Source organism: Chelonia mydas, chromosome 2 (genome assembly GCF_015237465.2).
Source record: "Chelonia mydas isolate rCheMyd1 chromosome 2, rCheMyd1.pri.v2, whole genome shotgun sequence".
Lineage (NCBI taxonomy): Eukaryota > Metazoa > Chordata > Testudines > Cheloniidae > Chelonia > Chelonia mydas.
The window spans coordinates 21433649-21722006 of NC_057850.1; the positions used below are offsets into that span (position 1 = coordinate 21433649).

General features: G+C 43.3%; 4 protein-coding genes and 2 long non-coding RNA genes across 18 annotated transcripts; 2 read left to right on the forward strand and 4 right to left on the reverse strand.

Annotated features, from left to right (window-relative positions):
- Positions 1–327: 327 nt before the first annotated feature.
- Positions 328–8470, reverse strand: NDUFB9 (NADH:ubiquinone oxidoreductase subunit B9). Of its 3 annotated transcripts, XM_007065752.4 has the most exons (5): positions 8254–8388; positions 5985–6127; positions 5697–5889; positions 1792–1905; positions 328–579 (listed from the first exon to the last, which is right to left on the reverse strand). In XM_007065752.4, exons 2-5 carry the CDS (start codon positions 6044–6046, stop codon positions 448–450), a joined length of 501 nt encoding a protein of 166 aa, XP_007065814.2. In that variant the 5' UTR covers positions 6047–6127; positions 8254–8388; the 3' UTR covers positions 328–447. The 3 variants fall into 3 exon arrangements, with proteins under 3 accessions (XP_007065814.2, XP_043395063.1, XP_037747957.1); XM_043539128.1 differs by lacking the exon at positions 5985–6127 and having other exon boundaries at positions 8359–8470; XM_037892029.2 differs by lacking the exon at positions 5985–6127 and having other exon boundaries at positions 8254–8392.
- On the forward strand, positions 8379–44580 carry TATDN1 (TatD DNase domain containing 1). 7 transcript variants are annotated; one of them, XM_043539122.1, is made up of 12 exons: positions 8379–8512; positions 9217–9282; positions 13754–13803; positions 17426–17489; positions 19689–19832; positions 19927–19969; positions 25827–25912; positions 26018–26058; positions 27242–27318; positions 28244–28314; positions 30974–31100; positions 44362–44580. In XM_043539122.1, exons 1-12 carry the CDS (start codon positions 8491–8493, stop codon positions 44435–44437), a joined length of 867 nt encoding a protein of 288 aa, XP_043395057.1. In that variant the 5' UTR covers positions 8379–8490; the 3' UTR covers positions 44438–44580. The 7 variants fall into 7 exon arrangements, with proteins under 7 accessions (XP_043395057.1, XP_043395058.1, XP_007065815.1 ...); XM_043539123.1 differs by lacking the exon at positions 44362–44580 and adding an exon at positions 40982–41310; XM_007065753.4 differs by lacking the exon at positions 44362–44580 and adding an exon at positions 35642–35864.
- Positions 37265–47544, reverse strand: RNF139 (ring finger protein 139). Its single transcript, XM_037892030.2, has 2 exons — positions 47100–47544; positions 37265–39304 (listed from the first exon to the last, which is right to left on the reverse strand). The coding sequence occupies exons 1-2, from the start codon at positions 47278–47280 to the stop codon at positions 37497–37499; spliced, it is 1989 nt and encodes a 662-aa protein (XP_037747958.1). The 5' UTR covers positions 47281–47544; the 3' UTR covers positions 37265–37496.
- A 6691-nt stretch (positions 47545–54235) lies between these two features.
- Positions 54236–110882, reverse strand: LOC119565548. Its single transcript, XR_005224247.2, has 3 exons — positions 110433–110882; positions 55071–55264; positions 54236–54397 (listed from the first exon to the last, which is right to left on the reverse strand). It is a non-coding gene; the product is annotated as an uncharacterized LOC119565548 (long non-coding RNA).
- Positions 110883–110979: 97 nt separating this feature from the next.
- On the forward strand, positions 110980–164878 carry TMEM65 (transmembrane protein 65). 5 transcript variants are annotated; one of them, XR_005224246.2, is made up of 9 exons: positions 110980–111747; positions 120450–120530; positions 141333–141377; positions 144074–144141; positions 145407–145461; positions 148371–148413; positions 156282–156297; positions 157017–157122; positions 159202–164878. XR_005224246.2 is itself a non-coding variant. In XM_037892033.2 (8 exons), the coding sequence occupies exons 1-8, from the start codon at positions 111396–111398 to the stop codon at positions 159295–159297; spliced, it is 846 nt and encodes a 281-aa protein (XP_037747961.1). In that variant the 5' UTR covers positions 110999–111395; the 3' UTR covers positions 159298–164878. The 5 variants fall into 5 exon arrangements, 4 of the variants coding, with proteins under 4 accessions (XP_037747959.1, XP_037747962.1, XP_037747961.1 ...); XM_037892033.2 differs by lacking the exon at positions 156282–156297 and having other exon boundaries at positions 110999–111747; XM_037892031.2 differs by lacking the exons at positions 156282–156297; positions 157017–157122; positions 159202–164878 and adding an exon at positions 148606–152588.
- Positions 164879–282633: 117755 nt separating this feature from the next.
- Positions 282634–288316, reverse strand: LOC122464215. Its single transcript, XR_006288154.1, has 2 exons — positions 288206–288316; positions 282634–283187 (listed from the first exon to the last, which is right to left on the reverse strand). It is a non-coding gene; the product is annotated as an uncharacterized LOC122464215 (long non-coding RNA).
- Between the last annotated feature and the right edge of the window lie 42 nt (positions 288317–288358).

Here is a 288358-nt window from a genome sequence, read left to right on the forward strand (position 1 = left end):
TACAAACACGAGTTACAAACTGACCAGTCAACCACACACTTCATTTGGAACCAGAAGTATGCAATCAGGCAACAGAGAGAACAAAATCAAGTACAGTACAGTTAAACTAAAAAAATAAAGGGAAAGTAGCATTTTTCTGCTGCATAGTAAAGTTTCAAAGTTGTATTAAATACATGTTTAGCTGTAAACTTTTGAAAGAACATTTTGTTCATAATTACGAACAACCTCCATTCCTGAGGTGTTTGTAACTCTAAGATTCTACTATACGATAGGTAGTTTTGATGCTAGAGTTAAGGTAGAATATCACCAAATCCCATCCAAAGTATATTCATGTTTGTTTTAGTTTTATTGTGCATTAAGTACAGTAGTGCATGTTACATGGAATTCCTACTGGTCGTAGAGAACAAACCACTTGAGTGTAATTCTCTTGTTCATGCACGGATTCTTTTACATTGGCTGTTCTCGGGGTCTGGTTACATAATGCCACCACAGAGGTGGCAGATGCCCTTCTTTGCGAGCTGGGGGCAAGGCTTCATTCAAAGGACCACCAGGTGGAGTTTCATCCTCTAGCTGCTTAACCTAAAACATACAAGAAAACAAACTTCACCCAGTATACTTAAGTCTTGAATCCTGGTTTGTTTCGTTTGGTATTTTGCTTTGCTCTCAAATATAGACCCAGAACACTTCCTTATGTCACAACTATAACCAAATGAAGAACTGACTTCATGAACAGGATAGAGCCAATACAAATAAAATTCCCTCATTTAGGTTGACTGCACTATCTAGTGCTCATTTGCAATTTCAATCACAGATCTTCTGCCCCTACAATAATTTAAGTTAAAACTTATTAATGACAAAGCAATATTTTAAACAGAAGCTTATTCCATTATTTGTTACAGTTAATAAGTATCCTCCCTCTGCTTTGGAAGCCTATCAGATACTTTAATAAATATTAGCGACCCAAACCAGCACCACTGGACTCAATAAGTGTCTTTCCATTGCCTTTAATGGACTTGCTCTAATGTCCTTGCAGGACAAAACCTTTTTAAAACATGAAACGTTCTATATGGAGCCAAGAGCCTCAGCTCCCATTTCTGTTATTTTGAGCTGATTGTTTTTGAAGTTAAGAATGTGACACCTAGTGTTAAGGTCAGCTTCACCATCTCTATGTAATGGCATAGTCACAAATCCACTCCATTTGCCTAAACATTAATGTCTGGAAAAAGTTCAAGATTTCAACATAATTAGCAACTTTTTTTCTCCTGAAAACTAAATGAAAAATGGCCCAAGTTGGTTCTGAATTCTTTAAAAGCATGTTGACAAAATGAGCTTTGCAAAAACATGTACCTATTTCTTCAGAGCTTCTACCCACAAAAGATATATTACAATAATAATAAAATAATAATAATTATATAATAGAGTTACTGTCCTATTTGTCCCAGTGTGACACTTACAACTTTTGTGGCTAAGTGTTGCACCCGGTACACTAGAGGATGAGACAAGGATATAATTGCAGCTTTAACTCTGAAATGATCCTTTGGAGTCCTTATGAAGTTGTATCATTAAGATATCTACATATGGAAAGCTGTCAGTATTACAGAGCTAACAACTTTACTGGAGTAGTCTAATTAAGACTTCTGTAGGGAAATTTAAGTATCATGCCTAAATCAAGTAATCACTTTTAAAGTGTTTCTTGTCACCCAGTTGGAGTCTGGAATACATTAAATTTGCTTCTTTGAAAGCACAGAGTCAAACTAACTGAGCTTCGCTCCACAGTAAAATAGTACTGACCTCTTTTTCCCAGCTTTCTAACTGCAGCCTCTTCCACTGCTCTCTTTTGGAGAAGTAATCAGGATACATTGCCTTCTCAGAAGGATGCCAGAAATCCAAGCACCACTCAGGAGCCTGTCAAAAATCCAGGCACTAGATATGAGAAACTACAGAATATACAGCAACACAGTTTAGGCAATCACATTAATAGGACATCGGCAAGTGGCCCATAAAGCAAACATTACATAATACTACCTCTTATATAGTACTTTTCAGATGTAGATCTCAAAGTGCTTTACAAAGGATGTCAGTATTTTTAAACTCCATTTCACAGAAAGGGAAATGGAGCCACAGCAAGGTGAAGTGGCTTGCTTAAGGTCACCCTTAGGTGGCAGAGCTGGAAATAGAACCCAGGCTTCCTGAGTCCCAATCCAGTGTTCTGTCCACTAGGCCAATTACTTTCATCTTTCCCCTTGAAAGAATGCCAATTGCTTATACTATGAGTTAACAGTTACAGAAGAGGTGTAATTTAAAAAAAAAAAAACCCACACTCATGTCCTCCTAAATTTGAGGTTTAGTTACCAGCATCTGTGATGCAAACCAGATGAAGTGATGAAGGCAAAATATAATTATAACACAGTGGTCCAACGTTCAGTTTATTTCTTCTTGTGTGCTCAGCAATCACATATCCAGAAGATTATAGTACAACCTGAACTCTGAAGTGATGTCTAGTCGAGACGAGGTGGTATATCTGGATTAAAAGGTGGATGTATCTTCTGGGCTCCAAGTAGGATGCACAGAACCCCCCCAGGAGAGCAAGATAAAATCATAGTTCCAAGGACTACACCTGTCCAAGACCTCATGAGAATTGTTATATGGTACAAGTTCCTGTTGTAAATATTTTCCTTCTCTGTTGTAGGGTGAAAGATGCACATCATCAAGAGGAGAAAAGGGACTATACAGAGGAAACAATGAAACGGACTAGTGCTATCAAGTGCACAAAGTAAAAACGAAAAAGATAAGAGAAACCTGTTTCTCTAACCCCTTTCAGTTTGTTGTCTTACGTGTTACTTATCTCCAAATAAGCTCTCAGACAAAAGTGCCACTTCTAAATTGATGGTGTCCCCTTAAACAGCATTTTTGCTGCTATTTGTTTCAATCAGTTACTATACAAAGTGCTTGAATCTCAACAATGGACAATTTAATCTTCTCCCAAGAAATACACTTTAAGAAAATGGGATTTGAAATGCATCAGACCAGACAGTTAGCTACATTTACAATGTTCAACCATGATGGGGTCATTAATGAATCCATTCTAAGTGCAATAGTTTTTTTTGCACATGCAAACAAAAGTGTTCAGCTTGAAGCTTTGCATGCTTCATCTTAAATCAAATCAGAATTTTGGGAAAAGCGGATAAGCTATTTAAGTTGTGGTTCTTACAACTCAGAACATGGGAAGTGCACATTTTTGTTTACGTCTCTAGGCACAAAGAATTCAGACACTTGGTACACATTTATCCTTAATTAAAACTAGAACATAGACCTAGCTTTACTTTGTGTCTTGAATTCTTTATAAATTCTCAGCGCACAGCAACAGGCAACACATGCTGTCATAAATATAAAGGGAAGGGTAAACACCTTTAAATCCCTCCTGGCTAGAGGAAAAACCCTTTCACCTGTAAAGGGTTAAGAAGCTAAGACAACCTCGCTGGCACCTGACCAAAATGACCAATGAGGAGACAAGATACTTTCAAAGCTGGAGGGGGGGACAAAGGGTTCTCTTGGTCTGTGGGTGGTTTTTGCCAGGACCAGAGCAGGAATGCAGGTCAGAACTCCTGTAAAAAGTCAGTAAGCAATCTACTTAGATATGTGTTAGATTCTGTTTTGTTTACATGGCTGGTAAAATAAGTTGTGCTGAATGGAATGTATATTCCCGTTTTTGGGTCTTTTTGTAACTTAAGGTTTTGCCTAGAGGGATTCTCTGTTTTGAATCTGATTACCCTGTAATCTATTTACCATCCTGATTTTACAGAGGTGATTCTTTTTTTTCTTTAATTAAAATTCTTCTTCTAAGAACCTGACTGCCTTTTCCTTGTTCTTAAGTTCCAAGGGTTTGGGTCTGTGTTCACTTATGCAAATTGGTGAGGATTTTTATCAAGCCTTCCCCAGGAAAGGGGGTGTAGGGCTTGGGGGGGAAGACGTTTTCAAGTGGGCTCTTTCCTGGTTATATTTGTTAGACGCTTGGTAGTGGCAGCAATAAAGTCCAGGGACAAAAGATAAAATAGTTTGTACCTTGGGGAATTTTTAACCTAAGCTTAGGGGGTTTTTCATGCAGGTCCCCACATCTGTACCCTAGAGTTCAGAGTGGGGAAGGAATCTTGACACATGCGAACACTGTTAAAAAGTTCTCATGTTAATATTCCTATTCTGGGGTCTGTCTTCCTTACAACACTGGAGCATAAATTTACATGGGATTTTCAGCTCTGGCCAAATCCCTCAACCCACAATCTGGGGACAGACCCCTGCAGCAAAGTGATAATATACCAAGGGAAGAACAATGAAAAAGATGGAGTGAGCCTGTTACTGACCCTTTAAAAAAAAAAAACCTGCACTTAATCAGAGGGGTATAAACTCTGCAGCAAACTCCCACTCCCACCCAGCTGTGGCATTTTTTAGGAGAGAAAAAACAGTCCATTCCCAGGCCAGGAGTCCCACCCTGGAAATTGTCATTTCTTGAGAGGTGAGGAAGACATAGGCAAGTCTCCCCTTTCCTGGACTCCTAGGGCAACTGCTTTCTGAAGTAGCTGATTCCTTTTCGGACAGCCAGTGCTGTCCATCTAGTCTCATCCCCAGCAATTATGTTTAGCCAAAGAGAAGAGAGACATTTTAAAAACAATTATGTTGAGATGTACCTTGTCCATTTTTCTTTCATGATAAACAATTCCCATTGTTTTGATTCTGTCACTGCTGACACCACTATCATCCTCCCTATCACTAAGGCACATGACCTGGGCATCATTGATTCCTTCTCCCTCACATCCAGGCCCTGTACAAATCCTGTTGCTTCTCCCGCCATATCATTTCCCAAATTGACTGTCTTCTGTGCATACTGTTAAGACTCGTTCATCCCTCAACCTTGATTATTGTAACCTCCTCTCTAGCCTCCCACAACCCATGTCCCTCCCAAGTCTGTTCAAAGCACAGCTGGTCTTTTGCATTGATCATGGAAGCCCAACCCCCTTTGAATCCTTCCATCACAGCAAATTCAAGCTTCTTTCTTGTTCTTGCTTTCAAGATGTTTCACAGCTCTTCCCTTTCTTATGTATTTGCTTGTTTATCAGGTTGCCGTTCGATTCCCACGGCCATCATCAGCCTTGATTTCCATTTGTTTCTTTCTTGCTACCCTTTATGCATGGAACATCCTGCTGGATTTATCTGGAAGGCCACTATCCTCTCTGCCAAATCCTATTTACTGATGTAGGAAAGGAGGAATCTCAGTTGTACCATACAGAACTATAGTCTTATTGTAATGCATATAAGAAACAAAAATAGATCAGACTTAGAGTTCACATAAGAACTTTATTTTTAATTTTTTTATTAACTTTACTGTTTTTCTTAGTGCCCATCATACTACAGTATTCAAGTAGCAAACCTATACTTGAGATCTACAAAGCATCTTCTGAACATCTACAAACCTAGTTTATAATATTAGCAGAGTAAGGCAATTGGGGACTGAAATAGCAGAGGTTCTTCAATAGACCAAACTGAAACTAGAGTCCTGACAGACCAGCAAAAGAGCAAGACATTATAAACAGTGCTTGAAATTCCCATCTTCCACTCCCAACAGAACAAGAGACAACTCATTAAGACAGGAGAGAACAACATAGGCCAAACATTCCACTGATACTACTTTAGAGCCTACCTACCTTGTAACATTCATATCTCTCATAAGATGTGCCTCCTGGAGAATCAGGGAAGATGTAAGGTTGAGGATGCTGGTTTGCCCAAAGTTCTTCCTCAGCAGCTCTCAGCAGTTTTGTTGCTTTGATCATATCCTTCTCATTTTTGTGTTGTTCGAACCGTTCTCTCAGCACACAGGCAAAGAATCGATAATTGTCCCTATAGATACAAATGTGCAATATTTCTAGTGGTAAAAATATCAAGGTTGTTTTCTGCATTGTTTTCTAGTATGGGAATATTAGAAGTTTCCTCACCACAAACTAAAAGACTTGCCCTTGACCTTTTGAGAATTCACATCATTATCACCATTCTTCATGGAAATCAGGGATGGAAGAGCTTCCTTGGGTCATCTAGTCATTGGATGTCTACAGTAGGTTCTCCTTGTTTATGGTCTAGTCTGAAATGAGTCAAACCCTTTATCTAGTTACAAACATGTTAAGCCCTTTCTGCAGTTTGACCCATCCAGATGCTGTTTAGCCAATTCCTTCATAACATCTCCACAATCCTGTATGTCCTCTCTGTCCACATCACCAGAACTCCCATAATCTTGCACCTTGACTACTGCAACCTCCCTGGGTTTGATAGCAAATTGAACTCAAGTTTATTTGAAATGCTGATGCTATGATAGTTTTCTTGGCTCACCACTTATCACATCATTGCACTAACCTAATCCCTGCACTGGCTCCTTCTTCATTCTTGTATCAAACAATAGTTCTTGTCTTTATCTTTAAGGCCTTCACAATTTGCCCTGCTCTAGCACTTGAGACACTGCCCACGGATAAGCTTCTCCCTTAAATTTTCTGCACTCTTCCATGCTGCCTGTTATGCAAGTAACAAAACTGTGGCCATTTCAGTTATTTTTATGTTATATCCCCATCCCTAATCCTTTGTCTGCTCCTGTATTTTTTTAGACTCATGCCTTCCTGGGCAGGAGCTGTCTCTTTATCCATGTTTGTAAAGCAGACGGCACAATGGAGCCATGATTTTGATAGGAGCCTTTTGGCTTATTGGAATGCAAAAGTTTGTTAGTAATAAGCAACCCACCCTAAAAAAGTTGTAAACCCTTTTGGGCAGACAACATCTAAGTATTTGTATGTCAACCAGCACAGTAGGGCCCTGATGATCCTGACTGAGGCCACTGGACACTACTGTAATAGAAATAGATTAAGGCCAGAAGGGACCATTATGTTAATCTAATCTGATCTTCTGCAGAACACAGACCATAGAGCAGTGATGGGCAACCTGCAGCCCATCAGGGTAATCCGCTGGCACACCATGAGACAGTGTTTACGTTGACTGTCCACAGGCAGGACCACCCGCAGCTCCCAGTGGATGTAGTTCACTGTTCCCAGCTAATGAGAGCTGCGGGAAGCGGGGGCCAGCATGTTGCTACGGCCTGCGCCGCTTCCTGCGGCTTCTATTGGCCAGGAACGGCGAACCGCGTCCACTGGGAGCTGCGGGAGGCCGTGCCTGAGAACAGTCAGTGTAAACACAGCCTCGTAGCCCACCAGTGGATTACCCGGATTGCCCACTGCTGCCATATAGCCTCACCCAGTAATTTCTGCATCAAGTCTGTAACTTGTTTGAGCAACAGCATATCTTTGAAAAGAATAAGGAGTCCTGATTCGAAGGCCACAAGTCATGGAGAATCCACCACACCTAATATTCCATGATGTAGTGGACACAGCACTGGAGTGGAATCCAGGAGACCTGGGTTCTACTCCTGGCTCTGTCACTAATCTGCTGGGTGACGTGGGGTAAGTCCTGTCAAGTCTGTGCCTCAGGTTTCCCCATCTGTTAAGTGGGGATAAGGATACAGACGGCCTTCACAAACCTTTTCCAAGACTCTGGGTGGAAAGGGCTAGTTTAGAGCTGGGTATTAATACAACAGACTACTGTTTAAACTGAAAACTTTAAAGCCACGGAAAAGTTCAAAGTCAAGTAAGACTGAATAAAAGAGGCTTTAGCACATCGCCAATGCCAGAGATCTTCCAGCGAGTGGAGATGGGCTGAAGCCTGTACTGACCGGTCTCGTTTCAATGCCCTTTCCTTTCCTGCCCTGCCCCAGCCCGATCCCACCTCACACCCACCCGCCTTCCACCCGTTTATTACTGACCGTTACTGGCGTCAGAAACGTCACCTGTGGGCGCAGACAGCGACCTCCCCGCTCAGCGGCCCCAGCCCCCGAGCTCACCTCCGGCCCGCCCGCCCCACACCGGCCCCCGGGGAGGGGAAAGGGGCCCGAGGTGTCAGCGCTCAGACCCAGGGGCCTGCGCGGCCAGGAGCTCGCGCTGCGGAGGGAGGAGCGCCCCGGGGGCGGGGGATGGGAAAGGCAGCAGCCTGAGGCATCAAGCCCTGCCTGGCGCCCAGCCCCCCACGGAGACGGCTCAAGGGGCACCCCATCCCGGCGCTAAGAGGCCGCTTCGGCGCGGGGACCGTGCGCGGCGCTGCGGGAGTCTCCCCCCCAGCAGGGCCGAGGGCGGCTCGTAGGGGCCCCAAGACCCACCCGCGCCCCGCGCTCACCGGAGGATGCACCAGGACTCGAGCTGGCGCATCGCCCGCTTGTAGAGCCGCAGCACCTTCTGCTGGTGCGTTAGGTACGCCGCCATCTTGGGCTTCGGCCCTCACCTTCGCCAAGGGGGCGCGTGGGCCGACGGGAAGGGGGAGGAACCCGCGACGCTCAGGCCGGGCGCTTGCTTGCTTCCTTCCTTCCTTCCTTCCGCCGGCCCGGGACAGGGAGGAGGCGGAGCTGCGGCCGCCATGAGCCGCTTTAAATTCATCGGTGAGGGGGGCGGGCGTGGCGGCGGCGCGAGGTCCGGGGCCGTGGGGAGTGCGGACCCCGGGCAGAGGGCTCCAGTGTGGGGGTCCCCGCCCCCGCTGCCGCCGGCCTTCTGCGTGCGCTCAAGAGCTTGTCTCGTTCACGGGCAGAAGCTGGTCCCATAAGCGATGTTTCCTCCGCCGCCTCGTCTTTCTGCCCTGCGGGTTGTCCCGGGGGCAAGGACTCGGGAGGGGAGGCTGGCGGGTTTGGAGAAGCTGCCTGGCCTGCCCCTTACCCAGCAGGTGCGGGAGATGCTGCCTCTTTCCCTGCGCTGGCACGAGGGAGCGCTGCTGGAGATGTGCCAATACACACCGTTCCCTAGGAGGCTTGTTATTTAGGTGTTTGCTTTGCTGTGGGTGGAGTCGGGTTTTAAAAATATTTATAAGGTAGCACGAGCCTGATGCTTATTCCCAAGCAGGCCACAATTTGTCATTCTTTCAAGCCTAAGAAGGATCAGTTAAACTTCAGGATGGTTGAAGAAAACCCATGCTTAAGCTTTATACTATCCCTCTATTTCTGTGGTATCTGGTGCCCCTCAGAACCATCATGTACACAAAGATATATCTGTTTCTCCATGTCTTACTTTCAGTACCAACTCTGTTGAGCTACATGGGGAAATAGAAAGACTATAACAGCTAATTCAGCCTGCATTGTTTTTCTCACTGCAGATATCGGTATTAACTTGACAGATCCTATGTTCAGAGGCATTTACAGAGGTACACGGAAACATCAAGGTAAACGTAACTTTTGACAGATTCAAGGAAATCCTATTTCTTACCTGAACAGTAAATATGAAATATTCATCTTTTTTTCTCATCAGTTGCTTACAGTATCTAAGCATTATTATCTATAGTATGAGATTCCAGGAGTGTCATTCTGAAGCTTAGATTAAATCTCAGGAAAAATTTCCTAACTGTAAAAACAGTAAGACAATGGAACAGCCTGTCTCGGGAGGTTGTGGAAACTCCTTCACTGGAGGCTTTCAAAAGGAAGCTGGATTGCCATCTGTCATAGATGGCTTAGACACAATAAATCCTGCATCTTGGCATAAGAAAAGCCATACTGGATCAGACCAATGGTCCATCTCACCCAGTATCCTGTCTTCTGACAGTGGCCAATGCCAGGTGCTTCAGAGGGAAGTAACAGGGTTATTGGCATGGGGCTAGACTACTAGACCCTTACAGTGCCTTCTAACCCTATGATTCTAAGCTTAGTGTGAAATGATGGAAACCGCTACAAGCATGGTTGAGAGCTCTTCTTGTTTAGTTTTCAGAGTAGCAGCCCTGTTAGTCTGTATTCGCAAAAAGAAAAAGAGTACTAGTGGCACCTTAAAGACTAACCAATAATAATAAATTGATTAGTCCCTTTTCTTCTTGTTTAGTATATCACTAGGTTCAATCATCACTGGAATTTGTGGTATGTTAATGTCCAATATTCAAGTTCTCAGACATTTTCCACTTTTTTACACTTACTTACACCCATACAACAGCAATAGGCTTTCACCTAGTTGTTACTTATTTCTATAGTGTCCAAGGTGAGGTTGGTGCTTTAAAAATACATGTTTATACCTTCTAATTAGAACATGTATATTTTGTAATATAACTTCCATACAGATTCAAATCTAAGTAGCTGAACATTTTGGTAAAGTCTTTCCGTGGTAGTTTTACAAGGTTATGCAGACAGATCTGAGTTTAGACTTCCAGCCTTTGTATTTTGTGGGTCAGATCATCAGCTGGTATACTTTGGTGTAACTTCATTATAATCAGTGGAGCTACTCTGGTGTGCCCCAGCTGAGGGTCCTGTCCTATGTGTTTAGACTGTAGTGTCTGTCTGGTTTATATTGTAAGTTTTATGTGACAAGGTCCATGACTTCTGTTGTCTATGTACAGAGTTGTACACACTGTCTCTCAGTAAATATTTATTAGTAATAACAGTCAAGATTTCTTTCTATAAATCTTCAAGCTTCTTTTTCTGTTTAGCTTCCATGTGAATTATTTTGTGATACATTGTACTACAGGGCATTAATTTCATATTTGTTGGAGAATTCTCTCTTACACATTCCTTTTCTTTTCCACTCTCTTCTTTCAAAAAAAAGGGGGGATTCAAAAATTTTAGGTGTGAGGTTTTATACAATGTACTGACATGAATTCCAGATAATTATAATTTCAATCCTAACATGGAGCAATTTTTCTTCTATTTTTCTTTGTTCTGGGTTTTTCTTCCTTTTTATTGGTATGATGCTCCTCTCTGATTAGTCCTCAGAGGAATTTTAAGAGTGTGTGAGGAACACCTGCTTCTGGTGGCCTAGGAAAATGCAAGTTATTTTCAGTCATGTGCCTAACTTAATCCTTGTATTAAATACTCCTGAGGGCATTCTGTGCCAAAAGGTTACAAATTCTGCTCCTACAAATTATGTGCACAAGATTTTAAAATTCTGCAACTTTTATTTGTCAATAAATAAATGCAGAGGCTCCAGCATGGCAGTGGGGTGCACAGGCCACTGGCTGTGTACGAAGGTGGGAAATCACCCTACAGGCTCCCCACCCCTAATTGTCAGGGCATGGATTCAGTGATGAGGTTGCATCCAACCCTGACACAGCACAAGGCCTGGGCCTGCCCCTCTGTGCCAAGTGTGGAGCAGGCAGGCTCAACTAGGCAGGATCCAAGTGTGGAGGGGCTTAGTGTGGAGGGATCCAGGTGTGGGGTGAGGTGTGGAACAGTCTGGTTGCAGGCAGCTCAGTGGGGGGGTGTTCTAGGTGTGGGAGGAATCTGGATGCACAGAGGCTTGTTGGAAGGAGTTCCAGGTGCAGGGGCTTCCAGGTGAAGGTGGTTGGGGCTCAGCAGAGGGATATGGGTATGGGGGGCTCAGCAGAGGAGTCTGGATGCTGGGGGAGTGGGGCTTGATGCTGTGGGGGTTTAGGTGCAAGGAGCTCGGGGGGAGGGGGGTGGTCTGGATGCAGGGATGGAGGTCCTGAGGCAGGAGGTCTGGGTGCAGGGGGGCTCCAGATGCAGGGGTTGAGGTTCAATGTGGTGGGGTTTGGGTACGGAAGGCTAGGGGGGTTCTGAACGTCTGGGGTGAGGCTTGGTGGGGGTGTCTGGGTATGGGAGTCCAGATGCATGGGGATTGGGTAGATGGGGGAGCAGCTCCCTATACAGTGACCCCTCCCCAGCAGCTGAGGAGTGATGAAAGCAGGGGAGGATGCCAAGTTTCCTGCAGCTGGGGGAGGTTTTTGGGGGTGGGTCTGACACAGCCCCAGCCACTCCTTACAGAGGAAGAGCAAGTCCTGTCCTCGCCTGCCTCCAGCCCAGGCTAGCCTGGGCTAACAGCTGATCCCGGCTCAGGGTAGGAGCTACTGGCTGGGGTTTCCCCAGCCCTGCAGTGATTTACCTCTCCACCATGTGCTTGAAACAATGTACCTGCGCAGCTAGGGAGTGGTGTGTGACTGCTCTTGCAGCTTCCTGTTGCTTCCCTGTCAGAAAGTCATTTTTCTGCGGTGAAGCAAATAAATCTGCGGGGAACATTAATTCTGTGCATGCACAGTGGCACAGAATTCCCCCAGGCATAATTAAAGAAACCAGATAAAGTAAATTGTATTATATGGTACAATTTTGATGTTTTTTCTTATATTCACACACAATAAATCTTTCAGATGGTCACTTCCTTTGTAGCAGAGACGTTTTCCTTTGTGCTTCTAAAAGGAAGGCACAGTGCAGCATATTATATGCTGTATATTTTAATTCCAATGTTTTCCTACTATCTACTTTTTTTTTTTAGTTTGTGGGAACTTAAACTCTAATCCAGTCCACCTGTTCTGCTGAAAACAAGACAGCTGGATTCACTTTGTTCTAGCTAGCCAATTATTTAGGTCCAAAGACTATTCATACCATATTAAGCATAATACATCAAAGTTAAACAGCAGTGCATATGAAATACACAGAGGTTTTTAGAGTGCATTTCTGTATGCTACAGATTCACAGGAATCACCTTTGTCATGTCAGCAGGAGTTGCATTTATGGCAGAGTTTTTAATCTTTCATTGGTCTATGTAGTAAAGCTTGTAATTTGTTTTTATGGTACATGGGCAAATGATAGGAGCATATTCAAAATACAAGTAAGTATTATTTTGTTTAGATTACTGAAGATCGTTTCCCTCAGTCTATTGCTGTTTTATGAGGTGGAAGGATAAAGTAGCTGAGCAGTATGGCTGTAAAATATACAAAGTTATAAAATAACATTGTAATAAAAGATACAGAGTAGAGCCAGATCTTTTTTTTTTTTTTTTTTTTTATAAATGGCTTTTTGACTAAATTTTTTCCATTTTTTGTTTGGTGGCGAAAATTCCACTTTCTTCCACTTTTTTTATTCTCTCATCTCCCTTTCTAATGGAAAACAGTGGGGGAAAGTTTAAAAAAAAAAAAGAGTGGTCCCCCCCCGGAACAAAACTTCTTTTGTTTTTTTAAATAACCTTTAGTTTCTTTTGAAAATTTTCATGAAATATACTGACCCTTTTTCCAACCAACTTGAAAGAAGAGTTATTTAGAGAAGCTAAAAGGAAATCAGACAATTTCCCCACTTCCCAAAGATCTTGTAATTCATTTTCATTCTTTTCTGTTCCTTAAATAAGCAGTATTTCATTTAACTGCAGTCTTTCATTTGGATTTAATTTCAGTATTGGAGAACAAGTATTGACTGACCATGCAGACAGCCCAGCTCTTGAGGCAGGAACAGAAAATCGGTGGGGTTAGTTGGCCTACAGCTACTTACAGACTCGTTAAGTGACACAGTCTCTACCCATAGAGACAACTCAGCAGATGGGGGTCCATGCAGGCGGAGTGAGCTATCAGGCTGTTGGTGTCCTGGGGCACAGTGACCCACTATACCTACTACTTTCAGCAAACACAGTTTTCAGACATAGAGCTCAAGACAAGAGAGGCATTTATGTAACTAGGGCCTGATCCAAATCCCACTGAAGTCTATGGAAAACATCCCATTAACTTAAATGGGTTTAGATCCGGTTCTTAGTCATTTGCATCATCCTCCTATTTGCCTTCCTAAAGATTAACTAAATGTATGTGTCCAAAGATTATTCACATCATGTTAAGCATATTACTAACTGTACATAAATGACTTTATAGCAAAGGAATGTGCAAGTTAAATTATGTGTTAAGAACTGGACCTTAATTTACCAAATTTTTACTTTTGCAGATGACTTTTTGGATGTAATAGAGAGAGCAGTCAAAACCGGTGTTAAAAAGGTAACTTCTCTTATAGATCATGCATATATGATTTTGTTATGATGTTGTACATTTTTAAAAATGGATTTTAACAGCCAGGGTTTTTAGGAATACTGAAGTTGTAACAAAAACAATTTTCTGCTGAAATTAGCAACTATAAAAATACCAGAAACTTTCTTTAGTATTGCAGAGTTCTCTGCAAAATCCGAATTCTTTGTACCCGATATTACGTCTTCCTGTGCACAATGATTAGCTGGTCACAAAAATATATGAAAGGGCATCCTTTTTGCAAAAAACTTCTGTATGTAAAACTGGCCATGGCAAGTTCTAACGTAAGGGAGGGGGAAGTTTTCTGGGTGTTTTTTGTGTTAAAGGAGGCCAGTATTGACTTCCATTATCTATATGTAACTCTCTCACTTTGATTACCTCTGTCAGCCTACACCAGATATTCATGTGGCCTTGATTCTGTAAACATTTGAGTTCAGTAGTTCTTAAACTGGGATCTGCGAGTCATGTCCAGGGCCACAGGCCCCACTGATCAACTCCTCCCCCGCCTCCCAGTGCCTCCTGCACGCCTCAGAACAGCTGTTCAGTGGCGTGCAGGAGGCACTGGGAGGGAGGGGGAAGAGTGGGGACAAGACACGCTTGGAGGAAAGGGTGGGAAGAGGAGGGGCAGGGGTGGGGTGGGAAGTGATGGAGGCTTGGGAGCCGGGTCTGGGGCTGAGTGGGGGTTGAGCACCACGAGGGAGAATTAGAAGCCGGCTTTAATTCAATCATCTTTATGTGCTTTTCACCTGTGTAAAGTTAAGTACGTCCATAGATGTTTGCAGGATTAGGCCCTTAGCTGACTCTCTTGATGTACTAACGGTAGACGTACAGTTAGTAGAGTTCTTACCTTTATTTAGATTTACATCATTATGTGCAAACTTGGAACTCTATGACAAAAATTCTTGGCCAAAAGCTCCTTCCCAACTACAGTGGCCAGTGAATATTCAAGAAACAAGTATTCAGTCCAACTCCTTTTTATTGGTCCTCTGTAAAATCAAAGATATTTTGGTTTTCCAAACAAAAAATAATATCACAAAACTGCTGATTTGAGCAAATTCATATAACGGTATTTTACTATGTTAATAAAGCATAGATCTTAGTTTGTTTTAAAAAGAAAGAACCCCCACCTCTTCCACAGGAGGTTTAATAAATAAAAACATAATCTGAAAGGAGTTAAAATTTGGAGAGCAAGGGAAAAGTTCAAAGTAACTAATGGAGAATCAGTAATACTTAGCACTTATGCAAGTGCTGTACAAACATTATTCAATCCTCACAACACTCCTGTGATGTAATTAATTAGTAATATTCCTATTTTGCACACAGAGAAACTGATAAGCATAGATTAAGTAATTTGCCCAAGAGCACATCATTATGTCACAATCACTATGTTGCTGTTTTGTGGCTCTCCTGATTAGTTCTAGAGAAGCTTGCATCTTTCACAGTAAGATGTTTCTGTTTCTCCTCAACAGAGCACAGTGACCAGTAACATTCATGGGAATTATTGACATATAGCAAGTAGATAATAAACCCCAGTTACATCCAGAGTACGTGAGAAATTGTTTAGCTATCATGAGCATTGTTAGCCCTGATTCTGAAAAATGTTAGGCACGTACAATACATGTGTTATTATATACTCCTGGAGGAATTCTACGCAAGTGCAGAATTAATGTCCCCCACAGATTTTACCCCACAGAAAAACTGATTCATGCATCCCTTCTGGGGAGCAGTCAGGGTTGGAGGGGCGCATCTGGTTTGGGTGTCAGGAGCAGCGCGGGGGGGATGTAAATCGCCACCTTGTGGGACAGGGCTGGGCTCTCTCTGTCCCTCTCACTTGCTATTGAAGTAGCTGGGGAGGGACAGGGCTGGGGATGCCCCAGCTGATAACTCCTACCGGGCACCAGACTCTAGCTGCTAATCCTGGCTGAGCTGGGGAATGGGACTTCCTCTTCCTGTCCAGTGGCCACTCCCGAGGCCAGTGTCAGATCAGACCCACCCCTGGAACCTACCCTGGCTGCAAGAAGCTGCACCTCACCCCTCCCCCACCCCCACCCACTTCCTGCCCTCATCGCTCCCTGGCTGCAGGGGAAGCGTTCACTGTATGAGACGCTGACCCTGGTCTGTCCAACCCCTCCACCCAGCCCAACCCCTCTGTATCTAAACCTCCATCCCTGCACCCAGAATCCCCCAACAAGCCCCTGTGCATCCAGATCCCCCTTGTACCCAGACCCGCCACCAAGCCACCTGCACCCAGATTGCCCCACACAGAACACTGACCTGGATCCCCCCCACACTAAGCCCCTCCATACTTGGATCCTGCCAGGCTGAGCCTGCTTGCCCCACACCTGGGTCAGGAGGACAGGGCTGGGCGTGCAGGTGTGCGAGACTCTGTCCTCCTTGCTCGCTGTGGAGCCATATAGATGTACTAATATGCCTACTATGCAATCTATTTGTCAAAAAACATTTCCTGAATCTTTTTTGTAGTCTTTATTGTTAGACTTACTTGCTGACCGGTATTTTGAAATAAATTACCAAAATAATTGAAAAATGTGTGATTATATTGTGTTGTTTTGACAAATAAAATATGCAGAATTTTAAAATATTGTGTGCAGATTTTTAAATTTTTGGTGCACAATTCCCTCAGAACTAGTAATTGCACACCTTAACTTGTATGTGCAATTGATGTGATTGCGTATCCCGATGAAGTAATTATGTAGTCAGATGGCCAAATCTTGGCATTTGCACATATATTAACCTATCTGCACATGCTGTCACAGCTATCAACTGTTCATTTTGCACAAGTAACTTAAAATCCAGTCCTGTGTTTCCAAAAACAAACAATAGAAAATGTTCTATAGCAAAAGCATTACCTGGTTTGAAGAAAAACTAATAGAGCTGAACAATCGTACATTTAAATTGCCTTTGTTCTCCCTTGGGAGAATGAGACATGGTTTTATTGCAGAGGCAGTAAAACGCTGGATGTACATCCAACATATGAAAGGTTAAGAGGACACTTAAAACTACAATGTTAATGTAACAAGCTCTGATGCTATGGTTGGAGCATGACACTGAGGGCCCGAAACTCCTGAATTTTTAATCCTGGGGCTCGAATACTGATTCCCTGGATGGCTTTTTAAAAATCACATCATCCTTCTACTTTGATTTCCCCAACTGTAAAATGGGGATTATACTTTACAAATGAATTAATCCTCACAGTACCCAGAAAAGTGCCTTGAAGATGAAAATCAAAAAGGTCAATACTGTTATTAATAGTGGTATTGCAGTAATTGAATGGACTGTGACCGACATTATGGTGGGAGGCTAATTTATGTACTACTGATCAAAAGCCATGATTTGGCATATAGTACATTCGCTAATATGTCTGCTGAAAGTCTTAATGAATCTTGAGACACTTGCGTGGTTTAACAGAATACTACTGTATTCATAATACAAATAGCTACTAGGCTTTCCTCTGTCTAGGTTCTTCTCTGATTTCTATCACTCTGGTATCTGAGTGCCTTTTAAAGCATTTCCTGGTTGTTTGCTGTTAATTCAAAGTTGAACACACATTTACTAACAATATTTTTCTTTGTTTCAGTTTATGATTACAGGCGGAAATCTACAAGATAGTAAAGATGCATTGCAGCTGGCACAGACAAATGGTATCCTTACTTTAAAAGACATGATATATATTTAATCCCTGTAGCTGTAGATTTCCACCCTTCCCCATGGTAATTAACATTTAAAATTACTTATTCCTGGAGCTATTGGCAGAATCCGCATTATTCAGATTCAAGAAAAGAAAAAATATATCCAGGTCAGATGGATATATTCTACATAATTTATTTCTTGTTATTACAGAGGGCAAGGGGTATTGGTGGATATCCGTCCTTCCTATCTTCTGTTTCTGTATTTCTAGATAAAACAAATCAAGGGTGTTTTTGGAGGAGGAGTACTTCTCTATCATAGAAGAACGTACAGAATAGCCAGCTCCCCTTATTATCTATTTCAGGGATTTTCAAAAGGCATTTGACAGCCTGCAAAGGCATACATTGCAGAATATTCTTCAGTCTTATGGAATTCCAGCTAAAGTTATCAATATCATCAATGCTATATACAGCAATGCAAAGTGTACTGTAAGAGTGAACTACCAGACAACAGCGTGGTTCAGTGTGCACAGTGGTATGAAACAGGGCTGCATTGTGTATCTGATAATAAACCAGCATGTTACCAACACAAACACTGGCATAGCATGGGTAGTTACCAAATGCCTAGAAGACCTAGGCTTTACTGGTGATATCGTGCTATTGAACGACACCCCCAAAAGCTACAAACAAAGACCGACACCTTGGCAAAAACAGGAAGCCAAGTAGGGCTCAAAATGAGCTACGCCAACACAAACATCCTTGAAACCTGGATGTTAAGCTGTGGCATCCTATTGGAAGGTAAAAACATCAAGAAAGTAGAATAGTTCATTTACCTGGGTAGCACCAGACTAGCCAATGGAGACCTCAGGAAAGAAATTACATCAAGGCTAGGAAAGGCATCCACAGCATTCCGTAAACTCAACAACCTATGGAAATCAGAGATATAGAGTGCAAAAGCAAAACTTAGAATTGTCAACTCAAACATAATCTCAGTGCTAATATACAGCTCTGAGAGCTGGAGATCTACCAAACGATTAAACAGAAAACCAGGTGCCTTTGAAAATAAGTGCCTTTGAAAGATCCTGGGCCTTGGATGGAAAGGTTTCATCACCAGTGAAGAGATCCAAGAAATCACGAACCAGCAGCTTGTCTCTACCAGAATCAGAAGGAAGTGCTTGATGTATTTGGGGCATGTACTCTGGATGCTAACACCCGGACTTTCACACGAACCTGTCAAGTGGAAACCAACTGGTGTGAGGAAACAAGGGTGCCCAAGAAAAATCTTAACAAGAACCCTTAGTAGGGAGGGCAGAACAATTGGTCTGAACACCATAGAGCAGATGGAAGCAACAGCCAATGACAGAAGGGGATGGAAGAGACTCACAACACTGGTGTGAGAAGGATGTAATAATACTTCTCTGGCCCCTGCCCTTCTGGAGCCAACTGAAATGCTCATATAGTATTTACTGCTCAGGCTTGCAGTGCCACACGGTGTGGAGTTTGTGCTGTTTTGCGCTGATTGTACTAACATGATTACCATGTGGAATGGGAATATTTTTCTCTTTATTGCAGTGTTTGCAGGTTCCCCCTTCTCTTTCTGTTTGAAAGCAACCTCCATCCACTGTTCACCTAGATCCCTACTTAGCAGATCATTTAAGCATGTGAATGATCCCATACCTATTCAGCAAAGCAGTTAAGCCTGTGCTTAAAATTCAGTATATGCTTAAATGCTCTGTTGACTAAGGCTGGGATTATTCATGTGCTTCATTGTTTTGTTGAGTTGTGGTATTAACTTCCTTCACAAACATACCCACAAATTCTGAATACCTAAACTCACTCCGCGCATAATTTTCTGCTATAAAAGTTCCATAGGTGCCTAAGTTGTAGACTCTGGGACATGTGGACTGATGCCTCCCTTTAGGCTTCCGGTATCAAAGTATCAAAACTTCTGGACAAGTTATCCCCTTACCTAGCTGGACTGAATCTCTCCCACCCCAACAAGGATTGCATAGGAGATTGGAACAGGTGGGAGGAAGAAAGTAACATGTTAAATCATGAGCCTCAGAGCTGAAGGTCACCTGGTTTGCTTGAACCAGCCCCGCTTCTGCTCAGGGTTTGCCCCAAGGAAAAAATAAATTCCGTATGAGTTGCTGTTAATTTGATATAAACTTACTGTATTCCTGGAAATAAAATTCTAATACTGTTATGCACTAGACATGTTTTACAGTACGGTTGGCTGCCATCCCACCCGCTGTGGAGAATTTGAGCAGAGTGACCCTGACCAATATTTAGCTGAATTGCAAAATCTCGTTGAAAAAAATAAGGGGAAGATCAGAGCAATTGGGGAATGTGGCCTGGGTAAGTATTGTTGGGATAGCTCAAGATTATCCTCTTTGTTGAATTCTTAAAAAAAAAAAAAAAGGAATTAATTGTGTTTTGTTTTCTTTTGTAGATTTTGATAGATTAGAATTTTGCCCTAAAGACACCCAACTCAAGTAAGAAAGATTTGATAACTATAGAGATTGATGTTGTAAATCACTGTAAAGATTTATACATTTTTCATTTTGTATTCTAGCAACTGGCATTTTGTTGGCTACATACTTATTCTAACTTGAAGTCTGATAAGCTATTATTTTTTGACCAGCAATAATGATTTTATAGGAAAGAGACCTATATTAAAAAAAAAAAAAAAAAAAAATCAGGTACTTAGGGTGTAATTCACAAAGCAATTTAGGTGGTTAAATTCCAGAGAGTTAAACACGTAATCCCATTGCACAACCTCATTGCAATCCATGAAACTCCTTCTTGGCTGCAGCCTAATACTCTGGATGCCTAAACTCACTCAGCACCTAACTTTCTGCTGTAAAAGTTCCATAGATGCCTAAGTTGTAGACCCTGGGACATGTGCACTGATGCCTCCCTCTAGGCTTCCGGACACCTATCTCTCACCAAAGCCCCAGAGCAATCTATGAACTGGGGGAAGATAGGCACTGGCCGCCTAAGTTGCATGTAAGGCCTGATGTGGTAGGCAACCTCTGAGCACACCGAACAGATTGGGTTCCATTCCGAATCTGTCCAGAGGAGGTTGTGGTGCCCACCTTAAAACTTTTATCCCTGTGTTTAGAGCACTCACCTGGGATGTGGGAGATCCGCATTCAATTTCTGCCTCTCTGCCAGAGTTGTAGAAAGGATTTGAACAGGGGTCTCCCACCTCTCAGGAGGGTGCTCTAACCATGGAGCTATGGGATATTATGATGTGGAGCTCCCTCAGTCTGTCCTGTTGAAGCTGTTCCGCTGTGGATAAATAATGAAAGAGTGATTGGAGCAAGGGAATTGGCACCCACTTAATGTGCTGGCTTTTGTGGATTGCAGTGTGTGTTCCTTTGATTTTTCTAGGTACCTAAAAGGCGCTGTGATGCTCAGCGTTGCAATGCTAAGCTCCTTCATGGAGTGTTGTGTCCAGTTCAGGGCACCACATTTCAGGAAAGATATGGATAAGAGGGAGAAAGTCCAGAGAAGAGCAACAAAAATGATTAAAGGTCTAGAAATCATGACCTATTAGGGAAGATTGGAAAAAAAACTGGTTTTGTTTCTTCTGGAGAAGAGAAGACTGAGAGGGGATATAACAGTTTTCAAATACATAAAAAGTTGTTAGAAGGAGGAGGGAAGTAAATTGTTCTTGTTAACCTCTGAGGATAGGACAAGAAGCAATGGGCTTAAATTGCAGCGAGGGCTGTTTAGGTTGGACATTAGGAAAAACTTCCTGTCAGGATAGTTAAGCACTGGAATAAATTGCCTAGGGAGTTTGTGGGACCTCTGTCATTGGAGATTTTTAAGAGCAGGTTAGACAAACACCTCTCAGGGATGGTCTAGATAATACTTAATCCTGCCATGAGTGAAAGGGACTGGACTAGATGACCTCTTGAGGTCCCTGCCAGTCCTATGATTCTATTCCACTTTTAATATTGCAAAACTACTCTTATACCTGACATTGAATCAATACTTCCTTTGCTGTAAAATCAATCAGAATTTGAGAGTTTCTGGATAGGAAAGGCATTCACTGACTTTGCTATTCAAGAACTGTCTGGAGCTCCAGTCCAGAGTGAAGCCTACAATAGGGAGTGGCATAGAAGGGAGGCTTGTAGAAGGGAGTGGAACTGTCACAGAGGATAAAGCCTGCAGTGGATAAGGGGGCAAGATATTGGCAAGGGAGGCCTTAGGAGCAGGGCAATCTAGGAAAGCTGGTGAGAAGCGGGCTAGTTTGTCAGAGGGCAAAGCACGCATTAAGGAGCAGGGAAGGAAATGAGTTGTTCTGATGCTGACACTGCACCCAGAATTGGGTTGTGGTGTTGGGGAGGAAACCCTGCAGAAATGAGTAGGGCTGTCTAGGGAAGCAGTTGAGAAATACATCTTTGACAGCAGATGATAAATTTCAACAAAATAACCTTTGGACTTGTGGATGATGCTTGCACATTGCTGTCCGAGTAGGGAGAGAACTAATGTCATTCACAGAATTGGAGAGGTTACTTAGGACTTTGCACCTGCAGTATGAAGCTGTAGCTTTCGCTACAGAAGGTATAGTGGCTTGTAAATAGGTTAAAAGCTACAGCATTACCATGCTACTGCACTAGCTTCTTGTAGTAAGAGGATCAGCCAAGTGGCCAGCATATTTTTTCTTGTTCTTGTTATTAGTTTCCAGTAGCAACCAAAATGTGCTGAATTCAATAAAGCACAGCTTGGTGAAGACTTGTTCAACCATTGCTGTGAAATGAAACACTGGAATAGTGAGCAGGAGTAGATGATGTCACTTTGAAGATTCTTCTGTTTCCTAAACAGAGCCTGAGCCTACTGAAATAAATCTTTCGAGTCTACTTGTTCCTTCCCACTACACAAGCTAACAGACAGCTATCTGAATCAGCATGGTCAGTGATGCAAGTGCTTGACTTATAGTTTTAGTGGGCTAGAGGAAAACTTCTAATCAACCATACTTAAATTGGCATGGGAGGGTAGAAGAGGGAAAATAGAACAGGTAGATCATCTGAGTTGCAGAGGCAGAAAGTCTCTACCATCTGATTGTTCAATGGATTGTCTGAAATAAATTGGTTTTGTCAGTTCAATTCCTGTTGGCTCCACTTGGCATCCTTGCTGGAAATCACCATAGAGAAAAGATAGATGGGGGGTGGGTGGGAGGGAGGGGAATGAGAGCAGGCAACAAAGAAATGTAAAATGGGGAAAGACACATGCCACTTCTAGGTTTGTAAATTTAATGTTATTGTTTTTCCTAGATATTTTTGCATTTTGCTGGTAGCTGTCCTACATATGCCTGGGAAAATTACTGTTAAGAGAGTTTTAAAATTGCATGCCATAGTGTTAGGCATTTGGAGTTTCAAACCAAGATAAGGGAAAGTTTTAAAATTAATAATTTTTTAGAAAGCCCATAAGGACACTGAAAGAAAAAAAAAAAAAAAATGGAATGAGTGTAGCCAATTTGCCAGTTTGTCAGCTTAGATGGAGTCAAACTGTTATACTACTTATTAAGATTGCTAGCAGTCAGCCAGATGTTACCCTGTAAGAGAAGAAAAGTAACACCGTTTCCCAGTAGATTATACCTGAGTATAACTTCTAAGTTCCATTTCATGCTTAAACATTATTTTCTGTTGTAGTGAAACTTTGTTTCCTTGGGGACAATTTTCTATGAAGACTAGAGAATATCTGTCTCCTGTCTTGCACAGCCATTCATGATGAAAGTCCTTTGGTAGAGCTGCCCCAGGAGCAGTTTCTATCAAGTTTTCCTTCTACCTCTTTCTCACCTGTTGCGGTGTAGAAATCATAAAAATTGGCCAGGAGATTCAGGGACGTGTATTAAATGTAACATGAATAACTTTCAAGTTGATGGAATTCCTTTAGTGTGTCTGGATACTGTGTTTATATTAATTTGGATTCTTTGGTTAAATAATATTTGGTTGTTAGCTATTTATAGCTTTTGTGGTTAAATAATTGAAATGATTTAACAGCTGGCTTTTATTTTTTTATTTTTATTTTTTAATAAATAGCTGTTGTTGTTTGTTTTTTTTTCTCCCCTCTCCCTTAGGAAGAGTAGGCTTTGTGTGACTGTCCCTTGATTGATGCTAGTTCTCTGGTGCTACCACTCGCTCTTTTTTTTTTTTTTTTGCATTTGTCATGCTTTTCTTTCTCCCTGTTCTGTATGTATGGTTATCATATTAAGTATTTATTACTATATGTCCAGTCCACTCTGGTGTTGTGCATCATACACACCTGCATGTGGACTGGATCTTCCCTTTAAAGGATTTTTTATGTGTGAGGATAGGAATACTCTGTGCTTATTAGTTTAAGCAACAAAATATAAAGAAACTTGGCAAATGCAGTAAGAATCATTTTGTTGGGCAGGCAGCAATGTCCTCTTGCCTTGTCCAATTAATGTTATCCTCCAAAGGGCTTACTCGCAGTGAGTCTGCTATTTATTCCTGTCCCTATTATGTTTTCTGATCGGTTCTAATTTGCCAGTCTGGTGACAGCTTGGCAGCCAAAACCAACTAGAAATGACCAATGTAGCAATCTAGAGACAGAACTAGCTACAAATGGAAATTGACATGGTGTTGAAATATTAATTGGTTTGCTTTGGAAAGTGTGTTGGGAAAACTGGCACCCTAGTTGGTTTCTCTCCACCCACCCTTCCATATGTCTTTATAGAGCTCCTGCATGACTACTACTGGCCCTTCATCCAGCAAAGAAGAGAATAGCAGGGGGTAGAAAAAGCAGGGAGAGGGAGAAAGATGAGAGAATAGGCAAACCAAATGCAGAGAAAAGGAAGGAGGAGAGGAGATAGATAACAGAAGACCTGAAGAGGGTTAAGATAGATAGAAGGAGAAATGGGGCAAAAATAATAGTAGTGATCCTAATGTTGGTACCTCAATCTTCCGTTGAGAAATGACACACCAAAATTTAAAGTCTTTCTTGGTAGCCTACCATACAAGTAAAATAACTGGCAGCCTGCTACCTAATTATAGCTGTTTGAGGATATAAAGGCCAGGAGAATGCTCCCCTATTTTCTCCAACCCACAGATACTCAATTTGATTGTTCTTTGTGCTGTTGATATCCAGATGACATTAACCCCCACCTGTTTCCTAAATTTTTTGGGAAACATGCTGCAATTGTGCTAAATTTAAACCTAAAGTTCCTCAATTTTTAAAGCTTCCTGGAGATAATTCAGTTATCTTTTTAAAAAAAAAAAAAAAAAAAAAGGGGGGTGGGGGGGGTCACACCTCTGATTCAGTGTAAACCCCTTTGCATTCCCCCAATGTTGCCATTCCTGGCCTCTTATTAACTGACTTCCAAAGTGTATCACTTAATATAGTAGTGTGTCCAGGGAAGACTTCCCTTTAAAGATCTATCCTTTAGTCATTTCACAGGCAAAAACTCCCATTCAGTGGAACCGTTAATGTGGTGATACTCAGATTTCAGTGGTTCAGGAGCCAAATTAGCCATCCACATTATCTAAAAGAGCCACAGTAATGCAAATTCATTGTTTCTTTACTATATATACCAGTGGTTCTCAAACTTTTTTTTTAGCAGACCACTTGCTGGGGGTCTCAGTGGACCACTTAATGATCTTTCCAAATGTTGTTTATATCATTAGCTAACTATTGAAAAGCGCTTTGGATAAAAACATTCTTTTAAAAAAAACTTAATAAACATTTTTTTGTTCTACAAGTAAAAGCGCACAATTCATATTTTAATAACTGTAGTCTTACCTTTCCAATGCGATGGATGTACCCTCTCTCTCCTGCCGCAGCAGCCCCCAAGCTGCGGCTGGGAAGAAAGGGAGTCTCTCCCGCATCATAGCAGCCACAGAGCTGCCATCTCTCCCCGGCAGCTGCAGCCCTGGAGCTGGGGAAAGTCGCCTCTTTCTCTGACCGCTGCAGCCCTGCATGTCCTAAATTCCGCCCACCCCCTCTTCTCACCTCACTGTCCTCTCCCACCTACCTCCTATTCCCCCCCCAAGGCTACCACCTCACCTTACATGTGGGTCTTCTCCAGGGTCCAGGCTCGTAATTAGTGGAGGTTACGCCTGAATGGCTCCACTGATTAGGTGGGTGGCCCTTCATTCTCTCATGTGTGATCGCCCAAGCGCACACCTGAGAGGGAACTATCCACGGACCATCTGAATGGAGCTCGTGGACCACTGGTTGTCCACAGACCACAGTTTGAGAACCTCTTTTTAAAAAAAAAAAAAAAAAAAAAAGACCATTCTGTCTCATGGCCTCCTTTACACCATTTTTATTCAATCTTGCACCCAGCTTCTATCTAAAAACATATTTTTTTTCTTACAGATACTTTGAAAAGCAATTTGACCTGTCAGAGAAAACAAAACTGCCAATGTTTCTCCATTGTAGAAATGCACACGCAGAATTTTTAGGTAGGTTTTCTCAGGACTGAATGTGACAAAAGTTTGTAATAGTTTGCTTTTGCCCTTTAGCAAATAGTTAGTTTTGCTTACATTGTTCTTTCTTTTAATTGGCAGAAATAATGAGAAGGAATAGAGATAGATGTGTGGGAGGAGTGGTAAGTATGACCAATCTTATAATAAACTATATTCAATCTAACACTCATTTAATTGTTTTGAGTACTATCCTTTTGTTTGTAATATAATCTCGGTAGATTTCCGGTTAAACCATTTAAACCACTACAAATCCATTGTACCTTTACAATCCCTTTCACTACTTTTATCCTTCTCACTGTTGCTTTTCCAACAGTTTCTTGCAAGGTATGAGGATTGGTCAAGGAGAGAGAGACTTTGCAGCTGACATCAATAGTTTTTATTGGCTTGCCAGAAGTGCAGCTTTAAGCATTTTTTGCTTAAACTGGCTCCTTCCCAATTCTGAAGTGTCTACAGCTGCAGTTAGTTTTAAGGAGTACTAATCCTGTCTAGAAATTGAAACCCAATATAAAATGGTGGGTTTTGTACATGGATATGGGCAGGGTTCAGTTTAGATATTGATTGGTAGGATACCAGATCACCAAGAGTGTGTGTGGTGTTTAAAAAAAAAAAAGTCATACTTTTAACATAAGGGTCATGCTTACATCACTCCAAACCAGTCTGTTTTAGCGATGAAGTCCTCTCCATCGTTGGTTCTACTACCACTAATGTCTAGGATGCCTTTTCTGTGATTGACAAACTGCACTTTTTCTGGTGCAACTAACTTTGTACACTGCATTTTTAATTTCTTGTCTGTTGCATGCTCCAGCAGGAACGGTAACCACAAACATTCACTTTTTATATCAAAACACTTTGTCAAAACCATGTCCATATGTAACTTTCAACCAGTATATATCTGCAGAAATTAAGGTTTTATATTTTAATGTTAAAAATAGTAACTGCAAACAAAGGACAATTTTTTAAAAAACTCTTGTAGGTTACTTTAAGATATAATCATCATCCCTGGCTGAGAGAGAAGAGCAGGCCATCCTTCCGAAACGCATTCAGAACCAACACTACTTGTCAAGGGGCTGCACTCTTTTGTCAATATTTGGGTGCAGAATTCAGCCTGTGACCCTCTTGCCCCAAAGCAAAAGTGCTATCAGATGAGCCTTACTTACTCTATAATTCACTGAATTCTATATAAATATATCTTGCATATTACCTCTGGTTTTTACTTTACAATTAAGAACTATAAATATTTACACAAATATGAATTTTGGGTTACAGGTTGTCTTACATGATAAAGTATATAAACCTCTTTCCTAGGTACATTCATTTGATGGCACAAAGGAAGAAGCAGCTGCTATAATAGATTTGGATCTCTATATAGGAATAAATGGTTGGTAAGTTCTTTTCAACAAATGATATTTTTAAAATAGTTTCATAACTTGAAATGTAATTACTTTTTAAAATGAGGTTAAATCTTCAAAGCCCATTAGACTAAGTGATCATTTGTAGACAGATTTAGATTTGCACTTATTAATCTGTTAACTGCAAAAAGTTCTCAATTCACAGGTCAAATGCATTCCTCTTTACTCACTGAGATAATCTAGTCTTGGGCCCTTTCTGAGATGCTCCATGCCAATTCTAGTTTGTAAATAAATGAGGTGGAGTGTAGAGGCAGCTGTATTTTAGGACAGAGTAATTAAAAAAATCAAAACTACATTGTCTAGTCCAAAAGTAACCAAGAATTAATGTGACCAGCCTGATCTACCAATGGACTGGGCTGAAATCACACTATTAATTATACTGAGACCTAACTGTTTGATTTACGTGAGCTCAGACTGCTACACCTTTTGGCAGGAGCCTTTAAATTATCCAGGTATCGAGCCAGGTGAACACAGAAACCCAGCAGAAGCTTCCATGTGCTTTACCAGGCCAGTGTGGCTGTAGAAGCTGATTTGTGGAACTGGAATTAGGGCTGGGACAGCGGGCCACTTCCCAGGGTTGTCATTTTTAGCCGTGGTTTGGACGCACAGCTGGGAGCTTTTTTTTTAATATAAGTTGAAGCAAATAATACTTACACATTATTTAGAAATTAACTCTTTAAGAAACCACTTTTGCTAAGAAACCATTTTTGTAAGCAAGGTAATTAAATACCAGCCAGAGAACATTGTACTTAGTTTCTAAAAGTTATGAGCTTCATAAGGCTCTGAGAAGATGATTCCAGTCACACATGGCTTAAGTATGGTTTGAACAAAAAACCACAATCCTCTAACAAAACATCAACTTAAGTCCAAATTCACTCCCTATTCTTATGATTTCTAGCTCACTGAAAACAGAAGCCAACTTAGAAACACTGAAGTCAATTCCTAGTGAAAGATTAATGATAGAAACTGGTAAGTTGCAGTTCTGATGGACCATATTGCATTTTTTTTATGTTTTGAAAACTTTATTAGAAGTGGAGTTATGCTTGTATGGCAGTGAATATAAAGGGCAGTCTTCAGACACAAACTCACCATTACAGTAGCAGGGGTTAGGAATGGGGAAAGGATTACCTTGTTCTCTATGGGTATGTCTACACTGCAGTGTAAGCCCAAGATTGGAATTCAGGCTCAAGCCTAGCCCCCTCTTCCTTCTAGACACAAATCTCGCTAACCCATGACTCAGACCCAGGACCCCAAGGAGGTGGAGGGCCTGAGCCCGAGTCAAGCCAGGACCCACAGTTCAAGCCCTATTGCTCTGCAGCATAGACGTAGCCCCACTGGGCTTCTGTCCGGAAGACTGCGAAAAGTATTCCACAATCCCACAGGCCAACTTTTTGTCCTCTAGACAGGCACAGTCAGGTTTTTCCACACTGCACCACAATCAAAGGGTGAGAGCAGCCACATTTTGGGAGGGTGTTAAGAAGTCTGGAATATGGGTGGTTGGATTCAGCCCCACATAATACAGCGTAGATGCTGGAGCCCCAGGTTGGGATGCAGGGTTCAACAATTCCTAACATGGGGTTACAAATGAGTGTAGATGCTCAAGCCCTAGGTCAGGGGTCGGCAGCCTGCGGCATGCATGCTGATTTTTAGTGGCACTCTGCTGCCAGCTGGGATCCTGGCTGCCAGCCCTGCTCAACCTGCTGCCAGCCTAGATGGACGGAACCCAGGGCCAGCAGCAGGCTGAGCGGGGCCAGTGGCTGGGACCCCGGCTGGCAGGGGCTGGCAGATGGAACCCCAGACCAGCAGCGGGCTGAGTGTCTCAGTCCGCTGCCGGTCGGGGTTCCATCTGCCATCCCCACTGCTGGTCTGGGGTTCGGTCTGCCAGCCGGGGTCCCAGCCACCGGCCCCGCTCAGCCCGCTGCCGGTCTGGGGTTCTAGCCCCTGGCACGCAAAACCTTAAGTTACAGTAAATAAATGAAGACTTGGCACAGCACTTCTCAAAGGTTGCTGACCGCTGCCCTAGGTTATAACAAACCCAGTGTCTGCTAAGTGGAGTTCTATTAACCCTGGGCTTACATTGCGGTGTAGACATACCCTAAAAAACCCTCTGGCAGACTTAATGAGCAGAGTTCATAGGCTCCAGCAGTAGTTATATTCAGCCCTCTTCTGGTAGAAAAGAACATAGATCACCTTGACAGAGACTGAGGGCATGAATGAATAAAAGGGGAGACACTAAGGCCTGGTCTACGCTGCGGGGGGGGATCGATCTAAGTTACACAGCTTCAGCTGCATGAATAAAGTAGCTGAAGTCGACATACTTAGATCGACTTACCGTGGTGTCTTCACCGCGGTAAGTCAACTGCTGCTGTTCCCCCCGTCAAGTCCGTCTGCGCCTCTCACGGCGGTGGAGTACAGGAGTCGACGGGAGAGTGCTCGGGGGTCGATTATCTTGTCTAGTCTAGACGTGATAAAATCGACCCCCGCTGGATCGATCGCTGCCTGCCAATCCGGTGGGTAGTGTAGCCATACCCAAAGCAGAGTGTAGATATGCCAAACACTATGGTAAAGAACGTGATAAAGGCCACCCCATTATCAGCAGTAATGGCACTTTGGTGCATACCAGGAAATTCCAATTCATTAAGCAAAACAATATGAAAGAGGGCCTGAAAATACGTCCTGGAATAATTAGTTACGATTGAACTGATCTATTAGTGGATATTGGTTCTACTCACATTTATTTCAGACATCAGTAGTAGGACAGTTAAAAATAGATTAGGAGATTTAGTCAACAGTTATGTAATTTGGCATATCTGAAAAAAGCTGTTTTTAAAAACCCTGTAAATCCCTGCATTTCATTTGTGTCTTAAACAAAGGCACATCAGGGTGTATATCAGTGATACTCAGACTTCAGTGGTTCAGGAGCCAAACTGGCAATCAACATTACTTAAAAGTCCCATAGTAGTGTGAATTCATTATTTTATTTACTATAGTACTAATATTCATATTTAAACAGTATGATGGGGAAATATTAGTATATGTATATATAAAATACAACAAAATGACTGACAAAGTATTATTGTTTTATCAACTACAATTGGTTAATATAGTAAAAGCATCCTGATTGATTAATAACTTAGATTGGTTAATAATTAAATCAGTGTTTTAATATCACGTGCTGCAAAGAGCCGCAGGAGACACTAAAAAGCCACTTGTGACTCATGAGCCTCAATCTGAGTATAACTTGTGTATATAAACTTTCTGTGGGTTACACAAGTGGTTCACTGGCTAGCAGCCCTTGTCATGGTAGCATTTCTCTCTTTGCTTCTTTTATTGTACTGCATTATTGCTGAATAAAGTGGCTAATTTTATAATATGTAAAAATCTTACAGAATTTAATATAATGGAATAGTAATTTGAAGTAATTTATTAATTATTATGGATGTTAAATGAACTAATTTCATAATCATCCCTTTATCATTTGGGAGAGAAACTGTACTTAAGAGGAGTGATTTCTAAAATGGGCTTTGGTCTGTGGAAGGTGGGGAGGACATAAACTGACAGAAGAGCAAACAATTATATGAAATTATTAACGATTGTATACATTTAACTCTTGTTTGAATCATGCAAGATGCTCCCTGGTGTGGTGTGAAAAATACTCATGCTGGGTCAAAGTGTATAAAAACAACATTTCCCACAAAAAAGAAATGGGAACTAGAGCATTGCTTGAAGGACAGAAATGAACCTTGCCATATAATGTAAGTATGTAATTTTTATATTTGAAACAAAAGGTTTGGAAACATACACAAGTACATACAAAATTTAGTAGGCTTAAACCAATGACAGAGTTATTGAATCGGGAGCAAGGTGTTGTACTCTAAGATATGTTTTACAAAATACATTGTGACTAACTTTTCAGAGGTTCTTGCATCTCCATTGATTTCAGCAGGAATTTCGGAAGCTCAGCAAATCTTAAAATCAGGTCCTTAGTGATGTCTTTTCATTTGATATCCCATGTATCCCTTCCCTCTACTTTGTAGTTCTCCCCTTAGCACTACCAAAATAGAGTCCAAGTACCCAGATTCTAATTCATGTCACTGTGTTGCTCCTCCAGATGTAGCTGTTAGAGTACATGCAACACCAGAAGAGCCAACTGTGATATCTTTTAAAGTGGGAGGGGCTAGTGGGACACAGAGTGGATACAAATTGTTTTTCTCCAAATCACTACTAGTTTAAGAGTACTTCCAGCAGATGAGGAGGCTAGTGTTGGTGTAGCTGTAACCTGAGGATCAGCAGCAAAATGAAACTGATTAAGATCACATCAGTTTCGTTCTGCTCTACAGCCAGTAAAGACACCAGTTTGAGGTTTGGAGAAGAACAAGAATGCCCCAAAGAGGCGTTTGGAGAGGGAAATGCTTCAGGTGCCTATGGCCCGCTTTGCTCTAGAATCTAAATGTCTAGAAAAAACAAACAGCAGGGGGTAAAAGTGCTACTTTTGATTTTAAATTGTATTAACTATAATCACTAAATGAGATTGATGGCTGAAATACTCAAATCTCATCAAATGCTGATCCCCTATTGTTTCAGTCTGGTTTTGGGGTTAGATCTGCTTTCTCCTGTTTTTACCCACCACCACAAAACATTACGTGAAATGCTCTGATTATAAGTAGGCTTAGAAGAGTTTGATTTTTATTATTTTATAATGTCAACTGAGGATGATTTTTTCTGTTTTTATCAATTTACATTTCACAGTTGTGGGAAATTAGGCAATTGTTTAATGACAGTGGATGTGGAGAGTCAAAAAGTTAAAGCTATATAATTGTAAATAACAGAAATAGTCAATATCACATCTAAATATCCTTAAATCAAACTCTAATAAGTTCTCAAGCAGCATTTTTCTCTATCTACATTTCAGTTATCAACGGAAATATTTTTTTCATCAGTTTGTATATGGTGAAATTGACATTTACCTAAAAATCTAATTCTCCCAAGCCTAGTTGTAAGTGACTTTAATTCACTTTTGGCCCAATAACAGTTTGCAAGAGTGTCTGTCAGCAAGAATGTAAATACGTTTGTAGTAATCAAAATCTGAAACTAGTTTACTTGTAGAAATGTTCAGTCATTTTGGGGGGGAAAAAAAGTTTTATAGCTTAATTTTTAAAAGCCAGTGTCTTTTAAAAAAAAAAAAAAAAAAAAAGTCTTTGGATGCAGCTACTAAAGAGTCCAAATAAATTTGGCAAGTAATCCACAAGAGAGTTGATTGATCTTACTTTGATATGGCATCATCTATTATAAGAGTGTTCAGAAGCTCTTTGTGCATAGCAATTTGTAGGAGCCTTTGAATAACGTGTACTTTCCATACTTTTCAATACATTATCAGACCTTTATAGGGACACAGTTTGATTTAACAATTTCTAACAATATTTTGACAAACTTATATAAGTCCCCAGCTTTACAAGTTGATCTCCTGTTTTAGAAAGATTATCTGGATGAACCTCAAATTATGTTAAGAGTCTGTTCCTCCCCCTCTCTACACACATGCTTGTCAGCTGCTCCTGTTTCAATTTAGCTGTTAGCAGTCAATAACTTGTTACAGAGAGTGGGGGAGAATATGCAGGGGAGCTTCCCCCCTCCCCCGAAGAGCAGTACATGAGATATGAAGTGCAACTAACTATGGATAAAATTTTATTTATTATTTTACTGGGAGCAGGGGAAGGATTTTCTGATTTCAGTGACAGTCAGCAACCTGTAACATTAGGTATAAAATGTTTAGGTCAAAATGGGACTAAAGTCAGTCACCCTTTCAAATGATCACAAATAGCATGCAGCCGACTTCAACCCTGAATATCAATTCTAAGATGTAAATTGGACAAAACAAAAATCTTTAGTTGGTTACTTTAGTCTCAGATAAAATGAAGTGTGATAAGGGACATTGGAGTCCATCTTAGGCTAGATCCACAGAGATTTTGGTACTTAACTGCCACTTTATATGCCTACATTTGACCCTTGCTCTGCTGCTGCCTGAATTCCTGCTGGTGGGCAGGTGCAAAGCTGACCAAGTTCTGATGCTCAGCACCTACTTCATGCCTCAGCCCCAGTGGGATTCACAAACTAGACTTTCGCTCATCTATCTTGCCCGCAGGTCCCAATTTGGTAGGCATTCTCAGGGGTCTCTTAAGAGCATGTCTACTGGAATGGACCCCAGAAAAACATAGCCTGAAAAAGGAGGTGGAATACTTTGTCACTGGAGCAGAGACCTGAGTCTCCCAGGAGAGTATGCTAATCCCTAGGTTATATTCTCTCTAGGCTGATGATTAAGTATGTGAGACAAAAGTAAAACAGCTTCAGCAGGAGAGATTGAGACATTCGTCCCAAAATACCCTGTTAGTCTAATGGTTAGGGTACTCACCTGAGAGGTAGAAGACCTGTGTTCAAGTCCCTGTTCTCAATCAGGCAAAGTGCACATTTGAACCTCCCTCTGCCACATTCTGGCAGAGTACGCTAACTGCTTGGCTACTGAGTTTAAGGGCAGTACCCTCTTCCTCACTTTTACTTGAAAAAGGGCTGAGCTGATCTAGGGATCTAATTAGGAGACTCTTCAGTGGTGAATTCCAAGTGGAAACAGGCACCTAATTCCCTTTGAGGGGGTGAGGCTTAGGCAAAACCTCTCTCTTTGGCATTGTCTACTAGTTAGTTTAGGCAGCTTCCTGCTCAGCCTATGGTGGCTTTTGTGAATCTGCTTTTTAGGCACCTGCCCCTCATTCACAGTGCAGAGCATGGGAGCCTGACTTGGGGCTAAGGTGTCCTCTGGGTGGCAGAGCACCTAAATGTAGGCATTACAAGGCTTACCCTATATCCCCTTTGTGGATCAAGCCCTTCCTCTTTAACAACAAAAAGATGTGGCTATTAAAGGAGGGTAAGGTGGAAAGTACTGTCAAAATAAACTACATCAGGCCTTTGTCATAGGCCATTGGGTGATGGTCTGTTCTCCATGAGGGGAAAATTCCCTGTTGTCATTGTCAGAGCTACACAGATTCTCAGCTAGTGTTACTTGGGGTAGCTACATAATCTTCTGTAGAGCTACACCAATTTACACTGGCTAAATGTCTGAATTTATGGACTTCAGGTTGAGATTTTCTATTCAGGAAGCTAAATAGGTGGCCTGGTTTTTCAGAAGTGCTGAGCAGCTTCTACTGAAGTTAAGGGGAGCTGCTGGGTGCACGGAACTTTAGAAAAGGCCACTTATTTATTGGCCTAAATATGGACTTCAGCTTAAGATTTCCTAGTGAGACTTCCTGAGGCCAGATCCTCAGCTGGGGTAAATTGGTGTATCTCTACTGAAGCTAATGTATCTACAACCAGCTGAGAATCTCTCCCTCAGTGATCACTTTCACTTACTGTTAATGTCTTGTACCTACAACAAACCACCTGTGCAGAAATTTTTCTTGTGAACTGAAGCTTTAGTGGCAATAAAGAACTTGAAAGGGCAGCACTGTAGAACTTAACTGAGCTTTTTTCTAAGCAGAAGTGTATCCACTAATTCAGCTGCATCTAAAGAAGCACAATATTGCATTAATAGTCAGAAGGTAGTCCTAAGGGCTATCAGGGATCACCAAGTAGTGGAAGGAACAACTATTCAATCGTTGTTTTTCAGCTACTAATTGGAAACCTGTATTTTCTAAATACAAATAAGTGGTAGTGCATTGCTCCAACTGTCAAGACTTAGGGTAACAGTTTTTGAAAAGTGTGACTATTAATTTAGTCTTATCCTTTGGCTTCTTCCCCATCCCTTATAACAACCAGATGTATTAAATACCATATTCTTGAAGTGTTAATTTAACAAGCTATTGCTAAACACCTAAGAACTTGTTCATTAGAAATAAAAAATGTGGATAGGAAGCAAGAGTATAGGCTATTTAATTGACTACACTCTTAAATTCACCCTCTGAACTTCTGATGGCCTACGTGAGAGATTTCTGCTATTTTGGATAAAGTGCAGTATAAACTTCACCCGTACAGCAAAATCACTTTCATTGGAATGTAAGGTTGTTTAACTACCTATGTAGGCCAAGCAAAAGTTGTCAAAGGATCAAAGACTAGGAGACTGCCAGTGAGTGGTTGATGTTTTAAGTGGTAGAAGCTAGTCACTGTGTACAAATGAAACTAAAGTATACTTGCACCATTAAGTCCTGACCATCTTGGTCCCCTCATAGCTAGTTCTGTACACATAAACTAAACTGACATTAGTATATTTACCATTACACGTAACTGAGTAAAATTAACTTTTTTTTCTTTTTAGTCAAGTACTAGAGATAATGACGACAGTAAGAGAGGAAGACCCACTTGAACTGGCCAACACTCTTTACAACAATACTATTAAAGTCTTCTTTTCTGATATGTAATGCTGTTCCTTACCCTTTATTTTGTATAAAAGTATGCAAATTCTGTTAACCTTACTATAAAACTTAAAAAAAAAAAACACCCCACTCCTGCCAAAAAAAAAATTACATTTTGAGGTATGACAAGATTAAACCTGTCTTTGTAAACCTCAAATACTGAACATCTAAAGCAGGGGTTCTTGCAACAAATTTTTTGGTTGCCTCATAGTGCGGCCACCAAATCTTTCTGGTGACCACTCTGACCATTTTTCCTAAAATACTTAACTTTAGGAAAAATAATAAATATGCACATATACATGTCCAAATCACTAATTTATTTGTGTAGGGGTTTGTTTGTTTTTTTTTGCAGACTCAATAAAAAATGTACAGTTATGTCTATTCTTTACTGGACCTAAACAGAATAGAAACAGATAAAGTACTTTGCATAGTTTTTGGTTTTTTTGGGGGGGGGGGGGAGGAAGGATTTTTTTAAAGATTTGCTAGCTAGTAAGTCTGTTTCTGTGAAAAGTGATATTTGTATGTTAATCATGTTTCACAGCAGCAGGCTTGTTAGCTAGCTGAGAGACAGTGAATAACATACAAATATCACTTTTCACAACTGACTTACTCAATTTGTCCTCCAGCTTGCCAGAGCTAAGCCCTGGATAGGGAGGTGGGTAGGAAAGCAGCAGGGGCCGGGGTAATGGGGGTTGAGCCTAAGGAGAGGAGCCCTGCAGCTATGCAACAGGGGTAAGAGGCCATAATGGGGGGCCAGAAGTATGGGGGTGAGCCTGGGGCTGGAGCCCAAAGTCCAGGGGATGGAACCTACTGCTGCAAGGCTGAAGCTGCTGCCTGCCACCCCAGGCCTAAAGCCTACTCCTCTGGTATTTGTGGATCCAAAGGGGGTCAGTCCCAACACCTGCTGGTGCCCCAGGGGGGGCCCATTGCTTTGCCCCCCACCTCCATCAGTGCCAAGGAGACTGTGGCTGCACAAAAAGCCCCTGATGGCCACAGACCTAATGCCTCATCAAACTTGGTCTGCTTTTTGTACAGTCAGTTTTGCAGCTCTACTTCCCTCACAATGTGCTAGGATCAATTTTAAGTGTAGTCTGTAGCAGCTATGCTCTTGATTCATCTTTTCCAGTACTTTGAATCAGATTAAAATAAGTCTGTAAAAAGCAAAGTTTTCACTTTGCATGGTACCTTCTCATATTAATGAAGTTTACCTATCCACCATACAGCTTGGTTCTGAGAAAGTTTTCCAGAAAACATAGCAATTTCATTCCTATATTCCACACACACAAGTACTTTTAAGTTTTCTACAAACCTGAACTTTATTTTGAGATAGCTATAATGTTCTGCTAATGTTTTTAAATTTATAGGTTCAAAACATTTCATCTCTAATTGTGTCTTCTAGGCATACTGAAGGTCTTTTTTCTCCAATAGTTTAAATCACAGCCAAAAATCATTGTTCTAGAATTTAGCATGCAGTCTTTGGCACAGCAGATGGATTACATGTGTCACTAATCAAGTGTTTGTCCAACTTTGTCTTAAACATGTGAAAACATTTTATTCCATGTACAATAATGTACACAAGTTTAAGGTAGTCATGAAAGAGACTGGAAATAATTAGTGGTATATTTACAGTAGCACACCAGAGTAAATGACAACCGTTCACAGACAACACTGAAATACCATTGTTGTGCTTAAGTATACAGTGAAGTGAAACTTTTATTCTGTTGCTGAACTCCATTTTAAACAAATATCTCAGTGATTTTAGTCACCCAGGGAGTCAGAATCAACATTAAGAGTCTCATTCTGGTGTTCTGCCACACAGTCATCATCATCATCACCACTGTCGGTACTGTCATTATCTTCATTTATTTCATGTGCAGCTTCAGCAGCTTCTTCTGCAACTTCTACAGGATTTTCATTAGGTGCAACAAACCCATTGTTAGAGATATTTGCATTTTCCTTTTCTTCAATATATACTTTTTGATGGCACATTGGACAAGTGTCTTGAATATAGAGCCATTTCCGAAGGCAAAGTGCATGAAAGTAATGATTGCATGGAGTAATACGAGCAGATGTAGTAAACTCATGGTAGCAGATTGCACATACATCATCTATTTCATGTAACCGACTTCCTTTTACTTCAGGAAGTGAGTTTATTTTCTTAACAGCTGTCCTCCGATTTATAAAAGTTTTCCAGCCATTCTTTGCTTGCAAGTAGATGTTGAAATAAGCATGTAGACACATCATGCAAGCCCGAATCTTACTTCCTGATTCAAATACCATGGTATAAGCTCCATTTCCAAACATGATCACACCAAATATAAACTCAATAATATTGCCTGTTGAACGAACATAGTAGACATAATCATCAAGCTTTTCCCATAGGACATTATAGTAACCATCAATCATGAATAGTACATAAACCGTGATAGAAACAATTACTTTTAGGCAAAGTTCCACACAGAATGCTGTAACTGCAAAAAGCCATGTATTTAGTGCATAGTGGTGCCAAAGGATATAACTGAGCAGAACTGGAAGAATAAAAAGGCAAGCTGAAACAAGTAGTACAGGGAAGTGTCTGCGAAATGATGACACATGGGAGGCACTGAGAGACATTAATACAGGGTCTGTCATTCCATGGATAAAATGCAGGACTGCAGTTAACAAAAGGCACATGTTTCGACTTAGGCGAACTAGTCTCTCTTCTGGCTTTAGACCACTTAAGCCAGTCTGCAGAGCCAAAATAAAAAATAAAACAGGTGCTACAAAACCAAGCCTCTTGTCATCTTCATCAGTTGATCCAATAAAGGCCAAAATACCCAGTCCCAAATAATGGGCTATTGAAGAAATTACAGCGCTCATGCCTAAGACAGTTAAAGTAGAATCACACCCACTTATTATAAGACTGCAAACTAGTTCCCAACAATTTTCCCAAGAAATCAAGTAGAACTTCTCTTCTGTATTAGTTTCTGCCATCTTGACAACATAAGTTAACACAACTGCTTGTGCTGTAAGTCTCGTTAGCCAGAACACACGCAGTACAGCTGGAAAACGAATCCTTTTCCACGTATCTTCCATCAATAACTGTAATCCATAAATGCGATACATATGCCTTAAAAGGAGATAAACGTATCGTGTGGAATAATAGAACCATTTAATTTTCATAACTAAATTTATTGTGGTATGTAATGTCAGAATTAGGCCTGAAATAAAAACTAAAATCTGTCTGACATTTAAAGGTAATTCAATGATCAAGCCTATTATAGGAATCAGTATATCGAGTATGATTAGTTGGGAGTATATGGACTGTACGTTTAACAATGTAACATATCCAATCCCAAAGGTAAGCTGAAGTATAGAAAGTGCCATCCATAGTGAGGGTCCTTTATGAGGGAGGAACTGAATTCCAAAAGCTGCTGTGTAGTAAGCACTGTAGAAGTTTATGTGCAAAGAAGCATAATAATTCACCAACACTGAGGTTGCAGCTAGCAGAAATGCTGAGCTGATCATATAAAACTTGAAAAGTGCTCGCTGTTGCAAGACCAGAACAACACTGGATACAAAGACCCCTAAAAAACAGAATGAAATCATTTAGTTTTCAGCAGAAATTAGACATACACATTTTACCTATTAACTCTCATGATACACAGTTCAGAGTTTTTAGCTTTGATGCTTTTATTTATCTTTAAACATTTCTAAAAAACATTTGTGAATAGAGCTACTGTTTAAACTTTAGCTTTTTCTGTGCAAGAGGCACCAGGGTACAGGATTACTTAACTTGCCTTTAATACACACAAAAAGTGAGCCCCACACCAATTATGCAAAAACAGTAAGTCACCACCACAACTGTCCGTCTTTTTTGCCATTTCAATACAAAGACTTAACTACTTCCCCCATCTCGGTAGAGTGGGATCCTTCCAGATCAGTGTTGAGACACAATGCAGGGAGATTCATAGATTTTAAGACCTGATGGGACATTTGTTCATCTAGTCTGACTTTCTGTATATCATACACCACTAAATTTCCTCTCCGCTACACCCGTATTGAGCCAAATAACTTATTTTTGACAAAAGCACTGAATTGCCAATGCCTGAACTCTTCAAGTACTGTGAATCTATAGAGGACTTCAATCTGTAGGACAATTAATCCAGAGCCTTTCACTAACTTTTTTTTTTTTAAATTATTTTTAAAATTTAGAGAACAGTATAAGTAAAATGTTGCTATCAGAATATATTTTGAAACCTTCAGACATTCTTAAATTGCTGCTATTTTGAGGTGTTCACTTCAATCATTCTAAAAAGTCAAGCTATTACAACACCTTAAATAATCTAGTGTCCAATTAGTTTAACTTTTTAGTTTGACGATAGGAAACCAATTATTTTTGTAATATAAAGTATGATAGTAAGAGAGAAAGCCAAGAATACAACTGCACATTCATTTTCATACAGGATACCATATTCCTATCTAGATCTGTAGAAAGTTGCTGAAAACCTAGGGTAAAACCTACAATTTTTTTTACATATTTCTAACGGCTGTTTGACTCAAATGACAAAACAATCTGCTCCAATTTGCTTGAGGCAGCATTTTTCAACCTTTTGAGACTGGTGACCACTTATTCAAAGTCAAATTTTGCAATCTAACATTTTCACTCTTACTTTTATAGTAAATGTATTAACAATGATAAACATATATTTTTGTGTGTGTCGAGAGATTGGTAGGGAATACTTGATTTGAAGGGTAAGGGTCTGCAGGGAATAGGGGAGGAAGATTTTTTTTGTTTTAGACTGTGATACCCCAACCTCCCCAACCCAATTCCTTTCATGACCCTGCTGCGGGTTACAACCCACTGGCTGAGCAACACTGGTCTAGAGAAACCAAAAACATACTGCTCTTACAAGCTGGGAGACAATCACAGAAATTAGACCTAATTGGAAAATAGAATAGATACTAGTCACTGTAGGCCATTCCCTATAACACATTTTAAAGTCTGTTTTCCCAGTCTAGCTAGATTTAGTTTTCCTACATTATGCAGGGAATTTTAGGATTCCATTCCACAACTTAATAGATTGTTAGGAAGTTTTCAGAAAAAATGTTTATTAATTTCATCTTGTAAGTCCTAGATATACATCCTTGTACTACCATAAATAATTTGACATAATTTGATATTTATACTATTCAGATATTTTTGAATTGTTATGTCTCATCCTATGTAATTTAATCTTTTTTTTTTTTTTTTTTTTTATAAGTGTACAGATTTACTTTTATTGATCTTCTTTGAACTCCCTCTAATTCAGAGGTGGGCAAACTATGGCCCATGGGACACTCCTGCCCAGCCCCTGAGCTCCTGGCCTGGAAGGCTAACCCCCAGAATCCTTCCCTGCTGTTCCCCCTCCTCTGCAGCCTCAGCTCACTGCACCACCGGCACAATCCTCTGGGCAGCGGAGCAGCAGAGTCACAGTCTGACCCGGTGCTCTGTGCTGCGTGGTGGTATGGCTGGCTTCAGCCGGGCGGTACAGCAGCCTGTCCTGGTGCTCTGGGCAGCGCGGCTGTAGTGCCACCAGCGCTTCAGGCAGCGTGGTAAGGGGGTGGGGGTTTGGATAGAGGGCAGGGGAGTTTGGGGTGATGGTCAGTGGGCGGGGGTGTGGATAGGGGTCGGGGCGGTCAGAGGGCAGGGAACAGGGGAGTTGAATGGGGGCATGGGGTTCCGGAGGGACAGTCAGGAAGGGGGAGGGGGGGGTTGGATGGGGCGGCAGGGGGCAGTCGGGGCAGGGGTTCCGGGGACAGTCAGGGAGAAGTGGTGGTTGGATGGGGCGGCGGGGGGCAGTCAGGAATGAGAGGAGGGGTTGGATGAGGCAGGGGGGCTGCCAAGGACAGGGGGCGAGAAGCAGGGGGGGGGGGTCAGATGGGGGCAGGTGCCAGACCTCTATACAATTTCAGAAACCCGATGTGGCCGTCAGGCCAAAAGGTTTGCCTGCCCCTGCTCTAATTTATCTATCTCTCTTATAAAGTCTTGTAATAAGGTGTTCAGAACTGAACAAACTCATACAGAGAGGAACTATTACCTACTTGTTTTGTGACATGATACAATTTTGTGATGTGTGTACAAAAGCATTGGTCTTTGCCTGCCATATCACAGTGAAAACTCACACCGAATTTGTTGTCTGTCAATTTCAGGTCTCAGCATATCTGTTTGCCACATTTTTCCCTCATATAGAATTTGTGATGTCTTTTGCCCCAGATTTAAAAGCTTGCATTTTTCCATGTTTAATCTTGTTGTGTTTTTCTTGGGCCATGTTTCTAATCTCTACAACATATATTTGTATTATCTCTGTCCTTCCAATGCCTCCTTCTTTAGTATCATCTATGAATTTCATTAGTGTGCCATTTATCACCTCAACAACCACCTCCAAGTCATTAATGAAAATGTTAAATACAATGGGACTCACACTAGCCTCTGTGATACCTCACTCGTCCATGGCCCTTCTGTCCATGCGACAGTGTTCATGTCCAAACCAGTTTGGATAAATTTTGACTAATATCGTGAGGATTTTTTTTTTTTTTTTGCTTCTGCAATGACACACCATTCTGGGTAACGAAGAGCTGCAGGCACCTGCTCGGGATAGGATTGTACCCACTGCCAATGTAGTTCTAGCTATACACATATCGTGAGTTGCTAGCAACTTCATTTGGAAAACCCAAATATATCATACCTGGTTCATGTGTTTTATATAAGGACAGAACCCGGTTGCTTTCTGAAAATAATATTTTTAATTGATTGTTGCACAATGCTCTAAATCCTCTGAGAACAAAGATTTACGAATAGTAACAAACAATTATCTTAACATTAGGATGACATTACTAATAGTGTAATTTGTATCTTCCCTTATACTGTAATCAATACCTCTAATTCTGTTGTTTCTATTCTCAACTGCACTCCCTGCAATTTGTCAGTATCTTTCTGGTAATGTGGTACCCAGAATTCAACAGAGTATTCAAAAGTCAGTAATATAAGAGCTATATTAGAAGGAACTATTACTTGTCCACATACTATTTATTTTTTAACTCTTTAATCAGCCACTGAACTGTCTTTCCACCCCCAACTCTGTCCACCTCAAGCTCAATCTACACTTAGAAAGCAACATCGCCAGTGAACCTGTCAAATCAGCACACCCCAAAGAAGAGATATTGCCTTCTGAAGTGACAATGTAATGCATTAGACACACATGACCCCAGAAGTGATTTTAATGCTTAAAGAAAACTGGGAGCCAAAGGAGATGGTGAAAGGAGAGTGTGTAACTAGGGAGATAAAGTGAGAGGTTAAGCAGAAAGGTTAGAGAAAGCTTGGAAATAGTTTTAGGACTCCATTCTGCCCTGACTTCCTATTCACCTAATCCCAGTTGAAGCCAATGTGGTTACTTACATAGGAAGCAAATCAGGGCAGAACTGAATACAAAATTTAAACGGAAGCAACAGGATTCCATAATGTACCATAACTGTACAGCATTCCATTCATTCTTCTCAAAACAAGATATACTATCTGGAATAGCATTTCAAAACTATTCAAACAGCACTCTCCAACAGTATCAATGAAATTTCATTGGGACACATAACTTTTCCTCCCATCCATAGCTAAATTAGGGTATTTATCCTATTTTTTTTAAAAGTCAACTTGTTAAAAGTAGAATCAGTCCAGACAGTCACTGCCTACATGTTGGAGTTTTACCAACAAAACGCTTCCATTATTTCAATATGGCATAATCTATGGTATTTCAGAGTCAAATAATATTTCGGTTTATGTTGATCTCAGTAACACATCTGTCAGCTGCAAAATGAAAGTCTTCAAGTAGTCAGAATATAGCTAGTTAACAAAATACTGTCTTAAGTATGTCTTAATAAAGTTGTTTCTGATTGCGAATGTGGACTGTAACAGTTCTCTTTTATTTGAGGGGTACGGAAGAGAAAAAATTAAATATAGGGAGAAACAGTCACATCAAGTCACTTCATTACTGATCAATATGAAAAATATCAATATCTTAAGGAGATTCTCCGATTAAAAGTGGTCAACATCACTTTTGGGTAGGAAGTGTGTTTATATCAGTGCAGGATTGTTCCTACAGTATATCAAATGCTGCAACCAGTTTAGTTTTTAAAAAAAGAAAAAGAGTACCTGTGGCACTTTAGAGACTAACAAATTTATTTGAGCATAAGCTTTCTTCCAAAACTTTCCATGGAGGAAAAAAAAAACAAAGAACAAAATGATTACCCTCTCCTTCTCCAAAAACCTATCATACAGACATCATTCTGAAGAGTGCCATAATCATATTATTAGACACTTAACAGAGATCATCCAATAACAAACACACCAACTCTCATTTATGTGGGATTAATTCCAAGGCACTTTCTAAAGCATCTGCCTCATACAAAATAGGACTTTGAAAGGTATTTCAATGAGACATTTAGAAGTATCACTTAAAAAAAAAAAGGTAATTTATCAGTGTGAGGTAGTGCCCACACCAGCTTAGGGAACAGAGGGAGTAAGTCAGGGCCTTCCAGTCCCGCAAGACAAAGAGAGACCTTCCTAATGAACAGGAACCATTTATCCCCCTCCCTTTCTCCCAACATACAGAAAAGCAGGAACAAGAAGGGCTCCTTCTCCAAAAGCACCACCACCAGCTTCAACTGAAGACACAGTGGGCACATGAAGGCTTTCTAGCCTGCATACTACAATCCATGAACTCACCTAGGCACTGAGCCATGTAGCCTACCCAATTCTTCACATGAGGAGCAGCAGCCACAAGAAGCCTTTGTGTAATGACACATCCACTCCAGTAAAACTATTTCTCCTTGTGGGAGGCAGGGAGGGAGCGATAGCTCAGTGGTTTGAGCATTGGCCTGCTAAACCCAGGGCTGTGAGTTCAATCCTTGAGGGGGCCATTTAGGGATCTGGGGCAAAAGTTGGGGATTGGTCCTGCTTTAAGCAGGGGGTTGGACTAGATGACCTCCTGAGGTCCCTTCCAACCCTGATAGTCTATGATTTCTGCTCCTACTGTTCTTGTAAAGTGCTGGAAATGGCCCACCTTGATTATCACTACAAAAGGTTCTGCCCCCCGCCGCTCTCCTGCTGGTAACAGCTCACCTTGTCACTCTTGTTACAGTCTGTATGGTAACACCCATTGTTTCATGTTCTCTGTGTATATAAAATCTCCCCACTATATTTTCCACTGTATGCATCCGATGAAGTGAGCTGTAGCTCATGAAAGCTTATGCTCTAATAAATTTGTTAGTCTCTAAGGTGCCACAAGTACTCCTTTTCTTTTTGCGGATACAGACTAACACGGCTGCTACTCTGAAACATTGTATTTTGTGTTCCTTTCCCCCACCTTCTGCCTTTCTCCTGTCTTTTGGGATTGCAAGCTCTGTACAGGTGGGAACTGCATTTGTACCGTGCTTAGGACAACAGTATCCCAGTCCTGTTTATGGGACACAGGGACACTACTGTAATATAAATATATTATATATCACACAGGAAAACAATGAAAAATTCCCCAATATCAACCATGACTCCTGCCAAGTTTCACTTTTTCCCTATCTGGGAATTCTTTTTCATGCACTTTATAAGCTATATGATTGAAAAAACTGGGTTTCTTTAAGCTGAGGAAGAGAACAGAGGGGAGACATGATCATAGAATCACACGGTTGGAAGGGACCTCCGGAGGTCATCTAGTCCAACCCCCTGCTCAAAGCAGGACCAATCCCCAATTTTTACCCCGATCCCTAAACAGCCCCCTCAAGGATTGAACTCACAACCCTGGGTTTAGCAGGCCAATGCTCAAACCACTGAGCCTCCTCGCTCCAGTTTTAAAGTACATAAAAGGTTGTTACAAAGATGAAGGTGAAACACTGTTCTTATTAATCTTTGGAGATAGGACAAGAAGCAATGGGCTTAGATTGCAGCAAGGGAGGTTTAGGTTTGACATGAGGAAAAACTTCCTGTCAGGGTGGTTAAGCCCAGGAACAAATTGACTAGGGAGGCTGTGGAATCTCTGTCACTGAAGGTTTTTAAGAACAGGTTAGGAACACCTGTCAGGAATGGTCTAATTATTATGTGGGACTGCACTAAATACTAGATGACCTCTTGAGGTCCCTTCCAGTCCCACACTTCTGTGATTCTATTACATTCAAAGATTTTGAAGTATGTTTCAACAAAGCATATTACACTTCTGGTGGTTGTTTTTTAAAGTCTCTCTTATCAGAATGTGATATGTGTAAGATCACCAAGCAAAGGACTGTGGAAAATCTCCAGACTACACAGAACATTACAATCTCAAATATGCAGAAAAAAAAACCTCTAAAGAGAAATGGATAGTAATGCAAAATGGTCACATAGCAGAAGACCCATTACCACAGTGTAATCTATTTTAGATACACTGAAGGTATTAGCTTCAGCATCACTTGCAGGCCTTGTTAGCCAGATAAAGTTACAACCATAATTCCTAACACTTCTATGGAATTTTAAAATTTTCTAGGGTTCTCAAATTGTTACTGAGGGGCAAAAATATCTCATTTGAGGGCAGGTTAGGAGCCACACGCAGAAAGCAAGAGAATGAGGAAAGAGGAGCAGAAAAAATCCCTTCAGTTTACTTCAGTTAGGAAATATGTAGCAGAAGGAATGAGCTCTCAACTTGCTGCTGTTAGGAGGGAGAGATGCTGAAGCAGAAGGAAAAAAATGATGAGTGGAGAATAAAAAAGAGTGAAGCGCTATGAGCTCAATGAAGTCAGACCAGCAGCAGGAGAGGAGGAAAGTGCAGATATATCTGCTCAGTACAGGTAAAAAAGAGAAGCAGGGCAACAGAACAGAGACTAGAGGCTGGAGAATTCGGATCAGCTGGAAGTGAAACACGAAGGAGAAGAAACGTGGAGGCGCTCAAGGGAAGGGACCCTAGGTATAGAGGGGTTGCGGGGAAACAGGCGGCGTAAGACACCGAGAAGAGTTATGGGGAAAGCAGCAGCCACGAGACAGAGGCTGGCGGGTAACTCGGCTGAGCTAGAAGTGGGGAGGGAGGCGGCCGGGCGGTGTGCGGATGCACCAACAAGGAGGGTGGCGGACAGTTGGGAAAGTGCAGGTATCCCGGGGCCCAGTGCCTCCAGGAGCCGGGGTGGGATAGGAAAGGAGATGTAGAGTGGAAGAGGTCTCCCCCAGCAGCACCCCCGGGCCCCCGGTGAACAGGGGGAGGAGAGGAAAGGGGGGGTCTTTCTCCCAGCAGCACCCCCAGGAGCTCAGTGAACAGGGGGAGGGGAAGAAAGGGGGGGGTCTCTCCCCCAGCAACACCCCCAGGAGCCCGGCGCACGGGGGGGGTCTCTCACCCAGCAGCCGCAGCAGCACCCCCAGGAGCCCGGCGCACAGGGAGCCCCCCGGCAGGGGGTAAGAGTTGAAGATGGCGTCGATGAGGAAGAGGCTGGGCACCCGCAGCGCAACTTCCAGCCCGGTTCGGAGCCGCGGGCCCAGCCCCAGCCCCGGCAGCTGCGGGGGGCCAGGGGCCGCCATCCCCCGGGACCCGCCGCCTCGTACCAGTCTCTGGCCCAGGCACCTCGCTATAGTCCTGCTCCCGCCTCCTGGACGGGCCAGGCCCCCCGCAGTGCGGCCGCCTCCATGTTCCTTTCGCGCTCGGGCCTCGGCCTGCGGCAGCCCGCACCACCCTACAGGGAGGGGGGAGGCGGAGACACGGCGCCGTCACAATGCGCGGCCCCGCCCCCGGCTTCCACCCGGGGCGGGGGGCTGCTGCCGCCAGTGGCTCGAGGAGTGTTGCTGCTGGGAGCCCTGGTGCCCCCGCGTATCCCACACCGCCCCATGGACTCCCCGCACACCGTGCTGCCGCCTCAGCCCCCCCGCACACCGCCCGGCCGCCCCATAGAGCCTGTCACACCGTGCTGCCGCCTCAGCCCCCCCCCCCCCGCACACCGCCCGGCCGCCCCATAGACCCCGTCACACCGTGCTGCCACCTCAGCGCCCCCGCACACCGCCCGGCGGCCCCATAGAGCCCGACACACCAGGCTGCCGCCTCAGACCCCCGCACACCGCCCAGCCGCCCCATAGACCCCGTCACACCGTGCTGCCGCCTCAACCCCCCTGCACACCGCCCGGGCGCCCCATAGAGCCCCTCACACCGTGCTGCCGCCTCAACCCCCCCGCACACCGCCCAGCCGCCCCATAGAGCCCGTCACACCGTGCTGCCGCCTCAGCCCCCCCGCACACCGCCCAGCCGCCCCATAGAGCCCGTCACACGGTGCTGCCGCCTCAGCCCCCCCCCCCCCGCACACCGCCCGGGCGCCCCATAGAGCCCGTCACACCGTGCTGCCGCCTCAGCCCCCCCCCCGCACACCGCCCGGGCGCCCCATAGAGCCCGTCACACCGTGCTGCCGCCTCAGCCCCCCCCGCACACCGCCGGGCCGCCCCATAGACTCCGTCACACGGTGCTGCCGCCTCAGCGCCCCCGCACACCGCCCAGCCGCCCCATAGACCCCGTCACACCGGGCTGCCGCCTCAGCCCCTCGCACACCGCCCGGCCGCCCCATAGACCCCGTCACACCGGGCTGCCGCCTCAGCCCCCCCCGCACACCGCCCGGCCGCCCCATAGACCCCGTCACACCGTGCTGCCGCCTCAGCGCCCCCGCACACCGCCCGGGCGCCCCATAGAGCCCGCCACACCGTGCTGGCGCCTCAACCCCCCCGCACACCGCCCAGCCGCCCCATAGACCCCGTCACACCGGGCTGCCGCCTCAGCCCCCCCGCACACCGCCCGGCCGCCCCATAGAGCCCGTCACACCGGGCTGCCGCCTCAGCCCCCCCGCACACCGCCCGGCCGCCCCATAGAGCCCGCCACACCGTGCTGCCGCCTCAACCCCCCCGCACACCGCCCAGCCGCCCCATAGACCCCGTCACACCGGGCTGCCGCCTCAGCCCCCCCCGCACACCGCCCGGCCGCCCCATAGAGCCCGTCACACCGGGCTGCCGCCTCAGCCCCCCGGACACGGCCCGGCCGCCCCACAGACCCCGTCACACCGTGCTGCCGCCTCAGCCCCCCGCACACCGCCCCATAGACCCCGTCACACCGTGCTGCCGCCTCAACCCCCCCGCACACCGCCCGGCCGCCCCATAGACCCCGTCACACCGTGCTGCCGCCTCAGCGCCCCCGCACACCGCCCGGGCGCCCCATAGAGCCCGCCACACCGTGCTGGCGCCTCAACCCCCCCGCACACCGCCCAGCCGCCCCATAGACCCCGTCACACCGGGCTGCCGCCTCAGCCCCCCCGCACACCGCCCGGCCGCCCCATAGAGCCCGTCACACCGGGCTGCCGCCTCAGCCCCCCCGCACACCGCCCGGCCGCCCCATAGAGCCCGCCACACCGGGCTGCCGCCTCAGCCCCCCCCGCACACCGCCCGGCCGCCCCATAGAGCCCGTCACACCGGGCTGCCGCCTCAGCCCCCCGGACACGGCCCGGCCGCCCCACAGACCCCGTCACACCGTGCTGCCGCCTCAGCCCCCCGCACACCGCCCCATAGACCCCGTCACACCGTGCTGCCGCCTCAACCCCCCCGCACACCGCCCAGCCGCCCCATAGAGCCCGTCACACCGTGCTGCCGCCTCAGCCCCCCCCCCCCCCGCACACCGCCCAGCCGCCCCATAGAGCCCGTCACACCGGGCTGCCGCCTCAGCCCCCCCCGCACACCGCCGGGCCGCCCCATAGAGCCCGTCACACCGGGCTGCCGCCTCAGCCCCTCCGCACACCGCCCAGCCGCCTCATAGAGCCCGTCACACCGTGCTGCCGCCTCAGCCCCCCCGCACACCGACCGGCCGCCCCATAGAGCCCGTCACACCGGGCTGCGGCCTCAGCCCCTCGCACACCGCCCGGCCGCCCCATACAGCCCGTCACACCGTGCTGCCGCCTCAGCCCCCCCGCACACCGCCTGGCCGCCCCACAGAACCCGTCACACCGTGCTGCCGCCTCAGCCCCCCCGCACACCGCCCGGCCGCCCCATAGAGCCCGTCACACCGGGCTGCCGCCTCAGCCCCCCGCACACCGCCCAGCCGCCTCATAGAGCCCGTCACACCGTGCTGCCGCCTCAGCCCCCCGCACACGGCCCGGCCGCCCCACAGACCCCGTCACACCGGGCTGCCGCCTCAGCCCCCCGCACACCGGCCGCCCCATAGACCCCGTCACACCGGGCTGCCGCCTCAGCGCCCCCGCACACCGCCCGGGCGCCCCATAGACCCCGTCACACCGGGCTGCCGTCTCAGCCCCCCGCACACCGCCCGGCCGCCCCATAGATCCCGTCACACCGTGCTGCCGCCTCAGCCCCCCGCACACCGCCCGGCCGCCCCATAGAGCCCGTCACACCGTGCTGCCGCCTCAGCCCCCCCGCACACCGCCCGGCCGCCCCATAGAGCCCGTCACACCGTGCTGCCGCCTCAGCCCCCCGCACACCGCCCGGCCGCCCCATAGAGCCGGTCACACCGGGCTGCCGCCTCAGCGCCCTGCACACCGCCCGGCCCCCCTGGACTCTCCCTCCCCGAACACTGCCCGGCTGCCCCATAGACTCCCCACACACTACACTGCTGCCCCATAGCACCCCCTCACACCACACTGCCGCCCCAGAGCCCCCCTCACACGGTACTGCTGTCCCCCATACCCTTCACAGGGCATTGCCGACCCATAGCCCCCACACACACTGCACAGCCGCCCCCTCTTTTGCTGCCCCATGAATCCATCCCTCACACTGCACTGCCGCCCCATAGCCCCCCCACACTGCCCGGCCCCCCCCAGACTTCTCCCCCTCACACCACCCGGCCGCTCCGTAGACTCCCTCACACCGTACTGCCACCTCACCCCCTCACACTGCACTGCTGCCCCCACCCCCTCCACACTGCACTGCTGCCCCATAAACCCCCATCACACCCTACTGCTGCCCCCATCCCCTCACAGCGCATTGCCAACCTATAGCCCCCACACACACTGCATGGCCGCCCCCTCTTCCTGCTGGCCCATGAATCCATCCCTCACCCTGCACTGCCGCCCCATAGCCCCCCCACACCGTACTGCTGCCCCCACCCCTCCATTGCACTGCCGCCCCGTAAACCCCCATCACACCCTACTGCTGTCCCCCACCCCCTCACAGCACATTGCCGACCCATAGCCCATCACTGTCACTCCCCTCACACCCTACTGCCACCCACAGCCTGTTGCTGTAACCCCCCCTCACACCCTACTGCTGCCCATAGCCCATCACTGCAACCCCCCCTCACACCCTACTGCCACCCATAGCCTGTCACTGTAACCTGCTCACACCCTACTGCCGCCCATAGCCCGTCACTGTAACCCGCTCACACTTCACTGCCGCCCCATAGCCCCCTACAAACCCTACTCCCATGGCCCCCTATAAGCCCCACTATAGCCACCCACATGTCCTACTGCTACTCTACCTACCGCTCCTCCTCACACACCTCAAACCACACTGCTGCCTAATTGCCCAAACCCTGCTGCAACCCTCTTAACCCCCACAAACTCCACTGCTGCCCCCTCGCATCTCCTAATAACCCTCAGACATCTCAGATGCCACTGCTGCTCCACATCCCCCCTGCAAACCTCACTGCAACCCCCTCTCACACCTACCTACTGCACCCATCACAAGCCTCAAATCCCCCCTGCAGCCTCATCCATAATCCCCATAAACCTTATTGCAACCTCCCTCTCACACATCTCAAAATCCCAGTGCAGCCCCTCTAAAACCTCCACAAGCCCAGTTGCAGTCTCCCTCATACACACACTTTAAACCCCCTTTGCAATCCCCTCATATGCCCCCAAACCCCACCTATACACAAACAAGCATGTTGAAACCCCACTGCAGCCACACTTGTACATCTAGGCCCTGTCTACACTACAGAGTTTTGTTCACAAAAGTTATGTTGACACTCAAAAAGCGCTATAATAAAAATCGTTATTGCATGATCACACTTGTTCCCTCTGTCGGCAGAGTGCGTCCACAGTTGGGGCACTATCATTGACAGTGTGAGCAATGCACTGTGAGTACCTATCCCACAGTGCAGTTTAACACCTGCCGTTAGGTCTAGTGGGAAGGCGGAGCGGATCGGGGCACATCTTGAGATCAGGTTCAATGTCCCAAGATGCATCATTTTCCATCCCAGCATTCCATGGGCTTCTGGCTTTCTTTCACGGCATTTTCAACAGCCCTTGTTTGCTGTGCACTCCGGCATCTTTGTGGATGGATCATGCACTGCTCTCCTGTGCTCTGATAACTGTCATTAACACATCACGAATGGCAGTGCAGTTAATCATGAAATTCCTAATGAACAAGATTCGCAGTTGCCTGACATGGTGTGTGATATGGCTAGGAGCAACTTTAGATTCTTTTGGCATTCTCAGAACAGCTGCAAACAGTGGATCATCGCTTTTGGGCTTAGGAAACAAGCACCAAATGGTGGGATTGTACTGTCATGCAGGCCTGGGATGACAAGCACTGGCTACAGAACTTTCGGATGTGGAAAACCACCTTCCTGGAACTGTGTGTGGAGCTCGCCCCAGCATTGAGGCACAAGGACACCAGAATGAGAGCTGCCCTATTGATAGAGAAGCGTGTGGCAATTGCAGTGTGGAAGTTTGCGACTCCACACTGCTACCTGTTGGTCACAAATCAGTTTGGAGTTGGGAAGTCGACCGCTGGGGCTGCGTTAATGCAAGTGTTCAAATCACTTAATCACATCCTGCCACGAAGTACCGTGACTCTGGGAAATGTGCGTGAAATAGTGGATGGCTTTTCAGAAACAGGTTTCCCTAACTGTGGAGAGGAGATAGATGGCACACATATTCCAATTTTGGCACCAGACCACCTTGCAACACAGTACATCAATAGGATGGGGTACTTCTCCATGGTGTTGCAGGAGCGTCTGGATAACCATGGGCAATTCACTGACATCAGCGTTGGGTGGTCTGGGAAGGTGCATGAAGGGAATGTTGAAATGCCCATAGTGATCTTGGGAGACACAGCGTTCCTCTTACAACCATGGCTCATGAAATCTTACGTGGGAAAATTGGATCGCAGTAAGAAGCAGTTCAACAACAGGCTGAGTAGGTGCCGGATGACCGTGGAATGTGCCTTTGGCAGATTAAAGATGTACTGGTGATGCCTTTATGGCAGGTTAGACCTCAGTGAGGGTAATATACCCATGGTCATAGTCACGTGTTATAGCTTCATAAATATTATGCAACATAAGGGTGAAAGGTTTGCTCAGGGGTGGAATGCTGAGGCAGACTGCCTGGCTGCTGATTTGGAGCAGCCAGATACCAGGGCTATCAGAGGGGGGGTAATTCGAGGAAGAAATTGTGAAATTTTGGGCCTTAAATTCAAGTAAGTAAATGATTAAACTGCCTATGTATGTCTTGGTAGTGCCTGCTATCTCAATTTGTAAGACACAAATAAAGATTAGTTATTGTTCAAAACTTTGCTATTATTTCAGAAAAAACAACACACACACACACACAGAGTTGGTGGGAAAGGTGGTACCAGGGAAGAGCAGACTTTCAGAGCTGTGTGTAGGTCCAGCTATCATTTTGAAAGTTGTCTGAGGAGGTGGAGTGAACGGGAAACCGAGAACTTCCAGAAAGCAGAAAGGAATGTGCAGGTAGAGTTGGGTGGGGGAGGGGAGGACACGGAAAAGAGTTTTGAATGAGCTGCAGGGGAAGGCGTGCACACATCTGCTCAGTCTGCAGCATTATTAAGGACTTCAGCATCTGCTTGTTTGTTCCTCCATGATTTTAATCATCGACATGGTAGCGTCCTTAACAAATTCCTGATTTTCTTTTCTGTCCTGCCTTTTCGCTTCCCTCTACTTCCTGGGGAGGGCCGGATTAAGGCAGGAGCTTTAGGGGCTGCAGCTCAGGGCCCCGCAAAAATAAATTACAGGCAGCGATCTCTGGGATGCTAAAAGGGGCTCTCATGCAGGCTGCCTGCCTGCCATAGCCCCACGCCGCTCCCGGAAGCGGCTTGCTACTGGCACATCTCTGCAGCCCCTGGCGAGGCGTGGGGGAGGCAGCTCCGTGTGCTGCCCCACCCACAGCACTGTCCCCACAGCTTCCATTGGCCAGGGGTGGCACTTGCAGGTGCGGGCAGTGTATGGAGACCTGCTGCCCCCCTCCCCCAAAGGGGCACCTAGAGATGTGCTAGCAGCCAGCCACTTCCGAGAGCGGCATGGGTCTATGGCAGACAGGGAGGCAGCCTGAGCCCTGCTGCACCACTGGCTGGGAGCTGCTTGTGGTAAGCGCCTCCCAGCCAGAGCCTGCACCTCGCACCCCCTCCTCCATCTGAACCCCCGTCACAGATCAGAATCCCCTTCTGCACCCAAACTCCCTCCCAGACCCCGCACCCCCTCCTGCACCCCAATCCCCTGCCCCAGCCCCCTCCTGCACCAAACTCCCTCCCAGGAAAAAGACTGGTATACAGGGGCCCCACAAAATCTAATAGCCCCGGGCCCACAAAAGAGTTAATCCGGCCCTGCTCCCGGAACATGTCTTCTTTGCTCCGTCTTGGGCGCTTTCTTATCTCGCGGAGACACTCTGCTGGTGTGGGTGGGGTGTCTGTAAGGCCACATCTGCAGAAGCACAACAAACAATGCACAGAAGCATGATTGTTAAGTTCATGCACAGCATTGAAACATTTCAGTAAAATACACCTCTGGTAACATTACAATCACTCTGTCACTGACCCTTGGCAAGCGCACATCTCGGCAAATACCCAAAGCATGGTGAGCGTTGGCTGGAGGGGAGGGCTCTCTACATGGGGAAAAGAGCACTGTAGAAGGGTTGCGGTGCAGCTGACCAGGGGAAAAAAATCTAAATTCTCCCACATTTTCCACAGGCAGGGGTCATTGTGGCAGATCTCTCACTCCTGAGGGTAAGCAGGGAAACAAGGACACATCTACTACACACTTGTGGATTCCGCCCTGGTCCCTACGCTGCTCGCCTGTGTGCCGGTTTGGTCCCTGCACAAGTGATTGCTGAATGGCGCGGGAAGTTTCCTACAATGGGGGAAGGAACAAAGCAGCTCTGCCAAGGAACCTTCAGCAGAGGAATGCCGAGACCTCCAAGGAAGTTTCCTAGAGATCTCTCTGGAGGATTCCCACGAGATCTTGGCATGCATCAACACCCTGTTCCGCCATATTGATTAGCTGCCCAGGAAATGTCTGGGAACACAGTAATACAGCCAGCCTTCCCATTTTTATACCCTGAGCCCACCTCCGCATTACACAAACCACAGTCACTTACCAGGCTTCTCCTCTCCTTCTTGCTCACCTGAGAGCAACTGCTGAGACTGGCTAGACATCTCTAGAGTGGTAAACCGTTCCTGGCTGCCTGCTCCACCAGGCGACCCTGTTGTGGGCTCAACATTGTCGTCTAACTCCATTCTTCATCAATGACTTCGTCCTCCGGGTTAGGTCCTCTTTCTGCCGCCTCCAGGCCTGCCAAAATATCAATGGGGGTCTTGGTGGTGGCGGTGGGGTTGCTACCAAGGATAGCATCCAGCTCCTTGTAGAACCAGCAGGTCTTGAGTGTAGCACCAGAGTGCAGGTTTGCCTCCTTTGCTGTATGGTACACCTGCCTCAGCTCCTTTATCTTCGCGCTGCACTGCAGTGTGTCCTGATCATAGCCTTTTTCGCACAAGCCTTGCACAAGTATCAAAATTCCTACGGCTGAAGCACAGCTGGGATTGCACAGCCTCCTCTCTCCAAATACTGAGCAGATACAGTAGCTCCGCAGTGGGCCAAGCGAAAGAGCGTTTGCTGCATGAAGCCACCATGGTCACCTGGGAAGATGCTATGAGTCCTCTCCACACCGAGCAAACAGGAAATGGAATTTTAAAAATTCCCAGGGCTTTAAAGGGGGAGGGGCAGATGGTTGATTACCTGGCTGCAGGGCAGCGGAGTTCAAACCGCTGACCAGAGAGGTCAGGATGGGCATTGTGGGACACCTCTTGCAGGCAAATTAAAGCAATAAAATCAAGCATGGTGTCTACATTGGCACTTTGCAACAAAACTTTTGTGTATCTTGACAGGGTGGTTTTATTTTGTTGCGAAAACAGGGCATTTTTGCCACCAAAAGTCGTATACATCCACTGTTTTTTCAACAAAACTCTGTAGTGTAGACAAGGCCCTAGAATGCTCTCATACACACACCCTAACCCCAAACTCCCACAGGGCCTCTGACACAGCTCAAACCCCACCACAATCCCACTCACACATATCCCTAACAATGATCACAGTGCCCCTCCCACACACGCCAACCGCACTGCATCCTTGCATACTCACTCGTACACAGCAAACACCCCCTCAGAAAATCCACCACATCCCTTAGCCACCCTCTCTCACATACACCCAGCACTAACCACCAGTACTGAAGTTAAACAGATCATCTCCTCACTGCACAATTCATCCACATATACTAAAGTTACACAAATCCCCATGCATTACTAACATTAATATGGCAGTATGACCCATTCACATAATACACTCCACACACATAGGACATATCAAAAATGACATACTATGTATGTATATGAAACTCATATGCCATTATACAGAAGTTACATATAGAAAAATTCCCCAACCCACAAAACAGTTTTTTTTTAAATGAGGAATCCATTTTTTAAAAAAAGAAATGTGTGCTTGTTTGATTTTAATAGCAATGGATCTTGAACAATCCTGAAACTCAATCTAAGGCTGGAATGGTTTCAGTTTGTTTCAACACACAATTATAAAGACTGCCATCTCTCCCAGCATACCAGTATTGATGTTTTTCTGTTTTTACTAGCTCAGCTATCTTATTTTCTCACAAGAAATTGTATGTAGTTTGCACTTCAAGGCTGTGTCTACACTGTCCTTTTTAATAAAATTTCTCATAGGTGCCAGCATTTTTACCACTATATTGTCTAACCTCATTTAGATACAGGCAAATTTAGCATAGTCATTTCCTGACTTATGAGTGAGTCATTCACCTTGAAGTGTCAATGTTCTTTTAATGTTGGGGGAGGGGGCAGAAGATGTTGCATGGAATTTCCTATTTTTATGTGTAATCAATAATGCAGAAGCTCTTGCCTTATTTCTCTGCACACCTTTCTATATCAGATTGAAGAAGGCAGTACTCCTTTGGAACCATGTCTCCTTTCCCCCATACATCTTTTTTAGGGCATGTCTACACTTACCTCCGGAGCAATCGATCCAGCAGGGGTCGATTTATCGCATCTAGTGAAGATGTGATAAATTGACCGCTGAGCGCTCTCCCGAGTGAGAAGCGTAGGCGCAGTCAATGGGGGAGCGTCAGCAGTCGACCTACCACAGTGAAAACATTCTAAGAAGATCTAAGTACGTCGACTTCAGCTATGCTATTTTCGTCGCTGAAGCTGCGTAACTTAGACCGACTTATCTCCCCCTCACCCTCTCGCCGGTGTAGTCCAGGCCTAAGAGACAGATCAGGCCCTATAGCATTGCATACAAACTTTCCTAAGCTATGTCCACATTAACAGAACCAATAGAACATTGGCAGTTTGCTAAAGGATTGCATTACAAATCCAATAAACATCCAGAAAGAACATTTAATAAAACAGACAAAACTTATCTTTGACAATTCACAACTCATTTCCACTAGATACTGATAGGCATATCTGCAACCCTGGAACTATTTCCATGCCAAATAAAAGTTGTAGGTTTTGGTTTTTTGTTTTATAATGAGAAATGTGTATTTTTTAATTTCCTCATTTTTAAAGATGCCTGATGCCTATAATAATATTGATAATATTGTTCAATTTGAAATAAAAATAGAGAGCAATACAGGCTTGAGACGAATTATTTGAAATAAATCAACACTAATAATTTTTGAGGAGGAAAGGAAGAGAAAGGGGAACAACATGTATATACCTGATCATTCGAATAAGATATATTGAAAATGTTTATCTGTATGGGGTATAATTTAAATTAACTAACAGCTGCAAAGTCTTCCATGCAGAAGGACCCTTTGGTCTGCATGGGACCCCATTAACTACAGTTGGGTTCCTCACTGATGGAAGGTACACCTTTGCAGAACAGCTTGCTTGATAGGAATTTACATTGCTATTTTCATGTTGCTTTAAAGGAGTTAAGCCAACGGTCCCTAAACTGTGGGGTGTACCCCCTTAGGAGGGTGCATGCAGACAAATGCTCGGGGGGGGGGGGTTGGCGGGGCCCGGGCCAGCCCCCAAGGGAGTGGGAGCACCACCCAGCCCCGCTCTGCCCCCAGCTCCACTCCAGCTCAGGCCCTAGTTTCGGCTCCACTCCTGACTGCAGCTCCTGCTCCTAGCTGCAGCTCCCAGCCCCAGCCGCAGCTCCAGCCTCAGTCCCCGGGGGGCTGCGGGCGGACAGATTACATTACGGTTGGGGGGCCAACGCAACATAAAAAGTTTGGGGACCACTGAGTTAAGCGTTAAACACAGTGGACTAGATTCACAGTGATTCATAGATTCAAGGCCAGAAGGGACCACTGTGATCATCTAGTCTGACCTGCTGAGAAACAGAGGCCAGAGAACTTACTCAAAATATTTTTTGTTGAAATACATATGCATGTTTACACACATTTATACAAGCTAATTTAGGCACACAAGTACCATCAGGTGCATGTGCATGTATATGTGTTGGGTCTTATGTGTAAAACAACTCCAACTTGTGTGTGCCCATCAGGTGTAAGGTCTAAGGTGGGTCAGATCAAATGAGCACACAAATTTTTGTACCTACACTTCTGAAAATCTGGCCCAGTGTTTAACATTGCTGCTGTTATTTTTAAAAACCTTCTAAGCTCGATTATTAGCAAGCATATAGTATGAGTAAAGATAACATCTATTGCATATTTACACTTTGTGCTCCCAAATGTGGTGGTGATCATTTGGAATAATGAACCAAATTCTGCCAGTTACTCTGGTTTGGAACCTCACTGAAGTCAATGGGGTTGTACACATGAAGTGACTCTTCCCCTGTGGATAAATACTTAATAGTCATTGGGTGAAAAAGAGAGTGAGCATAAGAATGACTATAGTTCAGTGATTAAGGCACCCACCTGACAGGTGGGAGACCCTGGGTCCACTCTCTCCTTTCCAATCACTGTATCATTATTTATTCACTGTGGGACAGCTTCAACAAGAGAGGTTGAGGGAACCCTAACATCAGAATATCCCATTGCTCAGTGGTGAGTACATCCACCCTAGCAGCGGGGAGATCCCTGTTCAAATCCTTTCTGCCTCTCTGGCAGGGGAGAGGGAGAATTGAACCTGGGTCTCCCACATCCCAGGTGAATGCTCTAGGTTTTGGGCTAAAGTTATAAACTGGGTTCTAGTTCTGGCCAGATTCTGAACTAGACTCGATCTACTATCATACCTATTGGATCAGATCCTGCAGATGACTTTGGCCGCTGAATACCTATCTTCTCCTGATTCATGACTCACTTTGGCATTTACATGGGAGATAGACCTTGAGGGAGGCAGCAGTGCACAGAGGCTCAGAGGCAGAAACATAGGCACCTGGGGAACTTTTCCCTGAAATCTTAGGTGCTAAACTGAGTTTAGGAGCCTACTGCATTCAGAAGGAGTGGAACTAATCCTGGGATTTAGGGCCTAACACTGGACCTTAAGCACCTAAATTCCCTTGTGGATCTGAGCCTTAGTTTCTTGCTATATAAATTGGATATAATAATTACCTGCCAAATTGCATTCTGAAAATTAATTAGAATTTGAACAGTACTTTGAGATTAGAGCCAGCTGAGGATTTTTAAAATTTTGACAAAATGAATTGTGCAAAAATGCTTTAAATTTTTTTTTTTTTACAAATGATTTTTACTGTTTTATAGCCAGATCATCGATTGGTCAAAATTCATGAAAATTTTCAAAAATTGTTTGAGATTTTGGGTGAGAGGTGCTATATAAATGAAAAGCATCAAGTATGGACTGCAATGGTTTGCTTGAGCTGTAGCTGGTTTAACAAAATGAATGCAAATAAACTGGACATAAACAAAAGACATTTGCTGGAGCTCAAAAAACTCCTTAAACTTGCAAATTAAAGAATGCCCTGGTACAACCACACACTTCTCACACCAGGCCCTCTATACCTTGCCACCTCCTGAAGTCAAATTTGTGGGCTTCTGTGGCCTTATGAAACTGCCACAGCTACATCAGCTGTTGGGGAAAAACTGCTGACTCATGATGACTACTTCTATTGCTGTGGTGCTATAATGGGCCCTACACCCAAAGGGCAATAGTTGCCTTAAGGCCAGCACTCAGATTGCACATTATAAAATGATAGGATTCTGCAAAATGCTCATTCATAAAGGTAAAGAAAAAGAAAAATGGGAGAAGACTTTGTGGTTGCATTCCTGTTTCTAGCTACAAATTCCCGAGAAGCATGTAAATATATTCAGAGACCTTTTACCCTGTGTGGCCAAATGTTAATTTAGCCAGATCTAAAAAACATAAGTTACGTAAGAATTATAAACACTTACTATTTGTTAAAAGAGACTCAACTCAAAATTTGGGTATTGAAAAATTGAAGTTTGTACACAGCTTGCAAATGATGAAATAATTAATGTCTTGCTGTATTTCAAAAAGAGCTTTTTTTCCCTTCTAAAGGCTTAAATCTTTTGGAACCAATGATTTGAAAATGATTTAACACTTCTTATTGAAAAGCTCTGTGTAATAGCTCATTAATTTATCACCAGGTTTTTCACATTAGGAAGAGTGAGGATTTTTGTTCACTGGACTGGAATGAATGAGAACTGTGAAAGGAAATTGGAGTTGAGGGCAAAGGGGTTTTTTTTTATTCCCCTCACTGAATGATTTTCTAGCATTAGATAGATTAATATCTGTACATTCCTTTTTAAATGCTAACTATTACTGTTTATTAGTATGGGCTTTGATACGCTGAGTATGCAGATGACATCCAGCCTCTTATAGAGGGACAAATTCAGTCCCCAGTTATGCTTGTGTAAAATGTTAATAGGTTTGTAACAGGTGTACTGACTACAAGGTCAATAAAATACATCTAGTGGGTACTGCACGTAGAGACTTCATATATCCTAAACCTGCACCTGTTGTTTTGCAATTTGATATAGATGGACTTTTGTACATGATACTAGAAGCATGAATGATACTTAAAGACCAGAGCAGTTGCTGCTTGGGGCTTAATGTAAGAAAATTACAATTACAGTGTATATTTTACCTGTGTCTTTAATTAAAATGTGAAAAGTCTTTGCTAAGAACAAACAGTTTATATCTGCATCTGCTACTTATGAGCAAAATAATGAAAACACAGCAAACTAGAAGCTCCTTTGAAAAAGAAGAGCAACTGATTATAACAGTAGTAGTAAATATTTGCAAATGCCTTAGGGACATCTTTTTGTTATTTGGTTCTCTTCCCTTTTCCCCGCCCAGAAAAAAGCACATGTGTCCAAGATTCAGCTAGTAAACACAAACCTCAGGAAACTGTGTTTACCTTTTGATCTTCTTCTTCTCTGCACTCCAAGCCATGAGTTTGGTTTTCGCTTTTAAAGCCAAGTAAAAAGTGTGTGAAAAGTGATTTATTCCTATTAAATACGGACAAGTCACATGGTAATTTATTTCTGTGTAAAAAACCCCATTTTTATTTCACATTTCTAAGACACCTATCACTAGAGTATGTAGGCACCCATTATATAACAATTCTCTCAAAAGGGAGATGAAGATCTCTTACCCATTGTCTGGCAAAACATGCTCACTGAAAAAAGGGAACAGAAGAATGTTTCTTTTGTACAAGGTAAACTATACAATGGCATTTGCAAGAAAAAAAGACACTACAAAGTGCTTTAAGGATCCAGTAATAATGATCTCTAGGGGCAAACGTACAAAATAGTAAAGTATATGTAAAGTAAAATATAGCAAAGTAGTATAGCAGTAGCTATAAAAATGTCAATTTATCCTGGGCTGACAGAGTCAGTGTTTCTAGATTTGTTTTGGTTTTTGCTGCTCTTTAGAAGTTTATAGTAAATAAAATACTAGACCTGCTTGTGCATTGTAACATCATTTAAAAAAACAACAACTCTCAATAGCAACTTTCCTGATGATTCAATTTCATATATTGATTTCCATAGCTAAGGAAAATGAAAGTATTTTACGCTCTAGATGCATGTAGTGCACCGATTATGTAGGTAGAGAACTTAAGGACCTGATCCTGCTCCCTAGTGACTTTGGTGAGGCAGGTTCATACCCCATTTACTTAGTTTCTGATAAATCTTGAACACTGGAACCTGTTTTGCTTTGAGAGAACATGTGGGGAAAGACACTGAAGTCCCCTTTGTCTTTCATTGGCACCTGGATGGAGACACCACAGTGGAAGAGGTCATTAGGAGTTCTGGTTCCTGTGATGTTTTGGCCCATAATGAGTGAGTGCCACCAAATGACTGATATTGATCATCTTTTTAACCAGTAAAATTTTGGAATGCAAATATTAATCTTGTGAAAGTAGAATGAATTATATTGAAATTATAATTCATTAAAGAAATGCATCTGGTAGGTTTGTTGAAATATAGTTGTCAGGAAGAGAAACATTAAGGAGTGTGAGACAATAGTCCTCAAACTAATTAACTTAGAGCTCCTACTGAGCTAAGAGATTGGTAAATGTTAGTATGCAAATAAGATATGTATCTATATTTGTCAGTTTCTGCTTCCTTTTGTCTCTTATGTTAAATTGGCTTTGGCTTATCTGTATAAATAAGTTAGCTTGAGCTTTTGCAGAGGGCTCACATCTGGGTGCACTGGCAAAGCGCTTTGCTAATAAACAGAGTGGTCTGACAAATTCTGCGAGCCTTGAATCTGACTTTGACAATTTGGAGGTCCCACTGAGATGGCAACCGTCTTCACTGGGGCCGTGTGACTCCTGACCGTTCTTAGGACGGCCGTGGCAAGCCGGCACCTGGGCATTTGGCCCAAGCGGTCCTCCACCAGAACGGAAGGGTGCATGACCACAGTGAAGTCTACGGCATCGAACCTGTTGGTTCCCACTCTGTTCTGGTAGGGATCCCGGGATCTGACATCAGGAATCTGGTGAGGTAATTATTTCTGCGTTTTGTCCAGACTGAGGACTGTCTTGTCTCTGTGTCTATCCGTCTTCCCTGTGGTGTGTTTGAGTCTGGGTGCCGTCTCCGTCCGGGGATCGGCTGACCAAAGGGTTCCTGTCCCCACGGTCTGAGTGAGTGAAATCTGCACAATCGCAGCCGCACCGTGCCTTGGGTAAAACCCTTGGTGTGAAAGCAAGGGCGATTGAGGCAGTAGCCTGTGGGCTCCTTTTGTATGTTGCACCGGGCATCGCTCTGACAAACCCAACTTTCCTTCTTGTGTGATTGGTGTGTAAAGTCCTCCTGTATGTGTAACCAGACGTCTAAGTCGGGACAGTTCCCTAAAGGAACGCCGGCTCATTTTATGTATTTTAGGAAGGGTCCGGACTCCTGTAAATTTCTGGAAAAATGGTCTGGGCTAACTCAGGAGAATCCCAAAATTCAGTGGCCACTGTTAGGATCTTGGGACAAAGACCGAGTAGACGTCTTAAAAGACAAAGTTGGCCAACCTAAAACTAAATTGGCAAAAGGAGAGGTTGATCGTTTCATGCAGTGGTGGGAAGAGGCAAATCATAGGTGGACAGAATCAAAACTTGCCTCTCTCAAAGATTCTGGCTTCTATCCCACCAGATGCAACTCATTTTACTGTTGTTGATTTGTGCTCTGCTTTCTTTTCTGTCCCGGTTCACCCTGACTCCCAGTTCCTTTTTGCCTTTTCTTACAAGGGGCAACAGTACACATGGACCACACTGCCCCAGGGGTATACTGAAAGCCCGTCATATTTTTCCCAAGCGTTAGCCTGAGACCTTGCTGACCTTGTTTTCCCGTCCAGGTCCACACTAGTTCAATATGTAGATGATCTACTCCTCTGTTCCCCTTCATTGTCTGCCTCTGAAACTGACTCTGTAGTGCTCCTTACTGCCCTAGCAAATAAGGGTCACAAAGCTGCTCACTCTAAACTACAACTCTGTCAAGCTTCTGTAACATACCTTGGCTTTCTCCTCTCCCAGGGTTCCCGTGCACTTTCTCCCACCCGCGTCCAAGCTATCCTTAGCTTTCCCTGACTCCGCTCCCCAGGTCCAGAGTTTTTAGGCACGGCTGGATTTTGCAGACAATGGATTCCCTAATATGCCTCCCTTGCAAAACCTCTCCAGGAACTCACTGGATTCTCTGTGCCTGACCCCATGCTGTGGCCCCCTGAGGCCAATTCTGCCTTTGTTTCCCTCAAACAGGGTTTGGCTTCTGCCCCTGCCTTAGGGCTGCCTGACTTTTCTAAGCCTTTTACCCTTTTCTGCCATGAACAATCTGGGTGTGCACTGGGAGTTCTCACTCAGATGCACGGAGAAAAGAACCGCCCAGTGGCTTATTTCTCTGCCACTTTAGACCCTGTTGCCCAAGGCTTACACCCCTGCCTGCGTGCTGTGGCTGCTGCAGCGCGCCTAGTTGAAATGTCTGATTCCCTTGGTCTCTGCTCTCCTCTTACCCTCCTGGTCCCTCACTCTGTAGAAACTCTCCTGCTACAACGTAACATAGGCCACCTCTCCTCTGCCCGCCTTACCAGGTACGAACTTTTACTACTATCAGCTTCATATATCACCATAAAGCACTGTTCTCAGTTAAACCCTGCCACTCTCCTTCCTTTGTTTAATGACGGTGATCCCCACGACTGCCTTGCAACTGTCTCTGCTGTCACCGTCCCGCGCTCTGACCTTTCTGATGTCCCTCTCCCTAACTCTGACCTTGTTTTATTTACTGATGGTTCCTGTTTTCGAGATGACCAAGGTCGTCTCCTTGCAGGATACGCTGTAGTTTCACTCTCTGAAACCCTGGAAGCTGTGCCTTTACCTTCTGTAACCTCAGCACAAGTTGCTGAATTAGTTGCCCTCACCCGTGCCTGCTTTTTGGCGGAGGGACGCTCCACCACCATTTACACTGACTCCCGCTACGCTTTTGGGGTTGTACATGACTTTGGTACCCTCTGGCAAACTCGGGGTTTCCTTACCTCTGCCGGTACCCCTATTAAAAACGGGCCCTACATTGCTGCCCTTCTGTATGCAGTTTTACTTCCGTCTGCCCTAGCTATTGTTAAGTGCCCTGGCCACTCAATGGCGGATACTGATGTTGCTAAGGGTAACACATTTGCTGACGCCTCTGCTAAACATGCTGCTGCCATAGAACCTTCCCCAGATGCATTTCTAGGTTCCCTTTCTGTTTCTATACCGCCGCTGTCCCTCACTGACCTCACCCTGCTCCAAGACTCTGCCCCAGAAACTGAGAAAGAATCCTGGGTTGCCCAAGGTTGCTCTCTACATCCCGATTCTTTTTGGCGCTCGCCTACTGGCGCCTTTGTAGCCCCCTTTTCACTCTACCCATCTCTGGCCACCCTGCTACACGGTGTTTCACATGTCGGAAAGGAGGGGATGGTCTCTGCTGTAACTAAGACAGGATGGTGGGCCCCCCATTTTAGCTCTTTTGCAGCCCGCCACTGTGCAGCCTGTGCCACTTGCCAAAGCCATAATATTGGTAAACCTGTAAAAGTGGCCCAGGGGTTCCAGGGTCTGCCTCAAGCACCGTTCTTGCATTGGCAACTTGATTCTGTACAAATGCCTAAGTGTCAACAATATGAATTTATATTGGTTATGGTATGTTTAGTCTCTGGTTGGATTGAAGCCTTTCCTTGCCGCAAGGCTGACTCACTGTCTGTTGCCAAATGTTTGTTAAATCATATTATGCCTGCCAACGGAATTCCTGCTACTCTGTCCAGTGATCGGGATACACATTTTACTGGACAACTTGTTCAACACCTGGACCGTATATTGCATATCAAACACCTGTTGCACTGTCCCTACCACCCACAGAGTGCGGGTGCAGTTGAAAGACGAAATGGTGTACTTAAGAATAAGCTTGCTAAAATTTGTGACTCTACAGGATTAAGCTGGCCAGTAGCCTTACCATTAGCCCTTATGGACATGAGATCCACTCCATCCCAAAGGCATAAATTAAGTCCCTTTGAAATTGTTATGGGACGCCCTATGCGAGCTATGACTATCATTACTCCTGTTCCAGATTTGAACTTGACTCACAGTGCGCTCCTTCAGTATTGCAAGGGACAAATGCAAGCTGTAAGTCACTTCCATTCACAGGTTCGAGCCGCCTGGCCCACGGAACACACCTCCGACACTTGCCACAACCTTTAGCCAGGTGATGGGGTCTATGTACGGTGCCATCATCGAAAGCACGCCTTGGAGCCCCGGTGGAAGGGTCCTCATCAGGTACTGCTTACTGCACAGACGGCTGTTAAACTATCTGGCATCACAGCGTGGATACATGCTTCACAGTGTAAGAAGGCATCATCCCCAGAGAACCAATCATCACCTCAGGACAACGCAGGGTCAATTTTGACTCCAGAAGAAGACATAGAGGAACAGTCTGCAATACCTTACAATCTACGCTCTCGTAAGGGTTGCCAGAAGCAGACGAGAAGAAAAAAAAAAAAAACCTGGTGGGAGTAAAACTGTGACTGCAGTTCCCTCAGTTGAGGTTGTCAGAACCAGAAGAGCCTTGCCTCCAACATGCGCCTCTGCCTGTTCCTCGGCTGCTGGTATCTTACGGTCTGGGGAGACCACGATGACAATTCTTTTATCCAGCAGCAGGTGTGGATAGCTCAGACCCTTAATATTTCTAATTGCTGGGTCTGCAGCCACATCCCAGCCTACTCTCAAACTGGTGTTCCTGTCCTGGCTATCCCACTCAAGTCCCCAGACCTCACTGGAGGGCCTCGTCCGTTTAACAAAACATGGAACAGCAATGACACTTGGGAAGCGGTGGGAATAAATGCATTTAATGGATAAGTGTGGTGGAGGGAAAAGGTAATTGGTGTTGGGTGTGTAATGGGACAGGGCTGGATCTGGGGAAAAGCCGTTGCCTTCAGCATATTGTGGCCAATGGTGTATGGGATTATTCAAACAAAACTAAAAAGTGGCGGGCGGGGTATGGAGATATGAATTTTTTTCTCAACCTGGGATCAAACAGAGAAATCAATCTCATGTTCCCTCTACAGTCATGCAAATAACACCACTCCTTGTAAGGAGAATTACCCTGTAACCTTTGGGGGATACTCCTCCTCCTCTGCAAACACCTATATGACAAATGGGTGCAACCGACCCTTCCTGGCCTTAATAGGCCATCACTGGGTGTGTGGGACCAGAGCTTATACTGCACTACCAGCTAATTGGTCAGGAATCTGTTATCCCGCCCGACTCTTCCCACAATTCCGAGTGCTAGGAACCTTCCCTCGAGAATGCCTCCACAATTTCAGGCAAAAAAGAAGGGACTTAACAGATGCCCAATGGTATGTAAATAACATAAGCCCCTTAACCTGGGAAGAGGCCATTGGCGGTTCCTTCATACCATTAGGGGGAGTAATACACCATGCAAAAAGTCTCCTAAGGTTACAAGCAGTAGTTGAAATAATGGCAAATAAAACCGGAGAAAGTTTAAGAGCCCTGGCCAAAGAAACAGGAGCAATCCGACAGATGGCCCTCCAAAACCGTCAGGCGTTGGATATAGTGCTGGCGGCAAAAGGAGGGACTTGTGCTCTCATTGGAAAAGACTGCTGTGTATATACCAGACAACACCAATGAGGTAATAGACCATGCTAGCCACTTAGAACAAATCGCATATCTTCCCCACGAAGAGCCAAGTTCTTTATGGAAGTGGCTAAGTAACCTTTTCAATTTCTCTGGCATAGGAAACTGGTTGTTTCAGGGAGCCCTAACTCTCCTATTTGGAATCCTAATAATTTTTGTATGTTTTCAGTTACTTTCCTGTTGCATCCAAAATTGTGTCAGGCATGCTACACAGATAGATGCCCCAAACCAGAGTGCTAATTTGATGATTTTAAATGTCACTGATGAACAAAGAGATAAAGAACAATTGATATGTGGAACCCAGTAATTGTTGGTCATTGCGTAGCTTGACCAAAAGGAGGGATACGTCAGATTCAAGGCTCACAGAATTTGTCAATCTATTGGCAACGTCCAACAAATGTATCTGAAAACCCTGACCCCTACTCTCAAGTAGAATTGTTTCTTAGGGTATGTCTACACTACGAAATTAGGTCGAATTTATAGAAGTCGGTTTTTTAGAAATTGGTTTTATATATTCGAGTGTGTGTGTCCCCACAGAAAATGCTCTAAGTGCATTAAGTGAATTAACTTGGCAGAGCGCTTCCACAGTACCGAGGCTAGAGTTGACTTCCGGAGTGTTGCACTGTGGGTAGCTATCCCACAGTTCCTGCAGTCTCTGCTGCCCATTGGAATTCTGGGTTGAGATCCCAATGCCTGATGGGGCTAAAACATTGCCGCGGGTGGTTCTGGGTACATATCGTCAGGCCCCCGTTCCCTCCCTCCCTCCATGAAAGCAAGGGCAGACAATCGTTTCGCGCCTTTTTTCCTGAGTTACCTGTGCAGACGCCATACCACGGCAAGCATGGAGCCTGCTCAGGTAACCATCACCGTATGTCTCCTGGGTGCTGGCAGACGTGGTACTGCATTGCTACACAGTAGCAGCAACCCATTGCCTTATGGCAGCAGACGGTGCAATAGGACTGGTAGCCGTCATCGTCGTGTCTGAGGTGCTCCTGGCCGCGTCGGCCGGGAGCACCTGGACAGACGTGCGCAGGGACTAAATTTGGAGTGACTTGATCAAGTCATTCTCTTTAGTCCTGTAGTCAGTCCTATTGAACCATCTTATGGTGAGCAGGCAGGTGATATGGATTCCTAGCAGTCCTATTGCATCATCTTCTGCCGGGCAGGCAAGAGATGAGGATGGCTAGCAGTCCTATTGTACCATCTTCTGCCGAGCAGCCCTGAGATGTGGATGGGATGCAGTCCTTCTGCACCGTCTGCTGCCAGCCAAAGATGTAAAAGATAGATGGAGTGGATCAAAACAAGAAATAGACCAGATTTGTTTTGTACTCATTTGCTTCCCCGCCCCCGTCTAGGGGACTCATTCCTCTAGGTCACACTGCAGTCATTCACAGGGAAGGTGCAGCGAGGTAAATCTAGCCACGTATCAATCAGAGGCCAGACTAACCTCCTTGTTCCAATAAGAACAATAACTTAGGTGCACCATTTCTTATTGGAACCCTCCGTGAAGTCCTGCCTGAAATACTCCTTGATGTAAAGCCACCCCCTTTGTTGATTTTAGCTCCCTGAAGCCAACCCTGTAAGCCGTGTTATCTGTCGCCCCTCCCTCCGTCAGAGCAACGGCAGACAATCGTTCCGCGCCTTTTTTCTGAGCGGACGCCATACCAAGGCACGCATGGAGGCTGCTCAGCTCACTTTGGCAATTAGGAGCACATTAAACACCACACGCATTATCCAGCAGTATATGCAGCACCAGAACCTGGCAGAGCGATACCAGGCGAGTAGGTGACGTCAGCGCGGTTGCGTGAGTGATCAGGACATAGACACAGATTTCTCTGAAAGTATGGGCCCTGCCAATGCAGGCATCATGGTGCTAATGGGGCAGGTTCATGCTGTGGAACGCCGATTCTGGGCTCGGGAAACAAGCACAGACTGGTGGGACCGCATAGTGTTGCAGGTCTGGGACGATTCCCAGTGACTGCGAAACTTTCGCATGCGTAAGGGCACTTTCATGGAACTTTGTGACTTGCTTTCCCCTGCCCTGAAGTGCATGAATACCAAGATGAGAGCAGCCCTCATAGTTGAGAAGCGAGTGGCGATAGCCCTGTGGAAGCTTGCAACGCCAGACAGCTACCGGTTAGTTGGGAATCAATTTGGAGTGGGCAAATCTACTGTGGGGGCTGCTGTGATTCAAGTAGCCCACGCAATCAAAGATCTGCTGATATCAAGGGTAGTGACCCTGGGAAATGTGCAGGTCATAGTGGATGGCTTTGCTGCAATGGGATTCACTAACTGTGGTGGGGCCATAGACGGAACCCATATCCCTATCTTGGCACCGGAGCACCAAGCCGGCGTGTACATAAACCGCAAGGGGTACTTTTCAATAGTGCTGCAAGCTCTGGTGGATCACAAGAGACATTTCACCAACATCAACGTGGGATGGCCGGGAAAGGTACATGACGCTCGCATCTTCAGGAACTCTGGTCTGTTTCAAAACCTGCAGGAAGGGACTTTATTCCCAGACCAGAAAATAACTGTTGGGGATGTTGAAATGCCTATAGTTATCCTTGGGGACCCAGCCTACCCCCTAATGCCATGGCTTATGAAGCCGTACACAGGCAGCCTGGACAGTAGTCAGGAGCTGTTCAACTACAGGCTGAGCAAGTGCAGAATGGTGGTAGAATGTGCATTTGGACGTTTAAAGGCGCGCTGGCGCAGTTTACTGACTCGCTTAGGCCTCAGCGAAACTAATATTCCCATTGTTATTACTGCATGCTGTGTGCTCCACAATATCTGTGAGAGTAAGGGGGAGACGTTTATGGCGGGGTGGGAGGTTGAGGCAAATCGCCTGGCTGCTGGTGCAGCCAGACACCAGAGCGGTTAGAAGAGCACAGGAGGGCATGGTACGCATCAGAGAAGCTTTGAAACCAGTTTCATGACTGGCCAGGCTACGGTGTGAAAGTTCTGTTTGTTTCTCCTTGATGAAACCCCCCCGCCCCTTGGTTCACTCTACTTCCCTGTAAGCTAACCACCCTCCCCTCCTCCCTTCAATCACCGCTTGCAGAGGCAATAAAGTCATTGTTGCTTCACATTCATGCATTCTTTATTCATTCATCACACAAATAGGGGGATGACTACCAAGGTAGCCCAGGAGGGGTGGTGGAGGAGGGAAGGAAAATGCCACACAGTACTTTAAGCACAGCACTTTAAAAGTTTACAACTTTAAAATTTATTGAATGCCAGCCTTCTTTTTTTGGGGCAATCCTCTGTGGTGGAGTGGCTGGTTGGCCGGTGGCCCCCCCACCGCGTTCTTGGGCATCTGGGTATGGAGGCTATGGAACTTGGGGAGGAGGGCGGTTGGTTACACAGGGGCTGTAGTGGCAGTCTGTGCTCCAGCTGCCTTTGCTGCAGCTCAACCATACACTGGATCATACTGGTTTGATCCTCCAGCAGCCTCAGCATTGAATCCTGCCTCCTTTCATCACGCTGCCGCCACATATGAGCTTCAGCCCTGTCTTCAGCCCGCCACTTACTCTCTTCAGCCCGCCACCTCTCCTCCCGGTCATTTTGTGCTTTCCTGCACTCTGACATTATTTGCCCCCACGCATTCATCTGTGCTCTGTCAGTGTGGGAGGACAGCATGAGCTCAGAGAACATTTCATCACGAGTGCGTTTTTTTTTCTTTCTAATCTTCACTAGCCTCTGGGAAGGAGAAGATCCTGTGATCATTGAAACACATGCAGCTGGTGGAGAAAAAAAAAGGGACAGCGGTATTTAAAAAGACACATTTTATAAAACAGTGGCTACAGTCTTTCAGGGTAAACCTTGCTGTTAACATTACATACATAGCACATGTGCTTTCGTTACAAGGTCGCATTTTGCCTCCCCCCACAGCGTGGCTACCCCCTCAAACCTCCCCCCTCCCCGTGGTTAACAGCGGGGAACATTTCTGTTCAGCCGCAGGCAAACAGCCCAGCAGGAATGGGCTCCTCTGAGTGTCCCCTGAAGAAAAGCACCCTATTTCAACCAGGTGATCATGAATGATATCTCACTCTCCTGAGGATAACACAGAGAGATAAAGAACGGATGTTGTTTGAACGCCAGCAAACATACACTGCAATGCTTTGTTGTACAATGATTCCCGAGTATGTGTTACTGGCCTGGAGTGGTAAAGTGTCCTACCATGAAGGATGCAATAAGGCTGCCCTCCCCAGAAACCTTTTGCAAAGGCTTTGGGAGTACATCCAGGAGAGCTGCGAATGCCAGGGCAAATTAATCCTTTCACATGCTTGCTTTTAAACCATGTATAGTATTTTAAAAGGTACACTCACCGGAGGTCCCTTCTCCGCCTGCCGGGTCCAGGAGGCAGCCTTGGGTGGGTTCGGGGGGTACTGGCTCCAGGTCCAGGGTGAGAAACAGTTCCTGGCTGTCGGGAAAACCGGTTTCTCCGCTTGCTTGCTGTGAGCTATCTACAACCTCATCATCATCATCATCTTCTTCGTCCCCAAAACCTGCTTCCGTGTTGCCTCCATCTCCATTGAAGGAGTCAAACAACACGGCTGGGGTAGTGGTGGCTGAACCCCCTAAAATGGCATGCAGCTCATCATAGAAGCAGCATGTTTGGGGCTCTGACCCGGAGCGGCCGTTCGCCCCTCTGGTTTTCTGGTAGGCTTGCCTCAGCTCCTTAAGTTTCATGCGGCACTGCTTCGGATCCCTGTTATGGCCTCTGTCCTTCATGCCCTGGGAGATTTTGACAAAGGTTTTGGCATTTCGAAAACTGGAACGGAGTTCTGATAGCACGGATTCCTCTCCCCATACAGCGATCAGATCCCGTACCTCCCGTTCAGTCCATGCTGGAGCTCTTTTGCGATTCTGGGACTCCATCATGGTCACCTCTGCTGATGAGCTCTGCATGGTCACCTGCAGCTTGCCATGCTGGCCAAACAGGAAATGAGATTCAAAAGTTCGCAGTTCTTTTCCTGTCTACCTGGCCAGTGCATCTGAGTTGAGGGTGCTGTCCAGAGCGGTCATAATGGAGCACTCTGGGATAGCTCCCGGAGGCCAATACCGTCGAATTGTGTCCACAGTACCCCAAATTCGACCCGGCAAGGCCGATTTTAAGCGCTAATCCACTTGTCAGGGGTGGAGTACGGAAATCCATTTTAAGAGCCCTTTAAGTCGAAATAAAGGGCTTGATCGTGTGGACTGGTGCAGGTTTACATTGATTTAACGCTGCTAAATTCGACCTAAAGTCCTAGTGTAGACCAGGGCTTACAAGTGTATTTGTAATACATTTTACATAGAAGCAGGAGGAAAATACCAAATGGATTTGATCTTACAAAAGTTTTATACATGCAGCTCAGTAAAAATGATTATTTATTTGTCTTTTGGATATGATAGTGTATCAAGAAAGAATGATATGTCAGTGCACAGATATCTATCATCAGAGATCTAGAACTGATAGGTTAGGTAAAGTTAGGTGCCGTTAGCTTGAATTTACCAAGCCTCTTAGAGTGACAGGCTAAAACAACACCTTCAAGTGTGCTTAGAAACAAACTGGAATCTAATGCTGACTATGAGCACATCTTTAATTTGCTCCCTGTGGGAAACACTGCTAAATAAGTGAGCAGCAACATTCTACACCAGTTGAAGTTTCTAAGCGGTCTTCAAGTACCGCTCCCTGTAGGGTTTATTTTAGTAACCTAAGCTGGATGGGGGGAAAATCATAGGTAACTGGGGTGAAATCTACATCTGAAAGACAAGATCATAACATTCTAGCTAAGCATACACACAATAAAGCCATCTTGGCAACTGCTGCTGTCAGATATTCAGCAGCCATCTAAGATATAATTACAAGATCACCCCCCCATCTGTCTCTCTAACAAAAAGCAGGCCGATATTTCCAAGTGAGGGAGCTCTCTACTGGTTTCCCTCAGTCTAACATGATCTCTGTCTTTCCTGGGCTGAATGTGACCCAGCTATGTTTTCCTGTGGGTCCCAATCTGACTACACTGAGAGAGCCAATCAACATTGCTGACACAGAGCTGGGTGTCCCCTGCCTACCGAATGCACCAAAGCCCACACTATCTCCCCAAGTAGTCTCTTACACATACTGAATGGAGGGGATGACAAGGCCCCCTACCTGGGCCTGCATGCATATGCAGCACAATGCCAAATTAAATTCATTAATTGACAAATGCAAGGTAATGCACATGGGAAGCAATCATTTGAACTATCCATATACATAAATGAAAACCCAGTTAACTATAACCACTCAGATTAAAAGAGCCAAGTGGCATTTGTGGGCAGCTCAGGTGAAACCTCTGCTCACTGTGTAGTAGCAGTAAAAAACAAAACAAAACAAAATATACCAACAACAGGATAGAAATAAATATGAGAACAATTGTGATGTTCTTACAGGTAGGTCCCTACCAAATTCACAGCCATGAAAAATGCATCACAGACTGTGAAATCTGGATAGTATATGGTAAAAGTACACAAAAGACCAGTTTCAGAGTGGTAGTTGTGTTAGTCTCTATCAGCAAAAAGAACAAGGAGTACTTGTGGCACCTTAGAGACTAACAAATTTATTTGCGCATAAGCTTTTGTGGGCTAAAACCCACTTCATCAGATGCATGGAGTGGAAAATACAGGAGGAAGATATATATACACACACAAAGCACATGAAAAGATGGGGGTTGCCATACCAATTCTAATGAGACAAAAGACCAGATTCACTGGGGAGACGAGCGTTTCTCAAACTGGGGATCCCAACCCAAAAGAGGGCTGTAAGGAGGGTTGCAAAGTTATTGTAGGGGGTTGCAGTATTACCACCCTTACTTCTACACTGCCTTCAGAGCTGGGTGGCCAGAGAGTGTTGACTGCTGGCCAAGGGCCCTCCTCTGAAAGCAGCAGCGCAGAAGTAAGGGTGGCAATACTGTACCATGCCATCCTTACTTCTGCATTGCTGCTGGCAGTGGCACTGCCTTCAGAGATGGGTTCCCAGCCAGTAGCTGCTACTCTCCGGCCACCCAGCTCTGAAGAGAGCACTGCCACCAGCATCAGTGCAGAAGTAAGGGTGGCAATATCACGACCCCCCTACAATAACCTTTTGGGTTGGCACCCCCACAGTTACGACGTCATGAAATTTCAGATTTAAATATCTGAAATCATGAAATTATTTTTTAAATCCTATGACTGTGAAATTGACTAAAATGGACTGAATTTGGTAGGGCCCTACTTATAGGTCAGTGATTCATTCTCACCTTGAATGTTGCATTGATAGACATCTAAAGGTGAGGAAGATGATTAGAAGCATGAAGAGATTTTTGTATGAGGAGAGATTGGAAATACCAGAATTGTTGCGTTCAGGCCACTATTCTGCAAGCTGCTTCATGTGGACAGAGTCCTACACCATGTGGGATCTCATTGACTTCAGTGAGGCTCTGGTTTATGGCTGCATGGAGCAGCTACAGGTTGGGGGGAGGAGCTAGAGATGAGAGGAGAAGAAACGGTAAACCAAGAATTCCTGTTTACTCTTTTTCATAATAAAAGAACAAGTAAATAGTTAAGGAAATTGAAAAGTATAAATTTAAAGTGGATAAAAGGAAATACCTTTTACAAAATGCATAATTAGCTTTTGGAACTCATTGCCAGAGGATGCTATTGAAGCCAAGAGCTTAGTTGGATTCAGAAAGGAAGTAGGCATATAGATAATCAGAACATCCATTGCTATATTAAGTAGGATACATTTTTTTTAAAAGAAGGGATTAAAATACTCATGCTTAAACCTGCCACTGACTGATGAGGGGTTGGAGGACACCTCTCGTGTAGGCAGACTATTCCAAAATTGTCTGCTCTAGGATTTCTTGCACCTTCCTTTGAGATATCTTGTAGTGGTCACTGTCAGAGACAGGACAGTGGACTAGATAAACCACTGGTCTGATCTGTTATTGTGTTGCCCATGTTTCTATGTTTTATATTTTTAATGACTGATTTTAATTATAATTTATTTATAAAGAAGGCCTGATTAGATTCAAGAAGACAGAGTCTATGCTTTTCTCCATAATTCAAGGGCCATTGAAATCTCAGAAGCCCAGGAATGTAAGCTCCAAGGCAACTTAAAATGAACTCAAAACCCTTACTATGGACTCAAAATCTTGTCTCTTTCACCAAGAGAAGTAGGTCCAATAAAAGATATTACCTCACCCACCTTGTCTCTCTGCATTCACATGGCATTTACAAATTGGCACAAAGTCTTCAAATATTATAGATTTCAGAGTAACAGCCGTGTTAGTCTGTATTCGCAAAAAGAAAAGGAGTACTTGTGGCACCTTAGAGACTAACCAATTTATTTGAGCATAAGCTTTCGTGAGCTACAGCTCACGTCATCAGATGCATACTGTGGAAAGTACAGGAGATCTTTTTATACACATAAACCATGAAAAAATGGGTGTTTACCACTACAAAAAAAACAACAACCTGGATTTGTGCTGGAAATGGCCCAACTTGATTATCATACACATTGTAAGGAGAGTGATCACTTTAGATAAGCTATTACCAGCAGGAGAATGGGGTGGGGGGAGAGAAAACCTTTTGTAGTGGTAAACACCCATTTTTTCATGGTTTGTGTGTATAAAAAGATCTCCTGTACTTTCCACAGTATGCATCCGATGAAGTGAGCTGTAGCTCACGAAAGCTTATGCTCAAATAAATTGGTTAGTCTCTAAGGTGCCACAAGTACTCCTTTTCTTTTTGCAAATATTATAGAGCTTCCCAGGGTGTATCTTCCTCATGGATTTTGATAAATAACCCCCATATGTCAAAGCCTTTCAACTGTAATCTTTCTCAGCTATGGGGGGAGCCTGGTACAGAACCTGTATGAGGATCAGATTTATGAGATCTGAGAAGGTCAGAGCTACTTATATTCTGAACACGCATATATCATCAACTTTTTGATTTTTTTCTCAGGGAGCTAACCAGCTCCAGATGACACCAGAAATTAATCAGCTCATTAATACTAGCTTCTATTTATAGAACCAGTTGAAAGTGGCGACTGCTTTGGAATGTAACAGTTTGATTAATAAACTGGACATTTTTCAATTAAAAATTATCTGCTTCCTGAGAAGATTCCTGTCTCTGGTCTAGCTAGCCTTAAAGGTATCTGTTTTCAGCCCTTTCATGAGTGTCAAGCGAGGAGCTTGTCACTTGCCTTTGGAGTTATTTGTCTGTGAAATTTTGCATCTAGATAGCAAGACAAGAGTTTGGCTGGGGAGGTGGAGGGGATGAGTGTAAATAGTTGCAGGTTGGTGGTAGCATCACAGATCCTGTTACTACAATTGTTCTTCACTGATCATTAATACCAGCTGTCTTCCGTGGGAATTCCACAAATAAAATGATCTCAGGACTGCAGTATCATACCACTTTCAATAGAGGATTGTGAAAAACATATTATGATAGTACATGATTAAGGGTATAGCTCACTCTTGTGCAGAGGACACACAAGACTCATGCTAGATTTAAGGCTTAGGAGGGATTTAAGTGATGCACAGATTTGATGGCCCTCTGTACGGGGTGAATTTCACCTAAAATAATGGGCCAAATTCTGATTGGCAGCATGCATATGCAGATCAGAAAATTATGGGTGGCAGGGGAAGAGCTTTGTGGAAGTTGTTCTCCTTGATTCCACAACCTCCAGAAAGTTACGTAGGGCTAGGTTCACAAAGGAACTTAGGTGTGGCGTTGCTGAGTGTCACCATGCCTAACATTTAGGCACTTAGAAAATCCCTGTGATTCACAAAGCCTGAATCAGGTGCCTAGACTCCCTCTACAATAGATAGGGAGAGAGAGGCGCCTCAAAGTGCTGTGTAGACATAAAGAAAAACCCAGAGCTGGCCGGTGCCAGCTGACTCGGGCTCACGGGCTCGGGCTTGTTTCATTGCTTTGTAGGCTTCTGGGCTCCGGCTGGAACTCAAGCTCTGGGACCCTCCCATCTTGCAGCAGATTGGGTCAGAATCCATGATGGAATTAACAGGTTGCTGTGTTAACACACATGTGGCTTGCCGCTTACCATGTTATTATTGCATGCAAACACGCAGCACTCTACAGGTTTCCTCCTGCCCATACCTGGCACAGTTTGGGGCAAAAACTGACACCTCACTCGTACTTGGGAGAAATTATTTGGTGACCCGCAGACAGCACAGATTACCTCTAGCTGAAATGGACTAGATTTCAGCTAGAAATAGAATACTGTTTCCCAAACACACACACTGAGTTCACTGTTTCCAGGCAGCTCCATAGACCAAGGAGCAGGGATTACAGAGCAGCAAATTTCAAGTCCTTCCTACTGAAAGGAAAACATGAGTGACCCTAGCAAACATCTGTGACTTTACACCGAAAATACTCTTTTCAGCTGTTTGAAACAGTCACCATTTTGAACCCCACATTGCGGGGGATGAGGGGGAAACGCGACACCAACGTGCTCTGAAAAAACCTGCCATTGGCGGGCACATGCTGCTAGCTGGGGCTTCTCATAACTTTTGCATTGCTGCTTAGAGCAGAAATTCCTCCCATTCCTGTAATAATAAATTGTTAATTGGAATCATAAATTTACTGAGCTCTGGAGCGTCTTCTGTCTCCTCTGAGTTTGCTGCAGGTTCAGCAGTGGGCTGTTCCTGGTGGTGGTGGTGAAATCAAACTGCTCTTCTGAGTAGGGTTGCCAGTTTTGGTGGGATGTATTCCTGGAGGTTCCATCACATGGCATAACCTTTCATTAAAGATTAATCTTCAATTCCTGGAGACTCTAGGACAATCCTGGAGGGTTGGCAACCCTAGTAGCAACAGAGAATTTGCTGTTGATCCTGATCATCAGCCTGCTCTGGTTTCATTGAGAGTAACATCATGCTCCTCAGGGGGAGCCTGCTGCTGGCTCCCTTCAGTCCCCATGCTGGATTCAGAGGCCAGCAGGGCACCATCCCAGCTCACCAGGTCAAGTTGGCTCAGTGCTGGGTGCAGTGCCTTGCACCCAGTCAAACTGCTCATAAAACAGGCATGTCATTGGTGAGTTGTTCATTGTGTGGTTCTTGTCCCTTGCCTTCTGGTACTCAATCTTCAGCCTCTTACTATGCTCCCTGCACTGATCACCTGTCTGGAAAATCTGCAAAGCTGCCAGCTTTTTAGCTATCTGCTGGTAGGCGTCATCATTCCTGGTGCTTTTGCTAAAGTCCACAGTTTTACTGACCTCATACCAGAGAGTCACCAAAATTTGACTGTGCTCCCGTGACCATGAAGCAGCGTGTTTTGTAAAAGGCATGCTCTGCTTGATCTCCATTGCAAACCCAGGAGGCTCTGCAATAGTGTGCTTGCAACTCGGTGATTAGAAGAGAACGGGTTAACGCTGCCCTGAGCTGCTGCCCTATGCCAAGATGAGGGTGGCAATAGAGTCAACTGGAGATTGTTTGGTTAGCAAGGACTAAGGGAGTTGGCCCCTGGAATTGTGGGATACTTCTGGTGGTCTCCCAGGACACGAGTCAAGAGTCACTGCATCTGCACTGAAAAGCAATAGGGCTCAGACCCTGGGTCCCAGCTGGACTTGTGCTCAGACCCTGCAGTCCTACAGGATCCTGGGGCCCTGGGGCTCAGGCTGGGTTAGCACAATTGCAGTGTAGATGCAATGAGGCGGCGGTTAGACTTGAGCCTGAGCTTAAGCATGGGCTTATGTTGCAGTGTATACATACCTTCAAAGCCCAGGTCAATTGACTCAGGCTCATGGGGCTTGGGCTCTGGGGCTAAAAATAGCAGTGTAGGTGTTTGGGCTTGGGCTGGAGCCTGGGCTTTGAGACTCTCTCCTCTTGATGGATTTCAGAGCCCAGGCTTCACCCCAACCCCGAATGTCTATACTGCTATTTTTAGCACCTCATCCTGAGCCCTTTGAGTCCTAGTCAATTGACCCAAGCTCCAAGACTCAGTGCCGCAGGCGTTTTATTGCAGCTAGACATAACCTGTGGTTGGAGCAGTCACCTGGGCATAGGAGTCCCAGGATCCAGTCTTCCTGCTCCAATTACTTTTTTATGTTATTTATTCACAGTGGAACAACTTCAACAGTAGAGCCTGAGGGAGCTTTGAGCCCACTTACCAGACTGGTCCCTGCAGGCAAGTTAGGTGATTTCCCCAGTTCATGTCTTCACTGGGAAGCCTGGACACCAAGAGTGGAGCAGCAGCATGCATGTGCAGAGACAGACACCTAGGCACCTAGGGAACTTTTACTGCAAAAATGTAGGTACTGAGTGAGCTTAGGTGCCTACAGGGTTCAGCAGCAGCTGAGCGGGGCTTCTGTGAATCCCAGTGGGGCCTGATTCTTGGACTTAGGCACCTAAGTCCTTTTGCAAATCTAACCCTTAGAGACTGTATGGAAGGTTTTCATGACTGACATCAAGGAAGGGAGATAAAGGTATATGAGCAAGCCAGGTGGGAGATGTAGAAATTGGCATACTGCGCTTGTATTGAGCCTTTATACGGCTACTTAGATAAGTATACACACACCATCCCTCCCAAATTAGAGCTGTGCAGAGGACAGAAATTCCATTTTGGGAAGGATTTTGAGATTCTGAGATTTAAAAATCTGGCTTTATTCCAAATTGGAACAAACTACCAAAATTTTTAAATTCTCCGTGAAAGAAAATGTCCCCCTGCCCCTCCCTCCCCCAAATTCACTGTGGATCAATTGAAACATTTTGTTTTGACAAAACTGAAATGTTTCATTTCTATTTGGACTTTTTTATTTCCTTAATAATATAATATAAAAAAAAGACATCAAAACAAGAAGTCATTTCAAAATGAGCAATCAAAATGTTTCATTTAGAAAATAGAAAAACAGGAGGTTTCAACATTTCTGGAACTCCCCCCCCCCCCCCCATTTTTTCTCCAAATTTAAATTTTGGCAAAATTGTCATAATTACGTGAATTACTTCTGTTTCAATGCAATGCCTTTTCTGATGAAGAATGCTTCTATTAAAGGTTTTCTGACCAGCCTTATCCTGGATTATTGCTGCTCCTGAACACATGATGGGGCTGTATGTGTGGTGGGTCTCGAGCAGAATAAACTGCATGTCAACAATGTTTGTAGTGTACATACATGTCGTTTGGTGGGGTTATGCCACTCTCACTGCATTCACCAGAATGTAGCCCTATATGTTTATATTTTAATAGATGATATTTGAAAATTAGTTTCGGCTTTGGCTAAGTCCTGAGTTCAGAATTTCATGTTTCCCTGCAACAACTGATGATTTCAGATATATATAAAACAGCTTTCCTAGACCTGAGTTCAGAGGCAGATAAGTGAAGAAGGAACTAACTTTCAGATATGTATTTAGTTGTAAACTTGAAGATTTTGGGATCTCAGATAGTTCAAGGTCATACAAAACTCTGCACTGCCCTACACATCCAGTTAGTCTCTTAGTATGTCACCCTGTGCCCACCAAAAATGCCAGCCTCAATGCTCCATTTGTCCATTCCTTTCTATGTCTTTTTCCAGAGTCCTCCTTATGTATTGAATACCTTCACAATTCTGGTCCATCAATCTATTACCTGATCCATTAATATCCCTTCTGAAATATTGTCTCTCTCACCAACAGAAGTTGGTTCAATAAATGATATTACTTCACCCACCTGGACTCACTTCTTCTGTGATGCTCGCAAAAAGACAATAATTATAACATTTCTTTCTAAAAATACTAGTTATTTCCTCTTGCAGGCTTCCTAGTGCATCTTGTCTATATCTGTCTTGTTTATACCATAAGCTCTTTGGCACACAGACTATCTGTATTTTGTGGTTTGCTCTTCCCCTTTTAGATACTTAAGGTGGATGAATCAAATACAGAACTTGACATTCCTGAAAATGATTAGCATGATCTGTCTGGCTTTCTGGGTGATTCATAGATTTTAAAGCCAGAAGGGATCATTATGACATGTAGTTCTGCTGCCTGCATAACACGGGCCATACAATTTAATCAAGTAATTCCTGCATCAAATTTAATAACTTCTGGTTGCAGTACATCATATCTCTTAGCAAGACATCCAGTCATGTTTTGAAGACCTCAAGTCATGGAGAACTTATGTTGGAGAACTTATGTTACCTCTGAGCAAGCAAGCAAGTTCTTCATCCCCAGTTAAAAATACTTCATAAAGTTTTCTTGGGTGGGGTCAAATTCTAGTGAGTCACAAGGTTACTGTGCTTTGGCTTTTATTAGAACTGTGTGAAATATTTGCAGTGGAACCTGGCACTGTACAAACTCTACTAAAAGTTCTACTTCAACCTTGACATTTAACAAAGGTTCATCCAAATGCTCTATAATAGTTTGTGAACCTTGGTCCCCTTTTGTGGGCAATCTTGGTTTGATGCTGAAGCCATCAAAATTTGTGATTTTAATGCAAAACTAGATTAATTTGGTTGTTTCAACAACATGTGACTCGTAGAGTAAATGCAAACCTAAAGGAATGCTCAGGGAATGTAAATGCTGCAGAGAGAAACCAAAGAAAAGATTAAAGATGAAGCCTTGTGAACCAAAAGAGAGGAGTTTTGCATAACTCTAGGGCCAAATTTGTCCCTGATGTAATTGGGGGAATCTGTTAACATCAATGGCACCCAGGCTTAATTTGGGCCCCAGTTTCCTTGTGTCAACAACTCTCAGTATAGAAACTTTCATGTGGGAGTATTTCCAGTAATCCAGCCATTTCCATTAATCCAGCCATTAATTCAGTTTATACCTTGGTTTGACCACAAGATGGCAGGCATGTTTTGTATGAAGAATTAAAATAGCCTCTACAGAGTTTTTCAGTTTATAGTTTTTGAAAGGTTTCCAAGCAGGCTTGTGTTTTAGTTTAAGAATAAAGTTGTGCAAAAGCAAGACTTTTTGACTGTAAATTACACTCCTGGGCAATTTTTAGTACTCTCAAAATTGTTAATTTTTAAAGATAACAATTTACAGTAACAGTATTTATAAATATCCTGAAAACAGCACACAGGTTTCTTTACTGAGCTCAGAAGAATAAAGATGTCCACAATTACTTTGCTGATTTTAAAGTTAATATATTCTCCCTTCTAAATCTGAGCCCCTCTTAACTTCTCGAGTCCGTATCCACTTTCACAATTGGAAGGAGCTAATACTTTTCTGGATTAGAAAAAACACAGGAATTATCACCCAGTGCAAATTCTTTGGTTCATGTTATTTCTATTTTCTTCACCTTTCTATAATTTACCCAGGGATGGAAGGGAGGAGAGAAAAGGACCTAGGGGTTGAACTTTCCCTCTCACACAGGGGTGCTGAGAGCCATTGAACCAAACTGTAAATCCTGTATATAATGGAAACTACTTCAATCCAGGGGGTGTGGCTGCACCTATACCCTCGCAACAACCACAAGGACAGGCCCTTTACTACTTTAGAAGCTTATCCTTCCAGCTGGTAGGGACTGGATCTGACTTCTAAAGTTTATAAACATTGTTTCTGAGTTGGCCAAATGTATGACAGTAGAGCAAAGCTGTTGGAATTATTAATAATATTTGAAATTATGGGAAATTACCAAACACCAATTTAACCATAAATTCCATTATTAAATCCAAAGGCCAAATGGTACTTTATGTAGTTGCTCTAAACATGTCAAAAAAGCCTAAATAATAAGCAATTTACTACATCCAAATAGTAACAAAACATTTATAAGCATTAGATCAAGATACTTTCAAATGGGCTAATTCCAGGGGTGCTTAGACCCATGTTGGTCTGTTTCAGCGTGGTCAGGCAGGTGTTAGCAATGAACCCGTTCAGAGCTGACTTTCTATACCCTTTAACAAACAAGTGATGTCGTTACTGACTTCAGCTAAAAAACATTTAAGACAGTTCACCCTTATTTCCAGTTTCAATCCAGATAAGATATATAACCTTCTTTCTTCCCAAGGTCTTTCCTCCCCTCCTTGTTGCTGTCCAACAGTTTTCCCATTGCACCTGGGTTCACACAGGCTGGAACACGTGTGTGGGTTGGGGAAGGGCCATGTTGGCTCATTTTAGGACAGATTCTCTTTGATTTAAAATCATTTGCAGTTACTCTTATTGGTCAGCTGCCTTCTTTTTGGAAACTTCCCTTATCTCATTAGTTATTCTTTGAGCCAGACATCCTCCCTACTTCATTATTTCTGGCATTATAACTCATTATTTCCAAAGTCTTCCTTCTACTTGCTAGTCAGGAATGTTTTTTTTTTTTACAACATATACATATTTCTTTAACCAAACTTAAGCTAACTTTAATGTTATACTTCTCCTACAAAAGCAAAACACTTGCTTCCTCCAGGGGCTAAGCATTCCGCCTCCATAAGACTCCCAGCCACTCATAGAATCATAGAATATCAGGGTTGGAAGGGACCTCAGGAGGTCATCTAGTCCAACCCCCTGCTCAAAGCAGGACCAATCCCCAAATAAATCATCCCAGCCAGGGCTTTGTCAAGCCTAACCTTAAAAATATCTAAGGAAGGAGATTCTACCACCTCCCTAGGTAACGCATTCCAGTGTTTCACCACCCTCCTAGTGAAAAAGTTTTTCCTAATATCCAACCTAATCCTCCCCCATTGCAACTTGAGACCATTATCCTTGTTCTGTCATCAGCTACCACTGAGAACAGCCTAGATTCATCCTCTTTGAAAACCCCTTTCAGGTAGTTGAAAGCAGCTATCAAATCCCCACTCATTCTTCTCTTTCGCAGACTAAACAATCCCAGGGTATGTCTACACTACGAAATTAGGTCGAATTTATAGAAGTCGTTTTTTTAGAAATCGGTTTTATATATTCGAGTGTGTGTGTCCCCACAGAAAATGCTCTAAGTGCATTAAGTGCATTAACTCGGCAGAATGCTTCCACAGTATCGAGGCTAGAGTCGACTTCCGGAGTGTTGCACTGTGGGTAGCTATCCCACAGTTCCCGCAGTCTCCGCTGCCCATTGGAATTCTGGGTTGAGATCCCAATGCCTGATGGGGCTAAAACATTGTCGCGGGTGGTTCTGGGTACATATCGTCAGGCCCCCGTTCCCTCCCTCCCTCCGTGAAAGCAAGGGCAGACAATCGTTTCGCATCTTTTTTCCTGAGTTACCTGTGCAGACGCCATACCACGGCAAGCATGGAGCCTGCTCAGGTAACTGTCACCGTATGTCTCCTGGGTGCGGGCAGACGCGGTCCTGCATTGCTACACAGCAGCAGCAACCCATTGTCTTGTGGCAGCAGACGGTGCAATAGGACTGGTAGCCGTCATCGTCATGTCTGAGGTGCTCCTGGTCGCCTCTGTGAGGTTGATCAGGAGCGCCTGGGCAGACATGGGCACAGGGACTAAATTTGGAGTGACTTGATCAGGTCATTCTCTTTAGTCCTGCAGTCAGTCCTATTGAACCATCTTATGGTGAGCAGGCAGGTGATACGGATTGCTAGCAGTCCTATTGCATCATCTTCTGCCGGGCAGGCAAGAGATGAGGAGGGCTAGCAGTCCTATTGTACCATCTTCTGCAGAGCAGCCATGAGTTGTGGATGGCATGCAGTCCTTCTGCACCGTCTGCTGCCAGCCAAAGATGTAAAAGATAGATGGAGTGGATCAAAACAAGAAATAGACCAGATTTGTTTTGTACTCATTTGCAAACTCCCCACCCCGCCCCCCGTCTAGGGGACTCATTCCTCTAGGTCACACTGCAGTCACTCACAGAGAAGGTGCAGCGAGGTAAATCTAGCCATGTATCAATCAGAGGCCAGACTAACCTCCTTGTTCCAATAAGAAAAATAACTTAGGTGCACCATTTCTTATTGGAACCCTCCGTGAAGTCCTGCCTGAAATACTCCTTGATGTAAAGCCACCCCCTTTGTTGATTTTAACTCCCTGTAAGCCAACCCTGTAAGCCGTGTCGTCAGTCGCCCCTCCCTGCGTCAGAGCAACGGTAAACAATCGTGCATCTGAGTTGAGAGTGCTGTCCAGAGCAGTCACAATGGAGCACTCTGGGATAGCTCCCGGAGGCCAATACCGTCGAATTGTGTCCACAGTACCCCAAGTTCGACCCGGCAAGGCCGATTTAAGCGCTAATCCACTTGTCAGGGGTGGAGTAAGGAAATTGATTTTAAGAGCCCTTTAAGTCAAAATAAAGGGCTTCATCGTGTGGATGGGTGCAGGTTTACATCGATTTAACGCTGCTAAATTCGACCTAAAGTCCTAGTGTAGACCAGGGCTTAGTTCCCTCAGCCTCTCCTCATAACTCATGTGTTCCAGTCCCCTAATCATTTTTGTTGCCCTCCGCTGGACTCTTTCCAATTTTTCCACATCCTTCTTGTAGTGTGGGGCCCAAAACTGGACACAGTACTCCAGATGAGGCCTCACCAATGTCAAATATAGGGGAACGATCACGTCTCTCGATCTGCTAGCAATGCCCCTATGTATACATCCAAAATGCCATTGGCCTTCTTGGCAACAAGGGCACATTGTTGACTCATATCCAGCTTCTCGTGCACTGTAACCCCTAGGTCCTTTTCTGCAGAACTGCTGCCGAGCCATTCGGTCCCTAGTCTGTAGTGGTGCATGGGATTCTTCCGTCCTAAGTGCAGGACTCTGCACTTGTCCTTGTTGAACCTCATCAGATTTCTTTTGGCCCAATCCTCTAATTTGTCTAGGTCCCTCTGTATCCTATCCCTACCCTCCAGCGTATCTACCTCTCCTCCCAGTTTAGTGTCATCTGCAAACTTGCTCAGGGTGCAATCCACACCATCCTCCAGATCATTTATGAAGATATTGAACAAAACCGGCCCCAGGACCAACCCTTGGGGCACTCCACTTGATACCGGCTGCCAACTAGACATGGAGCCATTGATCACTACCTGTTGAGCCCGACAATCTAGCCAACTTTCTATCCGCCTTATAGTTCATTCATCCAGCCCATACTTCTTTAACTTGCTGGCAAGAATACTGTGGGAAACCGTGTCAAAAGCTTTGCTAAAGTCAAGGAACAACACGTCCACCGCTCTCCCCTCATCCACAGAGCCAGTTATCTCATCATAGAAGGCAATTAGATTAGTCAGGCATGACTTGCCCTTGGTGAATCCATGCTGACTGTTCCTGATCACTTTCCTCTCCTCTAAGTGCTTCAGAATTGATTCCTTGAGGACCTGCTCCATGATTTTTCCAGGGACTGAGGTGAGGCTGACTGGCCTGTAGTTCCCAGGAACCTCCTTCTTCCCTTTTTTAAACTCAGCTCCATCAACCTGGCAGTGCTCTGTTTATGTTAGAAAAGAGAAGACCAAAGAAGTGTGCCTGGCACTCAGAGTGTAAGGTGGTGATATTTGTGATAATCCTTAGCTCCTGTGGGAGTTGATTACACAGTCTTGGGCTGGTCCCTGAGAAAACTCTGTCTCCTGCACAGACTACCTTTATCCTTTTCGTAGATTGTTGTTATCGTGCCAGAGGAGCAGAGCTTTGGTGGCTCGTTTAGATACCCTGGGCCCAGGCCATTGAGCGCTCAGAAGAGAGGGACTGAAACCTTGAACTTGATTTGACATTCTATAGGAAGCCAGTGTAGAGAGTGGGGGACTGGTTTGATGTGTTTGTGGTAGCTAATGTTGCTAAGGAGATGTGCTACAGTGTTCTGTACCATTTGTAGTTTCTTCATCACTGAAGGCTTCATGCCCATGTATATTGCATTGCTGTAGTCCAGCTCAGAGGTGAGGAAAGTATGAATAACTGAGGTTAGGTCACCATTTGCCAGGATGGAGTGGCGTCTCCTACCCAACTGGAGATGGCAGACAGCGCTACTGGCAAATGCTGTTATATGAGAGTTTAGTGTCAGTCAGAAATTCAGAAGCACTCCTAAGCTACAAACTGAATTCACCAATGTGGATGTATACCTTCAACCAAATAAGACTGTACCATGGCTACAAACTCTTCAAAATGCTTTCCTCTGCCCACCAACATCACCTGTCTCATCTGAGTTCAGCTTCATCCAGCTATTCTTCATCCACGAACTGATCTCATCCACACCCTGGGCCACATTGGAGGTAATAGTATGGTTATATGTGGTGAAGTATAGTGTAGATGCTGAATAGGACTGGAGGGAGACTTGATCCTTGTGGTACTTTACAAGTGAGGAGTTTGGTAGTACAGGTGCACTTTCCCATCACTACTCACAGGGTGAATTTTTCCAGGAAGGATTCAAACCATTAAGGCTGCTAGATAAGCCTTGTCTACACTAGCACTTCTGCTGTTGCTTCTTCAGTGGAGATGAACCGCTGGTAGCAAAGCGTGTCTTTTTTTTGAGGAAAAAAGCTAGTGTTAAGAAGGCAGGATCTCTGGAGAGAGAGGGCAATGGCCTAGTTCAACGGATATTATTTTCATGTCTTTACCACTTTGGTTTCAATTCTGTCAAGATTTCAGTTGTCCTGACTTCTTGCTGACACATCAGTCCTGGGGAGCCCAAACTTGCATGAACAATAGAACAAAGCTTTGAAACTTATCAATATGTGGAACTATATTTAGAAAGGGAGTAGGAAAGACAGATTTGTATATATGCTATTCTGGATCAAGTCTTAAGTTTGGAAGCAATATTGGGGAGTTATACTTGAGTATGGGGGAAGAACCAAGTCCCTTTGTATTTGATTAATGATATAATAATCTACTTTTAATTTCCTGATTTAATATTAAAGATACCATTCATACCTTAGTTATAGCAAGAGGTACAAACTTCCAAGCAAAATATATCAATAAGCAGATGAAGATGCCATGCCACTGCCTAAAATACCAAATGAGTAATTAGGCTTTTCCATTAAAGAGGTTTAAATGATTTTTAAAACGTTTTCATTTTAATCTGTCAGCTCTCAGGATAGATTATGGGAGAATTAATTCCAACCCATGTCATGGCATGATTACTTAAAACAATGCCTTTAATAGCAGGCTTCCTGAACTATTTCACTTGAATTTATTTTTAGAATAACTAAAACCTTGATTAAGGCTGAGCACTACTACAGAGGATTGTGAAAGATTTAGGTGTACACAGATGTGTGGTAAATTGTACATACACCCTTTGAAAACGACTCTGAGGAGGATAGAGCTGTACGTGAAAGTTAAAGTCCTGAAAGTACTTCCAAAAGAAGAGATTGCAATCCAAATGACAAAATTAGCCTTGAATCAAGAAGAAAATCCAGTTATTAGAAAATGTCCCAAGAAGTGAACTTCCACCTTATCTAGGCTGATTGGTCAGTGGCACATCATCACAATCAAAGCTAGTGGTTCATATTTCAATACTGACTCTCAGCAGTCCCTCCACTGGCTCCCCCATGCTCACTATACTAAATTTAATCTTGTCAGACTCTTCCCAAGGCCTGTAATAACTGCTCTGGCCTGTACCTCAGCTCTAATTTCTTATTATTTCTCCCCTCCTCTGGCTTTACCACTGAAGTCAGTCTTGATGAGATGTAGTCTAGCCAAGGAGCCCATCCCATGGGAGAGAATGGAGGGCATGAAGAACCCAAACTACAACTCCCATGAGGCACTGTAGCACCCTACACAGATGCAGTTTAATGTTGGCCAGACTTGAAACAGAATGCAATTCAATAAACTGAAAGGTTTTGATTGGGGTGAAACCTCCCTAAAATAAAATATTTCATTTAGATTTTCCTGACAGAAAATAGACAAATTTCAGCAAAATCATTTTTTTGGGGGCTGAAACTGCATTATCTGTTAAAATCATTTGTTGGTTAGCAATTATCCAGGTCTAAAAATGAACACATTTTTCATAAATACTGAAAAAAACAAAAAATACTGAACATTTTATTTCTATAAATAAAAATAGTGGACCAGATTCTCAGCTGGCATTAATCAATATAGCTCCATTTACTTCAGTGGAGGCATGTCAGTTTACATCAGGTGAGGATCTAGCCCCAATACTTTTAATCTAAAAATGCAGAAATTACTGCTAGATACTTTAACCCAAAAATAAATAAAAACAAACAGCCCCTAATAATAAGGTGACTAACTCTTGGTTATTGTTCATTCTCTTACACATAATGTTATGTGTAACTATTTTCCTATTAATATTTATTGTTGTTTTCACTATTATTATTTATTAGTTTGTATAGCACCCAAAGGCTCCAATTAAGATCAAGGCCTTTTTGTGCTGGGCACTGGACAAATATGCAATAAAAGACAGTACATGTACCAATTTGCTTACAGTTTGATGTCCTGATTCTGCAATTAACTTCTCAATGGCAGATCTCTGGGCCTGCTCAGAGCTCATTGCAAGATTGGGGTTTAAATTAGGGTTGCCAGTTTTGGCTGGGCATATTCCTGGAGGTTTTATCACATGACAATCTTTAATTAAAGATTAATCTTTAATTCTTGCAAGATCCAGGGTTGCAACCCTAGTTTAAATAGGTCGTGTACAAGATGCAAGAAGGAGTGAAGAACACAACATGGGGTGAAATGGCAGGACAGTGCTCATGGAAATAGAAACACAAAGTTGCTTAAGGCTTCAGTGTTGCTCTATAGCTAATGTGCTATATCTCATTCAAAGTGTTCGGTTTAGGAAGCTTGGCATATTGCTGTTTCTGGGAAGAGTGGATGATGATCAATTAACGTGCAGATGCTACAGCCACTTATCCCAGTATCCTGTTTCAGTGTATTGACTACATTTCATTATTAATACTATAGCCAAACTAATGGTGTGTATCCTGCTTTACCATTCAGGTTACCCCATTATGATGCATTATGTTATAACACACTCTGCAATATAGGAAGATCTGAGGAAATGTTGTACACATCAGCAGATCTGACAACCTGTAACTGAATCTTAATTCTGTGATTGTTTCAGAATCGTAGGTGGAGAAACCACAGGCCCAGACAGGCTCATTCCACTCTTCGCACACAATATGTTTCAGTGCTCTGTACTCTTATTTATAAGCTTTCCCTCATGAAGAGAAGTGATTAGTCTTTAGCCTTCATGCAGCTGGGCATAAGTTGATCAGCTGGAGGCTGTGACAGATTTCCCTTTGGGTACAGAACTGAATGGTTAGGTATATTATAGAGATTTTATGCCATCCTCAAAGTATCTGGCATTAGCCATTATGAGAGGAAGGGATCTGAGGATGTTGTTAACGGAAAAATGTTGCTGTTCCAGGATGACTGTCCCTGTACTCTCAGAACAGTTTCAGTTAATTATTTCCATTCAGTGAAAACAACTGGCCATTTTCTTTTTAAGGGCCAAATGCTTAATCCCTGCCCAGAACCCTAATAGATAGGATTCCTTCCCATACGGCCAGCTGTGGAGCACCATGCAGAGCCGCTCTATGGTTGCCATGGAAGCCTCAGGACTGCAGCAGCATCTCTGGCCCCAGATTTTGGCCAGAGGTTCTACATAGTTGTTGACCCTCTCTCACCACCCATCCCCGAACCCCTCCGCATTGGCCCAGAGGAAAGTCACCATGGTGCACTGCTTTGCTGCCGGTGGTTGGTGGAGTCTCCCTGCGTGTGCTGCCCACAACTTGGGCAGCAGAACCATGGCAGTTTTCGTGTATTAGGGCCCTTCCCTCTACAGAAGGGGATGGTGCAGAATATCTCCTCACATATTATCTAGTTGGATGTTGTAGCAAGTGAAGAAAATATAATTTACATTATGCTGGTACACAACATAAATTCATCACTAAGGGCCTGATCTAAAATCCATTGATGCCAATGGAGAGACTCCCACTGACTTCAGTGGGAGTTAGATCATGCCCTAAACCATACACACGTCTACTCTTATCCTCTGGAAATTGATGGTACTGTTTCTTTTAATTAAATGTGGCCTGTCGGACACCTGTAGTATTACAAGATCTACGCCAGCCTATAACTGATGCTGCAATAGCTCCAATAAGCCTCATGATAGGTTTTTTTTTCCTAGTAGCACTCATAATATGTGACAGAGGCGGCTGAAAAACAAGTAAAAAAAATTGACTTAAAAAAAATTGGATTTTCAATATATATATATTTTTAAATAAATTAATCAAACCAGCAATCAAATTGGTTTAAAATGATAACCTCTCTATGAAAATCTTCATTGGGAAAAAGATTTTTTGGGGGAGTGGTGGTGGTTGAAATTAAAATTTGTAAAATTCACCAAAAGGCAGAAGAAGACATGGCCCCTGTCACAGTTCAGGGCAACGGCACCTTTAGCTCCCCTCAGTGGTTCAACAAGGGGTCCCACACCAGTCTTCCAGCTCCCCAGCTGTTGGGTCTATTAGGTAGAGACATGCACCTATCTCTGTTCTGACTGGGTTATTTCCAGGCTGCACCGGTCTCTGCCTTCATTGTGTTATCTCTCACAAAGACAGTCTGCCTAAACAGACCTGCTTGCTTTCTCTTCAGATACTGATCACAGACTGATTGCTACAGGTATAAGTTACCACACAGCCCTTTCTAAGCAAGCCTCCTTTATTCTTAAGGTAAAAATCATTACAGAGAAAACATAGGGAAAAAAAATAAAAGAACCTACACACATGCTAATAAGTTCACCAGAGTCCATCCCAACTCTAACATGAATTCTGGCAAGAGATGTCCTTTAACACACACCCCTCACACCCCCATAGGGATTCCTTGTGGTTACAAGTTCACCACAGCTTCAGTTCAGAACAAGCACCCAGTCTTATGAGGCCTCAGTAGGCCAAGTCCTGCCAATCTTCTCCTAAGGATTGGGGCCCTCTGTGGACCAGGGGTCCTGCCCATTTGCTGGATCAGGAAGAAGGCCCTGAGTCAGCTTAAAAGCAGGTTTTTTATCCAAAAGTCCTTTCTTTGTCTGTTGGTCTCTGGAGAATCCAGTTTGATCTAGAATATGCATATATCCCCAGGGAGTGACTTCATAAGGGTTAATAAAGGAGGAAATGCATTAGCATCACCCCTCCCTACTAGTGAAGGGACATACAATGCCACAATGCCACATACACAATTGCATTTTTAATACAATGTACCTCAAAGACATTCAATAAGGTTTAATTTCAATAATAACCTCTAGGTCAATAAAGTTTAACTTAAACTTTATTAAATTATCTTAATCCCATAAGGTTTGTTCTGGATATCGTCAGTCCATCACAGTCCCTACCCAAAAGGGCTCATAATTTAAAAAATCCTGAAAGAGAAGCTGGTAGTGATTGTGGGAATAAGATAGGTAGTAGAAAACAGGGCTATAGTATGGAGTTTGGATACCCTGTGGCATGGACATTCTTTGGGGTACCTGACCTTAGAAAAAATTGCATGGTTGCTATGGATTAACTGGCCTATTCCATATTTATTCTATCCACCTGCTGCTGCTTTCTGAGAGCATTTCATCATTGTAGCACTTTGGTTTTGCAAAACATAGATTAAAAATAGAAAGCATCTCAAATGGAATAATTTTCTTCTTGCCTCAGTAAGTAACATCTGTAGGAATTATGAATGCACTAATCAAGAAATGATTCATAGATTTGTGTGTGTGTGCATGCTCGCATATCAAAAATATTGCAACTCTAAATGACAGATTAGTTTCCTGGAACACACAAAATAAAAATAGCCAATCCCCAAAGCCTCTGTTACAGGAGGACCAACTCCATTTCAGATAGATTATTTCATTCTTGCGCTATATTTCTGGAATAATTCAAAAGTGTGGGCATCCCTCTGACTGACAAACTAGAATGCCTAAATGTAATGAACTCTTTAGTTCTGGGAGTCATGTTTTTTGTTTCTGTTTTTAAATACCGCAATTAGCACAATGCACCAAATCTTAACTCTTCCTACATCAGGTATTGTGCATTGGATTAATGTATTGTAGCTACTTTGGGCGAGATTCTCAGCTGCTATAAAATGTTGTCATGCCATTGATTTCAGCAGAACTACACACTAGCTGAGGATCTGACTTTATTTATTTTGTACTAATACTTTCTGTTTAGTCATCACACATGGATGGCTTTGTATTTTTGGCAAATGTTGATACAGAATTTAAATATTTCTGCTCTAACATGACAAAATCAAGTCACAACATTCTCAAAATTGCCAGAATCTCTTCTTAATTTAAAATTTTCAACCACCAAGGGAAGATTTAGAAAACAGCCTTTACTTAAAAAGAAAAGGAGTACTTGTGGCACCTTAGAGACTAACAAATTTATTTGAGCATAAGCATCCGATGAAGTGAGCTGTAGCTCATGAAAGCTTATGCTCAAATAAATTTGTTAGTCTCTAAGGTGCCACAAGTACTCCTTTTCTTTTTGCGAATACAGACTAACACAGCTGCTACTCTGAAACCAGCCTTTACTTAGTAGGCTTTCTTCTGCTGCAGGAGAGTGCATTTTAGCTGCAAAAAACACTAAGAGCTCACCTTAACTTGTTTTCCCATTAAAGAGTTGAAATTCCATTTTGCTAATAATATGGCGCACGCTGTCTGACCTATGATAAACAGTGAGTATTCAAATAATTTCAGATACAAGCTATTGCTAGACATTTTCACCTTGGGTGAAACCCAGGCTTCATTCACGGAAGTTTTGCCATTGATTTCATTGGGACTAACATGTAATGCAGGCCTTCTATTTCTATGGAGTTTAGATAAGACAGTGACCAGCATCCTAGAAATACTTAAGCTACATATATATGTATATATTTGTTTAATGTATGCTGATTTCTTCAGCCATGGTAATTCTGAGCCTTCATGGCTTTATGTGGTTGCTAGAAATTTCATTGTTTGGTCAGAAAACTGGAGACTCTTCTTCAATCTACCTGTTCAAGCTCTCATCAAACTTCACTTATTTCAATTAGCCTTCCATCACTGACCTTGGCCCCTACTCCAGCCACTGTACCAAATCTTAACATCTTTTATAAATAAAGGAACCAACAAACCTATATGTAGCAATAATCATACTTCATGTTGTTGACGTTATCCTCATAATTCTATCCTCTTTCCCACACCCTTTGTTTATTGCCATTCCTTACTGTGTTATTTTTAATTTAGACTGCAAACTCCTTAGGGAATGGACTAGTCATTTTATTTGACTATTAAGTTGTATGCACACAAAGGGTGATCAGTCTAGCTGTTGTAAGAGTTGGTGGAATAGGAAAGTGATAGGTCATTTTATACCTGGAGTGAATAAAGTACCAGAGAATAATTTGTAAAGAATGTTCCTGCACTGGACTCCAGGGGTTAAACTAGATTGGCCTAATAATGATTAGTTTTCTCCATCTCTCATTCCTACCCTAACTTCGGTAAAATAATGGCAAAATTCCCAGTGTCTTCAATAGAACCAGGATTTTACCTTTTGTTTCTACAAGAGTCTTAGGTGCTATATTTAGCATATGGAAAGTGTGTATTCTTTCCCTCTCTTTTTTAAGTTTAATACTTTTATTTGAATTTGGAGTAAATTCGTTTCATAGAAAACATTCAGTACTCTTAGCATCTCAACATTTATACAAGGCTAAGTGTAGCATATTGAATGCTATTTTCCAGTACTAAATAATTGTTCCATAGCTACTCAGATTTATACCCATAGTGATATATATGATTTAAATACTTAAAGACTGAGATTTCTATGTCCAATTCATAAATATTGTTACATGGGAGGATCAACTTCTTAATGACAAAAAGTACCCTAAATTTGCTGTGCATTTTTACTCACCATCCACATTTCACCCCAGAGCTGGCTGCATTTCAGTGGTAGGTAAATCACCATTCAATATTCTAGAGAGAAAATAATTTTGCAAAATGTCTGCCCTTTATGCTTTGGAAAGGAAATATATAAATTCAAAATAGATACCATGCCTAAGAGAGCCTTATTCAGTGGAATGATGCAGAGATAGTGATAGTAAACTCTTCAGGGCATGACTTAAATGCGTTAACTTAACTTTATGTTTAACAAGTTTGGGTCCCATTCCAGTTGGTGCTGATCTTCCTGAACTCCCACTGAGTTCAACAGGAACTGAAGGTGGTAGAATTTCACAGGAAGCACTCAGAACCTTCAGTCCTTTATTTTCCCCATTGCAGATTTCTGCAACGCTTGCTCCTTGTAATGGCAAATACAGGTAGTTTCTCACATTAAAACAGAATCAAGGGGAGCACTTCACTACTATGCTATTCGTTTTTAATTTCTTCTCCAAACCCTCCTGTTTTTCCGCAACATTTAATCAGTACTCCAAGGACAACCACCTCCTCACCTCTGTCCCTTTTACTGTATTGTTCTGCCACTGAATAAGGCGTTAAGCTCCTCGTGGAATATGTTTTCCTCTACAAATTGTTGTATTACCTGAGAGGCTGGCTGGGGCAGGGACCATGTCATTTTCTAAATGCCAACAGTGCCATCATACATGTCTGTATACCTAGATCCCATTGAAAATGATAAAGTAAGAAAGCAACGTGAACAGTTAGCAAACAGAGAGAAAATTCTCTCCTGAGCCATTAGCTGCTTTTCACAATCCTGTTCTATCTTCACCCAATATGATTTGAGGATATTAGACTCAATCTACTGCCATCCATTTTAGGAAGTTGTGGAAGCCAGCAGCTTAATTCAGTTTTTAAGGCTTATTCATTTTATTAAAGGACAACTTTGATAGGACGCTGCTGTATTACTGGACGTGAATAATCTCCTTTTTCACCCACCTTTGATGCACTTTACGAGGAAGCATGTTCTAGAGGTTAAATTAGAAAACAAGGGATGAAATCCTGACTCGATGAAGTCAATGGGAGTTTTGCTATTGGCTTCAATGGGGCCAGAATTTCATTATAGGTATTAAAAGATGGGTCTCCATCTAATTTGCTTCCACTAATTTGCTGTGTGATTCTGAGGAAGTCACTTAATTACGCTACTCGGTAAACATGAGTGTGACACTCTATACCTCGGGGGAGCACCCTGTAACCTCCATATTAATCATTTATATATAATTGTGATATTTCATATAAAGCATGCCATGTAAGCCATAGACGCCATCTTTATGAGTTGCCGGGGGGTGCTCGACCCCCCACTCTGCCCCAGTCCCCTCCCCCACTTCACCCCTTCCCCCAAACCCTTATCCCTGCCCCTCCTCTTCCTGCCCCTGCTCCACCCTGCCCCCGCTCTGCCCCCTGGCCCGGCTCCTCTCCCTCCCTCCCAACACCTCCTGCATGCCACTGAACCGCTTATCTGTGGTGGGTGGCAGGCACTGGGAGGGAGGGGGAGGAGCTGATCGGGGGGCTGCCAGTGGATGCTGAGCACCCACTATTTTTTTTCGGTGGGTGCTCCAGCCTCAGAGCACCCATGGAGTTGGCTCCTATGATATAAGGAAAGGTTATGATCTGCTGAAAGCCATTGTTTTATCTAACTATGTATATTATTAGCGCATATCAAGTTTTGAGATTGTGTTGTACGGTTGTCACTAAAATATGTTGTGAGTTAGGGAATCGCCCAGATATTAGATCCCCAGAGACAACAACAAGGGAGGTAACCAGCATCTGAGCAGGTGTTGAGCAACCATCAACAGCCATTGTCCAGCAAGGGAGTTACAATTCAATGACTCACTTGCACAAGGCCACACCAGTGGAATTGCTCAGCCTTGCCTGGTCACTCAGCAATGCCCACCAGACATGCCTGGACTTGTGTTCTCCAAGCACATGAAATGAGAATATAAAATAAAGGACAGAGGCTGCATGGTTTGTCCTTTCTCCTCTCCCACCTACACTAAAGGCAACAAGAATACTAGAGCTGAGGAGACTGGTCCCCAGGCTGACAGGGAGAGCCTGTGTATGAAAGACTGTAACCAACCTGCAGTATCCAGTAGGGTGAGAAAAAACTGCTTAATCTAGCTATTCCTAGTCTAATAAAATTGAAACATTAGACTGCATGCTTATCTTTTATTTTCTTTTGGTAACTACTCTGACTTTTTGCCTATCACTCATAAAAATTTAAAATCAATGTTTTGTAATCAGTAAATTTATTCTAATGTTTATCCTTACCAGTGAGTTTGACTGAAGTGCTTGATAAATCGTCTCAGGTTACAAAGGCTGGTGTATGTCCGCTATCCATTGATGAAGTGGTGAACCAATTAATAAACTTGCATTTGCTCAAGAAAGGGTTCTGAGAAGTGCAAGATAATATAATCCTGAGGTATAAGGCTAGGAGCTGGTGGCGGGGGAGGGAGTTTGGCTGGTACCTTTCACTGAGTGATTTGTGAGTGGCTGTGGGAGCATTCATGCAAACTAGCTGGGTGTGGGGCTCCACATGTAGTTGTACTGAGTGGCAAGAGCACCTGGTGGGGTTTGCTACTTCTCACCAGTAAGGCATTATGAGAGACAACCTAGATTAGTGAGTTAAGGTGGCACAGCAGTCTCACAGTGCCAGATTGTACCCCAGGGATCCCGTCACAATGAGAATCCAATTTTGAAATTTGGGAGCTTAAATCCTTCCTTTGGGTGCTCAAACCACCATTTACAAGGGTTGCCTAAAAGGGCATTTAGTTTCCCAAATGCTTTGTAAGTGCTCAGCTACAGGATTTAGGCAGACAACTATGAAAACTGAGTCCCATCTGAACGGGAAATAGGTAGCAAAAAAATTAACTACTGGAGTTGAATATGAAGAGAAGATGGGAAACAGAAAGCTGTTGTTTTCTGAATGACATGATTATATTTATGACAGTTATTTTCAGTGATTTAATATAGTTAAGGCTTCCTCTTTGGGAAAATTATTTGTGTGTATATTGGTGGAACTCCTCAAAATACTTGAGCTGCCAGTGGTACACTGCTCCTCAATCTGAAATGGACAGGCAAGTGTGTGGAAGCTGCATGACAGATATTAGGAGAATGGATTTAATTGGCCATATATGATTTCTGTTTGGAAACCAGGAGGAGTATGCCCCCATCTGTCCTCAATCAGTGGATCTGATAGTCCACAGCAAATGTTAGTTCATTTTCTTCCCCCTTTCCCCTCACCCCTGCCAAGTGTCATCTCACAATAGATGATCACGTGGAGACTAGGATAAAACCGCAATTTAATATTCACTTATGACCAGAGACAGGACTTGAATTTAAGTGATAAACTAGTGCATTAACTAACCCCCAATGCCATATCAAGAATTAAAACCAAATGATCAGCATTTTAATAGAACATCCCTGATTTCTGATAAGGATCCAAAAAGCACTTGGCAACAAAGGTCCAACATTAAATTAATTCCAAGACCAGGAAATTTACAGGAAAGCAAGCTTGAATCTACCACACAGTGCAAAAATTAGGCTTCTGAATCTCAGTTACTGTCTCAATATGCATAAAAGAAGAAGTCACTTTCAACATATTGAGATAATTACTCTTCTGTGCTCAAAGCCACGAATGTTTGAAGACCGTTATGGGTAAGGATGCATGTCACAAACTTTCACAGGAAAAACATTGCCAGTAGGTTTCACTCCTCCTCCTTATCTTCCCTCCTCCATAATCAGCTAAAATAACATGAAATGTCAAGTGGAACACCAAGACTAATTCAAGGGTAAATTGTTCCCAAAATGTTTATAGAAGCATAAAAAGTTAAATTTGTTTTACTGTGTGAATTTTCATATCATGCAACAGCAGCTATTGTGGCAGATTCCATCCAGTTATTGTAAGTGATCTTAGTGTGATCCAAACATACACAAAGACCTAGTCTGGGACCCAAAGTACTTATATACCCAGATGGACAGTCAATACAGTATTGCCACAAAATCTACAAGTTGGCTAAAAAAGCCCACAAAACAAGGAAGGTAGAGATTCCTTCTGTAAGATGTAGTTATGAGCAGGGTTCTGTGTCTGTCACGGAGATCGCGGAAGTCATGGATTCTGTGACTTTCTGTGACCTCTGTGACTTCTGCGGGGCCAGTGTGGCTGACCCCAGGGCCTTCCAAGCAGCTGCCTCTGGGGCCAGCTGCTCAGGTGGCCCCGGGGACAGCCACACCAGCCCCTGCTCTGGTGGCCCCAGGCACCAGTCCCCAGCTGGCCGGCTGGAGCAGCCGCAGTCCGCTGGCCCTGACAGCAATCCCCAGCCGGCTGGAGCAGTCGCAGTCCACTGGCCCTGGCACCGGTCCCCGGCTGGCCCCAGGCCCACTCCCCAGCAGTGCCCCCCCGGACGTCCCCCCAGCTGCGTCCCCCACCCTCCAAGATTTAATCACAGGTATTTTTAGTAAAAGTCATGGACAGGTCACAGGCCGTGAATTTTTGTTTATTGCCCGTGACCTGTCCATGACTTTTACTAAAAATACCTTTGACTAAATCATAGCGTTAGTTGTGAGATATGAATTGTGGAAGTATAAAGAGACAAAGGAAGTGGTTAGGTGGTCCAGTTGGTGGAAAGAGTGCAAAAATGTAACCTGAAATGGAGTTCTATAGGGTCCTGAAGCTGAGGATAAGAAATCTGAACTTAATACAATGGACAGAAAAGAGATGTAAATAGGGGAGACACATAATCACACTGGTGAGAAGCTTGTTTTCACAGCTGCATTCTGGATGGGCTGGAAGGTGGCAAGGTGAGAGTAGAGAAGCCGGAGAGGAGAGGATTGCAGTATTCAACACAAGAAATGACTAAGGCAAGGGCTACCATGCTAGCTGTAGGCATGCAAAGGAAAGGATGAATTCTGGAGACACCTTGGAGATAAATACAACAGTATTTGGCAACAGTCTGGATTTGTGTGTGTGTGCATAAGGAAGGCAGACTGGGGGAAGAAAAGAATAAACAAACAACATCCAATTTGGAAAGCCTAGGTGGTGGGAAAGGTAGTGGCATCATTGACAGCGATTGGGAAAGGGGGCAGATGGGAAGTCTTGAAAGGAAAGATAAGGAGTTCATCTTCCATCATATTGAGTTTTAGCTTGTGGTTGGTCATCCAGAGTGAAGTATGAGAAAGTTAGCCAGTGAAAGAATTGTGTAGACTGTCAGTGGGAGAACCGTGTCTTTGTGCATGGGCTGAAATAGAAAAGTTTCTATGCCTCTTATATGTGGATTGATGGATCTATAAATCTGGAGCAGATAAAATTAGGATAAAATAAACATGAGAAACAAAAGTGCATGTCAGTAAATTTTATATGAAATGTATTGCTGCAACGTGTCACTGAGTCCAAGAACTGAGCAGGATACAGAGAAGAACTAAACATTTCTATTGATAATGTTCCATTAAATAAAATAAAAATTGAGGGATATAAATCCTCATGCTTCAGGGCATAAGCCAACTATTAGTGACCTAGGGTTAAGAAGAAATTTCCCCTGTGAACAATTTGTTCCATAATCATATCTTTCTTGGAAGCAATCTGGTATTGGTCATTGTCGGCGACAGAACTAGGTGGACCACTATTCTGATTTGGTATGGCAATTCCTATGTGGCTTGGGAAATGAACTGATTGATGGTTTTTCATGTTTACAATTCCATCTTGGAAATGATGCAAATATTAAATTCAAAAATATATAATAATTCCAAAATCAGCTTAACAGCAATGTTCCTTGTCTTGAATGATTGCTGTGTGTGAAACACACAAAACATAAAAATTCTGCATTCAGAACGAACATAGATGGATGTAACATAGATGCATTCGAACATGGATGTAACATAGGTGCATTCTAAATAAATGATTCTTCATCTTTGTATTCATCCATCTAGTCATGAACAAAATCCCACAGAGCCCACTGTATCCAACTTTGTTAGTTCTTTAGCTGCAGTAGAATGAGGATATCTGTGCACAGAAAGCTCTTACTCTCTGTGATACAATGTAGACTAAAGATCATTTCTTCCATAGATGTTAGGACTGTTGTGGTCTACAAATCATGATCATGACTATACAGAAATAATTAAATGGAAATTCTTGATTGACAGCAACACATGTTCTTTCTCTCCAGAATACTGATGAATAAAACCACCCTCATCTTTACTGTAGACAAAACAAATAACAGGCAAAAACAGATTCCAGTATGTTGGAGGTTTGAAGAAGGGGACTTAGGTATTTTCTATGTATTTTCATTAATTTTCTGCCTCTATCACATGGGAAAAAAGGTATTTTCCAAATATTTTGCCAGGCAAAGACATGATGGCAGGAGGCATTATGTAGTGTGTAGCACTCACTTATTTGTGTCTTTTACAAGACACAATTTGTTTCGTAGAGGATGGCCTATTGGGAGGATAGACATGTTTTTAAACACTCTGATATTCCTTATGTGTTAAAGAACAACCTTCCAGAATCAGTGACTTTATGGCTTATCTTGCCCATGCCTCCCATATGTCTATGAAAGGGTTTGATTTTGTATATCGTATAATAAAATGGAAACTAAAATTTCACTCTGAGGGTGGAATTCACCTCTATGTGTAAGGCTCTCCAAAGCATTTAAGTCTTTAGGCTGCACTGGGAGGATCTGCTGGCTGGGTAGGAGTTAACATGCACACCCTGTTGCCTCAGGAACTGTCCCCACAGTGGCCCTGCATAGGCTGGTGAGGAAGGTCACATTGGGTTTGGACAACAGGCAGAATGGAGAGGGGCTTAAGATCTGCGTTTTCATGGCTCCAGTATTCCAGACTATAGGTAGATTTCGCCTCCATAGTTTCCCCATGCTCCACCTGCACAGAGAAATTCTATCCAGGTAGAGTGAATTTCTTTTTCAGTCAGAATGGTGCCAAGCACATTAACCTGTTTTCCTATTAAATAAGATTTATAGTCATTAAAATATATATTGAATGAGGTGTGTACAACATCAGTATTCTATCTATTCAATTATATTAATAGAAAAAATTCCTACTCTTAAATACAGTCTATATGCTAGTATTAAAAATAAAGTGAATGGGAGCCTTTTGAAATCTACCATCTATCGGAAACATAATGCAGTATACTTGACTTACTCCACTTCCTTATAGTGCAAAGGTGGCGGCATTTAGTGCAGTAAACACAGGCCAGAAGCAATGAGCTCCAGTAGCAAAATCCTGGTCCCGCTGAAGTAAAGAGCAAAACTCCCATTGAATACAGTGGGAACATGATTTCATGCCTAAGTTCTAACAACAGCTCTTACAGGTCTGGTGTACAATGGGGAAATTTCCTCCCAAATTCTAACTGGTTTTAAAACTAGGTCAGCTAAACAGATTTAAAAACTGGTGGGAGCTGAAGTGTAGATCAGGCTCCCCTGTTTTTACTGATTTTTGTTCAAAACCACCCTAAGCAAGTTTTGAATTAGGTTCAGGCTGCCTGGACCCTGACCTATTCTATGGCTCCAACCAGTTTCAAAATTCCTTTAGCTGAACTGATTTTGAAACTGGTTAGAGAAAGTGTGTGTGTGCATTAAGAAAAGGAGTACTTGTGGCACCTTAGAGACTAACCAATTTATTTGAGCATAAGCTTTCGTGAGCTACAGCTCACTTCATCGGATGCATACTGTGGAAAGTGTAGTAGATCTTTTATACACACAAAGCTTGAAAAAATACCTCCCCCCACCCCACTCTCCTGCTGGCAATAGCTTATCTAAAGTGAGCACTCTCCTTACAATGTGTATGATAATCAAGTTGGGCCATTTCCAGCACAAATCCAGGTTTTCTCACCCCCCACCCCCACACAAACCCACTCTCCTGCTGGTAATAGCTTATCTAAAGTGACCACTCTCCTTACAATGTGTATGATAATCAAGGTGGGCCATTTCCAGCACAAATCCAGGGTTTAACAAGAACGTCGGGGGGGGGGGGGGGGTAGGAAAAAACAAGGGGAAATAGGTTACCTTGCGTAATGACTTAGCCACTCCCAGTCTCTATTAAAGCCTAAGTTAATTGTATCCAATTTGCAAATGAATTCCAATTCAACAGTTTCTCGCTGGAGTCTGGATTTGAAGTTTTTTTGTTGAAGAATTGCAACTTTCATGTCTGTAATTGCGTGACCAGAGAGACTGAAGTGTTCTCCGACTGGTTTATGAATGTTATAATTCTTGACATCTGATTTGTGTCCATTTATTCTTTTACGTAGAGACTGTCCAGTTTGACCAATGTACATGGCAGAGGGGCATTGCTGGCACATGATGGCATATATCACATTGGTGGATGTGCAGGTGAACGAGCCTCTGAGAGTGTGGCTGATGTTATTAGGCCCTGTGATGGTGTCCCCTGAATAGATATGTGGGCACAGTTGGCAACGGGCTTTGTTGCAAGGATAGGTTCCTGGGTTAGTGGTTCTGGTGTGTGGTATGTGGTTGCTGGTGAGTATTTGCTTCAGGCTGGGGGGCTGTCTGTAGGCAAGGACTGGCCTGTCTCCCAGGATTTGTGAGAGTGTTGGGTCATCCTTCAGGATAGGTTGTAGATCCTTAATAATGCGTTGGAGGGGTTTTAGTTGGGGGCTGAAGGTGACGGCTAGTGGCATTTTGTTATTTTCTTTGTTAGGCCTGTCCTGTAGTAGGTGACTTCTGGGAACTCTTCTGGCTCTATCAATCTGTTTCTTCACTTCCGCAGGTGGGTATTGTAGTTGTAAGAATGCTTGATAGAGATCTTGTAGGTGTTTGTCTCTGTCTGAGGGGTTGGAGCAAATGCGGTTGTATCGCAGAGCTTGGCTGTAGATGATGGATCGTGTGGTGTGGTCAGGATGAAAGCTGGAGGCATGTAGGTAGGAATAGCGGTCAGTAGGTTTCCGGTATAGGGTGGTGTTTATGTGACCATCGTTTATTAGCACTGTAGTGTCCAGGAAGTGGATCTCTTGTGTGTACTGGACCAGGCTGAGGTTGATGGTGGGATGGAAATTGTTGAAATCATGGTGGAATTCCTCAAGGGCTTCTTTTCCATGGGTCCAGATGATGAAGATGTCATCAATATAGCGCAAGTAGAGTAGGGGCGTTAGGGGACGAGAGCTGAGGAAGCGTTGTTCTAAGTCAGCCATAAAAATGTTGGCATACTGTGGGGCCATGCAGGTACCCATAGTGTGTGCATTGTATGCGTGGCAGGGTGTGGGCGCTGCTAAACTTCCTCACTCTCTCAATATTTTCCCTTGGACAAGTCCCCTGGCAAGCTGCCCTGCATTGCCTGGCTCCGGCTTCCTGCCTCCGACCTGGCCAGGGGGCGGGGAGAGGAGATTGTGGGGGGAGGTGTGGAGCTTCCCCCGGGACTGCCGTGCTCTTGCGCTGCAGTTTGAGGAGGAGCAATGCCCTTCATGTCCCCAACTCTGCCCATGGGCTCAGGGTTTCTGCCCCACAGGGAGCACCAGGGCTCAGGGCTCCAGGCTTCAGCCCTGTGGGGGGCACTGGGGATCAGGGCTTCAGCCCCGCACCCCCCAGCTTCAGTCCTACGAGGGGCACTGGGGATTGGGGTTTCAGCCATGGGGCCCCACGGTCCCCTTGAAAGGGCTCTGGGGGTCCGCAGACCCTGGTTGAGAACTGCTGATCTAGATGAGTTGGTGAACCCCCTGGAAGACCTCTGCATACCTGCCCCTCTGAGAGCTGTGTGCATGCCCCTGGTTGAGAACCACTGAGCTAGAGAGACTTTTAGAGATGTCAGTAACACAAAGGTCTTTCTGTACCCAGTGAAGCATAGGAAGGAAGTTAGAGCTGAAGTGGAGGAGGGACAGGCTGAGATCTGTTAATTCTAGAAAAGTGAGAGTCTGTCATACTAAGAAGGAAAATAAAAGTAGCTGACGGCCAAAATGAAAACTATAAATGTCTATGGGCCTGGTCTAGTTCCAATTGACTGGAATGGTGTTGGGCCAAATCCCCGTGTGAGAAGCTTACAAGCAAAACTAGATGATCTAGAATTCCTGGAAAAGAAGAGGACCATGACATAATAGGCAATATTAACACTTGGTGGAAAAACAAAAATCATTATAATACCTGGTTGTAAATTCTACAGGAAGGACAGATTATGGCTGTTCTTAATCTTGGTAAAAGTGGTCAGATTTAAATGTTGCAGGTTGGAGACAAGACTTTTGCAGAACAGGGGCCCTGACTGCTGTTATATAAACTTAAACTGGTTGATCTATGGCATCACGCAAGAGGTACCTGAATGTGTTACATTTGGATTTGAGTAAGTTGTTTTTGTGGTTCAGGGTGTTCTGAAAACAGATTTTTATGGTACTAGATAACACACGTGCTGGCTTCCTCCTTTCCCCAGGGGTGCTCAAGCCCCACTCAGCCACAGGCCCCACCCCACCCTGCCCCAGCTGCGCCCCTACCACCTTCCCCAAGTGCGCCCCATCCCCGCTTCTCCCCCTCTGCCCAGCGCTTCCTGGATGCTGTGGAACAGGTGATTGCGGTGGGTGGGAGACGCTGGAAGGGAGAGGGAGGAGTTGACTGGTAGGGCCGTTGGCAGGTGGGAGGCGTTGGGGGGTGGTGGTGGGGAGCTGGCTGCCAGTGGGTGCTAAGCACCCACTAATTTTTTTCAGTGGGTGCTCCAGCCCTGGTGATGCCTATGCTGGATAATCTTTTCATATTTTTAAATAAAATACGAACAATCTGGAGGCTATTATTAATTCATTATAACTGTCCAATTGAATGTTTAATCCTTTTCTGACTCTTGGGTGGGCTTGGTGAGTTCTGCAGCATGGTTTGGGGAGTTTATGGTGGAGAGGCTTCATAACTCTTGCATTGCCCTCTGGTGGCATTCTCCACAGCAGCATAGAGAAAAGTTAGAGGCTAGAGATGAGTATGAGCAGTGTGGCCAGTGAATTCAGGATTCACTGACGGAAACCCATATTTAGCAGCCTGAAAAGGCTATATAGAACAGTGGCTCTCAACCTTTCCAGTCTAGCATACCCCTTTCAGGAGTCTAATTTTGTTTGCGTACCCCCAAGGTTCACCTCACTTAGAAACTACTTGCTTACAAAATCAGACATAAAAATACAAAAGTGTCACAACACACTATTACTGAAAAATTTCTTACTTTCTCCTTTTTACCATATACTTATAAAATAAATAATTTGACATATAAATAGTGTACTTACATTTCAGTGTATAATACATAGAGCAGTATAAACAAGTCTTGTATGATATTTTAGTTAGTACTGACTTTTCTAGTGCTTTTTGTGTAGTCTGTTGTAAAACTAGGCAAATACTAGATGAACTGATGTACCCCCTGGAAGACCTCTGTGTATCCCCAGGGTACGCGTACCCCTGGTTGAGAACCCCTGACGTAGAACACTGGCAATGTTCCACTTCACCTTTGAATTGAAGAGGAAGATTTCATCTTCTCCAATCCCAGCCGCCAGCACTGGTCTCCTGTGTAAAGGCTGTTCACTCCAGTTTGTAAATTGGACTGGATTTTGCCCATTAGTTGGGGAAGAGGTAGAGCAGGGGAGGGGCTTTGGGGGGAAGAGGCTGGCCAGGGGAGGTTCCAGTGCTCCTGCTGGAGTGTCTGGTTTTTGAATATTACCAAGTTGGCAACCCTGTCTGAGAATTTACCTTTGTAGCAAGCTCACAGATCCTGCTGGAGTCTCAAAGATTAATCAGAGTTACTATATACATCATGTGATGAATCTGGTTAAAAATAAAGTCTGATTAATCAAAATGTCTGCTTGCCAGAGGCTTCAGTTACACTTTCTCTTTAAATAACAGTAATAGCAATGAGAGATAGAGAAGGCCTGTTATATCATTTGGCCCATTCCTTGCCAGTGCAGAATTATTGCCTTCAATGTTTTTATACTAAATTTATCCTATGCAGTTTTGTATGGAACCACCGCTATTCAATTGAGAGACTCCACAATTTACTATACTTTCTGACTTTGACCTGTAGCTTGATATTCAGCAGAAGATTTTTCTTTTCTTAATGTTATTATAACATAACTAGTTTAATCCCCTTGACCTCTCTTTTGTCTCCTGGTGTGGTGTTTATATATCTCAACTACCTTTAGGCTGTTATGTCTATCTCCTTAAGATCCCAATCCTGCAATGAGTTCCACCATTGAACCTCCATTGATTTCACTGTGGTGACGCACAGGGATCTGCCTGTGTGTGGCTCTTTCCAGGATCAGGGCCTTAGATTGTGAGCGCCTTCCTATGAGAACAATCACTTCTTGAATGTTTGGAAAGCCCCAACCACATTTGAGCTCTGTCACACCACACCCAACCATCATAAATAATAATTGCAGGAAAGCTTGAGCAATAATGTAAGTTTTGCAACACACTGAAAAAAGGACTGCGCCCAAAATCTAATCACTCTTCTCGGGTAGGTCATTCTGTAGTCAAGTGCTCTTTCTGGAGCATTCTTTATCTCTGGCTCTCAAGTCTTCCCTCATAATGGTCACTTCTCCAAAGATGTCACAGTTGGCTGAGTAAATCCTTCTAGTTCTCTGGTACTCTGTTGCCCTCAAAATTCTCAGTTTCTTTACAAATTAAAGATATAAAGATGCCTACCAGAAGAAACAAAGGGCCAGGAGTTAGGACTCCTAGGTTTGTTTGGTTCTCCCATAGGTGCCAACGGAAAAAAAATGGTGGGTGCTCAGCACCCTCTGGAATCCCCCCATTAGCACTTCCCCCCACCCCTGCCAGCGCCTCCCGCCCGCCGGGGAACAGCTGTCCCGCGGCATGCAGGAGGACCTGGGTGGGGCATGCTCGGGGGAGGGGTGGGGGGTGCCCTGGGGGAAGGGGAGGAGTGGGGGTGGAAAGAGGTGAGACAGGGTGGGGCATTGGGGGAAGGGGTGGAGTGGGGCAGAGCCTGAGGTGGAGCAGCCCCCCGGCACATTAGCAGGTTGGCGCCTATGGGTTCTCCCACTGCCCAGTCCTGTAACTTCAGCCTCTCCTCCCTGTCTGTTTCCTTATCTCTAAAATGGGGACAGTACTTGTCTCACAAGGGTGACATGATTTAGGACCCCAACCTACAATTAAATCCATGTGGGTGGATCCCTGCACCTCCATATTCAGTGGGGCTCCTTCTAGGCACAGGGGTCTGCCTGCAATAACTCATTGTAGAATCAGGACCTTAATTAGCACAGCCAGTTCGTAAATGTTCTCATGAAAATGAGAAATGATAAAAGATGGGGGGAAATCGTCAACATTCTTCTTCAAAAGTTCTTAGGATTTTGCAAAAAAAAAACCCACCCAAAATGAAACTTAATTTTTTTAACAACTATTTTTTTTTATTTTTCAGCTGAATTTTTTCAAGTTTTCACTTTCTTGGCAACCCCTATTTTCCCTTCCCACTTCAGAAAAAATTTCATAATAGGGACATTTCCTATGGAAACTTCTGTTTTGGTGAAAAAGCTATTTTTGGCTGAGAAACATTTTTGAATAAAAAAAACGTTTACCAGCTTTATTAATTAGTTAATATTAATAAAGATCTCTATATGTGTAAAATATTGATATCAGCATAACTCACCAGATAGTTATGTTTTTAATAAGGCACCACAGATGCTAAAAACATGCCCAGGCTATCATCAAAAGCTTAACTTTTCTGTACAAGGAATAAGAGCAGGGAGAATAGATTACAGAACAGTGACATTTTTCTTGAGTTTCAGAAATGAGATAGTGCTCCAAAACCAGTTGGCTGCCTGATAAAAACATGTTTAACTAGACATACAAGCCAACACCCATCTTCTTCTATTGTTTCCCTTAGTAGGCTGAAAATTACAAGCAGTGCATCATTTATTATATATTCACCGTAGAAGAAACCCCACTTATTGTGACATCTTTGTCACAGAACTTGATATTAATCCTCTGCAGCTGTTGGGCAGCTGTTGCATTTACAGTCAGGTGCTTCTAACTTCTCCTCAGAAAGGATGGAGAGAGGAGAAGTGGCCTGGGCACTCTCCCCAGAAAAGTAGCAGACACTATGCTGCACTATCTGGACTTGCTTCCACCTTCCAGAAGTCTTTGTTATTCTTTCAATTAAAAGAACCAGCAACAATATAAAGAACTTTATAAATAAACCCCTTGTAGCAGAAGTGCTTGAGATCCTGAACAGTTAAAATGTAAAAACCAATAATTGCAATGTGTCTTTTTTTTTTTTTTTTTTAAAGCAAGCTAAACAAATGGGTTGCCACCTGTCAGGCCCTGGACACTCCTGACTATGAATTTAGGCCTGACACTTTCTTTGCACATAAATTAATTTCCAGGACAATAAAAATATCAGATTGCATGTTAGTGTATTTAAAAAGCTTCCCAATTCCTTTAAAACTTTGGCACATAATTGTCCTAGAGTGTTCTGATGAAAAAGATTACACTTTAGGATCATACTGGATAGTTAGTACTCATTTAAAAAAAAATACGAATACATTTTTATTGCAAAACCTAATTAGAAATCTGAAATCTTTGCATTTATAAAAAAGAACAACTGTCTTTTAATTTAAAAACAATTCCCCTGCAGTGATTGCAATCCAAATGTTGCAGCATTGTCCTGTTGCATGGGGGGAGGGAGGGAGAAGAGAAGAGAAAAGGGATGAAGAAACCGAAGTGAAACATAGTTTGTTTTCCACTGCCTAAATGATAGGGTATTGATTTGCTGATGTTTGTAACATGTTTTGATTATGTAAATCACTATATCAATGTTAAGCTATTACTTATCAAATTTATTAGTAATAACAGGAAATAGCTTCCCCCCCCCAAAAAAAAACCAAAATCTGATTTGAATCTGCCAGTTTTAGTTACAACGATGACACACTTCTGAGATGATTCAAGCTTGCCCAGGAGCATGGGTTTTGGAAGATCAGAAACCACGTGCCTAAACCTGGCACACCGTCTCTGTGTAATCTACAGAAAACAGAGAGGACAGCCCTCTGAGGTTCACTACCTGAAACTAGTTGTCCAGACTCCCTCCCCCGAGGGAGAGAGCGGTACCCCATGAATATGTGTAAGTAAACAGCATCTTAACCCAGCCCTCTGAGAGAGCACGCATGCAGCCCTCAGAGCACGTGTCAGGCCACACAGGTCCCTCCCCTCCACTGTGCGACAGCCCCACCCACTAAAAACAGACGCGAGCTCACCCGTAATCCCGGGGGAAAGGAGCGGGGCGGCGGGGCTGGCTCCACCGGGACACACTGACACGGGATAACGGCCCCAGGTTGCACGAAGAAGCCTTAGGCGGGTCAGACGCTCGCTGTGTTCTATCTCCCGGACCCCAGCGCGGTATAAACGCTGGCCAAGCTCGCCGCGCCCGAACAAAGCCCCGCTCCCACTGAGTCCAGCCTCGCTGCTGAGACGCGCCCGGGCTGCCCAGCGCTTGAGCGCCGCAGCGGCTCGCTCCCCTGGCACCAGCGGGCCGGGGAAACCCCGCGGGCAGCGCCCAGGCCACCGAGTGGTGGAGCCGGGCACGAACCCGCTCCTCGGCCGGGGTTGAACCAAGGGAGCGCTGAGACCGGAGGGGAGCCCGCCCAGGCGGAGAGCCCGGGGGGGGGGGGTGCTGCTGAGCACGGCGGGAGGAGCCTCCCCGGGATTCCCCTGCGGCTGAGCGCCCCCACCCACGCGCCTCGGAGCAAGGCGTGGGGGTCGGACACGCGGGGGGTGGGGCCGGGCCGGGCGCTCGCCACTCGGCTAGGGGCGGGCCCCCGATCTCTCTCCCGCCGCCGCTTAGGCATCGGCCGGGCGCCTGCGCGGAGCCGCCCCCTCGGTTGTCCGCGGGCGGCGCGGCCGGGGTGTTCCCTTCGCAGCCGGGCCGGGGGAGAGCGCCGCTGCCAGGAGCCTCCATGGGGCGGCGCAGGCAGCTGTGACTGGCTCGCCCTTCCCCAGCCCGGAGCCCAGCCGCAGGAGGCGGCTGCAGAGAGACCGAGAGGAGCCCCCCGGCGCGTCCCCCTCCCTAGTCTCGGCCACCGGCGCACGAAGGAGCCGAGCCCGGCCGCGGCTGCTCGTTTCCCGGCTCCCGGGCTCCGCCCTGGATGGTGCCCGGCCCTGCCGCGCGCGGGGCTCCCGGGCCGGGATCCTAGCTCCCTAGCGCCGCTCCCTGCCTGCTGATGTCGGCGTGGCTGAGCCGGGCGGCGCTGCGGCTGGGGCGGCCGGGGGGCCCCGCCACCGCCGCCCCTTTCTGCCTGGGGTCCTTGCGGGCCCCCCGCTGCTGCCGCCGCCTGGCCACCCTGCGCGGCGGGTCCGAGGGGCTGCGCCTTCCCCCGGCCTCGTCCTCCCCGGCCTCAGGGCTGGCGCCGCCCGGCCGCCCGCGGGCGCTGGGCACCCACCCCAAGAAGGAGCCGATCGAGGCGCTGAACACGGCGCAGGGCGCCCGCGACTTCATCTACAGCCTGCACTCCACCGAGCGGAGCTGCCTGCTGCGGGAGCTGCACCGCTTCGAGTCCATCGCCATCGCGCAAGGTGAGCGGCCGGCGGGGGCCAGCGCAGCCCTGCCCGCGCCGGGGCCCAGCCTGGCATCTCCGCGCCCTGGCAGCGACCCTCCCTTCAGCTGGGAGCGTGTCCTGTTCCCCCCGGCGCTGGGGGAGACGCCGACGCGCAGCCCTCCGCTAAAGTCCTCCTGTGCACGGCCTGTGCCCCGTCCTGCACCTGGTTCCCCAGCTGCATTAGCCACGGGGGCCAGGCTGCCACCGCAGCCGCTAACGCTTTGTAACACCCTGCCCCCAAAGTAAGTGACATGGGAAGGGTTCCTCATCGCCTGCTCCCCCAGCCAGGTGTCCTGAGCAGCCGGGCTGGGGTGGCTGTGGCTGTATCGCGTACTTCAGGGTACCTTTGATGAGCTGAGCTGGGCTGTGCAGTGAAATGAGATGTTGCACGGGGCCTCGGGTTACTCACGGAAAGTTTTCCATTAAAAAAAAATTAGGAATAACATGCCTGGTGTAATGGTTTCTCTCTTGCCTATCTCTGTTCATTGAAAAGTAAAACCTATTTTGGTAGAGGAAGGTGTGTTTGAAGGGCTTTAGGACCAGGAAGGAGAGAATCTCCAGAAGGTATTCTAGGAAGCAGAAGAGTAGAGCAGAGGAGGTAAAACAAGTAGACGATCTGTGAATGACTTGAAAACATCCAGCATCAAACTGGGGAAGGGTATAGTGAAATAAAGATGAAAGCGTGCTGTATGCTGACCAATTAAATTAATACTAGCTTCAGGTTGTTGGTAAAGAGGGACAGGGAGAAAAAGCAAACTCTTTACCATATTAGATAAAAACCTTAATGAAAAAAGAAGCAGAAAACAAAGTGTTAAAACTAGGGCTTGCTGTTTCATTCTAGACTTAATTGTCTATTCTGAACTTTTTAAATTACGTGGAATTTAGAGATTTGGCATGTGAGATTTTAGGGAGGCTTCTCAGAACTCCAGGAAAAGAGATGGAAGTAAAATGACAAAGAAATGGAGAAAAGGAATAAAATGATTTCAAGGAACCCTTTTCACACTCTAACTACTCAACTTGTATGAGTTTTCTGGATGTTGGTATGATTTATTGATTCAATGGCGTATTCAGGTCCGACTTAAGAATTCACCCTTTTCTCCCTCCTATGCATTAGGGCCAATAGAATCCTTAAAAGGCAATAGAGTAAGTAGGAGACTCATGTAAAATGTGACTTCAAAAAGTATACTAATGAGATAGATATTTATAAAGGTAAATTTGTCTTTATTGTGCAGTATCAGTGCATAGGGACTGTGTCCTCTGCCTTCAACACCCGTAGCTTGGCAATTCTTGGGCAGCGTAACATTTGTGTATGTCAAAGTGTTAAGCAGCAGTTCATAAGCTTCCAAAGATGCCATGCAGTTGGCCAGTTTTTAAAATTTTCACCTAGCTTTGGTCTCAAAACTTGATGTAACACAAACAAACAAAAAATCTATTAAGCAGAGTACTGAATTTGAAATTCTGACTCTTATAATTTAACTATTAGGTACCATAATTTTTCATTACAAATATTCAAGATTCTGTAACGTATTAAAGAAATCAGCTCATATTTGAGGTAGGCCTCTGTGTGGCTTCAGTAGTACTGTCATATATGTCCTTGGAAAGGGCACTTTTATGGCCTGTAGATGTACAGTGCAAGTGTCGAGGAAACATTGCAGTAAATGGAAAACAGCTACAACATTCAGCCCTAGAAGCTCTGTTTCACTGAAGAAATAATGTGCCTTTCTTATCTTTGTTGTGTAAATGAATGCTATACTATTCTGTGATAGAAAGCAAGGGACATTTTAAAAGATTACTATGTGAATATCTCTTGAGAAAATTCAAGCTTTTGTGGAGCTTTACTGCTAGCTTTTGGCAAAGCAATACATGAGGTGTGAATAGTTGTATTCTTTAGCATAGTTGCCAAAGCAAGTTATTCAATGATAAAATAGGACAAGAAGAAATGTGATTTTTTTTTTATTTCAACATAATGTTTGAGGATTGATACAGAGATAAACAGATTGCATTAAGTAGTTTGCTAAACTACTGCTAGTTGCATTATGGTAGCCTTCCTCTATAACTACATTTCTATAAAATCCATAGTCTGCATACCTATTAACTGAGTATTTAGAAGACTAAACAGGAAAAAAACAGGCCATATTAATCTTTATTGTATTTGAATGATGACTTCTGTCATCATCTGTAAAGTTACCAGGAGCACCTCTCTCATACTCTTGGCACTCATGAAAATTAGTTAATAGCATAATTAACATGAACAGAAGACTCAGCAGGAACCTCACATACATAAATAAATGGACCACATAGTATAGATAAAATAGCCATTCCATCCTCTGTAAACATTACTCCTCAAATAACATTTGTCTCCAAAAATCCCTCTAAAAATTTTTGGAGACTCCCGTGCAGGTCAGCATATCCAGACTATTTCGAGTTGGGTGTGTGTTTGTTTGTGTATTCCAGAGGAAAGGGTCCCTCATCTAGAATGCCCTGCCAATTTAGTGAGAGGGATCTCTGGCTGGAGTGTCTCCACAGGTCTCAACTTCAACAGTGTGTCATGTAGAGAGAGGCAGTCTAAGTAGGCAGGCCTTGAGTCATTTAGGGATTTGTATATCTATACTAGTACCTTCAGCTCCACCTGGAAATCTGCAGGCAGCCAGGACAGATCTGGGAGCACTGAAACAATAATCTCATAATGGGATGCTTTACTTGCTGAGCGGGTTGCCACATTAATGTTAGCTTCCCAGTGGATTTAAAATGCAGCTCCAAGTAGAGTGTAGTCCAGTCTTGATGTGACAGAAGTAAGAATTATTGTTACAAGGTCAGCATTTGAAAGAGAATGATGTAATGTGGGAGAAAGGGTTCAAGTGATCTTAGCTACTTGTTGAAAGGTTACTGGGGATAATTGAGAATCCAACCTGATTCCACATCGAGAAGATATCCTCAAAGGGTATGTCTACACAGCAAAGAAAATCCCATGGCTGGGTCGTGTCAGCTGACTCCGGCTCAGGCTGTGGGGCTGTTTCATTGCTGTGTAGAATTGTGAGCTCGGGCTGAAACCCAGGCTGTAGGACCCTGTGGGGTGGGAGGTTCACAGAGTTTGGGTTCCAGACAGAGCCCAGAAGTCTGCACAGTAATGAAACAGCCTGGTAGCCTGAGCCCCACAACCCCGAGATGGCTGGCATGGGCCAGCCTTGGGTTTTCCTTTGCTGTGTAGACATACCCTTAGAGGATATCTTCTCCATGTGGGAGACAGTATATACCCTTTGAGGAACATATATTGTCACCACATCTTCCAGTTACTTTCCCTGATCTATTAACCTCACCTTTTTTTTTTTTTTTCCTGGGTTGTGCCTAGTATTTGTCAATGTGAATTTGGTAATATAGTGCATTCGTTCTGGCTTCTCATTGTACAGCAAGACATTAAGGAATTGACTGCCTGGAATCATACTTGAATTGGTTTGTTTGGTATCGCTTCAGGTTCGCTTTTGGTTAACAGGCTACTAGAAATTCAGCCTTCAGAATTTTCGTTTAACTTGCCATGCCTGCTGCAACTAACAAACTTTCTCCTTGATGAGAAAATAATAAAAAGTGTGCACAGTTCTGTCACTATATACACTTAAACTTGGTTCATGTGTGTGGTCTTCTGATGTGTCCTGAAGCTTCAGCTCTTGACAAAATACACCTTTATGGAAGAAGAGCCTTTAGTATGTGTCCCTTGTGACGAAGAATTCCTAGTTAGGGTAGGTTTTTTTACACCCCTCCCCCCCCTTCACTACTGCTTCTGTGCCCTCGCAGAGACTCTCATTAGTTAGGGGAGACTGTAAGCAGACAGGAGACATGTTCACATCAAGAACCAAAGGGGGCCTGTTTCCCAACTAATTATCCAAGCCCATCACCAGAAGAATATAGTCCCATCTACCAACTGCCTTACAGCTAGATAGGGCAGGACATCTTGCCTGCAGCTTCCACTAACAGCAGAGGCTGAAGAATAACCTACCTATTGTCACCACTGCTGCACTGAAGAACAATTGTCAGATAGGTGAGCCAGAGCCACCACCCTTAACATTTAGAAGCCACCAATCCGAACAGGTGGGCCTATGAAAAAAGTTTATATCATTACTATTTCAAAACGTAACCCATTCCTGTCCACCGTGATCATGTAGCTATGCACGGGGATGTGCTGAGTGGATAGGATAATTCCTTGGGATGCATTCCAAGCATAACTGATTTGTTTTATGTTAGGTGTTAGTTGGAGAACTCTAGGTGCCCTCCAGCTCCCTGTTGCCGAAGTGGATCCCAAGTTCTGTTTTCTTTCACCAGTCCTACTGATCAGTTTACACTAGTAGACATTATCAGGGCTATCTAGAAAAGGGCTAGAAGTGTACTTTAAAAACAGAAGTTCTCCTTTATACTTTTAGTCCTCAATCAGAAGGCCTGTCTCTGTGTGCTTGGCAGTGCCCTGCAGGGAGCCACATAGAGCTGTGCTTCTCAACCTTTCCAGACTACTGTACCCCTTTCCAGGAGTCTGATTTGTCTTGTGTACCGCAAGTTTCACCTCACTTAAAAACTACTTGCTTACAAAATCAGACACAAGTGTCACATCACACTATTATTGAAAAATTGCTGACTTTCTCATTTTTCTCATATAATTATAAAATAAATCAATTGTAATATGAATATTTTACTTGCATTTCATTGTGATATTAGAGCCTGTTTTTCACTTGGAAGCCTTGTCAGAAGCTTGAGCCCCAGGCAGCAGGGCTGAAGCATGCTACTTAGCTTTGCAGCAATCCCTGTGGTGTGGGGCCCTGGGCAGTTGCCCTGCTTGCCACCCCTTTATGCCAGCCCTGCACTTGCAATCCCCCTAAACACGTCCTGTGGAACCCCCCCCCCATCCTCCGAGGGCTGCAACCCCCAGGTTGAAAAACATTGATCTAGACGAGTCGAGTACCCCTTGGAAAACTTGTGTGTATCCCCAGGGGTACATATACTCCTGGTTGAGAATCACTGACATAGAGGAACCTCTCACAGGAGCAGTGGAGCAAGAGCATGTAGCTCTGGGTAGGAAGACTGGGAGGAGGAAAAAGTATAGAAAAGGAGTTTTAGGTTGTGTTGTCAGGATAATATTTTACCTTACTATGTCCTGACAGTTGAGGTGGAATACATTTTTTTTTAAAGCGTTCCATGTTAAAATTTTGACAATACATCACTAGATAGTGTGCTGTATCTACAACATTATTTTTTTTTCCCCTTGTAACATGGAAATCCTTTGCAAGTTGTTCTCAGACAGAGAAGCTTGAGGATTATGTCTCAGAGTTTCTGTTCTTCCTGGAAAATACAGTTTGTAAATGTAATACCTGTCCCTTACAGGCATTATCTTAAAGTCACACAGATGGACCGGACTCGCATCATATTTTACTTCCTCCCTCTTTACAATTATAAAATCACCAGGTGGTGGGGTTGACAAATTCCTCCCTTTTCTGTTTTGAATATACCTGGACTGCTTCCAATTTTGCTTTATTTTCTGAGTAAAAGTGGTGCCCCGATAAGCTTGCTTAGCAGTGAGACAAAGTTAATTTCTTCTCTCTGCCCCATCCTTTTAAAACATGGTCAGAGGAAGGAGGTGTCACTGATTCCAGAGTAGTGGGGAAGACTTACAGCTGGTGTCAAAAATGACTTTACACAGAGACTCATTTACACTTCTAAATTTCCTTTTATGTGACAAAACCATCTTTTGATGAAAATTAAGAAAGGTCTGTAGAAAAAAATTTCCAGTGAAAAGATGGTTACGTTCAAGTTTTCTACTTTCAGTTTGATCAAACTTACATTTCTGAAGTGACTTTCATGAAAACACCCCTGCACAGTGTACTAAAGCGTACCAAGACCAGTGGGTTGAGTGCCACTCTTTGACCCAGTGACCACTTACATGATTCTGCTGGGATCATTTCCTCTGCAAAATAAGCTTCCTTACACTGGGTAGGGTTGGGACTATGTGTGTGTGCATATTTTGGGTAGACTAGTTGGTCTACTGTGGGGAATGTTTCTGCCACTGTGATATGGCAGATATGGTTGAAGCTGAAGGGAAGATTCTTCTGGCATCCCTTTATGGCTATTGTGTATATATGTGCAGGTGGATTTGGAGCTATGCATAGGTGGAACCATCTGCCTTCTGGCTAACTCTTACATGGTTTGTGCTTTCCCGAGGCAAGCAGTTTTTTTTTTTCAGTGGGAGAATAAAATGATTAATTTCATCATTGTTTTGATAATCGGTGGTTGGGCAGATTTTGTGCCTGTGTTGCTAAACATTCATAACAGTTTCTCAAGAATAAGCTGCTTTGACGGGTCAAACAGTTCTACTCCAATATGACAGCTCTTTCAGCTGTATGTTTGCAAAACCCACTAGTGAGTGCAAAAGGTTGATTCATAGAATCAATGAGACTAAGATATTTCAGATGGAAATATACATTTCCTCCACCATCTCACCGTGCTTTTTCTTTTCTGAGCCTCTAAGACTAGCGTCAAGTCTCTGTATAAAGGAGGCATGTACAGCAACTGCCATATAGCTTGTCTAGAATGTTAAAAGAAAATGCAAACAATATTGAGTTTGAACTTTGGTCAATCTTACTGTACTTTGAATATATTTTACACAAAGCATCAATTTATGGGAATCCAAGAATTACTATTTTTTGATGCTTTATGTTAATATTTCTGTGTAGAGAAGCCGAGCAACATACATTAATGCTAACGGTCTTCTGTAGTAGAGAATATAATTGGTAAGCATTTACACCACAGTAGAAAGTCAGAAGCCTTTCATTGCTACTTTCTGTTGACATGTACAGCAATTAGCTCAGTTATCAGCAATAAATCATATTTAACTTTAAGAATTTATTTCAGTTTTATGTTAAATACATTCTTTGATAATTTGTTCAAATAGCAGAAGTTGTAGGTGATAAGGTGTGAATAATATACAATGCTTTCTTGGTAAAAGAGAATGTGTGTATATAATACATGCAAACCAGCCCAACCAAGGGACATTCAGAGTTAAGTCTTGCTTTATTTGCTTTGGTACAATACTTGGCCTGAGGAAAAAATGTATTTTCTTGTCAGAATCACGACCCCTCTGTTCATCCACAAAATTGTCACAGCAGCTTTTGAGTCAAAGTATTCAATGAAGCAAGTTGCTGTGCAAAGCAGATTTGGCTTTGTTGGTCTGCCCCAGCCACGCCCCTTTCTGATGGCTGGAACTGTGGATTCTGCCTTGTTCAGATAGGCATTCTATTATGGCGTTTAGCCAGGGAGAACTGAATGCCCAATTGGGCTTAAAAACTCCACAGGTAACTGTATTACTGTATATAGGCCAGGGTCAGACCTCCCTCATCAGTGAACACCACAACTACCCCACCAAGTAAATAGGGTCAAAAGTTGGATTGCTTCACTCTCCTCATCCCTAGATGAAATTATTTTGCATTGTAAAAAATAGTCTGGATGAAGTTTCATGCTAATCTTTCCCTCCACAAATGTGGGTGGCACTAAGGTTATAGCACCTCTTGTAGCCTGCAAAACAATCAGCGCCAGATGCAGGTGGAGAAGAGAGAAAAGATTGAAGACTAGGAATTTCTTTGGATACCTCAGTTATGAGCCTTCTGAGCTGAGAACTTGAAAAATATTAATCTACAAAGTTAAAAAAGCTTTAACATGTACTGCTCTTGAGGAGCTGAAAATCTTTGTTTCTAGTGGCATAAGTACCTTTGGTTGCACTACAGAGCTGCGCAACTCAGCAGTTCTTCACCTAGTTTTCTTTATTCCTCTACATATTTAAGCTTTATTTAAAAAAATACACAACGCTATGTCAATCCAAGAATAAAATTGCAAATTTAAATAGTTGGGAAACTCAATTTTAAATTTCTCATGGGGGTAAGATAACATTCCTATTACACATGTAGTATTTTTGCTAAATTAAATGTTTACCTTAATATGCCATATGGTCAAGTTAAAATTGCTTTGAGAAATTTAACTTTAATTTCCTGACTTGTTTTGTGTTTAAACTTGCAAACCTAACATTGTGTTGGTTTTGTTTAGGACTTGATCCTGGTTCCGTGTGTATAACCTGTGAAAACAGGAGCTTCTTATAGAAAGCACTCCAGGGTGAGGCTGTTGATATATTATTAGAGTACCAAAAGTGGGATAGGGTTTAATAGCCTAAATTACAAAGGAAGCATTTAATCATTTAAAACAGAATTAGCCTGAAATTTATCTCAGAAAATGTCTAAACATATAGCTGTCCATTTTTACACTAGATTCAGCAACAAACTGTTCAGTGCAATTTAACTCGTTTTATGACTCATTCACCAGATTTCACTTTCTGCTCCATCCTGCAGTGTTCTGTCTGTATATTTTTATGACGACCACTTCTTTAATTTGATATGGCATCTATTTCTCTATTCTCAATAGTTCTCTAGAAATTCTCAGAGCCTGATGCTACAGACTTTACTGTCATGAAAACATCTTGTTAAAGACCAATGGTGCTGCAATCAGTGGGAGTTTTGTTTACAGGATTAGGCCTCTCTATCAGTTATTAAGGCCCTATCCTTTCTGGCAGGTAAATTATGGTAGCTGGAATGGTTTTAAATAATATAAGCTACTAGAGAATGACTTGTTCCTGTTTTTGCTTTTTAAAACGTTTAGCATCCAGATACCCAAAACCACTGGTACCCTTTGAGAAGGCAACGAAGCGGGTAACATCACCAGAGTCAACTAGTACTTTTGGTATGGTAAAATCTCTTTTATGTTTGCTGGCTTTATGCAGCACAAAAAATGTAGGAAATTTATCAGTTTGACATACTTCTGCTTGCTTGTTTTGAAGCAGTTGGCATGTTTTGTTAGCAGGAATAAAGTTTGCAGTTCTGTTTATAATTCAAGAATGTCAGCTAAGTCCAGAAATTATTATGGGAATGTTTTTAGCTCAATTGTAGAAAGTTGTTCTTTTCCTTCTCCTTGTGGAGAGGCTTATGAACTATATCATAACTTTTAGTTAATGCTGAAACAGGCATGCTTCTTTGAAATAGCTTTGTTCACTCTGTAAACATTGGCAACATGTACCTTATACCATCAGCATCTCTTTGCTAGGAAAGAGCTACATCTGGTACACTAAATGTTCAGTACCATAGTACTGAAATACTTTCACCACTAAAAATATTGTTACTTTTTTTTACAAAAACCAAAGCAGTAATTACTGTTCATAGGTGAAATGGAATGGAATATTCTGATTTAGATTTAGGGCAAAATTTTCAAAATTGTGCATGTGCAATTTTGCATATATATTGTGCCAAGTTACTTCATAAATTATGCTTGCACACTTTTACATGCATGTCTTTACAAATTTGAGCCTTAAGGCCTGGTCCTGCAGATGCTTACTCGTGTTTTAACTTCAAGTGCGTGAGTAGACATGTTGAAGGTAATGGGATTACTTACATACATAAAGTTCAGTATATACATAAGTGTTTTCAGGAGCAGGGTCTAAGTTTGAAAATATATGTAAAAGTAGTAATCTTATATCTGTAAAAGGAAGACATTTATACCTGTAAGAAGTTAGATTTTTAACTAACTTTTCTACAGGAAAATATGCTACTTTTTGATATAGTAGGACTTTTAGAGGAGATCAACATTCTGCTAACACTAAATGTGTAGTTTGATTTTTACAGTTCACATTACTATCCTAGTTAAGAACACTTTAGCAGCCATAAGCGGTATTCAGAGTGTGCATATGCTTAGTTCCATTATTTTCTCCATCAGGGGCTTAGTTCTGGTGTGTCTTCTAAATTAAAAGAAAATAAAATGTGGCGTTTCACTTAAGCAACGAGAAAAGTATACCCTGAATTGTCAGCTCTTAGCCACTGCCGATCTTATTTAGCCAGAGTGAACTAGGTGCTGTTCAGAATTATGAAGACATAGTCTGTTTCCTCTCGAATTTACATTATAAAAAGACAAAGATCACGGAATACAGGTAGATACAGTATAGAAGCAGAGAAGTCAGGGTAACTTTCACAAATCTTGTTAAGTTAGTTCCATTTTAAAAAATATATAGAAATAGCTTGTTTTTAAAAATATCATGGAACCGTTTCAAAAACAAAAAGTATCTTCTTTTAGTTTACTCTTATTCTGTGTGAAACTTTCCTTCATAACAAATAGCATGCTTGCTTGAGTCTTGGGACATGTACTAACAACGCTTGCAATTAAATTTGTCCTTTCATTTCTGACGGCTTTTTGAATTTTCAGTTTTTGTCCCATATGAACCATATTTACTTGGTTTTAAAGGCAGAAGTTCAGAAGAATGTTTTATCCAACGGATGTGATTTTTTTCATCCAAAAACTCTCAGTGCTATATGAAAGAAGTTGAAAGTACTTCTGCAGTGTTCATTGCACTATGTCTATCTAAAGAATAAAGTATGTCAGTTTTTTAATATATAGCCCAGGTTTTGCTAACCTTTAGCAGAGATACGGCATGTCAGCATTTGCTGTTTCTCTTCTTTCTAGTTTATTAAATGATGTTTCCTCAGCATGTCTGCCATTTTCCATTCATCTCTGATAGTGTGTTTACATTTTGTTCTTTGGATTCCTTTGGAAGACTTGTTTGAATTATTCATTTTGTACTTCTTGTTTTTAAATTGGTGAGGATAGATGTTGATTGTGCCTTGGGGAAGGACGCACTAAGGAAAGGCACTCTATTTGTAAGCTCTTTAAAAAGAGGAACCAGATGGCTAGAGATTTAAGATTGAAGCAGCGCCTTCTCGAGCAGACTTTGAAGCCTGCCTGGATGCTGTGGACCACTTTGGAAAGTCAGGCCCCTCAAAGAGCACCAGAGCTGGGACTTCTCAGCCAAGCACAAATTACTCATGTAGAAGGAAGAGGAACCATTGGGATATCTGAGGAAAAAACCTCATAATACAGCCCAGGGCCATTCCGGAGGTCGGACTTGACTTCTCTGCCTAAGAATAGTACTGAGCAGCACTGAGAGTCTCCGGTATACTGGTAGAGTGGGACTATCAACATGCTCTCCAGTACTGAGGTGGGAGCAGAGAGGGCCTGTACTGTTGACTCAGTACTGCCTTAGGTGCCTGTTGAGACTGTCGGTCTCCTCCCTGTGTTATATCAATAAAATAAAAACCAGCAGGATCTTATTTAAAAGGGAAAAAGGCAAAATACCACATTTATTGTGAATACAGAAAGAATCATAGTAAGCAGTTAGTTATAGCTATAACATTCCTTTGGTACCAATGGCACCATGAGGTTGAGCTATGGATGATGCTGAATGTTTAGTGGCCCCATCCAGTGACCCCAACAACACCGTCAAGCTATTTGGAGGGATCCTCACAGTCAAGCTCCCTCCCCTTTCCCATCGCTCTCAATCTCAAAGGTCATCGAGACACAGCAGGAATCACAGTCGGTAATGGGATTGGTACCATTCCTGCAGTAGAGACATGAGACCTTGGCCTAGTTCTTTCTGGTTGACAATGCCTCTGTGGAAGTCCTTTGTTTTGGAGAAATGCTGGTTGTCTGTACACTGTAGGGTGAGTTCACCTGTACCTACAACGGGCTCCTTGCCAGAACCACCAGGCCTGCAGCCATCGGCTCCCTCTGCCATTGGGGTATCCTGAACCATTATGGCAGTTAGATGTCATTCTTCAAGGGATTCCATTGGTCCCAACTATATCTTTCTCCTCATCGCCAAATGACACAGGAGTACTGAGTCTTCAGTGCTGGATGACTTCAGATTTTTTCATGATCTGCTTAGTTGCCTGGCATCGGCCTTAGGAATTCAGGCTGAGTTTGTACAGGAAAACACCTACGCATTGGTGGCTATTCTCCAACCATCGGTTCCTTGGATAGTTGCAGCCCTATAAACAAAGCAATACAAGAGCCTGGTAAATCCCTGTAGAATGCCCTTGCTTTGCTAATGCACACAGCAAAGCTCGCTGTCAGAAGATACTGTGTGCCAGTGCAGGGCTTTGAGTCTATTTTCTCTCATCCAGCTCCGAATTCTCTGACTGATATAGTGGCAAATGAGAAAGTAAGACAGGGAAGATCTAAATCGGTGCCTATAGAAAGAGTCCAAAAGGCTAGATTTGATGGGGAGAAAGATCTGCTTGACTCCCACTTTGCAGGTGCACATTACAAACAAGCAAGCTGTGTTATCGAAAAATAATTTTGTGAACTGGGATGCTATGTCCAAATTTGTGGACAAGTTGCCAGAATCTTTCAGGCAGGAGTTCAAGGCCTTTATTACAGAAGGCCATTTAGTGGCCAAGACATTCTTACAGTCAGCCCTGGATGTAGTCGGTGCTTCATCCAGGCTCGGGGCCTTGGCCATAACAATGAGAAGAATCTCATAGTTACAAAACTCTGGCATAGCTCCTGAGATCCAGCAAACCATAGAGTACTTGCCATTTGGTTGCTTCCTATCCTTGAAGAAAACTGAGGAGAGATTTCATTCTTTTAAGGTCTCCTGGTCACCCTATGCTCATTGGGGACTTACACCCAGGCTCCAAAGAGATGTCATTTTGGGAACCAACAGCAGTGTCATCCTCGGTGGTATTTCCAGCAGTCCTCCTTCCCTGTGAGGCATCAAGATTTCCCCAGAAAGGGGTACAAATCACGGAGAAGGAAACCTTCTGGGTCTAGTTTTTTCTCAAATGGCCCATCCTCTTCCTCTTTTGGTTAGACACGTTGTTTGGGCATTTTGAGAGCAGTGCCTCAGTTGTCTGTGTCGTATCCACGCCCTAGCTATGTGGGGTCAGGCTGTCTCACTTCTACGGTGTTTGGGGGACAGTAACTATGGAGAGATGGGTCCTGAGCACCATGAGATTGGGTTATAGCATTCATTTCCTTTCCATTTTCCCCACTCCCCTCCTACTACCCTATCTGTCTTCAGGGATCCCTCTCAGAACTCACTGCTGTTACAGCAGGTATGAACCCTGTGTACTCTGGGGGCTGTCGAGGAGGTTCCTCATCACCTTCACGGAAAGAGATTTTACTCCTGGTACTTCCTAATCCCCAAAGCCAAAGGGGGGAATGAGACCTATCCTCGATCTCTGTGCTCTCAAGACACATTAAGTACATTAGATTTTGCCTGGGTACTCTGGTTACCATTCTCTCAGCTTTGAATCACGACCTGTTTGCTGCCCTCGACCACCAGGATGCTTATTTTCACATGGCAATTTTCCCAGGCCACAGGAAGGTCCTCAGATTCCTCATTGCTGGCCACCACTACCAGTATATGGTCCCTCCCCTTTAGCTTATCAGCCCCCATCATGGGTTTTTACCAAATGCATGGAGGGTACTGGTGGCTTTCCTCAGGAGGAGGGGACTTCATATCTTCCTGCACCTGGGTGATATACTACTGTGAGACTATCCAAGGAACAGGTCCTCAGTCTTGTCAACTTTTCACGCTAGACCTTTTTGATCATCTAGGTCTGTTCTTAAAGGGGCAAATCAACTTTGTACCCAACTCAGAAAATTATGTTCATTGAAGCCTGATAGATTCTATGAATTCGAGGGCCTTTCTTCCATCTGAAAAGTTCCAGACAGTTCAGCAACTTCATTGGGATCTCCAGTTGCACCCTTTGACCATGATCTCAGTATGCTTGAGGATACTGGGCCATAAGGCTGTATGCACATACATAATGCAATATGTGAGGTTGTGCCTTTACCCTCCTCAGTGGTGGTTGAAGTTAGTCTATCGCTCAAGTTGCAGACATGGGGCACCCTTGTCGAGGTGCCTCCAGAAATACTTCGCTCTTTACAGTGGTGGATGGAATACAACAATGTGTGTCAGGGAGTCCCCTTTTCCTGCCCTCCATCGATCAAAGCAGTGATTACCGAATGCCTGTGCAATAGGCTGGGGAGTGCATCTGGGAACATTAAAAGTTTGGGGCTTGTGTTCAGAAGAGGAAGCTCCCTCTCATCAGCCTGCTGAAACTTCGGGAGATATACAATGCCTGTCGGGTTTTTCGGGATCACATACCTACTCACTTAACATCATGGCCAGACATGTTAAAAGGCCAGGCTGTATCTATCCAGCGGTTATCTAAATCTAATTGCATTAACACTAATTAGAAATAATCCAGTTTAGATCCTTAGGTGCAAATTAGGGTTTATTCCAGTAGAGCTCAGGCAGCTTCTCTAGCTTCCCTGAGAAGCATATCTGTTTCTGAGATTTATAAAGTGGCGATGTGGGGATTAGTCCATATCGTTACAAGACGTTATTCCTTGGTTGAGGTGTTGAGATCTGGTTGTTGTTTTTGCAGAGCTGGATGGCAATCCTTATATAAATTGACTCTGAGCACCCTCCTCGTACACATCAAATTACTGATTGTGAGTCACCAGAAGTGGAATATACATATGGACAATTGCTCCAAGAAGAAAACTGTTACTTAGCCTACAATAACTGTGATTTTTTTTTTTGAGATGCTGTCCATATGTATTCCATGACCTTTATCACACCTGCATTCTGTATTGGCAAAGAAAACTGAGAAGCTATTGGGACTGCTTTCTGCTCAGTACTCGGGAGTGTGAGGGCACAGCCCGAGTGGATGCTGTTGACTAAAAGATTCCAATACAGACAACACAACTCGAAGAACCACAGTTACTATAGTGTAAATAAAGGGGGTTTAAAATTTGCTAGAAAAATCCAACATATTTGTTGTGGATTTCAGTGTCATGAGAGCTACTTTCTTCATGGTTGCATACTTTATTCTATTTTATTAGGCTTCACTCCTGTCAAGGAGCCAAGGAAATTGTTTTAAATACTTCTGTATGACCATATTCTATGGAACGTATAAAATAGGCTATCGAAGAACCTGTATAATTTTAAGAATTAAAAAAAAGCGATTGCATATCAAAGCTGGCTTCCAATAGGCTGGCCTTTAAAATTAAATTTTCAAAGAATATTCAAAGTGTGGTTCTGCACTGAAAAATGAAATGACATCTTCTGACTTGATAAGTTTCCAGTTCGCGTTTAGAGTAATATTTTCTTCCCTTAGTGACAAATATAAGATTTGTTCCTGATACTCAAGGGCTATGAGAGAGAGAGAATAGAAGCCAGCTCTTTCTCATGAAGCATCAACAGAATTGTTAACTAATTTCCAATTGCCATGCCAAAATTTGCCCTCTTATTTGTGCGAACCCCATATATACCACAGAAGCTTAATTTATACTGATGCATGATGTAGAAAGAAAAACTTGATTTTTCAGAGTCCAGGTTGTCTGTAGCACTGGCGGTTAGGAAAAACAACAGCCCCTGTTTATATTTAAAACTAGCAGATGTGCTCTGGCTTTGGAGACGAGAAAATGGAAGCATATGATGCCACTGTAGTTAGTTGTCATAGTGAAACCATGCATTAAGAACATATGTTGTCAAGGTTCCTTCCCCACTCTGAACTCTAGGGTACAGATGTGGGGACCTGCGTGAAAAACCCCCTCAGCTTATTTTTACCAGCTTAGGTTAAAACTTCCCCAAGGTACAAACTATTTTACCTTTTGTCCCTGGAATTTATTGCTGCCACCACCAAGCATCTAACAAATATAACAGGGAAAGAGCCCACTTGGAAACGTCTTTCCCCCCAAAAATCCCCCCAAGCTCCTACACCCCCTTTCCTGGGGAAGGCTTGATAATAATATCCTCACCAATTGGTAAGGGTGAATACAGACCGAAACCCTTGGATCTTAAAAACAATGAAAAAGCAATCAGGTTCTTAAAAGAAGAATTTTAATTAAAGAAAAAGTAAAAGAATCACCTATAAAATCAGGATGGTAAATAGATTACAGGGTAATCAGATTCAAAACATAGAGAATCCCTCTAGGCAAAACCTTAAGTTACAAAAAGACCCCAAAACAGGAATATACATTCCATTCAGCACAACTTATTTTATCAGCCATTTAAACAAAACAGAATCCAACGCATATCTAACTAGATTGCTTACTGACTTTTTACAGGAGTTCTGACCTGCATTCCTGTTCTGGTCCTAGCAAAAGCATCACACAGACAGAGAGAACCCTTTGTCCCCCGTCCCCCAGCTTTGAAAGTATCTTGTCTTCTCATTGGTCATTTTGATCAGGTGCCAGCGAGGTTGTCTTAGCTTCTTAACCCTTTACAGGTGAAAGGGTTTTTCCTCTGGCCAGGAGGGATTTAAAGGTGTTTACCCTTCCCTTTATATTTATGATATATGTCTTCGGAACTGAAAGGCCATCAGGCCAAACCTGACCTTAAAAAAAACAAACAAACCCCCACCCCTGTTAATCTACCTTCCAGCTTTCTCAGCCTACCCTTTAATTGCTTTCTTTTCCAAAATAAATGTAGGGTCTCGAACTCATCAGTGCTGTTTGATTCAGATATCTTTCTTGGTAAGTTTTTCACCATATGCTCATCCTCTATTTGTAGCTATTGTTTGAGTTTCCTCTTCTGTTTCCAGTTTTTTACCTTTTTGACTGTAATTTTATTGATTGTCTTACTGTGATAAAATAACATCTGCTAACCCCTTTCAAAATTTGGGAAACCTTCTAATCGCACTGAAGTTCATCATTTCTCCTGGTTGAATTATGACAAATTCCTTTTAGACTACTTAGATTCATTTGCCCTTCTCTGTCTCCTCTCCAAATTTGTATCCTGTCATGTAATATTTATATATATATAGGATTCCAGATACATTACTTGTGAGTCTATCAACAGTTTCTTCTCTATCTTTGTATTCTGTATTTTGTAAATCTAATAGCCCCCCCGACACCCCCCCCCCCCCCCCGCTACACACTGGTATATGGTGATTTAATGATTTATTTGCACAGTAACCCCAAATACTTTCTCTGAGCACAGCATTGGAACCCTGTTCCGTTTTGTGCATGTCACCTAAAATGATCCATGCTCTCAGACTAGTATGATATTTTCCCACGTTGATCTTTGCAGATTGCTGTAGCCAGGACAGCAGGAATGGCAGGAGAGTCTAGTTGTCCCAAGTACTTGCCTAGCATTTTGGACAGATACATACTTGGTGTGACTAATTGTTCACATCTTTGATGCTACATTTACTGTGTTTTAGGGTGCTAGTTCAATCAAAACGACCACGGGTATGTCTCTTACACATCAGCTAGAAGTGTAGACCTACCCTTAATGTTTTGACAAATGATTGGGGTAGAGGACTGGGAATTGAGAGTTCTGGTTTCTGTTCCCAGCATTGCCATCTACTTGGTGCAACCAGAGGCAAGATAATTGTAGTGCCTCAGTTTCTCTCATAATTTGCCTTAAGGGAAAATTGAAAAGCATTTTGAAACCTTCAAATTAAATATATAAAATTCAAAGCATACTTAATCATGTGCAGAAGTCAGGTTTCTGGATACAAGTGGTGGAGTAGTTTATTCTAACTTTGTCTACAATCTGAATAGCTGGCTTTCTGCTCAATGACTAGTAGTTAAATAGTTAACATCAATGCTAGACTCATCAGCTTTCAGCATTCCTACTCAGCTGATCTGAATGGGGCAGTTTTCACCTATCTTTCAGCGGTGATGTAGTTTGTCCAATAGGTTTAACGCTATTTAGTGGCCTGTTGTTTTTGATCTATCTGCAGATTTGGTAACATGCCCTGCATAACTGTGTGCTGGCAGAGCCAGACCTTTAATCTGAGATGGGTATTTGTATTCCAATATGAAGTTTGTTTGTAATGTAAGGGGCTACCACAGCTCTATAACTGAGGCAATCACATTACAGCCTAGGTCATGAAGAATTGTCTTGTCCAAACTACAAACAGAAATCCTTATTTGAACAGTGATGTTTCTAAGCATCTGCTGATATAGTTATTACTGCAGTGTGGATTGGGCCTGAAACAACACTACCTCTTCATAATCGGATGGTCATTTTTGTGGCCGTAGGGACTAAAAGCTTAAAATTAAAAACAAAAGCCTACATGCTTTTGCTTGTTTTAGATCATCCAGTTCCGGTTTATTTGCATATTTAAAACAACCCTTGTCTCTTGCTGCTTTACTTCCAGTAGGGCTGTCTCTACACTACAGCTTATGTCGGCATAATTTGTCACTCCCGGGTGTGAATGAGTGAACCATGAGTGTCCTACATTATGCTGTCGTAAGTGTCAGTGTGGACAGCGCTATGTTGGTGGCAGGGCTTAGCTAGCTAGCATAGCATAGCTATTGCCTCTCATGAAGAGAGCTCTCCCATCGGCACAGAGCAGTAATTCTCAACCTGTGGCCCACAGGCCACTTGCAGCCCAATCAGCACACAGCTGCAGCCCATGTGACATTCTGAGTGCCATACAGGTAGTATATATATTGTGTGGATGTGGCCCGCATAACACACAGAGCTGCATATGTGATCCACCGTGGTATATAGGCTGAGAATCACTGGCATAGAGTGTCTTCACCAGACGTACTGCAGTGGTCGGTGCAGCTGCAGCGCTGAATGTGTAGACAAGCCCTAATTTAGGTTCGCTTTTATAGCTTTTTGGCTATACTCAAAAATATAAAAATCCCATCCACTATTGAATGCCAGCCAGCTTTCTTTAATTCATTTAAAAAAATGTATGCATGTAAATCTTTACAAAATCTTTATCTGAAATGTGTACATTACATTGATGAAATATGGCTGTCAGAATATGTTTTAATGACTGGACTTGCTGAAGCTGTTCTACTGTGTATAAATAGTCGGTCATTGAAGCAAGGACTTCAACATGGGTCTCACACATCCCAGGTGAGTACCCTAACCATCAGGCTATAGTCATTTTCATTCTTTCCCTGGCTCAGTGACTATCCCTAGTTAATTATGAATTGCCACCATGATTGACAAGGCTAGTCATTGGACCAGGGAAAGAGACTGAAAATGACTATAGCCTGGTGCCTTCATTTTGACGTTACAGTCAAGCTGTTTAGAATAGCTCATGATCATGAGTGCCAACCTCAGGGCAGACTTCCAAGGAACAGGGCACAAACACAGACTGGTTATATATTCTATAATTAGATTTCATCAACCAGGTAACAAGTGTGATCTCGTAAAGCAGTGACTCTCAACCTTTCCAGACTACTGTACCCCTTTTGGGAGTCTGATTTGTCTTGCGTACCCGGTTCACCTCACTTAAAAACTACTAGTTTACAAAGTCAGACCTAAAATACAAAAGTGTCATAGCACACTGTTACTCAAAAATTGCTTACTTTCTCATTTTTACTATATAATTGTAAAATCAATTGGAATATAAATACTGTACTTACATTTCAGTATATAGTACATAGAGCAGTATAAACAAGTCATTGTCTGTATGAAATTTTAGTTTGTACTGACTTCACTAGTGCTTTTTTTGTAAACTAGACAAATATCTAGATGAGTTGATGTACCCTCTGGAACACCTCTGTGTACCCCCAGGGGTACATGTACCCCTGGTTGAGAACAACTGTCTTAAAGCATTATAACAGCCTTTACATGGGCTCACATTCGAGTCCCTCGGGCACTCTGGTCTATCTTGCCACCCAGGCAAGCCTGCCTTTTGTGATAAATGGTCCCTTACACCAAAAATCACAATATTCAGGTTCTCCCAGTCCTAAAGGATCAGTCACTTATCCCAGGTCAATTGTACCTCTGATCTCAAATCAAAGGCAATGTTTGTAGCCAATTGTATAATACTAACTAAAGATTTATTAATTAAGAAAAAGAAATGTTATTTCCAAAGTAAAGCAGGTAACTATACACACGCAGATGAGAGAGTCTTCGGTTCCAAAAGGTAATAGTAGCTGCTGTAATATGGAAGATCTATATGTCTTGTGGGGCTAAGCCAAGCAGCTTGGGGATCCCTTGCTTGTGCTTTGAAATATTGCCGTTTCTGAATTCCAAGCAGTACAGTGACAGTTTTTTTCTTAACAGGGATTTTTATCCGTTTCCCCCAGACCTCAAGCTGATGGGAGGAGAGTTTGTCCATGTCTCTGTTTCATGGGTTTGGGGGGAAGCAATCAACAAATTGTCCACTGATGTCCCACAATTACTTGTCTGACATCTATAGGCCTTCTTTCATTGGGGAGAAGATGACACCTCTTGTGGTAAACTAGCATTTCATGCTTGGTAGTGATTCTCCCCTGATTGTGGGGGTTTATAGTCTTAGCAAACATTTTGATAGATACAGAGCAAACACTTACATGTTACTGTATAACATGGGATACATATATAAGAAGTAAGATTAATACATGCAGCATCCTACAAGCATTTTATAATGTCTAAACACATTCTTATAATTTTAACATCTGTTTTAACAGTGCTAACACTCAAGTGTCATGCCAGCTGTGCATTTGTCAGTGTTCAGTGAGGCCCAGGGGCCTTGGCGTGAGCTGGCACCTAGTCTGTCATCCTCACAATTACCATTTTTATTCTTATTTTTTTGGTTTGATCAAAACTGTTTGGCAAAGTCGACACAAATTTATGAATATTTTTGTGTTGACCGAAACTGAATTTTAAATTTCATCCAGCCCTAATTGCCATATTCTTTAGCATATTCCATGGAGGAAACTTGGCATCTATCATTAATCTTTCCATATTTTATTTTATTTGTTCAATAGCGGGACTAGAGAAGTAAAACGAAATTATATCAAACTATAAAACTTGCAGTGCGGGGGAAACCAATAAAATGGTTATCTGCAACAGTGGTGGAGCTCTAAATACCAAACCAGACTGTCAGTGACTTCTTAAGGAAGAAGAATAGAAACGTCTTATAACTGTGGTAATATGAGTTATGGGGAATGAGAAGAATGCAATCTGGATGAACTGATATATGGGGATGGGAACAAAATAACGTAAGAGGTGAATGTATTATTGATACTGTATTTTAAATGGACATTGTCAAAATTGACAAGTCCACATGTGGAGACTGTTAATTTAAATCATATATTCTAAATGGATTTTATTTAGACTGGCAAGAGAGCTCTTATGCCTCTTATTGGCAAACAAAGAGTTGGCCACAATGATCTGAGCTTTTGTGATGTCAAAGCTGGGTTATTCTAACTCTTTACATGAGGAATGAGTGCAGTGTTCTCTAACAAGAACAACTAAATACCTAGTCCAAATAGCCACTGAGACCCTATCACCTCAGTGCTCTTGCTTATTATAAAACACTGGGTTAATTTCAAGATGTTCGTCCTTCTCTTTGAGGCCCTCCTTGGCACTACACCAAGACCACTAAAAAGAGCTATAAAGACTGTAGTTTTGAGTATGGAGATATTGTAGTTTGCCTCTTATTTGGATATTTGAGGCATTCTTTCTGCCAAGCATCTTGTAGGAGTTATGTCTTATATCTAATGATGCCATCTTACAACTAGAGATCCTGGTCTGTGGTTTGGTATGCCTTGGATCATGCTATGTGCGAATTCTGTTTGGACTGAAGTGGAAAGATAGATGTATTCAAGTCAGCCCGGCCTGATGAAATTCACTCTAGATTATTTAAGGAACTAACTGAAGCAATCTTGGAAGCTTTAGCAATTATCTTTGAGAAATCATGGAGGATGGGTGAAGCTCTAGAGACTGGAGAAGGGCAAACATAGTACATATCTTTTAAAAAAGGAACAAAAAGGACCTGGAGAATTATAGACCAGCCAGTTTAACTGCAGTATCTGGAAAGATACTGGAACAAATAATCAAACAGTTTGTAAGCACCTAAAGTATCATCAGGTTATAAGTAATAGCCAACATGCATTTGTCAAGAACAAATCATGCCAAACAAACCTAATTTCATTCTTTGATAAGGGGTTACTGGCCTAGTGGATATGGATGGATAGGGAGGGGGGAAACTGTAGACTTGATATTTAGTAAGGCTTTTGAGACAGACATGACATTCTCGTAAACTAAGGAAATGTGGTTTAGATGAAATTACTTATAAGGTGGGTACACAACTGATTGAAAGACTATTCAGAGCGCAATTATCAGTGGCTTGCTATCAAACCAGGGCAACATATCTAGTGGTGCCCCACAAGAGTCTGGCACTATTCAGTGCTTCCATTAATGACTTGGATAATGGAGTAGAAAGTATGCTTATAAAATTTGCTGATGACACCGAGCTGGGAGGGCTTGCTAGGGATATGTGCTAGTACTTTGGAGGACAGGATTAGAATTCAAAAGGACCTTTGTTACCTGCGGTTTTGCTGAACCCAAAGCTCTTGGTAACTTTATTCTGTGAGGTGGTGGCAGGAAATAAATCAGTAGGGACACAGCACGTCTGACTGATAGATAGTTGACGCAAGCAGGCAAACAAAAGTGCTTTCACTTAAAGCGTCTACTTTATTTAGTCTCAAGCACTTACACACCTCCACAACAGGTTAGTAGAGTACCCCAAATTAACCCCAGATTCATATTTATCCAGCGTCTTGATGAGGTTTTGAGTGGATTTCTATAGACTTCCGGTGGCCAGCTTTCTGTCTGCAAAGGAATTTGAGAGGTGTTCAAGTGTCCAATTTCTTAGTATTACAAAGCTTGTTCATAAAACAACAACAAAAAAAAAACTGCAGAAGCTAAGTTAAGTCTGGAGTTTTCTAGCCTGTAGTGTGGACTTTTTCATCAGTTAACCTGCTGTATCTGACACAGCAATTAACTATTGCCAGACTTTCCATCTTGCAAAACCGCATGCTTCGGAAAATACTCAAGTCAGGAGGGCACAGGGTCATGTTTACTCCTCGTGGTGGCTCGCTTCTCACTTCCCCTCCTGATCTGCTAATTGTGCTAAGGCTTCAGAAACAGCCTTGCTAGCTGCTTTCAGCAGTGAGCATAACAATTGGTATTCTAGCCGGCAGTGGTCTAGGCTTGTTACTGGGCTCTGGGCTATCAAAAATGTCCCCTTCCTACACCTTGACAAATTGGAGAACTGGTTTGAAATCAGCGTGATGAAAATCAATAAAGATAAGTGTGAAGTACTGTTCTTAAGAAGGAAAATTAAATGCACAGCTACAAAAATGGGAAGTAACTGTCCAGGCAGTAGTACTGTTGAAAAGGATTTGGGGGGTACAGTGGACCACTAATTGAATATGAGCCAATAATGTGATGCAGTTGCTAAAAAGGCAATAGTCTGCGGTGTATTAGCAGGAAAGTCAGATGTAGGACAAGGGAGGCAGTTGTCCCAGTCTACTAGTCAGTGGTGAGCCTCAGCTGGAGTCCTGTGTACAGTTCTGGGCACCACACTTTCAGAAAGATGTGGACAAATTGGAGAGACTCCAGAGGAGAATGAAAATTTTAAAAGTTTTAGAAAACCTGCCCTGTGAGGAAAGATTGAAAAAAAAACTTGGCATGTTTAGTCTTGAGAAAAGAGAGCTGAAGGGGGACCTGATAAGTCTTCAGATATGTTAAGGACTGTTACAAAGAGGTCTGTAATCAGTTCTTATGTCCACTGAATGTAGGCGAAGTAGTGATGGGCTTAATCCGCAGCAAGGGAGATTTAGATTAGATATTAGGGAAAACTTTTAAACTATGAAAATAGTTAAGCACGGGATTAGTCTTTCACAGGAGCTTGTGGAATCCCCATCATTGGAGGTTTTTAAGAACAGGTTAGATAAACATCTGCCAGGGTTTACTTGGTCTTGCCTCAGTGCAGGGGGCTGGAGTAGCTGACCTTTTGAGGTCCATTCGAGCCCAACATTTCTATTATTCTGTGATTCTAAAATAAATCTGTAAATTTAAGGTACTGAAGTAGAGTTAGACGAGAGAGGGGAAAATGTTCCATTGTTTTAGGTGCTAGCCTGGGATTTGGGAGAACTGACTTGGATTCCCTGCTCTGCCTCAGACCTCCTTCGTGATCATGGGCAAATCATTAAATCTCTCTGTGTGTTAGTTCCTCATCTGTAAAATGGGGAATAATAGCACTGACCAACCTCATAGGAAGGTTGTGAGGAGATATACATAATTTAAAAAAAAAAAAAAAAAAAGTGAGGTGCTAAGTTACTTTAGTAAGGCACATCATATAGGTACCGAAGATAGAAGTCGTTACCCAAAGCTCTGTACATCCTGTAGTAATATACAACATTTGAATTTTGTGTGTGATTTACAATAATGTGCAGACTAATGAGTTTCTTAATATTGAAGTATGTTTGGGAACATGACTTAATGTAGGTTTCTTCAGGGAAGGAGCCTCATGTTAATACATATGTATGAAGTGCCAAGCACACTTTTGTCACTACCATGCATAAATATAGAAGCTTGTTGCTTTTCCTTGCATAATCACCCTACATGGTGTGACACTGTCTCCTTCTAACATATATGGGTTTGTCTGCTATAGCCTTTCAGTTAAGGAACCTGGTTCTTTATCTTAGCCAGTAGGGGCTCAGGGTTTTAGATCCAGAGGTTCTGGATTCAGTCCTCATCACTTGTATACACTTATAGTAAATATGGGGTGTCATGTTATTACCTTAAATGTTTTTGTTCTCGTTGTAGCACCTTCTGTGGAGATTGTGCAAAATGTGGTCCGGTAGCACTGAAGGCAGTTCAGTTTAAATATTTATTTTTAAAAATAGTCCTCCTTGTATTATACAATATTTGATATTCAGATGTAAGAGTAGGATTAAGTAAATAGAAACATTGAATAACTGTAGAAGTTTCTCAGATTTTTGAGGGAGGAATGAGGCACTCTCTCTAGATGTCACTAAAATTCTCTGAGGAAGAACTCTGTGTATCTTGAAAACATGTCTCTCACCAACAGAAATTGGTCCCATAAAAGATACTACCTCACCCACCTTGTCTCTCTAATATCCTGGGACTGAAATAGCTACAACAATGCTGCATATAAAATTCTCTGCAGATTTCCGTTACCTTTGTTAATTGTTTTATGTTGGTCTTTTATCTGAACAGCACCACAAATATGCAGAGAGTTTTATGGACGAAAATATCTTTTTCCAGTGGTGATGTGGAGTCACGTATTTTCCCATGTTCTGCGAATCATGTGAATACTTTCCTCAACTTTTTTTTTTTTTTTTGGTGTATCTAAATAGTTAATATAGTACAGCATATATTTAAGCATTTCACCAGTCAACGTCTTTCCATGGTTTGACTGTCATAGCAACTGGAAACCATTTGTATTGTGTGCAACAAGTGGCTGAAATTTTTTGTTTCTGGATACCGTCAGCTTGTGTTTTGGCATTTCCTGCCTGAAATATCTGACAACCACTGGAAAAGCAATGAACTTGTTCACTAAACGTTATAGCCTAAGTGTCTGCTTTATTTCCATCTCATTTTTAGGTTTTAGAGATCTTCATGATTTTACTGCCTCATGAGGCTATCCCAGTGAGTAAAATTGACAACTGCTCAGCAGTTATTATATAGAGTCCACCTCCTTCAGGATTCTTAAGTAAGTGTTACCTGGTTTCTGTGCATCTTATCCACCAGTCCAGAATTTTCCCCTAGCATAGTCCCTTTCCTCTTCATGGATACTCCTATAAAGAAAAGGAGTACTTGTGGCACCTTAGAGACTAACAAATTTATTAGAGCATAAGCTTTTGTGAGCTACAGCTCACTTCGCTCACGAAAGCTTATGCTCTAATAAATTTGTTAGTCTCTAAGGTGCCACAAGTACTCCTCTTCTTTTTACGGATACAGACTAACACAGCTGCTACTCTGACTCCTATAAAGGATTTTAGATTAGATTAGATTACCTTTCTGATAGACATGGAAAATACTTTTGGTTGTTTTGTGTGTTTAAAGCCCTCACTGTCCTGATTATGATTATCTTGGCAAGTGATTTGCTGGCTTTGCCTTGACAGGCAGGTCGGAGAGAAACTTGTGTTCTGGACTGATGGATCTGAGGCACAGAAACTAACTTCCAGGTAAGAAATTATCCTTCAATCTGTGTATGGTAGGGGTACTAGATTGAGAGTATTAGTACTTTCCTTGACTGTTCATATTATTTCCTCCCCCTTTTCCAGCATCCACTGTTAAACTGCTAACAATGATTTCTTTTCTGTTCTGCTTTGGAGGAGACAATTAAAATATGACCAGTACAGTATCTGAAATTATTCTTTCTTACAAAATACCCTCTTTAGATTTTTAACACTTTTACATTGAGACTTGATATTGCCCAGCTGTATCTTACATATTTAAGGGAGCATCCATTCCCATATCAAATATCACCAATAGCAGATTGCAGGATTATAATATTAGAGAGTGATTCTAATTTTTAAAATAAAATTATAACAAGTTATTACTTGGATTACTAGTAGACCTTGTGTATTTCTTTATGGCTGCCAGTTTCATTGTATCCTTATTTCTTAGTTGTTTGGTCACTCACAAACTAGCACTAGTGCTTCTTTAGTAGACTTGACTAATTTCCTGAATATCCCTGGTTATCACTCACCTAATCATTTTCCTTCTGGATGGAAGGAAAAAAACCTGGATCTAAACTGCTGTATATAGCTTGAAGGAGTATAAATCAGCCACAGTCAGCAGATTTTGTCTTTTTGCTGAACTAGGAACATATTGGAAAAACAGTGCTGTATTAGTGTTCAGATTTATGTCCTTCAAGCTTAATCCTTTTGCAATAAATCTAACTTTGTTTTAAAACAATTTATCAACTATAAACATGTAAAGAACTTAGATTTGAGAAGTGGTGGGGGAAAAAAAACCCACTTCCCTAGCTGATTGCTGGGCCTCAGTTATTAGGAAATAGAGAATGCCTTACACTTCCACATATACAGGGTATTCCAATGGTTTGCTAGTATGGTTCTCTTTCCATTTCATTCCTCCTGCTGCAAGACACAATCTGGTGTCTCCTTCAGTTGTGTGCCTTAGCCAGAAGGTCTGGTGAGAAGCTCTCTCGAGACCTGATGCGAGGGCTGCTTTCATTTTTGAGACACACATACTCCCTTTTTGTGTATTGAATTTATAGTATGATGGTAACTCTTAAAACTGAAGCTTCTGCATGAACGTTCTACTGAGGTTGCGGGGGTTACTGGCTTTTTTTTTTAAAAAATGGAAAAAAATTAAGGATGCTTTGCTTGTTTTTCCTTTAGTATTGTTATGTAAGGTTTCAATTTGTCCCTTTCTAGTTTAAAAATAATGAAAAATCAAACAAACCACAGCTTGTATCCATTGTGCTAAGCCTTGAAAATTCAAAAGATCAAACACAGCTTTTGTGTATGACTGTACTGTGAAGTGTATTTCAAGTTTTTAATTACATCTAGAATTTGGTCTTTCAACTGTTGGGGGCTGTCTTGCTAATAAGATAGTGACATTAATGTGGTTACAGTCTTGTAGATTTCTGTGCTTTAAAGCTGTGGTTTTATACACTACAACAGGGGTCAGCAACCTTTCAGAAGTGGCGTGCCGAGTCTTCAGTTATTCACTCTAATTTAAGGTTTTGCGTGCCAGTAATACATTTTAATATTTTTAGAAGGTCTCTTTCTATAAGTCTATAATATATAACTAAACTGTTGTTGTATTTAAAGTAAATAAGGTTTTTAAAATGTTTAAGAAGCTTCACTTAAGATCTGCATTTTAATTTAATTTTATCAGTTTAGTGTGATCCTTGCCCTTGCTTCTCCTTGCTGAGTTTTCCAATGTCTGGCACATATTTGGATACTTTAAGCTGCACACAGGCTTCTGAGATCAGTTGTTAACCAGCTCCGAGAGGGACAGAGGACAGATTTCATGTGTGAAAATACCTGTTCACACAAGTATGTGGATCCAAATGCTGAAAGCATTGCAAATGTAATTTTCTTCAAACAGTTAAATTTCACTGGCAGGGACGTCCAGCAGGTCAGAATAGAGGCCCCATGATCTCTCTCAGTACCTTCAAGTGCACTCCACAGATCTCCAAACTTTGATGCCCACAATTCTGAGCTTTTTAACTGAATGAGCTGCATTTTGAAATCTTCAACACCCATCCACTGAAATACAGACAAATCCAAGTTGCTTTTGTTGAACTCTTCAGGTTTAATTAGAAAAGAAAGCATTGGGCCAAATTTCTGGAAATGTTGAAATCTGTCAGAAAGTTCTGATTCCAGTTCTTGCATGTGCATTCTAATCTCAGCGTCAAACGCAGTGCGCTGTTCCATGTGGCATGATAGTGATGAAAGCAGCAAATCGGGACTTAAAACTATCCCAGTACAGTGGTGCTGGAACAATTTTTAAGGTGGGGGTGCTGAGCTGCGCCCCCTCTTGCCCCTGTCTGCACCCCTCACTGGTCCAAGCTGTGGGCCGGGACCCCAGGCCGGCGGCGGAGCCCCCGGGACTGGTGGCTGGGACCCCAGGCCGGCGGATGGAACCCCAGCTGGGACTGGTGGCCAGGACCCGGGCAGTGTGAGTGCCACTGAAAATCAGCTCGTGTGCTGCAGGTTGCGTACCCCTACACTACAAAGTGACTGCAAAAATGGTATTCTGGAGTGTCATGGTTGTGTCTCAATTATTCTAGTTCAAATTTGCTTGTTAAAAGAATATTTTTTTCTGCCAGCGTTAAACTCAAACTTGGGCTCTGAGAATAAAGCTAGGTTCTTTCTTTCCTTCTCAAGCGTCGTGATCTGTAATAAAGGTACTGCAGGCTTTAGCCAAAGTACAGTTGTGCATGTTGGAGCATGATTGGGTGATCAATCAAGAGTTCCCTTGTGCTTTCCTTTGAAATGCAATTCCTACAGGCTTGCTGCAGCAGCCTGTAGAAGAGAGCTTTAATGTCCAGTGCTTGGATAACATGCCCAGCTTCAGGTTGTGTCCCTGATCCTGGCAAAGGTAACATCAGGGTGATAGTGCATACATATCTGAGGGTCACTGTTGGTGGACCTGCATTTAATTTCCTGGGCTCAACTCCACATAACGAATACCACCACCAGTTTGGTCCCCACAATTCAAGGTTGGATTTCTTTTCATTACCTTAACATCTTGGTCCTTACCTTCGGGCTCTTAATGGTTTGGGCCCAGGATACCTAAATGATTTTTCTCATGCTTCAGGAACTCAGTTGCTGCTGTTAAAGGCAGTGGCCTCTGCCACTGTCATATTGTTTACTTTTAATCTTGCATCAACAATGAAAAATCCATGCTATTAGATGATAAACTTCTTTCCAATATCCGTATACAAAATGCTATCTGCTCTATACTTAGAGTATCTTTTTTTAAACCTGCTTCTGTAAGGGTTTCACCCATGCACCATGAAATGTGCTGTTGTTTATTTATGTAGACCTATTACTGCCTTATTGCTGTTTTTCCAGAACTTTCCCCCAAAATTTTAAAGCAAAGGTACTCATCAAATTTTTTTGAATATAGGCAAGTTATTTTGCATAATTTTGATAATTTTTCAGTTTAATAATTATATGGAACTAGTCTGAGGCTTTCCTATTCCATATTTAAAAATTACTGGAGAACATTACCATCATGACTGACATGCTATCTTGAATCCAAGTTAGCTGTATCCTTGTATAATATATTGATCCATGCCTGTATTTTCATTACTCCACTACAATCACATTCCTTTATATATCCTAGAAGGCAGAAAATAGAGAGATGTACTGTAAACATTTTATATTGCAATGAAATGGAAGTATGATTAGACTAACTTTCTAATTTCGTTTTTACCTATATAGAGAAGTTGGAAGTTGCACCACCATCCCCAGGACAGCTGAAACACGGTAAAAGAAAAAAAAAAAACTTATTAAATATAGTTAATAGTTGTATATATTCTTTGATTGCTCATACTTTTAAATACTTTGTCTTATTCTCAAAACTGTTCAGATTTATTCTAACTCCTTTCATTAATGGGAGCTATCTACATATTTTCCTTAAGAGACTAGTGAGAGAACCTACATCTGGAGTGCACTGAGGTATTAAAAAGTATCTGCAACCACCCTGCTGCTGTTTCATAATACGCTAATTGGGGAAATGACCAGATATCTTTGGTGTGTCTTATTGTCCCTAATGTCTAGTTTACCCAAACCCCAAGTATAAACTGTTACTGCATTGGAAAAGAAATTCAAAGCCAGTATGGAACAGTGTATTGGTTCCAAGTTGTGTTGTTACGGTAGCATTTTTTTTGAAGCTGGAAATTTTAATGACCAATCAGGTTCTTATTCTTGTCGCTGATCTTTTGCAGTATTAGTTTTAGCTTTCTTTTATTTAGTGGTCTACTTACAGATGTTACATTATTAAGATGGTAGAGGGGTGGGTGTGTGTGTGCGCGCGCTCATGCGTGCACATGCAGTATAAATATAGGTGTTGGATAACATTTCTGAGAATTTAGTAGTCAAGTCAGTGTGGTTATAGCACAGTGTTCTCTCCTATAGATGCAAGTTTGGGATTTGGCTAAAAATTGTAGGTGTTAAGATTCAGTGAATTTCTTTTTTGGCAGGAAGTGGTATCTGAGTAAATTATTTCTTATCCCACAGAAGTAGATTATCGTGTGTGTGGAGGGGGACTAGAAAAAATAAAACTATTTGTGTACACTGAGTAGAAATATTTTAATTTTTTAACTGCGCTTACATCTGCTTAATGTTGATATTGCATAAACACTTTAGCAAACAGATTTACTGGCAGGAATGTTTGCCAAAGCAATTTATATTTAAGCAAATATTTCAGAATATTAATGGAAAGGAAATTTCAGATCAAAAGTATTCATGCTGTTAGTCTGCAAAGAGCTACTTGCATGCAGTGACCGAATTGAGTACGTGAAACAGTGAACAAATACATAAAAACTTCATTTTGATCACAGATAATTCACAAACAGGGAAAAAACGCACCCCACTCCAAATTATTCTTGACAAATTATGTGTTCAGCTCTATTTATTAACAGAATGTAAGTACCTTTTTCTTGTACATCGATGGACAAACACACTACTACACCCTTTTTCCCTTTTTTAGTTGTGTAAGTTGTTTGTAGTGTTACTTGTTCAGGGATCAGTCTAAACCCTATTGAAGTTATTAGAATCTCATTGATTTCATTTAAGAGTTTGATCCATAGTTGGTAATACAGATCTTGAAAGGCACTGCAGTGTTTCACACTTGGTGTTTTCTATCTAGATTGCCTTTCTCATGTCCTCCATGTTCAAGCATGCTAACATACCAGATGTATACAAATCACAATCCACTACACATTTTCAAAAGCAGATATGAAGAGAGAGTTTTTACTGTCATGTAAAATAGTTCCAAAATTCCAAACTAAACCTTTAGCATTTGGGGGCAAAAAAAACTTATTCAAATATAGTATTTTAGTTCCAAAAATTGGATTATATCTAGGTGCCTCTGCTGGATTGTATGAGTTGACTTTACCATTCACCTTTTTATTATTCTTTCAGTTTCCCTGCAATGTGAAATTAATACTCACAGGTTTTCACTCTTCCCTTCTTGCTTTCTCTGTCTGTTTACAAAATAGCGTAAATTTTAAAAGACCATAGATTTTTAAGATGATCTTGGGGAAAAAGTGTCAAATGGCAGAAACATTGGGAATATACCAAAAAAGATGTTTAAATGAGTCTATTCCCCACATTTGTTTTTTAAGTTATATGCGTTATACTTCAGTTCCCTATTTAATATTTATATTCTAGTAGCACCCAGAGTTTCTAATCAGGACTGAGGCTTCACTGAGACAGGTGCTGTATAAACACATACAAAGACACATTCCTAGCGGAAGAGCTGGGTATGATAGCAGAAAGAAAATTGTGCTGTAATAAAAGCCTCCTTATTATTGAAGGAAGGTACTTGTGTCATAGACCATACCAAGTTACTACAATATTGAGTTATATCAAGTGGCATTTTCTTCTCTTGAACTATCAGAGGAAAGGTGAGGGGTAGAGAAAAAGGGAAGGGTTGGGAATGCAGAAAATGGAGATGAAACTCAGTTCTTCAAGCAGGGAAATTAGGAGCAGATTTAAGTGTAGAAAATGTTAGCACTGGCCAAGAAACATAAAGGAAGACATACTCCCTGATCTGAGGAGTTTACAGTCTTAAAAAAATCACAGCTCCAGGAACATGTTGAGGAAGCCAAGATAATGTAGATAATTATAGACACTCGCAGGGTCTCGGAGTCTGGGCTCCAGCCTCAGCTCAAATGTCTACACTGATATTTTGTAACCCCACAGCCCAAGTTAGCTGAGGATAGCTGCAGCCATGCTGTGGGTCTTCTATTGCAGTGTGAGCATACCCAGTGAAAACAAAAAGGTCAGGACAACAAGTCCAAGCTATATAAAAGCAGCCGGGGAAAGACTACTGCATGTGTGTGTCTTAATTTATCTTTTAAATCTGATATCTCGCAATTGAACAGTTGAAACTTAGATTTATTTAAATGAGTGAACTCAGCTATAGATTCTTACTTCTTATTATTCATTTCTTTCAGTGTTCTTCCACAATGCAATACCTTTTGTAGGGTTTGGATTCTTGGATAATGCAATTATGATTGCTGCGGTAAGTTTGTCTTTATGTCTGATTTTGATAAAGGAACTGTAGTGTCTCAGATTAAATAAACATAGTTTCCACTCATCACTTCTATTATGATTTCCAGAAGACTTTTTTTTCTACCATGTTGCTAACTTCAGTCCCATTTTAGTACTTCCACTGGGAATATTTTCACATTTTATTTATACAGAATATTTTCAAAATTTGTTTTTTTTCTTTTTCAGAATAGTGATGTTCATGTCTGAAGGGGCAAAATTAAAGCTGATCTTATTTTTGCGTGGTTTGAAAAGAACTTGCTTTTTTTTCTGCTCTTAAAGATCTGTGCAGTGTGAGCGGTCTAATGTGTGAAGAATCCTTTGTTCTGTTGACTGACACTGGCTTGCCATGTGACATTAGACATGTAATGAAACATGTCTTATTTATAAAATGGTTATAATATATACACAGCACACGGGAGTATTGTCATGCTTAATGTTTGTAAAGAATGTTCGTGATTTGCTGATAAGCGGTCCTATAGATATGCTGTAAGTGCTTTTGCTGCTTTTTATTATATACAGTATTTTATTAATCTAGGTGGGTTTAATGGGAATAACACTTTCAAATATTTCTACCTAGTTCATCGATTCTGTGGCCAGAAAAGATCATTTTGATCATCTAGTCTGAACATCTGTATAACACAGGCCATAGAACTTCCCCAAAATAATTCCTAAAGGCAAAATAAACTAGTGGAGTGGGAACAGGAGTAGAGGCCAAAAACTCTTATTTTTAATCTTGATTTTTACCACTGACCCTAGGGGGTTGGGCATGCTACTTAATCGCATTGTGTCATCTTCCTCATCTGACAAATAAGGCCCTATCTCATGTGGTGTTGAGTATTTATTATTTTGATTAGCATTTGAAGATGTAAAAGTGTTAGAATAATTATAACATGTATTAGTTTTACATTTAGCTCATAGAATTAAAATAGGAAATTAGTGTGCTGAGATTGGGACTCCTGTTTTCTGATGTCCAGTAGATAGCCACTGTGAAACAAATATATAGTATGAAATGAATATAAGAGGTATTAAACATATGAAGCAGGGACCTGTATTTAAGGGAATGGGAAAGGCTGGAAGGAGATGTATTGATCAAGTAGAAGCTATGGTATTACCTATCTCTGTACTTCTAAATAACGAAGCAAGCAGCCGTCAGTCTGTTATGTTAAATATGAATGTTCTTAACTTATTCCTGACAAGTAAAGCTCAAATAATGACAAGACGAACTTTTATTTTCAGGGAACCCAAATAGAATTATCGATTGGAGTTGTCCTGGGAATAACTACTATGGCAGGCAAGTAATATAAACACAATAAATGTAAACCAAAATAGCAAATTCCTTCAATCTAGACTGAATATAAGCCACATGGATTTGAAACAGCTGCTCTTTGTTCCATAATTGAATCTTATTTATAGAGAAACAATTCTGTTGTTAAAAGTAAGTATTCCGTATACAGTAATGGAATTTTCAGCTGAAATAGCCTCTAAAGATATTGATAGATTGTATAAAAATCCAGTTGTTGTGTTACTTTTTTTTTTTTTTTAAGTGGCATTTCTGTAGGAAAGCTGTAAACCACCACGGGTCTGATTCTACAAGCTGCTATGTGCCTGCAACTCCAAATAAAGTACACAGGAGTTGAGGGAACTCACCTTGCAAAATCAGGCCCACAGTCTATAGCTGTTAAGTATGTTTAAATGATCTTGTCTGTTTACCAGTATTTGCAACATGTTATTTCAATTCTGTCATTGTTTGAAAGAAGACTCTAAAGTTCCAGTTGCAGAGAAACGGCACTTAAATGCTGACATGAAAGTAGGGATGACTTTGTCTTGTATAAATCTAGATGTAACTCTTTTGCAAAATTCTGCTTTACTACAAAATTATCAAAAGTATTTTTGTTTAACTAATTAACGGTGGCCAATACCAGATGCTTCAGTGGTAATGAACAGAACATGACAATTATTTAGTGATCCATCCCTTGTCATCCAGTCCCAGCTTCTGGCAATCAGAGGTTTAGAGACACTGAAGGCATGGGATTGTATCCCCAAACCATCTTAGCTAATAGCCATTGATGGATCTATCATCGATTAAACTCAACTAATTCTTTTTGAACCCAGTTATACTTTTGGCCTTCACAGCATCCCCTGGCAAGGAGTTCCATACATTGACTGTGTGTTGAATGAAGAAGTACTTCCTTATGTTTAAACCTGCTGTCTGTTAATTTCATTGGGTGAACCCCTAGTTTTAGTATTTTGTGAAAGGGTAAATAACACTTACCTGTTCACTTTCTCCACACCATTCATGATTTTATAGATCTCTATCATTTTGGAATGCAGAGATGTATAGTTTCTCCATCTGGGTGTTCTCCTCAAATACTAGTTAATAGGACATAGACTGAGTAGTTTCCTTCTCTGTTTTTAGGAAAATACACATTAGCAACAGGAATTTAGTTATAAATCCAGTAGCATTAGCAGACCTTTTTGAATGACTTTCTTGACATGGCTAGTATAGACCTAGAAAGAGTGCTCAGTTGGAAAATGTCAAACATAAAAGCCACAAAAATGTGACTAAAAATAGTGTCATGCTTTGTAACTTGCTTTACGGAGTCCCTGTTAAAATGTGAAATATCATCAAGAAAAACTGTTGATTGAGAGGGAATTGGTGTCTGATTATGCCATGTTGATTTACTTCTGTTATGTGATATTTGTGTGTGTGTGTGTGTATGTATGTATGTATGTATAGTTATTTATTTAACTGGGAAGAAAATCTAAGTTAATTAGAACTATCCTTAAGATTAGTTTGGTAATTTAAAGCTTTTTGTTCTGCTTGCCCATACAAGATTCAATATGCATGTTGGTATACGCTGACTGAATTACCAGTCTTAGACATTTTTACACCAGATCCGAAAAAGTTGTGTCTAGGCACTGCCAATGGCATTAAGTAACAGACAGGCAAAGCCTAACAGGCACTTTGGGCTTTATGGAGGCACTGTGGTGTCTTTAGTGTTTTGCAGTCCCCATGCAATGCTTTGTGACCACTCCATGTTGGATAGACTTACAACCTTTACATTGGCCAAGTGAACTGTTGTATTTTGGTGCTGGGGGTATCTGTTAAACCAAACATGTTATACCAACTCTCTGAATTATCTCCTTTATTTTTATTTCTGAGATAAAGAAATAATTTAAGTTTCGAAGTTGGAGTACTTTCTGTTTACTTTCAGTGGTATGTACTCTCTCTGCACATGTGGGACAGCGGCCCAGAAGGCAAGAGGAATTGGTTTGCCTTGTGTAGACTGACTTTATCTTTTTAATGTTCATTACATTTAAAAAAAAAATCTAACAACAAAAGAGTAAACCTACTTGCGAGTTCTGCTCTTGCAACATAAATGTTTTAAATGTGTGTAATGTAAAACATTACTCTTTCAGGTTTCAGAGTAGCAGCCGTGTTAGTCTGTATTCGTAAAAAGAAAAGGAGTACTTGTGGCACCTTAGAGACTAACCAGTTTATTTGAGCATGAGCTTTCGTGAGCTACAGCTCGCTGTAGCTCACGAAAGCTCATGCTCAAATAAACTGGTTAGTCTCTAAGGTGCCACAAGTACTCCTTTTCTTATTACTCTTTCAGGCATGTATAAAATATATTTCTCAGAATAAGAGCTAGTCTACATGACCAATACAACTGTACCACTGTAGCGCGTCTCGAAGACTCACTCTGCCTATGGGAGAGCACTAGCCTGTCGGCGTAATTACTCCACCTCTATGAGAGGCAGAAGCTATGTCCATGGGATACCACTGCCTTTTACTGGAATATCTGTCATACCTAGCTATACAACTTCTGGTGCGAGTGCTGTTGCTTCTGCTAACTGACTGGAAGCCTTTTTGTGTGACTCCAACTAAAGACTCCTAGTTCCTGTGTCAGATGTACAAAGTTGGCTGATGGCTGTGGCCATTGTTAACTACAGTCTGAAAATTTGTTATTCCATGTCCCAGAACTGAGTGATTTTCCTGAATTTAATAAATTCAAGAAAATAAGTGCACCACCTATGATGTTAAAGCTCTGCTAGACCTAGTGTTACAAATTGTGCTGCTAAAAGAAATCCTAGTGTAAGAGAAGAAACTTAATTCTGGATACTCATGCTATATATCTTAATTACTCTTTTGTCAGTGGGTTTTGTAAAATAATGCTTTCCTGTTTCTCAATTTTTCAGCTGCTGCTTTGGGAAATCTTGTTTCAGATTTAGCTGGACTCGGGTAAGTCTGGATTTTGCTTGAAGTATGTTATTGCCTGATCTTAAAAAAACAAAACAAAAACCCCCCACTCAACAAAGCTTAATATGCTGTAGAAATCCCTTTGGGTGTTTCTGATTCTTGAAATGTGTATTAACAAACCAGATACCCATAAAGATACCAAAATAATTGCCCTTCTCTCCTTGCTTTGCTCAGAAATAAAGCTGCATTCTTCTTCGAATTACTGCACCTGTGGCTCCCAGTTATGGTGTTCATGTGCCCCAGCACAGGAGTTTTGAACATCTTCAGTAGCAGTGCCCAGGAGGGGGTTGCCTTGTATGCCCTCATTCCCCAAGTACATAAAGGGCACAGTGATCCCAACTGCCACCCAGTTCCTTCTAACTGCCTCAGCCAGCGAGTCAGAACAACTATGGGTGTGTCTACACTGCAAAGAAAAAAACAGAGGGCAACAAGTCTCACATTCTAGGTCAACTGACTCAGGCTTGCAGGGCTTGCTGTACAGGGCCAAAAATAAAAGCTAAAAATTTCTGGTTGAGCTTTGAAACCTGCGGAGAGGTGTGGGAGACGCGAAGGGACCTAGCACTGTCTTCACAGGGGCTTAGGTCAGCTTCATAGCACTGCTCAGGGGTGTGGATGTCACAGCCCTGACCAGTATAGTTAAACTGACTTGCTTTTCTAGTGTAGGCCAGGTCTCAGTTTCGCAGCACCGAATCCTGTCTCTGTGGCTGGGAGGGCAGAGGAGTTCTTCAAAGGAGCTGTTATGCCAGTGCTGAGAGTGCAGAGGAGCGCTGTTGTGCTGAAGCATAGCACAGAGCTGTGACAGAAATCTTCCTCTTCCTCTTCAGCTAAAAGATCTCAAAGGAAGAAGAATTCAGACAGTCACCTTCTTTCCTCCTCTTCAGGACAGGCTTCAGCAGCACTCTCCCTTTCAGCATCAGAGTGGTCCGGACAGTCTTCTGCAGTGCTTCCCTCGTTGGCACAACACCTTTGATCAAAGCCCGTTCTGGGCCAGCGTTTCAGCTGCTGAGGAAACTTCAAAGCAGGGAGAGGCATCTACAACACCCTCGCTACAGGGACCTTTTTACAACTAAATTTGCAGTTCCAAAAGCTTCTTTTATGTCTTTGCCAAACCTCAGGGTCACTCCAGATCCTATGTCACCAGTCCTAGAAGTTCCCCGATCTTGATACCAAACATATCCCTTCCTCAAAACAAAGCCAGGGTACCGCTAAAGAAAATTGCTTTGAACCAGCATGTTGATACAATTAAGGATTTAAGTCCCAGTCAGATCCTTCCATCTCCTGTTATGGGTTCTGCACAGGGCTTTGGAGCTGTGCTCTGGCTCCGCTCCAGCTCCAGGCAAAAACCTGCTGCTCCGTGCTCCAGCTTCGGGCTCCGCTCCAAAGCCCTGGTTCTGCATTAGAGGTTTCTTCATCCAAAGGCGCTGACGGGAGTCCTCCATCAAAAAGGAAATTGCATGAACGGAAAGAAAATAAGTCTTGGCAGGCATATGGAAAAGACCTTCCTATTTAACCCAAGGTCGCTAATTATTACTATGCTCTTTGATTCCCTCGACTACTTTCCATATGGTCCACAACCATGGCCATATTTGGCTCTCATGGCCTCAATAGTTGCAATTTTGAGGGACAAGTTCTCCCACAGTATATGAAATCTATTCATGAGTCACCTGCTACAAACCCTATAGTCCTGATCACCCATTAAGTTGAAGATGCAGAGGAACAACAAATTGTAAGTGATGGTGAAATACCAGCCCATCAGGACAATTCTTCTGATCTTCTTTCTTACCTGATGGAAACCATTTCATAGGCTACACCACTTTCAGCAGATGATTTTTAAAATCTTTGAGGAATCATTGAAGCATATGACAAAAACAATAGAATTTACTATGGTGACAGTTCAGGAAAAACAAACTTTTTGATATTCTACAGTCAGCATCCCAAAGCAGGTTTGCACTACCTATTAATGAAGGAGTATTGGATCCAACAAAAGATTTCTGGGCTACCTCTGTTTCCATTTCAGCTATTGCAAAACACACTGATCATAGATATCAGGTGCCCTCTAGGATTTGAGTATCTTTGTCACATCATCATCTCGCTTCATCACCACTGGTTGCTGCAGCCAATGAACGATCAAAACAGATTAGGAAATCTGTTCCAAAAGAGAGTGAATTTTTTTTTAAAGAAAATTTACTCTTCAGCATTTTTATAGATCAGGATAGCGAATTATTAAATCATGCTGTCTAAATATGATTATGTCCAGTGGGTAGACTGTCAGAGTTTAAGGACAAATTGCGCTCAGAGTAGAGCTGAGTTTAAAGCTATTTGTGAAGAAGAGCAGCGTATTGCTAAAACCTCTCCAAGCTACATTAGATGCTGCTGATTTGAGTGCTTGTTTAGTGGCTACAGGTATCATGATGCAATGCTCATCGTGGTTCTCTGCATCAGGTTTACCAAAAGAAGTGCAAGTGACAATTGAAGATCTGTCATTTGATGGTCAGAATCTATTCAGTGCCAAGACTTACGAATCTCTGCATTAATTAAAAGACTCCAGTTGCACACTCAGGTCATTGGGTTTATATAATCCTTCTTTCTAAAAGAAATTAGTTTCATCGTCAATTTTCATTCTCCAGATATAGGAATGCTCAATATCCTTCTTTTTCATATTCCTGACACCAAAGGCCCTTCTGAAAAATCTAGAAAGAAATTTAGATATCAGAAGTAGTAGTCAACTCCACTACCCTCTTCTAGAATTACTCAGTTGGGTCAGACACAAAGACGTCAGATTTGATGCTCTTTTACTCCACCCTTTGGTTCCCATCTATTTTATTTCATGGAGGCTTGGTAGAAATCACCACAGATTGATGGGTCCATTAAGTAATCAGGGATGGTTATGTCATTCAGTTTCAATCCTTGCCTCCTTCCCACCACCATTCCCAGGCCCTTTTCAGGGACCTTTCTTATGAGAGTGCCATGCATCAGAAAATTGACAAAACTGCTCAAGCTTGGAGCAAGAGAGTTAGTTCCTCAGCAGTATATGGGAAAAGGCTTGTATTCTCCGTTTCCTCATATTAAAAAGAAAGGTGACTTGTGTTCGATTCAAGATCGTAGGAACCTCAACAAATTCATTTGACATGCAAGGTTCTACATGGTAACTCTTGCTTCAGTTATCCCTGTGCTGGATCCCATGGATTAGTTCATTACTTTTGACTTACGGGATACTTATTTTCATGTATCAATCACACCCAGCACCCAGAAAGTATCTGTTTTATGGCTCTGGGGAGTCATTACTCTTTCAAAGTACTACTTTGGAATTTCATCAGTACAGAAGACATTTACAGAATTCTTGTCAGTAGTGCAGCCCATCTCCTCAGAGAAGGGTTGCATATTTACCATTCCCTAGAAGACTGGCTTGTGTAGGGGAAGTGACGAACACAGGTCATAGTGGCAGCAAAGAAAGTGATTTGTTTGTTTTTCATTCCTGGGTTTAAGGATCAACTTTAAAAAGTCTACTCAGATTCCATCCCAATACATAGAGTTCATCAGAGCTCTCTTAGACTCAATAGCAGTGAGATGTTCCTCGCGCCGGATAGATTTCAAATAATAAAAAATCTGATTCTTCACTTCCATACTTTTACCCACAGACAACAATAAGGATATGCCTGAAGCTTCTAGGCCATATGCTTTGTGTACATTTGTAACCTCATTTGCCAGGTTACGTCTGGCTGTTTCAAGCATGGATCAAAACTGTTTACAGACCAGCAATCCACACTAAGTCAGTGAAAGTGCTGATCCTAGAGCAAACTCTATTCTCGATGGAATGGTGGATGATACATGGAAATGTATGTGCAGGAATTCCATTTGCCCCTCTGATTGCACCCAATATGAGCTGGGGAACACACACAAATCAAGACTGGAGGCCATGAGTTCGAACATATCTAGAATCCACAGTTCACATAAATGTACTTGAACCAAGGGAGGTAAGATTAGCTTGCAAAGCATTTCTACCTGTCATAAAGAATTCTTAAATCCAAGTTCTCACAGACAATTCCATGGCTGCCTATTACTTAAACAGATGGAGGCACGAGGTCAGGCCTTCTTTGCCAACAAGCCATAAAACTTCAGGAATGGTGCATTCAGAATCACATAAAACTGACAGCTCTTCGTCTCCCAGAAAAGAAAAAATGGTCTAGTGGCCTCACGGAGGAGGAAAATGTACTTATCTCACAAGTGGGAAATAAAAAAATGCAATACTAAACTGATTTTTTTCAAGTGTGGGGACTTCCTCAAGTAGACTTATTTACATCAGTTCAAAATAGGAAATGTGTGATATTTTGCTCTTGAGCAGGAAAGAATCTGGAATCTCTAACAGATGATTCATGACTTCTTGGTCACACCATTTGATGTATGCTTTCCCTCCATTTCCACTAATTCCAAGGGTGTTAGACAATATGGCAAGAAAAGCCTTGAGTTATACGGATGGCTCTGGCTTGAACTTGCCAATTTTGATTCTCAGATCAAATGCTACTGTCATCAGTTTATCACATTCACAGTTCTGGAAGGCCTGTTATCATAGAGTCACGGTCTTATTCTCCACCCAAACCCAGCCTCTCTGCCTTTCACATCCTGGATGGTATCTGGATGTCTTCAACAGACAGAGAGCATTCTTCAGACATACAGACCATTCTTCTTCGGAGTAGAAAATTATCCACTAGGGCTAAATACATGGCCAAATGGAAACATTTTTCTTTATGGGCAAGGTCGAAAGGTTACGCTCCATCTCAGTGTTCAGTTCCAATAATATTAGATTGCCTCTTATTTAAAGCATTCAAGACTTTATCTCTTCAGTCAAAGTTCATTTGGCAGTGATATCTGTATTTCGTTGCCCAAAAGAGGGAGATACATTTTTTTCCCCCTCTCATAAATCAGTGAATAGATTTATTAAAGGGCTTGTTCACATTTTTTTCCTTTTGTGAGAGAGATTGCTTCAACATGGGACTTAAATTTAGTGCTTTCTTCACTTATGGACATCCCCACTTTGAACCTTTATCAGATTGTTCAGTTCATCTAACAGTGAAGGTAGCATTCCTGGTGCCAATTAACATCAGCTAGTAGAATAAGCATATTTCAAGCCATATGGATTAATCCTCCATACACATTTTTTTTCACATGGATAGAGTAACTGAGATTGCATCCATATTTTATTTCCAAATTACTATCAGATTTTCATATCAATCAGTTCATGCATTTACCAGCTTTTCCCCACAAAAGCTTCATTCTTCTCCTGCTGAATCTAAATTACGTATTTTAGATATGAGGTCCCTGTTATATTGCCTAGCTAGCACTAGATCTTTTCATAAAATGACAAGATTTTTCATTGCTTAGGATGACAACTCAAAAGGGATGGCTATTTCATCACAGACTTTCAAAATAGATATAGCATGTCTTAGAACTGCTTATGATATTAACAGGAAGAGACATCTGTCAAGCATTCAAACCACTCCACCAGAGCATAAGCTTCATAGATAGCAGCTTAAGTCAAGTCCTAATATAGGAAATATATATAACAGCTACCAGGTCTTTAGCTCATACATTTAGGAAACATTATTAGTTAATTACTGCTTCAAGACGTGACACCCATTTTGGTAGGCTTGTTTTGCCGTCTCTTTTCCAATAAGTCCTGGCTCTCATCTCTTAACAGATAACTGTTAGTTGATCACTATAAGTGGGCTCCACATATGCAGTACTGCGAAGGAGGAGGAATGGTTATTTCCCTGGTAGTAACTGTGGTTCTTTGAGATTTTCTGTGCATGTGGATCCCATGACACAGCCACCATCCCCACAGCTTAGAGTCTTATAAATGAGGATTCTGGGTGGCAAAAGGAACTGAATAGTGGTTGAGGTTGCTGTGACCTTTGTGCCTTTGGAGGGGACGGGCACAAGGGCATGCAGGGCACATGTGTGACGTCTACTGGACACTGCTAATAAAAATGTTCCCAACTCCTGTGCTGGGGCACGTGGACCCCATAAGTGGGATCCACATGTGCAGAACGTTTTGAAGAACAACAGTTACTATGAGGTAAGTAACTGTTCTTTATCTGTTTCTTACAGTAGCTGGAATTACGATATTGTTACTCACATTGATTTCTCTTCCCGTTTCAGAATGTATTTTAGCCTTTGCTCCATTCCAAAAATATAGCAAAGTAGCTAAAGTTTAGCTTTAAAAGTTTTGCTGTATCCATTAAAAAGTATATTCACATACTTTGCAGATGATAAATAGAATTTTCACCCACTGTTGCAAACAGAACTTGCATTCACAAAACCCATTCATTTCAATGTGTTCTGTAGATGCAAATATGAAACAGTTGCCTACTGGTAAGGGTTAGAATTGTGTTTGCACAAATGTTTGTACCTGCAAAATGTGGACCCATGTATGTATGTGCATATATGTGTTTTTGTGCATATCTAAATGGAGACTCAGTAGAGAACCAGCTGAAAACTTGACCCTAAGGAAAGTTCATTAATGTTCAAGTTGCATTAATGTAATGAAATGGCCAGAAAGTGCAAAACTGTGTTCAGATAAGAGAAACATAACTAAAGTGCCATAAATCCAACATTTTAATATTTTTCATGCTAAGCTTTTTTTTTTTTTTTGAGCAGTTCCTTAAAAATGTCCTTGATCATCTCAGCATGACATACATTCTGTGCTAGAATATGAAGTTGCCACCAGCAGTGTGTGGAGTCAGTATTTGAGACTTTGGGCAAGATCTTCGGATAGCATCATATGCTGTCTTAGCCTCAGTTAGTTCAACGCTGTCTCATTCTGGAATAACAAAGCCCACAGTGAGAATCTTTTGGTGTTAGTATCTTCAAATAGCTTTTCATATACAGGAAAAAATATGGAAGTAGTTATAAACTGTTCAGTCGTAATCTATACATTGGACTTTATATTATAGTTTGAATAGACTCTGCATCCTTCAGTCCATCTAATGTAGTTTACTAGTGTGCCTAGACAGGTGATCTGGAACATCCCAACAACCTGCCTTCAGGCAGGTTTGTTCAGCTGGCCTGCATCTTTGGAATACACTCCTTTTTATGGAGTTTATTTCCAGAGGACTTGTGCAACCTAGAGCTCCATAACTATTTCCTTGAGGCTTATTTGGCAGGCCAAGTCCTTCCCAAACTCATTTCCACCACCTTTACTGTGTAGCAGCCCACTATCTGCACCTAACGATAAAAGTGAGACTAACCTCCAGGTGGGTAAGTTGGTTAAAAGAGAGAGAGCTTTCCTAACTTGCATTCCTCTGCAGTGGGAAAACACTGCACTGTTAATACCAAGTGTTCCCCAGCAAGTGGCTAAAGTTCCAGGCATGCTTTGGAATATTGCCAAAGCTTTGACAAGAGGTAACAGGCTTTTAGAATCTCTACATAGAGAATTTCATGGTAATAACAATTTGCTCTTGGAAAACTGAAAAACCTGAAGAGTTGCATATAAACTAGTAATTCTTTGGAATTACTTACCTGTATTGGGAGGGGCAATCTACAAATACAGTGCCTCATACAATTTTAATATATTTTGCAAGTATTAATGTGCCTTGAGAATCACAAAAGTGGTAGAGTGGGTGAGGTAATATCTTTTATTGGACCAACCTCTGTTGGTGGAAGAGAAGCGTTCAAGCTCTGTGTCCACATGAAAGCTTGTCTCTTTCACCAACAGAAGTTGGTCCAATAAAAGATATTACCTCACCCACCTTGTCTTTCTAATATCTGGGGACCAACACAGCTATAGTACTGCAAAAGGCTAAATGGATTAACTCTGCCAAGAACTTTTCTCTGAAACTTTTTTCTTTTTTCAGTTCCATTTTTAAAAAGGTAACTTTTGTTTGTCATGTAGTTACTGGTATGATAAGGGTTATGGTAAATATGCTGAATACTCACATTACATTTTAATACTAACTTCTATTTTACAGTTGTACTGTTATATTTTAAGAAAAAGGTATACAAGAGGGGGGAAAGATGTCTTTAGACTCCAGACTTGAGTAGTTATCAATGATAAATTAGTATGTGTGAGACTTTTCTGCTTTCTTTTCCACAGGAAAAAAACATATTGAACATTGATTTCTGCCTCAGCAACTGATTATTAAAGCACAAATATATGATATGATAGAATGTTCCATGAATAATTGTTGAGAGGAAAGCTCTTACATATGTACTGGATTTTTTCTAGTACTGAAAAACATTGCTAAATGATTAAATATTTTGTTCATAAAGTTACTGTAAATGTGTCAAACTACAATAATGTCCAGGTCTTTTTACATGAAGTTTTGGGTTTTCTGGAAGGCTTGACTAATTAGGGAGTGAATTAGTCAAAAGTATGCACTTACAATGTAAATGTGAACTTTCAAGTCTGAATATTTTCTTCTATATGCCAAACTGGTGGGTGAGCAGTATAGCATGCAAGAAGAAAAACTTTTCAGTATAAGTTAGTACTACTTTTGCACAAGTAATTTAACTTCAGTTGTGCATTACTCCAGCTAATATATTTTCAAATCCAAAAGCCTGAGTACTACTGACATGTGGCTCTTTTTTAGTCTTGCAGGCTATGTTGAAGCTCTAGCTTCGAGAATGGGCCTGTCAATTCCTGATCTGACACCCAAGCAAGCAGATATGTGGCAAACGCGTCTCAGTGCACATGTGGTAAATATATTTATGTATAGTTTGTGTGTACTTTTCACTGGTAATTAGCAGGGATGGGAAGAATCCAATTTTTTTCATTTTTGCCAAATATCAAATACTTACCTTTCAGTATTTGGTAAATACTGAATATTGTTGTGCCTCAAGTTGAGGGGAAGCAGATCTGGGCTCGGGGGGTGGGGGAGAGGAGGGAGAGAGAGATCTGGAGTTGTGTTTGGGTGATTAGAGGCCGCCTGCAGTAGGGATAGGGGTGGAAAATAGCCACACAATCTGCATATGTCTGTGAACTCTGGCTGTGGTGGTAAGATTAGGTGGGTGTCTGTGAAGTCAGTCAACGTGGTGGCTGGCAGTTCTTGTCCTTTAGAGAGTTTGGTATTTATATTCATTGTTCGTGTCAGACTTATTAAATGCTTTCTGGGAATATATCTGTAGTGTGTACAAATCTAATTCCAATCCTTAATTTATATATAAATTTGGATATGAAAACACCTTTCGTCTAAGTAAAATGTGCATGTTAAAGGAATATCCACTACCTAGACTTAAGATAGAGATCATTTTCAGAATTACTGGATATTCATCATCTTACAGAGAGAAAATGTTGGATATTTTAATTTTATTAAAAATTGAAGTATTGGATATTGAGTCATTTAAAATGGGGGGAATTAAATTTGCCAGTTTATTTCTGTGGCAATTCATTGTGATGAAATAAATGCTACAGCTGCAAGATGAAGGAAATATCCAAGCAAAAGTTGAAAAAGTAATGTAGGAATAGTTTACCTTGGTGGAAATTAGGGTAAAAAAAATTGCAGCATTTATCTTGGAAAAGTCGTTATGGAGAGCTGTGTGTTTGTATGTCCTGATGTAACACCACCAGCAGCAAAAGAAGCAATGAATCCTCTAGCCTTATGTACAGGTACTAAATGTTTTCAATGGCACACTTGTCAGCCTCTAGCATTTAGGGTTTTCCTATGCTAATTGTTAATCCCAAATGTTAAAATTTTGAGAGTCCGACTCCTGGAACTTTAAACAAAGTTAACTGTAGAGCTACTCTGCTACTCTTCCTATACATCTTTTTGTAAGATCTCATTCATTCACATAGATTCAGCTTCCATTCTCATCCCATTGACTCTCAAATCTGTCTTTCTGCTGTCTCCCTCTATCCAATTTGGCTTTATAGCATCTCTCTTTGACAACATCTTCTGGATGTCTTAGCAGCTTGAACCTAACATGGCCAAAATTGAACTCACTATTTTTCTTCCCAAAACCTTCCCACTCAACCCTTATTTGTCACTTCACAATATTACCATATTTTTTTTGCTCAGAGATCTAACCTGCACATCACCTTTGACGACTTCTCCTTTGACCTAGACATGTGGGCCCAAATCTTGTGGGTTCTTCTTCCATAACGTTTGTGAAATCTGACCTATTTCTTTGTGTACATGCAGCAAAATCTTACAGGTCCTCATCTCCCATTTTGATTACAATAACCTCCTCTTCTCTGGCCTCCCTGACACCTCCTTCACTCCCTCCCATTCCATTAAAGTGCAGCTGCTAAGGTATCTTCCTTGCCTGTCATTATGACCATGTCACCCCTTTTTTTGAATCCCTCCACAGTTGTCATCGTCTCCATTACAAGAAATTCAAGTTCTTGGGCTCTCTTTCAAGACCCTTCACAGTTCTGCGCTCCCTTCCACCCCCACTTATTCACACACTCTTCTTTTATTATGGTGTGTATCCCACTCCTTGTGCCTTGCCACTGTCAGCCTTGTCCACCTGCATATATATTCCTCTCCACCACTCTTTGTATGTTCCCTGACTTGGGGCAAAAAAACCCAACCCACTGAATTAATTTGACATGTTACCCTGATTGCTGTCCTTGCACATTTATATCTTTTTTTTTTTTTTTTTTTTTTGGTCTTCCTATATTGTAAGCACTTCAGAACAGGGTTAGTTTCTAATTATGTGCTATTGCAGTGGCTAGCATAATAGGACCTATTTCCTGATTGGGGGTGCTACCACTGTGCAAATGTGTAGCAACTGGACTGTGAAAACCTGGTAATTTCTCTCCATTTTTTTCCTTAGGGTAAAGCTATTGGAGTGACCATTGGCTGCCTTTTAGGAATGTTTCCTTTGTTCTTCTTTGGAGATGAAGAAAAAAAACTGGAAGAGAAAAATTAACCTTTTTACAATACAAATAAAAATGTAAACTAATGTACCTCAATTATTCAATTATGCTGTCAGAATATTTAGGAATTAACTGACAGTAACAATGTATAGACCTGGGAACAAAACATTCAGCATGTTGTTTTATGGATACACTAATTTATTGTGGCTTTGTCTTATTCAGTACATCTTTTTATAAGATACCATTTAGCTTTTTATTTAATGTAAGCTGTTGAAATGTTCTCACTTATAGTAGCAACTGACGTTTACTGATTCCCTCTCACCTTCATCCGGTAACAGGATTATTACTTACTTGCCTGCTCTGGATGTACTGTGTAGGTTTTGGGTTTCCACAGCTGCTGCCTAACTTGTAAATGCATGCCAAAAAGGATCTTTTAGCTGCTCATCAGGTCCTCCAGTCCAGACTGTCAGTGGGGCCAGTTGGCAGGTGATTTGGAATGATGTTATTAAGCACTTTTGCAGTTATTTTTTTTCCTTTGAGCCACCATTTCACATTTCCTCAGGACAGACCTGTCTCAGCAACCCCCCACTGTTTGGTTTGCACTCCTTCACAATTCTAGCTAATGTGGCTTACAAGCCATCCATTACATGCCATCACTTCTTGACAAGATAAGTGTTTATAGTGGTGCCTTGTTACCAGGCTCATCCTTCAGAGTTTATACACAGTCACTCAATTTTTTTCCCCTCTGAAGCAGTATTTTGAGAATAAAGTTAGTGTGTGGAGTATCCTTTCTTTCATCTAACCACCCACTCAAATATGTTACAGCACCTACTTGCAGTAAGCATAACTTTCCTCTCCTCCTGGACTTTCACCAAACTCCAGGAATTCCAGCTGAGCCTCTAGTGGAGTAATTATGTGCTCCTGGTAACTGGATCAAAATAATAAAACTGTGTTTTGTACAGCATAGCAGATAGGCTGAGAAGAGCTGTAGACAAGGGAGGGATGTCTTGAGATGAAACTGGAAAAGGAGAGTTCTGTTTGAGGTGATGATACATACAGGAAGTCTTTTCCAGATGAGTGCACAGGGCAAAAAATGAGGTTGAATGCTTCGTGCAAAGGGTATGAACCCATGCTGTGTTCTGTCCAAGAAAGATATGACTTGAAGATCTGTTTCAATCAAATTAAATCGGATTCCAGTGTGGCAACTCTGGACACTTTCCAGACCTGCCAGTTCTACAGGTTTCCCTGTAGGCCACAGATTTTCAAGCCATTATATGGATTTGTGGGGAAAACCTCTAATATATGGGGAAATAGCCTCTGTTTGGTTTTTCTTTCCTATTCATTTGCGTCCTGGGGAACAAAAGCCAACTGGAGCTGCTACACAAGCTGATGGACAGTTTGGTCTTCAGTCTGTGGAGCAAACGAGAGCTCTGCTGCACTATCTGTTAGCTGGGTAAGCAAAGGCTTGAGGGCTGGTGGAGTGCTCAGCTCTTCGGTCTTAGAACTGGCTGGAGAGCTGCTGCTTTCTGCCAGCTCTGCAGTTCCCCTTGAGCTCCCCCATCTGCCTATGTGCATTTGCCCTACCCATGAGTCTCTAGCATCAACCTACCCACCCTGGCCCCAGCTCCCCTCTTACCTTAGGAGTCTTCTGGGACAGGCCCTGATGGCCTGCCCCTGCCCTCCGTAGGTCTTCATGTGGTACCTGGCTGACTCCCCATCTCTAGTCTTTCGGGAGCTGAGAACAGGGAACCCACTGCCTCCCAAATCCCAGAGCCCCATGGCCTTTAGAGGCAGGGACATTGCCTCCCAGGCACTGAGCTCTGCTGACTTCAATCATACTAGCCAGGAGTAGCTCTACTCAGTAGTTGGGGTTTTCATACCCATCCGATGGGAAACCCCCTGTTGCTGGCAAACTCCTCCCATGGGGGTGGAACTGTCTTCAGCAGCCAGGGCTGGAGCCAGCAGAGTTTAATGCCTGCAGAGCCAGGGTGTGGATTAGACAGTGTTCCACACTTGACAGTCCCCCAAACACTGGAGACAGTGGGTAGCTGGTCCCTCCCAAAAGCACATAGGTGTGGGAAGCCATCGCGGGGAGGAATGGGGAGAGAGGAAAAGAATAGGGAATCATAGGCCTGGGATGTTCATCGGGAGGGATGGAACTTCCACGCCTGGGATTCCCATCCTTGCCCTGGGCTCCGTCTATAAACGGTGAAGCCTATGGTATGCTTTCCCTCCTCTTGTGTAATGTGGGAGCTGGCTTAGTGGAGGGTTTTGTGGGTGATGGGATGACTGCATGGATTGAATTGGGTACGAGGTGCAGGGGTGTGTTTTTGTGTGTGTAATGGGTGGGTGAGGTGTTCAGCACAGGTGGGTGGAACATGCATGGGTGTGTGAAGTGAGCATGTACAATTGGTGGGTGTGAGGCTGCATGCATAGAATGCATGTGCATTGTGTGTGTGTATGCAGAATGAGTGGAATGAATGGGGGGGTTGGTGGAGGAGTGAGTTGTCTGGGTAGTATATGAGTAACGACGTTGGGTAGGAAGATGGGATGGAGTGAAAGTGGGTGTGAGATGAATGCTAGATGAGATGTATGGAATGAATGTATGAAGTGGGCATGAGTAGAACAAATGGACAAATGTATCTGAATTTATGCATATTTATGCATGTTCATACAACTATAGCTAAATTAAAATCTACTGGGTTTTTTTATTTGCAAATGTTTGCAGGCATGGTTTCCTAATTTAGAAACTCAATATGATGGTCTCTCTCAATCTTTCTGTTGAAAGCTATCTTAAGATGAATGAGTGCACATGCCAAAAATGCTTACAGGTGGTTTCTCTGATTAGTCAAAGTCAGTCTGGATTAGTGGATCTGATTTGCAGAATATAATTCACAGTTAAAACTAGACCTTTGTTTGTTACTTTTGCTGTGATGGCATTTATTGGAAAAGCAGATTTGTGGGTTTTTTCCTTTTTTGCCTTATTAATTTTACTTATTTGCAGCCCTGTATAATCTTTTATGTTTATGTGGTGCGTGATGAGTTAAGTTGCAATTACCATATTAAATATTTTTAATATTTCAGTATATGACCCATCTGTACTATAATTATAAATTCCTTATAGTTGCCTACAAAGGAGAGGATCCTCCCTATGTACAATATGGAAGAAGATACCAAAAGCAGGGTAGAGCTAGAACACTTTATTTTGGCAGCTCTGCATTCTTAGATGAGTTTTTCTAATCTATAAAAAGATAGTAACAATTACATTACATCCCATGAAACTAAGTGTTTTGTTTGCTGTTGGAAAGACTTTATTATTACAGCCCTTATTTGTTTAACATGTTTGATTAGCAGCTTGCCTCCTGGGTGGTAAATCTGATCTCCCTCTTGACCACTTCCAGTGGCCCTGCCACAGCAGTACCAGCCCTTTAATCCTAATGGATGAAGAAGGAACAAAGAAATACTATCAACTTGTTAATAAGCTTTGAGATAGTACTGATAAAGCAGTGTCTCAAAATTGCACTTTGCACAAAAAGATGACTTTTCATAAACTTTCGGTTAGTATCCCCTTAATATGTAATATCAATTCAAATGTCCCTTGTTGTAGCATAGTATAATCTTCCTTCCAGTATAAGTTTTTGTGTTTTACGAGGCACTTGGATGCTTTAAAATTGATCATCCAGGTAGTTATCTTGCCTGGAAAGGACACTTTGATTTTCTTCCTCTGCATATGTATTCAGTTTGCAATAAGCTTTTCTTCTTTTGACGACTGTTCTTTCCTTTTTTTTTCTTTACAAAGCTATAATTAGTCCCTTTAATATTTTTTTTAAGATGGAGAACACACAAAACGCATGTTGGATAGCAATCTAACTGTATTCAGTTATTTTGCTATGGACATGACATAATTCATCAATTTATGGGGGCCATCTAATACTCATCAAAGTGTAACGTGTAATAAAGTGTAACAAAGAGTTGTTACCATACTCTAATGTGTAGTATTTTGCACAGAATAGTTTCAGCAGTGTTTCCCATTACAATATTGGCATTGACATTTTTAGGCAATACTCAAGCTTCTGTACTTCACTAACTGATTTAAAATTGGAACACTAACTTCATTCTCATTATTTTGAGAGCTTGCAAGAACAAATACATAGCTAAATTCAGCTGTCGTAGTAGTGCTCATTTAAAAATGACAATATTAATTCCATGTACTATTGTTTATTACCTTGTGCATGTACATTGAGTGCATTTTGTTGATACTGTATCGTAAACTATTGTTCTGCAACCAATGTTTTTAACAAGAAAAGATGAACTAAAAGATCTTCAAAGAAGTGAATGTGATTTTGTTTTAAAACTATTGAGCTGGCCGTGAAAAAGTATAATGGGCAGGCAACACGTGGTTGGAAATAGTCTTGGGTGTCTCAGACCAGCCGTGGACAGGGAGATCATGAAGGTGACTCCCTAGGTCTCCCAGGATTTGGGAAAGGAATAGTGAATACTGTGGGTGAAATCCTGCCACCTTTGTCACCAGTGGGGAAGTTCTCACAGTTTTCAGAGGGGCTAGATGTCCCCCTGTATGTGGGATGGCTCAGCAAGGCTACAAGATTAACCCGTGTACCTCAGTAGTGAGAAAATAGGGTATCTGCCTGATCCAGAATGAGGGATTTGTGCATATTCAGTATTGTGAATCTCTCTCAGCATGTGTTTTTAGTAAATGAACAAGGGCAGTTCTGAGAACTCTGGCTCTGTTCTTAAAAACACAGATTTGAAAAGACCAAGCATATAACAGAAGAACTACCATGTTGTCCGTACAAGTTTTTTAAGAGACTTTGTTCTTACTCTATTTATTTCTATCAGTTTTGTACTGTATGTAAAATGGGCCTTTAACATTAAAAACTTGGTAGACGTGAAATTGTTTATATTCTGAAATGGTATGTCTTTCATTGTAACTTTAAATTTCATTATCAGTGTGTTTTTAACAAATGATTCAAGTGATTACTGTAGTTTGAGCAATTCCTTTTGCTTCCATTGCCCATGATAGATTCAGGGACAGTTTTTAGAAATAACCAGCGAAGAACATGCATTTGATAGTATGGTGTGTGTCAAACTGGGAAATATCTTATTTTTTATGAATATTGTGCATACCTCTGTGTGTTTACGATGAGTTACTTGCTATAGGGTAAGATCAAAAGGGGTTGTAGAGGAACCAAGCAGGAAAAGGAAAACAATCACCTAGATAAGGAATGTCTCAGCCAGGTTTTTAGCTGTAAAGAAACAACTTATCTGGTGCCAACAAAGTTACACAGCTGCTTTGTCAAGGCTGATGAGAGACAGAGAGAGAGAGAGAGATCAAAAGACTCAGTCAATTAAAGGATTTGCCCTGCTGAAAGAGATGGGGAGAGAGGATTGTCAGCAGACTGAGGCTGACACACTGATAGACTGAGACAGAGAGGGTCTGTGAAGATGCAAACTAATGCTCAGAAGGGAGGTCAGGAATAAGCTGGACCTACCTCAGCTATGCATAGAAAGTCTGCGCATCGGTAAGTCAGAATACATATAGGACACTTTTTTGCTTTAACTGCTTTTCCTAAATGCTGAGTTCCCTTTGGCAAATAAATATTACTTTGTTTTGAAGAAGCTGTTTCAGTGTCACTACGAACTTATTCCGTCACAGGCTCCTGGAGGAAGAGGGCTTACACGTGCCAACCCCAGTTGGTGCCCCTCAGGTTAACGCAGCTGATAAATGGGGCTGCAGCCCAGAGGTCAGTCTGAGTGGTAAGACTGCATGGTTCCACCCAGAATGAAGTGCTGGAAGCCAGGCCTGTCACGTGAGGAGAGCACTTAAGAGGGACTGAAAGGGCTCTAAAAGCGCAGCTCACCCTGTAACCGTGACACATGATCACCAAAACTTATCTTTGTATATTTCTCATTCATTGAATCATAAAAGATTAGGGTCGAAGAGACCTCAGGAGGCCATCTAGTCCAATCCCCTGCTCAAAGCAGGACTAACCCCAATTAAATCATTCCAGCCAGGGCTTTGTCAAGCCGGGCCTTAAAAACCTCTAAAGATGGAGATTCCACCACCTCGCTAGGTAACCCATTCCAGTGCTTCACCACCCTCCTAGTGAAATAGTTTTTCCTAATATCCAACCTAGACCTCCCCTACTGCAACTTGAGACCATTGCTCCTTGTTCTGTCATCTGCCACCACTGAGAACAGCCGAGCTCCATCCTCTTTGGAACCCCCCTTCAGGTAGTTGAAGGCTGCTATCAAATTGCCCCTCATTCTTCTCTTCTGCAGACGAAATAACCCCAGTTCACTCAGCCTCTCCTTGTAAGTCATGTGCCCCAGCCCTCTAATCATTTTTGTTGCCCTCTGCTGGACTCTCTCCAATTTGTCCATATCCCTTGTAGTGGGGGGACTAAAACTGCACACAATACTCCAGATGTGGCCTCACCAGTGCCAAATAGAGGGTAATAATCACCAGCCCAATATGCCATTACTCTTCTTGGCAACAAGGGCACACTGTTGACTCATATCCAACTTCTCGTCCACTGTAATCCCCAGGTCCTTTTCTGCAGAACTGCTGCTTGGCCAGTCAGTCCCCAGTCTGTAGCGGTGCATGTGATTCTTCCGTCCTAAGTGCAGAACTCTGCACTTGTCCTTGTTGAACCTCATCAGATTTCTTTTGGCCCAATCCTCCAATTTGTCTAGGTCACTCGGGACCCTATCCCTACCCTCCAGTGTATCTACCTCTCCCCCCCAGTTTAGTGTCATCCACAGACTTGCCGAGGGTGCAATCCATCCCATCATCCAGATCATTAATGAAGATGTTGAACAAAACTGGCCCCAGGACTGACCCCTGGGGCACTCCGCTTGATACCAGCTGCCAACTAGAGCCATTGATCACTACTCATTGAGCCTGACAATCTAGCCAGCTTTCTATCCACCTTATAGTCCATTCACCCAAGCCATACTTTTTTAACTTCCTGGCAAGAATACTGTGGGAAACGGTTATCAAAATCTTTGCTGAAGTCAAGATATATCATGTCCACCGCTTTCCCCATATCCACAGAGCCAGTTATCTCATCATAGAAGGTAATCAGGGTGGTCAGACATGACTTGACCTTGGTGAATCCATGTTGACTGTTCCTGATCACCTTCCTCTCCTCTAAGTGCTTCAAAATGGTTTCCTTGAGGACCTGCTTCATGATTTTTTCCAGGGACTAAGGTGAGGCTTACCAGTCTGTAGTTCCCTGGATTCTCCTTCCCTTTTTTAAAGATGGGCACTCTATTTGCCTTTTTCCAATCATCTGGGATCTCCCCTGATCACCATGAGTTTTCAAAGATAATGGCCAGTGGCTCTGCAATCACATCAGCCAACTCCCTCAGCACCCTTGGATGCATTAGATCCGGACCCGTGGACTTGTGCATGTCCAGCTTTTCTAAGTAGTCCTTAACCTGTTCTTTCACCACTGAGGGCTCCTCCCCATACTGTGCTGCCCAGTGCAGCAGTCTGGGAGCTGTCTGTCTGTGAAGACCAAGGCAAAAAAAGCATTGAGTACTTCAGCTTTATCTGTATCATCTGTCACTAGGTTGCCTCCCCCATTCAGTAAGGGTCCCACACTTTCCCTGACTACCTTGTTGCATGCTCGGGCAATATTTTTATTCTCCTCCCTAGTCATCTGTCCAAGATTTCCATTCGTAAACTTCCTTGTATTTAAGCTCACCAAAGATTTCTCTGTTAAACCAAGCTGGTCACCTGCCATATTTGCTACTCTTTTTTCACATCAGGATGGTTTGTTCCTGCGCCCTCAATAGGGTTTCTTTAAAATACAGCCAGCTCTCCTGGACTCCTTTTCTTCTCCTATACTTTTACATGAATATTCGTTTTCAAACAGCCCAAATTGTATTCTATTAGATTAGACAGGGTAGGCCTGTTGCTCAGTGAAGGTGTGTGTGTGTGCGGGAGAGGGGGGGAACAATAACAGAAAATGTGGAAATGGTAAAAATGTTAAATGACTTTTTTTATTTTTCATCAAAAAGTTTAGTAGCGATTGGACATCTAACATCATGAATGCCAGTGAATACGAGCTAAAATGGGGAAAGAACAAGTTATAAATTACTTAGACAAGTTAGATGTCTTCAAGTCACCAAGGCCTGATGAAATGCATCCTAGAGTACTCAAGGAGCTGACTGAGGAGATATCTGAGACATTAGTGATTATCTTCAAAAGTCATGGAAGACTGGAGATTTCAGAGGACTGGAAAAGGGCAAATATAGTGCCCATCTATAAAATTAGGACAACCTGGGGAATTACAGATCAGTCATCTTAACTTCAGTACCTGGAAAGATAATGGAACAAATAATTAAGCAATTGATTTGCAAACACTAGAAGATAAGGTGATAAGTAATCGTATGGATTTGTCAAGAACAAATCATGTCAAACCAGCCTAATAGCTTTCTTTAACTGGGTAACAAGTCTTGTGGATGGGAGGAAGCAGTAGATGTGGTATATCTTGACTTTAGTAAGGCTTTTGATACTATCTCACATGACCTCACAAACAAACTAGTGAAATACAACCTAGATGGAGTACTAGAATGTGGGTGCATAACTGGTTGGAAAACCATTCCCAGAGAGTAATTATCAGTGGTTTATAGTCAAGCTGGAAGGAAATGTCAAGTGGGGTCCCTCAGGGATCATTTCTGGGTCTGGTTCTGTTCAATATCTTCATCAATGATTTAGATAATGGCTTAGAGAGTACACTTGAAAAGTTGGTGGATAATACCAAGCTGGGAGGGGTTGCAAGTGCTTTAGAGGATAGGATTAAAATTCAAAATGTTCTGGACAAACTGGAGAAATGGTCTGAAGTAAACAGGATGAAATTCAATATGGACAAATGCAAAGTACTCCACTTAGGAAGGAACAATCAGTTGCACACTTACAAAATGGGAAGTGACTGCCTAGGAAGGAGTACTGCGGAAAGGGATCTGGGGTTCATAGTGAAATACAGGCTAAATCTTTGTCAACAATGTAACACTTGCAGAAAAAGCAAACATCATTCTGGGATGTATCAGCAGAAGTGTGGTAAGCAAGACACAAGAAGTAATTCTGCTCTATTTCACACTGATTAGGCCTCAACTGGAGTATTGTGTCCTGGGCATCATATTTCAGGAAAGATGTGGACAAATTGGACAAAAAGTCCAGAGAAGAGCAACAAAAATGATTAAAGCTCTAGAAAACATGACCTCTGAGGGAAGATTGAAAAAGTTGGGTTTGTTTAGTCTGCACAAAAGAAGACTGAGGTGGGACATAACAGTTTTCAAGTACATAAAAAGTTGTTATAAGGAGGAGGGAGAAAAATTTGTTCTCCTTAACCACTAAGGATAGGACAAGAAGCAATGGGCTTAAATTGCAGAAAGAGAGGTTTAGGTTGGACATTAGGAAAAACTTCCTAACTGTCAGGGTAGTTAAGCACTGGAATAAATTGCCTACGGAGGTTGTGGAATCTCCATCATTGGAGATTTTTAAGAGCAGGTTAGACAAACACCTGTCAGGGATGGTCTAGATAATACTTAATCCTACCATGAGTGTAGGGGATTGGACTAGATGACCTTTCGAGGTCCCTTCCGGTCTTACGAGTCTATGATTAAACTACTGAGTTTTATATAATGTTTCGCTACAATGAACTTTTTTTGTGTTCCTTTACTAGACTGTCCTCCAGTCCTTGGGAGAAATGCCCATTAATTTTCATGTAAAATGCCCATTGAAATAAGCAATACAGGAATTGAGCACTTAAGTTATAACTAATTACCTTGATTCCTTTCATATGAGGTACTACAGGTGAATGTGTTCAGTACATTCACGTTAGGGCATTCTCTCCTCTGCGGAGGTACTTAAATGGGTACTAAATGTGAAAATTTTTAGGAAGTAAAGTCAGCCAAACTTTGACAAATATATAGGCAAGAAGTTCAGCTGCACTCTAATTTTGTGCCTGATAACTTGCATATAAACATAAGCATTCAGTTAAATAAGCCTTTGGAACTCTGCTTTAATCATTTTGGCTCTTTACTTGATTTACTACTTGTCGCTCAGTAATTGAAGCACAGAAACAAATGCCACAGATGCCATTCATTTTAATACAAGCGACTAAAATAAATATATTGAGGAAATTACATGGTCTCATTTAAAATGTATTAGTGTCTCTGGTATATGAAAAATCACACATTTTGCTGGCACCAGTAGTAAAATCGATAAAGTTCATATAAGAATGAATGAATGGCTTTCACAAATTAATAGAAGTTCAGTTACATGGATGGCATCTACCATGATTTTTACAGTAGCAGGCACTGATATCAATGGGCGTCTCTCTTATTTTTGCTTCTGTACTGTAGACATTTTCTAAAATTCTTCCACCTCAAAAGGAATCTTGGTTTTCAGTATTCAGTGGATGTCTGAATTTTTTTTCCTTTGAAATCTTTCTCATTGTTGCTGTTTAGCGCTCATTCTTGACAGGCTTAATAGAGGGGTATGAATGATTTTGTACAGATGTTGCTGCTTCTGCTAGTTAGGTTACAGTACCTGGTGGGTGTTAGCATTTTTGTTTTCTCCCGGTAGCCAACCCTGTTGAACTACTTTAGACTTTTAAAGAGAATAAAGGGCACATGAGAAAAGGAGCCAAGGCAAAAAAGCGTGTTTGCCATTCTTAGATTTGTTTTTTATTCCAGAAAATACTTTTAGAAGCATCTAGCTGAGCAGTGTCAATCTCCACGCTGCGAGCGAGATGGTCTCTAGCCAAGAAGCTGTTAGTTACAAAATTAAGCTTTTTGAGGATGACTTCTGTGAGGCCTTTTGTAACGATGCTGGTTCTGGTGGGACCCAACTGAGAATGCCAATTCAGGACAAATTGCTTAAAGCAGGGCAGTTACAGCCCGAGGCTGGGGTTTCTATGCACACCAACGCAAGGCAAACCAAACCAGCCAAACAGAGAAGACTTCAGTTTTACCCCACTGCCTAACCACAACTCACACAAGCAATTTCCCCTAGACACTCTAGTTTCCCAGTATCCCCACCAGTGCCACTCGTTATGGGGATGGATGGTTATGAAAACCAATACCCCGGTAAAAGAAGAAAGCTTCTCTCAATCCCAAAGGACCAAGCCCCAGACCCAGGTCAATATACAAATTACCCACAAATCATGCTGTTGCCAATCCTTTAGAATAAAAATTCTAAAGGTTTATTCATAAAAGGAAAAAGATATAGATGAGAGCTAGAATTGGTTAAATAAAATCAATTACATACAGTAATGGCAAAGTTCTTGGTTCAGGCTTGAAGCAGTGATAGAATAAACTGCAGGTTCAAATCAAGTCTCTGGAGTACATCCACAGCTGGGATGGGTCATCAGCAATGTTCCCTCTAATTTTTGACAGGCCGTGTGTGCAAAAAATTTCTTCTGTGCAAATTGTGCTTCTGTGCAAATTTTTGTGCACGCGGTGTTTCGGATCTGTGTGCACGCGCACAGCTTAGAGGGAACAGTGGTTATCAGTCCTTTGTTTAGAGCTTCCATTTGTAGCAAAGTCCCTCCAGAGGTAAGAAGCAGGATTGAAGACAAGATGGAGGAGCTGCAGCAGCCTTTTATAGTCTCCTGCCATGTGGTCTCTGCTTTCTTTGTTCCAAAGACAAGCTGTCCATCACATGGTATGGAAAAACCTTAGAGTTCTGTCCATAGGCATGTCCCTGCATACCTTGCTGAGTCGCAAGGTGTATCTGCCTTCTCTCAATGGGTCAGTTGTATAGCTCATGGTCCTTAATGGGCCATCAACCAGGGTAGGCAGAGCTGACACCAACTTGTCTGGGGTGTCACCCAGAAGCATAGCACAAGTTTGAGCTACAGACTGTATAGAGCCAATACTTATAACTTTAAATACAAAAATGATACATGCAAACAGATAGCATAATCATAACCAGCAAACCATAACCTTGTCTTAGACACCTTATTTGACCCCCTTTATACAAGATTTGGTGCCACTACAGGACCTTAGTTGCAACAATGATCTATATGGTCCCAGTTCTTGATCACACCTTTATGTTGATAGCAAGACTTACATTCATAGCATAGCATTACTCCTACCGGATCAGACCACTGATTGATCCAGCTTGGATTCTAGCCTTTGGCAGTTGCCAGAACCTGAGTCTTCAAAAGAGTACAAACGTCATCCCAAAATATTCCTAGTCATTGGGACAATACATACATAGTATTAAGCAGTTCCCTCAGGCAGTTAATTTATGCTAGAAAGCACAGCAGAATTACCTTTAGCAATATTCTGCTTAAATGTGTCAACCATAAATATGGAATAAAATCATATTGTGATAATGTGTTTATAAGACACATCAGTTCTTGTAGTGTACAGTTGCCATTGCCCATGTTTAGAAATCCATCAGTACTCTGAAGGAAGAGAAACAAACTTCCTATTTCCCCTCTTGCATGAAGTTTACATATCTTGGAATACCCTACGGAACTTCACCAAGGAAAAGTACAAGCGTTCAGCTAGAAAGGATCTTGAGTATATATTTAACTAACCCTTAAGCCTTTCATGTGAATTGTATCTTGAAACGTAACTAGACTGATTTTGTTATTTTGTTGTACAGAGTATCTTTTGCAGATGTATGAATTGGTTTTGTTGAATTTAAGATTGTCCTGATCTGTGCAGATGTAGTGAGCTAAATTTATTATTATTCATGATTATTACGGTAGTGCCGAAGGACCAACCACAAATGGGGAGCTATTGTGCTAGGCAGTGTACAGGTGGACAGCCCTGGCCTGAAGAACTTAAAATCTAAATGACAAGACAGACACAGGGTCAAAGGTGCAGTTAACCCTGAAACTGGCAACACACCAGAAAATTTTACAAATGATCCCTAAACTAGTTAGTGATAGTTTAGTTTTCAGGTGGGGTCAACCCCAAATTGACCTGCTCATGTCCACTCAGAATTCTCAGTGTCATCTGTATTGACCAGGGCTCAGAGACCAATTGCTATCAGATGCATTCCTGCTGAATTGAAGCAGTCATCTTTGTGCCTTCCCTCTATTCCTTTGATACCCAGAGTCATAAGGAAAATCAGGGAGGACTGAACAAACAGTATCCTCTTAGCACAAATGTGGCCTTAGCAGTACCGGTACACAGATCTTCTGCAGCTGACCAGAGAACTGCTGGTTCTCTGAGTTTTCCCTTGCCCAGACCTCCTTTCTCAACAGCAAGGAGAATTTGTTGAATCTGAGACACTTCACTTAGCTACTGGGGGGATAGTCTGCTGATTTCCATGGATTGCTTGTGTTCACAGAGAATTCAAGCAGTACTGTTACAGTCTAGCAAGATCTGTACGTTGAAGTGTTGCAGACTAAAATGGATGAGAATTTGGTGTTTGGTGCAGGACAGTGAGTTATCTCTGTCACAGGTGGGAGTTTCTGCAGTTTCAGAGTATCTCTTGCATTTAAAATCACAGGGTTTGACAGTAGCTTCCCTAAAGGTGCCTCTTGCAGCTGTATCTGCCTCTCAGATATTGATGAGAGACTAGCCTCTATTCTCCCACTCCACAATCTCTAGGTTTCTTATGGGAATGACTAATGCCTCTCCTGCTGTTAGAGGCCCTTCCTGAGTCTCCAACGTTGATGGGCCCACCCTATGAGCCCCTCTCTCAAGCTTCCTTAGAACACCTAGCTATCAAAATGGCATTTTTAATAGTCTAGACAAAGTCGTTTGAGACTTCACCCCAGATTTCTGCCTTAAATGGACTCAGATTTTCTGCTGTCACGGTATGTGTTCTTCCACAGACCTCATGCCCATCTAGGAGAGTTCCATTTATTTTTTTTTTAGATGTGCAAAGGTCCCTATGCTATTATCTGGGCAGGACTAAGCCCTTCAGAAAGTGTAACATTATTTGCTACCTGTGGGGAAAGATGTAACGGACAACCTATTAGTAAATAGACTTTCTGAATGGATTAGGAGGTGTATTAAATGTTGTTTGGTGAGAAAATCAATATCCGTATGATTAAAGATGCACTCCAGTGGGGGCTACAGCTGCCTGTGTAGCTTGTTTGAGGTCAATTCCTTTTGCAGACATTTGCAAAGCAGCAACATGGAGTTTGGGTCGCACTTTCACTAACCGCTGTCCATTGGACTTGGCATTGCGATCTGATGCTCGGTTTGGTAAGGGGGGGGTCCATTTGTGCCTAAAACTCCTTGCCCGCCATCCTCTAACGCGGGCCGTGGCTTACTAATTCCCCATAAGTGGAGAAGCACAGAGGCCCTCCAAGAATGAAGCTGGTTGCTTGTAACTTTTCAAGAGTTGCCGCTGTGCATTCACACCACCCACCCACCTTCTGCTCTGCCTCAGAATTCTTTGTGTGTCGGGGTCAGCAGGCTGGAGAGAAAGAACGAGGGTGACTCGGGTGTGGGGCAGGTGTACTCTTTTTCTAGACATGGCTGATGACAGCATAGCAAGAGAGTGCTACTGCACCACTCCCCTCATCACCCCCACCACAGCAGACACGGCTTTCTATACCCCAAATCCCAAAAGTGTGACTGCACAGAGGCAGCTCTCAGAGAGCAGCAGTTACGAGTAAGTAACCCCTCTTTCAATCCAAAATTCCCTGAGGGAGAGAGGCAGGTCACATGCTGTGCTGATATAAATGCTTGTCTTCGCACTGGAGTTGTGTTATTCGTCAAAGAATACGTTCAAGGCCAATCAACCCTCAAAAGGAAGTGGTGTGCATGGTGGGGAGGAGGGGAATCATACATTCCCTCCGTTTTAATATTCAGGCTTATTGTGACACTTGCTCTGGATACTCAGGGTTGGAAGGCACCTCGCTATCTCTTGCGCCTCGTGTGAGGAAGCCCTGTCAGTGCTTGCTGTGGGTCAGCTCCCCAACTCCACCAGCCACAGGCACCACACGCACTGCCTGGAGGTCTTGCAGGCCCCGCTATTACTCTGCCAGTTAGCAACAGGCACACCCTGAGGGGAAATACAGGTGCAATTGCCCTGAACTGTGGCAGCTCTTATTAACCTTTGTGTAAATTCCACACATAGCTTATGATCTGTTAACCTTACCAAAAAGTAGAGAGGAGGGAAATCAATTTATTAGCACCTGACTCACAACTGCATTTGTTATTCCAGAATGATACTGATACATCTGATTTCAGAGGAGTTAGTCAAGTGTTACCAGGGTAGTGGAGTGGTGAATGAGGTTATCAGTCCAAATACTGCTTGGTCAGCAAATAGAAATATGGCAACTTATGTAATCGATTTAAAGAAGCCATTTACCTTCATTTTCAAACCAATGTAAGCCATTTGTCCACTTTTAGAGTAATTGCCTGTAAATGTTTCCTTGAAATGAAGATCAAATTTAAAACCTTCACTATCAAAGTGTACAAATTAGGTGATCATGTCACATGGCAGCTTAACTATAAAAGATTGGAGACAGAGGGAGTTTTGTTGTTGGTTTTTCATCTCTCATTTTTAAATTCCAAGTTGATTTAAGAGTTTGGAAAGAAATGACTACATGTTCCCTTCTGCGTGGAAACACTTGTAGCACCATCTGATTTCAAAGATAACCAGCCATACATGCCTATAAAACTACATATGCACAAAAGATGCATTGACCTCGGGATTGCAGGGCAGTGCAGTACAGTCCCCTAGGTTGCCTTGTTGCAACAGTCAGCGGGTGCAGGGAGGAGGAAGAGGAGGAGGGCTCTCACTAGATAGTCATGGTCCATGAAAAAGGCTCTTGGCTTGGCTGGCTGGGGAACAGAGCAGCTGATATCACCAAGAGAAGCAAAGGAAGACCCGTTCCTGTTCTGCCTCCCACTGAAAATACCACCTTTTGTTCCCTATCCTTGGAGGTTGTGTTGGAGGTATTAATACATTTGCAGTCTGTTTATGCTTGCAAGTTGCATTTTGAGTTTCACAGGATGCTGTCGTTCCAGGTATTTTTCATTGGCCACTCGGAGTGCAACAATTGTGTGGATAATGTGCCTGGATACTCACAGACTTTGTCACTGGTATGGAGATTCTTGGATCTGGAAAATTTCATGGGTGTCCTGCAGGCACTTTGCGGACCTCTGAGGAATCCTGTGAACTTTTTACTTTTGCAGTTTGTTGGCCTGGGTGCTTTGAGAACTGACGTGGTTAGTTTGTGATGTACAGCCTGAGACTGTGGGATTTCAACATCAAAAGGGTGAAGGTGAGTGACAGAGGGATCACCACAGCCCTTTCTCCCTTTTCACTGCTGCCAGTGCAGGTTGGCCCAGGAAGTGTCCTCTTATGAAATGAATAAAGTTGTGGCCACTTGGCCACAAATTCCAGAGGTCTATGTCTATCCTTATTGGCTTCTACCATCCTCAAAAAAGATTTTAACTACTCAGAGTATTCAGTAGTTTCACCTTAAAATCCAACGGTGTGTACGCTTTCTGACTTACCTTGTCTTTATCTCATTGTCTTTGATTAGTCTCTCTAGGTGAAGCTGTTAATTATGCAAGTGTTAAGCAAATATAACTTTGCACTGGATCAGTGGAAATAGCATTGAATTTTAATTGTAAGTGCGGTAGCTTAATGACAAAGGGGCTGACACATAAACAAGTGACTTCTTTTGAAACTTTCCAGCAGGGAACTGTTCCTTATTTCTATATGATTGTTCTTGGTGACATTATATGTGGGCAGCAAATTGCAACTTTTGTTTTCATTTCAGCTGCTATGACAAACAGTGGAAGTGTCAAATGTTACAAAATAGCTCGTAGTTATTAAGGCCTTCTGTGAAGAACAATCTACTGAAATATCTTTGTGGTGGTCTTTCCCAATCTGTAGAATGCATTATCATTTAACAAAATAAACATTTACTAACATGCTTATAATTAACATCGTTGAGCACTGTCAGTTTGGCATTGTTGGAAGATGCTACGATATGGTGTGGGATAAAAAGGGGAGTTTTACAGTGTTGAGCACTGAATAATTTTATCACAAAAATTACTAAACATTTGTAGCCTAGAGAAGCAGCTCCCAGACTTTATTGGTTCCTGCACCATCTTAAATTTGTTGTGAAGTGAATGGATGGAACATCACATCACGCTTATATACCAGAGTTTGGGAATCTCTGGTCTAGAGAAACAAGAAATGGTTGGGCAAATCTTAATTGACTCTCACTGCCAATTCAGGAATTGTGATTCCTGGTATTCTAGTCACATGGAGTTCTGCACCAGTCCTGAAGGGGCACCATGATCAAAGACACACAAAACAGAACACAAGCAGAAACACTAGTTACTTCAGATACAGTCTCCTCTGTCTGTCTGGAGAGCTTTCAACAAAGATTGCACCTTTAGAGTGGGTATGCTCTGGTGGGGACACTCTTCTCTAGGTAAGATAAGACCAAATTATATTATTCCCCAAATCAGTAGCAAGTCCTGTCTCAGTGTATCATAGATAACTAAAACAGTTTATAGATGAGCAAAGGAATTTTGTTTAAGGGTCGGTGAATCTTGTTTGAATTATCACAGATAGAAAAACAGTTTATAAATGGGCAGAAATGAGTGATCGTAACTAAGACCCATGAAACCAAAAGTACTTAACTCAGTTACTTAAAAGAAGCCATTCAAGGAGCAGTTTTGAGACAGGCAAACTAATGAATATAAAGAATCTTAAATTTAAATTAAATCCCACGATACCTGTGTACCAAGGTTAGCTGATGGCTTCTCTCCAGGAACATAGTCTGAAGAATCTGGTCTTTAACAGGAGAATCTGTTACTACACTAAATTACAATAGTATTTCAATTTCCCATTAAAATTTATTATGAGAAAAGTTTAAATCTAAAGTCTTGGCCGTGGTTTTGCAAACTCCCATCTCACTAATGATACTGAAGTCTTGGCAATGTCATCAAGTTGTAGAAGCAAAGTGCTGGACTGGAAGGTTGCTGCTTTAATAAGCTGTGCTGTGGCTTCTTTCTTCTTCGCTGTCTTGTAGCTGCTGTTTGCTTGCTTGGAGAGAGAAGATGTTTTTTTCTCTTTACAAAGCAGAGAGGTAAAGAAGGCCCAATTCATGACCTAGTTTATAGCGCTGAAAACACATCCTAAGTATCACTCCTCTTTGAAGTATTCTGAATAAAGAACATCCTCATTTTCTTTTAGACAACGAGGTCTCTTTCTAAGACAGATGTAAATATCTCACAGAGTTTGCTTTCGTGAGATAAAGCTAATATTTTAACCAAAACAGTGCCTTGCGCAAGGGGAATGTGCCCAGTTCTTTTGGAAGACACACTTGGTGATGGTTTGCCTTTTGATCAAATAGTTCCTTGCTTTGCAACCTAGCATATGTCGTACATTTACAACTTGCAGTTAAGAACTCCTATCCAATGTTCGATACAAATCACAATAACTCCCATTTGCATTTTTCAAAACCTAGAATAAAAGAAAATAGCATAGAATGTTAAAAGCAAAATAAAAATTATAAAACTTCATTCCTGAGTCTGTATAAACCCACTTGGCGGTAACAAATGTGAGGTTTTATGGGTAAGGCAGTGTCATCCTCTTTGACACTTGTGGTACTTGTCACTGGTTGGGGAAACCAGAGAATTCCTAGGAATTCACTTAATTAGCTTGAACATTTCATTTAATTAAATAAGCAACCAAAAACATAAACATGCAAGCTATCCATATTTTCCCTAGCATAATACATATGAAAATAATTTTATCTCTTAAAATTCAGCAGAGGTGAAGTCAAGACTGTAAGAATTGTAAGATTGTAAGATTAGAATAAGAAATTATAATATTAACCATTTGTGCATCAATATTGAGATCTATTCCCCCAAAATGAGATGCACAGTATAAACATCTAATGGGGGAGGAAAATCCCACTCCTCTGAAAGTAATTGTAAGAAAATTAATTATTTTGGTAAGTTATAGTTAATATAATGTATTACTATTGTAATATATTACTTATTACTATTGTAGAATAGGCTGTATACATTCTTACTGATGTACAGGTGGAAGTGAAAACCAAAGCTGCTGCTTTATTACAGAAATATCATTTGCAAAATAAGAAAACTCTGTAGGGAAATATAACTCTCTGACCTGCCTGAAGAGAAAGGTTAAGCACTCTAGCTAAGTATTTCATCAGAATCCCTGAAGACAATGATGAAAACAGTTTTTGGCTCCATACTAACATCTTACTTTACTTTATTTGTTTCTGGTTATCCCTTTTGACACTAATAAGGTAAAGAACAGTGTTTCTGATCTCCTCTAACTCAGTTTTGCATGTGGATTACTCCATTGACTTTAAGGGACTTACATCTTACACAGATGTAACTGAGAGCAGGATTAGTGAATTTTGCAAATGTTTTTATTCTAATCATTTTATTCTGTAAATTAGCAGAGTTCCTGATTAGATCCAATTGTACAATGCAGTCTGCGAAAGAGGAATAGTTACTGTTTCTATTTTGTGCTGGTCAGTGGGAAGAATTACTGTGGAGATTACAGTAGGTTTTGTGTCTACAATACAGTGATATAGTAATGCTGACCATAGATTTTTTTCATTTTATCACCCTGTTCCTAGGACAATGCTGTTAAGAGGTCACCTGATAATTTTTTAAACAAATAGCCTTACTTGTATTTTTATACCTTTTATTTACTGAAATAGAAAGAAGTTTTAAAAATTTCTTTTTTCACCATTCATATCTGTTTGCATATCATTTAGATTAGGTGATGGCAATTGACTAATCCAGTTGTTCTTAAACTTTTTCATAATATGAGTCCCTTGTTAAGAGAGCTTCCAGTCATGATCCTTGTATGTAACCAGTTGTTCTCTGTATGTGTGTGTATATATATAAACAATGCAGTGAAATTAGTTTCCAAAGTATGTCTCTGCGTGTGTGAATCTGCTTGGAAAAGAGTGGAGATGTGGTAGAGGTTTATAAAATCATGAATGGTGTGGAGAAAGTGAACGGGGAAGTGTTATTTACCCCTTCCCATAACACACAAATCAGGGGTCACCCAACAAAATTAATAGACAGCAGGTTTAAAACAAACATACAGAAGTACTTCTTCACACAATGCACAGTCAACCTGTGGAACTCCTTGGCAAATGATGTTGTGAAGGCCAAAGCTATAACTGGGTTCTAAAAAGAATTAGATAATTTCACGGAGGATAGGTTCATAAATGGTATTCGCCAACCTCATGCTCTGGGTGTCCCTAAACATCTGACTGCTAGAAGCTGGGGCTGGAGAATGGGCTGGATCATGCAATTAAGTGCCCTGTTCTGTTCACTCTCTCTGAAGCATCTAGCACCGGCCACAGTTGGAAGACTGGATACTGGGCTAGCAGGACCATTGGTCTGACCCAGTATGGCCAGTCTTATGTTCTTATTTCACTATAGTAATGATTTTGTATTGGTCGGAGGAGTGTTGGAAGTTCCTAAGCTGCTTTAGACTACATCTAGTTGTAGTTCTGTGCAAAAATAATATAGGTTATTTGTGGCTTCAGGCTTTGTAAATTAAGCACAAAATATCCATTACAAACCACACAAATATAAAGTCTCTAGTAAAATCAGATTGTAAACTCACCAACCTACTCTATATGTATGTTTTATTTGTGGTCTGGTCTGATAGCCTAATATTATCGCTTTGCCTTTCTAAGCACAAGACCCAGCTTTGATATGTTTCCAGTTGTGTTTCTCCTTGTCCTATGAGTCTGAGACTGAGAATGGTTATCTAACCTCTGCCCTATGCAGTAGAGGGTGAAAAGTACTATTACACCATAATTGGACCAGTTCTGGACACTCTTTGTAAAAAGAAGAAAAATTGCCACAAACATTGATAGAAAAAAAACTTGGGGTATACCTTTCTTCCTCTGTTTCTCTCTGATCACATTAGAGAAGACCCAAGTGCCTGGAAGCATGTTTGCTGTCTTTATCTCCAGATTTTCAGAAAATGCGGGGCAAATGCCAGTGGCATAGAGATAGTCAGTGGCATCAATGATAATAGGGGGATGCATTTTTTTCAGTGAATTTTCCCTATCCTTGCTAAAATGCCTTATAGAATCATAGAAATTAGAAATGGAAAAAGGCCTATTAGCCCTCTCCCTGTGAGTTCATGATTGTTCTTCAAGTGTATTTGGCAGGGTTTTGTCCAGTGTCTTTTTGAATTTTCCAAGTATGTGGCTCCCACTAGTTCCCTTTGAAAACTAAATTCTACAACTTGATCTATTTTTTACTTTCAGGAAGTTCTTACTGCTATTCATTCTTAATGTCCTTTAATTTCATTCCATTACTCTTAGTTAATTCCCCTGCCTTCATCATGGGGATTTACATGTTTACAGTATTTGTAGGGTGTTCATAGCCTTTCCTTAACCACTTCTTAGGCAAGTTATTCATATTTAGCTCATATTAACCTGTACTTATGTCAGTTCCACCAACCCCCTGATCATATCTGATGCTGTTCTCTGTACTTCCTCCAGTTTGTCTGGTAATGTGGACAGAATTGAACACAATATTTCACAGCTTACAGACAGAGAAGTTAGATAACATAAAATACTCTTGCTGGAAGGTTGCAATGTAACCTTAATAACCTTATTTCTTAGAATTCAGAATAACACACGAACCACAAAACAGAGCAAGACAAAGCAGGCTGCTCCCTCTAACAGGCAGGCACTACTCCATCCACCTTACTACACACAGGCTGTCTGTGTGCTGATTGACTCTATTGCACACTTCCCTAAAGAGCCCCTGCTAGCCTACAAGCAGGACAAGAAAATCCCTTACAAATTAAATGAATAGTCTGCAATTTCAACACATTTTTCAAATACACCATACAGTATTCCCAGGATGGTCACATGATAGTGATACAGAGAGTGTACTATTATTTCCCTCACCTTCTCCTCCTAATATTTCTGCAGCCAAAATTGCGTTAGCCTTTTTGGCTGCCATCACCCAAGGCAAATTTGTATCTCATTTGCTGTCACCAATTGGCAAGATCTTTCAGCATTACTTGTTTCTACCACTGAATACTTGTTGCAGATTTTCCACAGATGCTAGTTTGTATTTTTCCAAGGTTCACTACATATAAGCATCTACCAATGTTTCGTACCTGTCTATATCCCTGTTGTAGTATTTCTCCATTTTTTGCTAATATTAGAAGTACTTGAGAGATGAACACATTTGTTTACTTATTTCTTGGGGTATTAAAATTAACATGTTGGTTGCTCCTCTCTAAACTTGAGTCTACATCATTCTTGGCCTGTGAACAGAGGACTTGTTGGTCACCACCACTATTTTTTGTTGCTTTCTCCCTGGTTGTCATCCTCTATCTCCTTTTTTATTTTTCTAGCAATTTTACAGGATTTTGAGAGGATGTAAAACATACATTCCACACGACAAACTGTACCTGTGTTTAGTTTTGACCATGCAAATAATGAACCAGCAATTTATAGAAGCTGTCGACTTCATTCCATGGTAACGTTACTGGAGATTCTACAGCATAGCAGCCTGGTGCTCAGCAAGAAGTGTCTCAGAACAGTAGATCTCAGCACAATAAGGGTTACTGACGTGAACAATGCACAGTGAAATGATGTTCTCTTTTTTTACATGACTATACTGTTCAGACACTAAAGCGAACAACACACTATAATAAACCTTTCACATTAAGGACTATTAGATAAAAGCAAGGGCATTATTTTTGGCTTTGGAGTGAACCTTATTATTTCCTGTTGTCTTATTAAGCTCTCAGCAAAGAATTTGCACATGTACATGCATTTCTATTGGCAAGCAATGAAAAAGTTGCCATTTATTTGAAAAAGGATAAAGAATGTTTCATTCTTTGCCAAAAAGAAAAACAGTGTATCGTCCGCATCACAACTTGGCTTCGGTGTCTTAAATCAACTGGCTTTTGAAAAACCTGTACAGACTTCTTCATTAGGCTTCTGGTACTAACTCTGCTTCTGCTTTACAGTTTGTGAGACTGGGCAGGGCTGGAGATTGATAAGGGGATATAAAGTCTTTCTCCTGTGGCACTGGTTTGAATCAGGGTTACCATGAGTGTGGCTATATCTCTTTACCAAGTGGAAATGGCACTGAGACCTATATGAAATTAGTTGCTCCCCCAAAGGGTTAGTGGGTGCAATGCACTAGCTGGGGTAAACATTGAGCGACTGACACAATTTGAGGCACAATGAGAGTCATGCTTTGATCGCTATATTTATTAAAAAAAAAAAGTTGGTAGAATGTCAACCTTAAGAAATCCTGGGGTTTTTTTTAGGGGGTTGTATAGGGAGAACCCCTTCCTCAAATGACTCCAAATTTGGATCACTACCCTTACCCTGCAGCCCCATGATGCATACCAAATTTAAATATATTATGAGTAAGCATGGAGATTTTAGAGCACTTAAAAGAATCAACCTTTAAACAGAAAGGAATTTTGAACCTTAATTTATGCAGAGCTATAATACTGTAAAAAGTATTAATATACCTCACTTTGCAGATTGACAGATATATTAAAATGTGTGTTAGTGCAGTATAGTGAATGTTATCAATAGAAGAGATTCCTTATCAATAGCAATTTATCAATGGTCAAGGTAACTATGATTTCTCAAGACTTCAGCCTCATTCCTTTTACTCATGAAAGCAAGTATTAAATAAAAGCATACTGTAGAATTGTGAGAATAAATTAAATTATCATGCCACTTATACATATTAGCTATTTTCCCTGTAATTTTTTGTGTAGAAGTTATTGTCTTGGCTAATACTTTGAGGTTGTTTTTTGTTTAAAGTATATCTTGTTAACACTGTTGCTTCTGCCAAAAGTGTCATATGATCTTTAATCACCAGCACTCATTAGGATCTCTTATTTTCCATTTCATGGGAGGGACAGAAATTCCAGCAATGTATCTGCTTGACCCCTCCAAAGACTCCTGAACCCTTCTCATCTCCCAGAGCCCTTCTTGTCTCCCAAAACATCTGGGCCTCACTTTCCAGACTGGTGATCCAGTTGATAGAGTCCTTCAGGTACACCCCCAGCCAGCCCCACCCCACTGAAACTCAAGAACCCTTACTAAGGGCTGATCTATGCATGGTTTTTGTACCAATGTAATGTTTTCAGTTAGGGGCATGATTTTTTATGTTTTAGCTGTAAGCATGGTTCGAATGATTCACCCCTGACATCTAGTGATGAGCTAGGGAAAAGATTTCAGGAGATAACGGTATTTGCATAAACACACCTACTCTGCCTAGGTGTGCAGCAGAGTAGGCGTGTTTATGCAAATACAGTCAGCTCCATGATCAATGATCAATTTTGGCTGGTGTTGGGTTACAAATCACTCCAGTATTTTAATGCAGAGTAATGAAATGTTGTTATCCTAAGTGGATCAATAAAGGGCAGCAAAACAGCGCTTAACCTGCCCTGATTGCGGAGAGTCACCCTAAACTGAACCTCACAGGGTTACAGCAGTGCAATAGTACTGTAGTGAAGATGCTCCTATGCTGACTGGAGAACTTCTCCCCTGGACATAGTTAATCCACCTCCATGAGAAGCGGAAGCTATGTCAGTGACATAGTATGGTCTACATGGGGGGTTAGGTTGGTGTAACTATATTACTCAGGGGGGTGGATTTTTCACACCTCTGAGCGATGTAGTTATATCCACATAGACCTGTAGAGTAGTCCTGGCCTAAGCCCTAGAGATCATTTGATCATCTCCCTTCCCACTGTTTAAAGACCAAGCTGATTAGACTTAATTGTGAGTCTTTGTTTTAGGAAGAGATCACTAGAACTGAAACCCCTGTTCACCAGCGGTGGCGCCTTCGACCTGGGGTGGGACAGTCTTGCAGCGAGAGCCCAGCCTGCCGTAGCAGTGAGGTTCCCCACGACCCCCTGAGAGCTGGGGTAAGTGGTGACACCTCAGAACGTGGTATCGCAGAGCGTAGCAGGTGGCAACGGAGACGCAGCAGCAGTGCCAGAGTGAAGGGAGGCAGCGGCAGAGAGCAGGGCCAGAGCCAATGGTGGCAGCAGGTGGCAGAGTTAGCGACTGTTGCAGCGGGTGGTGACGGCAGAGTGAACAGCGGCAGCTGTGAGTCAGTTGCAGAGGTGTCAGCTGCTGCTGAGGCATTGCTCAATGTTTCCCTCCCCCACTCTGAGGGTGGGAGGGGGACCGATATGAACGCACCTCTGCACTCTGGGTCTTTGCTGACTAAGCACAGCCAACCGTGAGTGGGGTGCAGTGGAGGGAGAGGGGACAGATGCACTAAAGGGATGCAATATGGGAAACTGAGGCAAAGGACCGTACCATGGGGTTGGTTTATGATAACGTGTTTTTGAATGTTAGTTTCCCAAACTAATGCGTGGTTCCCTTTCACTTTTAATAAAAGGGTTTTTTGTTGTTGTTGTTTTGTTTTTTGTTATGCAGACTCGGTGCTTGTGAGTGAGGAAGTGTTGCCTCTTAGAGGTACCCGGGGGTGGTGGTAAGTTTTCCCAGGCTTCTGGGTGAGGGTTCAAGCCAGTTCTGTGTTGTAGTGTTAAGAGGAACCCCTAGATACTGATTCTAGCCCTTGTTGCTGCCGACTTCAGCTGGCAGAAGGGTTACATAACTGATATAGCTATTCCAGTATCACAGCTAGTGTGGATGCAGTTATATCACTATAAAGGGGTCTTATATGTACAGTTTATTGCTCTTTTGCAAACTCTTTTTGAGTTCAGAACTCTTCATCTCCACAGCTGCAAGATTTTGTGGTTAAAAGTTTGAAATTTGGCCTTGAAATATCCCTCCTGAAGGAGAAGTACATAATGGGAGTGTTCCAGGGAAAATAGTCAAACTAGCAGAGCAGATGAACTGTACTTGTGTGTATGTGTGCTGCTGTGGCACTTTAGGGCTTGTCTCCACTTGCTGAGGGATCAATGCACGGTGATCGATCCACCAGGGATCAATTTAGCAGGTCTAGTAAAGATCAGCTAAATCAACTGCTGGTCACTCTCCTGTCAACTCTGGTACTCCAATGGAACGAGAAGCATAAGACAAGTCGTTCTCCCCTTGACCCAGTGCAGTGTAGACACCACAATAAGTCAACCCAAGGTACGTTAACTCCGGGCAGGTCTACGCTATGGGGCTGAGTCGACCTAAGTTCTGCAACTCCAGCTCCAGGGCCCTGCTTGTTAGAGAGCTGATCTCTGTGGAGTGAACTCCTGTGAGCTACCATGAAAAACACATTACTTGTGTGGCTGGTTCCCCCTTTTCCTTCGTGCCAAATTTCTTATTGATTCCTCTGACTATAAAGGGGGAGAAAGCCTTCTGACATTTCCTTGCCCTCTGATTCACTCTCATTTTGAAGCAGTGAATTTAAATCAGTCCCAGAGAATATCACTCACTTTGATAGAAAACCTGACTGTCTTTGTGTTTTTCTATGATATATGCTTTGAATTAGGAGTGAGAGCCATTGGAGTGGGCATAGCTAGTTAGCTGCAGGAAGAGTAGAGGGAATTTATTAAGTTTATTTTAACCATCTGTGAACAAACAAAATATTAAATTATAGCTTAAAATGTGGCTGGGGATGGGATGGAATCTTCAGTTGCCATGGAGAGAAAATAAGAAATAGATGATTTGTAGTACAGGTCAAAAAGATGTTAGTAACAGGAACTTATTATTTAGCATGTATCCAGCGCTGTACAAATATAATTGAACAGCTGTATACAAGAAAATAGAATAGAATTAATCTGTGAGTGGGTTGTGGGAGGGGAGTTGGAGAAAGGAATTTTCTTCCAACTATATTAAACATTAAGGCTCAGAAGACTTATAGAAGATTTATTGCTACAAAACCTGTTGCATGTCATCAACTTAACAGGAATATAAAATAAATCATGTCTCATGCATCATGAAATCTCAGAGTTGCTGGAAGCATTCAATTCTATCTGTAAATTCAGAGGAGGAAATAGGTAGACATCTGATTTCAGATTAACACTGATTTTCATTAATACTACAGCTCTTCATCCCCAAACTGCTTTACAAAGCTTTTCAACATATCTGGGAAGTAGCTAAGTATTATTTCCATCCTATAGCTGGTGTAACCAAGGCAGTGGTAAGTGACCTGTTTAAAATCTTAGGGCAGTTAATGCCAGAGAGAGGACTAAACCACAAGAAACTCAAGTTGCCAGTTATTTAAGTTAAGGGCCATTGTTGGTACAAGAACAAATAGATATAAACTGGCCATCAATAAGTTTAGGTTTGAAATTAGGCAAAGGTTTCTAACTATCAGATGAGTGAAGTTCTGGAACAGCCTTCCAAAGGGAGAATAGGGGGCAAAAAACCTAATTTGCTTCAAGACTGAGCTTGATAGATTTATGGAGGAGATGGTAGGATGCCTACATAAGAACAGCATGACAATGGCATATGGTCCCGTTGCCCTGGATCTGAGGGATGTGTATATCCCAGAATGTGATCAAGCTAATTGCAACCAGATTATGTGCATTCAGCCATCATGAATTAATGAAATAGAACACCACAGACTTAAGGATTAATTTGGAGACAGGCTTTCAGAAGTAAGGTCAAAATCTAGCTGGTAGTTTCTGCTAATCAGAATGGGAGGAGGGGACAGACAAGTAAACAACTGAGACTGAAAACCTTGGTGGTTGGAAAACCTTGAGTCTAAGTGCCTCTGACATTAAAAGTTTATTGAAAGTTAGAAAAGCAATGATCAAGTAGGGGTCATTATGACCTATGTGTTTTGTAGAAGTTAGTTATAAAAGATTAGCTAATAGAGTGTACTTTGGAGCAGTTCTCTAAAGAAATCTTGAGAGAGGTTTTTCCTGGCACTTTTTCTCCCCAGCCGGTGAGCAACTTGCCACTGTGAACCTGCTATTAATTACTCAACACTGTTCCAGATGTTAGTAGATATCTGTGATGTTCTAAACCTTTTGCTTATATCTGTGTACGTTTACATCTAATAAACTGCAGTATTAGACAAGAGCATGGTTACTTGCATTTAATCCTTGATCAGACAGAATTGCTGTGTTCCTGCTGATTTATTCCTGACACTGCTTGGAGTGAAATGGTTAAGTTGCCCCTGTTGGGGGTTTCCTCACTAGAAACCATAAAGCAAATATTTTATTTTCTTAACCAAACTTAAGCTAACTTTAATTTCATAACTATCCCTCCATTCCCCACCTTAAAACCCACATATGGGTAGTACTATATTAAGCATTTAAATTACACTAATAATGACCACAATTTGGAATGATGATCTCCGCCACGGAGGTAATCCCACATTGTATGCTTGTTTCCACCGGTAGGGGCTAGCCAATTCCCAAATTCCTTGTTCCACCTTATTATTTTGCTATTGCATTTCAGTAAGGAGTTCAGTGATTCTGGCCATTACACTTTTAAGATCCATGCTTAAAGGAGGAATAGGATGCCCAAACTCAGGTACTGCATTTCAAGCATCCTTCAATTTTAACTTTGCCTATATTTCAGTTACAAAATGAAAAACTGGTAGGGGATATAACTTTTTTATCACCACAGGAAATTCAGGTGTGAAAGCAGCAAATAGGCCAATTTAAAATAACATTCCCTGGGTCTATACTGGAAATGGTCCTTTCCAGTCACCACACGATACTTGCCATTCCCAGTATAAGTAATTTTTACTTTACCAACTTTCCAGCATCTCAGCTGTACTGTGCAATTTGCAGACTCTTCCCCCAGAGCAAACCCACATGCTGGCAACTCTGTAAGACATGACATGTTAGTGTGCCCCTGATGCAAACAGCAGTACAAGTATGGGGCTTTCCGGACCTTGTCATTGACTTGCAACAGCATTTGAGGAGGGAAAACAAACTTCTTCCACACCTTATGGGCTGCAGTGGTTTCACGTTTAACTTCATGGTATTGGATCCTTGTTAATTTCCTTACCCTGCACCAACTGGTGTCACCTCTCTTGTACCAAATTTTTAACATTTCTGTTGTGTTAAGAGGGCAAATTTTCTTGCTCCTTCTCACTTAAGTCTGCTTTTACTTTGTATAGCATGTATCTTCCATACACTATACCCGTTATTATTATTAGAACACAGTGACTTAATCCCATACTTCTTAAAAGCAAGTACAATGTGTATATTATATACAGTTAACAAAGGTTCATTAATGAGTCCTTGGTTTTGCTCATTCAATGGATGCAGTATTTCTGCTGCTAGTTTCTACTGAAATGCTTGGTCATGTTCCCACAGCATCTCTGTCAGCCTGGTTTCAGAGTGACATACCAGCCCCAAACAGCTCAGCTCCCATGCCAATTCCACCAAGTGACCTTCGTTTTTGTTGCTGCCCCCCTTGGCCCGCTCACCCATTTTAAAACACATGTTTCAGAGTAACAGCCGTGTTAGTCTGTATTCGCAAAAAGAAAAGGAGTACTTGTGGCACCTTAGAGACTAACCAATTTATTTGAGCATGAGCTTTCGTGAGCTACAGCTCACTTCATCGGATGCATACTGTGGAAAGTATAGAAGATCTTTTTATACACACAAAGCATGAAAAAATGGATGTTTACCACTACAAAAGGTTTTCTCTCCCCCCACCCCACTCTCCTGCTGGTAATAGCTTATCTAAAGTGATCACTCTCCTTACAATGTTTTTGTTCAGAAATTCCTTTCAACAGTTCACAACCACATTCCATCAGATTCATTAGGGAACTGCAGATTGGTAAAATTCAGTGACACTGGCACATAAATAAACTGAACATCATTGTACAATATTTTCTTAGTAGCTTTTACCCTAAGCCATTAGCTGGATTTGTTTCCAATCCAGGGCATTTTGATCTCTTCTAAAATTGCTTAGTTTTAATACAATTCTTCTTCCATTTACAAAACATTGCCACATAGTTTTTCACTCCCTAATAACATTTACTTTACACCAGTTAATGGTTAAGCTCCATTTCTTATATTCACTGATCTTCCCTGGTGTTGGGTTGGTTTCTGCTTCCAAAGCACACAGCCATCTGAAAAAGAAAACACAACCGGTTGTGGCTCCTCTCTGGAGCCCTTTTTGGATTTTAATTAAGTAGCATGTTTTGTTTACACTTCTTTTATCCTGATTATTGTACACACTGCATGTTCCATGGGAATTCACACTCCTTCCATAATTTAATTCCCTCTCTTTATTTTCCATAACATTATATTAGCCATATTAATTTGCACATAAAGTGGAGCTGCTTATTTTGTGCTTACGGAGTTTTCATCTCATGCTATCAGAGTGACTGTCTGATCACTCAGATCCACTCAGTGTTTTTAACACTGCTTCTCTTGTGCCCTGCTCCTAGGTGTAGCTCTGATTATTAATTTATTTATTTTCCTTCTGCAGCTCTTTCAGGTGTTACTTTATTACCAACAAAGTGATCCAGGGTCTCTCCCCAGTATCCTGGTTCTGGCCACCCCTTTAGTCCCTATTTGCATTTACTAATTCATATTTAACATTGATAGCCTAATTTTAAAAAGATGTTGAGCTTTGTAAAAGCATTGAGCCACCCGAAGGGTTAACTAACAAAGTTAAAACTGCCAGGAGAGGTTGACTGCTGCCCACAGAATGTCTGTCAGCTTTGCAGCCTTGATTGAAAGATTCAAATGGATTTTTAGTGGAATCTTTTAAAAGCCAATTCATTTTAAACATATAAAATAGGGTTTTGAAAACCAGCAGTGTTTGTGAGACGCACAGGGGTGACTGGGAACAAGGGGCCAAGTTCTGAGGTTGCAACTGTCTCCATCCCACAGTGTCATCTGTGTCCCATAATTTTCATGCCTTTTTTCTAATCCCACAAAGCCGCGCGGCCCTCCTCGCTGTCTGCCATCTTGGATAGAAGCATGGAACCTGCACAGCTCTACACTATTGTCAACAGTGTTGAAAGCACAGGGTGCACAATCCTGCAGTGCTTGCAGAGCTGCAAGAAGAACTGAATCAGTGACGAATCTGACGATTTCTTGGAGCACAGTTTGTTGTTGGCAGTATTCACTTCTGGCCCAAGAAATGAGCACTGACCGGTGGGATACCATCATAATGCAATCTCTGGATGACCAGCAGTGACTGCAGAACTTTTGGATGCTCAAAGCCACAGTCCTGTATCTGTGTGCTGAGCTCACCCCAGCCTGTCAGCACAGAGATGCCAAAATGAGAGCTTCACTAACAGTGGAGAAGTGAATGGTGATTACTCCGTGGAAACTTGCAGCACCAGATTACTACCAGCCAATGGGAAATCAGTTTGGAGTCAGGAAATCCACTGGTGGGGGGGCAATTATCATGCAAGCACGCAGGGCCATTAATAGCATCCTGCTACACAGGATTGTGACTCGTGGGAACACAGAGGATGGATTCGCTGCAATGGGGTTCCCAAACAGTGGTGGAGCGATAGACAGGACACGTATCCCTATTTTGGCACCAGACCACCTTGCCACGGAGTACATCAACAGAAAGGGAAATCATTGATGGATCACTGGGGACACTTCACCAACATCAGTGTGGGCTGGTCAGGGAAGGTGCATGATGCTCTCATCTTTAAGAACACAGGACTTTTTAGAAAGCTGCAATCAGGGAATATAACATTGTCAATACATCTGTTAATTTTGTGTGTGGCTTATCCTATATGTTGTATCACGTTGTCAGTAACAAGTAATTGGGTGCTTTTAGACCTGCTAAGCACTTGGTAGCAGTTGTTGCAAACTAATAAAGATGTTATGTTTTAAATAACAGACATTTATTTTGTAAAAGAATTCAGTGCAAAAAAAAACAAACTTCACAACATTTTAGAACAAATATATTTAAAACTTAATACAAGCTTAATAAATGAAGAACGCAGAACTTATGAAGGGGAAAGAACTTCAGCTACAGGGACTCAGGGAATTTCAGCTACACGTACAGGAAGCTGAGATTGTCTTTAACGTCCCCCAGGGTGGAGTGGTAAAAGTAGGGCAGTGACCCCTGATGCCACATGGAATGTTGAGGGGAGTATAGGGAAGTCCACATATTGAGCTCTCAATGGACTTGCAGAGGGAGGTGTGACTGGGATTGCTGAAACTGCAGATCAACCAGAGTCTGCAGCATCTGTGTTTGCTGTCTGAGGAGCCCCATTATGTCCCTGGTTCATCTACCTCTTCTTTTCCTACTGGGACTCCTGGGCCTTTCTCCTCTCCACTCTTTCCTTTTCCAGGCGGTCAGCAATGTTCATCCTGCAGGCCCTGTGCTCACGGTCTAATGCAGCACTGGCTTGTAGGATCTCACTAAACATGTCATTCCAAGTCCTCTTCTTTTTTCTGCAATGGCAGCAGCTGCAAATAAAAAAACACAGAGGTACCGTTGTCAGTCTGTTCACTATGGAAAGTGAAATTTACAATGCAGAACTCACTCCCCTTGCTCCTCTAACTACATTCTCACCTCTGCTTGGGATTGCTTGAGCACGACACCAGCCATGGTAAGTATGGACCATTGGGGGTTAGGGAAATGAGGGGGGAATTGCTCAATTGCATGAATTTTGTAGTTTAGCCCAATGGCACTGAATCCTAGCACTGTTTTCCACTGGCAGTGGGGATTTTAGCTAATCTCTCACTCCTGAGGGTAACAGGGGCAGAGACAGCACAGTTGCTGCTGGTGTCCCGAAGCCACCCAGACCCGTATGCTGATAGCCTGTGCACTGCAATGGCGTCTGCTGAGGTAATCACGGATTAGCATGGGACGGTGTCCTGCCACGGAGGAAGAAATAAGGCAGCCCTTCCTAGAAATCTTCAGCAGAGGATTGCAAAGTACCTACATGAAAGTTTCATCAAGATCTCTCAGGAGGATTCAAGGGACATTCTGGTGCACATAAACAAACTGCTCCACGGGGTCTCCCTGCCTAACTTTAGCTCCACAGGGTCCCCCTGCCTAACTTTAGAGGGGAATGAAAAGCAGATAACAACTCAATGTCTCCTGGTTGTACAATATGTATTCTAACATGAATAAATTATTGAAAAGTCAAAAGCTTTTCCTGCTATTTTGAGGACACCACCGCCTGCACTGGGCTCACTGGGGCTCAACTGGCAGGACGGTCTGGACTGTGGTGGAGTCAAGAACACATCCTGGCTTGCTGCACAGCTGGATTCTCCAGTCGCCTCTCCTCCATCCTCCTCCTCTTCCTCATCCACCTCCTCCTCACTGTTCACAGCAGGGGCCTGTGACTCAGGCTCCTTGGAGGTCTCCACGGTGCTACGTGTACGTGATGGAGTCTTCACCGAGTATGGCATGCAGCTCTTTGTAAAAGTGCCAGGTCTGTGGCTCTGCAACAGATTGGTTGTTGGCCACCCTGGCCTTCTGGCATGCCTGCTGCAGCTCCTTAGCTTTCATGTGACACTGTTGCTGGTCCATGTCATACCCCTTTTCTTGCATCCCCTGAGCAATCTGCTCATAGAAGTCCATGTTTCCAGGGCTGGTTCAGAGCTGTGCCTGACAGCCTCTTCTCCCCACAGGGCCAGGAGATCCAATATCTCCTGTCTACTTCAGGCTGGAGCATGTCTGGAGCATGTAGCCAGCAGGAGCAGCTGGGCAGTTGCACTCAGCAGTGGAGAGCTGCTAGGTGTGCTTGCCAAGCTGGGCTGTCAGGAAAAGGAATTTCAAAAATTCACTGGGCTTTAAAGGGGAGGCGGGACTTCCAGTCTCCGTGACCCCAGGGCAGTGGAGTTCACAATGGTGACCACAGCTGTCAGGGTCTGGTATTGTGGGACAGCTGCTGGAGGACTGTTAAGATCAACATAGGTAATGCAGTGTCTACACTTGCACTGTGTCAACCTCAGTACATCAACCATGGCTCAATGCCACTAGGGGAGGTGCCGTTATTATGTTGGCATAACGGGGCATTCACATTGGTGGAGAGAAATTTTAATGTAGACACATGCATGACTAGGTTGATACGTCATCATAACTTTTGTAGCTTAGACCAGCCTCAGTACAGTCCTTGAAGGACTGCTGCTTTTTATTTGGATTTATGCAAGTAGGTAACAGACACTGTTTTCTCCCTGACCTCCAAGGAATGTTTTCCATGTAGTTTGTTTCCTCGTGTATGACTTTAATTTGCTCTTTATGCTTTTTACATTCATCCCTCAAGGTGGCACATTTTGTTTGCAAAGATTTAGCCACCAAATTCAATCTCTGTAACACAGCTGCCTTTGTCTGTGCTTTCTTTACTTTGGAATTGTTTAAGAAGGCAGTATTAACATTGTCATCATGTTTCAGAGTAGCAGCCATGTTAGTCTGTATCCGCAAAAAGAAAAGGAGGACTTGTGGCACCTTAGAGACTAACAAATTTATTTGAGCATAAGCTTTCGTGAGCTACAGCTCACTTCATCACCCATGGGACTTTTGCTTTTAAAATATCTGTGGCATTCCAGCGTCTTCCACTGTGCTTTGCCAACAAGCTTTCCGTCTAGGTATCCAAAGGTACAGTACCTTCCATTTCCCTTGTGTTACGGATTTTCTCTTTAGGAGAAAGAAAAGGAGTATTTGTTTTTCCACTGAATGCATCCGATGAAGTGAGCTGTAGCTCACGAAAGCTCATGCTCAAATAAATTTGTTAGTCTCTAAGGTGCCACAAGTCCTCCTTTTCTTTTTACAAATACAGATTAACACGGCTGCTACTCTGAAACCTCTCTTTAGGAGAGAAATTATAGTGGCCCCAGAGGATAGGTCACTACCTCTTCACTATGTGGGTTCAGAGCAACTGAAATTAATGTCAGGGGTCCCTTCATGGTTGCCAGAAATATTGGAATTATTAATAATTGAAATTATTAATGTTAATGTGGGAGACCACCAGACACCAATTTAACCATGAATTCCTTTATTAAGTCCAAAGGCCAAATGATATTTTACACAATTGCTCTAAACATGCCCAACAGCCTAAAAATAAGCAGTCAGTCCAGTCTGAAGCAGTTTATCCTTCTACTTTCCTTCCTCCAAGCCCTCCCCTGCCTTGCTTACCAGCAGAACAATGTTTCTTTTCAGACAGTTTTCCTTTTTCTTGTTACTGCAGCTTTTAATTTTATGAATTACTTTTTGAAGCATACATCCTTTCTACACTGCAAGTAATAACAAATACCACTAATTATTCTCATGGCCTTCCTTTGCTTGCTGATTTGGGGCCTTGTCCTTGCTAGCCACAAAAGGTAAAGCAAATATATCATTTTTCTGAACCAAATTTAAGCTAACTTTAATTCTTTAAAGCTATCCCTACACAGCTCTTTGCTTATGAAAACACATGCCCAGTGATCTGTGCATACACAATGTGGAAGTATAATGCCTCCTCAGGAAGAAGAAGAATTAACGACAGGTAAACTATAAGGCTCAATGGCTTGCTTAGGATTATGAGTCCTAGGCCATGGAGAAGAAGCCAGGGAGTCAGATGCAGAGAGATTTTTCTATATGTGTTTGAGACAGCAAGCTCTCTGGAGCACAGAATGTCTTTGACACTGTACAAGACAAAAAAGAAATGCTTTGTTCATGTGTAATATAGCTGAAAAACCCAGAGCCTACTGGCCGTCAGGGCACACTGCAAGACGTGTCTGTCTATATGCGGTGGGTTGGGAGGGGAATCTGACTTGTGGGGGTAGGGAGTCTGGTGTTCTGTCAGCAGCTTAAATATACTTGTTTTTGTAACTTATGGCAGAGATGCCTAAAGTCTTGGGTAGGTGACTCTTTATTTTTTGCATAAATCTGAAAAAATGAATAGTAAATGGTGAGGCAAAGCTTCAGAAGTCAATAATGCATGAATCGTATCACTCTACATTCACTTTGGAAGAGAAAGCAGTCTCCTGGCTCTAACTAGACAATTCCCTGGGGATTACAGTGCTAGTTGCTTCATGGCTGCTTAGCAGCCTAGCCCTTGGGACAGACATTGAAATGTTCTTATAACTAATATATGGGAAGTTGCTTCAGTGAATTCTTGAAAATGATTGGTTGATTTCACTGGTACGATCCAGTTCATCCATTCTGGAGTACCACAAAGCAGCCACTTCATACTGGTGAATATGGCAGTAAATTAATAGATGTAGGTACTTAAATTTATTCTTTTAATGTATTTCTTACAGCAATTTGTAGATATCTATAATTATAACTAGAGCTATTCAAAATTTTTTGCCAACAGTTTTCCACTGAAAACAGTGCAGTTTCATCAAAATTGAAATGTTTGGGAATGTGTTGATTTTTGACAATTTTTCAATAGCAACAAGTATAAACATTTTTTAGATGTGTGTTTCATTTTGACTTACTGTATAAACTATTAATTTTAAAATATGAATATACACGTTATATTATAATGTAAACATCTAAATGAAATGAATCAAAACGACACAACAAATGTTTTGACTGAAACAAAATGTTTTTCAGAATGTTCACATCATAGCAAATTTCAAAATTTCAGCCTTTCATTTCAAACTGGAATTATTATTATTATTATTATTTTAAATGTCAGAATTTCTTGTGGGAACTGTTGGGAACTGAAGAAAATGTCAGTTCCCAACCAGCTCTTCTGTTAAAGAATATTTTTGTTCAGTTGAAAGCATTCATTTTAAAAGGATTTATTATAAATATAGTGTGTACAGAGGCTGGCTAATGTGTGGTCTATTTGATCTTCTGACTATGGTTTATTCAGAGATTTTTAAGGCCAGAAGGATCACTAGATCCTCTGTTCTTCTGTATAATGCAAGCCATAGAATTTCATCCGTTTACCTATGTATTGAGCCCAATAGCTTGTTTGACTGAAACTGGCGGTTAATGTGGTGAATTGAATGCCCCATAATGTAGCAAGGCTGTGAATCTCAATAAATGCTCTATTGTACTAGGTAAGGAAAGCCTCCCAGGCCATCTGCTATGTCAAAAAGATAAGGGAATGCAACTAATTGTAAAACACTAACAAACCCATCAGATACAACTGTTACGCTGAGAAGTCTTGGTGACTGCATGGATAACAAACCTCTTTGACAGGTTTCAGAGTAGCAGCCCATGTTAGTCTGTATCCGCAAAAAGAAAAGGAGTACTTGTGGCACCTTAGAGACTAACATATAAGAGAGCTGTAGCTCACAAAAGCTTATGCTCAAACCTCTTTGAGATTGGGTGTGAACACAGTCTTCAATTGACATAACTATTGGAATACATTAATCACAGACCTCCCCTCACCTAAGACAAAAGTGTTGTGAACCTGCACAGGGATTTGGACTGAGTGCAGGGAGAGGGGTTTTGCTGAGCAGTGTGTGTGTGTGCGTGTGAGAGAGAGAGAAAAGAAAAACAACACAGAATAGAAACTGAGGACTGGTCCACACTACAAAGTTGGGTCAGTGTAAGCCGCCTTACATTGACCTAGTTTTGCATGTGTCTGAGTACACTAAAATTTGTCTCCCACTGATGTAAGCTCTTCTTTATGCTGACATAGTAACACCACCTCCCTGAGTGGTGTTGAGCCATGGTCAATGTACTGAGGTTAATACAACGCGAGTGTAGATATTGCATCACCTATATCAACTGTGACAGTCCTTCAGCAGCTGTCCCATATGCCTGATACTGACTGCTTCGGTCACCATTGTGAACTCCATGCACAGGGGTCACAGAGATCAGAAGTTCACCCCCATCCCCTTTAAAACCCTGTGAATTTTTGAAATGCCCTTTCCTGATTGTACATCTTGGTGAGCATTAGCAGTTCTCCAGTGTTGTGTGAAACTGCTCAGATGACCCTGCCAGCTATGTACTCCAGAAGTGCTCTGGCCTGGAGTAGACAGGAGATACTTGATCTCCTGTGTGATGGGTTGGATCACAGAAAAACCTCTAGGAGCTGCCACCTGATGTGCCAAGACTACTTCTGCTCCTGCTTTCTTGCCCAGTCAGCTTAGGACTTCAGTGCCCTGCCTGGTTTGAGCCAGACCCACTAGCCTGCTGTAAACCCAGACCCAGGTCTGAACCACATCCCCTGACAGCTGTAGGCTTAACTGAAAGCAGCTTACAGAAGTGTGCCTGTCTTTAACACTCAGATGCCCGCCTCCCAATGGGCTCCAAACCATAAATAAATCCATTTTACCCTGTATAAAGCTTACACAGGGTAAACTCATAAATTGTTTGCCCTCTATAACACTGATAGAGAGATATGCACAGCTGTTTGCTCCCCCAAGTATTAATACATACTCTGGGTTAATTAATAAGTAAAAAGTGATTTTATTAAATACAGAAAGTAGGATTTAAGTGGTTCCAAGTAGTAACAGACAGAACAAAGTGAATTACCAAGCAAAATAAAATAAAACCTGCAAGTCTATGTCTAATAAAACTGAATACAGACAAAACCTGACCAGTTCCAGTAAGCTTCCTTTTACAGACTAATCTCCTTCTAGTCTGGGTCCAGTAATCACTCACACCCTCTGTAGTTACTGTCTTTTTTTCCAGTTTCTTTTAGGTATCCTTGGGGGGTGCAGAGGCTATCTCCTTAGCCAGTTGAAGACAAAATGGAGGGGTCTCCCATGAGCTTAAATAGACTTTCTCTTTTGGTAGACACCCCCTCCTCTCTCCTATGCAAAGTCCAGCTCCAAGATGGAGTTCTGGAGTCACCTGGGTAAGTCACATGTCCATCCATGGCTCACAGTTTCTTACCAGGTAGCAGCCATGGGTCACGTGCTACCTTGAATGTCCTCAAGTAGACTTCTTATGTGGATTGGAGCATTCCAAGATCCATTGTACTTTAAGTGCTTCTTGATTTGCACATTCCTTTTTCAAGAAGCTGACCAAATGCTTTACAAAGTTTACTTAAAAATCAAGCCAGTACATAGCCAATATTCATAACTTCGAATACAAAAATGACACATGCATACAAATAGGATTAATAGACTCAGTAGATCATAACCTCTACAGAGATATGCTACATGGCAGATGTAGCATAAAACATATTCTAGTTATGCCATATATACATTCATAAGCATATCTCCATAAAGCCTTATGGGGGGCACCGTCACATCCTGGGCCTGTGGGGAGAATAGGCTGTGCAAGCACAGCTACGGACCAGCCATAGAAACATCAACATCTATAGGCAGATTGAACAGAGGATGCAGAAGGAGGAGTATGAAAAGGATCAGCAGCAGTGTCACATACAAGCAAAGGAACTGCAGCAGGCATATCAGAAAGTCAGAGAGGCCAACAATCAATCTGGTGTCAAGCTGCAGATCTGCGGTATTTACAAAGAGCTGCATGTCGTACCTGGGGGAGACCCCACCGCCACCAGGGATACCTCCAGAAACTTGAGTCACAGCCTCCAGCCATGAACAGCGAGGATGAGGAAGATGTGGAGGTGGGGTGCTGGGACTATTTTTATAGTGGGGGTGCTGAACCATACTGTAAGCCCTGTATATAATGGAAAACACTTCAAGCCAGGGGGGGTAGCAGCACCCTCAGCACCCCTAATTCCAGCACCTATGTGTGGAGGAGGCAGAGGGGATGGGGGATTTGCGACCGGGGGAGGCCCAGCTATGTTGCGAGCCAGGACCTGTTTGAGACTCCATTGCTGTCGAGTCAGTCGCAGGAGATAAGCATGGATGAGACTAGTGCAGAGGAAGGAACCTTGGGGAAGTGTGTAAATTTATTTCCCATTAGAGTGATGACACCCCCAACTTAGCAGGACACAGCTATGAAAGTCACATGGGTTACACTAGATGAGGATCTGGCCCACTATGTCATGATTTTATGAAACAATTCCTTAAACTAAATTGTGGAGGGGGTTTCTGCTCCCCTTTACATGGTTAGATGGGTCTTTGCAGCAAGGAAGACCCTAACTGTCTGACTATATACAAAGTGCTGACAAATGTACAAAATCAACTGAAATCAGTTAGAAATGTTTTTCTACCACTTCAACAGTAATTTTCTGGTGTTGTTTCTAACCAGAGTAGGTGCACAATTTTTGGGCAGAAATGTCTTTTTTTTTTTCATCCATTAACTATTATTCATTTTTTTCTTTCTCCTTGTTTTATATCCACCCCCTGCAATGTAGTGGTGTCTAGTCCCCCTGCAGCTCTTTACGCGTGTGGCTAGTCCTCACTGGAATTACTCCCACTAAAATCCATGGATGAAATCCTGGCCCCACTGTGGTTAATGGCAAAGCTTCCACTGACTTCAATGGAGACAGCATGTCACCAAAGTGTTTCAGGATTCATAGCTTATAAAGACAGAAGGAACCACCACTGTGATCATCTAGTGTGCCCTTCTGCAGTGAACCCTTATGCACCGAACCTGCAATGGGCTTCTGTCAGCAAAACCCCTGCTCCTGCACAAAACCCCATTGACCTCAGTGGGGCTCCACATGCAAACAGGCAACGAGCATTTCAGGATCCAGCCCTGATGTTCATAAATTTCTGTTCTTATGTTTGTAAAGCACCATACCCCCCTGTGGCACAATCTAAATCATCAATAACACTGCTGGATTTTGTACATTCATTTCAAATGACTCAGGCAACAGCACAATATTCAGGGCCATAGCAGAGCTCTTATGAGATTTATCATTTAAATCAGAACTGCTGTGGTTCTGCTGTCGTCTTTTCAATCCCCACAGCTCAGCAGGAGCCCAGCTATTTCAGAAAGGTCACTTTTCCAAGTAAACAATTCTTTTATTTTTTCCCCAGTGAAAGCGAGTTTAAGTAACTTTTGAAATTTTGGATTTAAACTTCCAGCCTCATGAGAGAAATAAATGATTTAGGGTTCTGGAACTCTCCCAGATATTCAGATTAATTTGAAATGAAATACAGAAACTAATTACCTGTTTTTTATGTTTTGTGGGTATATTAATATGACAGACAAATGACAATGGACATCATAAAGTTATACCGAAACACTGTAGGTGTTTTTATATAAAATAAAGCAATTAAACCTCTCTTACAATTCTTTAAAATGACTTGTTAAACTTCAAATATAAAAAAATACTATGGCTAATGATTGCTGATCTGGTTTTCTTGGTTAATAACACAGATAAGAGTTATCGTTAAACACTTCGACTTACCTCTGTCTTTCCAACCCACTTCAGGTTACAGGTTTATTATTATTTTATTCCATTAAAAGTTTATTACTATACCCATTAAAAGTAAAGAGAAAACAGCCCACATGCACAGCTACTTCCGTGTTGTTGGGGCAAGATTTGATTTTGTTGGGTTCACTGACCAGCTTCATAGAAAGTTTAGTTCCTCAGCTACCTGAACAGAATTTATTGGCTCTTCAAAATTTTATCCCTCAGGAAATGGTGATTTGGTATGAAAACTCCTAAAGTCCTTAGCTATTGCTTAGAATTTGTCTGTCTGATTCTCTCCAAAGTTTTCTTTGTCAAAATTATTAAATTGGTTGGGTTTTTTATGTAAGCAGAGTCAGGATGGGCTCCACCCTGACATCTGGTGGTGAGGTGTGGCAAGTAGTGGAAAAGAACTTCAGGGGCTGATCTCAATTTGCATAGGCACACCCACCCCGCCTAGAATGAGGCCATAACTGCCCAAATGGTCACTTTGGCTGTTGTGGGATCCCCAGTGTCTTTGTTATTGGGGCAGGAAGAGTAAATTGTTATTACCCTGATTATGGGAACTGTGCTTGGAACTGTACTTGGCCTTTTGTTGTGATGGAGGGACTCACCATCAACTGAGTAGCACTCGCTAGGCAAGGGACATGGGTTCCAAAACTCTGTGAATTGAGAGAGACTTGAGACAGGTATTAGTACCTGGTGGTGTGGGCCCCTTTGTGAGGGCCTGAAGCACCAATTGCACCTCTGTCTCTCTCCACTGTGGAATGTCAGAGCTAATTTTGGGTCTATTAAGAGTCTTGCTGCAGGCACTGTGCTGCATTCACTTTGGCCTTATGGTGCACCAGCACTAAGGCCCCCACTACTATGAGCTGAAATCACTGAGAGCTGAAATCACTAAGAGCTGAAATCACTAAGAGCACTGTGTCAAGTAGTGGGGAGCCAGAAGATCTAGAGTGCAGTGGTGCTGTTCGTGAGACAGCGGCGTGTTCGTGAGACGGTGAGCTGAGCGGAGCTGTTCGTGAGACGGCGAGCGGAGCTGAGCTGAGCGGAGCTGTTCGTGAGACGGCGAGCGGAGCTGAGCTGAGCGGAGCTGTTCGTGAGACGGCGAGCTGTGCAGAGCGGAGCTGTTCGTGAGACGGCGAGCCGAGCTGAGCGGAGCTGTTCGTGAGACGGCGAGCCGTGCAGAGCGGAGCTGTTCGTGAGACGGCGAGCTGTGCAGAGCGGAGCTGTTCGTGAGACGGCGAGCTGTGCAGAGCGGAGCCGGTCGTGGTGGAGCAGAGCCGTTCGTGAGACAGCGTAGCAGAGCCGAGCCCTGTGGGGCAGTCAGCTTCAGGACACGTAAGGTACCCCTTACCTCTTTCCCCCACACACAGGCATATTTTAGCCAGACTGGGGAGTAACACTCTGCAGATGAACTTTTGAACTCTGGGGCTGGACTTTTTGGATTTTGGGTGATTTGAGGATTGCTGGACTCAAGAGACGTTTGGGTGCTGGGACTCAAGAACCTGAGGGAAAGGATGTGGCCCAATTTTCTGGGGTGGGTCTTTGCTCATGGTTTGGTTAATGAACACTAGTTGTGGTGTTTCCCCAATTTAACGCTGATGTCGTTTACCTCATGTTATTAAAGATTCTCTACTACACCGAGACTCTGTGCTTGCGAGAGGGGAAGTATTGCCTCATTGAGGCGCCCAGGGGGTGTGTAAGATTTTCCCAGGTCACTGGGTGGGGGCTCGAGCCAGTTTTGTATTTACTTTGATGAGAGGGAACCCCTGTGTACTGAACCCGGCCCTTGCTGCTATCAACTTGGCCTGGCAGAAGGGTTACATTTTTGGGGGCTCGTCCAGGATAAGACTGGGTCAGTACCCCTCGCAAGCACATCTTAGGTGAGTCATTAAATTGGGAAAACCCAGCATCTGGTTGTTGTTGTTTTGATCTGTTATATTTGGGAAAGAAATTACAGTTTGTATAATGGCTCTACATTTGCTAGAGGATTGGTGCAGGGGGATGAATATTAACCCTAGGAACTTTGTCCTGGTGACCGGGGTGCCGGAGGCGTTCGATGAAGGCTCGATAGAGCCTACCTTAAGGGCATCCACTGAGTACCTGAGTAAGTGTAAAATGCGTGGGCGCATATTTGTGAGGGAGGATGGAGATTTTGCGGTACTGTGTGAACTGCCATCGGCTGTGGACCCTCTACAGGTTCCAGGCACGATAGCAGTGGAAGATGGTGAGTGGAAGGTAATAACTACTGGGAGCCAGCCCTCACCAGCCCCTGCCTCTGAAGTGGAGTTTTTAAAGAAAATGTCAGCCTTTTTGGGGAAAGAGGGGAAGACCTTGGCTGATATGCCGGGTCTGTTGGGCCTTGACCCAGGAGTCCCACCCCGGGAGGCTGCTCCATCACCTGATGAGTGGGTGAAGGCTTTGGGGCAAGCATTAGAGAAGGTTGTGCCACCCCATCCTGAGTCAAGCCCCTATCGTAAACTAAGGTTGTTTTCTGGGGGTCCCACCCCAATACCTGGGGAGGAAGCATTTGAACCCTGGCTGGAACACACCACTGAAATGCTGCAGGAGTGGGCAGTACCTGATGCTGAAAAGAGAAGGCGACTAGTAGAGTGCCTCAGGGGGCCAGCCCTAGATGTGATTCGCACCCTGAAGCTCAGTAACCCTGGGGTCAAGGTAAAGGACTGCCTAGAGGCCCTTGATCATGCCTTTGGGAGAACCGAGGGCTCAGAGGATGTTTATTGCAAGTTCCTCAATGCCAGGCAACAGAAGGGAGAGAAAGTTTCTGCCTACATGCAGAGGTTGGAGAAATTATTACAGAGAGCCATCATGAGGGGAGCAGTAGCGGTTGAGCAAATGGACCGGACTAGATTGGCTCAGATTGTGAGGGGAATTCAATATCAGAACCCAATCCTTCTCCACCTTCGATTAAGGGAGCGCCAAGACAATCCACCGGGTTACTCTCGACTGATAAAAGAGGTCCGAGAGGAGGAAGAGAGGCAGGCAGCTGGTGAGGTTTGGGAGGTTCAGCCACCCCAGGCAACTGCCACAACATCCATACGAATGCCCAAGACGCTGATGGTGAATCCTCAAGAGGAACTTACCCAACGAGTGCAGGTCCTGACACAGAAAGTGGCTGAACTAGAGAATACTATCGATTCAGCAAAGACTTCAGGGTACAAGGAACCCCGCGTTACCGCGGTCCAGAAGACTACATTTAGAACCTCTGCCCCACCCCGGCAACACAGGAAAGGGCAATCCTCCTTCTGCTACCGGTGTGGCCAGGATGGGCACATTGCTGCCAGGTGTCAGAATGCAGAGAATCCCCCGCTAGTATACCAAAAGCTGAGGACCACCTGGGGAAAGTCGGGAAACGGCCCCAGGGCCTGGGAAGGGAGCCGCCTAGGCCTGCAGGGTTTGGAGGCTCCCCTGCGAAGAACCATGCCACCCGAATCCCACCAGGATTGATAGGACCTCGAGCAGAGGTCACTGTAAAGGTTGAAGGGACAGAATGTAGAGCAGTGCTTGACACGGGATCCCAAGTGACTATCATATTCCAGTCCTTCTACCAGCAGATGCTTATGCATCTGCCTATACAGCCCTTGACAGGGCTTGGCCTGTGTGGTCTCAGCATGGATGAATACCCGTATCAGGGGTATGTCATTGTACACCTGGAATTCCCAGAAGAGATCGCTGGGGTAAGACAGGAGGTGGACACTGCAGCTTTAATATGCCCCGACCCTAAAGGTGTCTCTGATGTGTCCGTGCTAATAGGGACCAACTCCAGCCTCTTTAAGGTACTTGCAGATTACTGCAGACAACGAGCAGGGGACCAATACCTGAATACCTTGGTGATACACACACATTGTGCCGCAGCCTACAGAAAAATTGAGGATGCAAAAAGAGTGATGCCTGATTTGCCGGTGGGAGCATTGAGGTACACAGGCCCGATCCCCTTAGTGGTGCCTGCAATGACAGAAAAGGAGGTGATTGTCATGAGTACCTGCCTGAAAGGCAGTAAGAGAACATTAGCAGTGGTAGAGCAGCCGACCGAGGGAGGGCTCCCTGAAGGAGTGCTGGTTCTTGGTGGAGTCATAACCCTACCTGCTGAAGCCCAGGAAGAGGTGACTATACTGATTGCTAATGAAACAAGTCGTGATATTTTTGTGAAGCAAGGACAAAAGATAGCAGACCTCTTTGAGCCCGAGTCAATTGTAACCCCCCAGTGGGAAACTCAAGTTCCAACGATAGACCCAGCAAAGTTTGACTTTGGAGATTCGCCAGTGTCCGAGGAGTGGAAAGATCGCCTGAGGAAGAAACTTTGTGAAAGATCCAAGGTGTTCTCACTGAATGAGTGGGATGTGGGATGTGCAAAAGGAGTAGAACACAATATCAGACTCCATGACTCTCGACCTTTCAGGGAGAGATCTAGGAAGATTGCTCTCTCTGAGATGGAAGATGTGCGACATCATCTTCAAGAGCTGGCTGCGAATGGCATCATTACAGAGTCCCGCAGCCCATACGCCTCACCCATTGTGGTAGTACGTAAAAAGAATGGGAAAATCCGGATGTGTATTGACTACCGCACCCTAAACAGCAGTACTGTGGTCGACCAGTACACTATGCCTCGAGTGCAAGATGCCTTAGACTGTTTGCTGGGAAGCCAGTGGTTCTCTGTGTTGGATCTTCGAAGTGGGTACTACCAGATCCCTCTGGGAGAAGAAGATAAGGAGAAGACAGCCTTCATCTGCCCATTAGGGTTTTATCAGTTTGAACGCATGCCCCAAGGGATTTCTGGAGCACCTGCCACCTTTCAACGTCTCATGGAGAGAGTTGTGGGAGACATGAATTTACTGCAAGTGTTAGTTTATTTGGATGACCTGATTGTGTTTGGAAGAACCTTAGAGGAGCATGAAGAAAGACTTCTTAAAGTGCTTGATAGGTTGGAGGATTATGGTCTGAAGCTTTCAATTGACAAATGCCAGTTCTGCAGAACCTCAGTGAAGTATGTGGGTCACATCGTGTCCCAAGAGGGTGTGAGTACTGATCCTGATAAAATAGAAGCACTCACTACATGGCCACGTCCAAGTAACTACAGAGAACTCAAGACCTTTCTCGGATTTAGTGGCTACTACCGCAGATTTGTGAAAAACTATGCTACAATTGTAAAGCCTCTGAATGATCTTACCAGGGGACATCAGTCCAGCAAGAACAAATCTAAGTCCAAGAATAAGGGGAGGTCCCCAAAGCCCCCCGTGCAGAGACACTATGGCCCATTTGAACCATTTGGGCCACGGTGGGATGAGAGATGTGAAAGGGCTTTTCGAGAAATCATTATTTGCCTAACTCAGGCTCCAGTCCTAGTTTTTGCTGACCCAAGCAAACCATTTATCCTGCATACTGATGCCAGTTTGGAGGGTTTGGGAGCAGTCCTGTACCAGGAAGTGGAAGGCAAACGTAAACCTGTAGCCTTTGCCAGCCGAGGATTGTCTGATAGTGAAACTCGCTATCCCACCCACAAGCTGGAATTTTTGGCCCTGAAATGGGCCATCACTGAGAAATTTCGAGACTACTTGTATGGTGCTCAGTTCCAGGTGTGGACAGACAACAATCCACTGACTTATGTGTTAACAAGTGCTAAGCTGGATGCTACAGGGCAGAGATGGGTGGCCGCCTTGGCTAGCTATGAGTTCAGCATTCAGTACCGATCAGGGAGAAGCAATGTAGATGCAGATGCATTGTCCAGGCGTCCGCAGGCTCCAGAAGTTGCTGTGATACCCACAGATGGAGTGAGAGCTATTTGCAGTGTGAGTCGCCGAGAGCCAGAGGCCCGTGAGAGCCTTCAGGGATGTGTTGCAGAAGCTTTGGGCCTGCCCCCTGAATGCATGCCTTCTGCTTCAGTGAACTATATTGCCTTGGACCAATCTCCTTTGCCCATGCTCAATGCGGCTGACTGGCAAGAAGCCCAGCGACAAGATATTGACATTCGTGATACACTACTTGCCAAAAGGGAGGGGCGAAGCCCAGCTGCGGTTGTCCCACCTAACCCGGAGGGTAAACTACTATTGAGAGAATGGAGCAAACTAAAACTGATTCAGGGAGTGCTACACCGAATGACCACTGACCCTTTACAAAAACAACGAGCACAACTAGTGCTGCCAAAAAAGTACAGAGCCCTGGCCATGAGGGCTCTGCATGATGACTTTGGGCATTTAGGGATGGAGAGGACCCTGGAACTTATTCGTAGTAGGTTCTATTGGCCCCGAATGGCTGAAGATGTTCGCAGGAAATGTGAGACTTGCGCTCGATGTGTTCAAAGGAAAACTCTGCCCACGAGGGCTGCATATCTCAAGAACATCACCAGCAACAAACCTTTGGAACTGGTATGCATTGATTTCTTGTCTGTAGAGGTAGACAAGAGGAATGTTGGGAACATTCTAGTAGTGACTGACCATTTTACACGGTATGCACAGGCATATCCCACACGTGATCAGAGGGCCACGACCGTCGCTCGAGTATTGTGGGACAAATATTTCTCAGTCTATGGATTCCCGGCTCGGATACACTCTGATCAGGGGCGGGATTTTGAGAGTCACCTTCTGAAGGAGGTGCTGAATATAGCAGGAATTAAAAAGTCTAGGACAACGCCTTATCACCCCCAAGGTGATCCTCAGCCAGAGAGGTTCAACCGAACCCTATTAGATATGTTGGGAACTTTGCGACCAGAGCAGAAGGCAACCTGGAGCCAGCATGTCGCATTTCTGGTGCATGCCTACAATGCCACAAAGAACGATGCTACGGGAGTCACCCCATATCTGTTGATGTTTGGGCGAGAACCAAGATTACCCATAGACTTGTGCTTTGGTGTATCAGAGGATGGAGATAGCTATGAAACTCACCAGCAATATGTATCCCAACTAAGAGAAAAGCTGCGGGATGCTTATCGCTTAGCTACCGCTGCAGCTCGGAAGAACGCGGACCGCAACAAACATCGATATGATGCTAGAGTGCGTTCGCAGGAGCTCCAGCCGGGGGACAGAGTCCTGCTGCGAAATTTGGGTATTGCTGGCAAACACAAGATAGCTGACAGATGGAAGGCAATACCTTACCTGGTGATGGAAAGGCTGGGAGATCTGCCAGTCTACAAGATCAAACCTGAAGACGGTCCAGGGCAAATAAAGACGGTGCATAGAAACCTTTTGCTCCCTGTGGGGGAATTGGTAAGCATCCCTTATGAGACGGGCCACGACAGGGCAGCCGGGCAGAACAGAGGTGCTAGACCAAAGCCGCCATCCAACACAGACAGCGGGCCCCGTGCAGCTAACTTACCCCTATTCTGCACATCTGAGAGTGAGTCTGAGGAGGAAGACACAACCCTGGTGTATCCTGGGATGGAGACAAGATTTCAGTCTCGATCAGCTGAACCAAACGAGAGTTTTCCCTCTTCCACCCTAAACCCCATGGCGGAATTATTTAGGCCCATTTCTGACACCCCTGTGCCGCTGATGAGACCCTCGTGTGATGACACACACAGGTTATTGGACAGTGGAGACACACAGGTAGAGGATGTCCTGGGCACCTTGGACCCTCCAGCGTTAGAACTAGGAGTGCAGGGGCCTACGCCAGTAGTCGAGGGACCCTCAAAGGAAGCCTCTCCATCCGTCAATCAAGAGGATGTTCCCCCTACCTCGGCAACAGAGATTCTCAATAGACGAGACAGGGTGATAAGACCAGTAAAACGGTTGACTTATGATGCACCTGGGGTGACTAGTGAGGAGCCAATACATTTAGCACACAGGATTGTGGAAGCCAAAGTGGGCTTTCTGAGGCCCTTTGGAGGAAACCAATGAGTTGGTATAAAGGGAGTATGATTTGTCGGGACGCCAAATTCTCGGCCTGGGGGGAGGATGTAAGCAGAGTCAGGATGGGCTCCACCCTGACATCTGGTGGTGAGGTGTGGCAAGTAGTGGAAAAGAACTTCAGGGGCTGATCTCAATTTGCATAGGCACACCCACCCCGCCTAGAATGAGGCCATAACTGCCCAAATGGTCACTTTGGCTGTTGTGGGATCCCCAGTGTCTTTGTTATTGGGGCAGGAAGAGTAAATTGTTATTACCCTGATTATGGGAACTGTGCTTGGAACTGTACTTGGCCTTTTGTTATGATGGAGGGACTCACCATCAACTGAGTAGCACTCGCTAGGCAAGGGACATGGGTTCCAAAACTCTGTGAATTGAGAGAGACTTGAGACAGGTATTAGTACCTGGTGGTGTGGGCCCCTTTGTGAGGGCCTGAAGCACCAATTGCACCTCTGTCTCTCTCCACTGTGGAATGTCAGAGCTAATTTTGGGTCTATTAAGAGTCTTGCTGCAGGCACTGTGCTGCATTCACTTTGGCCTTATGGTGCACCAGCACTAAGGCCCCCACTACTATGAGCTGAAATTACTGAGAGCTGAAATCACTAAGAGCTGAAATCACTAAGAGCACTGTGTCAAGTAGTGGGGAGCCAGAAGATCTAGAGTGCAGTGGTGCTGTTCGTGAGACAGCGGCGTGTTCGTGAGACGGTGAGCTGAGCGGAGCTGTTCGTGAGACGGCGAGCGGAGCTGAGCTGAGCGGAGCTGTTCGTGAGACGGCGAGCTGTGCAGAGCGGAGCTGTTCGTGAGACGGCGAGCCGAGCTGAGCGGAGCTGTTCGTGAGACGGCGAGCTGTGCAGAGCGGAGCTGTTCGTGAGACGGCGAGCTGTGCAGAGCGGAGCCGGTCGTGGTGGAGCAGAGCCGTTCGTGAGACAGCGTAGCAGAGCCGAGCCCTGTGGGGCAGTCAGCTTCAGGACACGTAAGGTACCCCTTACCTCTTTCCCCCACACACAGGCATATTTTAGCCAGACTGGGGAGTAACACTCTGCAGATGAACTTTTGAACTCTGGGGCTGGACTTTTTGGATTTTGGGTGATTTGAGGATTGCTGGACTCAAGAGACGTTTGGGTGCTGGGACTCAAGAACCTGAGGGAAAGGATGTGGCCCAATTTTCTGGGGTGGGTCTTTGCTCATGGTTTGGTTAATGAACACTAGTTGTGGTGTTTCCCCAATTTAACGCTGATGTCGTTTACCTCATGTTATTAAAGATTCTCTACTACACCGAGACTCTGTGCTTGCGAGAGGGGAAGTATTGCCTCATTGAGGCGCCCAGGGGGTGTGTAAGATTTTCCCAGGTCACTGGGTGGGGGCTCGAGCCAGTTTTGTATTTACTTTGATGAGAGGGAACCCCTGTGTACTGAACCCGGCCCTTGCTGCTATCAACTTGGCCTGGCAGAAGGGTTACATTTAAATAAGCTATTTATGCAGATGAAAATATTCATTTCTGCAGTTTCTTAACAAGAATTTCAAAATGTTCCTGGTGACGGCTCTTTATTTTAAAGCTGTATAGGGTCTTTTTTCCTGGACAAAAAAAATCAAGCTCTATGCATCATCCTTCTGTCAGGTGTTGTCAGCAGCAGCGAAAAGGACTGCGTTCAGGAATCTCAGGGGTTCCTTTTAAGATTCTAACAAACACCACAGGCTTGAGGCCACAGGGCTTACATCAGTAAGGGATGAGTGATGTTTTCAGAAAGGCTTAAGTAACTTGGGCCCTAAGAAACTAAGGTGCTTTTGAACCTTTTATCTGATGTTATGCTGTGGCCAACCTGCTTATTAGCCATGTCAGGGACTGACCTGGCCCATGAAATGCCTCAGCTCTCATGGTTAAAGGTGTGGTTTAAAATACTAGATAGGCAAAGTGCACATTTTCCAGATGCCATAGGCTAACTCATCCTTCTTCAGCCAAATGAATGACTCCAAATAAATGGCTTCTTGCAGCCAAAAAAGCAAGATGGGTTCTTGCAGCCAGAGTTTTTCAGTGCTAAGATAGTTTGCAAATCACTTTCAGTGTTGCATTGTCTCATCTCAGAGAAAATCTGCTTCCTCTCCACTTCACTTCCTAGTGCAAACACTACCGAAATGCTCACCCTTCTTATGCAGCTTTCTTTTCCCAGATAGGACAATCATCAGTGGCTGAAGACATTCCATCTCCCACCCCTATCGCAGAATTTCTCTGCTGTCCCTGCAGTAGGGACAGAAACTTTGCTTTTCCACTAAACCCGTGTTTTGGTTCTAGAAGTTCCATAACAGCTGATGAGAAACTTAGCTGTTCAAGGGGGAGTGAAAGGAGCTGTATCTCGAAAGAAAGTGGTTCTGTGAGAATTCCCTTTCATGTAGAGACACTGTGTAATTTATGGTAGGTTTCAGAGTAGCAGCCTTGTTAGTCTGTATTCGCAAAAAGAAAAGGAGTACTTGTGGCACCTTAGACACTAACAAATTTATTTGAGCATAAGCTTTCGTGAGCTACAGCTCACTTCATCGGATGCCATTATTAATATAATTTGAAAGGTTCTGCATTGTCTTCCGTAGTCTTTTAGAGGTTGATGATTTAAAATTTTGGCTCTGGTTTTGCCAACAGAAAGTAATCATGTAGAAACCAAATAGATTCCAATGCCATTTTGTTGAGGTAAAACTCTAATATACTGGTAACGGAGTGTGAATATCTCCTGGCTTTTTCAGTTTGATATTGGGTCTTCTGTGCACCATTGCCCTTGGCAGCTTTTAAGCAGCACTTTGACAACATGATTGAAACAGTCTCCTCTGGTGTTACATTCCACAATGCAAGAAAATTTCAGTACAGCAAGGTCAAACACATAATGCTGGCTTGGGCTCAGTTTAGTCTTCAGCTATTTTGTAGTTCAGTCTGAATAACTTTTTATCCTCATTTCTTCTTGCAGGATAGATTAAAAAACTGATTTTATACTGCTATTGGATTTATTCTTTGTTCCACACAGACCTATTATAAAGATTTATCTAAAACTCTCTCTTGCTGCCCTACAGATTATTAAGTAAAAAACCTGCTGGTTGTTTGAAGTTAATTGTACAAAGTCAGAATCCATTATGGGTATAAATCACAGTTAAATTGATAGAGATGACCGCAAAGTAAATGCACCATGTACATTTTAAATCATTTTAAGGAGCTGTAAGTGTCTTAAATTTGCATTTTCTACATGGATCCTCAGTTGTTTTATACTTTAAAAAGAAAAGGCTTACTTTGTATCTACAAAACAGGACACTAAAGTACAGGGAGCAGAAGACAAGCATTGTCCAGAGGTGAGATTAGAAAAAGTGCTTGAACCAAAATGATCTTGACTGACATCTTATGCTTTTACAGGTAAACCTCTCAAGCTGTTCTCCACTGTGGAAGCTGTTTTTCAAGAGCCCAGTAAAAGATTATCTGAAACAGTAACACAAAATACCTTGGGAGAAATATTTTGAGGCTATAAAAGAATACGTTGCAAGTCCCTTTCCATGTCACGTGTTTTTAAGTGGTATTCCATGCCTGAGGCTCCCTCTCTTTCCGTTGTTCACTGCCTTGTAAACAGTTGTGGTTCAGGCCGCAGCACTTTTAGGCGATTCTGATAATGTAAATAAAATGCTACAAAGCAAGTAATGGGCCAGATTGTGGAGCCTTTACTTACACTGCTGAGCACTTATTTATGAGCAGTCTCTTTGCTATTAATACTTTGTGGGACACTACATAAATATTTCACAAATATCTGAAATAAGTCTAATAATAACTCGATGAAGTGAACTGTAGCTCACGAAAGCTTATGCTCAAATAAATTTGTTAGTCTCTAAGGTGCCATAAGTCCTTTTCTTTTTGCGGATACAGACTAACACGGCTGCTACTCTGAAACTTGTCAAATGATGTTTCAATTAAAAAGTGAGAGTCCTAATACCCTCCCTGCAGGCACCTAATGTATGATCTTAAAGCTGAACAGAAATGGATGTGTAGCGAAGCGAAAACCCACTGGTGCAGCACCTCCTGCTGGTCATCTTGGGAATTAGGTCTTCAGCCTCTGAGCGCCCTCTGATGGCCAGTGTCTCATTTGCCTCAGGCCCCGTGTCCCTCCTGGACCCCGGTGCCCTTTTCCTCGGGGTTCTGCCCCAGCAGTACCTCCACACTCTGGGTCTCCTCTCTCAGGGAACCCTCAACCCTCTATGCCCACCTTGCCTCAGTGGCTACTGCCAGTCATCATCTAGCCCCCTTTCACTGGGGGCAGACTACAGTCTGTAATGGCCGCTCGTCATTGGCAAGGGGATAGGACCTGCTGCCTTTGCCTATTCCCAGGCTGTATCTCTGCAGCCCCAGTACCTCTGTAGGCCTCCAACAAGGCCTGCAGCCTGGGGTTTTACCAGGCTGGAGCTCCCCAGCTCCTTGCCCTATTCCCCAGCACTGCTCCAGTTCAGATACCTTCGTCTCAGGCAGCTAGCCCTTCTCCCTCCAGGGCTGGAGAGAGACTCCTTCAGTTCCTGGCCCACAGCCCTCTTATAAGGACCAGCTGGGCCCTTATTGAGCTGGCCACAGCTGTGGCTGCTTTTAACCCCTGTTCTCCAGGAGTGGAGCAGCTGCCCCACTATGGGACGTCTAAGGGATTGTCTATACTACTGCTTAAGTTGATATAGGTTACGTCACTCAGGGGTGTGAAAAAGCCACCCTCCTGAGCGACATAAGTTACATTGACTTAAAGTTGTGTATACATAGTTTCCACGTCTCGTTGAGGTGGAGTAATTATGCTGCCAAGAGAGTACTCTCCCATTGGCATAGTGTGTCTTCACCAGATGCGCTACAGTGGCATCGATGCAGCTGTGCCAGTGTAGTACGGTAGCGTAGACTAGCCCTAAGAAATATGGCCATGAATCAGCAATGAACTTAAACGTGTGCTTAAAGTTAATTAGCCTCATTTGCTTCGGTGCTTTGCTAAATCAGGCCATCTGAGGCGAAAGGGTAGAGTCCGGAATGATGCGCTAATCAGTGTAAGTGTTTTGTAATGATACGCTTTTACTCTATGCACATGTTCTGGACTTACCACTTCATGGCTTGTCACATCGTTGGCTCCTTAACTTTTAGACTGTGTTTCAAGGTCTTGTCCATCAAAGAAATACTGCCCAAACCAGTCAGCTGGACTTCCCTTTAAATAGACAAGGTGGGTGAGGTAATATCTTTTATAGGACCAACTTCTGCTGGTGAGAGAGACAAGCTTTCACGCCACACAGAACTCTTCTTAGGGTGCGTCTTCACTGTAATCAGAAGCATGGCTACAGCATGTACGGACAAATCCAAGCTAGCTTTGCTCTAACTAGCTCAAATGACAATAACAGTGAAGTCGTGACAACACGGGCACTAGCTATTCAGGCTTGCCCCTTGAGTATGTACCCAGGGTCTTGGGCAGGCTTGTACAGACCATGCTGCGGCCTGTGCTGCTCCAGCTTCATTTCTATCATTATTCAAGCTAGCGAGTGTGTTGTACGGAGGATTGTGTTGGAATTGCAAACTGTCACTTCATCAATATGGAGTTTCCTGGTTCTGTTTGCAGGCTAGGGAGCTCTGCTGGGAAACTTACAATCAGGATCAGTTGGAAGCCAGCTGCCTAGAGTAAGACGGGGTGAGTTATGCCTCTTTATTTTAGGGAGCAGCCTACTTTGTCTCTCTCTGTTTTGGGGTTCTTTTGCAATATCATTCTAAATTATAAGAAATAAAGTAGTGTTATATTGTAACTTTCTAGCAAGAGTATTTTATATTTTTATCTAATTTCTCGGTTTGTCCGCTATGAAAACGTAACAGCTAGAGTAAAACTGGCTTGGGTATGTCTACACATGCCACAGTCATATCCCTGACTGCTGTGTAGATATACCGATAGTTGCTTCCAACATTTTGAACACCAAGGAGTCTTATAATCAGACCAGATATTTCAGTTTTCCTTCAATTGCTTCAGAGAACCAGATAAAATTTGAAACAAGAGTAGAAGTAATTTATCTGAAACCACATACTTCAGTCAGACTTCATTAGTTGGTAGGTGTCTGGAAGATGATGTTGAAGTGTAACCCCAAATGGTCTGGATGTATGAACAGCTAACCAACCATACAAGTTACCTCTTCCCATTATAAGCATATGCTGAGGATGAATTCTGTCCAGGGAACTAGATGGCACGGGGGATTGGTGTTTTGTATTAAAGTCCATTCCTATATTATCTATCATCATGGTATCTGAGAGCAAAGAGTCATTGTTGCAAAACTTGGATTCCATTTAAAGCAGCAGCAGCATTGAACAAAAATGTCTCCAATCTATATGTTAAACCAGAAAATGGAAGCAAGGTGTGCAAATCTCATCTAGGGTTTTTCAAACAAGGGGGAGGGATAGCTCAGTGGTTTGAGCATTGGCCTGCTAAACCCAGGCTTGTGACTTCAATCCTTTAGGGGTTCCATTTAGGGATCTAGGGCAAAAATTGGGGATTGGTCCTGCTTTGAGGAGGGGGTTGGACTAGATGATCTCCTGAGGTCCCTTCCAACCCTGATATTCTATGATTCTATATCAGTTACTAAAACCTCTGAAATGCTCAGACACTACAGTGATTGGGGCCACATAAGTTTCTGAGTTAGTGATGAGGCTGCCAGTTAGTGGTTCCCAGCAGACCACTTCCTGAGATCCAGCAATTACATTTGTTGACATTTTGTGCTGTGTACAACACCAAGCACATTGGAAACACTTAACAAAAAACAATCCAGTTTGTGACTAGTGGGAACTATTTGGTTAAGGAGAGAGGAGAAACATCTGATACAGGGCCATGGCTGAGGTTCAAATTACAGGGAGAAATGGCAAACTTGCTATTAGCTTGCTTGGGTGAAAACAGGGAGACATTTGTGGGTTAGTAAGGTACAATGTCCAATGGAATGCTCCAGCGTCTGGTCCCAGGCAGGGTCAGGTAACTTTGCATACGGTGCCAGTGGCAAGGGATTGTCTCCAAAATAGGTACAATTGTTTTTCTCATGAACTGCTTTCCCAACACGATGTGTGTGGCAAGTTTAACGGGGCGTTTCTGAAGGCATTAGGGAGAGCAAGGGGCTGTGGCATTGTATGAATGGCAGCAGCTTATCCTGAAAGAAACAAGACAGTTGATGAATCCTTGGCACATAATTATTAACGTGTTCAGGCAAATGAATAGATGAATAATTTCATTAGCTGATTCACAATGTTTTACCCTGGGCAACAGCTGAGCCATGCTGATTTAAGCAGCATTGGGAAGAAGGTGAAGCCATTTCCAGTGTCTAAGTAGAATCTGGATGTTCTTTCCTTCTTGCTTTTCCTTCGGTACCTTTCAATAAAAATTTTCAGTGAATTTAGTGTCTATGCAAGTCTCCAGTCATTTTCACTGCTTTTGTAAGGGCTCGTATGGGATTTGAACTAGACTCCGCTCGCACCCAAAGTGAGCGTCCTATCCTTGTTTTATGGACAGGGAGCTGAGGCATGGAGAGAGATTAAAGGATACTGCCCAGGAAATGTATCCTAACAGCCCTGGGGAATATCATTCTCTCGCATCAAGGCTTGTCTACATTAGGGATTTTGTATTGGTGTAGCTACATGACTACAGCACCACTGGTGCAAACCCCCAGTCTAGATGTGCTGCAATGGTGTAAAATAGGACTTACACCAGTGGACCTTATCCTACTTTGAAAGTGAGACTTCACATCAGTGCAGTGCATCTACATACACTGAGTTTTGCCCTGGTGCATACAGTGGTGTAGCGGTTAAAAAAAAAAGTGCATAAATTAAACTTTTTGGTGTACTAGGCTAGAGAGTGCCATGCTAGGCACTAAGGGTGTGCAGAGATGCATTTATTTGGAATTGGATTTAGGCAAGGATGTCATTGGGGCGAAAACCAGAAGTGACATTAAAATTGCACTGCACACAGCCAGGCTTTGCTTACCATGAGAACGAAGGAGTGAGTCAACACTTTATTCCCCAAATGAGAAGGCGTAAACTCTGTTTACCCATGTTTTGCTTCGATTGCAGTACTAGGTGTGTAGCTACATCACTGCAAAACTTGGCATATGGCATGCAGCACTAATGCAAGCTTTCCCACATTATCCTGCTCATGTGTCTCAACCATGTCCTGCAAGGAGTTTCCTTAGTGGGTAAAGTGATAAACCAGTATGCCAATCCCTCCTTAGTTCTGAGCCCTTCTACTTAGGGTCTCAGTTATTGAGCTGGCTGGAAAACAATTTCCTTTCCATTAAAAATGTCAAATTTTAGAAAAAAATTGTCCTGAGACAGCAGCCCAGGGAATTGGGAAGGCTGGACAACACGCCAGCCCAGGGAGTTGGTGTGACAGATGTGGCAATTCCCTGCAATATTCTGGACAAACCTTATTGAATTAAGTTTAAGTATTTTAGGAGTTCATTGTATGAAAAGTGCAAAGATTTGGATATTATGGTAGAATTGTATGGAACTTCTCTAGAGGGGAGACATGGTTATTGTAAACCCTGGGAAGTGTTATGAGCATCAAAAAACTATTTGAAACAATGTGCCAGACAAGAATGAATCTTTTAAAGTTAAGTGGGTGTCCCAGGAAATCACTAGGGTCAGGTGTATGCAAATATAACCCCTCCAGTTATACATGACTTTTAACACTTCACCCTGAGGATGGGACCTTTGTCCTCCGTTACATGAGGACAAGATCAGCAGCCCAAACTGTATAAAGGAGTGGCTCACAGATTCATGCATCTGCTTGTTCTGGGCAGAACAACCTCTTCTGTAACCTCTGAAAAACCCGTTGGTGGGGTTTGAAGGACTGACTCCTGCCAGAGCCCTTGCTGGAGTCAGAGGGTGATCTCGGGTAAGCTTATTAGCATACAAGTAGGTTTGTTTATTGTTTTAATAAATGCTGTAATGCTTTCACCTTAAACATTAATGTGCTTGCTTAGAGAGAGCTGTGTGGTATCTTATAACTGTGGGAAGTTACGCTGCTTATAGCTTCTGAGGAGAAAGCAAAGCAGGCCTGCTTAGGCAGTCTGACTTGTTGGACTAGTCACAGCATAGGTAGGGAATGGAGCAGCCTGGAAAACCCCTGTTAAGGAGGAGAGAAACATGGGTCTCTGCCCAAAAGAGATGCTGGCTGAGGAGCCGGGAACCTAAGAGTGGGTGCCCTTGGTGGAGCAGAGAGGGGGAATACAGGTGCAGTTGCTCTGAACCACTGACAGCTGGGTCACCTGGAGAGTCCATGAGCTAGGCAGGCTGGCCAGAAAACAAGCAGACTGGCCTCATTCCCATTGAAACTTTCAATGGAATCGGCATGTTCCCATAAAATGTTGGGATTCCATCCAAAAATGCTTATTCAATGGAAAACTTTTCCCCTGGAAAGTGTTCAACCACCTCCAGTCAATTATGATTCTGATGGTTTCTGTGATTGTTTTTTCCCCATCAGGAACTAAATTAATATCCCAACTCTTTTTCACATGCCTTTAAACAGATGTCAGACAGTAATAACTTTTAATCATTACTGACTTGGGATGAATTGAACTTGTGACTTAGAGGAGCAAGATTTTTATAACTGTCTTACAACCTGGTTACAGCATCTTTATTCATGGTAGCAATTAGAGGTGATGACCAATACTAGGTCCCCATTGCTCTAGGAACTGTACACATATGGTAAGAGACTTTCTGTACTGAAGCGCTTATAATCTAAATAAATACAAACAGAAAAGGGATGAGAGAGAGGCATTATTTCCCCCATTTTACAGACAGGGAGCTGAGGCACAGCGAGCTTAATTTGATTTACCCAAAGTCAAACAGGAAGTCTCTGGAAAATCTGGGCATTGATCTTAGATCTTCTGAGTCCCAGTCCAGTGCATTGACCACAAGATCATCTTGCCTCTTTACTTGTTCCTGAATTGTCCAAATACCCCTGCTAGGTTGTGAGAGAGGTTGTTTTTTCACCTCTCTTTTTCTTTGTTTACTATTGATTAAGAATCTGCAGAATATACAGAAAAGTAATTACAACTTACACTTCTGAATTACATTAAAGCACTGAAGCAATGATAGTGACAAACAGTATAGCAATTAAAATACATGATTCACTTTTTTAAACAAATCAAAACCCTTTTATTGATTTATTTATACAAAGTGAGAGAGCCATGAATTCGGTCTCAGTTGTGGATCCTGGGAGTATAATGCATATGGAACTGTGTTGAGTATAATGGTTTGTGTTTGCATTTTAGCTGAAATTTGTGGCAGTTACTTGTAGGCTTCAAAGCTCCTCAGTGGATATAAAAAAATGTGGAAAAAATGGCCAGTGTTCCGAAAGGAACTACAAGAATGATGTATGGTCTTGAAAACAAGCCTTATAGTGAGAAACTTAAGAATCTCATTCTATTTAGTTTATTGAAGAGAAGTTTAAGAGGTACTTAATGTCCACAGTACCTACATTTCACAGAGATTTGTGATGGTAATGGCTCTTTGATCTAGCAGAAAAAGGCATCATGGAATCCAATGGTTTAGAAATACGGCACACATTTTTAACTGTGAGGGCAATTAATCATTGGAACAGCTTATCTGGGGGAATGATGGATTCATCATCACTTGAAGTCTAAATCAAAACTGGATGTCTTTCTAAAAGAGATGCTGTAGTGAAAGCAGAAGTCATGGACTTGATGCAAAGATTACTGGGTGAGGATCTTTGGCCTGTGTTATGTGTCAGACTAGACCACAATGAGCTCTTCTGGACTTAATATCTATATATTTGTCAAGTTGCTAGCCTGGAGTTCTCCTGCCCCAATCTCCTGTAGTGCCGGTGTGTGTGATTCCTGAAAATCCATTGATGTGTGTGTCTCTGCATATTGCACTTGAAACATTGTTAGAAAATACTAATGCTGAGTAACTGACATCTAACTGCAGCTTTAGTTTATCGATGTGCAAATTATCATCTGGTTTTGTAAAAGGATTCACTTAAACATCACGACACAGGAGTGTATTATTAGCAGCAGGATTGGCCATTCTGAAATCTGTTCAGGAATAGGTTCAGTATGAGTTCTTTTCTGACTAGAAAGATACTTACTTTCTTCCCTTGTACCCCAGAACCTTAGTCATACTATGAATACTTCCGTTCATAAATCATGTACAATGAAATTATTATTGCATGAGCAACATTAAGACTTTAGCCCAATACTCAGCTGTGGATTTTCTCTGCAGATACTAAAGAGATCAGCAGTGTTTGCCTACGCTTCCATATGTCAAGCACCCCCAAAATAAACGTGTATACAACTGGCTACAGTAATTTACCAGGAAATCAATATGGGGTCTGGTCCTACAAACACTCACACATGCTGAAGTGAATGGGACTATTTACATGAGGAAAGACTGCCTGTTTGAATAAGGGTTAGCAGGATAAGGGCCTGAAGTCATTAGGGTTAATATCAGACCTTCCAAGCAAGTGATCTCCCAGTTTAGCTAATGGAATAGCTGTACTAACTTAAACCAGCAGAGATATTTTCATACTCTACCCTCATCCTGTGTACATCAAAGAACTCTCTTTTGTCTAATTACCTTTGGCAACTCAATGTGAGATAGAAAAGGGAAATAAGGATTAAAAAAAGCTAAGAATATGGGAGGTAGAGCATGAAAGAACAATAGGAAACATGAAGGACAAAAACATGTTTCATAAAAAGGATCCATTTCCTGGTCAAGCTGCACACTTCCCCTGGCTATTGCTACCATGAACCCATCAAGAAATTCAAAGTGTTGCCGATAGGCACTCTCATTGTCTGCAGGGAGCGAAGGGGCAGCTTGTGCCAGAGGGATGGTGAAGGTGCTCCCCCCGCCAGCATTCCCCCATCACACCCCATAGGCAAGTGCAGACATTGCCACCCTTACCTGCCCCTTTGCATGAAGGAAGAAAGAAAGGAGACTTACTGAGCCTTCCTCTCCTTTCACACCAGTCAACATCTGCCCCTTAACTTGTCCACATTCTCCCTGGGACAAGTTGATATTGACCCTCGGTCTTCAATGTCTCAGTGAGTGCACATGTCCACAAGGTGTTAAAAAAGCTAAGAATATGGGAGCTGGTCCAATAAAAGAGATTACCTCGCCCACCTTGTCTATATAAGATCTCCCAGTAGCATTTTCTATGAAAGATGTCCTATGGTATTTTAGAGGTGAATTCATGCTGGCTCATATCTGCTTTCTTCCATATGCCCGGATTGGAGGAAGTCCTCAAAGTGCAGGCTAAGACTAGTGTATGTCATCTGCTCCATTGTGTCAACTTGTTTGGAAGCATGGGTCCCCATCATCCACCATCATAGTATTTTGTGAAACATCATGATTTTGTTATGTCACTTCTGGTTGCAGACAAGTCAGCCTTAGTATTATGTAATATATATTAGGTTCTAGATGCTTTTCAAAGAAATGAGACAGACATGCCCCAGGATCTGGAGACCTTCATATTACTGTAGACATGATGCAACAAGTGAACTGAGCAAACAATGTGAGCAGGAGGTAGGGATAGGGACTAGGGTGAATCAGGTGCAGGAATAAAGTCACAGCTACTTGAGTTTGTTATGCTCTCATGTGACACAGGGCCAGAAAGGGGTAAGCAACTTGCAGGCTAAATGACTCAATTCAACGTTTAAAGACATATTAGAGAAGTATATAAATGGTAATTAGGGCTATTCCTTATAAATAACTAAAATAGCCATGTTAAATGGACTAGAGCTTTGAAACGCCAGCCTGTATTGTTAGAGAATTAGCGGTAATACTAATTGTATGTGTTTACTTATATCTTGTTAGATGTTAACCTTGTAGACAGATGGTTCCTATCACTGTATTCTGTTAATTAAGAGATCAAAAGGGAATATTAACATTTAGATGAAACTTGGGTGTAATTAAGTCATTTTGTATATTTCACTGTGAAGTTCCTAGAAAATTGTCTATGCACTACTTAATGAATAATTACTTTATGTAAATGTAGCTAGTTACCAGTGATGCTTAGGAACTAGAAGATTACTTCAAAAGCCTGTTGTTCACACAAAGACTGTGGGTTGTCAAGAGGCTGCAAAAACTCTCTACTAAAAACTTTTGGGACCTGATCCTTTCATCTCAGATCTGCTTAAGCTTCGTTCAGGGGAAATTTGAGTCATAAGACTGAGGTCTCCAGTCCCGTCTGGAATGCCCTGATATTGGATATGGACATTGGACTATAACCTGATACTAATTCTGGAAAGAACTCTTTGCAACTTTAAAGCTGACCATCTCTACTACGAAACGAACCTAAGAACTCTATTCAGGTCTGTATATATAATGATCTTTTAACCAATACTCTCTCTTTTCTTTTTTAATAAATCTTAGTTTAGTTAATAAGAATTGTCTGTAAGCATGTATTTGGGTAAGATCTGATATATTCATTAACTAGGTGAGTAATATGTCTGATCCTTTGGCATTGGTAGAACTTTTTATATGATGAACAAGATTTTCAGTAATGCTTCTCATATCTGAGTTGGCTGTTTGGGAGGAAGCCCAAGGCTGGGTTGCTTTAAGGGAACTGTGTTTTTGGCTTCTAGGTAACCAGTAAGGTATGGTAGAAACTGATTTGTTGCTGGCTTGGTAAATCTAAGTATACGAATAACCACCAATTTTGGTGGGTCTGCAATCTATATACATGCTGTAGATACACTTATTTTTGTTTAGGCAGTTTGGACCTAGAATGTCTTCACCCAGTTATAGCCCTTGGGTGTACCTCATTGCTCTACACCTCAAATTACATTCTGTTTAGTTTAACCTACTAAACTGCCCTCTTCACCATCCATCCTGCTAGTCGTCCCTGCTTACCACTGCCCAGGGTATGTACGTGTGCTTTCTAACGTTAGATGCAACACACCAAACAAGAATTAAAATCTTCACCATCATGTTGCCTATGGCATGTCATGCAATGAGATGCCATGATGCCTTCTGCCACACTACAGATGGCACCAAACCAAAGCTAATCTCTTCCATCTAAGTGCCTAATTTGGGAGCGAAGGGGGGCAGGCTGTCTTCCTGCCTACCTACATTTCTGAAACAAAATTGATGCTGAAGAACCTCAAGGTTTTGCATGCAGCCTTGTTACATGAAGATCACCCCAAGCTGTTAAAAAGCTTCAAGGGGACATCAGAATACAGTGTTTCTGTGGCGTTTTGACATTATATAATGCTATGATGTCATAACTTTTGTGCTGTGGCATAAACATCACAGCATTGATCTGAGCTAATTATAGGCTAAGGCCACAATTTTTAAACATGGCTGCCTAAAGCTAGGCACCTAAATCCATATTTGGGAGCAGTAGATGGTCAGCAGCTGTGGAAATTCGGCCTACTTTTAGGTGCCTAACTTTGGGCAGCCATGTTTGAAATTTCGGGCCTTTAATCCATTGCTGGGTGGCTCTAGACCAGGGGTGAGCAAACTTTTTGGCCTGAGGGCCACATCGGGGTTCTGAAAGGGCTGGGTAGGGAAGGCTGTACCTCCCCAAATGGCCTGTCCCCTGTCCCCTATCCGCCCCCTCCCACTTCCTGCCCCCTGACTGCCCCCCTCAGAACCTCCGGCCCATCCAACCCCCCCTGCTCCTTGTCCTCTGACCGCCCGCTCCTGGGACCTCCCACCCCTAACCGCCCCCCCGGAACCCCACCTCCTATCCAACCCCCCCGCTCCCTGCCGCCTGACTACCCCGCCCTCTATCCACACCCCTGCCCCCTGACAGCTCCCCCCTGGGACTCCCACGCCTATCCAACCGCTCCCTGTCCCCTGACTGCCCCCCGGAACCCTCTGCCCCTTATCCAACCCCCCCACTCCCCGCCCCCTTACTATGCCGCTTAGAGCTGCAGGACTGGCAGCCGCGCTGCCCGGCCAGAGCCAGCCACGCTGCTGCGCTGCCTGGCGGGAGCTCGCAGTCCTGCCACCCACAGCGCTGGTGGCAAGGCGAGCTGAGGGTGCGGGGGAGGAGGGACAGCAGGGGAGGGGCCGGGGGCTAGCCTCCCAGGCCGGGAGCTCAAGGGCCAGTCAGGCCGGATATGGCTCACGGGCCGTAGTTTGCCCACCTCTGCTCTAGACAAGCCTGCAATTCATGCAGCTAACGTATTTTTATAAGTGTCCTTTAGGTGCTTTTGTTCATCTCCTTAGAGTACTTTTCCTCACATCCATATATTGGCCAGTCTCAAATAGTACCTTGGACTCATATTTACTGTTCTGCCATGCTGTAACTGGAGGGGTTGTAGAAGCTGCAGATTCTTAGATCTCTTAGGAATGACTTCAGCAGTTTTTGCTGGTATCCCGGTCTCCTCATTAGTGGTGTCCAGCTCAGGTGATCCCAGAGAATTTATTGACCTCTTTTGAGACACTGTGCCAAATGTTAACAAACAGTGTCTCTATTACATTCTCTCAAACAGGGGATGAAGCCAAATCCCAAAGCCATGGCAGCCGCACAGTATGTATGCAGGCTAACTTTTAGGTTGACACTGTGTCAGAAGTAAGGCCCTTAGCTATGCCTGCTTAGTATGTCTGATGCCCTAACGAACCAGCTACGCTGCCTGATGGACCACCCTGCCTGATCAGGTGAGGAACTCATCAGGCCAGTTCTTAAACCTAGCAGCAGTAGTAGCTTCTTGTCTGCTCAATGCACATGCCCACGGACTCTCTGCCACCCTGTGCTAGTCTCTACAAACCCTGCTCCTGCTTTACTCCTCCACAGATCTTGCCCTGCACCCAGCCTTGTTCCCATCCTGTTCCAGCCCTGCTCCTGCCTCAGAAGCAGCCCTGCTCCTGCCTTCCCTGACTCCTGGTAATCCTGCTCTGAGCCTTGGCCTTGACTCTGATGCTGTCTCAACCCTTGGTTCTGGCATTCGGACTCTGACCACTAGGCCTAACTCCCGCTCTGACCTCTAGGCCTGACTCCCACTCTAACCACTAGGCTTGACTGCCTATGACCCAGTCCACTGACACACTGTCCTTTGTTTTGAACGTTGATTTACATGACTGAACCGAAACATTGAGATTTTAAGGCAATTTTGTCCAAATCTATGGGAAGCAGTGTTAGAACTCAATGTTACATTGATCCGTGATACTTTTGTAAGCAGAACCTTGGCTACACCCACAGGAATCAAAGTTAACAAGACAACAAAGGATGGATTCAATATTATTGCTCAAAACTATGTCATGCCTCTTTTTCTTGTGTTCATCCGGAGAGCTCATGGAAAATGGCAGAAAGATATTGCAGGAAACACCCATTTAAAAAAAAATGATTTCTGTATACTTTTGCAACAAATTACAATGGCCACTCATTTACTTCCTTAGTGTCAGATCCTTGTTGTGGTCTTGTCTTTTAAAATGGCAGTAGTAGGTACACTCAGGCAAACATTCTCTTGGAAAAGCGGAAGCAGCCTTCATATTCAGTGTACCTGAGGCAGACAACAAAGTGAAAGACTCAGACTTAGATCTGGACTTGGTCTTCTGCTCCCAGGTCTGAAATTCAGCAGACTAGGAACCGAACAGGTACAGGATGTAGGTGCAGGATGTGCAACCCCACAGTACCCCATTTTTGGATGATACAGAATGGTACATGTGACGGGTTGGTTTATATACATATATATTTGCAAAGTGCTTTGATGTCATGTGATAAAAAGAGCTATCAAAATGCAATCTTGTAATCTAATTAGGTATCTCTTTGCTAGTAGGAAAGAAGCACCAGCATAGATGGGTGGTATGTAATTTCCCTCCATTGTTCTTCCAGTGAACATCAACTTGAGTTGACAAAATAGCTCCCTTTTTATGGTTTCCTTCTCCCATGGCTTATAAGCCAGACCACACAGAATAAGAAGATAAAATGTGCTAAACATACTTTCCAGCATGATGGTCATCCCCTTCCAGGAACAAAGCTGAGGGCCACAGATCTAATTTAAATGGTCATCTTAGCATGATCTCTTGGGACCTCTCAGTCTGGGTTTTTGATAGAACTGCATTTTACGTTGTGCTCCGTTCATTTATTTTTCCTTACCCTTTCATAGAGCTCTCACTGGCTTGCTGGTCTGTAGCTGTGTCGACATGATGAAAAATAACATAATTTCTAGTCTAGGTTATTGTCTTCAGTTCACGGGAAATAATCAGGGAGGGTGGATGGCCCAAGCTGTTCCCTTGTGAAAAATCTGTATTAATCAGTTGTAAATGGGGGTATCTCTCTCATTTCCAGAAGCATTCTAAGAGCAGTGAGGCTGAGAAGAGTCTCCTTCATTAATACTTTCCATGTTCGATGTTGTCGGGACATTGTCCAGTGGCTCTTTAAGCCTTGTTGTAATTGGAAGATGCCAAAGGAAACCTTTGTGTTGAGGCACTCCTCATCTGTGGGTTTCACTGGTAAGAAGGTATGAGGAGATGGGCCTAAAAGAAAAGCATTTAAAATGGAGCCATCTCTTAAAGTGCTGTCACGAAGACCCCACTTGGACTAGGATTGCCACGAGTGACAAAATACCTGTGGCAAAGGGAGGATGAAAGTGGAGAATATAGCTGTGTGAGCTGGGGTGCCCGGTGAGACCCTGGCCACAATGGTGGGTGGGGAAAAGCAGAGGCGGGGAGAGAGAAAACAGAGACACTAGCAGGGTGTTGTTATGAGTCAGTCTCATGCAATAATGGAGTTAAAATGGAGATCCTGAGAAAATCCTGTGAGTTGGATGATGGGAGTCTGGAGGCAGGAACCAGTGCATTAGAAAATCATAAAGGAAGCAAGTGGTAAAAGGCTACTACACAGGGGTGAAGTTGGGTGGAGGGGGGAGAGGAGAAGAGGAAGAGGTGAAAAAAAAGGGAGGGATGAAAGGATGATTGGAAGGAGGAGAAAAGGAAGAAGAACAGTAAAATGATCATTGGTTGTGGTTCTCACTTCTGGAAGATTTTTTAAAAGTCTGCTCAAAAGGGTGAAAAATTAATTTTTGCCTTTGAAAACTTAAGAAAATAAAATAAGTTACTTTCAGTGTGATTATTTCAACCCCACTGACCACTGACTAGCACCAGTAGGAAAAGGTTATTAGAAACAAAGTTTTGCTCTGTACAGCTGAATCATGACAATAAACAGTGATTAATGAAAGTGCATGCCACTCTATGGCTAGCTCTATCTTTTACAAGGTGCTGGCTCCTAGCCCTGTCCTTACCCGGCACTTGGTATGTATCACAAAGACTGTACATATAAGTTTTTAATGCAGATGTTTGAGGAGATGTGCTGAAGGATTATGTACCAGTTTTCTAAGCATGGAAAGCTTCATGCCCAGGTCTATCACGTTGTTGTCGTCTAGCTGAGAGGTGATGAAAGTGTGCATTGTTGTGCAGTAGGGAATGGAGACTCTTAGCCAGCTGAAGATGGTGGAAAGCATTACTCACAAATGCTGCCGTGGGAAAGCTTAGCATCAGTGATGTATCCAGGAGTACTCGTTAGCTATGGACTCAAGTGCTCAATTGTGGGCGTGTACTTGCAAGCAAAGGAGACTGTACTATGGCTGAAAAACTCTTCAGAATATTTTCCTCTAGCCACTAGCATAACCTCTCTCTTGCTTGGGTTCAATTTCAACCAACTGTTCTTCATCCACGAACTGATCTCCTACAGGCCCTGGTGGTAATGGTATGGTTGTATGTGGTGACGGTTAGCAGAGCTGGATGCCATCTACATTTTGCTGGCACTTGAGTCCATGTCATCCCACCAGTTCACCTACTGGCTGTATGTAGATGTTGAATAGGACCAGAGAGAGAATTGATCGTGGGAGGACTCCACACATGAGGGGTCTAGTAGTAGAGGCCATATAGGTACCACAGAGAGAGTTTGTGGGGCAGTTTCCCATCAGCACTCATTGGGCGCATTCCTCCAGGAAGGACTCAGATCATTTTCTCTGTATAGCTAGTTAGTTTCTTCTGTGGCTCTCATACACATCAACAGGGGAAAGAGAAGCATTTGAAAATGGACAAGGTATGTGAAGAAAACCTGCAACTGGTTAGAAGATAGGAAACAAAAGGTGGGAATAAATGGTCAGTTTTCATAACAGAGAGGTAAAGATTAGGGTCTCCCAAGGACCTGTACGGTTCAACATATTCATTAATGGTCTGGAAAAGGGTATGAACAGGGAAGTGGGAAAGTTTTCAGATGATACAAAATTATTCAAAATAGTTAAGTGCAAAGCTGACTGTGAAGAGTTACAGAGGGATCTCACAAAACTGGGTAATTAGGCAACAAAATGGCAGATTAAATTCAGCATTGATAAGTGTAAAGTAATGCATACTGGAAAAAATAATCCCATCTATACATATGTAATGATCGGTTCTAAATGAACTGTTATGACTCAAGAAAGAGTTCCTGAAGTCACTATGGATAGTTGTCTGAAAACTTCAGCTCAATCCAAAGCAGTGATCAAAAAGGCTAAGAATGTTAGACACTATTAGGAAAGGGATAGAAAATAAGACGGAAAACATCATAATACAACTATATAAATCAGGGATCTCAAACTCAAATCACCATGTGGGCCACATGAGAACTAGTACATTGGCCTGAAGGCCGCATCACTGAAAACTTTTCATATTACGATACAAAAACTATAGTCAAAAATTAAAAAAATGAAGAGTAATATAGTATGCTATAAAAAGTCAATGTATTAACTTTTTAAAAAATGTATTGCCAAAAGTCAGTGCTAATTTTGACAGTCATTTCATTTTTGGCCACTTAGCTGGCAGCGTTTTGCATCAACCAGACCCGCGTTTTGTCAACCAGACAAAGCCCTGGCTGGGATGATTTAATTGGGGATTGGTCCTGCTTTGAGCAGGGGGTTGGACTAGATGACCTCCTGAGGTCCCTTCCATCCCTGATATTCTATGATTCTATGATTCTATGATCAATATTAGGTTTGATATCCTGAGATGAAACCAATCTCAGTGTTGCTTGCAAATGTTCATCAGTGAGCCTTGACCTTAGCACAGATTTGTTAATCTTCATGGAAGAGAGAAACTGTTAACATATATATGTACTTCCAAACGTTGCCATTACCCTTGCGGAAGCAGAGAATAACATAGGAAATCTTTCTTGTGAAAGAAACCGGTAGAATTCTGGAATTCCAACTTCTGTATACTTCTGCTTCAAAATGGTCTCACACTGAAGCTCCACTAACTCCATCTGCATTTCCTCTGCAACATTGTCAATATCCACAGCAAAGGGTGTGGAAAAAAGTTGAAAATGTGATTCAAGTGCCTTGAAATCTTTAAACTGCACATCAAACTGTTTGTGTACGTTAGAAATGATATCTGCATATTCTTTCAAGGATTTGGGTTCAACTTTTCCTAAGGAATTCAGAGTCGAGAAATGGACCAAATTGCCAGCAATCAGCTGTTTTCCCCACAAAGTAAGCTTGACTTTGAATGACTTAACACTGTCATACATCTGTGTTATCACGTGTTTTCTACCCTGAAGCTTCTCGTTCAGTGTACTCAGGTGATCAGTTACATCTGTTAGAAAAACAAGGTTGCAGATAAAAGTGGAATCAGCAAGCTGTGGAACCTCCTTGTTTTTCATTTTCATGAAGGAATCAATCTCCTCTCTAAGTGCAAAAAAACGCTTCAAAACATTTCCACGACTCAGCCATCTAACTTCAGTATGATACAGAAGTGCCCCATATTCGCTGTCCATACATTGACTTCAGTGGAGCCAGGATTTCATTCTAAATAATTAGGGACAAATCTGGCAAACTCCTGTTGAGATGGATCCTTTGAGGAGCTGAGCATGCCCAACTGGAACTTAGGATGTTCAGCTGGTACTTGGTATATTGCAGGATGTTGCACAAGTGAAGGTTTTCCTGAGTAAAAATCCTGAATCTCAGGATTTTATATATAGTCAGTATTTAAATAAAAACATAATAAAACAACAACTGGAAGTCTTTTATAGCCTATAGGATTTCTATTTAAGTACGTACAATAGAGTACCTGAATTTGAACGTATCTTATTTAAGACGCTGAAGTGAAGCCAATGCATAAATTTAAGTTCAATTAATAAAAATCTTAGTATGTTTGCAGACAATTAACAAACAGGAAGAAGGCTATAATGACTGAATAGTTCACTCAAATCTGCTGTCAAACAAGCACCTTTTCCTGTTATAATGAGAGCATAAATGTTCCCTGCTCTGCCCCCAGCCCCGCCCCCACTCCACACCTTCCATGAGGCCCCACCTCCGCCTTGCCTTTTCCCACCCGTTCCCTACCCCCATTCCAACCCCTTCCCCAAAGTCCCCGCCACAACTCTGCCCCCTCCCTGCCCCTATTCCAATCCCTTCCCCAAATCCCCGCCCCAGCCCCACCTCTTCTCCGCCTTCTCCCCTGAGTGTGCCGTGTCCTTGCTCCTCCCCCCTCCCTCCTGGAAAGTCCTAAGCACTGCTAAACAGCTGTTTGGCAGTGGGAAGAGCTGGGAGTAGGTAGTGGAGCGGGGATGCAGCACGCTCGGTGAGGGGGCAGGAGGGAGGGGCGGGGGGAAGGGGAGCTTGGCTGCCAGTGAGTGCAGAGCACCCACTAATTTTTCCCTGTGGGTGCTCCAGCCCCGGAGCACTCACGGAGTCGATGCCTATGGTGGGCCTCAGGAAATAGGGAAAAAGGGAATAGAGAAGTGTTATTTACGCTTTCCCACAATACAAAAAACATGGATCCCCTGATTAAATTTATAGGCAGCAGGTTTAATACAAACAAGAGGAATTACTTTTTCACACAATGCACAATTAACCTGTGGAACTCATTGCCATGGAGTTGGACTAGATGACCTCCTGTGGTCCCTTCCAACCCTGTTATTCTATGATTCTATGATTGTGATGGCCAAATGTATAACTGGGTTTGAAAAAGAACCAGATAAGTTCTTGGAGGATAGGGCCATCAATGAGCCTAGGTTTTCAGGGTCTTGGCTTTGCGTCAGCCAGCGAGTCAGGCGAGCTGGCAGGAAAGCAGGCTTGGCTTCTGTCACAATATGCAACCAAATGGACATCCTCCTGCAACACATTTTGGTGAATCAGATGGAAAAATATTCAGTCAGAAAAGATCTGGCCTACTTTAAAAACTACATAAATGATGGAGAATGGTGTGTGTCCGCGGGGAGGGGGGCGGAATTCTATTAATTTTTATGTTGATCTCTGGAATTCTCCTTCTGTCTGTGAAGGATAATTATTGTGGATCTGTCCACAGTATAGGTAACCGGCAGAGACAGCAAAATACTACTCTTTATTTTCTCAATGTGCTGAGCAGGGATTTAACTTGCTGCAGTGATTTCAAAAAGGTCACCTAATCTTATCCTTCAGTTACAGCCATAAAAATTATATTGTAGTCAAAGCAAATTTTATTAAGCACTGTTTTATGAGACAGGCATGTGGGCTGGAGGGAAGGATAATGGCTTTTCTGCTTAAGGATTGTATTGGTGGGCCTGATAATGTCTAATGGCTGGAATAACTCTTCATTTTTATGAGTACTCACATGTCCTATTAGACACGTTAAGTAGGGATTAAATTTCTCTACAACACCACGAACTTAGCACACAACCTCTCCCAGCCATTGTTTTCTTTTCTCCTGTTTTATTTTTCTCTAAAGTCTCATCTGCCCAGCCCACTGCCAAAAGCTATTAGTCTGGACCAAGGCTCAGTCTCACATTTAATGACAGAGGGACAATTGCAGAAGAGACTTGCCTGACCCACTGTTATGGGACTGACTCAAATGCTTCTGTAATAGCCATCAAAGTTCATTTGGAAGGACATGCTGTTGCAGCTTCCTTTACCATTAAGAAAGGGACAAATGATAAGGCAGAAAATATCATAATGCAACTATATAAATCCACGGTTCGCCCACAGTTTGAATATTGTGTGGAGTTCTGGTTGCCCCATCTCAAAAAAAGGTACATTAGAATTGGAAAAAGTACAGAGAAGGGCAACAAAAATTATTCAGGGTATGCAACAGCTTCTATATAAGGAAAGATTCAAAAGACTGAGACAGTTCAATTTAGAAAAGAGATCACTAAGGGGGAATATGATAGAAGTCTATAAAATCATAAATGGTGAGGAGAAAATGAATAGGGAAGTGTTATTTACCCCTTCACGTAACACAAGAATCAAGGGTCACCCAATGAAATTAATAGGCAGTAGATTTAAAACAAACATAAGTAGTTCTTCATACAATGTACAGTCAGCCTGTGGAACTCATTGGCAGGAGATGTTGTGAAGGCCAAAAGTATAACTGGGTTAAAAGAAGAATTAGATAAATTCATGGAAGATTAGGTCCATCAATAGTCATTAGTCAGGATGGTCAGGGATGAAACCCCATGCTCTGGGTGTCTCTAAACCTCTCACTGCCAGAAGCTGAGACGGGATTACTGAGGATGAATCACTCAATAAATTGCCCTGTTCTGTTCTTTACCTCTGAATCATCCGGCACCAGCCACTATCGGAAGACAGGATACTGGGTTAGATGGACCATTGGTCTGATCCAGTATGGCCATTCTTATGTACTCTGCAATGCTCAATGTCATGGGGCAGCCATCCCACAAAAGAACAACTTTTAAACAGCAGAATGCCTGTGCTGAATGCCAGCCAGAAAGCCAACAATGCTGCTCTGAAGAACTCAGGGCACGTTGTGCTGATGTGTTTAATTTTGAAAATTGTTCTCCATTTACTTATTCTCTGACTTGTACTGCTGGCAATGGGGTTGAGTTAGTGGCTGGAACATAGGACTTGGAGCCAGGAATCCTGGGCTCTGTTCCCCACTGTCACCTTGGACCCAATCTGGAGCCTATTGATATCTTTCCATAGACTTCAATGGGCACTGGATCCAGCTTTTAACCCTTTTGTGCCACAATTTATCCATTTGTAATGTGGGTATTGTTTGTCATATCTGTCACAGGTGTAATAAGATGTATCTACCTCATTGCAAAGTGTAATTACTAACTATTTATAAAACAACCTGAGAATGTTGGATGAATGTTCGCTATCAAAGGGATTTCATCCCTCTTAATGCCCTCACATGCATACTAATGAGATGATTGGTTCAAATCCAGCCATCCAGTTCCTTTTGGTTAATTAGTCTGGGTTCCAGATATCTGAGCTGCACTCTTTAGAGTGCCAAGTAAATCACTTTATAAATGTGTATTTAGAAACCAACTGATGGTGCTTCCAGATGGTTTTGAATCTGGATTATTCCTTGACACAAAGATCCATTTGAAAACTGATAAAAGTACAAAGGAAGAGCAGACAACCTGTTCAGTATCTTGCCCAATATATAGTCTGTCGGCCATCCAGGAAAGGAGTTGTGTGGTGTTTTGTTTTTGTTTATGTTTGAACAGGAACTCAATGTTACCAGTGAAGGTCAGCCTGCTGGACAGAGAATGCCATGTGGAGCATGGCATGCAGAGGCTACAAGACTGTAATATTATCTATCTGAAAGATCGAGGCTTTCAATATTTGATGGAAACTGATTTATTCTCTAAGGCTGAGCAAATTTGTTCTCAGAAATATTATTCATATTACAGAAGTGAGTAGATTCATAGGTTCATAGAGTTTAAAGCCTAAAGGAACCATTGGGTCATCCTATCTCACTTCCTGTATATTAAATTTTACCCAGTTTCCCCTATATTGAATCTAATAACTTGAGTTTGACTAATGCATATCTTCCAGAAAGGCATTCAGTCTCCATCTGAAGACACCAAAGGATGGAGAATCCACAACTTCCTTTAGTAGTTTGTTCCAATGGTTAATCACCCTCACTGTTAAAAGTTAGCACCTGATTTCTCATCTGAATGTGTCTGGCTTCAGCCATTAGTTCTTGTTCTGCCTTTCTCCACTAGATTTAAGAGCCCTTTGGTACCTGATATTTCCTCCCTGTGAAGGTACTTAGACACTGTGATCAAGTCATCTCTCAATCTTCTTTTTGATAAGCTAAATAGATTGTGCTCTCCACCTTTCTGTGCCCTCTGTTCTGCTCCCTCTCTGATTTTTGAATATCCTTTTTCAAATGTGGACACCAGAATGGTAAGTAGTATTCCAGTATCAGTCTCTCCAGTGCCATATACAGAGGTAAAATCACCTCCCCACTCCTATTTCCCTGTTTATTCATCCAAGGATTGCACTAGCCCTCTTTGACACAACATCACACTGGGAGCTCATGTTAAGTTAAGTCCACTATGACCTCTAAATCCTTTTCAGAGTTACTGATGTCCAGGATACAGCACCATTCTGTAGGTGGCCCTTGCATTCCTTGTTCCTTGCATTTGGTTGCATTAAAATATATTTTGTTTGAATGGACCCAGTTTGCCAAGAGATCCAGATTGCTCTGTGTGACTGCTCTTGCCTCACCATTTACCACCCCACCAATCTGTGTCATCCACACATTTTGTTTCATAGTGTAGCAGTGGCCGCACTGAGCGAGGCCCTGGGCAAACACATAGCAAGAGATAATCCTTGCTCTGAAGAGTTCACAATCTAAATACACAATAAAGACCAAGGAGAAAGAGAGAGATGAAAGGCCTTGCCCAAGATCACACAACAGATCAATACTAGAACCAGAAATAGAACCTCAGTCCCCTGATTCCATTCTACTGCCCTGTCTCTGGACCACACTCTTACTCTTTCGGTTATTTACATTTTCTATTTCACATTAAGGCAAATTTCGAACATGCTGCAAGTAAACTTTCTCCCCAAACCTGTGCATTTTATGCCAAGACATCTGTCCTTTGCTTTATCTTTTCTGCACACAGCGAGTCGTACCAATGTGTTTATGTTAAAAGGTCACACAACACATATAATAATGAGTGACTCATCTGCATTAGTTCGACCAAATGTCATTTACAGTGAATTGTGTATATGGTTTGACAGTAGCATTTCCTTTAGAATGTAGGGCCAAAAGCAGTTTAAAATCAAGAATGCTGCATAAACAAATAGGTGAACCCACGTAGTGAATGGGCTGACTATTATTTCCAGTAAAAGTTGCAGTAATATTTTCATATACAGCAGAGTTCTAAAACCATATTGAGAGAGACTTCAGAGCTCTGCAGAGAAACTAAATTTCAAAAGCAATATGTACAGTAAAACAATTTTCCAGCATTCTCATGCTTTTTCATCCGTTCCTCATACACTGAGAGCAGTACTTTGGCTCTTCCCTGACAAATCAGTCTAGATTCAGGCCATCTACGGCTTTATACTACACACATTTTGGCATTAACATGTGAACTAGACTTTGGATTCATTTGTCTGCTTTAGGTGGTAAAATCTGACAGGAAGACTTAGGGGGCAAAACCAAGAACTCTTCTGCCTAGGCTGTAAGTTGGTTATTTTTTGTTACTCCTCTGAAGTAGAATTTCAGAAAACACTTTAAAAGCTGTTTAGTGCGGTGAATGGGGCTCAACTTGATGGCCCCGGAGAAGCAAGTCCTCTGTTTTTCACAAGAGGTACAGGAAGCTTCTCCACCTTCCCCCCCGCTGTTGTATCCCAAACCCAGCCCGAAGAGACCACTTTGCCCCAGAAAGCTTAGAGCCAAAATAGACAAGACTGAAAGGGTGGGAGAAAACCGGAGTGCTAAGTGGCTGCTAGTTCTATTTCTGTTCTTGGGGAAACACCAGGTGGGGCAGTGTGCCCCAGATCCAACCATTGTGTGTATGCGTGTGTGTGTGTGTAAGTGTAAGGAATCTGCCTCAGTCCCTTCTCACCTCCTCATTCAGGTATCGAGGGGAGGGGAAAGACTCCCTTTCCTGCTCCTGCTCTAAGTGGCAGGGTAGTGACACACTATCTTATGTTCCATGTCAGAGTTAGAGAACTCAGCAGGTTCCTCAGCAACCAGATGCTTGTTGGTAAGCAAACTCAAGGCGTTCCCAGGTTACGATCTTCAGCTTGCTAGGATGCTGTCTGCCATGGCTGCTTAGTTGATGATGCTTAAACAGATTAGCCCATTTCAACATTTGTGCTGCAAATATATCCTCCTCACCCTTACCCTAGGCCTCCCCACACTTTACCTCTGATGTCTTCTGCAGAGTTATTAATGACTCACCATGCCCATGTATGTTTTCCCCATGCCTCTGCCAATAGTGGGAGGGGATGACACTGCTCTCCTCCAAGAGAAGAGATGGTTAGTGGCTTGGAGCCCCTACAAAGGACTTGGATGGGGTTCTAACTGCCCTGGGACACCTAAAGTCTCTGATGAGGGGACAACTGAGTCCCAGAAGGGGAGGAGAGATCATTAATAACCCTGCAGAAGACATCTGTGGTAAAGTGTGGGGAGGCCTGGGCTGAGAGGGAGGAGGGTATATTTGTAGCACCAATGTTGAAATAGACTAATCTAGTTATACTCAGACTGCAGTGGTTCAGGAGCCAAATTAGCCATCAACATTATCCAAAAGAGCCACAGTACTGTGAATTCATTGTTTCATTTATGATAGTACTATTCATATTTAAACAGTATGACAGCAGAAATATTTAGTTTATATATAATTCTCACAGCAAATAAGCTAATAACTTAGTGCAGGGGTAGGCAACCTATGGCACGTGTGCCAAAGGGGGCATGCAAACTGATTTTCAATGGCACTCACACTGCCCGAGTACTGGCCACCAGTCCCGGGGGCTCCACTGCTGTCCTGGGGTTCCTTCTGCCGGCCCCCTGTCAGCTGAGGTTCCATCTACTGGCCCCAGGTCCTGGCCACCAGTCCTGGAGGCTCCGCTGCCAGCCAGGGTTCTGGCCGCTGGTCCCGGGTCCTGGCCACCAGTCCAGGGGGCTCTGCTGCCGGCCTGGGGTCCCAGCCACCGGTCCAGGGAGCTCTGCTGTTGCCCCCAGCTGCGGCCAACTGGCCCCAGCCTGGGGCAGTGAGGCGTGCAGACAGGGGCAAGAAGGGGCGCAGCTCAGCACTCCCACTTTAAAAATTGTTCCAGCACCACTGTACTGGGATAGTTTTAAGTCCCGATTTGCTGCTTTCATCACTATCATGCCACATGGAACAGCGCACTGCGTTTGACATTGAGATTAGAATGTACATGCAAGAACTGGAATCAGAATTTTCTGACAGATTTCAACATTTCCAGCAATTTGGCCCACTGCTTTCTTTTCTAATTAAACCTGAAGAGTTCAACAAAAGCAACTTGGATTTGTCTATATTTCAGTGGATGGTTGTTGAAGATTTCAAAATGCAGCTCATTCAGTTAAAAAGCTCAGAATTGTGGGCATCAAAGTTTGGAGATCTGCAGAGTGCACTTGAAGCTACTGAGAGAGATCATGGGGCCTCTATTCTGACCTGCTGGACATCCCTGCCAGTGAAATTTAACTGTTTGAAGAAAATTACGTTTGCAGTGCTTTCAGCATTTGGATCCACATACCTGTGTGAACAGGTATTTTCACACATGAAATCTGTCCTCTGTCCCTCTCGGAGCTGGTTAACAACTGATCTCTCAGAAGCCTGTGTGCAGCTTAAAGTATCCAAATATGTGCCAGACATTGGAAAACTCAGCAAGGAAAAGCAAGGGCAAGGATCACACTAAACTGATAAGATCTGCATTTTAATTTAATTTTAAATGAAGCTTCTTAAACATTTTAAAAACCTTATTTACTTTAAATACAACCATAGTTTAGTTATACTGTATTTATAGACTTATAGAAAGAGAGCTTCTAAAAACGTTAAAATGTATTACTGGCACGCGAAACCTTAAATTAGAATGAATAAATGAAGACTCGGCACACCACTTCTAAAAGGTTGCTGACCCCTGGCTTAGTGCAAGTTGATAACTTACATGGTTAATAACATAGCAAAAGCATCCTGATTGGTTAATCACTTAGATTGGTTGATAATTAAATCCCACAGTGTTTTAATATCATGTGCTGCAAAGAACCGCAGGAGACACACGAAAGAGCGACTTACAGCTCACGAGCTGCAGTCTGAGTATCACTGTCTAATCTGTTTAGGCACAATGTATATCTCTTCTAGGACTGCATTAGGCTAATGTAAATGTGTCTGTTGCTCTTTACCTTGGATGGGCTTGGTAAGTAGCCCTCAGTCTAATATATTCTATCACATGCATATGTCTTTAGGTTCCAAGTGGAGGTGAACAGGTATTTTTAAAAAACCACATCACTGCAAACAGTGACCATCAGGTGAGTCACCCAGCCCACTAAGGAACCGGCACCAATTTCCACATGTGTATTAAATTAATTGCCCAACAAAACAGAATCTGGTGTCGGATTAGATGACACGCAGCACAGGTAAATTAATTAGCTTTCCAACATATCCTGTGACGTCCTTAATGGAAGAAAATAGGACCAGACTTCGACTGGTGAAAGTAGAGCCTTGCAACCCAACTCAAATCCAACAGGACCTGACAACAAGTGTCAGGTTTGGGTTGCATTGAGTCTGACTAGCAATCCTGAAGACTAGCAACCCATCCTTCTTGGGATTGGATCACCTCTGATCACCTCCTCCTGGCCACAGAGGGCATTGTGATGGCAGCTGCATGCCCTGCTGCTGCTGGCCACTGCCACCTTACTGTGCTCTGAGTATGCTGCTGAGTGAATGTGCCAATGATTTGTAGCATCTCTCACTCTGGAGCATGCCCAATATGGTGAGGCAGCATCTGGCATGAGTGGGGTTGGTCCTCGAAACAGCTTGATACTCTCAGGCTGGGTTTGGGTTGGCTGTGCTTGGCTTGGGTTGGGTCCAGGTCGGGCTTTAAAATCAGGCCTGAGCAAATCTCCAGGTGAGAGTTCAGAGAGCACCCTTTGACCAAGTTCCTTATAGAAAGCCAGTGCCAGCATCTGAGAGTCAGATCCAGAGGTTTCAGTTCAGTCAAACATCCATTTGATTAGTAGGACTGTGGGCCACTGAAGTCAATGGGAGTATGGCCATTTGACTTGAGTGTAAGTGGGATCAGACCCACAGAAAGCCCTACAGCAGCCAGAGCTCTGAATCAGGAAGCGCTATGCACAGAGAACAGCATCACCCAGCAACGCATGCTTGGTGAAACATTCCAGATGAATAACTGCATTGCAGAGTCTCAGATTTTAAGACTAGAAGGGACCATTAGATCATTTAGCCTGACCTCCTGCACAACACAGGCCACAGAATTTCATCCAGTTCTCTCCTGCATTAAGAGCAATAACTGTGCAGCCCAATACATACAGACAAACTAGAAATTTAAACTTAAATATGACTGATGTCTGTGCAGGAGAATGCACTTGAGAAAATAAAGGCATCATACCTTGTGGAATTTTTGCCAGAAAAGGTTCAGAGCAATTTTTAGATTGATTGATTGATAGATGACAAACACCAGTTGCTGCTGGTGAAATGAATGGATGATGTCAGTGCCGATAGATGTTTAATGCTTGGTTCTTATGGGTCATAACATGTAAAGAATAAATATGAGAGCCACATCCTTTGGGTTTGGGACTTAATGATGAGAAGAAAAATCAGTCACAGATTTGATGTGTTTGATGGGTTTCTAGTAAACAAATGTGTGTGACCTGTGAGATTCATAGATTCCAAGATCAGAAGGGATCATTGTGAACATTCAGTCTAAGCTCCTGTATAACACAGGCCATAGAACTTCCCCCAAATAATTCCTAGACCATATCCTGTAGAGAAACATCCAATCTTGATTTAAAAATGGTCAGTGATGGAGAATCCACCATGATCCTTGGAAAATTGTTCCAATGGTTAATTATTCTCACTGTTAACAATTTATGCCTTATTTCTAGTCTGAATTTGTCTAGTTTCAGCTCCCAGCCATTGGATCTCGGTTACACGTTTCTCTGCTAGATTGACGAACCTATTATTAACTATTTGTTCCAATGCAGGCACTTACAGACTGTAATTAAGTCACCCTCTACCCTTCTCTTTGTTAAGCTAAATAGATCGAGCTCCTTGGGTCTATCACCTTGAGGCATGTTGTCTAATCCTGTAATCATTCTTATGGGAACAGGCCAATGGGAGCTGGGGGTCGGGGGGCGGTGCCTGTGGGCGAGAGCCATGCGGAACCATTTGCATGCCTCTGCCTAGGAGCCGGACCTGCTCCCTTAGCACCCCCGCTGCGCTGCTGAATGAGAGCCACCCGAGGTAAGCCCGCACCGCAACCCCACACCCCAATCCCCTGCCCCAGCCCTGAGACCCCCAAAACTGGGGCCCCTTACTGCACCCCAAACCCCTCATCCCCAGCCTCACCCCAGAACCTGCACCCCCAGCCCAGAGCCCTGACCCCCTCCTGCACCCCACCCCCTGCCCCAGCCCAGAGCCCCCTCTCACACCCCGAACGCCTCATTCCCAGCCCCAGCCCACAGCCCTCACCCCCACACCCCAACCCTGTGCCCCAGCTCTGAGCCCCTTCCACACCCCAAACTCCTCATCTCCAGCTCCACTGGGTCACGGGCATCAACACTTTTCTTCAACTGGGTCACCAGAAAAAAAGCTTGAAAACCAATGGCCTATAAGGTCTGAGCCAATACCTATCAAAATCAGTGGGAATCTTTTCATTTACTTCAGGGGGCATTGAACTGGGCCCTTAGACTATAAGATCCTCAGAACATGCTTTAGATATGACACACCTCAACTCTTGTACAGGTAAAGAGACAACACTATGTAAATAATAAGGCTTCCCATCCAACACATTGTAAGTTCTCTCTAGTTTATAAAGCGAAGGGTGAAGAAAGCATCAAGAGGATACTTACTTTATTTGCTTCAGTCTCTTTGTGTCTCACATTATAAATCACGCTAGCCAACCCCAGCGCACAATGATGTATGCACCAGCTGTGCCAGGCACAGACACAGAAGCTGAGGTACAGTACTAGCAACTCCCAGTAGAAGGTTTTGTCTTGTGTCTTTTATGCCCAGGGACGCTCTACCTCAAGCATTTCCTCTTTGAGGCTGTGTCCCTTTTATTTATGTGTACTGCTGATAGCGACTTGTGCCTGCTGTGGAAAATAACTGGGAGGAGGAGCATTCATGCAGAGAGGGGACAAAAAGGAAGGACATATGCTCTTTATGGAGGCTTGTGGCTGCTTATAAAAACACAGTCCCTTTTCTCTAGTATTTTGGAGAGCCCTAGCCTAACAATAATTGGGACCTAATAGTTCTTTTCATTATAAAATTGTAAAGGTTTTGGCATTAGGTAGCCTGTCAGTGATATGCAGATAGGCATCATTTGGAAAAGAGACACACCATATTGTGCTAGATGAACCCTGTCCAGCTCAGAAAAATCTCCCTCTGCAGACAACAGCAATCTGCAGACTAAAGACATAAAAATATTAGCCATTGATTAACTTGAAATCTAATCAGAGCTTTAGAGCAGTACATAGTTCAAATGTTACTTGTGGGGGGTGGTGATCCACATTTCTGAAGTAATTATTATGATTTTTTTTTATTACTTTATTTTACGTTTGAGGAGAATTTGGTTAGTTTTTTTTCTGGGTGATTTGGCAGTATTTGGTCATGTAAGCCCCTTGGCTCACCAGGAAAGCAGCAGACAAGTGAATTTTCAAATGCTGGGAACAGCTCCTCCTATTTCCTCCCTCTGTTTTCCCCACCTTCAAACCTTCCTCAAGCCAAACATCTTTTATGCTGCAGAAAGCTGGTGCTCAATGCACATCAGGCTGGCAGTCCACATGGCTGTGATCTCAGAGTTACTGACCTGCATTCTGGTTGATACATTTTTCCTGGCTCCCAACTGATTCAGGAAGGACTTGCCCCACCTAGTGCAGAAAGTTGCATGTATAGATGCAACGTAAAAAGTGATAAGCAGAACAAAACCCAAACTGCCCCCAGGCTTAAAATCCTAAAAGTATCATGTCATGGTGATGTCTAGCAAAAGCTGGACCATATTTATGGGGCTGTAATGAAGCCAGTTTATGCAACTTCAGATGACCAGCAAAGCTAGCTCGACAGGGCTGGACTGTGTTGTGTATGGTGTGCTACGGGGTTAAAGCTAGCAATGCAGACGTTCCTGCTCAGGCTGGAGCCTGGGTCTCAGAACTTGTGGGGATGGAGGGGCTGCAGCCTGAGTGGAAACATCCACCCTGCTATTTTTAGCTCTGAAGCATGATCCCCAGTCAGTTGACCCTGGTTCTGCGACTCGCTGATTTTTCTTGCAGTGTAGTTGAATCCATTGAGTCATAAAGTTTAAGGCCAGCGGGAACCGAGAGATCATCTAGTCTGACCTCCTGTCCATCACAGCCCAACAGCACCTGCACACTAAACCCAACCAATACTGTAGCCGTTTCTCTATTGCTGCAGTTTTCTGACTCAGCATTCCTGCTACAGAATAAATAATTTACAATAGTAAAAATGCATGAAGATAAATGGACCGGAGATAAATTTGGGACACCAGTGAAAGGCATCCCTCATAATGGACAGCTGAACGAATCATTATCTAATCTATTGTCTTTCCAGATACTTGTATTAATCTCTTGGCATGCAGCCAGGGAGAGGTGACAAATTCAGTAGGGCATAGGCTAATTATAGACTGGAATCGAGTTTATTTATAATCATTATCTCAACCACGAAAATGTTTTCTGGAGTGATTTTGGAGCGCTCACATATTGAACTACTCTGTTGTATATTGACAAAGGCTTTAGATTGAGAATGAGCAGTGAAGCGAAAATAGCTCAGGTTAGAGATATGAACTGGCTGAGAGCTAAAGGAAGAACAAATGGGCTAACCACGGAAAGAAAGGAAGAAATTTAGGGAAGGAAATTATTGCTGGTTAAAGAATAAACAGGGCAGATAGCTAACGCGCATCTGGGTCTGGGTGGGGCACTCTCAGGACTTAGAAAGGATTTGGGTTAATAAAAATATTGATTTTTTGGGGGGGCACCTGCTTTGCCATCACAAATCCTCTGCTGTGGCAGCACATTGCTAGCTGCATGCCTAAACTCTGTGTGCGTGTGTGTGTGTGTGTGTGTGTAGTGGGAAGTGCAGGCACACATTTTGGGCAAATCTACACCACTACTTAAGTCGATCTAACTTACGTTGCTCAGGGGTGTGAAAAAGACACCTCCCTGAGCGACACAAGCTACAATGACCTAAGCGCTGTCCACACCAGCTCTCCCGCTGACAGAGCTTCTGCCTCCCGTAGAGGTGGAGTGATTATGCCGATGGGGGAGCGTTCTCCCGTCGGTATAGAGGGTCTTCATCAGATGCACTTCAGCAGTGCAGCTGCATTTGTGCAGCTGCGCCAATGTAGCGCTTCTGGTGTAGACCTGTCCATAGTTGTGTACTGATGCGTACAAACACTCACCAAGATTAGTAGTGAGATGTAGACCCACTGTGTCCCAGGGTCTAGAAAAAATGCAGCTTTGAATAGAGAGAGACATTGCAAATAGCACTTTCAGTGAGCTTAGAAAGGGAAGGGGCAGTTGCTGGAGATGGACGGTAGTTGAGATGCAAGTAGGAACAAGGCTGGTTTGTTTTTTTTTTAAGATGATTGTATTGTGAGCTGAAAGAGCTAGAGAATGAGAAGTTATGGAGAAGAGTAAGGGAGGAGATTAGAGTGGGCATGAGGGAGAGCAGCAGATGGGATGGGGTCACTAGAACAAGTAGAGAGACACAGCGTAAATTCCTGACCAAATATCAAATCAAACTGAACCCCAAACTATTTTTAAAATGTGGGATGTCCCAGCTGTTCCTTTTCCTGATCCTCTGCGAGATTTGTGAGATTTGAATAGAACAGAGAGTGAAGACTCGGGGGGATAGGATAGGTACTGATAGTGAAGAGTGTGTTTGAAATAAGGATCTTGGGGGACTGCGTTAGGAAACTGGAATCTGAGCAATTGATGAGAGGGAGCTAGGTACTTGTGGGCTTGTTTGGGGAAAGCAAAAAGAAGCTGGAAGATCAGGGGTCTGGTTGGACTGGGAGCACAGATGAAAGCAGAGGGAGAGAAGGGGAAGGAAAATTTCAGAGTTTGGGACACTCCTCAATGTAATGGGACCTTCAGCTCTTTAAGGGTCACCACTTTGCTGAGATTTCCTACAGGGGTATGTAAAGACATGACCTTGCAAAGGATAAAAATATGAACAGCTTCTAAGAATGTCTTTGTAATAGAACTGAGCTGCTGTTTGGAATTTTGATTGTATTCCACGTTACAGCACATCGGGGCAGGGGTCTGAAAAAAAATAACATGGAGGTGAAGGGCTATTAGCTGACATCCCGTCCCAGATGTCTCATCCTGGCAACAGATATCTGTCTTTGCTGAGGGCATATGCTACCATATTGCTGATGTTTCATTAGCTATGTGTTAAATCTCCTGTAAGGCTAGAAAATGACCAATATTTTGCCTATCCCATGACTCTTGAGCCACGAGGAAGCCCTGTAGGATGCTAGTTACCTCTTCAGAAGTAGTTATGAAAGTGGCAGCAGTCTACTTGGTCAGAAATGTATTCACATTTGCATAAGGTCCTATCATGCTCAGAATCCCCGCCCCGTCTCCTGTTGACTTGCTGGCCCCTTCCTTATGTCATGTCTGAAATTAGATTGGGAAACACCTCGCATGCTTTTCATGGCTGTAAAAGATATTTTTTTTAAAAGTCATTGCCTCTATTTACCTTTCTCTTCTGTCAATCTTAGATATTTACATGGACTCCAGTTACCACCGCATCTGAGCGCCTCACAGTCTTTATCCTTACAGAGCACCCTGTGCAGGGGCAGCCAGTTATATGGGCCTGTGGTGCCCAGGCTCCAGGAATATTCAGGGCCGGGGGCCTGGCTCCACCAGTGTTTGGCGCCAGGTCTCTCCCCCAGGCCTGCCTGGACCGTCCCCGGCTCCCGTCTGCCCCCCTCCCCCGTGTGCCTCCCCCAGCCCCGGAGCGTCCCTGCCTGGTTGAAAGCGGGCGGCTGCCCTGCCGCGCTGCTCTCCCTTGCCTGCGCTGCCGGCTGCTGCTGCCTAAGGGCTTGTCTACATTGGCACTTTACAGCGCTGCAACTTTCTCGCTCAGGGGGGTGAAAAAACACCCCCCTGAGTGCAGCAAGTTACAGCGCTGTAAAGCGCCAGTGTAGACAGTGCCCCCGCGCTAGTGCTCGTAGCTACGCCCCTCGTGGAGGTGGGTTTTTTAGAGCGCTGGGAGAGCTCGCTACAGCAATAGCTCCACTGATTCCAGTGGAGATACACTCGGTTCAGCACCGCGGTATCTTGCCCACGCCAATTAAATGACTCAAGCTGCCGTTCTGTGAAGCAACTCAGGTTTTCAGAATAACCTAACTGAATCAGGAGAGATAAATGCAGACTCTGTCAAACTAACATGGGCATGGGCCCAGATGCTCAAATGTTTGAGGTGCCTAACTCCCATTGATTTTAATGGGAGTTAGATACCTAAATACCTTTGAGGATCTGGGCCCTTGTGTCTAGAAAAGGGGCTGCAACTGGGGGCAACTGTAGATGTCAGAATATGTGATGGCCATACCTAAATTTCTGATTAGATTGCCATTATGATGTCAGCTATATATAAATATTTTGTGATAGTCAGCACTACAAATGCAAAAGTACACGTCCATTTGTACTACAAAACTCTGTAGCAAGGTCCTTTCAGATCAAACTGATTGCCCAGCTAACCAGTCCACTGCTGCTCAGCCTGATCCTAGCCCCACTGCAATCCATGGCAAAAGTCTCACTGACTTCAATGGGAGTAGGTCCCTTACCTGTAGTTTATAAATCTGAACACAATTCTGGACAAATCTGAAAGATATGGGGCTTGAGGGCACTCAGCACCTTGTTGTATCAATTTCCATTTACTTTAATGGGGAATTAAAGCCTTCAGTATCACACAAGAGGTGCTCAACACCTGGCAGGAGCAGGCCCAGACCTTGGATTGCTTTCATTGATCTTTTTAGAATGTTTACAAGGTGGAATCTAAAATACACCCAAATATTTATGATGCTTGACGGTACGGACTGCTTTATGTTATCAGTTGGAAAAGCAAGTGCTCTCATTGGTTTCTGAATTGGATAGTGATTTATCTAGAGAGTCGTATGCTAATACACGCTGCTGCTGCAGAGTGGAAGTAACCACAATTCTCAAGGTCATGTGCTAGTTCTTTTAAAAGGTCACAGCTCCTTATTAAATCATGATCAGTAGCAGAAACTGTCAAGACTGTCTCTCAGGGAATGTTTGCAGTCATTTCAGAGACCCTGAGATATTACCAAGAATGAACACATACTAGGCCAGAGTTAGTGGTATGTTCCAGCTCCTTTGTGTTTCTCTGGGACCACAGGGGGTCAGTAGCAGCTGGGTCTGGCCTTTGAGAATTCTTTTGGCATGAGGGAACTCTTAGTGGATACAGAGACAATGTAGCTAGCCTCAGCACCACCTTCCATCTGCCCACAGCATAGGTGGCATGTTGGGAGGGCAATGGACTGTGCTGCACTCCAACATATATGCTGTTCCTTGGGGCTTTACCAGCTGGTGGAGTTTAGAGCAGTCCAGAAGCTGCTCTAAAATCCACTGCAGCTGGGATTGCTGTAGAACTAGCCAGAGAATCAGGGAGCCACAACAAGCTCCCTGGCAGTCACCCACCCTGCTGCATCAAGCTCAGCAAGAATCATAGATACTATGGCCCAGCATAAGCACATGCCAGCCTGCTCCTGAGGGAGGCCAAGCACCTGGAACCTCAGTGGATTTTAATGGGAATTGTGTATGCTCAGCTGCTATTGCAGGGGTTCTCAAACTTCATTGCACCCCTCTGACAACAAAAATTACTAGAAGACCCCAGGACGGGGGTTGAAGCCTAAGCCCACCCGAGCCCTTCCCACCCTAGGTGGGGGGGCCAAAGCCCAAACCCCACCACCCTGGATGAAGGGGCCAAAACTGAAGCACAAGGCCTTCAGCCCCAGGCAGGGGGCCTGTAACCTAAGCCCTGCTGCCCAGGGCTGAAGCCCTTGGGGTTTGGCCCCGGTCTCCTGCAAGTCTAAGCCAGTTCTGGCAACCCCATTAAAATGGGGTTGCGTCCCACTTTGGGGTCCCAACCCACAGTTTGAGAACCGCTGTCTTGTTGGGATTATGTGCTATATATAGTGGCAATCAAATACAAGTATATACAGATTAAGACTGATAGATGTGACATGTATCAATATTTAGAAAATAATTTAAATGGCACGATGAACAGAGAAGTATGAAAAATCTGTTACCACTGGCAAAACCAGTCTGGGGAGGATAAGGGGCGCGATTCACCACTGTTGTGCCAGTTTTTAACACAACTATAATCAACGGAGTGACACCAACAGAACACTGTTATAATGCAGTGGTGCATTAAGCCCGTGTTTTCACTGAAATTGCCTTAAAGCTTTCTTAGTGCCTTTAGGGTTTTTAAGTTTCATAAGACGTTGAGAATAATCATACTGTAATGAACGGGCTAGTGTGTATGCATACCTCCGCTGGATCGAATCAGAACTGCCCAAACTGCGCCGGCTCCTTTTCTGATAACCACGATTCTCTGTTAGCTGAAATGACAAGGAGTCTGTGCTTTGGGAACAGGAGGGTCTGACATCTAGCCCATTTGTTCATGTGACATTCTGAAATGTCATGATGTGCAGCAACCCTGAAGTCCTATAAAGTACAATGGTTTTCATACCACAAAATTCTCTAATAGTTTGTTTGGAACCAAAGGGTTAAAAAGCAGCCAGATCAGATTTATTGGCTATTCAGCAGGCTGTGTGCCTCACAGATTCTAAAAGACCTAAATTTTTTATATAATAACAGATACAGGAAAGAAGTGCTAGGTCAGGAAGCCTACGCCTGCCAAGACAGATTTCTTCCTTGCTTCTAGTGCTTTGTCTCAGGGGAGATATTTTCCATCCCTTCCCTATACGCTTATTCCATAAACTAATAGATCTCAGTGTTAGGACATATTTCTTGTACTGTGCAAATAATATTAGGGATAATAAAAGGCTACAGAATAATCTGTTACTAGATTGAACAACCTGGGCATTGCCCCCAGTGCACAAAGCATCTTCTAATCCTCTTCTTAATCAAGTCAAGACACATTCTTTTATGCATACAGCCTTTTCGTGGGCCAAGAAACATGTAGAATCTCCACTAAAACCATGCAAAGCTGGAACTTGGAATACAGCCTTCTCATTCGGATGTAAAATCATAGAAGTGTAGGACTGGAAGGGACCTCATCTAGTGCAGTCCCCTGCACCTCAAGGCAGGACTATGTAATAACTAGACTAGTGGCCAGCTACTGTTTGAAACACATTTCGGCAGAACACAGTAATAAAACATCATTTTCATTTGGAGGAGCTTATTGTTTATTTGCTGTATTGCTTATTTGCCCATGAAAGCCCAAGGCAGTACGCAGCAATGAAGCAGGGAATTTTCCCCCTTACCTATATGTCATGGTCCAGGGCAACTGCACCCGTTCGTCCTCATAGTCCAGCAAAGGCACCAGCTCTCAGGCTTCTGTCTCTGTAGCTGTCACCTCTCTTTGGCAGAGATCCATGTCTCACTCCCTCCTGATGGGGTTATTCCACGGCTGTTCAGTTCCCTGTCTGCTCTTTGACTTCCCCAGCAAATCAGTCTGCCTAAGCAGGCCTGCTTTGCTTTTCTCCTCAGAGGCTATGAAGAGCGTAACTGCCCAGAGTTATAAGGTACCACACAGTTTTTCCTAAACAAGCACATTTATTCTTAAGTAGAAGCATTACAGAGAAAACATAATAAGACAATAATAGAACCTAGACACATGCTAATAAGCTAACCAGAGATCACCCGCAACACCAATAAGGGCTCCTCCGAGGGGTTTTTCCGTGGTTACAAGTTCATAACCACCTTGGCTCACAACAAGCATACCCATGAATCTGAGTGTCAGCCCTTTATACAGCATGGGTCTCTGCTCTTGTTCATGTAACAACTGATCAGCAGACAAAGGTCCCCTCCTCAGGGTGGACCTTCAAAAGGTTGAGCTCTTGTATAACCAGAGGGGGTGCACTTGTAAACACCTATTTTCCTGGAAAACTACTTAACTTTAAAAGTTCATTCTTGTCGGGTGCATTGTTTGGGTGTCCTTTTGAAGCTCATAACACTTCCCAGGAGTTTACATTAATCATGTCATCTCATAAGAATGGCCATACTGGGTCACACCAAAGGTCCATCTAGCCCAGTATCCTGTCTTCCGACAGTGGCCAATGCCAGGTGCCCCAGAGGGAATGAACAGAACAGGTAATCATCAAGTGATCCTTCACCTGTCGCCCATTCCCAGCTTCTGGCAAGTAGAGGCTAGGAACACCATCCCTGCCCATCTTGAAGAGCCATTGATGGATCTATCCTCCATGAATTTATCTAGGTCTTTTTTGAACCCTGTTATAGTCTTGGTCTTCACAACAAAGGTCTTCTGGCAAAGAGTTCCACAGGTTGACTGTGTGTTATGTGAAGAAATACTTCTTTTTGTTTGTTTTAAACCTGCTGCCGATTAATTTCATTTGGTGACCCCTAGTTCTTGTATTATGAGAAGGAGTAAATAACACTTCCTTATCTACTTTCTCCACACCAGTCATGACTTTATAGACCTCTGTCATATTCCCCCTTAGTCGTCTCTTTTCTGAAAAATCCCAATCTTATTAATTTTCCTCATATGGAAGCTGTTCCATACCCCTTGTTGCCCTTTTCTGAATCTTTTCCAATTCCAATATATCTTTTTTGAGATGGGGCTACCACATCTGCACTCAGTGTTCAAGATGTGGGCATGCCATGGATTTATCTAGAGGCAATATGATATTTCTATCTTATCATCTATTCCTTTCTTAATGATTCCAAACATTCTGTCAGCTTTTTTTGACTGCCGCTGCACATTGAGTGGATGTTTTCAGAGAACCATCCACAATGACGCCAAGATCTCTCTCTTGAGTGGTAACAGCTAATTTAGACCCCATCATTTTATATGTAAAGTTGGGATTATGTTTTCCAATGTGCATTACTTTGCACATTCTCTTCCAAGAGCCGTTACAGACAGTCCCTCAATAATACCTAAGCACTTGCATTTTTAATATAGTGAATGTCTAAGATAGTTTAATTCCATTCAATATGCTTTGTCCAGGATGCTGCAGAAAACTGCCATATCTGTCTCACTGTACACTTCTGTTCTACTGAATTCTCCTATACCAATGTGGACCTACACTGTTCTCATTCCCGGGGTGTCTTATCTTGTGTAATTCTTGTCATGTGGAATATTGTCCAAGTAAAAAGGTGAGGGCAAGCACTTGGTGTAGAGTTTTGACCGAGGAGGGAGGATAGTACACTGTCAAATTCACCCCCTCACCGGTAGCAACACAAAGCCAAGACTTCCAGATTGCTACGAGGCAATGAGCAGAAGCAACAGTTACACTTTAAAAAAATGGGCCAGATTCTCAGCTGGTGTAAACCTGCATACTTTGGTGGAGGTGTGCCAATTTACACTGGCTGAGAATTTGGCTCCAATATGCTTTAAATGGTATGATCTTGCTCATGGAAGGAGCTTCCCTGTAAGGATCTGCAAAGCCCCCTCCTTGGCATTCTGTATATTCTTCCTTAAAACTCTCCTTTGCCATGATGACTACAAAAAAAATTAACAATGAATAGGTAGCTGGTGTACTGAACCCATTGCCCATCATGCTGCCCTGTATTGTTTCTGCTCCCCATGTCTGTATCTACCTGTTATCTCTTGCCTTAGTCTTGGGCCCAAAATATACCTTTTTGTTCTATTTGTACGGGGCCTAGGCGAATGGGGCTCCCAGGTGCTACTGCAAGACAAAGTATAGAGATGGGTTTAAGCCACTAAACTTGGATCTGGATTCCAAACTTGCCAAGGTTTGGGAATGTTTGGATGCAGGGTTTAGGTTCAGCCTCTTATGAAGAGATAAGTCACTTGCAAAATAGAAATGTTGGCATGTCAACATGCCAAATTTGAGTACAGTTGTATGATGGGATTGCTTGTGATGGTGGAGGGCAGCGCTCAGTAGGCCTGAAGCTCACTTTTGGTTTTTGTCTTATGTTCTTAAAAGCTCATGCTTCAGGGTTTCAGATGGCCACCAGCAGGGGTCAGGAAGGGATTTGCCCCCCACTGTATCCTGGGATTTGGGTCTCTTGATCTCCTTCCTCTGAAGCATCAGAGATGGCCACAGCTGGAGATGGGATATTGGGTGGGAAGGAGTGGGGCTCTCTAAGGTGCTTGACTGTCTGATGCTTGAGAGCTAACTGATTGCCATATGTGGGATCAGGAGGGCATTTTTTCCCCCCTGGTCTGATTGGCAGTGATCTTGAGGATTTTTTCTTTCCTCTGCAGCGTGTGGGCATGGGTCACTTGCCAGGATTTCTGGGTATATCTCATTTAATCAATTATCTGCCATTGTGGGGGAACTCGGTCCTTCCTATTCTATGCCTGTAGCACGTTCGTCTAGCCCCCTGTGGGCACAGGTACTCAGACTAGACTATCTGGAGGTCCCTGGCCTTAAACTCTGACTCTAAATTCTGCTTTGTGTGGGACTATCTCTACAGCCAAACCCAATAAAGCTGCAATAATGCTGCTTACGTTGTAGGATTGGTGTGTTTAAAACGTCCATGAGAACCTTTGGGCCTATTTGTATGTATGTATATGTGTGTGTGTGTGTGTCTGCATTGAAGTCTTGCTCTCCTACTTGGGTAATTACAAACCTACTATAGAAATGCCTACTCAAAACGTATGACGGAAACGTTTAATGCAGTGATTCACAGAACAACAGTAAAGATGTTCAGTTCTTTTGTCATGCAGATAAAAAGCAGGCACAGGTTGAGCTGTTATTCGGGATATTTTCACATGAAATAGAATTATAAAGAGACACTTCAATTGTGTGTGTTTCAAACGTGTAGTGCTCAAAAAATTGGTGGAATGAAATTGTCTGTAGGATTTCTGTTGCCTGCATTAGTTAAGGGATAATACCTGACTTCGACTGATGAAAAGTGCCATGTATCTCAAAGAGCTGTACAGATATTATGTATTTATTTTCATAACACCCCACTGAGGTAGCACAGAGCTATTATCCCCATTTTAATGGATAAGGAACTGAGGCACAGAGTGGCCAAGTGACTTACCCAAGGTCACACAGGAAGTACTTGGCAGAGAAGGGAATTGAACCCAGGTCTCCCACATCACATGCCAGTGCTGTCCCTCAACTCAGTTGATCCCTATGATTTTCTCTGGTCCTCTCCCTCTGTAGAGGAGGAGGACTATCTGGTTTCGTAGATAAATCCCCTTCGGGGAATCTGTCTTGTATCAAATAGGCCTGGACCAGTGCCCGATTCACTGGATTATCCTCCCTCACAACCCCTGCTATAAACCATCCCAGCATGGCTTTATTTAATGCATTAATTTATGTACTAAATTTCAATAGGGCACCATAACACAATAGGGACTACAATAGCAGTAATATGGAATTCTTATATAAGCTTCATACCTTCAAAGCACTTCAGAAATATTAATTCTCACAAGCTCTTTGAGGTAGGTAAGTTGCATTGTTCCCATTTTGCCTACAGGAAGATCAAGACACAGCTGCTAAGGCCCAGCTTTTAAAAGTTATTTAGGCTTTGCAAAGCCTAAGGTTCCTTTCTGAAAAGTGACTTAGTCACTTAAGTGACTTTTGAAAATGAGACTTAGCCATTTGAATCACTTAGGGCCTTGCAATGCCTACATAGCTCTTCAAATCTGAGTCATAAATAATTTGATCAAGGTTAAATGATGAATTAATGTTAGAATCGGAATTTGAACTCAGCAATTTCTGGCACCCTGCCTTGTGCTGAGTCTGCTAGTATTAAAGAGACTTAGGGTGAGCAGCAATGTTGTTGATAGCTACATTAAAAATATGTAGGACTACAGCACCTTCTGAAGACCTTAATTGACTCATCCTCATTCTTTGAGGGAGGTAGATGTGGGTGGGAAGGAACTGCAGCCTAGAGAGGCTTACTAACTTGATCACACAATATACCAATGTTGGAGTCAAGAATCGAACTTAGATTTCCTGCCTATGCTTTTTCCTTCAGACTTTGGTCTTGTCTAAATAGGATGAGGGGGTTGGGAGACTGATTGGCAGAGCTGTTGCGGAAAAAGCTATTCTGCCATTACTATTTTGGAATGGAATAGCTCCCTGTGTGGACACTATTCTGGAATAAAAGTGATCAATTCCAGAATACTTAGTCCACTCACAAAGCAGAGTAGTTGTTCTAGAATTAGGTCACTTTTATTCCAGAATAGTGTCCACACAGGGAGCTATTGCAGAATAGCTTATTCCATAATAATCTGCTAGTCAACTTCCAATGTAGAGAAGGCCTAATAGGGCCTTAAATATTCAGTTGAAATCTGAACCCATTCACTTCGGCTATATACTCAGCCCTTCTGTGTTTTCTTTCTGTGAAAAAATTTACTAGAAGGAATTTCCAAGAATGGTAAGTTTTCAGGAACATGGGGCTAGATCCCGCTTCCATTCAACTCCATTTCCAGTTAAATCAACAAGGGTTTCGTCAATGAGTTCAATGAATATAAGAACAGCCATACTGAGTCAGACCAAAGGTCCATCTAGCCCAGTACCCTGTCTTCCGACAGTGGCCAATGCCAGGTGCCTCAGAGGGAATGAACAGAGCAGGTAATCATCAAGTGATCCATCCACTGTTGCCCATTCCCAGCTTCTGACAAACAGAGGCTAGGGACACCATCAATGCCCATCCTGGCTAATAGCTATTGATGGACCTATCCTCCATGAATTTATCTAGTGCTTTTTGGAACCGTTATAGTCTTGGCCTTCACAGCATCCTCTGGCAAAGAGTTCCAGAGGTTGACTGTGCATTGTGAGAAGAAATACTTCCTTCTGTTTGTTTTAAACCTGCTGCCTATTAATTTTATTTCATGACCCCTAGTTCCTGTGTTATGAGAAGAAGTAAAAACACTTCCTTATTTACTTTCTCCACACCAGTCATGATTTTATAGACCTCTATCATATTATATCCCCCCTTAGTTGTCTCTTTTACAAGCTAAAATATCCCAGTCTTATTAATCTCTCCTGATACAGAAGCTTTTCCATAGGCCTAATCATTTTTGTTGCCCTTTTCTGAACCTTTTCCAATTCCAATATATCTTTTTTGATATGGGGTGACTACATCTGCACGCAGTATTCAAGATGTGGGCGTACCATGGATTTATATAAAGGAAATGTGATATTTTCTGTCTTATCATCTATTCCTTTCTTAATGATTCCCAACATTCTGTTCGCTTTTTTGACTGCTGCTGCACATTGAGTGGATGTTTTCAGAGAACTATCCACAATGACACTAAGATCTTTCTTGAGTGGTAACAGCTAATTTAGACCCCATGATTTTATATGTATAGTTGGGATTATGTTTTCCAATATGCATTAGTTTGCATTTATCAACATTGAATTTCATCTGCCATTTTGTTGCCCAGTCACCCAGTTTTGAGAGATCCTTTTGTAGCTCTTCGCAGTCTACCTGGGACTTAACTATCTTGAGTAGTTTTGTATCATCTGCACATTTTGCCACCTCACTATTTACCCCTTTTTCCAGATCATCTATGAATATGTTGAATAGGACTAGGGCCAGTACAGACCCCTGGGGGACACCACTATTTTCCTCTCTCTTTATTCTGAAAACTGACCATTTATTCCTACACTTTGTTTCCTATCTTTTAACTACGTGAGAGGACCTTCCCTCTTATCCCATGACAGCTTACTTTGCTTAAGAGCCTTTGGTGAGAGACCTTGTCAAAGACTTTCTGAAAATCTAAGTACACTATATACACTGGATCCCCTTTGTCCACATGCTTGTTGACCTCCTCTTGCCCAACAAATTATGTTCATCTTTGTGTCTGACAATTTTGTTCTTTACTATAGTTTCAACCAGTTTGCACAGTATGAAGTCAGGCTTACCGGCCTGTAATTGCCAGGATCACCTCTGGAGCCCTTTTTAAAAATTGACATCACATTACCTATCCTCCAGTCATTTGGTACAGAAGCTGATTTAAATGATAAGTTACAGACAACAGTTAATAGTTCTGCAATTTCACATTTGAGTTCCTTCAGAATTCTTGGGTGAATAGCATCTGGTCCTGGTGACTTATTACTGTTTAGGTTATCAGTTTGTTCCAAAACCTCCTCTAATGACACCTCAATCTGGGACAGTTCCTCAGATTTGTCACCTAAAAAGAATGGCTCAGGTTGCGAATCTCCCTCATCACATCAGTGAAGACTGATGCAAAGAATTCATTTAGTTTCTCCACAATGGCCTTATTATCCTTGAGTTCTCCTTTAGCATCTCGATCGTCCAGTGGCCCCACTGGTTGTTTAGCAGGCTTCTTACTTCTGATGTACTTAAAAAAAATTTGCTATTATTTTTTGAGTCTTTGGCTAGCTGTTCTTCAAATTCTTTTTTGGCCTTCCTAATTATATTTTTACACTTCACATGCCAGAGTTTATGCTCCGTTCTATTTTCCTCATTAGGATTTAACTTCCACTTTTTAAAGGATGCCTTTTTGATTCTCACTGCTTCCTTTACTTTCTTGTTTAGCCATGGTGGCACTTTTTGGGTTTTCTTACTATGTTTTTTAATTTGGAGTATACATTTAAATTGAGCCTTTATTATGGTGTATTTAAAAAGTTTCCAGGCTGCTTGCAGGGATTTCACTTTTTACACTGTACCTTCTAATTTCTGTTTAATTAACCTCCTCATTTTTGTGTAGTTCCCCTTTCTGAAATTAAATGCTACAGTGCTGGGCTGGTGTGCTATTTTCCCCACCAAAGGGATGTTAAATTTAATTTTTTATGGTCACTATTGCCAAGCGATCCAGCTATATTCAGCTCTTGGACCAGATCCTGTGCTTCCTTTAGGACTAAATCAAGAATTGCCTCTCCTCTTGTGGGTTCCAGGACTAGCTGCTCCAAGAAGCAGTCATTTAAGTCATTAAAGTTAAGAAACTTTATCTGTACAACCCGTCTTGAGGTGACATGTACCCAGTCAATATGGGAATAATTGAAATAGAAGCATGAGTACTGTTTGGTGGCATGTGCATATGCTTATGGTTGGCCAGAATGTGGCCCAAGTTGTGTAAATATATTTCTACTATTGTACATAGTTTGGATGAATCTATTCTGTAAACATCCCAGGGCACCTTGTCATTGGTTAAATGGTCAGTGTATGGGCATTGGTTACATGAAGGAGTCTAATACATTTAAATCTATATTATAACATGAAGTAGAACTTTTCTAGCCTCCCCTGGGCTGCAGTACAAAGCACTTTATCAACTAAGAGTAACAGAAGGGTAACTATTCCCAGTTTGGCTCTGGCTTATTTAAACAGTATAATTAGGGCCCTACCAAATGACAGCCCCAAATCAGTCCCTTTTCCAAGCCACATTTTAAAATTCACAGCCATGAAAAACATGTCACTGACCGTGAAATCTGGTCTCCCTGTGTGAAACCTGGTCTTTTGTGTGCTTTTACCCTAGACTGTACAGATTTAATGGGGGGGAGACAAGCGTTTCTCAAATTGGGGGTCCTAACCCAAAAGCGAGTTGCAGGGGGGTCACAAGGTTATTGTAGGTTACAGTATTGCCACCCTTACTTCTGCGCTGCCTTCAGAGCTGGGTGGCCGGAGAGTGGCAGCTGCTGACTGAGGGCCCAGTTCTGCAGGCAGCAGCAGAGAAGTAAGGGTGGCAATACCACACCAGGCCAGCCTTACTTCTGTGCGGCTGCTGGCAGGGGCTCTGCCTTCAGAGCTGAGCTCCTGGCCAGCAGCCACCACTCTGAAGGCAGCGCTGCGACCAGCAGCAGTGCAGAAGTAAGGGGTAACAGTACCCCAACCCCTCCTCCCCCACAATAACCTTGTAGTGACCCCCCCAAAAAAAACCTCCTTTTTGAGTCAGGATCCCTACAATTACAACACCATGAAATTTCAGATTTAAAGAGCTGAAATAATGAAATTTACGATTTTTAAAATCACCTGACCATGAAATTGATCAAAATGGAGCATGAATTTGGTAGGGCCCTAACTGTAACTGACTGTGGGTGAAATGCTACTGGATGATTTTTCTATCTTGAAAAATCAAGGCAATATTCAGGGACCCCAAATCTTGCCCCCATTCATTTCTGCAGCAGTCCCTCTGGGCATGCATGCTCTGTGCCCACAAATTAAGGTCAAGTTTTGATCCTAAATGCACACTTAGAAAATCCCTTTGCACCTATAGCTCGGGCTATGCGTGCAGGCAAGCAATTACATGCACACTTCTGTGTGTGCAGATTCCGAGATTATAACTGAAAAATGTGGCTTGGAAAAGGGACTGATATGGAGCTGTCATTACAGCCAGGTAGGTTAGGATTTGAGCTGTGCAGAAGGCTTGTAAAATAACCCAGAACCAACTCAAAATCAGGATGGATTTGGGCTCTTTTCTGACCTGAGGAAATTTGTCCAGGAATATTGAGTAAACATGGACTGATGCTGAGTGTGAATGCACTCTGCCAAACTAGCTATGTCAGTAGCAGCATGCTGGCAGAACTTTTGCCAGTAAAACTTTCTAGCAGAGACAAGCCCTCAGTTTTTAGCAACGTCAGCTCCCTGCTGATGTCAAATTGAACGAAGACCTCTGGACTTGATCCAATAAGCTGATTTTTATTGGGTGTACGTCAATGAATGCTGCACAGCTTGCCCCTAAAAATGTTACTTCATTTCTTTTGTGATGCACTACAGAGAGTTAGATGGTCAGATTATTATTAGCTTGTGTTTAACCTGTCAGCACTGGTGGGGCACATGTAAAGCAATTTACTGATATGACTTTTTGTTTGGGCCAGGTATGGATTTGCGCTCGTAGTTACAAGAAAACTTCTTCAGATCCAAACCTTTTCCCCCTCACCATCCCCTGTGTGATCGACAATGTAGATTACTGTATTTAAGTTACTGGGGAATAAACTGAAACTCACTCACACTTAATTTACTGATATAAAGGCACAGATGCGATCTATATTTTTATTTTGATTCTCATCCCATCAAACATTTTTCTTGATAGCCAAAGGAAAATGAGCTCATTGATTGTCTGACCATAGACATCATGTGGCCAATGTACTATATAACCCTTTTGCCAGTTGGAGTCAGCATCAACCAGGGCCGGGTTCAGTGTCTAGGGGTTCCTTTTCAACAGTCCGACACAGAACCGGCTCGAGCCCCCACCCAGTGACCTGGGACAATTACACGCCACCCCTTGGGCACCTCTAGAGGCAATTCTTCCCCTCTCGCAGGCACAGAGTCTGAGTGTAGAAATAAACTTTTAATAAAAAGGGGGAAAGTAACCCGGCATTACCTTGGGCAAACACCGCAAGCAGGACTTAGAACATAAAACCATGAGCAAAACACCCACCTCAGAGTATGATAGGCAGTGTCCTTTTGCCTCAAGTTCTTAAGTCCAGCAACCAAAAGTTCCTTTAACAAGCCCCTCCCTTCTCCCTCCACAGCACCCCACTCACAGTTGTTGTCCTTGGTCAGTGAAGACCGCAGTGAAGACCCAAAGGTGCAGCTCAAGAGTTCACCTCCCACCATGGCAGGGGGTGGGGGGAAAGCACCTGACTCATACTACTGTCCTGCCACTTGCTCTGCCCCACCAGCCACTCTGCACCCTCTGGGATTTAATAGGGTCCCACCACTTAACACAGCTCTGTGATGTCGGCGTTCAGTGATCTCATGTTCGTGGGGGAGCCTCACTGCTAGCGCAGACTGAGCAGAATCTCGCATCAGAGACCCTGTCCCAGAGCAGGTCTAATGCTTAGCCTTGGTTATCAGTGATTTCAGCTCTGTTAGTCTACACCAAGACTCCCAAGTGAGTCTTAGTCAGCTCTGTTATTACACAGTGGAGAAGCAGGATCAAATCATGTCTGGGAGCAGAGCCCATACCTCCAGGTACAAGTACCCATGGGTGCCAACTCCATGGGTGCTGCGGGGCTCAAGCACCCAAGGAAAAAACACAGGGAGTGCTCAGCACCCACAGCTGTTCAGCAGCTGGCGGGAGGCACTGGGTTGAGCCTGGAGAGCAGAAAGAGGACTCGGGGGAGGGGGCAGAGTGAGGGCAAGGCCTTAGGGAAATAGGCAGAATGTGGGCACAGCCTTGGGGCAGAGCAGGGGTAGAGCACCTCCCAGAAAAATAAAAGTCTGTGCCTGTGCAAGTATTTACCCCCCCCCCACCTTCTCTCAACTCCCCTGGCCTTTGGTACACATATCTCCTGCTTAGCGAGTGCAGTTTCGTTGAGGGTGAGTCCCTCAATCAGGGTATGCCAAGCACAGTTCTGCTGCCCTTGATTCACACAACAAGGATAGACACCCCTTTATTACCTCTGCTCCAACAGCAAAGTGACTTGTGATCCAACACCAGCCAAAACTCATCATTTGGGCACAGCATTCCCATCATGCTGCGTACCTAGGCAGAGTGGGCATGTCTATGCAACCAAGATTGGTTCATGAAGACTTCTTCCCCAGCTCCTCACTAGATGTAAGGGGAGAATTCATGCAGACCCTGCTTACAACTTTACAGTTGTTTGTTTGTACAGTCATTTTTGTGAAATGGTACTCAGATCAACACACAACAGAACAGTCAATACTACAGACTGGCTGGTGAACGGATAATAAATGCATCTCTTGTTTTTACTATAACAAAACACAGGGTGTGTCCATTTAGTATTGGCCCAGTTTGCTGTTATACAATTTAAAAATTAAACATTTTTATGCTTCCCTTTAGAAGGAAATGATGAGGTGGTAGGTGAACATCCAGGAATAAGTAGTCAAAGAAAATTGATCAATCAGATCAGTACTAATGCTTTGCATGTACCTATCCCCTGTCACCTCAGTGTCTGAAAGTGCTTTATCAGACGCTAATTTAGCCTCAAAGCACCACTGTGTTTTGTGCATGTAATGCACAATGTAATGTGCATTGAAAAGCCCTATCTTGTGCTGCACTGAAGAGAGTCCTGAGCATGCCAGCAGATTTCTGTTATCAATGGTCAACAGTGAATACTGGAACATGACCAACCAATCAGAACATGTATGCAAATATTAGTGTCAAAGGGAAAAACTGTTGTCATTTATATATTTATAGCAACAATGGAAGGATTTCAGATAATTCTGATGAAGAAAGATAGTCTGTACATAATGATACATACTTCTGTTTACTGATCTGGATGGAAATGTTGTCAACCCTGACTTATGGTTGTTAACACTGGGTTAAATCATAAATTAGGTCCCAGAAATCATGAGCTTCGGGGCTTGTTTACATGGTGTGTTAGTCCGCACCAGTAGTTCAATGTAAATTCTTGTCTGCACTAATGTGTTATATACTAACTAGCCCATATAGATCCACTGGGGTGCACTAGTGCATGTTAATGTAGTTCAGTTTTAAGCCAGGGGTCTCAAACACATGGCCTGCAGTTATTTTCTGTGGCTGCCAAGCTCCTTGCACCGTCCCCCCCAAGTTATTTCCTGTGACCACCAAGCTCCCCGCCCCTCCCCACCCAGTGCACTGCATCCCCACTCTCTGCCTACCTCCAGGTGCTTCCTGCCACCAAACAGCTGTTTGGCGGCGCTTAGCACTTTCCAGGAGGGAGTGGGGAGGAGCGGGGAGCCACGTGCTCAGGGGAGGAGGTGGAAAAGAGGCAGGGCCGGGGCGGGGATTTGGGGAAGGGGTTGGAATAGGGGTGGGGAAAGGGTGGGAAGAGGCGAGGCAGGGGTGGGGCCTCATGGAAGGGGTGGAGTGGGGGTGGGGCCGGGGGCAGACGGGGGGCTTTAACAGAAGTAATTCTAAAAGTAAGTGCATGTTTTGTCCTTTGAGTCAGGTGCATTACTGAGTGTTTATATTTTATTAAAATCACTCGGAAATGACTTCGTCAAAAAAAAAGAACACTCATGGAAGAAAAGAGAGTGTTTCAAGACAAATGGGAGAATTCATATTTTTTCACAGAGGTAAAAGATAAAATTCAGTGCCTTATTTGTCAGCAAACGATTGCTGTTCCCAAGGAGTATAACATGCGTCGGCACTATGACACAATGCACCATGAAAAATATGATGCATTCACCGGAAAAATCCAAGAGGAAAAAGTTCGGCTACTTAAAGTAGCATTTGCCAAGCAAAGAAATTTCTTTTTGGAGATTAACAAGTCTAGTGAAGATTCAGTAAGAGCAAGTTTTGTGATAAGCAAATCTTTTACAGAAGGCCTATTAGTAAAAGAATGTCTTGTGAAGGCCAGCAAAATTTTATGTCCTGATAGGAAGAAAGTTTTTGAAGGCATAAGCTTGTCTGCCAATACAGTTGCCTGCAGGATAACGGATTTAGCAGATAACGTGCAAAAACAATTGATTCAAATGGCAAAAGACTTCGAAGCATTTTCAATTGCTCTTGAGGAGAGTACAGATGTATCAGATACCGCACAGTGTGCAGTGTTCATTAGAGGTGTGGATTGCAATTTGAATATAACTGAAGAATTGCTAGACTTAATGCCACTGAAGGGTCCCACAACGGGACGTGACATATTTCAAGGACTGGAAGAGTGCACTGAAAGAGCTGTGCTGCCATGGAACAAACTCATATCTCGGGCTACGGACAGTGCGCCATCAATGTGCTCTGAAAATGTTGGTGTGATTGGATGTTTCAAGACCAAACTGAACAGCCTCAATATCCCAGGAATTAGCTTCACCAGTATACACTGCATTTTGCACCAAGCAGCCCTGCGTAGTAAAAGTCTACAAATGAAGGAAGTTATGGATGTAGTTGTTAAAACCATTAATTTTATATGTGCACAAGGGCTGAATCACAGACAGTTCACTTCTTTTCTAGCAAGTATGGACAGCGTATAAAGGGGAACTTCTGTATCACACTCAAGTTAGATGGCTGAGTCGTGGAAATGTTTTGAAGCGTTTTTTTGCACTTAGTGAGGAGTTTGATTTCCTTCATGAAAATGAAAAACAAGGAGGTTCCACAGCTTGCTGATTCCACTTTTATCTGCAACCTTGTTTTTCTAACAGATGTAACTGATCACCTGAATACACTGAACGAGAAGCTTCAGGGTAGAAAACACGTGATAACACAGATGTATGACAGTATTAAGTCATTCAAAGTCAAGCTTACTTTGTGGGGGAAACAGCTGATTGCTGGCAATTTGGTCCATTTCTCAACTCTGAATTCCTTAGGAAAAGTTGAACCCAAATCCTTGAAAGAATATGCAGATATCATTTCTAACGTACACAAACAGTTTGATGTGCAGTTTAAAGATTTCAAAGCACTTGAATCACATTTTCAACTTTTTTCCACACCCTTTGCTGTGGATATTGACAATGTTGCAGAGGAAATGCAGATGGAGTTAGTGGAGCTTCAGTGTGAGACCATTTTGAAGCAGAAGTATACAGAAGTTGGAATTCTAGAATTCTACCCGTTTCTTTCACAAGAAAGATTTCCCATGTTATTCTCTGCTTCTGCAAGGGTAATGGCAACGTTTGGAAGTACATATATATGTTAACAGTTTCTCTCTTCCATGAAGATTAACAAATCTGTGCTAAGGTCAAGGCTCACTGATGAACACTTTGCAAGCAACACTGAGATTGGTTTCATCTCAGGATATCAAACCTAATATTGACGCTCTGGTTGATGCAAAACGCTGCCAGCTAAGTGGCCAAAAATGAAATGACTGTCAAAATTAGCACTGACTTTTCACATTACAGTTTTTAAAAAGTTAATACATTGACTTTTAATAGCATACTATATTACTCTTCATTTTTTTCATTTTTGACTATAGTTTTTGTATCGTTATATGAAAAGGTTTTAGTGATGCGGCCCTCGGGCCAATGTACTAGTCCCTATGTGGCCCTTGTGGTGATTTGAGTTTGAAATCCCTGTTCTAAGCTGTGTTAACATGCATCAGAGAACTTCCATTGTGTGTGTGAGCAAACACCTCATGGGACCCTCCTTTCTCTCCCCCTGCCCATTACATTCACTGCACTGAAAGAGACAAAGGAAGCATTTGTGGACACTGGGGAAGGTGTCCTGACCTAATTATGTGGCACAATTTACGATTTTACATGGGGCCAAATAACTACAGTTCAGTGATTAGCAGGCTTATTGCCAGAGGTAAAAGTAAGCTGGTCCGGTCTGGTCCGGCGTACCGGCAAGAGCCACTATGCTGTGCTGGACCGGACCAGCTTCCCCAGGCTGGCGATTTAAAGGGCCCGGGGCTCCCTGCAGTGGCCGGAGCCCTGGGTCCTTTAAATCGCCTCCCGAGCCCCGCTGCGGGAGCCCTGGTGTAGTGGTGGCAAGGCTTCGGCAGTGATTTAAAGGGCCCGGAGCTCTGCTGCGGTAGCGGCAGCTGGAGCTCCGGGCCCTTTAAATTGCTCCTGAGCCCCGGGGCTCCCAGCCACCTCTGCAGCTGGTAGCTCTGGGGGTGATTTAAAGGCCCCGCCTCTTCTGGTTGAGGCTACGCCCCCTTGCTCAGGACTCTGGAGTACCGGTAAGTCGTTTAAGTTACGCTCACCTCTGCTTATTGCATAGTGAGCCCATCACACACAGGACTTGTCACCAGATAAGAAATATCTGCTAAAGTTGTGTGTTCATACATCTGCAATGATGGGTCACTTAATTTTCCACCCAACTCCCTCTGTGTATTGTGACTATACAATATCGTGCAGGGATTGAAGAGCTGAGAGGTACCTAACTTCACACTTTTGAGCCCGCTGTGTACAAATCCATTAAATGCCATGTGGGTTTCTTGTAAGCAGAAGGCTGTCTGATTTCCACAAAGCGTGGATACATTCTTGCACGTTCTAACAGTGCTGTCAAACGTATCCTGCTTCTCAGCTTCCTGCTCACGCCGTGAAAAGATAAAGAGCTCAGCTTCAAAATGGTCAAAAATTCCCTACAATTCCTGCTTGTACAGCAGACGAGGTAAGTAGTTTTTCTGGAAAGCAAGCCAGAAGTCAAAAAGACTGAGACTAATGTCTGCTATTGGCTCAGGGGAACTTTGACTTCTGTTTTGTTTGGGACACGTTTTTTTTTTTTTTTTTTTTCTTTTTGCCACTTGGGAGCATGAAACAACTACCTTGCTCACAAATGTTCAATACTTGGCCTCTTTATGTGCATTTACAAAGTTGCATGCAAAACCACTTTGACATGCAATTCTCACCGTGCTATGACTTGCCCTTGCAAGTGATGGAATGTGTACTCTCAAATGAGACGGGCTTACCTTGCACCTGGGTTGAGAAACCCATGTATGCCGCCTCTGCATGTGCAAATAGCCTCTGCACATATAAATTCTATCCCTTGCATTCACATGTCATAGTGTGTTTAAAAAAACTGTGCATGCAAATGGTTATGGATACCACGTTTCTCACACAGAGGCCAGAGTTTGCAAAACTGACCCTAAATGCTAATCTAAAAAGTTTAAAGCTGCGGTACGCGTTCAGGAATGTTTTCATACAATAAATCCTACGTAAAACAATGTTACTTTTCATAGCTGCAGAAATATGTCTTGAGCCTTATACATTCATTTAAAGAAGTCTCCTTTGAAAGATTTCTTTTTTCTTTTCCAGGTTTTGTGTCATTCTTCGAAAGGGTGCAAAAGCAACACTAGAGATGGAGAGGTCATGCTGAAGCCTTGGGCTTCTAGAGTGTCTCCCTTCCATTGAGAGAGGTCAGGAATTGTATCTCCAAAATGTCTACTCTTTTCACATAGGAAACACAATCCTAACCATATCCTGTAGTGTTTATAAAGGATTAATGAAAGATAGTTCTATGTCTAAGGAGAGCTCTGATATCCCTATGTGATCCTTTTAGGGGATTGATTCACCTTATAGAGATCGGGGTACAAGACAGTTTCTGTGCATAGACTTACAAGTAAGACTACGTCTTTATTTTTTTTGGAACCTCATTTTCACTTGTGGAAATGCTCATGATTAGGGGTCTACTTAAATCGCAGAGAAATCACACATTTTTTGTGGATTGGTCAGAGCATAAAGAGCAAATTTTGCAGATGTGTTCATACAGTATATAATATATACAACAAGTATTGTAGTCCACTACTGTTACGTTTGTAAGTTGCCCAGGATAAGGGAGTCTGCGAAGTACTTTTACCCGTGAATTTGGTAAGGCCCTATTCATAATAGCATGCACATATCTTGCTTGCTTGGAAACCCCATTGTGGCTATAATATAGCTCTGATGTCGTTCCTCTCCCCATGAAGGGAGGCAAGTCCCAGATAAGGCAATCAGGGCAGGTGCAACTGCAGGCTCCAAACTAGTGGCATTCCATGGCTGCTCATCAGGAATGAAAAAAGAAAAGGAGTACTTGTGGCACCTTAGAGACTAACCAATTTATTTGAGCATAAGCTTTCGTGAGCTACAGCTCACTTATGCTCAAATAAAAGTACTCCTTTTCTTTTTGCGAATACAGAGTAACACGGCTGCTACTCTGAAACCTGTCATTAGGAATGAAAAAGTTATTTAGAGCTAGATGGCCTCTTAGAAGTTCAATGGCAATACAGCCAGGCACATCTAGGAAGCCTCCTACACCAGCAGTTGCTAAGGAAGAAAGGCCAGAACCCTGCAGGGTTACAACAGTATGGTGGCCTTAAAGAGACAAGTCACAGTTGTAAAGGGTTTTTCTTCTACCTTTTCCCATTTATATTTGATTATATGTAGCACACACACTAGCTGGGAAGAGCAACATTCATCTCTCTACTGCTTTTGGAAAAGGAACTATTCGTAATATACCGCTACAGCATATAGGTTATTTCTTCAGTGTCAAGAAGACAAAAAAGCAATTCCCCCCACAGGATATTTGGACAGTAAAGTAATATTTTCTTATTCAATGTTATATTAATAATTGTAGCACTCAAGACTATACAAACTTTTTAAAATAAAAGAGCTTTTGCACCTCCAAGATACATCATACAATATGTAACTTCAGGTGAGCTAGTGAGGGACTTTGATCCTCTTTCTTGATGGAGATGGTAGACTTCAAAATGTATGTAATAGTGTTCAGATACTACAGCAGTGAATGTCTTAGTGATAAGTACTAATAATGTGAAACAGATATATAGTCTAGATTTCTTGACATGGTGCAGTGGCTTTAAGCAGGCTCATCAGAATGTTGTGTAATCTTTTGCATAACACAGTTGCACAATATTAATATTGTGCATTTAAAGGGTGAAATCCACCCCATGCAGAGGGCTGAAATAAGGGCTTTGGACCATTTAAGGCCCACTTTTAAACTTGTTATGAGGTCTTAAATGGTGCACTGACCTTGTGCAAGTCCTCTGCACATGGGTGAATTTAGCTCACGTGCAAAAACTGATGGGTTGTGGATAGCTCAGTGGTTTGAGCATGGGCCTGCTAAACCCAGAGTTGTGAGTACTCCTCTGTGATTGCTAAGTTTCACTCTGCCACTAGATAGAATAAACAAGTGGGGAATGTTTAGCTAAGCCTTGCATTAGCATGATGAGGATAATATTTAAACCATGTCTTCTCAGATCAGTTCCTACCACCCTGCCCTCTCTCATCTTATTCTCCACACTTGCAAGAAAAGGAGCAGAAGTACTTACTTGAAACTTACGGCTGCTCAGCAGTGAGGACAGTGTTTAGTGCTTAACTTCACTTGCAGTGTATCCCACACACTTCCTGGGTGTGGTGTTCTGTCCCATCTAGTGGCACCGAGACCTCTTAGAGAGAGAGATAAAATGAGTCTGCACTACAGCCGGTTGGCTTTTAGCTCGTGCGGTAGAGGCTCATGCACGAAACTCCCGAGGTCCCCAGTTTGATCCCACCCGCTGATGACCACGGTCTGTCGGCATTACAAATGCACACAAGTCCTTTACTCAGATGCGTGGTGGAGTGCAACAGCCTTGCTTACCCTGCTGATCATCTCACTGGATCGAGATGAGTGAGAATAGCAATCTGTATTTGGAGCTGTTGAATGCTGGAAGCTAGTGGTAACATCCTATTATATCAATCAGGATTTTAACATCATTCCTATTAGGTTTCCCTAGAGCACCCTCATTTCAATCACCTTTCAGCCAATATTTTTGGATTCTCTTTCTCCTTCAACCATGTATTACAGCATAGAATAGATGTACCAGACACTTTATTCAAGCCATCTGGTCACCATGTTTTTCCTGCACAGCCAAGAATGTCAGGAGAAAATTGCAATTAGATGGCTTTATATTTAGATTGGATTTGTTGGTATCCTTCTGAATTACTATGGAAATATAATGTAAATTGTGGGAATATGCAGAAAGTCTAGTGCAACTTTTAAAACCCTGTGCAGCTTCATCTCTATTAACTTTTCTAATTTCCCAGTAGAAATTGTTTCTGTAGATTTTTAATTTCAGCCAAACTGCTTGTTGGAGAGAAGTGAGGTCTGAGCAGATGGTTGTCACAAAATGAACAGCAATTAAGAATTAGTGCACAACTATAAACAACTTCGTAGATTCTATAATGCTGTGTGCCAACATACATTACAGATGCCAGGCTCAAAAGACACATGTATGTGTGGGAAGGGACATACAGTATAATCTGGATGGATTCAAATCCCAAATCATAAGAATATAAACACAGTAGTAGGATTATACTACCAGTTCCCCGATCAGCAAAGGGATCTTGAATGCACAGTGTTGAGGCTCAACAAAGAAGCAATTAAGTAAACAAAAAACAGCAATGATGGATGACTGTAACTGCCCACATATGCAATGGTCTAATGTCACAGTGGACAAGGCTTAGATACCTTAAACAACTGTTTCTTAGAATATCTGAGTTGGAGGAAGAAACAGATTAGACACTGTGACGGAATGCACTCCGTATTCACACCCTACACACTATTGTAGTAATCTTTGTACACAATATGTCTTGTGAGGTATCACTTGAAAATTCTAGCCTTTCATTTTATTTAAAGTGAATATAGTAATGTTGTATTACACCATAGTGAGTTCAGCTCTGGTGGCTACAGTTTCAAGCTCAACAGAGTGAAAGCCACCTCTGCTACTTGTTTCAGATTTAGAGTCTCTAGAACCACATAAAGACCAAGGATAGTGACCACATAGACATTCACAAGTACAAGGTCTAGTCTGTTTTGCAAGTTTTATTAAAGTTACAATTATCCAAGTAAAAATAAATTCTATAAAGACCTATGCACAAGTTACAAATATAATTATGCTCACATCCTTAAGGATATTCTTAAGGTCTGATGTCTGCCTTGCCAACTGGTCACCAGTAGAGGGATGGTTCCTGTTGGAAGCTAATTTTTCCCAATCTGGGCACCCTCTTTTCATAATGTGATTCTGACTATACCTCATTAGAATTTATGCACATAGTGCACCCTGCGGTTAGGGCATGTGCTAGACTACTGGATATCTTGTAAGCCAAAAATTACTCTTACTGTTAATTTTTCGCAATATCACCCATTAGTACATCTTTGCCTGTAATCTTGTGGCATAGGGTCATTCTTCTTCTCTAAGGGTGCTCTACTGTACATGTGTCTGTGTCCCTGCACTGCTGATCGGAGAACTTTGATAGCAGTGTCCGTTGGGCTTGCACATGCGCTCCCTCTCCTTGTGCTGCAACACAAGGCTAGACAGTGCACATGGGCTAACCGCCCTCAGTTCCTTCTCAGCCGCCCCTGGCTAGAGGCGGAGCTGTTAGCTGTCCGTTAGCGGATCGTTAACTCTCTTTCATTTGTTAAATGTTAGCTTCCTTGAAAGCCTTTTAGTTTTCTTTTCCTCTTCTGACTGTTTATTTAGCTGTACCTAAAAAAAAGGAAAGAAAAATGGACTTTGTTCTTGTGTCACCCCCGGTGTGGGGGAACCCCCCAGACAAGGGTATGCTCAGCTCTCTTGGCTTCAGGAAGTGTCACACTTGCAACGAGGTGATCCTGGTCATGGACAAGCTCTGTCAGTGCATCCGCTGCCTGGGTGAGGGCCACATCCAGCAGAAGTGTTCCCTTTCCCAGCAGCTCCAACCACGATCCTGCAAGGACAGAGAGAAAATCATCTTTATGGAGGCAGCTCTCTGACCCCAGCCCTCTAGTGAGGTGTGAGTCTTCCCCTCAACCTTCAACTTCAAAGGATAGTGGGTCAAAGAAGCGGTCTGGGGACTCCGCTCATAAGTTGAAAAAGAGAGTGTGAAGTCCCCTCAGCAAGCCCAGGGACAGCTGAAAGCGATTGCCATCTTGTTCGGTATCCTCAGTGCCCCAGCACCAAGATCCTCCAGCACCCTCGCCTCATACTGATAACCCCACAGACACTTTGGGCATGGGCACCAAATCTTTGATAGAGACAGATACGGGCAAACATCCTCAGATGCTCACTGTACACGAGTCGCCATTGGTACCACCAGCAATATCGGCCCACCCAGCCCTGGACAGACTGGTGTGGATGAGGTCTCCGTCTCCCCCTGGCACTGACGGTGGGGGGCTTGGAATGAGTGGAATTCCATCAGAGCGGTGACCTAGGCATGTTGGAGGCACCCAACTCTCCGTCCCTTGGTACTGAGATTACGCACCGAGCCATGGCCAGCCACAGGGTATCTCTCCACAATCATGCCATGCCCCTCCACTGTCAAGTGAGAGGTCGGACAGTGAGCTGGAAGGAGTTTCACAGTACTCTTCACAAGCTCCATATGGGACCCACTACCAACAGGATCCAGGAATGTACCACCAGATGGCATCTCCACCAGGCCCTATGCCACCACAGTGGCCATACTGGAACCCCTGGGCAGCGCACTGACAGCCTGCCTCAAGGGCGTCAAGGATGGCCTAAGAACCCTCCAGCCATGCTCCCTTGGCCACAGCATCAAGGGCCTCATAGCCTCAAGAAACTGAGGAGCAATAAGGGGACACAGAGAAGGAGGTAACACTGGATGAAACGGTCATGCCTTCACCACCTGCCATGGCAGATGACTTTTGCTTGTTCCAGGAGCTATTGAAGAGTGGTGGACACCCTCCAAATATCATTGGAGGAGGTCAAAGCCACCACCACCAGCTCATTGACATCTTTCATTCTTCACCCTCTTTGAAAATCATCCTCCCAGTCAATGAGGTTAGTCTAGACCAAGCTAAGATGGTGTGGAAAACTCCGGCATTGGTGGCCCCGACTGCCAGTGGGTAGACAAAAAATATTATGTCCCTGCAAAGGAATCAGAGTTTTTATTCACTCACCCACCACTCAATTCCATTGTGGAGGACACTGTGAACTATCGTGGCCCACAACATCCCTCCAGGACAACACCCTATGACAGAGAGTGGAAGCGCCTTGATCGCTTTGGTAGGAAGATGTCCTCCTCGGCCACCTTACAGTTTCGTATTGCCAACTACCACACGCTCACAGCAAAATACAACTACCCAAGTTATAATAAGTTAAATGACTTTATTGATAAATTGCTGGAGAATTCCTGAGACTCCTTCAAGGCCATCATCTAGGAGGGGCAACTAGTGGCAAAAACATCACTGCAGTCGGCCCTTGATGCTGTTGACATGGCTGCCAGATCCACCTCTATGGCTGTGGTGATGAGATGTGTGTCATGGCTTCACCTCTCAGGATTCCTGAAGGAGGTGCAGACCACATAATTTTGGCAAAAGCATTTTTCTTCATAAATTGGACAGAATATTGATCACTTTAAACAGAACAGAACCAGGCTCCACACCTACTAAGCAGAAGGCAGCAATTGGTTTATGTCTTTGTTTAACTCTCATTCTTTATATTCCATGCATCTTTTTGAAAAAACAAGAGGCAACATCTTAGAAGGGTATCTTTTTTCCTTAAGACGCTCACCAATCAAAATATTAAACTGAATTGTGTTCTGGAATGGAACCATCTTCTTAAAAGAATGGCATTAATAATTAACTTACAATGGGATAAACAGTATTGCCAACCCCAAATATTCAAAAGTCATGAGTCACCCCACCCCCACGCACAAAAATCGTGAGATTTAAAAAAAGTTATACAGAGTTTTTTTTATCTCTTTTGATTTTTGAAACCTCCTCTCCCCCCCTGGAAATACCTGGTATGTCTAAGTGACAAACAGTGTTACCAACTCTCTCAAAGTATTGAGTAAGGTGATTTTGGCCACTGTTGTAGGAGCTCTATCTGGCTGCCTCTAACAAGACATGGCATCTCCCCAGCTTCCTAAGGACTCTGTCACACCTTCAGTCTCTTCTAGGCAGTATTATTTTCCAGCTTAACCAACCAATCACAGTTCCTCAGTTCACCCTGAGCTACAGTCCTCGGGCACTTTTCCCCTTTACCTCTCAGGCTCACTGCCTCTTCTCCCAGAGCACTCGGGCATCCTTAGCTCTCCAGGTCTCCCGATTCCCAGGAGACAGGCACTGAGAGACTCATGTCCATGCTCTGCCCTTTTAATGACTGGCTCTTAGCCTGACTTCACCCAGGTTCTCCCCCCCTTAGGTCTCTCTCTTCCTCAGACTGAGGTGCCCTCACTTAAAGCAGAATCTGGGTCAGCTCATGCAGCACAGATGCATTGGCCCTGGTCCCTCTTGAAGGGCCAGTGTCATCCTGAGAGACTGCCTGACAGTTTATATGACGCAGAGTTTCCAGTTTCTTCCCAGTCCCCCAAATTCTAATTAATTAATTCTGTGCACCCCTCTCCCCACATCTGGCCATCCCTGAAGTCCACCAATTAATCATGTTCTCCTAGCCCCAACATCAGTTCTCACCCACATCAGTTCTTTCCCCCTCCTGCCAGCCGTTCTCGGGCCCATTGCAGGTAATGATGCTTTGGCAAGTGGATTCACAGCTCCACCTCAACCAGGCATCGCCCCACTCACCATGGATGACACTGCAACAGGCCTAGAATAGCAACATGTGGGCTTCATCCTTGGACGTGCTCAAATGCAGTGTTACTGTTGGAAGCCAGCATGTGGATAGTCTCAGGTACCTTTACTCTGTTGACCAAGTCTATCTCTATCAGGGTAAAAGCACAAGGCAGGCTCAGCAAAACGCCATGTTTCCCTGACTATTTGTCTCTTGCGTGAGTTTCCAGGTGGCCCTCAGCTAGTTAGCTCTGTAGGGGTTGGGGAAGGTGAGGAATGGGAGAGGGCGATGGAGTACTTATGTCCACTAGTTGCTTCAAATCCTTCTCTGTACCAGGCCCTGCATGTCCGGGACTTCAAGCCTGTCCTTTGCACTCACAAGCTCAAAAAAACCACATTGTGACAAGGCTCTTGTTCACCTGCATGGATGAATTCTGCACCTTACTCTTCCTTTCCCCCTATTGGAATGGTGTCAGCTCCTCACTGTCCCCCACATCAGCTCCCAAGGGATGGGAGAGAGGGGAGTGAAGAGTGCTGTATGTCTCCTGTAGTATCCCTGACTGGCTGCCTTTCTCCAGAAGCTGGGGAAGTGGGGAAGGCAGCATATCAGAGGGTTTCTTTTCCATGGGGCTGAGCTAAAATTCATGGGAGGGCTGGAGCGTCTGTGCCAGTCTTGTCCCAGGCAGAGCCAAAATCGCGTTCCTCCCCATGAAATCATGAGATTTGGCCAGTCTGGCCTACTACAAGCAGAACCACCAAAGCAGAAGAACTTAAAGATGCAGCTATTCGCACTTTAAGGATGTTGTGCATGGATGCAGGAGTCCAAGTGAGTGCAAGACTGGGCCTTTTGACTGCTCTTGGGTATTTTATGCAAACAACATTATTGAAAATATGAACACTGAAATGGTCAGGAGAATTAAGGAATTTAAATAGCAACAGAAGTCAGTGAGGAAATCTCCAAGAAAACAACATTTCTTGTATTTTGGCCTCTCAAATTCTTTCCCCTCTTCCCCACTCTACTCCTAACTGGGTTTGCACTCAGATAAAGCTGTTGGATCTCCTGACATAAATACTGCCAGCTTTCAAGTTCCCCCACCCCCCCGCATAGCAAGAAAACTGCAGTGAGTTCAAAAGTTGACAAATGATATAGTGAGCCTAATAGGGCTTAGATAGTCTCTGGCAAAGGGCCCTCTGAAGTTCCAGCAGCATTAACACTATCAGGAGTAGGGTGACCAGATAGCAAATGTGAAAAATCGGGACAGGGGGTGGTGGGTAATAGGAGCCTATATGTAACCCTTCTGCCTGTCAGAGTTGGCAGCAACAAGGGCCGGGTTCAGTATCTAGGGGTTCGATTCCAATAACACAATGCAAAACCAGCTCGAGCCCCCACCCAGTGACCTGGGACAAATATATACCACCCCCGCTGGGCGCCTCCAAGAGGCAATACTTCCCCTCTCGCAAACACATAGTCTGAGTGTAGCAAAAAGCCTTTTAATAACAGAGAGAAACAATGTGGCATTATGTTGGGGAAACACCACCAACAGGATTCATAACACAACCCATGAGCAAAACCCACCCCAAGCAAATTGGGGCATTTAGTTCTTGAGTCCAGCAACCCAAAATCACTCAAAGTCCCAAAAGTCCAACGACCCAAAAGCCTCTGTCCTTGGTCAGGGCGGCCCCGGAGTTCAAAAGTTTATCTGCAGAGTTTTACCTCCCAACCTGGGTGGAGACTGGGGGGGCTTAAGGGGCACCTTACATGGTCCAACACTGATGGCCCCACCTCTCCATGGGTCTCTGCTCCCCATCCCGCAAACTGCTCTACCATATAGCTTCAGGCTCCCCCACGACTTAACACAACACTCAGTGATTTCAGCTTGTAGTAGGGGAACCTCAGTGCTGGTGCACCATTAGCCCAAAATGAATTCAGCTCAGCAGCCTGTAACTAGACTCCTAATAGAATCAAAATTAGCTCTGATATTCCACAGTGGAGAGAGGAGGAAGTGCAATGAGCATGTAAGGCCCTCACCGGGGGGGGGGGGGGGGGGGGGGCATGCCACCAAGTATTAAAACCTGTTCCCAGCCTCTCTCAATTCACAGAGTTTTGGAACCCATGTCCCTTGCCTAGCAAGTGCTACTTAGTTGATGGCGAGTCCCTCCATCATAACAAAAGGCCAAGTGCAGTTCCACTGTCCTTGATTCCCATAATCAGGGTAATAACAATTTATTCTTCCTGCCCCAATAACAGAGACACTGGGGATCCCACAGCAGCCAAAGTGACTATTTGGGCAGCTATGGCCTCATTCTAGGCAGGGTGGGTGTGCCTATGCAAATGAGGTCAACCCCTGAAGTTCTTTTCAACAACTTGCCACACCTCACCACCAGATGTCAGGGTGGAGCTCATCCTGACTCTGCTTACATCTATAAGAAAAAGACCCCAAAATCGGGACTGGCTCTATAAAATTTGGACATCTGGTCACCCTAATCAGGAGTTAGATATAAAAGCTGCTTCCTTGTCTTATTATTTTATGAGTGAGCAGCCTGGCTGGATTTCTTCAGTGTTGTAATCTGAACGTCACTGTTTTTGTGCTTTGATGAGTCATAGTTTGATAATTGCAATTAGTCATCATGCTTTTGTTTAAATTCTTGTGGCATGTGCTTTGGTCACAGCTGAGTAGCATGTCTGAGTTTGTTCCATGACTGGATTTTGTCACAAAAAGGTACAATTTTTACCATGAGCTGAACTACATCTTTTCTCAGCACTTTGATTGGAGTGTCATGGTTTTTTTAGCTCCTTCTCCCCCGCCTCCCGAAGACAGTAGAAATAAAGTATTGTTTCTAGAAAAAAGCAATTTGTTTGGTTACACTCACCGGGTTTTATTTTATTCCTCTCATCTTTTGTCTTTAAATGATTGTGGGTATTTGGGGGATTTAAAAACAAGATCTAATAACTCATAACAAGTAAATTCAAGAACTTCTCCAAACACCTTATTTTCTCAGAGCCATGGTTTCTAAAAATAAATACACTCAGGACTATTCTTAGGAAACTGTTATCAGTGAATTGAGTTTGTTTTTGTTTTTTAACTTCTAGAAAACTGCTACAAAATGTTACCATGCAAATGCTGTCTCTGGACTCCACTTGGCTAGGCACAGCAGAGTCACAAAGTAAGAGACACACCCTTCCGCAAAAAGCTTACAGTCTAAATAGACTGGACAGACAAAGGGTGGGAAGGTACAAAGAGGAGAAGAGATGTGCCCAAGGTCAGACAGCAGTTCAGTATCAGAGCCAGAAAAACAACACAGCTCTGCTGAGTTCCATGCTGGTGCTTTCTCTACTAGAACATGATACCTCTTGCTATATCATAAAGGTTATTTTCATTGCAACTCTTGATGGCGATTGATAGGAAGAAAGTATCTTTCCCACAGCTTCTGAGGCAGTTGCTGGTTTGAGATTGTGAAAGAGAAAAAGGTGTTGGAGAATTTCTGCAATGCCCTTTTTTGTTATTGTGACCCAGGAATCTCTTAGAGCTAACTGGGAAAGGATGCAGAGGGGTTACAGGGATCGTCTGAGTCTGGTATGTGCAGTCTAGTTCACCAGAGTGTCATGTGAGGGTCAAATAAAAGCTGGTGTCACACAGAGGTCATAGTTGAGTGTCCGAGGGTTTGTCTACACTACGAAATTAGGTCGAATTTATAGACGTCGGTTTTGTGGAAAGCGTTTTTATACAGTCGATTGTGTGTCCCCCCACACAAATGCTCTAAGTGCATGTAGTCTGCGGAGTGTGTCCACAGTACCGAGGCAACTGTCGATTTCCGGAGCGTTGCACTGTGGTTAGCTATCCCACAGTTCCCGCAGTCTCCGCCGCCCATTTGAATTCTGGGTAGCAATCCGAGTGCCTGATGGGGCTAAAATATTGTCGCGGGTGGTTCTGGGTACATATCGTCAGGCCCCCTCTTCCTCCCTCCTTCCGTGAAAGCAAGGGCAAACAATCATTTTGCACCTTTTTTCTTGAGTTACCTGTGCAAACGCCATACCACGGCAAGCATGGAGCCTGCTCAGCTAACCGTCACTGTATGTCTCCTGGGTGCTGGCAGACGTGGTACTGCATTGCTACACACCAGCAGTTTATTGCCTTTTGACAGCAGACAGTGCAGTATGACTGGTAGCGGTCATCGATGTAGTCCCGTGTGCTCTTTTAACCAGCCTCGATGAGGTCAGGGGCGCCTGGGCAAACATGGGAGTGACTCAGCCAGGTCATTTCCCTTTTAAGTTTCGTCTCATGGCGATTGAGTCCTACTGGCAGTGCACTGTCTTTTAATCAGCAGAAGATAATGGCCAGCAGTTATACTGCACCATCTTCTGCCGAGCACCCAGGAGATGACAATGGCTAGCAGTCGTACTGCACGGTCTGCTGCCAGCAAGATGTATAAAGATAGAAGAAGTGGATCAAAACAAGAAATAGATCAGATTTGTTTTGTATTCATTTTCTCTTCCCTCTCTCCGTGAAATCAACGGCCTGCTAAACCCAGTTTTGAGATCTATCCTTAAGGGGGCCATTCTGTTTCTTGCAAAGCCACCCCCTTTGTTGATTTTAATTCCCTGTATGCCAACCCTGTAAGCTATGTCGTCAGTCACCCCTCCCTCTACCAGAGCAATGGCAGACAATTGTTCCGCTCCTTTTTTCTGTGCAGACGCAATACCACGGCAAGCATGGAGCCCGCTCAGATCACTTTGGCAATTAGGAGCATATTAAACACCACACGCATTATCCAGCAGTATATGCAACACCAGAACCTGGCAAAGCGAAACCGGGCAAGTAGGCGACGTCAGCGCGGTGACGAGAGTGATGAGGACATGGACACAGACTTCTCTCAAAGCACGGGCCCTGGCAATGTGGGCATCATGGCGCTAATGGGGCAGGTTCATGCTGTGGAACGCCAATTCTGGGCTCGGGAAACAAGCTCAGACTGGTGGGACCGCATAGTGTTGCGGGTCTGGGACGATTCCCAGTGGCTGCGAAACTTTTGCATGCATAAGGGCACTTTCATGGAACTTTGTGACTTGTTTTCCCCTGGCCTGAGGCACAAGAATACCAAGATGAGAGCAGCCCTCACAGTTGAGAAGTGAGTGGCAATAGCCCTGTGGAAGCTTGCAACGCCAGACAGCTACTGGTCAGTCGGGAATCAACTTGGAGTGGGCAAATCTACTGTGGGGGCTGCTGTGATGCAAGTAGCCCACGCAATCAAAGATCTGCTGATATCAAGGGTAGTGACCCTGGGAAATGTGCAGGTCATAGTGGATGGCTTTGCTGCAATGGGATTCCCTAACTGTGGTGTGGCCATAGACGGAACCCATATCCCTGTCTTGGCACCGGAGCACCAAGCCGGCGAATACATAAACCGCAAGGGGTACATTTCAATAGTGCTGCAAGCACTGGTGGATCACAAGGGATATTTCACCACATCAACGTGGGATGGCCGGGAAAGGTACATGACACTCGCATCTTCAGGAATTCTGGTCTGTTTCAAAAGCTGTAGGAAGGGACTTTATTTCCAGATCAGAAAATAACTGTTGGGGATGTTGAAATGCCTATAGTTCTCCTTGGGGACCCAGCCTACCCCTTAATGCCATGGCTCATGAAGCCGTACACAGGCAGCCTGGACAGTAGTCAGGAGCTGTTCAACTACAGGCTGAGCAAGTGCAGAATGGTGGTAGAATGTGCATTTGGTGTTTAAAAGCACACTGGCGCGGTTTACTGACTCGCTGAGACCTCAGCGAAACCAATATTCCCACTGTTATTACTGCTTGCTGTGCACTCCACAATATCTGTGAGAGTAAGGAGACGACGTTTATGGCGGGGTGGGATGTTGAGGCAAATCGCCTGGCTGCTGGTTACGCACAGCCAGACACCAGGGCGGTTAGAAGAGCACAGGAGGGTGAGGTGCACATCAGAGAAGCTTTGAAAACCAGTTTCATGACTGGCCAGGCTACGGTGTGAAAGTTCTGTTTGTTTCTCCTTGATGAAACCCCCCACCCCTTGGTTCACTCTACTTCCCTGTAAGCTAACCACCCTCCCCTCCTCCCTTCGATCACCACTTGCAGAGGCAATAAAGTCATTGTTGCTTCACATTCATGCATTCTTTATTCATTCATCACACAAATAGGGGGATGACTACCAAGGTAGCCCAGGAGGGGTGGTGGAGGAGGGAAGGAAAAGGCCACACAGCACTTTAAAAGTTTAAAACTTATTGAATGCCAGCCTTCTGTTGCTTGGGCAATCCTCTGGGGTGGAGTGGCTGGGTGGCCGGAGGCCCCCCCCACCACGTTCTTGGGCGTCTGGGTGAGGAGGCTATGGAACTTGGGGAGGAGGGCGGTTGGTTACACGGGGCTGTAGCAGCGGTCTGTGCTCCTGTTGCCTTTCCAGCGGCTCAGCCATACACTGGAGCATATTAGTTTGATCCTCCAGCAGCCTCAGCATTGAATCCTGCCTCCTCTCATCATGCTGCCGCCACCTTTCAGCTTCAGCCCTCTCTTCAGCCCGCCACCTCTCCTCCCGGTCATTTTGTGCTTTCCTGCACTCTGACATTTTCTGCCTCCGCACATTCGTCTGTGCTCTGTCAGTGTGGGAGGACAGCATGAGCTCAGAGAACATTTCATCGCGAGTGCGTTTTTTTCGTCTTCTAATCTTCGATAGCCTCTGGGAAGGAGAAGATCCTGTGATGCTTGAAACACATGCAGCTGGTGGAGAAAAAAAAAAAAAGGGACAGTGGTATTTAAAAAGACACATTTTATAGAACAATGGGTACACTCTTTCACGGTAAACCTTGATGTTAACATTACATACATAGCACATGTGCTTTCGTTCCAAGGTCGCATTTTGCCTCCCCCCAGCGCGTGGCTAGCCCCTCCCCCCTCCCCGTGGCTAACAGCGGGGAACATTTATGTTCAGCCACAGGCAAACAGCCCAGCAGGAATGGGCACCTCTGAATGTCCCCTTAAGAAAAGCACCCTATTTCAACCAGATGACCATGAATGATATCACTCTGAGGATAACACAGAGAGATAAAGAACGGATGTTGTTTGAACACCAGCAAACACACACTGCAGTGCTTTGTTCTACAATGATTCCTGACTACGTGCTACTGGCCTGGAGTGGTAAAGTGTCCTACCATGGTGGATGGAATAAGCGTTCCCGCCCCAGAAACCTTTTGCAAAGGCTTTGGGAGTACATCCAGGAGAGCCGCGAATGCCAGGGCAAATTAATCATTAAACATGCTTGCTTTTAAACCATGTATAGTATTTTAAAAGGTACACTCACCAGAGGTCCCTTCTCCGCCTGGCAGGTCCAGGAGGCAGCCTTGGGTGGGTTCGGGGGGTACTGGCTCCAGGTCCAGGGTGAGAAACAGTTCCTAGCTGTCGGGAAAACCAGTTTCTCTGCTTGCTTGCTGTGAGCTATCTTCCTCATCCCCACAACCTGCTTCTGTGTTGCCTCCATCTCCATTGAAGGAGTCAAACAACATGGCTGGGGTAGTGGTGGCTGAACCCCCTTAAATGGCATGCAGCTCATCATAGAAGCGGCATGTTTTGGGCTCTGACCCGGAGCGGCCGTTCGCCTCTCTGGTAGGCTTGCCTCAGCCCCTTAAGTTTCATGCGGCACTGCTTCGGGTCCCTGTTATGGCCTCAGTCCTTCATGCCCTGGGAGATTTTGACAAATGTTTTGGCATTTCGAAAACTGGAACGTAGTTCTGATAGCATGGATTCCTCTCCCCATACAGTGCTTAGATCCCGTACCTCCCATTCGGTCCAGGCTGGAGCTCTTTTGGCATTCTGGGACTCCATCACGGTCACCTCTGCTGATGAGCTCTGCATAGTCACCTGCAGCTTGCCACGCTGGCCAAACAGGAAATTGAATTTCAAAAGTTCATGGGCCTTTTCCTGTCTATCTGGCCAGTGCATCTGAGTTGAGAGTGCTGTCCAGAGCAGTCACAATGGAGCACTCTGGGATAGCTCCCAGAGGCCAATACCGTCTAATTGTGTCCACAGTACCCCAAATTAGACCCGGCAAGACCAATTTCAGCGCTAATCCCCTTGTCGGGGGTGGAGTAAGGAAATCGATTTTAAGAGCCCTTTAAGTCAAAAAAAAAAAAAAAAGGGGCTTCGTCGTGTGGACGGGTGCAGGGTTAAATAGATTTAACGCTGCTAAATTCGACCTCAACTCCTAGTGTAGACCAGGGCCGAGTCTGTGTTTCTTCATCATCAATGAAACACGTGTATGGATGCTGTGTAAGGAGTTATGTATTACACTGGAAATTATATTCTTTAGGTCTGTTTCTAGGGATTGGTTACCAGCAAACATTGAAAAACAGATATTCTGTCAGGCAAAAAATATTTATCTAGAGGGCTGTTAACACATAAATTACATATTGTCTCCCCAGTCTGAACCAAATGCTAATCAAGGATTGTGAAAACTTTAGAGAGAAAAGTAACAGGAGGACATAAGCAGGTGGAGGGAGAGACACCCTATTTTGAGGTGCGCATCAAAGGTTTGCTGTAGTACATTTGGAGGGAACAAAGAAGACTACCTGGCATCCTCCACCTAAGAAGTAAACACACAATGAGTTTGTTTCATAAAAATGGGATCTCAGACAGTCTTGGTTGAAAACACTGGAAACATCTGGTGAGATAAGCTTCTTTAGACAGGAGGTCAACCTATTAGTTTAGTCTCCAGAAAGCGTGTTATGAATTTGTTTTATACGTAACCATTGATTTCTTACATTCTTGCTCACTATCACTTGAATCTTTGTTCTTTGATTATAAATGTAGCCTTGTTTTCAGTGTAAATATGTCTTAAGTGCTGAGGTGTTAAGCAAAGTGGGGATCCTGATCTGAGTCTGACATGCTGGTGTGTACTGTTTCTTTGGGAACAGCAGACCTGGTAATTCAGCAGAGTAGGGGCTAGACACTACAGAGAAGGCTCAATGGACTTGGGGGTGGGCGCGGGCCTAACACTAACCTGTACAGGGAGAGCGGGGCCTGTGGAGGCCTGGAAGACAGTGCTTGTGCTACCAGAGGCTGGTGGTTTCAGGGACCTGACCCACAGCGGGCACAGAAAAGACTTCCTCACACTAAGGGCAGGTGCTGCTGAGGTGCCTCACCCTGCCTGCAGAGGGTCACTGTTATTCCAGAAACACTAAATAATAAATGTGATGCCTCTTTAATTCTATGTCATCCTTTTGGAGACATTATGCATAGAACAGGGTTGAAGTGAGGAAATTTCTCAGTTATTTCCTCAAATACCTTAGGAGAGAAGCAGCAAAGTATGGGAAAAGGCCTCTTATAAACCCTAATGATTCCCATAGTAGGCTGAACCACAGGGACGGGGAGAGAAAATCCCAATGGGGCCCAGCCACCCCACGAAGTTATAATAGAAAATCCCAGGCAACAACTCCCACTAGCCACACAGCATCTTCTGGGGAAGGGGAGAGACACTCTCCTACCAGGTAGGGAGCTCATGAAGGCGTACACTAGCAAACACTCATCCTGAAGCAGTGCTGGCATCCTCCATAGTGCAAATAAAGTATAAGATGACTAGTGTAATGTGGGCTGCTGTTGGTGTGGGATACTGATACCCCAGAAGGAGTGGACTATGATGTGACCTGGATAGAGGGCAAATCACCACAGCAGACCATGGGAGCCCTCAGGACAAGAAGAGGCAGAAGTGCAGGTCTCGCCATAAAGGGCTGCTTCGGGATGGTGAGTCTTTCACAGCAACCCATTACAGAGCTTTGATTTTCTGCACCCACAGCTCCATCCAGGTCCTTAGTGTAAGCTAGAGCAGCCTATGCTGCTGCTGCAACTTCTACCAGCTGGCCACAGTCTCCAAGGGACAGTCATACCAGCTTAGAACTGCCAGAGCGTATAGTGGTTTTCCAGCCAGGCCCTGTCCAGCTCACCCCTACACCAGGGCTGGGAGTGTGGTGGCACAGGAGTCAGTTATGATGTCTTTACATCATCTCCTTTTCCTTCGGGCCACTGGGGAAATACTCAGTTGGCAAGTTATGCCCATTATCCATCCCCTTAGTCCAACATTCACTTCTTCAGTCTTGTACAGCTGGAGCCATGGTCATAAAGGAGTCTGGCTTTATAGCAGTGGGACCAATAAATCCTTCTAAGGCATTCCTAGGCAACAACTCCCACTAGCCACACATGGCTCTGCACGCTGCCCCTGCCCGCAGCACTGTCCTCACAGCTCCCCTTGGCCAGAAACCGGCCAATGGGAGCTGCAGGGGTGGTGCTTGCAGGTGCGGGCAACACACGGAGACCTGCTGCCCCTCTCCCCCCAAGGAGCACACAGAGATGTGCCAGCAGCAGCTGCCATCTGCAGCCACTTCCAGGAGCAGTGTGGAGCCACGGCATGCAGCCTGCCTTAGCCACCTGTGGTAAGCGCCTCCCAGCCAGAGCCCGCACCTCACACCCCAATCCCGTCCCAGGTCAGAACCCCCTCAGGCACCCAAACTCTCTCCCAGACCCTGTACCCCAATCCCCTGCCCAGAGCTCCCTCCTGCACCCAAACTCCCTCCCAGACCCTGCACCCCTTCCATTAATATAGTAGAATGTGCGGCCCGTGACAACTTACCAAAATTCATGGAGTAGCCCCCCCTGTGAAAATTATTGCCCACCCCTGAACTAGGGGAACTTTTTGACTGCTGACCTAATAAGCTAGAGAGATCTTGTTGAAAGGCTGGAGAGAACCTGAAGGTTCAACAGGAGAAGAGGAGGATCTAGGGCCCCTGAAAGGACTGAGCAAAACCCCAATGGGCTCTTGGAGGGGTGAGGACACCGGAGGAAGGGGCTTTGCATGCAGGTTTTGTTGTTTTTGAATGGATCGGTAAGTCTCCAGGCTCTCTCTAGGAATAAAATGTGTGCTTAAGAAGCTCCCTTGCAAAACCTCTGAGTTTCGTGCTGTAACTTTCATGGGTCCCTAGAGGGTTAAACTGTACATTGACGTACCCAGGAGGATGGAGCTCTGGAAAAGGGTGTGTTTAAGCTACTGAGAGACTTTTGGGGTTCAACACTGGTCTTAGGGCTTAAGGCATGTGGGCCTGAGGGTCCCACTTCCAAGAAGGGGCACCTGACACAAAGTCTATACCCTGGGAGTGAGCCTGAGAGGCCAAAGCCAGTTCCCGGATGCTGCTCAGAATCGCCCAGCATCCCGTACTGGGATCCAAACACAGCAGCCTGTTGAGTGTCCAGCAGGGGGAGCTGACCAGGTCTGTGAGGATGTCTGACATTATCAGAAAAACAGCTCTTACTGATTTATAAGCAGCAGCGTCCAATGGCTAGGGCCCTGGACTGGGAATTAGTAGACCTGAATTAAAAATCAGTTGACTTTCAATGAGACTTCGGTTTCTATGTGCATAAGTCACTTTTGAAAATGGGATGCAAACACACGTAAAAAACCTTGGTGCAGTAGGATGGGTCACTTTCTGGAGTCCAAAGCATCTGATGAAGTGAACTGTAGCTCATGAAAGTTTATGCTCAAATAAATTTGTTAGTCTAAGGTGCCACAAGTCCTCCTTTTCTTTTTGTAAGATACCTAAATAATTTAAAACCAGTAAACATTTAAGAATCAGCCAACCTATCAACTCTCTCAAGACAGATGGATAATAGAATCAGTTTTATTAAGTCTGGTCTTAGCTGGGTAATGCAGTCTATTTAAGCTTTGCACGTAATTCATCCTTGAAAAGACAGTATTTTTTTCCAAAAGGTAGGCCGGTAGCAGCTCCGAATATTCAAAATGTAGTCAGAGATGCATCTTTTTGCAGAGAAACATTTCACAGTATTTTCAGTGTCACAAATCCATAAACAAGATCTGATGCAAAGTTAACAATCTTGTTTCTAAAAACTATTCGCCTGATTCCCCTCTGGCCACCAGAAGGTCTTCAGGTCATGACAATATTGTTGTCTTGTCAATTGTGTGAATATGTTTAGCTATATGAATACACATATGGTTGTCTAACAGCATCTGTTTGCACAGATATTGCAAATCAATGTTTGTGAGTAAATAAACAGAGCATAAAAGAGTTATTTACCCCACTGCTGGATAGTCAAGACTTCTGGAGTCTAAGAAGCCCAGTATCTACCATGACTAAAGGATTCGGAGCGGATTGGTTTTTGTACATCACATCACCGTGGCAACTGTACCAGAATTGTAGCCTGAAGAAAAAAAAATAGTATTTGTCAGCGGAGTAGAACAGAGTTTCTTGATCACCCACAATAAAGTTATATGATTTGACATATGAAAAGCCCTGGGTGGTGGGGCTCAGGTTCCAGGCCCCCTGCCTGGGGCTGAAGCACTTGGGCTTCAGCTTTGGTCCCTCCAAGGGCAGTGGGGCTCAGGCTTTGGCTCCCCCAGCCCCAAGGAAGGGGGGCTCAGGCTTTGGTCCCTCCTCCTGGGGTCACGTAGCAATTTTTGTTGTCAGAAGGGGGTCACGGTGCAATGAAGTTTGAGAACCCCTGGTCTATTCACATGCTTAAGGTTAAGCATGTGTACATTGCAGAATCAGAGCCCTATTCCTGTGGGTGCTTTTGAAAATACTGCTTCTTGATGCATTTAAGAGCTTAACTTCAAAGGGTCGGTGTATATACAGAAATTTTTTTTTCTTTTAAAATGTCATGATTAGTACTATTTTTTGTATTCTATTGCCTGTAGAGAGCTGGCTGTCTTAGTACCTGTACCGCAATTGTACAGGGTTTGGAGGGAGAGAAATTATAACTCAGGCCACGTCTACACGTACAGCACTGCAGTGGTGCAGCTGTACCGAGAGCTCTCCCATCAGCATAATAAAGCCACCTTTGCATGCGGCAGATGCTATGTTGGGGAGAAAAACTCACCAACCGCCATAGTGCTGTGCACCCAAGTGCTTACGCAGGCCCTAACTTATGTTGCTCAGGAGGGTTGGTTTATTCACCCTCCTGAACGACATCAGTTTTGGTGGCATAAGATGTAGTGTTGACATAGCCTAATACATTTTAGAAGCCTCTCAAAATTACCTTTTTTCATAGATTCATAGAGTTTAAGACCAGAATGGCCCATTAGATTGTCTAGTCTGATCGCCTGTACATTACAGGCCCTTACATTTCTGCCAGATACCCCTGAGCCCAATATCTTGTTTGACTAAAGCAATATATTCAAATATTGATTTTAATGTATTCTGTAAAGGATAATGCTACAATTTAAAGGTCTGGAAATTCAGGACCTTTCAGGGATAGACACAAATTCCATATTCTACAGGACATGGCGATGTCCAGGTCCCCAAGGGGGTAAAACACTTACTTCTACCCTTGATAGTTTGAGAGATATCCAACCTTAAATATGTCACTGGTCCATGATTGAATTTGTCAGGCCTGGGCCTTAGACTAATGTAATTTGGGTAAAATGCACAGGGTGGCATTGAGGAAACTGGTATTCCACACTTTGAAATTGGGGGGAAACCATTTCCATGTCAATTGTTATTAAACAGATGGCTATTACAACACTAGCAGCCCCATCCAGATCTGGACCCCCATCATGCTAGGGGCTGTCCAAACACGTAATAAATAGTAAAGCTGTCCATGCTCCAAAGAGCTTACAATCTGAACAGACAAGATAGACAAAGGCAGCATTATCACCCCCATTTTAGAGATTGTAAACTGAGGCATTAAGTGACTTATCCATGATCACACAGGAAGTCTGTGTCAGAACCCAGGTGCTGAACTCAGACCTCCTGGAGTCAAGTCTGGTGCCTTACCTGCAGGAACAGCGATCCTTCTTGAGAGGCTGTTAAAATGCTCCGAGATTTAGAATGTTAGAAGTAGCCCTGAGCAAAGGGGAGGCTGTATATTACATGGCTATAATCACACATATTTGGATAATTTTGTTTTAGTGTTTACTTGGAAAGTAAGGGTGGCATTGCCACTTCTCACAATATCAGTGCTATTTTTAAAGCCCTAGCTCCTGAGTCAAATGATTGTGAGAATCTTGGCTTTCCTTAGAAAAGTTTCAGAGTAACAGCCGTGTTACTCTGTATTCGCAAAAAGAAAAGGAGTACTTGTGGCACCTTAGAGACTAACCAATTTATTTGAGCATGAGCTTTCGTGAGCTACAGCTCATCACGAAAGCTCATGCTCAAATAAATTGGTTAGTCTCTAAGGTGCCACAAGTACTCCTTTTCTTCTTAAAAAAAGTGCAAGTTGCTAGCACTTATTTGCAGAATAAAGCTTAAAAATGAGCCCTAAAGGCTCAAACACCAACAGGCAAAGGAAAAGAACCTACAATGTAGTTTTTTTTAAAAAAATAATAATGATTTTGGAATGTTTGGGTTTGGCAGTACTCTAGGATAATAAACCTATAGGCCCAGATTCTCAAAGGGGATTTCAATTGAAGTTACGCACCTAAATACCTTTGAGCATCTGTGCCATGGGCAAATACCGCTGAGAGTTTTTCAATTCAAGTCTAAAATCTACCCTCTATTTGAGGTGTGATCAGATATAGCACGTTTTCATTCCAAGGAGAATTCTCCATGCTACCTAGAAAATGCTGTACAAAAAAAAAAAAGGTCTTATATTCATTTTTCTGCAGATCAGCTGTCAAAAGATCAAGTACCTTCTTCTCAATGAGCAGTAATTCATTCTCTGTGTCACTGCACTTTGGGTCTACCTTGACTAGACAGCCTGCTGAATTGGACTGAAATATTTAAGATGCAACTGTAATGGGCAGTGCTGCCCATTAAAGAGTTCAGATCCTGTATTCCATTACATTCAAGATTGGAAGATATAATCGGAGAGCTCAGAGGAGCAGACTATATTTTTATGTGAATTACTATTTATTAGCCCATCAGTTTATTATCTGCGTCATCTGTTACTGGGGACTGTATCTTGATTTTGGAGGGAGATGAGCATGAGGTCAGACCCAGCAGTTTTTAATGAAGCATAATTCCCATTGAAGTACTGCCTGAGGATTAAGGACAGGAAACCTGGGTGCCTGGTGATCTAATACTACTTTTCCATTCCCTCTGTGATCAGGATAAAAAAGTTTTCAAGGACACTCCTTCAAATCTTGGGAGACAGGCTAGTCCTTGCCTACAGACAGCCCCCCAATCTGAAGCAAATACTCACCAGCAGCCATATACCACACAACAGAACCACTAACCCAGGAACCTATCCTTGCAACAAAGCCTATTGCCAACTGTGCCCACATATCTATTCAGGGGACACCATCACAGGGCCTAATAACATCAGCCACACTATCAGAGGCTTGTTCACCTGCACATCTACCAATGTGATATATGCCATCATGTGCCAGCAATGCCCCTCTGCCATGTACATTGGTCAAACTGGACAGTCTCTACGTAAAAGAATAAATGGACACAAATCAGATGTCAAGAATTATAACATTCAAAAACCAGTCGGAGAACACTTCAATCTCTCTGGTCACGCGATTACAGACATGAAAGTTGCGATATTACAACAGAAAAACTTCAAATCCAGACTCCAGCGAGAGACTGCTGAATTGGAATTCATTTGCAAATTGGATACAATTAACTTAGGCTTTAATAGAGACTGGGAGTGGCTAAGTCATTATGCAAGGTAACCTATTTCCCCTTGTTTTCCTAACCCCCCCCCCCCCCAGATGTTCTTGTTAAACCCTGGATTTCTGCTGGAAATGGCCCACCTTGATCATCATACACATTGTAAGGAGAGTGATCGCTTTACATAAGCTATTACCAGCAGGAGAGTGGGGTGGGGGGAGAGAGAACCTTTTGTAGTGATAAACACCCATTTTTTCATGACTTGTGTGTATAAAAACAAACAGCTTCTGTATTTTCCACAGTATGCATCCGATGAAGTGAGCTGTAGCTCACGAAAGCTTATGCTCAAATAAATTGGTTAGTCTCTAAGGTGCCACAAGTACTCCTTTTCTTGCAGTATTAAGAAGAATTTTTACACCCAGCATTTAAGACTGTTGTGATAGTAAGAAACAGCTGGTAATACCGACAAACAAAAGAGAACAAAGTTGTTGGGAAAGTACTGCTGTGAAATGCACTATATACACACACAATAAGCTACTGAGTGTTTCTCAGCCTTTGATGCCAGGGAACTGCTTGCTGCCTTCCTAACCGGTGTCAGGGAGATCTCAGGGACTGGCCATTGAGAAACATTGAGCTCCTCAGCTGATGTAGGAGCACCAGGCATTCTATCCTGTTATCCAAAGGAGCTAGGCCAATTTATATCAGCTCAAGATTCATAGATATTAAGGTCAGAAGGGACCATTATGATAGTCTAGTCTGATCTCCTGCACAAGGCAGGCCACCGAATCTCTCCCACCCACTCCTGAGAAAAACCTCTCACCTATGTCTGAGCTATTGAAGTCCTCAAATCGTGATTTAAAGACTTCAAGGAACAGAATCCTCAAGCAAGTGACCTGTGCCCCATGCTACAGAGGAAGGCAAAAAACCTCCAGGGCCTCTTCCAATTTGCCCTGGAGGAAAATTCCTTCCCAACCCCAAATATAGCAATTACCTAAACCCTGAGCATGTGGGCAAGATTCACCAGCCAGATACCCAGGAAAGAATTTTCTGTAGATCTGATCCTATATTCTGGATAGTAACTTTGCACATCATTAGCCTGTTTGTAATAGATTAATTTTGTGAGCAGGGATGGTCCTGAGTTTATAGCACTGGATTGGGACTCAATCAGGGTTAAATTCTCACCTCTGCCACAAACTTCCTGCATGACCTTGGGCAAGTCACTTAACCTCCCTGTTCTTTCAGTTCTCCAGTCTTGGTGTCTCTGAAGGGGACTAATAAAATCAAGACATAATTTGTCCCTGTCACAGATCCTAGCAACTGCCCCTTCCTGGCCACCACCTGAGACTTCTGCAAGGGGAATCCACGCCTGTACTCTGGATCCTCAGGGGTATTGTGAATGGATCTGCCATACACTGCCTAGTGATTGCAGTTCCCAGCACCCACCCCTAGTGGTTGGAGTCCCCTAGTGGTTGCAGTAGAAGGGGTTGGGGAACCCAGGCCCTCTTGCTCCACCAGGTTCTGACCCAGGGCCCTCTGGGGCCTGTCCAGCATCTTGCACCCTGGGGCACCTTAAGTCTGCCTCCCTGGGTCTCTGCCTATCTCTCTCTCTCTCCTTCTGCATTGCTGCATTTTGGCCCTGTAAGCACTATTTCAAGGGTTGCCTACCTGGCTTCAGCCTGCAAGGACTGCCGCTCACTGACATTCCTTCTCCCAGTCTGGAACTGGCTACATCCTCCTCCAGAGCTCTCAGAGCAAGCCCTTCTCCCTGTCTGGCCACCTTCCAACTGAGCTGGCTGGCTCCCTTTTAAACCCCACCTC

Bases quoted from the DNA above. Each gene is read 5' to 3' on its own strand.
- NDUFB9 (XM_037892029.2), bottom strand. From the start codon at position 8,339: ATGGCGGCGTACCTAACGCACCAGCAGAAGGTGCTGCGGCTCTACAAG. The intron at 5,890-8,253 runs GTGAGCGCGGGG...TTGTATCTATAG, and splicing joins GAGTCCTGGTGCATCCTCCG to GGACAATTATCGATTCTTTG. The intron at 580-1,791 runs GTCAGTACTATT...TGTATGTTTTAG, and splicing joins TAGAAAGCTGGGAAAAAGAG to GTTAAGCAGCTAGAGGATGA.
- TATDN1 (XM_007065753.4), top strand. From the start codon at position 8,491: ATGAGCCGCTTTAAATTCATCG. The intron at 8,513-9,216 runs GTGAGGGGGGCG...TTCTCACTGCAG, and splicing joins GAGCCGCTTTAAATTCATCG to ATATCGGTATTAACTTGACA. The intron at 13,804-17,425 runs GTAACTTCTCTT...TCTTTGTTTCAG, and splicing joins TCAAAACCGGTGTTAAAAAG to TTTATGATTACAGGCGGAAA.
- RNF139 (XM_037892030.2), bottom strand. From the start codon at position 47,280: ATGGCGGCCCCTGGCCCCCCGCAGCTGCCGGGGCTGGGGCTGGGCCCG. The intron at 39,305-47,099 runs GTGAGAGACCCC...TCTGTTTTTTAG, and splicing joins GGTGCTGCTGCGGCTGCTGG to GGGTCTTTGTATCCAGTGTT.
- TMEM65 (XM_037892031.2), top strand. From the start codon at position 111,396: ATGTCGGCGTGGCTGAGCCGGGCGGCGCTGCGGCTGGGGCGGCCGGGG. The intron at 111,748-120,449 runs GTGAGCGGCCGG...TAAAACGTTTAG, and splicing joins GTCCATCGCCATCGCGCAAG to CATCCAGATACCCAAAACCA. The intron at 148,414-148,605 runs GTAAGTCTGGAT...TGCTTTGCTCAG, and splicing joins TCAGATTTAGCTGGACTCGG to AAATAAAGCTGCATTCTTCT.